The sequence below is a fragment of the Leuresthes tenuis genome, unplaced genomic scaffold (genome assembly GCF_036924035.1).
Source record: "Leuresthes tenuis unplaced genomic scaffold, fLeuTen1.0.hap1 SCAF_10, whole genome shotgun sequence".
Classification (NCBI taxonomy): domain Eukaryota; kingdom Metazoa; phylum Chordata; class Actinopteri; order Atheriniformes; family Atherinopsidae; genus Leuresthes; species Leuresthes tenuis.
The window spans coordinates 18,980,968-19,269,325 of record NW_027325364.1 but is presented as its reverse complement, the minus strand read 5'-3'; the positions used below and the strand labels follow the sequence as shown (position 1 = coordinate 19,269,325).

At 38.3% G+C, this 288,358-nt stretch overlaps 1 protein-coding gene and 1 long non-coding RNA gene across 5 annotated transcripts; both read right to left on the bottom strand.

Annotated features, from left to right (window-relative positions):
* Positions 1-157,398: 157,398 nt before the first annotated feature.
* Positions 157,399-267,806, bottom strand: LOC140315726 (uncharacterized). Of its 4 annotated transcripts, XR_011917286.1 has the most exons (7): positions 267,708-267,806; positions 265,849-266,229; positions 231,811-231,869; positions 214,458-214,587; positions 183,353-183,415; positions 167,148-167,204; positions 157,399-158,399 (listed from the first exon to the last, which is right to left on the bottom strand). It is a non-coding gene; the product is annotated as an uncharacterized lncRNA (long non-coding RNA). The 4 variants fall into 4 exon arrangements; XR_011917287.1 differs by lacking the exon at positions 214,458-214,587; XR_011917285.1 differs by lacking the exon at positions 231,811-231,869.
* Positions 267,807-272,924: 5,118 nt separating this feature from the next.
* sox4b (SRY-box transcription factor 4b) lies at positions 272,925-277,526 on the bottom strand. Its single transcript, XM_072394634.1, has one exon. It carries the CDS (start codon positions 276,930-276,932, stop codon positions 275,694-275,696), a length of 1,239 nt encoding a protein of 412 aa, XP_072250735.1. The 5' UTR covers positions 276,933-277,526; the 3' UTR covers positions 272,925-275,693.
* Positions 277,527-288,358: the final 10,832 nt, after the last annotated feature.

Sequence of the window (288,358 nt, the reverse complement as noted above, 5' to 3'; positions counted from 1 at the left end):
CGTTTATTTGTATTTGCTTCAGTTATTATGGGTTCTGTTCTGTCATTATCCCAAGATGTCCCCTGTGGCCTATGTTGTCATTCAATCAGCATGTTACCACCTGTTCCCTGTACTCATTACTGCATCACTCACCTAATCACGCATCCCAGTATATATGCTCCTTGGCTTTCCTTGTTTGCTGTCAGATCCCAGTTGTTGTTGTTGTTATCTGCTTCCTAGCGGTCTTGTTTCGACTTCTACTTGGTTTTGATTTATTTTGGTTTAGGTTAAAAAGTAATTACTTCCGTGAATGTCTTCCCTGCCTGTTCTGCGTTTGAGGACTCAGATGCAGGGCCGCTTATTAAACTGCCTAGTTGTGGAGAAAACATGTTATTTGTCTCCATATTTTTAATTTCTTGTCAGTACTTTCTTTAGTAGTGTTTGTAAATGAAATGATGTGAGAATGAAATGTCAACCAAACTGTGTGGATTACATTACCTATTTATTTTAGAGCAGCGACTTCCTCTGCTCTGTCAGTTCTGCATAGAGTTGCTGCAACTATCAGTGTTGTACCTGGTGGCTCAATCATTGCAGGGGACAGCATGTTTTAAAGTTGACTCTCACTTTTTTTTCACTCTGAAACTGCACAAAACATGGCACTATCTGCCTGAAATGGTGAGGGCAAAAAAAAAGCATTTTGTCAGATACTTAGATACCAGATCGAGTGATGCTCTGGGGTGAGAAGCTCCATACTGTCAGTTGGTGGAGATGTGTGACATAGTGACATGTGTGGCAGACGACATAAGAGTGGTTTCTGTGCAAATGATATTCAAATCGATTTGATTTGCAAATAACATTAACTGTAAAGAAGAACTGAATTTACAAGAGAAGGTCATGTCACCATGATTTTTGGAATAATTGAAAGGTTGGGTCTCGAATGAGCTGTTGTGTTACATTATGTTTCAAATTTAATTTTACCTTTATTAGGACAGGTGTGGATACAACATTGTGTTGGTTTGTACAATGAAATGAATCATTAATGACTTAATGACAGATGTGAGTATAAACATTTGCAGACATGGGTTTTTATTGACCAAATGTGACTGATTTATTGTGATAAAAGTGTTGAATTACAATCAGTGAATGTTTGGTGATGGGAGACTTTTAGCGGTGATATATGGTACACAAAGGGGTTGGATAAGGCAGCTACGCATGCACACAACAACAGTGTTTTTCATAACTCTTTACAGAAACCGTTTTGTCACTTCCCGACTGTGTTTCATCTTTAACATTATTTGGTCAGAGTCACAAGTCAAAAAAAATTGGTTAAAGTACTGAACCAGTTTTTCAAGATTTCCTTCACTGCAATGGATTACATTTTGCTGGTTGCCTTGATCTCACATACACGCAACATGTTAGAATTAAACTTTGGCACATCCTGGGTGGGTTTAGACAGTTACCTTGACTGGCTTAGGGTTAGAAAACAGTCATGGGTAGCATCCCTCAAGGGTGCGTGTTTTTACACTTTACATGGGCTTCCTCTCACAGCCACTAGAGTTTACATGATCCTTGAACATCATAGGTCAAAGGGAAGAAGAGATCATTTTCTGGTGGGGGATTGTCTTGACACATATCTTTCAGTGCTTTCCCAACTTGCCCTCACATATGTACAGATGTTTGTGGGACTGTACATGTTGTTCATTTTTAGTCCAATCACCATTTTCTAGCCACCCAAACTATTTTCTACATTCTACTTGTAAGACTTTTAATGATAAGTCATGAGGAGCACAATTTTCCCTTGGTTACAGGCATGTCTTTAAAACAGTAGTGATTGTGATAAAAAAAATCCTTGAAACAGTGGACCTCTACTGTCTAGTTGGGTGTATAACATGTATAAAGAATAAGAAATCTAAACATTAATTATAGCTGGTTAAAAAATAATTAGTGCTGTATAATCATATCATGATTTGTGCCATTTACTTATTTGTTGTTACCTTATTATATCCCAGCGTGCAAATCTGTTCTTTGAAGAAAATGTTCTGTTATCATCCTCTGTCTGTGTCTCACTCTGTGTACAAGCTGAGCTTCTCCTCGCAAAGAGAGAGAGGTGGTTTCTATGGCGACGTGAAAAGGTCACCTTCAGGAAGTTCTCTGTGAGCGTGTGCAGAATGCCAGTTGGATAATCGGGCTTCCTGTAATGACTGATAAAGGACTACAGCTCATTAGAGAGAAAGGTGGGGGTATCTGGGGGATTATTAGTCATGGTGAAAAGAAACAATAATAACATTTATAGTAATGGTACACCATCCTCACACACCGTGTGTGTCTCTGCTCTGTATATGTGTTTGTCTGAGAGAGAGATGCTAATCCCAAGTGCAACAAAGTTAATGTGAAACACTGCCTTTATGCTCCGATGCAGGTAGATAATGTAGACAAATGAATGAAATGCATGAAAAATAACGATTTATTCTTCCGCTTAAATTTCCATCATATATTTGCTTGCTGGCAGGTCGCTTAGGCACAAACTACAGGATGTAACTGACATGTAGGGCAATGCTACCTGGCTGCCTGGCGGGGCAGTGTGACCTACATTAGCAGCAACTGCTGCTACACTGTGACAAGAAATGTCACTTTCACATACCTCTATGATAACTGATTACAAAGGATATCATTCTTCTGTTTAGTCTTACTGTCATGTGAGTGGAACTGAGCCTTTTGGTTATGTACTCCTCAGTGCTGTCTTCCACCACCCTGAGCATATACCCAGCACTGCAGTTTTATCGTCCCTGTATTCAAATACTTCCAAAGGCTGAAACCTTACCTCTCACTCCCAGATTTAAGCCAAGCTTGTAATGAATCAATTCCTTTCCTTGCGTTTGCCACAGGACAGTTTTTTGGATGAATTTTTTATTTTTTTTTATAAACGTGTGTGATTTTGTTTCTTTCATGCTCACTTTTTATTTATGATTTGATCGCTGACATGCTCAATTGATTAAAAAAAAAAAATACTCAGCGCACATTTATGATTCACTGAAAGAGCACTTCCTGTTTTCTGGACCGAATGCAAGTATAAAATAGATAATATTATGAACAGACTGATAAGTCTGCTCTTACTTAGCCCCTCCTGTCCACCAAAACTCAAAATAATTACATAGAAATCCACAAGAGTATCAGAGTAATCAGAGTATTCAAAGTACTGCTAAAACTTTGTACAAGATACAACCAATTACTATTATTTTCATACAGTACAAGAAAACAACATAATGAAAATCAAAGAGGTACACAAAGTACTAGTGTACATTTGAGTAGAAAACACAAATAAATTCTCTAAAAGTATTCCATGAAACTATGAGAAATAAAACTGCAGTTTGTAAAGTTTGCTGTTACTCTATCTACCTTCCATTCTGTCTGTCATATTGATACAGATTGATAGACGGTTTTGTTTAGTTTTGAGCATGTTAATAAGCAACTTCATCTTTTCAATAATTATTGGAGTTCATAAGTGATGCGACTAATTACACAGTACGTTTTAAACCTAAACCTAGCATACATATAATCAAGCCTGATGGTTCTATCATATGCTCTTTCATAATTATTTCTCAAACCAACTGGAAGTGTTTGTGGAAATGTTGCAAAAATATTGGTCCAGCGTCTGTACAATCTGTGCAACATACAACATACAAAAAGCAATCAAATAGGGATGCTGCTCTGACTCAGGTTATGTAATAAATCATTGGAAATGCTCAAAACAGCCCATAATTTAGTATTACTTAACTACTCTGTGCATCAGACTAAATACTAACTTCTTGCTAACAAGACTGACCTCTGCTGGACTTCACAGGATCTGCACTAACAGCAAAGAAAAGGAGTTAGTTTTGTCACATAGCTTGCTACATATTTGTTACAAATGCTTATGTTTATTTACAAATGTATGTATTTTGACCTACTCTGCATGCACTGTTTGCCATTCATTTTACAGAGACTTGAACAGCACATTGCAGCGCTTTGTTTGTGCGTTTGTCTCTCATAACTCAGCTCGTGCACATCCTGTGTTATGGATATTTTTCAGTTAAATCAACTCCGTAAGTGTGTAAAGCTTCCGTGTTTAAGATATTCAATGATTTGCTTTTTCAACATGAATTATTACATAAACTGAAAGGCGTAGAGGAAATTAAATGTAAGCAAAATGGAAACATTCTTTTTGATAGTCACAGAGCATCCCTTTAAAACTAAATCCTCACAGTTTGAAGATTACTTCAACTCGGAGAAATGATAGTTTGTTGTTACATTTCTCAAGTGACACAAAAGGTTTGATACATTTTGACTTATTCATACACATAATGTGAGCTGTCCTGTAATGGCTCTCCCCACCTCACTTATATTTCATGATAAATGAGAGGAGGGGACACCAGATCTATCCATCTCAGGAACCTTGGCCTTGGCATTGTTGTCCATTTGTCATCTCATCGATTCCTCTGTCATTCTGCCATTCCAGAGCTGGAAGCTCGGACTTTCCACTTGGACTAGGACCATGCTTTATTTCATAAACCACTGACTGGAGGGGGTAAAAAGTGTTGCTTTGATGGAAGCGATCTTTCTCTGTGGGACAATGCTGTCACACTTAGAGCTGTGCAGACATTAAACTGTGGCAACATTTATAAAGTCTGATAGAATGCTGGGTAGGAAATCTAGCATCATCTATATACCTATTTTAAGTCACATTGTAAACCATGTATAAGTTCAAAGGTTGTGGGTTTTATTTAGCCTACAATGACATTTCACTTATGTGTAATTACAAAGCCAAACAAAGGATTTCAAAACCTACATCAATCATATTGAATTGAAAGCAGAAGAAGAACTATATAAAGAAAATGTAGTAAATATTACTGTGATGTGAAATTGCATAAGCCTGTTGTTTTTGGGCCACACACACACAAATGCATCTGTGTTCTTTCTTTCTTTTGAAATGATTAAGGAGAAGAAAGGCACGGTTGTGAAACAGATAAAGAAACCATGTGAAGAAAGAAATCATGTCAACTGCCTTATACTGCCCACTGTAATGTTCACTTCGAGGAGCGCAATGCTTTAAAATCCTGGTACAAAGCCTTGTGTACTCCTGCCAAAGTGAAATAAAACCAGGCACTGTATGTTTGACCATGTCAAGTGCATCTATTTTCAGTCACGTAATTTTCAGTAATGGCAGGCCAGCCAGAAAGTGTCTATTTGAAAAAAGAAAGCAACTGATATTAATCATCGTGATAAGTCACTTGTTGAAACTTTGTGACAGCTCAGCTCCTGCCACACATACTGTAAAAACTCATACACACATATTTATGGATTTATAGCATGGTGTCCCTATAGTGATCCTCCAGCAACCCCCATATTTTAATTGCACCATTTCCAGTATTTGCACTATGTGGTCATCATTCAGCCGTCTATCAGGACTGATGTATGAGCCTGTGCTGTAATAGTCTCTGCATTGCTCTCCAGGCACAACATCGCTCATAAGGGGCACACTGAACAGCTATTAATCATGTTGGATCACAGATTTTCCTCTTGCACACCTCTCTCATTGCAGTTTTCAAGTAATTGAAGTGAGGATTGCCAAATTGTCAAAAAGTTTGAAAAAAAGGTTGATTACAGTAGTTTCCCTGAGAGGTTTTCCAGCACTTCTGGATTCAAATTCAGGTTCGAGTTAGCTTACAGTTTTTGACAGCGTTGGAATTTGAGGATGTCTGAAACACAGCTTTGAGTTACAGCACAATCCAGTGGAAGTTTGTCAAAGTGTCGAAGAAGGTTATTATTGAGTTTATTGCGTATTGCGATTTGCACAGCACCATTCAAACATTCATAGTAAGTATTTGAACATCAAGGCCTGCTTCATCTGCAGAAGCTTTTTGAGAAATGAGCAAACCAAGAGTCCGTTTGATGAAAGACTGGAGATCTGGCTCCACTCTAAAGTCTGTTTGACTTTTAAAATGACTGATGTGAACTACGTCATGGATGCATATGAAAATTAGATTTGAGAGGAACACTCAATATGTGAGAACATGTAAAAAGTATATTGCATGTGTGCATGGAAGGACTAGGCTTACATTGACAACGGACTGCATTTATACGTAGTTTATACTCAGATGTGGGGTACAGACCAACTTTAAGTTCCACTCCAATAGAAGTTGAAATATGCTACTATGGCACCCACCTGTACTCAATTAATTTTTAATGTCACATGGGGGAACAGGTGCCAGAAAAGCGAGCTTAGGAGGTCAGGTAGTTGTGTGGCTGGTGGGCAGCCCTTTGTACAGAGAGACTTATTTGTAGACGAATACACCGCGCTCCTATTGAAACACTTTTAATGTGTGCGGTGTTAGGTGTATATATGTTTGGACCAGTGTCAGACTTTCTTATAAATTGTTGCTATTGTTAGGTCAAATTTACATTTAGATTTACAATTTGCATGAAAACTGAAGCATTTTTGCAAACCCATGTTCAAGGAGGTATTTTAATGGGAAACTGTAATGTCCCCAAAACAAACTGTATCCATTATTGTCTTATTTTAACCTCATTAGGTAAACATGTAGGCCTACTCAATCTGGTTCAATACCATCACAGCCATGAACAGAAACTGTCACGCCTGCTATCTTTGCAAACAATTTCAAAGCAAAAATCCCTGTACATGGCATTGATACTACATTTTTCTTATGGTATTTCTTGTAACACATAAAAAAAGGTATGTGGGGGTGGGGGGTGGAGTGGTAGTTGTGGCTCTCATGGATTTGTGAACATGGTTGAAACTAGATTTTTTTTTTTTTTATGTATTTTTTTTTATCAAAGTGGGACTTTAAACCTTAGATGAACCTGCTACATGTCAGCTTGCTTCCCAGTGGACAGGCTGAGGTTGGTTCCATCTGGATTTCCAGTGTTGCACAATGGCTCATGCTGCAGCACCACTCCCATCTACGGCTCTGTTTGTACTGTTCCATCTGCCCCTCAGATTCCTCCCCTCCTCAACTCCCCTCTACCCTTGTGCTCTTCCCCTCCTTTTTTTCTTCCTGCGCCTCTGTAATTGGTCATTTAAATGAAAAAGCCTCAAATTGAAGGATTAGAGTTGCAGCTCTCTATATCTTTCTCTCCGAAATGTGTGTGTGTGTGTGTGAGGGTGTGTGCGTGCAGACAAGTGCATGTGTGAAAGAGAGGGAGCGGCAGCCCCATGGTGGTACGGCAGATAGTCTCCAAGGGATGTCCTTAAGAACAAAAGCATGTGGAAGAGGCCTGCTTGGCTCTCCCCGTCACCCTGGTTACCAGCTTGAGGCCTGTGCATGTTTGTATATTATGTCTACAATGTAAGTATTCGCAATTTTGTGCTCGTTCCTGATTGAATCATTTCTTAGCTTTTAAAAATAATAATAAACAAGAGTGTTTTTGATTTTTAGAGATGATGTTGAAAATCAGTTTGAATGATGAAAAATGTTTTTTTGCCATGAAAATCTCAATGGATTACAATGTTTGTCAGTCAGAGGGAGGCATTCAAAACTTTACACGTCTGGCCGAGTGTGTGTCCGTGCGTGTACAACCACGCGTATATGTGTGTACAGACAGGACGGCTGGCAAACAAATGGCACCACGTGGCAGCGGCCAACCACGCTTCACTTTTGGCCGTGCCAAGCTCTCCAATTACAGAAGCTAGCCCTGCCAAAAGCCTTCTTTCTCCTCTCAATAGATGGGATGACTAGGCTGCATCCTCTGACACACATACACACACACACACACACACACACACTCACTCACACTCGCCTCTCTCCCTGCTTCTCTTCTCGTGGTGCACCTGCCTCCCTGCTCTCCAGGCCAGCTCAACTCCTATCAAAGGAGCTGAGCTCTTTTCTTCCAAAGAGCTAATCCAACACCTGTCTCCTGGCTTTATAGTGGGAATAGAGGACTGTGTGCTGTGTGAATGTGAATGCAAGAGCAAAGTGTGTGTATGGCAGAGCGGTGGAGAGAGAGTGTTTTTGAGAGAGGAAGACAGTTTGTGTCTCTGAGAGATCAAAAAAAGAAAGGAAGAAATAGTCTGTGTGTGGCTCTTTTGTATGAGGATTTGAGAATGGACATATGGAGACTACAAGGCAGACTATTATTTCCAGTGGTAATGGAGTCCCAGGTCATTTGGGGAATAGTTAGGGTTTTATTTTGCAGGAGTCATATTAGCGGCAACACAAAGAGCAAGAGAGCTTTTCATGTCACTGTAAATGTCTACCACTGCAACTGTTAAAAAGTTTGTGGCAGTGATTGCACATATACTGCACACACCATACAAGGTGCAACAAATAATACAGGTGCACAGAACACATACTATCTGGGACCAGACTTGAAATGTTACAGTCCATCCTATCATTCCTGTTGAAGGGCTTTACTTGTCACATGGTTCAGTTACCATTCAGTTTTAGCCTCGGGCTTATTTCTGTCTCATTTTGGGTTTGAGCCACTTTGACTAGTGTAACTTCTCATGTCATATGGGAACTCAACTGTAATGAGCCCTGAGCTGGAACTCCAGAAACCATGATGGTAACTGATGCACACTGCTCTGTGTACAGAACATGGATATTGTTGTTGCTCCATTTAGAAACACTGAAAGATTTTACAATCTTTTACAGACTTTAATTTAACAGTACGACTCACATCAGGACCTCTGAAGATTCGCCTCCAGCAGCAGGGTTCTCTCAAATTGGAAATTGGAGGTAAAATAAATCTAAGATTGCTTCCCTCCCTGTAGAGTCCCCAAAAATGGCTGCAGGGCAGATATTAGAGCGAGGGCAGAGAAGGAGAGTTAGATGGATGGAAGGCAGGGGTGTGGAAGAAAAGAGAGAGAGAGAGAGAGAGAAAGAGAGCGAGAGAATGGAGGAAAGAACTGAGAGAGGAAATAAACAGACTAGGTGGGGAAAAAATTGAGAGAAGAGATAACGTTAATGGAGCTTTATTCACTTTAGCCATCAGGGCCTGAAATAGTCATTTTTACCAGTAAAGGGCACCGCATGAGTGTGAGTAGGTGCAATTTGGTGAACAGGCACAGCTCTCAGTACACATAATATCTGCGCTTGCAGGTGTGCCATGGATTTATCAGCATGTGGGCATGTACATAGTGTTATAGACTGTATTCCTCCACTTTCTATGGAAGAGAAGAATAATTCGGTGGGCCTCGCTAATGCATATCCAAGTTTCATTAACATTGTATAAATCACTGAAAACGAGACAGTTTGTTTGCTATCGTATGTGCCTTTACAACAGTAGTCAGACAACATGCAAACAAAAACCTAATGAGTTGGGTGTCAGAAATATCAAGATGCACATCAAACTGATTCCCAAGAACATAATTTGTGTAACATTCAGAGTAGGGAAAGGCTATATAGCATTCAGCTGTCACATTTGACACTTTGCAAGAAGGTAGTGTGAAAATATGTTCGTAGCACTAGTAGGAAACTACAAGTAGTGTTAATAGTAGTGTTAATAGTGAAAATTGCTTTTGAGAGCAATGCTGTTGTAGGTGTTGATCTTTGACGGCAGAGGGTGTAGATCTACAAGCTCGGGGGGATGATGTCATAAGTTGTACTTCGACTGACAGAAAACTGATTTTGTTCTGGGTTCCCAAACTAGTTCTTTTCAGAAAACTGCAGAGCTAGCTGCCCAGAGGCGAACCAACTCATTTGGATTTATGCAATTCAACATTGTTTTCCTGCAATGTTCCTAAATTATTTAGTACATCTGTATTCTTGACAGCAACGCCTGTTCAAACATGACATGCTGTTTGGTTTGCTCTTATCGTGAATCGAGATTTTAGTTATCTTTTTTTTATTTTTTGCCTTCAAGTGACAAGATTATCATATGAATTAACAGCAGTGATGGTGGTGGAAAAGCCTGTATTGAGAGTCAAAACAGCACCTGAACAACATTATTATTATTTCAGGTAGATGTAGCACAATGAAGTCACATGTTTCAACACTATCTGATCAGTATACTTCAGAATGTGCTTAAAAGAAAATGATGCTTGATGTAATATTTTTCTTATTTTAATTGGCCAGACTTCTTTCAAAAGGCCACTTTTACCTCCATGAAAGCAAGAAGCTTTGTGCGTTTGACAGTTTGCACGGTTATTGCAAATATCTGTAAATGTATATTGGTTGGGCATGTTTTTTGGGGTTCTGCATATAATTTTTTCAGACTTCATGACTCAACAAAGTGTGCTATTTGCCTTTGAATATTCACAGTAAAAATATAATTGCAGGGAGGCTTCCCTTACCTGAATAAGCCCAGTCTGCTCTGACTGGGCTGCTCCAGTGTCCTGATCGAATTTAGATTTAAAAAGATCTTGTCGTTTTGTTGTTGTTTTTTTTTAGATGCAGAATGAACAATTGTATTTGGTCTACACGCAATATCAGATTAACACAAAATAACCTTTGTCTAAATTCTGTTGCATATTTGATGGATAGTGCAAGACAGATCATATACAGACATTTTAAAATTATATTAAATCAAATGGTACTAACACCCCCCTTCACACACTTAGCTGTTGGACATCACTTGGCTTTATTGAACTGGTGTTTATATCATACTTGTACTATGATAATAGTTCTTTTAAAAAAAAAAAATATTTCCATTAGTCTAAACACAATTGACAGAATGAGACAAAGATAAATCTCTGGAGGATGAAAGCAAGCATACCAGTTTATTTTTGGATTAATTTACAAATTTAGAAATCATTATACGTAAACCAATTGTGTTTAACTCTATGGATCTCTTCGTCATTTTCAAATCCCAGAGGAAGAAATGCACCACCATAGCAAAGGTGGATGCCAGGAAACAGGATTATCCCCTGGAGTTGATGATAAATCCCTGTGGCGATGGAGATTACATTGTCTGCTATAGAGACAATTTCTTCATCTGGGGAAAAACATCACAAGTCCAGTGATGGAAAATATGTAATGATCATCTACTTCTCAGTAGTTCTTAAAGAATAACCCCTCATGTCGGCAGATTGGCATATTTCCTTAAACATCGTTGCCCAGATGTAGAATTAAGTGTATTTTGGCCAAGTTTGGTCTTTAAATTAGCCAAACATGGTGCATTTACAATGGATGTCTACACAGGTAAAAATGTGTGACGAGACAACAGTTTGACAGATGTAAGTTTTGAGCAATGACAGTCAACACGTTCGCTTTCATGACCTAAAATATACCAAAACAGATCTGACCTTGCCTCTCAGCTTTGAAAGAAATGTGTCAAAATACATACATTCACCAAATGTGTCTTTGCATCTTATATGTTGACCCATTGGTCACACATCCACAAGGAAACAGACAAAAAAAACCACATCTCTACCCATTTTATGTCACATGTTCCATCCCTGTATACACGCTTTATGTTTTTAACCTAACACACTGTTACATTTTCACGAGTGCCTAAGAAGTGATTTAGACTACCTTTTCCACAATGAGGTTACGACTGTGTCATCTAGTATTGCCTAACCACAGCAAGTGCAACTGGAAGTATAATGAAAAGGGATAACTGGATATTTTTTCCTCACATTCTTTTTCAAGCACTCATTCTTTCTCTCTCTCTCTCTCTCTCTCTGTTTCACACACACAGACACACACAAACACACACACTAACCAAGCTGTTAAAATCATATCAGCAGAGGCTCACTGGATTAGCATATCTGGGTGAGATAAAGAAGCAGACGATGGTTACTTAACTTTGACTTAATGTCTCCCATCTGCCTCTTTCCATCACTTGCTCCTGCTGTCTGACTGTCTTTGTCACTATTTTTTTTAATGGGTTTTTATTCTTGCCCTTGCTGATTCTGTTTCATTTTATGAGTAAGTATCTTGGTGTTTGTCTTTCCTCTGTTTCTCTGTGTTGATATGTTGTATCGCTACTCTCTCTACTTTTGGCAGATTATGAACTCAATAAAAGCACGTTCAAATGAAAGTAATTTTCTTATCACAGTGCACCCACCATGAGGCTGTGGATTATCTATTTGTGCATTAAAATGGTCTGTCAATGCACACCACTGACATTGCAAAGCAAGGACATCTACAAGAAACTGCTCAGATAGACACACAGGCCACAAAATTTAGATCTTTCAAACAACATATATAATAGACCCATGCGATTACATACACTAAAAGCCGCACACACAAACAGACAGACGGACATACAAACTACATTGTCAAGAAATGTCATGGCTATGAACGTGAGATAGAAGACCATAACATTTCATTCCCCCTTTCCTATTTTTTACATTTAATTAAAATTTTTGGATAATCCAGATAAGCACAAGATGGGAAAAAAAATATAGCTTGGGGTCTCCACAGGATTTACATGAGATATTATTTCCTCACCTTGTTTCCACATATGTTTAAAATACCAATAGCTTTTCTGGAGATTATAAACTTTGTTTTTTTGTCAAAACACATGATACCAAACAATAGCTTATTTAAGCTGCAGAGAGAAGTTGACCACACTTCCATTAAGCTATGATGTGAGCCTGCATCACTGAAACTACAGCGACCTCATCTAATGCAGTTTTGTCACGTTGTCAACACCAAAACCATATCAAATATTTCTTCTCCTGGTGTATTCTGCGTAAAATAAGATATAAGACATTACTTTACGATGATGGTTTGTGATTTAGAAATGAAAGAAAAATGGACACAAGGGAAATGTATCGTTGACTTCTCACATTCACCCTCCCGTCCTCATATTTATCCACAGAAATTACAGTTAGTTAACCAGCTGAAACATAACTGATGACATGTCGCTTTGAAGGTTGCAGCCACATGAAATTTTTGGCTGGAATTAGTTAATTTCTTCGAAATTTTTCGTTTCCTAAAGGAGATGGTAAAGGAAGTAGTGACACTGATTTCTTAAACATTAATGGAAGTTGAACAACTTATGTCATGGCTGCGACTTTTTAATGCAAAAAAGACTATTCAACTAGACCCTGACATATGGAACGAAGCATGGCTGCTTTTCACGAAGACAGCACGAGTTCTTCTGTCTGCAAAATGACTGTGTCAAGTAAGTGTGGAAACACCAGCAACACTTTAAAACATCTTACTACACAACATGGGGTTAAGTCCAGGAGTGACATTCTACTTATGTACAGCACAAATGCTAATGCTACTTCTTACAAACCGAACCGATCACCTGGAACTGATGGAAAATATCTTGACAAAATGTCTCAAAAATGCACCATGCTTAGTACAACTTTTTTTTAAAGAAGAAAGACTAAACGAAAACACTATTCCCCAATTTTCTACACTTTAGATATTGACTGATGCTACAGCAAACATAAGCTCTCAGGCTAATGAGACCACACCTAAACCCCTTTATGCTTGCCGCACAGTCAGGGAAAGTGATGAGTGAGGAAAAATTAAAGAAGTGTCAGTGTTCTCTTTGCATCCTCTCCCAACATCAGAACAGTCATGTTTCCAGTAGGTTGTGATACAGTCTTCAGTTAAGATGTTAAAAACAAACTTTTTTTTTGAGACAGAAACATAAAAGGATTTCAAACTGTCATCTTGCTGATCATTGATTACATTAATTCATTTTGGTGATTATATTTACGAATCAGTTTAGCTTTATATTCACATCTGTATGAAGTTGACACTGAAATTCCAGTTGTGCTGACACTGAAATCCTGTGTGGTGTATATATTTCCTCATAGGAAAGGGGGTCAAGAATCAATAAGTCAATTAATAAAGAACCAGATCAAAAAGCAGCACTGATAGTGAAACTTGTCAATAAATTGTTATGAATTCTCTACCTTATTGATTGTACACTAGGATAAACAGCAGCCCCACAACACCATTTCATTCCCAATTTTTGGGACAAATGGTAAAGTATAAAAAGTGTACGTAATGGTAAAATATTTATATAATAGTAACACATTAATTATTTGTAGCAATTGCTGCACCACTATGCAGAAAAAGAATAGGAGACCCACTTTACCTGTGAGCCGGTTTGCCCATTTTATATTGGCTAGTGTGTCATTTTAAGTTGAGATCAATTAGATTATGTCAGTCATAGCTTAATAAAAGATTTGTATTTCAAAGCCTGTCAGTGTGGAGATAACCTTCCTTGATTGCCTGATTTTGTTCAGTATTCCAGCTGGACACCAATTGCCGATGATAATGAAATCAGTCGACATTACATTCCTCAATTTAATCTCTTGTACAATCTGAATAACAGTGATCCATGGACATGAATGTTCCATTTGAATCAATTGCAGTTCAAAATGTCACAGCCATAGATAATCATGCGATTGACCCAGGAGTGATGGTTAAGAAGCCAAATGCACTGAAACATATGAAACGCCACTTTGGAGTAAGTTAGTGTTTTCATTTGTCAGAGCCTAATGGTGCCATTAGTGCTCTCATTGGCATTTGCTGCCCCATGGAACAAATTCATGCATATGGCCGTTCATCCCGAAATGGGACACACGTGTACAGGCACAAACATGCAGTCAGTAATATATTTGACGGTACTCTGCAGGCACATTTATAATTTATTCAGTTCACTGTCACCTGTCAGTGTAATTGAGATTTGCTTGCTACTGACCACCTAGACTGCCTACCAGACTGAGTCCCCAGGGTACAGCTGCTACTGTGGATGCTGCTGTTTACAGTAATTCAAATAGATAGCTTCTTATTAAAAAAGGCTTATAGGCATGTCCTGTACATGCATAAAAGAATGTGTTTCCAGGCACACAGAAATGACTGTGGATCTGCAGTGATACAATAAATTCACAGGATGGCTGCAAAGTAAAATATGCATGCAAAAACATCATTGCAATAAAAGGTGAACACATACAGAGCATCAGTGATGACTACTAATTTAATGATTTAGTTGCATATCTACACGGTGATACAGATGGACATTAGCATGCTTTATGCAAATGCACAGAAAAATACTTTCTTACCATCACATGCATTATAAAGATGGAAACAAGGGTAACTTATTGTTGGCAGTCTGAAATTATTTGCAGTACCTTAACTGATTATGTGATTTTTTTTTTATATAGTAAATGCTATGAAATAAAAGTAGCTCCACCTACTTAAGGTCATTATGTAACTGACCAGGTAGGCAAACTCACATTTTATCAAATCCTATCTTAACATCTTGTCTTCCTTGCATGCCCCCTCTCCTCTTAAGATATATATCTTTCCCATCTCTCTCCCTTCCAACTTTGTTCCTCTCCCTCTCACTTGTTCTGTCTCCCCTTTATAATTTTCCTCAATGACTGATCCCCCACCTGCCTCAGATAATAAGATACTCCCACAGGCCTACAAGACTCATTCTCCCCAAATCCATCACTCCCAGAGTCACATTACTGCCCTTTACAAGCACCAGGATGTTTTTCTCTTTAATTGTAGCGGTATACATACCTCACCCCCTCCAGTAATAATAAATGGTCTTGTCCTCCATTATGGCCATTAGGGAGCTCACACTGAGAGTAACACGCCGCCCACAGTGAGGAGGGCTTGTTTTGTGTTGGATGCTGTAGCCAAGCAGGGGAAGAATGTCCCTGTATTCAAGAAACACGTGTCGGTGTCTTCACTGGGCAGATGCTGCAGATATGGCGTGTGTCTGAGTTCCTCTCTCATGCAAGTAAACAGAAGCAACAGTTTGAACAGGAGATGAGCACAAAAAAGGACTCAGTCTCTGGAGACTGAGTCACCTCACATTGTGTATCTGCAAACAGATGTCTGGGACGGCAAACCAAAATACAAACCCATGAAAACAGATGTACCGAGTCTGGGCAGAAGATGGCACTATATTCCTATCATTTTGCTCAAACCACTCATTGCTTTATTGTAACCGAGGAATGGGATGCCCAAAACATGTGTTTACACACATACTAAAAACATTTCATATTAGATGCACAGCAGGGTTTGTATGAACAGTTAGAGGTTGAATGACTGTATAAAACCTGTGCATTTTATAGCTCTGGTGTTTATATTGTTACCACATTTAATTACAAAAGTAAACTTTATGCAAGTAAGTTAATAAGTACTATTATCACTGTTATCACACATTAGGGCGTATTAGTAAATTCATGCTTTAATTAGGCGATGTACAGGCCGAACAGCAGGTATTTTTTGTTCTTTTTTTAACAGAGATTTATGAATGAAGCTGCCAAGAGGAATAGTACCAGCAGATGTCTGCATTACTGTCAAACTGAGAACTCCCCTTTTAATTGTTATATAGACAACTGCTAATGTCACTCTGTCCCGTAATTAAAGCCAAGATGAAGTTTCCACATATTTTGTCATACTCACTGCTTAATGATGACTTTTCTGATTAACCATAGTTTTATACAGGTTAGCACACAAAGTTAAAGTGAAAAATGTGTCTGTTTTATCTGCATAATTTAAGAAATTTCACTGGACTCGTGTTAATGTTGAACTTTATATTGACCAATGCATAAGTATCAAATTGTAACAATGAAGAAATCTGTGACAATGTTGGAATTTTACATCAATCAAACAGATGATCAAAATCTATGCTGCATTTTAATGATTCATTTGTGTTTTTGCACTTTGTTTTCCTTTATCGTCAGGATCAATACACACTTCATGCTATCGTTCATTGCTTTCTTCAGCAATGTGCCTGCTTTCTTTATGGATTGATTTCACGTGTTATACCCAAACATTTAATCTCTTTTTCTGCTGCAGTCTGTTGTCGTGTCTGTCGCTATATGTGCTTGATATCAACAGGCCAAATTACAGATGGTGACATGAGAAACCAACAAGGAAATCATTACGGACACATTCATAAATATTGGCTGCTCTGGTCTTTTAATGGTCAGGAGTCAAAAGTTTAAGGTATGTGAGTCCTAGAGCTAAAAGACTCAAGGATAGATCAATGTCAGTTGTCAGGGGGAATGAAAGCTGGCTGGTGGGAAAGGGGGAAAGAAGGAAGGGGCTTCAGGCACTGAAAAGTCATATCATAGAGTCGTCAGGGTGGGCTGTGGTGGTTTCAAATCATGAATTCTTTAATGTACTAAGTCCAAATGGTCCCCTGTGCCCCTGCAGAGCCTTGCCTGGCAGTCTGAAAATAATTGAGAACTTGAGGTAAAGCAAAAGGAGGTGTGAGTAAAGAGAGGGAGTGCGAATGCAGGACAGGAAGAGAGAGATTGAGAGGATGAATAAATGGCAGAAGGAGAGAGATGGCGACTTTGCTCTTTACAAAAATTACCTTACCTTTACACTTACACAGCTCTCTTGTGACTCTGGGACTGTCATTTGTTCAGTCCTCCTGCCCTGTACCAGTCACTCTCATGATAAAGCTTTGGTGGAACGTGGAAGGTAATCTAGTGGCATTTCAGGAAATGGACCTCAGAGGAATAGTTTTTTCATCTTGGGTCATTAATCGCATCATCCAATCACCTCACTCGTAGATCAATACCACAGCCTTGTGCTTAAAATGAAGGCATGGAAAGTGAAGCTGAATTAAAACATGTAGTATAGGTTACCCCTCAGCAGGTTTTCAGCTTACTCGGTCGATCTAGAGGCTTGGTTACTTAGCCAATAATTACAAGTTTTAAATTTCTTATAAGCTAAGATGAAAATGATTATTATCACTAAGACTGTTTCATTATAAGTTTTAATTTACAGATGCTTTGGAAAGTAAGGTTTACAAAAGTATGTCCCTGAAATATTTTAATGCCATTTGTTTGATAATGACCACTGCTGCACGGCTGCTGCAGTAAAACCGGGGTTCTAAAACCAAGGTTAAAAACATTGCTTGGGGCAGCGATCCTCGATCAGTGCTCTTTGGGAACCTTGATAATTGCCACTCCTGGTTTCTCAGCTCACTGAGTACTGGCCTCTAACTCTCTTAGCTGGTTGCACGTTCATTAGAAGTCCTCATTCAGTAGTTAGAAGGGATATGAGTTTTCAGCCAGCCTATTAAAGGCCAAATGTCACCAATTTAACTGTGTGCAAGGCACATAAAAGAAGTCATGCATGCTATTGATGTTGAGTACCTTTCCATTCTTTATAACGAGCAGCCTGCACAGAACTGCAGTGTGTAGAATGGATATATTTGGCTTTGAATGGACAAATAAGGAGAGTACATATTATTCTATGTTGTGTCTGTATAGTATAGATAAAGAATTGTTTAAAGATAACTTAAAGATAACTAAGCTGTTGTTGGTCCCTTAGCTTTGTTTTTCCTGCAAAGGATAGAAGTTATAATGTACAAAGATCTCTTTGCGATGGAGTGAAACAAAGTGCTATAATATTTTGGTTCTCCTTGCAAAGAAATCAGCTATTGTTGCCCCCCCTTCAACCTTACTTTCAACCAATCAACATTAGACTTATGAGTACCATCATCTCTGAGAGCTATACACTACTAAGTATTTGGATGATTGCATTCAAGTTTGTGTGTGTGTACTAGAGCTGTATGATTGATATCGGTACACAGTTTTGTAGTATAGTCACCAGAGTCTGTCTGAGTCATATGAACTTGTGTTGGCCTGGAATTTTATTTTTTTTCTGACACGATTTTGCACCTAGTAAAACTGCTGGGATAATTTATTCTTGACCAAAAGAATGAACTGGCTGACTGACTGAATGGCATTTTCATCCTAAGAGCCACAACATCAAATTGTCTAAAGCAAAAGAAAATCATTACTTTTCTTATGCTTTTGGAGTTCATGTCTTGCAATAGTGTAGAGAATATTGCATCAATATCAACCCAAATACACTTGCTCCTAGTGCTCTGCATGAGGGGACAAATAACCCACATCAGTAGGGCCTCTCAGCATTCCCACAAGGGGGAAAAAAACGGGATTGGGTTATTCCAAAGATGAATGTGCCTTGCAGCTTTTGGGCAAACAAGACAAAACCAGCGAAAAGGAACATCGGCATCATTTGATGAGGCATTCCAAATGTCTCAAGGGGGTTGAATTGCCAGGAGCTAAATGATAAATATGTGTTGTTGGTGGTAGCGAGTGATTCTACTGGCTGCCCTGAGGTGCTCTGTGACTGCCAGCACTATTCCATTTGTCCTTGAAGATGTTGGCTGAAAGTCTTGTCAACTGCTTGAGTTGTCTTTTGTGTCTAGTTTGTGTATGTACAGTACCTACTCAGAATCTTTCTTCTCTTGGTGCTGGATTTCAGTCTCACTTCTTTTTTGCTCTATGAGACTGTCTCTCTTCCCTGCATGCTTTCCAACCCTGTCTCTATCTCTGGTAACGGCGATATGCCCTGAAGGGAATTTGAGTCTGTGATAGTGTCCTGTACGTTATTCAAAAAAGCAAAGATGAACAAGCAAAACTGGACTTCCACATAAGATATGACTAGATAAATTCTTCACAGTAAGTAAGTCTAAAACGTGTGTGAGAATTGTAGAACATTGAGTTTAATTAGAAATTAGACATATTTTAAAGGACACATTTTAAATTCAAAGTTTAACTTTTAATCCTTAAATGCTTAAGTGTGCTGCAGAAATAGAAATTAAATATTCAGTGGTTTCTGCAAAATGTAATTCAGCTGCCTTTACACAGAAACATAAAATTTTCCTTAACTGTGCGTACTATGCAAGACACTGTTTCCACTTTAAAGTTTGATGATTCACAAAAGCTCACTCAAAATGCATGGAACTGAATAATTCTACGTGGGTAGACTTACATATGCCTATCTTTCATTCCACCTATGTGCCTGAATTATTGATATAAGTTTCAGAGAATGTCTTCTCTGTGCACAATGTGGATTAGCTATGCATGTGCCTAAAGACAAAACAGCACTGTAAAAACCTCCATCAGCCAGTGAGAGATGGAGTTTGAATATTTACAGTCAGTTAATGACATTTCCATTCTGCGGGCTTGTCAGAAATAACAAAGCCTCGCATTTACCCTCTGCATCTGCTTAAGTCTCTTTTTCTCCTCCCGGTGCCCCAAGTGGCTCAGAAATCCTACTTTATAGCAGAGAGGTGTCAGAATTTTAAACAGGCCCTGTCTTTATCCCCTGCTTCCCTGAGCTCTTTCCCTTTAATTCCTGGAAGACTAGGCCACGGTCGCCTTTTAACCCTCACCTGCTCCTCTGCTAGAATAATGTTGCCTTCCCTCTCTATTCTGTGGGGGAGGAAGTTGAGGGGTGATGATGAAGAGAGAGGAAAAGGGTGATATAAGGAAAAGAGGTGAGTTCCAGACAGAAGAGAGAGATAGAGTGAAGATGGAAGGGAGAGGGTGGGAGGTGAACATGTGTGTGAGAGCCAGCAACGGCAAGTTGGAAAAAAAAGAAAAGAAAAATGGAAAATACTGGCAGAGGTATAGACGGGAGACATGGACGGCCAGCAAAGGAGGTAGTTTTATTATTCTCCAGTGGGACGCTGACTAGCCATTTATCACACCTCACTTTGGAAAGAAAAGAGGGAGAGAGTTGCATTTGTAACCAACTCTTGTCAGACAAACCTGATGACAAAGCACAATCCCCACACCAGGTAATGTCCCCATTGTGAAACTAGAACAACTTTCTACAAAGCCAAAATAATTGGCCTACATTTTAGGCAGAATAGATGTTCCTTTGTCCTGGCAACGATAGCTCCTTGGTTGTCAGGGAGTGATCTGAATTTGGAATACGGATTTAGCCCCAAAGATAACCATTCCAACAACATCTACTTCCAGCTCAGACTCTTTTAATGGAATCAACATACACATACGTAACGGCATTTATACTCATTTTTTGTCAAAGAAAACAATCACGTCAAGAGTCATCCTCGTCGTGTAAATGTTGGCTAATAAAAAGGTAAATATTCTTACACGTGAGACATTTTATAAAGTGCAACACATTTTAATTTGCTTTTCTAGAAGCTGCACGCGTGGCTTCTATAAAAAGGAATACTAAAAGGAATACATTTCCAAATGAATTGTCTTTAAATGATATTCTGCTGTATGAGTAATTGCCTGCATTTCACTCCCCTTTGAGTCAATCTCATGTGTGAAGTCAACGCTGTTAATTAGACCTGTTTTTATGTTCAAGGAACCAGCTGAGCCTGACTCCTATCTCTTTCCCTCTCCCTCTCTCTAGCATTTGGACTTAATTACTGAGGGACTGCTGTCTGCACCAGCGAGGCATAACAAAGAGATGTAATGCCATTAGCAAACCTAAAAAAAGGGAGAGAAATTTAATCATTTCTCCTTTTTTGTGTGTGTCTTAAGAGTGCAGAGCTTTTAAGATAAACTCTGTATCGAGCAGACATATTCATATTTTCCAAAGTCTAGCATAAGGGTTGGTCATTATGTTAGGAACTTTTTTTAATCTGATAGAAGTATGTTGTGTGTATTGTGTGTATTATCATTATGTGCTGACACTAACATAAATTTTTGCCTCTCTAATTTATCATTGGCTTTAACCCAATAAATCATAGAAAGCAGTGCTAATAATGTATTGGTCTTAGTACAGAGGTCTGTCTGCCATAACAACAGAAACAGTCATTCTGCAGTATGCATGGCGATTTATTTGAATTAAACATTGCAGTGGGCTTGTGTGGAAAGTAATAGCATCCCTACTTTTAAGAGTCTGTTTCACTTATGAGATGATTTTAAGAGGACGTGCAGTATATGATTTCATGTTTAAGAAAAATCGCAATAATTAGCACCGATGACACATTCTGCTCAATGATAAAAAGAAACATTATTAGTACAAGTGGGAGTAATGTCTTAATTATATGATGTAAATGTAAGATGCCAAGTGGAGATTGACATAAGGCACATAATGACACCTGCCGGGTGTTGGAAATTGGATTCACACTGCAGTGGTTGGTTCCATTTGTTGCTCAGACAGCAGTGAGCCACAGTGTAGATATTGGGTGGCAAGATGAGGTGCACATACACACACAACCTCTATGAACACAAGCTCTCCCATGAACACACAAAGTGAGAGGGAGTTTTACAGGTTTTGACACTTTTGATTACCTTTGACACCGCAGCAATCCACAGGACATGTTATGTAGAAATTATCCATTGATTACAGGGACCCTGTCTCGGGTTTTTATGTGGAGTGAATTGAATCAGCTGTGGCTTTGCTAAGTTCCGCAATACCTGAGGTTATGAAGGAGATTTCATTATTTAATGCAACCATAACAGCTTGAACAGCAAAAGCAAATGCAATCATGTAGTTGGAACTCATGTTTGGCTCACTCAGCTCCCAAAGGTCCATGGCAATGGCTTGCATTTGTTCATCAAAGTAATTACATTGATTTCAGAGAAATCATGGGTTTCATTATTATATCTACACTGATCAGTTGCAACAATGAAACCACTGACAGGTAAAGTGAAAAACATTGATTATCTTATTACAGTGCAGTGAACAAAGGGTTCAGCTGCATGGATCTTATTTCATGGATCTTCTTACGTCCAAAACATTGTTGTGAACCAAGCAAAACTCTAAACAACACTGCCAAACTGCAGCCTCTCCCAGTTGGACATTGCACTCAGCTTCAGAGCCCAAGGTGTTGAACTCTCCTTAACTCTCCCCCCATTTCCCAATCGGATTGGGAATCCATGGGGTTACCCAGAACAAGCATGATCCACAGAAGTCCACATCACAGCCCTCTGTAAACGATTGGCTATCATTGTGCTCTTGTGGTGTAGGACTTACACAGAGGAGCCATGTCCACGTCCAAGTCATCAGAACTGCCTTTTAAGCATGCGTACACACAAATAATGCAGAAGGTGGTTTTAGTGTTCTGTCAGTTCAGTGTAGGTAGCCCTTATGTGATGGGATTATTACACATTACACAATCTGTGATATATCTAAAATTTAAAGTGGAACTTTTCATCAAAGTTCATGCAGCAGCAACTACCTGCTATGTAATGATAAAGCAGTGTATTGATGTTCATACCAGAGTGAACAACCACTCTTTGCTGCCAGTATTTCCTGCTCTTTGTTGTCACAAGATGGTCAAGCAGCGTGTTAACACTCAGACTCCCACAAAGAGAGGGATAGGATCTGAATAGGAAGGATAGATAAGGATAGTCCAAATTGGTCTATTTAGTGGGGGACAGAGATTTGAGAGCTGTTTGAAAAGCTGCACCTTAGGTTTTACTTTTGGTTTCCAATGTGTTTGTTTTGGTTTGAGCTGCTGCTGCTTAGAGTGACACACAGTAGTCAAAGATTATATATTAGCCTTTGACAATTTATACTTTAGGGTGTTGGCCATTTATTGTCAGTATCAGCGTTAAATTAGAGTTTGTCATGAGGGAGGGGCTGTGTGTTTTTTGAGTTGTCACTGCTGCACATGAGCAAGGATAGACATTACTACTACTACATTTGAACAAATGTACTGTACCGTAAGCATGTACTGTAAGTTATTTGTGTACATAGTTGAAGCTGATTCTCTTGCGCTAAAACATCTTCCATCTACACTGGAGTGTTGATGTGCCAAAGCCCAGTTAAACTCACAATCAGTACTATTCTATCTTGATAAGAGGGTTCTTCTTCAGGAATGAGACTAATGTAAGGTGCGTGATTAACTGTCATTGTAAGAATAGAAATTAGCACCTAATCAATGCAGGATATTGAGGTTATTTCAAATCAGTAGTTGTTTTTGCCAAGACACAATTGTTGATAACAATCAGTGCCCAGTGCAGGCAGATATAGGGATTTTTTACACAAGTCAAGGCCATTTTTTGAAAGAATGCATCATAGACATAGTTATAGCCTCATCAGAACTTGATTGAAATAAGAGCAAAGACCAAAACCCACGACAGACAGTGACTGCATTGGCATAGTCATAACACATTAAATATCTGGGTCAATCATTAATTTTAGGTCCTGTTAATTTTTTATATGCACACACTTTGATTCAATGATCGATACCTTAACTTTAATATTAAGGAAAATTGATGATACTATATAAACCCAAAAATATACAGTGAAACTGAGATCTGATTTGTAGATTGTGTGCGATAAAACTATATAACAAGGCAAAAAATATTAAATAGACTTTCTTACTGCACACATACACACCAGCTTACTGGTAGTCAGTCAGAAATATATTTTGATATGATTTAGTTGTACTATCAACATATTTCCTGACTTTGATATGTCTAAACCATTTGATGGATGGTTCACACTTAAATAAAGCCATTTCAATTTCAAAGATATTATGCAGACTGTATTCAAAGTCAAAATTCCATTGATTTGGCTAGGAAAGTGTTTGAAGCAAAGTCCATTAGTCTCCACCTTCAATAAAAACTCAGAATTCTATCATGCATGACTACATTGTGCACATTCAAATGTGTAACAACTTTCTATTCATCATATACTAAAATAATCCAATCTGTCAAAGACAACAAAGGATGTGATGGATCAAACTGAGGACTCCTTTGTGGAGACTTTAGGTTACGCTTTATGAATTGTTTATGTAGCCCTTGCTGAAATAATTGATTTATTTTGATAACAAATCTTCATAGTTCATAAAAGTTCATGAAGTGAGCTAAAATTCAGAGGGTTAAAATGCAGAACAACTTAAAAATGCAAAAGAAGTGAGAAGAAGAGAATACAAGTTATGCCATTTCCTTTCATAGCGTCTGAGATATGAATCATTGCATGTTATTTAGGCTCACTGTATTATTACTTGTTTTGTAATATGGCTACCTATGTAACCCTTTCTATGCTACTGATTCACCTGTGTTAAACATAGGTCTTGAGTTTGCTTAGCCAGACTCAAGTGTCCGTTTTGACGATCCTATATGTTTAAAGTAAATATGAAAGAGATACACAGTGAAATATACAATCTATTGTTTTATTTGATGTTGGTGACACATTTCGAAAAAAGTGGGTAAGGGGCTGGTTTACCACTATGTTGATTCACCCCTCCTTTTAACAATGCTACAGTTGTTTGGGAATTGAGGAGACCAGTTGCTCTAACTTTGATTCTAAAATGCTTTCCCATTCTTGGTTGGTGGACACCACAGATCCAGACTCCACCCAGACTGTAATATGTTCAAAATATGGTTAGCTTTGACTTGCTAAAAGCAAAATCCTCCTAAAATAAACATTTCTCCTGAAGTTAGACCATTATGGATTGAACTGTTTGATGACAACGAGCTGTGCAGGATAGAGTCTCGAGTCTCGAGACTATCCATTTTTGGTTTTAAAAAAAAGGAACTATATATACTCAGTTTTAGTTTGAAGCCTTTTACCCTGCATGCATATATTCCTCCAGTCTGTCTGATGTTTTTTATGATATTGTGCACCTTAGAGGACAAAATCCTCAATTTATTGTCAGTTTAACAATGAAAAAGAGTATAATCAGATTGTTGAACTATTACACAGGGCGGCTGTGGCTCAGTGGTTAGAGTGGGTCATCCAATAACCTGAAGGTTGGTGGTTCAATTCCACTCAAAGATTGGAGAACTTATATGTCTGGGCTGGCAGTCCACCTCCTTGTCACAACCAGGTTCCCTTTAGCAAGGCACCATACCCCCATGCTCCCCAGGTGCTGTGAATGGCTGCCCACCGATCCAGTGTATGGCATCCATCTCTATGAGTGTGTGACCATGTTCATGTGTGTGTTCAACAGATGCCAACCTGGATGGGCTAAATGTGGAGGAGACATTTTGTGTATTTCCCTGCATGTACATGACAATAAATCTGATGTTAATCTTAATCTGTTTCCCTGCAAAGTCACCAGAAAGTTATTAACCTCTCTCCATCTTTACACCTGCTGGATGCTATTTATAATTCTTTTACATTTACATTTTACCTTATCACTGCTCTGTGGATATTTTCTCTTTACCATCTTTAGTCAAAGCTAAAGCTTAAAAGTCCTCATTTACTGCACTCTCTTTCAGTTCTTTATTTTGCATAATATACAGAATATATAGTGTCAATGCAGATAAAGTTATCTCGATTCTGATGTAATATGTCCATATCTATGGCCTCGTAAGCTTTTTTTAAAATGTGACTGTCGACATTGTATGATGAAATACTTTATGGTCAGCACCTCATGCTGGTGCCTGGCTTCTGATGTTAATGGCATTAGCAAATATTGAAACATCTCATTCTTTATTTAGTCTGCATTAGTCATGCTGACCTTTCAGTCCAATCTACTAACAGGGATTTTGATTATTTAGATTGCCTGATAATTACAGTACAAATAAATGACTCCATGGATGTATTCAATCATATACATGTGATATGTTCATGGTAATATCTTTATTAATATTATAATGTCATTTGCTTTCATGTCATTCTTTGTGTTAATGTAGGGACTCAAATGAAAAACATTTTTCAAATGTGGCAGTGAGATGGTAAGTAAAAAAAAAAAAAGATATATATATATTCTACTGTTCTCCAGCTAATACAGAAGACGTATTGATGTATTCTGATGGTGTCAGATTCAGGATATATAAACGGATACATCAGACAGTCTTGAATATTGTCTCTGCTTGTTATGAAGCAGCGTGTTATGCAATGAACTGTATTTAACTCAACCTGTATTCAGAAGCTGAACAGACTCACTGGAAACTATTCCCCTGCTTACTTTAATAATCTTCCACTCGTATGTTTGAATGTGTCTTTTCTCGTGTGCGACTGTCCACTTTTGTGGCTACATAACAGACATATAATTTATTATATGCTTTTAAGGCACTATACATTCATTCAGCTACTTTATTCAAGCATGCAATTCCTTAAAGACGGCGGTACAGTGCGGTGTATTTTGGAATGGTTTTTCAGAGTATGTGTTTCCACTGTATTTGTATTCTAGTTGAGTTACGACCCTGATGGAACAACAGTTCTTTGTATGAAGTTGTCACAGAAACTGAGTAATGGCGTACAGGGAAAAACACACGTTTGCTTTACATTAGAGTGCACATACTTACACAGAGCTGAATTCCAACTTCATCCACTTTTCTGTAGGTAGGCACATACAAAGCATCATTGATATTTCAATGGCCATCTATATATTCAAAAGATTTAAACCGTCAACACGGTAAACAATAAGATGCCAGCATTGACATTGCACCAAAATATTACCCATAGAAAATCTCTGAAAAAGAGATCACTTAAACTGATTAAGCTTTTAAGCTGGTGATATTTCTGTGAGGTACAGTTCCACTATATTTTGTTGTACTGTAAAAATGTATACTGTAAAAAAAAAAGTAAATGATTTATTGTAAAAATAACTGTAGATTACTTTTAAAGAACAAAAAAATGAGTTTTCTTTACCCTGCCACAACATCCATAGTTTTTACTCTTACTGAACAGTTTTCTAATTAAAACAATAAATAAAAACCGGAATAATCTGTGTGCTCTCTCAAAGTGCAACTCTCCAGGCTAACACACCTACAGTTTTCTTGCCCGAATCCTCCAAATGACTGAAACACTGCCGGCTGCCCCATAGATTCCAAAATGAAAATAGAGCCAGATTTTCTCTGTTGTTGTGTACACATTTTCTGCACAAATGTCACAATGATGTGTGCCGCAAAACATTTGCTGTGTTTCTCAGTGGCATAACTGCGTCATTGTTAATTTAAGTTTATCCTTCAATAACAGTTGTTTCAGACAAAAAAATGCACTGAACATTTCAATGATCTTCTTTTAAAAAATGAGTGAAAAGCCTGGAATAGTTGGATTATCTTGTAAATCTGCACTGCCTCTTGACACACAACAGATGGAAATTTAAAAATCAACAGCTTCTCTCACCTCTGTTCTACTCGGTCAACAGCACTCAGAGCCCTCGGTTTGGAGAATTGGTGAGGAATTCTGGCAGGGGAACTTCTCTAAATAGCTAAAGAGCACATTTTTGCCATCTAAAACTTCAAAATTGTCAGTTTGAGTGAACATCATGCAGTGATTTTTCATATTGCTCCATGTCATTGCATCCCCGGTGGTTCTGCATTGGATCAGCTAAATGTTGGGTAGCTTACTGCTTACCTTTACAAAAACTTAAAAATGATACACATTTGTGCTTTTTTGGGGTCTAAAATGAACTGCATAAAGAATCTGCTTAAACAGCACAATTTTGAGGTTTGAATTGCTTTAGATGATAGAAATGTACTCTTCTGTGGCTTTATGTTTAACTCTCACTGCTGTCAGTTAAGGTGAGACACTGACTACTTATAATTACTTCAGACCAACCCACAAACCCTTTTTCTTTTAGTAAAGAAAAAGGAATTAGAAGTCTTAGTAATCCCACCACAGTCTCGCCACATATTTTATAGTCTTGCTAATAAATAAGTATTTTATCTAAACAGTATTTTTTTCCAAAAGAATCATATTTATCACATATAAACTACATCTTCCTCTTTACCTCCAAGGTTAGACTGTACAGAGAACCACATATTTGTTGTAAACCTACATTTATTACTAACCTAAGTCACATACTAGCTGAGGTAGGCGGAAATTGTGTCATAGTGCAGAGTGTAAAGTTTAAAGTCGTATGACATCTATAAGGATACCGTGGTTAATGGTAAAAGCATGGTATATTTATGTTGAAATTATGCATGTTACATTGTGCAGTTCAATAGTATAGAGCTAATTTACTTAAAGATTTATTAAAAGTGAAACTGCTCATTCAGACTTGTAGCCTATGGCCATGCACAGAACCTCTGCATGCAGCATGGAGTGACAGTAAAAGGCATCCTTAGGAGGGTATCTTAAGGTCATCACCATCCCTTGCAGCTCACTGGAGCCATAAGTTGATAAATTCAGAGGGGCATTTGCCCTTCAAGCCGCACAATTTGCTCGCAGCCCTGCCTCTGTTAGGCCTCCCCTAATCTAATGCCAACTGTCTGCCTGTGAAGAAAAATGGAAAAATTGTTTGTGAAAAATGAGCGTCAAACCCTTTCCTTCGCCCCCCCAGACTCTAATCAGAAATATGGTCAGCAGCAGCATTTATTAGGCCTTAGAGAGTTTCTTATGTTTGACCCTCTAAGGAGAAGTAAATGCAAGCAATTATGGATGAAGTGATTTAACATGCCAACCTTCTTTCCCTACATAAGTGGCTCATTGTAAAGAGCAGTAGAACAGGGCAGAGTATGCTAAGCCCCCAAAAGCACCGCTGCTGTTATGACTATGGGCACTTCTTTATCATCTTAAAAAAGACTGACATAGAACATTTTTATTCTTTACCATATTTCTTGACTGGAAAGATGGATATTTGGACAAAAAAAAAGTCTTCGCGAATAGTTAATTTGTCAGCAGACTTCATCTCTCATCTGTGCAAAATTTCCACTCAGGAAAAAACGAATCCAATTAATTCCATATTTAAACATTTAGACAACATAATAAAGTTGCTCTCTTTGTTGTAGTCATCTGTTTGATTTTAAAAAGCCTATTTAATTCAGCTTTATGTTTGAGCAATTCTGCCAGGCATGCATGAGTATTGATAACTGTGTCTCACAGCATGGCAGTAGCTTTGCCTCATGTCGGCTTTGGACATGCTTCAGACAAACACACATGCAAACACATGCAGAAACACAGGGCAGAAATCATGCACCAGCTACACAGTCACAGACAGGCAAACTAACACAGTCGCTCACGCTCACACACACACCCTCCACTATAACCTAACACCCCCATAAGCGCCTCTTCTGCATGCCTCTGCCATAACTAACTGGATTAGTCAGCCACAATCGATTTGGCTCATGCTATCAAAACCAAACAGCCAATCTCCTCTCCCCGGTCCATCTCAGCACCCAGCTCTTCCTTCTCTTCTCTTGCGACCTCTTGTTTGCTTCATGCCTGCTTCCCTCTCCCTTTCCACACTCCATCTGTCTTCCCCTCCACTCCTACGTCTCTCAGTTCTTCTTTCACTTTTCCCCACATCCCATTTCTCTCCACCTCATCCCTCATTTTCCTTCTACACCATTCTCGGGTCTTCCTTTTGTCCCAACACAAACTGTATTCTCAGTCTTTACAGCTATTCATGTGTTTGTCTTTTGAGCCCCTTCTTTAAGTTTTTGATTTATCCACTTCTTCTTTCCTCTTTGACTCACCCTATTCCTCAGTTTTTTGTAGTATTTCTTGAATCTGTTTTTTTCCTTCTCATCTCCTCATTGTCCTCTCACACTTGCCCTCCCTTATAAACTTTACCCCCCTCCCTGTCTGCTCTTCTGTCCTTCACCATGACTTCTCTTCCCGCTCTCATCCCTCCATGCCAGTGTGCCACCGCCGCTCTCCTCCTCACCGCACATGCATCCATCCTTTATTTCAGTTCGCCAGCCAAATCACTCTCTAACAGATGCCGCGCTCATTCAGCGCGTCTCCCAAGTGTATGGGTGTGTGTCTCAACGAGTTTCTGTTGTGTAGGCATAATTATGCATGTGTGTGCGAGGGAGCACGTGTGGGCATGCGGGCATGCGTGTGTCTCAGAGGAACAGGCCTGGCCAAGGCTAATTGCTACCTCCTACCTGGTGGTGACAGGCCTAATCAAGGATGATGAGCTCACTGTTGGTCTCTCTCTCTCTTTTTCTCTCACTCACAGGCTCGCTCTCTCTCCCATCTTTTGGCAGAAAAATAGACAGCCTCTAGTCCTCCATTATGGGTTGTTTTTGGAGAGGAGGATGGGAGGATGACGGCTGGGGAAGAAGAACAGGAGGGAGGTAGAAGGATGGGGCTTTTCATTTCAGATCTCCTCTCTTAAGGGGACAGCATGGGAGTAAAATTGGCCTGAGAGCTTGAGGGGTTGTGGTACACAGGTTGGAACACAATGGGCCTATTCACCTCCTCTCAAACAGTGGAGGGGCCAAAATGATTGGATGAATGAATGAATAAATTTAGTTTCTGGCTGTTTTGGGGGTAAGGCGATGCGATGGGATGAGGGGCCTGTATATCCATGTGTGCACAAGTGTATTTATGAGAACTGTGTGGTGCCGGCTGAAAAGGTGTCGTTATCAAACGACTGCCTTTTGTGATCAAAAAGTGTCTTTAATCGAAAGAAACGGTATTTGGTCTGAACAGATGTGTGTGTTTACGTGCATGCGTGTGTGTATAAAGCCGATTACAAAATGTCTAATGCTGTAAACGCGAGCATGATGTGACAGCTCAAAATAACCCTTGTAAATAACACAATTTCCAAACTGGTAACATGTCATGTTCTCACTCTGTCACATGCTCTATGAAAGCAAACATTCACACCGCAGACACATAACTGTGGAAATATTAATACGGTGTGTTATTGATCCCAGAGTGACTTCCACCATTCGCATCTGAGATAAAGGACAGGATCAAAACTGGTTGAAATATGACCAACTCAAAGTCTATATATGTTATGCTGGAATGTGAACCTGTCTGAAAAATCACTGCTGTGACAGGAATCTCTGTGAAAAGAAGTGATTAAGTAATTAAGTGAGAAAGAACACAAACATATGAATGAAAAAATAAATGAAGTGGACTTAAAAAAGAAGTGAATCTCGTAACCAACCCCCAATCTTTTTTACACCAACTGGTGTAAGTCCGACTGCAACGCACTGTTTTCCCTTTTAGTAGGTTTATTTTTTCAACTCTGAATCAGGAACGCTCTTGTTGTGAGGCGACGGTGCTAACAACCACAACACCATGCAGCCCTAGATATTATTTAAGGCCCCAAAATCAAGAACGTTTCAAATCTGATCACATTTGCCCCTACACTGCCTTTACAGGTCAGCTCCACGTTGCATCTTGGATATGTATAGTGTCACTTTCTGAAGACATGCACAACAAATGCTCGAATTAGATGCTGGAGATATAAAGTCACCATCATAAAGGCAGATATGGTCATGCATGTGTGTGTGAGACAGAAAACACTTCAACTTATATGGACTGAGAAAAGGCACTGTTTGAATTAGTGTGCATTTGACTTGTGCTATAAAGCACTATTAGTGCCAACCAGGAATGATAAAAAATGCTTTGCAAATTCATTTGAATTACAAAGAACCATGTTTGCACCTATTTAAGGGTCATTATTATTGTTGCAAAAGCCCAGAAGTGATTTTGTAATTGCGGTGACATTAGCATACATTTCTATAAAAACAGTTCTGGGCATTGCAAACCTTTTGTCTTTTACCCAACAACTTCAACCAGATTCAAGAAAACATAAGTTCTACTCTTTCTACTATGTTTTAAAAAATAATATGTTTAGACCTTTAAAATAGTAGCTGCGAAGACTGTAGACCCCAAGGAAATGAAGACAGCTTGGTACAAAGGCGAGCTTCATCATGATGGATTTGGCTAGAAGCTCTTCATCCCTTTTTATCTGTTGTGTGTTTTATTCTCTCTCGTTCACTTCCTCTCTTTTTTCCCTGCCTCCTGCCTGTGTATCTGGTGATTTGTCCTCCTCGTATGCTGAATTTCTGCTGAATTTCTTCCTCACTTGCCCCTCCACCTACACACCAGTCCTCTCCTTCTCCCTCTTTCCCACATATGCCTTCCTCTCTGAGTTTTTACATGCATGACTCGAATTCAAAGCGATGACAATCTTCACCCCTGCATATTGAACCATTATCAATGATTTTAAATCAAAGTAGACTGAATATGAGTTCAGAGGGTTGCTTGAAAGGCATATTTTAACCTTTGATTGAAGCAAACTCAACAAGAACATACAGGTAAAGTTTAAAAAGGTTTAATATTTATTTCAAAATCAACACAACAGCTTTACTGCTTATTCAGATTGAACATTGTTTAGCCCAGTTGATGTAGTTTGGCTGGTTCAAAAATGCTGCATCTGTTGTACATTCAGTCAGACAAATCTGGCCAAGTTTGTGACTGACATAATTGTTTTATGTTTTGTGTATTCTGAAAAATCCAGTTTAATTAGAGGAAGTTTTACCTTCAAAAGACCATCAAAAAATAACAAATCACGCCAGCCAATATACCACATTATATATCATTAGCTGCAGTCCCTTTGTTGTTATTCCACAATATTTATTGCTATTTTTTATTAGCATGATTAATGACCCCCCATGGAAGTTAATCATTGCTAGACCTGGAAGCACAAAGAACTAATGTTTACAACCTAATCAAATATATGACTGTGGTTGTAATAAAAAAAAAATATCATAATTTCCCCAGTGTATACTGAGAGAATACACTCTGAATCATAATTTCTGGTTCATTTATGAAATATGAGACTAAGCGACAGTTCATGTGAGACCAGGCAGGAGTTGTGAAAGGACCACTTAATCTATATAAATTTGCTGATATGCTAACGCTGTAACAAATCGTTAACAAAAAAAATAAATGACTGAATGGTGTGTTGGAGTTACTGTCCGTGATCTGACTTCCTGCCCAACTCATCTGCTCTGTGCAGACACACAACTGCCATGACGCAGTGCCTGATGTGAGTTGGCTTAGCAAAGATTACTGCTGTCCTGGCTATAATTCTTAGAACTTTGTTGGACAAAGGTTCATTATGCAGGAAAAAAATAACAAACATAATTGATACCATTGCAGAAAATAACCAGATGAGTACCTTTGAACATCCAGACATAATCACAGAGTTTATGGAAATGTTGGAAGCAAAAATGCTGTTAGTTTTTACCAGATGATAGATTCTATCCAACAGCTTATAGTAATATTTCTGCCACCACCCCTCTCACTCTCCACCTCTGATACACTGCCTCTGGCTGTTCTTTGTATGACAGAAGCCATTAAAGCCTAAAGTACAGACAGCTGGGCTTTTTCAACTCAGCGTTATTCCATAGGAATCCTGCACCTGCTTTTAAGTCGTTCCTCTGTCCTCTCTGGTGAGCTCAGCCTGTGTGTGTAGTGTCTGGCTGGGGAATGTGATAACTCAGCCTAAGCTCAGTCAAACCAACTTAATTCTCCCTGTGTCAAAGAGTAAAGCTTCAGAATTGGTCATTTAATGGTTAAAAAAACCCAGAATGTTCATTTGGCTTCCAGCAGAGAGGTGGGGCATCATCTAAAGCAGAGAAATCTCTCTTTCTGGCTTTCCTTTGCTTTCATTATAAATAAGCCATGCTATTGGTCTTGTTCTTTGGTTTGGCACATTTCTTTGCGAAGTTCTTTCTCACTTTCAGATTTCAAACTTTCCTCCTTCTTTCTGTTCCATTTTATTAGTTTTTCTGCTCTCCTTCTTCTAGAATTGACTTGCAGACATTAAACAAGGGATAAAGCTTTAGCCACCAGCCTTGTGAATCCTGTCTGCCCATCAAATTATACTAAAATGAATGCCTCAGCATTTGATTTAGTCATGTCAAAAGGCCAATGAGATGAACCACTGTCACACCAAATCTTTCTGGGCCAGGAAATTGGAGCTAAATGTATTTAACATTAACAGGAGCTTTTATGTCACATCCCTACATCCCCAATCCTCATTTTTTTCACTTGGCAGCACTCTGCTTTGCAGAATAAGAGGACGTGTTCCTTTTTTGATGGAGTCTGAATCTTTATCCTTTTTAAACCCAAATCTGACCCCTTTGATCATATTATGGTGTACAGGTTTGAGGTTCTGGAATGTAACCTCTATGACTATCAGCTTTTCAACTTATCATCATTAAATCAGCCACATCCACCACGGTAAATACCTTAAAAGATTATTTTTTCGTTGTCGTCTGCCACCTCTACCTTACCATGCTACCTCTTAAGACATGTATATAGAGGGGAATACAACATAAACAATTTTCTGACAGTCAGACATATTTTTAAACATGAACTGAGTCCTTACCTTAAATCATTTTTACATGGTAACAGGGAATGTCATACTGAAATATACACAATATTTACAATTTGCTCAAGGTTGAAAAGTATATTAAAGGAAGTGTAACGCAAACATGTAGAGTTTTCAAACAGAAAAATCTAATACTGTCATGACTATTCATATTGTATACCATCAAAAAAGTTAGAGAGAGTTGTATTTTCTTCTCCATCCAGCACAAGAATAGAAAAAAAATAATGATGAATAAAACTCCAAAGGGACAGATTTTCCCCGAGCTTTTTGCTTTTTATCTCAATTATTTGACAGGTCAAAGTAGGTTTGCTCTTGATGGTACCCTTGCACTGTAACTGCTTTATAATTTTACTTTGATTAAAAGCCCGAAGTCTCTTATGGCTCATTTCAACCGGTGATGTTACATTATATCAATTGCATCAAATATTTGAAAAGTAACAGCAATCTATGGATCAAAAATCACAACGGTGAATTAAAACCACACGTGTACCCCATATTAGATGGATTGGCTAAGGGATCAGTTATATGACTATTTGAATGTACATCAATAAAACCTATAACAATAACAAATCCAATGAAACTTCAAAAACAATAACCCATTTTTCTAGAATCACCTTATACAACAAAATCACAAGTAAATACAGAACCTAACTGTCAAGAGCAATAGCAAATAGAATTGAAATATCAAGCGCTTTTAATTGGACCCCGTGTTCCTTAATGTCTCCAATGATTGTATTTTCTGAGCCTTCATTGTTTTTCAATAATAGTCTTATTTGAATGGAAACCTCAGCGCTAGAAGGCCGTGCAATCAGGCCAGCAATTAGCCACCAGCATAAAGACAGTGATATTGAGGCCATGCCATAATGGCAACTTATGACAATAGTGGTCAACTAATTTCCATTACAATCAATTAGTGCTCGGCTTAATTTGATCCAATAGGAAAGAAATCATTAAACCCTGATGGGCTGTGAATAATAAAACCATCTATTTGAGTTTGTTGACATTGCAGTCACTGATGAAAAAGATAAATTAATCCGGTCGACTGAACATCTGGAGTTGCTGTAAAGGGCTGTCTTAAGAATCCCAAACATATCTTTTGAATTTAAAATCTAGAATGTCTAATTCCAGCAATTTAAGAGGCTTAGAAGAGCAAATGCAGATAATTTCATTCAAATAAATGATACTTGTAAGAATATAATTGTTGAAAATTTGAAAAGACTCATATCTGTATTGTTTAGTTAGACTACTCAGTGCTTTTTATTTGTGTGTGAGTGTGTGTGTGTGTGTGTGTTGAGGATTTCTGGGTCTTCTCACATACCCTGACGAGATGATGTCTTTTAGACAACCACACCCCTCAAGAAATGATGACATAAGTACAAGAAGCATAAGTTCAGTCGTTTTATATGATTTAGGAATTACAATTTACCAGTTACCGGTGGTCAGTAATCTAGGAATTGGGTGGTCCTCTTACCTGTGCTCATAATCTGAAGCAACTGAGTTTTAATCTCTCCCAGTGGACCATTTAGATATATTTTACATGTCTTTTCAAACAGAAAATGCTCAGTGGATAAGGATGCCAGCAAGCAACTACCTGGCCGACTGTGCTGCCATCTTTAAGCAAATGCTTCTTTCCAACATGCCAGAATTGCAGAAAAAAAAGTTGTGCTTATTATTTAAAGTTTTGTCTAATTTGATTAGATTTTTTTTAATCGATCAGGTTTGCAGATAGCCAGTTTTGAAGAGCCACACCACAGATGCTGTAGGGCTGAGGGAGATAGAAGTGACATAATGTTGGGGGACTGAAAGATCAAGCTGAAAAAATCCTACCACAATTATCAGGAAACCGTACTTGTTCTAATACCTTGAATTATTAGAGCTACGAGGATTCTGCTTCATAAACTGATTTTGAAAAGCCATAAACCAGGGATACACAACATATTCAGAGAACTTGCATTTCTGGGGCCATCTGGGCCTGTAAAAGTAGGAGATGTATGCATCTCATACACACATTTTTATAGCATTGCAACCCTGAAATGAGATGCGAGCGAAACAAGCCACATCATTATCATGAAACAAAACAGATAGATTCACAGTAGTAATGTTGTTTGTTCGTATGAGTTTCCCACCATCAATTCTAGAATACACTCTTATTTTTAATAACTGTCAGTGCTATCAGAACATGCAGCGATGTGTAATGCGTAACGGCTGTGGAAGACCTCTCTTATAAGACTTTAACAAAGAAATGAATATTTTGAGATTGCTCTGATTTTTTTTGTCACATAATAGACTTCCACAGGGCTATTTAAGAAAACATCAAACGTACCATGATCCATCTATACATCAGTGTGTTCTGAGCAGCTCCAGACAAAAGTGTATTCTGTTCAGGCTGTGCATTCATTTATTGCAGATGGAATAGGAGTTGTCTGTCCTATACCGTAGCCTTGATACGCTGTGTGAGCTCATTATCATATCTGTTTGGTTGTGGTGAAAGTGATGTCTACATATGCAAATGATAAATTAAGGGAGTGTCTGCATCCATTCATGACTAAAAATGGAACTGGGAAATCAGGTTTATGCATGTGCGTACAGTTTCTCTATGCCTGAGCGTCATAAGAGAACCGGACGTGTACACAGCTTTAAATATCTGGCAAAAAGACTGCATTTGCCCTTTTATACCTTTGCGTATACACACAGTTTTAGTTTTTTTGCATCTGGCCCCTTGACTATGTTCAGTTATGCTCAGACGTTTTGTAGAGCCACACTGTAAAAAAGCTGAGGACCCCACTCATCACCTGCCTCCACAGGGACTATCTCACACCATGTAGTTTTACATACCCTCTCCAGAGACAACTAATTAACAGATTTCCACAACAAGAGGTAAACACGGCCAATCAGATTCTCTTCCTCTCTAGCTTTCACCCTCCCATTGTGACATGGTGTGTCAGGACATGCCTGCCAAAGACTGTAAGCCACCTTCTGTTTTTGGTTCATTAATGTAGATGGCTAAGGCCACAGCTGGACAGTAACAGAAACCATTTTAATCAAGAGAGCGCATTTGATTTCACCGTTTTATTTCACATCTAAGACACTGGATACAAAATTGCCCTTGTTTGTATAGTTCATTTTAAGCCTTGTTCAGACTGTTGAATGTATTGTTGACAATACATTGTTTCTCTTGTGTTCAGGGCTTTTAAAGTTGTAGTGTCTATGCTACATGGCTGATCTGTAGCAGGAGCTTACACACGATATTTTTTTACCAGACTGAACTCCTGACTTGTCTGATTGATCACTATTAGGGATTTCCACTTGTCATGTAGACAAGTCTTCCTCTTTACAATAACGCTACAGTATACACAACGCAAAACACAATTCGGTCTGTTTTGCCCACCTGGTTGTTGAGGAGAAAGTGACAGTTTCAATTGACAGCTTCTCTTTTCAGTCTGTTGAAATATTGCAAGCCGAAAACAAATCAAGGAAACATGCATGCATGCACTGACGTATTCAAATTCAGCTCAGTTTTGTGAGTAGCCTGTTGTTTCTTCATCATCCTTTATATAGCAGTATATTTGTTTATTTTCCTTTTCCAGGTTTAACCCTGAACTCTTGACACATGACCTATTCTCTTGGTCTCTCTTTGCCTGTAGTTACTCTCTGACTGCTCACTCACAAGTCCTCCCCCTCTGAGAGCTCCTGAATATCAAGTCTAGATATATATATGTATATATATATATATATATATATATATATATATATATATTCAGTCAGAGGCAGGGACTTGTACCTTGCAGATCATGTCTATAAAGCTTCCACACATGGTGATCGATGGCTGCCATTCAAACCGCCATTTTTCCCCAGATAGAATTATATCTGCAACCTCAGACACTGGAAAAAGAAACTCTTGTAGTGTAAACAAGGAATTAGTTGGTTTGAAAGCTGTCAGTCACTGTGATCAGCAGACACGCCCCCAGCATCAGCCCTGCTCATATCCACATGATTTGAAAGCCTACTTTCATAGGCGAGGCAGTTGTTTTCAATATTTAAGTTTGGCTGAGAGGTTAGCTGCATATTCTGTGGTGTGACAACACACGTTTACTTTTTCAGATGAAATGCACTTATAACTTTAACAGGATGCTCATTTCATATATTCTCATAATCTTGCTAAACAATGTATCCGTTTGTACTGCACATAATCTTGTGATTAGCTGTGGACATTGATTTTCTGTCATTGTTTTTTTTTGTTTGTTTTGATTTTAATGTGTGTTACATTCTGTAAACAGCAATTATAAAGTTTAAAGTGTGATGTACGTTTTTCAGTTACATGACCTGCGTGTATAACATACCATCAGAATATGTGCAAAGATAGAGCCTATTGTCTTGATTTAGCTTTGATTCTGTTTTGAGTATATCCATTTTTAGTCTTTTAGCCTTTTCAATGATCCTGATCGAAGTTATTTTTTCACATCGAGTTTTTTTTTCACTTTTCTTGAAGTGTAAATCTGACTTGAAGCTATCTACCCACAGGTTGGCCTGAGATCATAACTGAAATCCCAATTATATTCTCATTCCCATGAAACGTCATATCACACACCCTCACACACCTAATGAGGCAAAGTCTTCCAGTTCTGGTTTTAAGGACCAGTGAAGAAATGTTCACATGATCATACCTCAGAGAGGTTAATGTCTCTAATTATGCCAGAGCCCCTTACACAATGAGTGTTCTTAGAGTGAGAGGAGCAATCATATGGAAAGCAACGACCGAAAGACTAACTCAAAACTACATTTTTACCAAATAACAATGTCAAGTAAATACTATTTTATACAGACATGCTCTAGATTGCACAGTGTGCTTTTCCGGAGCAGTTCGTCTTACGTTGTGTCTTTTTTATTGAACTCACATGAGGGTTCATGCAAATGTGTTGCGCTTGGAGGTACGGCACACATCCTAGTCTCCTGATGATTGTGAGGGATGCGTGACAACATGCATTACTAATTCCACAGCCAAGGCATTTCCTTTGCCCAAGGTGGAGTGAATCAATGGAGAAGCAGATAAGACAGAAAGCAAAGTTTCTGCAAGTGTCAGTAACAGCAAGGGAGATAGGATGAAACTAAAAAAAAAAAAGAGAGACACAAAAAAACAGCTGGAAACAGAAGAAAAACTCTTTAGCTAGATTGACAAGCTAATAAGTCTGTAATCTCTGAGGGCCCACGTTTCTCCATCTAGTAACAGCTCGTGTACAAAATAATGTTTTGTGATGACCAAAATGTATGGAGGAAGATGCAGTTCTCCATTAATAGGAAAAAAACAAAGCCAAAAAAAAGAAGTTGTTTGTATACAAATAGTGTTTTTTTGGGCAGGGTCCAATTATTTTATTTATTTCATATTTTCCAATTATTATTGTTACCTACCAGTGGATGGTATATTGTGAATTTGGAGGGATGGTATAGTTTGGAATATGGGAATATTTAGAGTTATATCGAGAGAAATACCTTGAGTTGTTAGTATTGGTATTTAAAGTGACAGCTATGATGAGGTTGCAGACTTTATCACAAGCTTTAATTCTTAATCCTTTAGTAAAAACAAAAAGACAAAAAAGAAGCCATCAGTCATTTGCATTGCACTTTAGATAAAGTAGATAATATTCAAAGTAAATATATCGACATATACTGTAGCGTAGAAACCAGCAGGTACGGTAAGATGTTCTGATTTAGACATCAGTAGGTGTGTTGGACAGTGAGTCACATTCGTCTCAGCTGGTCCGCATTAAAAACAGTGCTCTGTAATTTCAAAGTATTTACCGGCCACCTGCTTGGTAACCTCAATTTATTACTCTGTGGCACGACTTAATTTTGGAACCTGTCAGTTAATGATGTTCACCGGGTACCTCTGCTGTAAACATTCCCTGTCTACATGCCATACCGCTTCACGTTTTGTCTGCTAATCACTTTGTCTTCTAATCGCTAAGTAAATGGGTAATACTCACAATTACATTTATAGCCGCACTTTAACCATTTAATACCTTAGTAGATCTTTGGTCTGACTTGAGCTGTGACTGCAGAACTCGTTTCCCTTTGTGCTCGCACCAGTTTATGATCATGCAGTCCCACTTTAACAACATCTATCAGCAGCTTGTATGAAATTTCCAAAGAGGGTGGGATTAACATGTTGGATGGACTACTTGGATTGTTTACACCGGAGGCATCCGATGCTCCAAACACCTTTACACATCCGCATGCCGCAAAGTTATTAAACAGGTTATTTGTTGATTATTCAACATGGCCGGAGATTTGCGACCACACAAATCACATTTTGTGATCAGGATGATGGCACAGCGAGACCAGAAATGTCAGGTTGAAATTTACTTGTAACTCCTTGGTGGAAAACACGACCTTCATTTAATGTGGGTCTTCGCTGGGGATCAAAACCCATTTTGAGAGATTTATCTTTCGGGGGAGGACTAGAGGTTGTGTGTTGTGATATGCCAGCTGCATTAACATTTCATAATCCTAAACATGTCACTGCATGGCACTAACTGTGAACAGCACAAGACAGCCCCACCTAACTGTTAAAAATTAGCTAAAGGTTGAGTCAGACATAAACCTGCATGCAATATAGATCAGTCTACCAATGTTATACCGGGTAAATTTCCCCTGTTAAATGAAAATTTCCCTTAGATTTAAAAAAAAAATATTCTCACTCACAAAATAGGCACAGCAAAAGATGAGCAACAGCACTCTGTGGAGTCATCCAGTGGCTGCTGGAAGGACTTAAGGACCTGTAGGGTCGAGGAGTACAAAATATTGTGTCCAGACTCTCACAGGCCAGTTGTTTTATTTTTGTTAGATAATGAAGCTAAGTCTGAATGCATCGTGTATTAAATGTCACCTCAGCAGAGGATGTTTGTAAGGTAAGCAACCTGAATGCAAAAAGGGACACACACTACAACATCATATCAACGTCACAGCACCTTTGGTAAAAGCAGTAATGTGTCCATGTGTATGCAAACACACACACACGAATACACACATATTCTATGCGGAATGAAAACAATCCACAGTTAACATCAGAATGTGCTTCTATGAATCTGATTCTTCTTTCCTTGTTCTCTTTTTCTTTCTTTTTATCAGACAGGTTTAGTTCTCATGGCTCATTACTCGGAGATTTGTAAAGGAGTTATGGCAAGCCACTTTTTGACATTACATTTAATTCATGCATATATTTACCCCAATAACTTCTTATTTATTACTACTATTATCATTTCATTTTATTTCTGTCAAAATTGAGGCTCTAATGAGATTGGATGTTGCTTACTGTACAGACTTGCTTAAGGCATGTGTACAGTTTATGATATTATCCTAATTGATCCTAAATGGAACTTCTGTCTTGTCTGCTGACTACAAATGCCCATATGTTGGGAGTCCAAGTTGAAAGGCCAGTGATGTTCTAAAAGAAAGGATTTTCTGCTTGTGTGGGTGACTTTAAATCCCCACTGAAGAAAATCTACATTAAGCATATTTGCTACTGTCACTTCTTCTTCTTCTTCTTGTGTCATTTTGCAAAAATCATATCAGCTTTGGGAGAAAAAATGGCGAAACAGACAAAAACTAAATACTCAAGCTTAATTACACTGTACTTTTTGAAAAATATCAAGTGGTATATTCTGTCGTCTCCTATCTCTTTTGGACGTCCACAGGCGTTGATGCCTCAAGGGATGCTGACTGTTTTGGGAGAAAAAAAATTAATCATTTTCTCAAAGTGGTTCTCAATTTAATGTTGATATATAAGTAGTCATTTGGGGCTACATTTTTCAGGGTTAGCAACAGCATGTTATGCAATGCTTATGCAATACTCTTGAAGGCTTCTTTCAATATTTTATTTCAATATGCATTTTCCTCTTATCAGATGGCTTTTCCAAATTTTTGGATAAACACTTAGAGAAAATGTCTCAAACTTGCGTGTTCGAACACTTTTAGTCTGAACAGCCAATTTCAAACAAGCAGACTTTCTATTTTTTCAGTTTCTGTATTTTGTACTGACAGTGTAAAACAATGCAAAATCAGATTATAAAAAGAGAAGTTCATGCAAAGAAGGGCAACAACAAGCACTTAATCCCAATGCTACAGCAAATATTTATCCTTGAACAGAGAAAGACAACCCATTTATCAGGTATAACTAACATTACCCTAAAATTATTTTCTTCTTTTCATGTACTGTCAACAATCTACCACAAACAAACTGAAGCAGAGACAGGACTCCGCCTGTAATTTATGTTCTCCAGTGCCCCAATGCACAAGCTATGGCCCAAGATGTTTAAGCCATGCTCCAAATTAGCGCATCTCCGCCGTGGAGGCCACCCTTAAAGACAGCAAGACACTCATAAAGCATCGTCCTAATTGCTCTGTCACTCGAGATGCTGTGTCACCCATGTATTTTACAGTCCCCTATTAAATGCTAATATCATTCCAAGAAGTTTGCAATAATGTATCTCTCACTGGAGCCAACACAGTCCAGAAAAACATTGGAGAGAGGAACAATTAACTTAAACACACTTACCCCTATAGATTCAAGTCCAATTTTAAATGGCTTTTTTAAGAGGAGAGGGAAAAGGAAGACACCGTACCACCAATTCATTGGAAAATAGTGTGTCCATTAATGGCTCCCAGACTAATTTGCATAATTTAGCATTCCCTTCCTATTAGCAAGCATTATTTTCCCAGTATTTCTTTAAACCCATGGGTTTTAGCAAGGGCACAAACTATAAATCTATGATAACTTTGACATCAATTTGTCGGCACTTCTCACCAAAAGGACATTTAGCTTGGCAGGGGAACACTTCTGTGCCCATTTGCCGACTTGCGTATCTGACCTAATTATGCTGGCTATAGTTTACTGGAGGATAATGTGCTCAAAAGCACCTCATTAAATATTAACACAAATACAAGTATACATCCAATGTTATGTGACCAGTGTTTCACTGATCTGCCATCCCTGCCAGTTCTACTAGTGTGCAGTGGCCTTCACAGTCGATCTTTCCTTAATGCAGTCACTGAAAAAAAACAACCTTTTGGTAGTGGCATGGCAGCAAACACTCCAGAACTTTTTGTAGTGTTATTCAACATAGTCTTTGCAAAAGATTTAGCCGAGTGATGTAGTGACACCTACAATAATAAAAGGATGTGGTTCAGTAAAAATAGAACACATAAAACATGGAAACCATGGAAATGACTTATTCTAGCAAAAGCTGATCATGTGCTCATGAAAACATATGTCTTCTTTATTTCTCTTTGTCTTATCAGTCAAGCATACATGGGTAAAGGTGTAAATACTGTGATAATATCCACAGTCCTTTCAGCATGTACTAGTATGTTAGGTCAGCTGTTGCAGCATGTTTTGTTCAAACCTTTAAAGCCTTTATTTGGATATAGAACACTTAAATGTGCCAGGGGTTTGGAAGTAGCATTTATATGAATACTACATTTTATCAAATCCACACTCGGAGGATTCATCATAGAATTTCACAAACTGTGTAAATAGATTTTACTGATAAAACCAGCATGTGATATTTTTGTTAGTCGAGTTGAGACTTGTCTTTATTCAGTTTTCTTTGTTGTAATTCTCCCCCTAAAATGACTCACTGGTGGTTCAAGAAAGACTAACTGTGGAATAATAACAGACAATTGAATAATCTTCTCTGTCCTAATCATCCGTCATGACATCATGGCAGTGTTGAGGCGAGACAATGGTCTGATTTCATAACTTGTCAGGTATGCTATTTGTGTAACAACCTGAGGGGGGCACACAAGATCTTTGGATGCTGACACACCATGAAAGAATCATCTCAGCACTTTAATGTTGGATCCAGAGGAAAAGTGAAATTTTTCCCACTTTTTTCCCATTTCCTCTACACAAGTATATATGAATGCTCATTATCTCATATATGTAACAAATAATTTGTGATACGTTCATCTCATTGTTAAGGTTTACAGACTCATGGTTTTGAACATGAAAACACTGAGTGTACAAATAAATTAAGAAAATATCAACATGGACAATCCTTCTGTCTCTTTTTGTCTTCATAAAGTTAAAAAGTGATGAAAAACATCACTTAATTATCAATACACATACACACACATATATATATATATAAATTGTTTGCTCACAAACTCCATGAATTTGAACTCCCACCCCCCCAAAAAAAAACATCCACTCCTGCTCCCAACCTCCTCAGCCATTATGCTCTTCCCACCACCGCCAAACATACACATTTTCCTTTTTGCCCTCAGTGTAATTACAATTCTGTCATGTCCATGTCACAGAATGAACCACATTAACCAATCAAGTGTCAAAAGACTGTGTGGGGATGTCATGCGATTGCTTAAAGAGACCAACAGGCACCTGCGATGGAATAGCTGGAGTGACTCTGCTTGTCAGCATGTTAACCTTTTGTCATTGAGTGACTTAATCACTATCTGAGCATTTGTGTGCGTACCTGCTACCTGTACACAAGTAAATGTTTTGTCTGTGCATATGTGCCATCACAGGTTACACATTTATTGTATTATTTCTGCTTCTGTTTTGATGTAGGGAAGACTAATAGCGAAGATTCTGGGCAATGACTACGTTAGTCTCTGTGCCACAGTGGTGTCTACAGAGCACCTACTGAGTTGCAGGGCCCCATTGTTAATTAAAGTTACAGATAGAGCACAGCATTCAGGGAGATCAGCATGAAAACAACCATAAACCCTAAGGTGATAACAGTGAGGTACACACAGTATGATATCGCTACATACTGCATATAAAGTCAAAAACTCTCTTATCTAGAAATACATGCCTAGCGTGCTGCATAACATTTCTTAAACAGATATGATAATGCCATTTCATCAAATTAGTATAGGTAAAACGAGTTGATGAGTATGTTTTACTGCAAAAGACACCAACATCTTTAGAATTCATTGTGAAACTCAGTCAGTGCCAAACATAGATAGATAGATAGATTGATTACAAACAGGACACACTGCAGTCATACCATTGTTGCCTAGGCTTTAAGCTTCTTTTCATACAAAAATGTAGATCACAACTACACCTTAAATATAAAGGGTTTTGCGGTGAAGTAGCACACTACATGATAAGTATGTATGGCAACTTAAACTGTTCTTTCATTTAAGCTGTCCTTTTGCCACTTAACTCATGTTGTTAAAAAGAGTAGACCACCAGCTAAACCCAATCCCATGAGAGTACACCAAATAACTACATGGAGCCACAATGAGAAATGTTGCTGTTTAACAATAATATAACAAAAAAATGTAGAAAATGTTACTATTTCCACACTTCATTCCCAATTCATATGCTGTTTAAGTTTGGTTTCGTCATGACACTATTTACATCAGCATCTTCATGCAAGAGATCACTGGTTCAAGACTACAATTCAGTTTCAATTCAATGGGGTAAAGTGAGGAAAGGTGGGACATAGGAGGCATTCCAGCCATGTAAGCCTATAGCAGCATAACTATGAGATGTTCCAGGGTCACCTGAGCCATCCCTAACGATAAGCTATATTAAAAACGAAAGTTTTAAGCCTAATCTTAAAAGTGGAGAGGGTGTCTGCTTCCCGGATAAATACTGGCAGCTAGCTCCACAAGAAAAGGGCCTGATAACTGAAAGCTCTGCCTACCTTTCTACTTTCAGAAACCCTGGAAACCAAAAGTAAACCTGCAGTTTGAGAGCGAAGTGCTCTGTTGGGAAAATATCTAACAACGATAACAATTTTTAAAATAGAATTTTGTGATCGATCGTATCAAATGCAGCACTGAGATCCAACAGGACAAGCACAGACACAAGTCTGCTATCAGAAGCTAAGAGGAGATCATTGGTAACTTTCACCAGTGCTGTTTCTGTGCTTTGATGCTCTCTGAATCCTGACTGAAACTGTTCAAACAGATTATTTCTGTGTAAATTATCACAAAGTTGAGCTGCAACAGTTTTTTTCAAGAACTTTAGACCAAAAAAGGGAGATTGTTTATAGGTTGATAACTAGAGTAGTTTTTTTTAAGTAAAGGTTTAATTACAGCAACCTTTAAAGTCTGAGATACATATCCTGTCAAGAAAGACAGATTGATCAAATCCATTTTTTAGATATTGATTAAGGAGAAAACCTCCTTGAACAGTCTGGTTGGGATTGGGTCTAAAATACAAGTTGATGGTTTAGAGGAAGCTGTTGCTGTTGTTAGCTCAGAGAGATCCACTGGATAAAAAACAGTTTAAATACAAATCAAGTTCTAAAGATACTTCTAAAGCTGCCGTTCTTGATGATACATCAGTGATAATAGTGGGAAGGATTCCATTTATCTTCTCTCTAATTGAAACAATTTTATTAGTCATGAAGCTCATGAAATCACTACTGAGAGTTAAAGGAATACAAGTCTCAACAGAGCTCGGACTCTTTGTCTGGCTACAGTGCTGAAAAGAAACCTGGGATTATTCTTATTCTCTTTTATCAATGATGAATATTAAGCAGCTCTAGCTTTACGAAGGGCTTTCTTATGTTATTAGACTATCTTTCCAGACTAATTGAGACTCTTCTCAATTTAAGGAATGCTGTTGTCCAGCTTTCTTGCAGTCTGCTTTAAAGCATGCAGCTGTGAATTATACCAAGGAGCCAACCTCTTCTGACTGATTACCTTCCTTTTCAGATGGGCAACATTGTCCAGTGTTGTACGCATAAAACTGTAGTGCTGTCAACAAGAGAGCCAAGTTTTGCTGGAGCAAAGTTAATGTAGCTGTCCTCTGTAATATTTGCACATCAGTGAAGAAAATGATGATGAAATCAACTCTTTAAAACTGGTTACAGCATTCTCTGATAGACACCTTCTATATGTAGATTTCTTCTCAGAAGCTGTATAGTCAAGTAATGTGAACTCAAATGGTCAGATAAGACAGGATTATGAGGAAATACCGTTAACTGTTCACTCTCAATGCCATAAGTCAGCACAAGATCAAGGATATGATTGAGGCAGTGAGTTGGTCTGTGAACACTTTGAGAAAATCCAATTGAATCGAATATAGAATTAAAGTTGATGTTATTATCCTGTCCAGTTTTTTTCCAGAGTAATTTACCTTTTCTGTAACCCCCCTTCTCACATGTATTTTTGCTGACTTTTCAACAGCTTAAAAAATTGTATGATTGCAATTCTAAAATGACGTGGTTATGTTCAGATGTTATAAAAAAAACATGGTTTGATAGCTACAAAAATCTAGAGAGTCATGTTCATGTGTTGCAATTCCCACTGTGTGACATGCCAGACAGACAGAAACAGCCATGGTCTATGTCACCATCCTAAATTTGCAACCATGGACTGTAATTCTGACCTGTCCAGGGTGTACCCCGCATCTCGAACGATGACCTCTGGGATAGGCTCCAGCCCCACTGCGACCCGACCGACGGATTAAGCGTGAATAGAAAATGGATGGATGGATGGACTGTGATTCTGCTTCATATTGGACACGTTTTCTAGTGAGACTGGGCTGACCACCTAGATTATAGGTCCTAGAAGTATGGAAAAGTAGTGGATTTTATTTCTGCACAGTCCGCACAATTCATCGTGACTTTCGTGAATGCCAGTCGTTAGATATAACCTGTTTCAATTAACCTGGAACATCCTGACAAAAAAGGTCTCTGTGATGAATTGAAAAGAGTTAGAAAGGCAAAAAACAGGGATATTCATTTCAAATGAATGCTTCTCAAATCCAAAGCTTATTTGATAGCTCTGCTTAAGTATATATATATATACAAAATATATTTTATTGTAATTTCAAATTGTAATGAACCACTAAAATTACATCTATTCAGCTTTTTGGGCTTAAAAAATAGTTATAATGAAATCAGTCAGTGATATTGCTTAAAACAAATTTACTAACATTTAAGAATCAGTGAGCTTTGTTACTTTACTAAAAGTGGAACTTCTTTTTTACTGCTGCACTTAAGCCACTTTGCCTTGGTTAGCGGAGCTGCATCCCGGGGCTGAGCAGCAGGGAAGAAGAGGCGAAGAAGAGAACAAGGCAGTAGAAGTGCAGAAATGGTGAGTTGCAACAAGGCCAGGCAGGTTGGGAGCTCCCAGGGAGTAGAAGGGGGGTGGGGGAGCGGTGAGAAGCTGGGCCGAGCAGAACGAAGGAATGGAGCAGCTGTGTGTGTGTACATGTGGGTGCATGTGTGCACGAGAATATCCAAAAATGTGTAATCATCAAAAGCAGAGTGCATGCATAAGTGTGCATGTATTAATGTGTTCATGAATATGTGTGGCATGGTGGTCTGGACAAAGGTTCATGTGTGTGAGTGAATGAAGAATTTTGATGTTCCCATGTCTGTGTCTTACGGCATTAAATCAGTTGGGGGTTCAGACCAGACCCATGCTGTGTTCCCCCCAAGCATCCATTTGCCTCTTCTTCTTTCCTCTCCTTTCCTGCTGCCTGTCCAGCTTATACTTTTACTTTTTTGCCATGTCTTTCTGCCTGTTTATCTCCCCTGCTTCTCCTCTTCATTCATTTTTGTCTCACTCTCTATCTCTCCACCTACCATCTATCACACTCTGTTTTGACCATATCCCTTCTTTTCATGTGCGGATGGTGGATGCTCATGAATTTATGGATTTCTGCATGGGGGGGCCTTGCTCTGAGGTAGACCAAAATGATTTCACAGCCTGCTGTGTAGAATATGGGCTCATACAGGAACAGGGTGGATGCTCAAAGCACCAGACAGCTGTTTTGTTCTGGTCCATTCTCTGCCACAGAGGGAATGGTCCACCTATAATAGCATGAAGTGTTTTTTTTTTTTCTTTAAGCAGATGTGTAGGCAAGATGCCAATCTTTTTTTTCGTATTTCTTAGCTTTTTTTTTTTAAACAAAGATTTATGTTTCCTGCAGTGATATTTGTGTTTTGTTTTGTTTTTTTGGCTTAATTAGAATACCGATGAGGTATTCTAATATATGAGGTAGCCTGGGCCCACTATCATCATGCAAACAGTTCTCCTTTGTTTCATGACAGTCTGCACCACTGACAACGTAATGAATTTATAGCTTTTTAAAAAAAAATTGTTTTAACTCTTGTGTCAATACCGGGTCCACTGTTGCGAAACACTTGACACATTCCCCATATCCACAGACACAAATTTCTTTCAATCACCACGCCATCTACAATTCATGAATATCCCGCCTAGTCAATGCACGCCATCAGCAAAATGCCTTTGTTTTCAAACTATAAACTAACTAAGTGTAGTTCTAGCAGAAAGTGTAGTATTTTTTTTTCTTTGTTACCATCTGTACAAATTAGGTCTCATTTACCTTGAAATGTGTGAGCAAAACACGGATGTTAATACAACTACAGTAAATTTATATTATGGGACACCACTGTTCAGACTGTTGAGTTTATTTCTTTTCATATTAAAAGGAGAGTGTATTATGAAATAGTATACAGCATCTGGGTGATTTGGCATGGCCTTTAATTTTTGCAATGCAACATGAAAGTCTATAGTAGATAGTAGAAGATACGTGCACATTTTGTATATAATGGGCAGCTTTCAATGCTTAAAGTTATTAGTGTTATTTTGAGCTCACTGTACATTCAGTTCCCCAGCAGTATTACTGGGTGACGCCATGTGTCACTGTTATGGCAGTATCAGTCACTTTCAGGTGAAGTATGAAGTGTTTGACGAGAGCATTTTTCATAAAAATGTTAACTAAAGGTGCTCAGAAGTTTACTTGAAAATATACTGTTTAAGTGCTCTGCAACAGTAGACATAGTATTTTTTTTTCTATTTTTTAGGGCAAGTCACAATGTCCTCCTCACCCTAATATTGTGATTTTTATTGCATTAACTTTGTGGCTTAGATAAACTGAGCCAATTGGTGAGTACAATCAAAATGAGACAAAGAGTTTTTGGGGTTATGTGAAAAAAGGGTAAAGAATACTTGATTAAAATTCAGTGTGTGTGTGTGTGTGTGTGTGCACATTTGCTAGTAAAAACCAAGTTGTGTCCAAAAACACAAAATAACAGATGATGTTTTGTGACAGTCTCCTAATCTGACCCAAGACTATGTTCTGTCAAGACAATTTATGGTTTTAGTTTTTTTTTTTTTTTAATGATGGATTTGATCCTAATTAGAATTATTTTTAGGCAGTACAATAAAAATCTACATAGTTTCTCATCACTATGCAAGACAGTTGTATGGCTTGGTGAAGGTCAATAGTCACATTGACATTGCTATGAAATTGGTATATCGACGCTTTCATATTTAGGGAGTTAGAGACTTTTTTTTTCATAGTACCCAATTTATTTCATGGAATTACCTAGACAGTTGTTTGCTCTTAAAAGTTATATATAACTATAACTATGTTAAACTGATGATAAAAAAAACTTACACCCCCCCTCACACACAAAGTTTTTTTTCTTTATGATAAATGCTATGAATTATTTCTCATACATTTCATAACTCCTATTTTTTTCTCATAAAATGTCTCATATATAGTTTCAATTTTAGTCCATGGTGTATCTCCTTCCACTATTCCATGAGGTGCACATGGAATGCGAGTATTTTCATGACAGCTATCAACAAGCCTCTGTGCTGTAACGCTCGGAAGTCTTGCATGTATGTATTACTTTTTATGTCATTGGTTTTTTTTTTATTTGGAGACTGAAATCATCAGTATTTGTTGCTGTGTCACTGTAACAACAAACATCACTCTTGTTGATTGATTCTGCCTGGGTAGATATATTACCCGCCCTTTGCACATCAAATGGGAGATTGCTGATTGACTAAATTTATCGTATCGTAGGCACCAGTTGGCTACACTGCTGCACAGATGCTGGTGCAGGTCACAAGCTCACTGTTACAACATGGTAATTGTGTACATGACTCATAAACTCCAAAGCTTTCGGAGAATTTCATTTAAGAGCTCATGAATTCCATTAGAGAGGGGCGTTTATACGGAATCATATTGTGTAAACATATAGATATGACCTCATTTAAAGAAAATGATTCCCAGAAAAGACAGTTTAAGCACAGGTTATACTAAGTACGCTACAGCAACATTTATTTTCCAGGTGTTATTGGATATGATGGGAATATGAATCATTTGTTTGACCATAGAGGAGAGCATAGTATCCTATTGTCCAGCTATCCCTGAAGCTGGATCAAATTATGTACTTATTTGCCAAAAAATAACAAAAGATCTGCTTGTGAAATAATGGTAATACCGCACACAATAGGCAGAAAAGAAAAATATATTTTTGATTTAAAGCTCCATTTGGCACCACTCAAGTCCAACACTGTGTGCGTGTATGTGTGTGTGTACTTTTAGGCAAAAGTTGAAAGAAAACGTCCTTTCAAAGCAACTCTCCAAGTCACGGTTACGCATATAAAGCCAGCAGTGGTTATTTGACCAGTGTAAATGGTTGCCTTGACTGAAACTGAAGCATATCTGATCATTCAGACAGATGGGTTAGGGTTCGCTGGTCACAAATTTCATGCTGGACCCTCCAGCAACACACCAGTGAAATGTGTAATCCACTTGATATACATCCCCTGTTAGGTGTTTTTTGGAGAGTACCAGATTATTCCAAGTGTATATTCACTGGAGGTGAGAAATAATATTTCAAACAAGTTGACAACAAGGTTTTCATCCAGCAATCTAACGAATACAGAAGAAAGATAGAAAGGCCTGCAGCAAAGTTCTTCATGTGGCTATATTAAGTTAGAGAGAAAGTATTGAAACAATTACACCCATTCCTGTTATTTACACAAATATGTCCATATTTATGATATGTGATATCATATAATGCAATTGGTCTTCAAAATCTAATTACATAAAATGAGACATGCAGGCTAATATATAGATCACTAGCTTTGCTTGACTCACAGTAAAAAATTATTCCTTATTTATCTCATGTTGCCTGTTAGGCAGCTACTCAGTTTAGCTTCTGTGTAAAAGAGCCAATTTAGCCCCCAGGCTCCTTGAAAGTCCCTGAAAAATAATTTTCCTCTGTCTAGCCACTTTGCGGAGGCCTGACCTGGGACATCACCCTTTGTTAGTGTCCATTTGGGAGGGGATAAGGCATTTGTGTTCTCGGCCTTGCTTTCCGCTGACAGTGGTCAGCTCACTCTCAGTTTGAAGAATCAGATCTATCATGGTTAGGTCAAGTAGGTCACTGCTCAGAACTGAGCCACAAGAAGAGCACCCTTTTTTGCCATCTAAAACAACTCAAACCTTAAAGGTAAGGTACCAAGCGCGACACCGATTTCCCAAAAGTACTTCATACACGTCAAGGTTCATTACCTGCTTATTGTGTGATATAAAGACAATATTAATTTTTCAATCACAAGCTGTATATGAAACTTTCTTAATATGTTAATAGGTAAAGGTGTGATACGTGCACTGAAATCTTAATTAAAGTGGAATGTATGTATGTACATATATATGTATATATATATAACAACAGATAATATTATGCTATTTTCTTCTACAGCTTTAGAGTGGAACACATTTTCCTGTATTCTTCTTCTGACAATGATTCGTTGTGCATAATTCTGTGGACCAAGTGTTCACTGTAGTAAAGATAACTGATATTATAAGCTTAAATTGTGACAATGCAGCACATTTTAAGGTCCATAACTAAGACGGGATGATTGATTACAGTTCAGCTAAATTGTGAAGAAGTTAAATTTAATCGTATCAACTTCAAAGCAATCAGCTATATGGCCGTAAGATTTGAAAGAAAATAATCAAATCCGGATTTCATGAGGCCTTATTTATATAATTATCATTAAAATTGAGCTTTGATTCCAATTTCAACTGTGCAGAATTTCCTAAAAACATAATCGTCTGTATTAGTATAAAACCTTTTGTCGTACAACATTACCAAACGTTCAGATTGAAAATGGCGTGCTAAATTGGTGATGTTTTTTTAGATGCCCCTGTGTGACCCACTTGGATACTTTTTTTAATACTTCATTTTACTATTCTTATTAAATATACCTGTTTGACATGTTGTACATTTGAGTTTCAGAGTCAGTGGTGGCACAATGTGCAGTGGAGCACGGACACCTTTGTTGACTGGAGGACGCAATAAGATGAGATGTGTATAACAGGTTGGACAGATGAGCTTATGAAACCGAAATCAGGGAAACAGTCGCCTGGTAAACACTTTCTGTTCATGATCAAAAATGCATTTGTATCTTTTTCAATACTGACCGAATAAAACTTATGTTCAGCTGCGGTTTGCACTTGCAAATTGTAATGAAAGCTTATATCCCAAGAATTAAATTGAAATACATGTTTGCCCATTAAATGCAGTAGAAACATATTGAATTCTTTACTCTGTCAAAAACATGAATACATGAGAAAATAGATAAAATCTACAAAATCTTATCCTGAGACTTGTATTCAAATATGACTTGCTTGTGTTTCCTCTCTTTTAATCCAGAATTAAACCATGAAGAATCCACTTATTTGTATTCACCATGTATTTCTCTTTGCAATAGGGCTGCATAATATAGGCACAGTGAAACTGAAAACATGCCATCAACACAAAACCATAAAATACATCATAAAGGCAGGATTCTCATATCATCCGTACTCTTAGGTATATACCTTGTCTTGTCTGTCAGACTTGGGCAGTATTGTATAATAAAACCATTATTGCAGAGTGGAAATATAGCCTTGCGATGCTTCCATTAATCCTTTGTGCCAACATAACCATTAGAATGTCAATTTGGGCGTCATATTAGGACAGATTTTGGACAAATAACTGACTCAGCTTTAATGACAAGAGACATGAGGTTGAAGGTTAAGGTTTGGTGTGGAAGAAAAAAAAAATCTATGGTACACATAGAAACAGGATACATTCAGTCAAAGAAAGATGTGCAAATGTATCAAAGTAATGTGTATATATAGAGTGTAGATCCATAAAATATACCTGCATCTACCCTGACACAACTGAGACTTGAGAAAGTGCTGCAGATTACCTGTTTGTGTTGTATTTTTGTTAACCTATTTTATTACTGTTATGTAGTTTTGCCCTAGCTTTTTGTATTTTTCAGTCTCAGATGTTATTTTTTTTTGTTTATCCTAACTTGTTTTCGCCTGTTTCTGAGACTGAAAAGTCTCAAACAAAAAGCAATAGTTCTTATATATTATTTAAAGCAATGAAACACTTACAGGTAAGTATCATGAAGGCAGCCTTGATATACTATGGATAGCTTTTGCCTTTCACGACTGGATAATACCTAATTTTGTTCAGAATCAATTAAGCTGCTGCTCACAGACAATAAATCTTAAGGCAACTTAACCTACACGATAACTCGCATTAGTTCAATCAGGCTAACCTAATTGTTTTTGTGCATTAGTTCAATAGCTACACATTTTCATCCCCATAGAAATCACCTTGACCAATAAAGGGGTTATGTATGTAAAGGTGACAAGCTTAGGAGGAGTAAGCAGCTATAATCACACACACAGATTTGCCACACAAGTCGAAACAACTCTCTTAATATCACAAATGTGTAATATATCCCGACATACTAAGTTTAAAGCAAATAAACTGTTTATATAAATGCATTGAATGTAATCAGTATGGCCCTGTTCAAAAGAGCAGACACATAATGTATATCTACAGTGTCAGTGTTAACTTAAGAGATGAGAGGGGATTTGACTGTGGCTGATTTATTAAGAGGCAACATGTCACTCTTTTAAATCACAGCAGCCTGTCCGTTATTGGGAACAGTCTAGAGCTTAGAAATATATGGTTTTCATACGGAATAAAAGAAGTTACATTTCATGAAATACAAAAACAAAAGGTAAATGAGAACACACCAAAAGAACAATGAATTATGCTGAGACAATAAAATCAAAGCATTTCCCTCTAGGCTACCCATTTTTTTCATTTTGTGTTGTTCAATTTTGTTGTATTGTTGGCCTGGAGTCTCTAACCACCGAGCTGTGAAGCATGTGTTAGTGGGCCTTAAGTGGTCCGGCAAGAGAAACAAGACAAACAAATAAAAAAAAAAAATGAATAAAACCATCCCACAGTATAATACCAAACAGTAATTGATCTGTAATGGCACTGAATGCAGCATTTTGTGCCACAATGACTTTGACTGCAGCATTATTTGTCACCCCTTGGATGATGCTCCATGATGCTGTGTCATCATCTCTTGTCATCTGTTGATGGTACCGTGTCTGAATAATTCAGTGATATCGGCAAATTGCAATTGTTTAATCAATGCAAGGAAAATTAGAGCTGTATGTATATGATCAGTTACATATAAATACAGCTACAGCGGTTGAGAAACACCTTTGGAAAAGCAATCTTGATTCATTTGATAATTGGCGAAGTGGCATATGTACATTTCGATGGATGTCTGTCTCAAGATTGAGGTTACACATCTTAAAAAAAAAAAATCACCCTGACTGCCAGATAGGCTGCAGATGTGCCCATCACTCATTTTAGATGGATGAACACTCAAACTTAAACTTGAAGTAGGTTAGTCTCAAAATGAACCAGTTCCTGTTCATTTCTCACGTTGTCTTTGGAGTGCTTCTAAATTATCCTCCTTATATAGAGCATAGTGCTATGGAGTACTGATCTGAACAGATGCTTGCACATCTCTGCATTTATCTATTTTATTACAAACCATTAGGATACTCTAAGCTGTAATAAAGAAAGACCATGATTATTTTAATGCACAGCCTGCTTCCTTTTACAGAGTCTAACAGAATGTATTTGAGACCCCGACAGACATTTCTGTAGGTCTTAATACAAATTGCCCTCAGAAGTCACATAATGCCATTCTTATCACAGAAATTCTGCTTGGTGAATAGAACATCAATGATTCTTAATGATCATAAAGCTTAAATCAGTTTATATTTTTGATACATTAATTATAATCTATTTTAAAAAATCTTACTCTGGTGCGAATTGACTAATGAGTTATTTACAATACTTCATTGCACGATATCCAAAGTGGACCCTGCCTTTCACAAAGCATCCAGATTTTGAACTTACTATTCAATGTGAAGCTCCCAGCTGCGACGTACCATTTTCACACACCCATCAAAGCATATTATCCAACAGAGGGCCAGCAGGCTTCAGTCTTACAATTAACAGCTAAAATTGCACAGTAACTGCCTTTAGTTGTATAAATGGTACTTATGTTTGTGTTTGGTGAAGAAATCATCAGACAAACTGGTGGGTTCTGCTGTAGCGAATACCTATGGGGTGTGTGAACGCATAGCTCAGTCTGACACATTCACTCTCCAAAAGAATTCTATGCCGCAAGAGAGAACTGCGCTCAATTAACATTCATCAGTAAAAAAACAACAAAAAAACAGCCATGTTCTGTTCAAAATTCATAGAAAATGTGATTACACTCAGTTGAATACATTAATGCACAACAATGATAATGATATCCAAAATACTAATCTTTTCTTTTCCTCAGTTTTATGTCTTCAATTTGTATTTTCTATTCATTGTATTTGGATATTTATAGGATTGGTGTGGGTACAAGATAATGAGTATAACTAAATCCCTCCACCACTCTTTAAGTAACAATAACGTATGGAAAAGAATTCATATTTCTATTACTTCCAGGAAGTGGGGAGGGCCACTAAAGGAAATTTTGAGAGGGGCTACTGGTCTCCAGAGTGACTCAACTTAAGCTTCTCAATCTGACCATAACCTTCATTGAGTTTATTTTGTTATCAGAGTAACTGCCTGTTGAACAGCCTTAAAAGAATAACATAAAATGCACCGTTTTTATGTTACAAGGACGCCTAAATAATTGAAAAACTAAATTTGATTTTGCAGGACTCATTTTGGTCATTTTCATCTAAGTATAATAACAAATGCTTGAAACCTAATATGTACCCATTCAGTGAATTTGACTGAAATTCCTTTAAGAACCTTTGTAATGTCTTCACAAAAGAGTATATTCTGCTTTTAGGAGATCAGCTCTGCACTCAGAAAGCCATGATCATTTCTTTTTCATTACTTGACCAGATATTCATTCATCAAATAGTCCATCATGTCTCTAGTCCATGAATATTGAAGAAAGTCTACTATCTTTATGCCGATGCAGTCATTCATGCAGTCAGACGTTCAAAAGCTGTCCACACCAGTCAATTCAGCTCTTCTATTATATCAAAGAATGTCAAGAAGTGACTGAAAAAGGCAAAGGATCAGTTTCAGCTGAATAAATCCTTCCCAGATATACTTTTCTTACATAACATTTCACTTTTGTTTGATAGACACAAATCCCCGTAAAGGATAAATTATCCATACGTACCCAAAAGAGTCAAGAAAAGTTTCTTCTCTTTAACATAATCCCATATGTCTGTCTGTCAGACACAGAGGAAAGTTTTCTTTAAATATCCGTTGTGGAAAACAGTCGACTTCACCCTTTACTCAGTACTTTCAGGTTAAAAAAACAAAGATAACAACAGTCTAAGGCAACTTGAGGCTTTACAGTGGTAGCCCATAAACCAAGGGGTGATTTCAGGGAAGCGACATCCATGTTTCATGTTCAATCCATAGTCAGTCCACCTTGTGCGGACTGAAATACCTCAGAAACTACTGGATCGATGGACACAAAATGTTGAAATACTCACCCTATCCAAGCAATGAACCCCTTATGACCTTTGTTAGTTTCATATTAACCATTTAGTAAACGTGTTGCATAATTCAGAATTTTTGCATCCCTTGACTGGAGATAAAGTGTCAGGAATTTGCAGAGGATCTACACAATAAATTATTTAACATTTTAATTTATGTATGGACCATTTCAACAGTGCTTGGGATGCAGACCAATATCGGCTTAACAAGGTTGTTCAAAAATTTGTCAATACTATGCTTACCTCTCAGTATGCAAGATAAGCTCTTCACTATGAAGAATCTATAAATCTAATATACAGGGCTGGCAATATGAGAAAACATGAAAGAGACAAACAAACCCATATAAATTCACACATACCATACTAGTTCAAGAGGGATTTGAGGATTTGCTCACAGACTTGGTGCACCTCATCGTGACCTTATTGGTAAATAGGCCTTTCCAGGACCCTGAGCAAACTCAATAAAACTAGCCTCCAAACCTACTGTGCTCCCTGATGAGTGCCCAGGCCGAATGGAGGTAGAGAGGAAAGACAAAGAGCATAAAATAGACACCAACAAAATAAATGGAGAAGCAGATGGGCTGGATCAAGATATTGAGATTGAGAGAGATGGGGAGAGAGGGAATAAGACAGGAAAGAGAGAGATCAAAGACAAAGAGTGAAGCGGCTGAGACAGAGAGCGAAACACTGAACGAAGGAGAGGGGAACCCGGTGGTGGAAAAGTAATTCAGCGCTGCAGGGAGAAGTTGTGTTCCGTTTCTGCTCTTGGCCTCACCAGCTGTAATGAGTCTCAGATTACAACAGGGCCCCGACCCTGACATGTGCAAAAGGCATTACTGCTCAGGCTGGAAAAGCTGGAGACTGCACTCAGAGAATCAGCTCATCATTAAAACATATTGCCCTCAGCCAGAATAATTGAAAACATGAGTATGTACTCCTTATCCTGATGAGCGTTTCTGAGAAAGACAGAAGAGGAAGAGACTGACAGAGACAAAGAGTTGGGGAGTCCATGAAAAAACTCTATGGAAATGATGCATTTGGTAAGTTACTTTTTAGGGAGGCATGGCATAAAGTCACAGAGGTCCAAAGCAATTAAAGGAAACACTGAAGGAAGCAAAATGTCTTTTTATTTTCTTTGCTATGTCAACTTGAACTGTCAACATAATAGTGACTGTAAAGTTTAGAGATGGTGATGATGGCGCCGGACCTATCAGGTAGCTTTACTGAAGACTAGCAAGCTCACAGTCACTAAGAATCAATCTTGCCAGTCTGACCCTTTCCTCAGAGTTTTCTAATACAACTTCCTAAATGGTTCTGTTTAACAAGATATTTGAAGAGTTACTGAAATCTATCAGAACAGTATTCAACATTTAAAAAGAAAACACTGAACAGCGGTTGTTGTGCTTTTATATCATAGCGATGCAGGTTAACATAAAAAGGGACAAACTAACAAACAAATAAAAAAACAGGTTCTCTTAAATAATTAAAATAAATAATAAGTGTGTCTTTAGGTGTGTTAACAGCCAGCTCTCACAGTTTTCTATGGGTCTGTGTCCCACATGTCTGTGTGTAGTTATGAGAGACTCTATAAAAAACACTTATCGCTAATCATTCAAAGTACAGAGGAGTCTATACATGATAGCCACATAACAGCGACATCATTTACTGTGGACACTTTTTATTCTGACTGTTTCTGTTGACATTTGCTTATATGGTTATAATCTAAATTTAGCCAGTCAGATATAAAGCTAGTGAAACAGCACAGTGTTAATAGGCACATAGTGGGCGCATAGTTCAAGTGACAAAAAAGGTTATTGTTCTCCATGGAAACCTGGATTAATAACAGCACACTGGATTCTTCCTTCTACCCTGATAGAAATCAAATGTTTTGAGTGGACAAGGGGAAAACGAGCAGATGGAGCTGTTTGTCTGCATAAATATGGGTTGGTGCAAAATCCGTACAACAATCAGCAAGAACTATAGGCAGCACAACTTTATTAACTGTGTATCTCTACCGACCTGTTAGAAAATAAACACTCTCACTCACTTTGCAGAACTCCTGGTCATTTCATTCTTGTGAAGTTATTGGAAATCCCTCTAAATTCCCACCGATAAATTGCCGTAGCAACATGGGGTTGAATACCCTTGATATTTTTTACAAAAACGGGACAATAAAGCCACCCCCCCATCCCCCAACTTAGGCTCTGTTGTCATGCTGAGCCTTGTTTACAAACCAGTTTAAAACAAGCCATGGTTATGAATCTAATATATGAATACATATACAGACATACAGACATAAATAGTCAGTGTGAGAAGGTGTGGACTTTTTTTTTCCTACAAGGAAATTCATTCTGTATAATTTGAAATCCTGGCTACCCACCTCTAAATCATTAAGTCCTTTTTGTTCTCACTGATCTGAAGCTAAATTTCTGAACAACAGTTCAGAGAAAGCCTGGTCTTTTGAAATGTATTAACATGCCCATTCATATAATGCTGTCAAATATGTGTGGGCTCCACAGCTTCTAGCATAACATACCCAGGACAATGAGAGATGCATTATGATGGAGGCCAGCTGTGAGATGCAGGCTCTCTTGAGGTATCAGCAGATAACTTGTGCTTTCAACCTTGCATGAAAAAGACTTGCAGCAAAAGTGAGTATTGAACTTTGTCAGCATCGCAATGTAGTGGAACAAATGTGTTCTCGTTTCAGGGTATTGGATATTGTCACTTTTTTCAGAGCCCCCTGCATCTCTGAGATATGCACAAGGTTTTGCTAAGACTACCATGTGTTGTCACATAGAACTCACACAAAATTGAGTAAAATGTTTTACTTGTGAACATGTGACAGGGTCCTCATAAGATAGCTTAAAGGGCAAAATCTGAATTCCCACAAACATCAGACTTGACCTGAAAACCCATTTAGGACAAATTTTTTTCCCCAATGCTTTTAGTTAGGCTTAAGTAGCTAAACTACCTGGTTGGGTTTTGGCAACGCAAGTTTAGGTTCACTTTTTTTTTCTTATTTCTTTCAGTATTCAGACTCAGGGTATTGGAAAACTTTGTTAATTTGTAACACCATATATATATATATATATATATATATATATATATAATATAGCTGCCTTTCAGCCGACAGTGCACTGATCTTAACCCAAGAATGTTTTTCTAGTTGCTAAAAGAACATTTTGGCTCTGTGTATGTTTCATTCCCGTTGAGCTCTAAGGTTCAGGGTAGATTAAATTAATTAAGTCAACTGAAGACTGTCCCTCCAGATCGTCTTTGTCAAAATCTGAGCTCTGTGTCCTCATACATTCTAGAGCTAAAATAACATTAATTCCTGTGGTAGAACTTAATGTTCACACAATTTTATGACCTATTGTGGATATCAGATCAGGGTGACTAAGAAGAAAAGTGGGAGAATAACCCTCAAGCAATTAGAAATATTCAGCATTACAAAATCCCACCCCAAAGGTTCAGCGTGGTCTCAAGAGGTCTACCTCCCTACCTGCACACTTTTTAGAGCTGAAATTTCTCCTCTAGAGTTCCGATTTAGCCATGGCTCCTGTGTTGCAAATGGTGGAGGCTGAGGAAAGAACCTACTAAAGAGCCTGGTTCTTGTAAAAGTTTTCTGTGGTTGGAATGTCCCTAATGTGAGTCCCAGGAGTGCCACCCCAATGCTACACATCAGACCAAGTGGAAGATGTTCCTGCTATCCCCAGCAACACTAATAAGTGTATCAAGATTGTCACCACGGACCCTAACCAGAAACCTTAGCTGGATAGAAAGGTCTGCTCCATTTAAAAGACACACACTGCTGTCAGGACAATGAACAGAACTGCTCCCAGACCAAACTGCTCTGAGACTACAGACAGCAAAAATAAAAAAAAACTAACCCATGGCCACTAATGGTTACTTCTCCACCTCTGACTAGTCAAGTGTGTGAAAGGGCATAAAGGACATCGCTGAGTGATAAAGGGGTGACATGGAATGCCTGAACAATCCATCTGAACATCGCCACCTCAACAATTAAACCCCCCTTCCCCCAAATAAACAGCCCTTCACTGCTTCTGCCACAGATGTAAAGGAAACCCAGCTAGGCTTCTGTCACGGTCTGTGGGTTTTGTTTTGGTCTTTGTTGCGGTGTTGTATTATGGATTTACATATCTTGTATTGTAATTTGTGTTTTTTGTCAGTGGTTTGCTTTTTGCATTTTGGCTGACCTTGCTTCCAGTATTTAGTACAGTTTAGGATAATACTCCTGGTTTTAATTTACCTCTTGTCAGAATTACATGTTTTTTTTTTAATAGTGCATGCTGTTTCTTGGTGTCAACTTTATTTTTCCAGCCTTACTTGTCACACTGTTATTGGATTTATGTTTTCTTGAACAATCATAACTTTGGTTTAAACAAAAAAAAACGTGAATTTGCATCTTCTACCTGTCTGCCTCCAAAGTTGGGTCTGGGTTTGGTTACTTGCCACAACTGCCCCTAAATCTTTCAAAGAATTCAAGCCCACAAACCCAAAGATAACTCAGGCAAACCACTGCTCTGACATGCATTAAAAAAAAAAAAACGCCCTCATCTCAGTTCCAGAGCACGTCAATATTACATGACTGAATTACAATTATCTGATGGTGCAGGTTGCAACAGTACACAGTACAGTGTTATAGTACAGAATCCATCACTGTGACAACTGACTGTGCCTGATGCATACAGACAGAACAAATACCCTTACAGATACCACTGCGCCTGTCGTGCATTTCTCCCTCAAATACCTGGAGTACAAGAACACACACGTCAGGTTGCCTGTCGTGGATTTTAGCTTTTGATGTGCATGCCATTAGATGCAAGACAAAGACCACCAGCAACATCAAGGAGCCTAACCATCCAGCTCATAGACTGTTTGCCCCTGTCCCCTTCAGGCAAGCGATGTCCAAGCAAGGACCACAAGTCTTAAGAACAGCTTCCACCCAGCATGCTGTGAGATAGATGAACAATGACACTCACTGACCCTGCTACCCTCACATACTGTACCGTATTATAATGCTATACAGTTCGCACAGCTACTGTCAAAGCTGCTGTTGTTAGTTTACTGATCACAATATGTTCCTTCACATGTAACTATTCCTGTGCTCATCTGTAATAAATTGCACCTTGCCTGGAGTAACAAATATTTTGCTCCTGATTAGTGTGGAATGAAAGTGAACAAAAATTGACTTGATTTGGCTTGAAAAATTCTGTAAACTAAACATTAAGCTGAATTCTAAACGCACATTGCAGGTCACTGAAAACGAAAGGCCACAGTTTTGCACTAGATTGTGGGAATGTTCTCAGCTGCTGCACGCTCCCACCCAACCGGAATCTATGCTGTCATGTAGCCCTGCTATTTCACTGTGCAATGAAGCACCAATTCTATGCCTTCACATCACACTTCACCACCAACAAGGATATTTTTTTTTCTCACACACACACAGCAAGTAGAATTCTCAAAAATGTGAAATAGAGCCAATGCACAAGGGAAATATAACACAATTTCAACAAGCACTGTAGCAAGACATTTGTAGAGCGGTCAGAACAGCAGAGATATAGTCTCTGTTTTTTGTGCATGTAGAAATCCCTTCATGCAAGTCAAATGATGCACAGTCGCATGTTCATACTTTTGTCCAAGGTGGTAAGAGTTTGCCTGTTAAATGAAGGGTGAATACAACTAGGATATCTGTTCTCCGCTCCTTTCCGACTGCACCATTCACCAACTACCCCCCCCACACACAGCCCAACCCTACCCCTCCATCATATCATCAGTCCACATTGCATTGTGTCACTTCAGTGAACATCAGAGTTGTTTTGGCTGTATTGCAGTTGCAAATTCACTTTAGTTGACAAAATCGAATGTGGGATTACTATCCTGCGGTGCAATTCTATCTAAAAAAAATACATGTTATAAGGCAGAGTGTCTCGGGTAAATGTATAGCATTGTAAATGGGAACTATACATTTGTCAATATAAATAAAATGGAAAAAAATGCATTACTGGCAAGTTTCTAGTTCTGTTAGATATCATGTGTTGGCCATCTTAATGCTAATAGGAGACACCAAATTTTCTTATGTAAAACCCACACTGGAAAACCTGCCATATATGTGGGAATGTAGACCAAGAGGCCAAACAAAGCCACAATGTGGCATCTTTCCAAAGTACTTCTGTTTTCTGCCTTTTATTGTATGAACAAGTCTGCATGAGGTTTTTCTTCTCCTGTACATTTTCCTGATCAACTATGAAAGAATTAACATAATTGCATAAAGTCAAATAATTGCATTGAATGGACTTATCACAATAAGCTGAACTTTGAAAATATCTATATAAATATTTAATTTAACTGAGAGAATTAAATTTGCAGGTTTTTTGTATTAAAATTTACATAAACGTGCTTTGACTTAGTGATCTGTAACATTTCGATTAGCTTAACTGAAAAAAAAATTAAATCATGTCTTTGTTCCTCATTTTACAAAATGACTAAAGGAAAGACTCTTGTACAAAACCAAGCTCATTTTGTTCATGGAAAATCAAAGGTTATGTGTTAATGCAAATCATTCCTTGGACATAATCAGTTTACATAAGTACACATCCTACAAAGTAACTTTTCCACCTTCATACTCATTTGGTGAGTGGGAATCTGTGTTTATAGCAATGAGCTCCACAAACATCTTCGCCTCTCACCACTTTCTCAAAGTCTCCTCCGATGAGGCAGAACTTACCCTGCTACAGACACATTGTAAAAAAAAACAGCTATAAAATCACGATCAGGGCTGCTAACTCTCAACCACTGAGTGCCAGGATCATATTCTTAGGATGCAGCAACTGCTTGAAAGTAGTTCATGTTTCAGTCATGCCCAGCTGCGCAGAACTTTCTGCCCAGGGAAGGGAGACAGTCTGCCCAGGACTCATTGCCTGAAGGGTGGCTTTGTGAAAAGTCGCACACAGTGTACAGCCACCTCTGAAGTAAAGGCACGTCTCCCTGTAGGCTTTTTTAACCGTGTGCCATGGATGTGCGCGTTTTACCGGGGGACAGTGAACACAGCCTGGGAATACAGCCGGTTTGCAGCCGGGCTGCTTTTGAACGAGAATGAAACGGAGAGAAAGTATATTTGAGGAAATTAACTCACCAACATGCCCTCTCACACATGTTATGTGTCCCACATAAATGGCTGGAATAACATCAGTCTTCATAATAAGTTCGGTAACCTAGCTGTTTTTTGGGTTAAAGTCAGCAGCAGGGGAATAAGGTTTCACTGCCCTCTTTAAGAGCTGTCTCTCCAGAGGATGACACCAGTTTGCCCCAATCGGCAGCGGCAGCGTTGTGGGAAACACCAGTTTGCTGAGGGCCATCTGTCCCAGTGCATTGAGAGAAAACACATTAAAAATAAGTAAATCTTCTTTTCAAACATGCCTGCTCGTACTCGCAGTGTCTCTCAGATTAGTGTTGAAACATGATTGCACTTTATGATTAGTTTAGTTGCAAAGTTAACATGTTTACGAATCAAATTTATTCAACTTCTATTTGAAAAATGAAGAATACGGATCTGCACCCTCACTGTTTTTCTTTTTGTCATGGGTCAATATTTTTGGATAAGATTTGAGGGCTTACATAATCACAATATTTAATTCTATCAAAGCCATAAACAGAACATGTCACTTCTGCCACTTTAATAATCAACGGACTTGCTTCTGCTCATGCTTATGCTAGCTTCTTCTAAAACTTACTAGAGCCCCATCCAACAAGTAGTCAGGACAGGTTGGACCTGGTTCCTCCAAAGTGGAGTGTGTTTAGTGGAGTGTCTAAGCAGTTAGATGTATTATAACATGCTGTTTAAAAGCTACAGTTGACCTGAAGTTATAGCATTGAGAGAAAGGAGGCATAATACTATAGAATTAAAAAAATATTTTTTTGAATCTGTTGGTTTTTATTTATTTTTGTCAACTAATGACTGTGAGTAAATGTAAAATGATGTGGTATTAGCCTTTAAATCCATGCTGTTGCTAATATGTGTAAGTTCAGTCTTTTTGACGTGAACATAAATAACATTTGCTGTGACTTGAGCCTGAATTTATACTGGTAAAGCTTTGATCGTAGAACTTTCTTGGACTAGCCCCAGCCATGCCACAAATCAGAAAATGAAGGGAATTGTCTTTGTGATTTGATGCAATAGAAAACTGAAAAATGTTCTGACCCGAGGACAAACACACACACATACACACAGAGACTCACACACTTCCTCTGTCCTCATGCTTGTTAAGATCCTATCTATCTCGTGAGAGAGGGTGAAAGCCCTTTAGTCATACTCATAGGGCTCATTTCCATCCCAACACACACACCAACACATAGACATGACACACTCGTGTACTGCAAATAACAACAAGCACACGTTGGAATCATTGGGATTCCACAAGCTCCACCTGTAGATTGTAATGAGACGTGGACTTATTTTTTTGACCTTGGATGCACCAAAAGTAAAACTGGTCAACCTCCAGGAAATGCTTGTTTGAAAAACAAGTGTGTGTTTGTGTTTGTGTATCTGTGTGTCCTGAAGTAATATGGCAGTCTTCATCCCAGTGCTCCACTGTGTGTGTTTGTCTGAGACCTAGGCTGTAGACTGCATCGACCGAACACCTGCTGCTTCGGTAACTAGGATGTTGGTGTGTGCAGAAGAGCTTCATAAATATATATTAGAATCAGAGCTGATATTAAACGAGGGAATAACCCTAGGAATTATCTCACTGGGTCATCCTGATCTGATCATCCCTTCTTCTCTCTCAACTATTCCAGCTTCTTTTCTTTCTTTTATCTATCTATCTATCTGTCTGTAATTTAAACGTACAAACTTCATTCAGGTATGTTTTATTTTCACATTCACGGTAGAATGCCAATGTTTTAAGCCACCCCTTATTTCTTTATATTATGCCAAGAAAACAGGAAACAGATGCTGAGATTTGCCGAGATGTGCAAACATAAATGAAAATACAGTACAGAGTTAGTACAATTCTTACGAGCCTGAAAGTCAATATTTGTTATGAACACCTTCTTGAAGGACATTCCATAGCTTTTCATTGGATTTTGGCTGCTTTTTGTTCAATTGTCTGTAAAGATGATCCCTCACTGCTTCAGTGATGTTGAGGTCCGAGCTCTGGGGAGGATTCACCACTCCATGAGATCCGTTGGCACCGATTTTCAGTCCAGTTCTTGTTTCATTTGTTATATGTCAGCCTTTTCTCCTTTTTTCCTTCTTTAAGAATGGCTTTTTGACAGCCACCCTTCCATGGGGACCATTTCTGATGAAGCTTCTGTAAACAGATTTTACTGAAGGTCTATATACATCCAGTGTCAGGTCTTTGATGGATTTCTTCATATTTCTCATGGACAACACTTTCAGATACTGTCCGTCGAGTTTTTACACCAACCACTTCTTTTCTTGGCCTCCACTTGCCCAGTTTGATAGACAGAACTAAACAAATTACAGTATGTGTCTGCAACAAGCAGCTAGTGCCTAAGGATACAATATAAAATACGTCTCTTTGCTTTGCTATCAGTTATATGTAGACTCAACACTAGTTCCTCCCTTTTTATGCTTAAATTATATTTAGAGCATTGTTAACAGGCTTTTAAAAAAAAATCTCAAAAATTATTATATAGAAATAAAGATATCAAATTCTGACTCGTATCTGTGACCTTTGACACCCCTGATGGACAGGAAGACTTTCTACAAGTCTGGAGCCCTGAACACTTGAACCATGCAGGTCAGGACTTAGATTAAATCTTGTACTGATATTTGTTCAGTAAACATTCAAAGCCAAGCAGTTTTTGATTGTCTAAATGTAACATGTGAAACTATACTATACATAGTTGTTTTAATGTTTTTTAGACTTTAAATTGATACACAGTATAATATCATAGTTATTGATAATGTGACATAAAAGAAGGAAAGTAGAACTACCGATATTATAAAGATTCATATCTTTGTGGTGGTGGCTCATGCAAATGTAAAAAAAAATCCTTCATGAACATCTTCCTCATACTTGAAAGCAAAAGCAAAATGGGAACGACACCACATTTGACACCAACGATAAGGTTTTCATAAATCCCATAAATTGCATTTAGTAAGTGTCGTAGATATTTCTTAAGGTTCTACTGTTTTAAAAGTGAGCAGCTGAACCCCAATTTCACTGAGCCTTTGCTTCATGAACTTAAATAGCCCCGCTTGCCTCTGCTGACACACAATTCCAGTATCTGTCCACAAACTCTAAAACGAACACATTTCAGAGAAAGATGTATTTCTTTCTCTGAAATGCGTTCTTTTTAATGAAGGTCTTTCACTCACTGACATTTTATGGCCTACTTCACACCACTCATCATTAACCTCTCAAATCTGATTTGTGACTGATTTTATTCAACAGCATATTACCTTCCATATCTCATTTATTCATTCCATTCTTTAAATCCCCCTGTGCTGAACAAGTTATAGTCAAATCAACATACTGTAAAATGAAGTTTGTATGTATGGAATAAGCGCTGGTTAAACATGAATTATGAGAAATCTCATTTTTGTTCCAAATAGAAACGAAAGCAAAGACAGAAAAAACCCTAACCCTTACCCTTTTCTTTAACAAACTGTTTAAGAAATTAAACAAAAATATTGATTGGCCGAAATTCTTATTAACAGGAAATACTTTATTGCAACTTCTAAATGTCCCATAAATTACAACACTACTATCTTAGAGTACAGGAATGGATCTGTACATTACCTCATGCTTACGATATTATATGGACTTACAAAGCTGATATATGGCTCACCCCATGAGGGGATCCATCTTGCTTGACAGACAATGGAGCTGGTGAAAGACATAAAATCCTATCTGACTTCACCATTCGCCTGTAATTAGAAAAGCAATGAAACATGCGAATGTGCATATAACTGAAGGCAGGAAATGTGAATGGGTTTCTAATTGATGTAAGATAGCTTGGTATGAGAAATGCATCTCGCATCTGAAGGTGCCTTTTTTTATCATTTTATTTTCAAATCAAGTCATGGCATGGCATTAATATGTATGTTACCGGTGTGTGGATGTGTATGGGATAGTGTTAATGCAAGATCCTGACCTTATTTTTTCCTGCTGATTAATCCTCAGATTGTTGAGCCTGACATCAACCGCTCTACCTTCCTATACATGTTTTTGGAAACAAATAAGATGGTGTAAGCAATTTGTTTTACATTGATTGTGTACTACTTGACCAAATATGCCAACTTTACTTGTTTTTGTTTAATTTTGATTGAGTTTTGATTAAGATATGCAAAATACCACAATCATGCTAAATGCTAAAAATGCTAAAACAGAAATGTGACCCCACTTGTTCTTGTAAATGATCATTTCCCCATTGTGCTGGCATGTGTAAGAGAGTCAGCAGAGTTATTCCATCCCTCTGCTTGATACAATAATTTCCCTTTCTGGGAGCAGAAAAGGTCAAGCTCGACAAAGTGAGCATCAGCCAAAGAGGATTTTTCAATTTTTAAGGCACGAATGTCTCAATTTTCAAAAGCCAGACCTTGAACTTGGAAGGTGACAAACAGTTCCAGGCTTCAACCCGTCACCTTAACTCTACCGCTAGTTTTTAAAATCACCAATTTATCAGATGTCTGTCTTATCAGAAGAAAACCTCCTCTTGGCAGCTGTGGAAAATTGAAGGCTTCCTCTGAATTGGGTGGTCAGTGCTGTGTATTGCTTGAGGTGACTGATATCTTTGTGAAGGCTTTGCCGTTTATATCAGAAATATCAGATTTTAAGACAAAGCCAAAGCAAAAACACTTATTACTTATTATCCACTGATAAGCTTTTTATTTTGAGAGCTCTGTACTATCAATTTTCAAAATGTCTTTTCTATCTAATTGGGTTTCTTCTGGAATTAATTCTATCTTTTGTACAAATGCAGTCAAAACTGATCATTCCATTTTAATGAAATTCTGAATATCGCTGTAAGTTTGTCTTGTTTAGTAGCTGCTGATGTGTATCTATGCAAATATGCAGTACTGTTACACTTATTAAACTTAATCAGATAGCAGGGGGCTATCTGTCTAATGTTTAACATTTTGGCTATGATTCACAACATTTCATGCTTATTATTCAAAATCTAACCAAAGAAAGCACCAAAGAGCACCAGGGATGGTTACTTCTAATCAAATTAAATCTGCAGCTTAATCTGCGTGAAACGTAAAAGGAAAAAAATTCTTTAAAAAAAAATCACAACATCATTATATTTCATCCGAAGAGCTCCAGACATCAAGAGCCATGCTGACCTCCAGCCCAATCTTCACCAGCCCATGCAACTCATGTGAAACTATTTTTTCGCTTTCCACTTTGAGGACAAGTCAAAGTCAAACCTATAGCTCATTCCATGTGTGGGTGTCTCAATTCATTTTCTCTCGACTTCCAATTTAGAGAGGTAAAAAAAAAAAAAAGTAAACCCCATGGCAGTGACCTCTGCTGTAGGGCCATGAATAATGGGGACTATTAGTTGCAAGGTACTACACCCTGAGAAAGGTAGTCATTTCAGACACAGGACTGTTTGAGGTACACATGGGATAGAATGACATATTTTGGCAAATGTTTTGCATTCATTCTGAAATACTGTACATATCCTCTTGAGCGTGGGGAATGCTTGAGGTCAAAAACATACAGTAAACTTGCTTCTTTTCTCTGTCCCACAGGCGATAACTTTTGGTAAGTTGTAGTTTATTTTTTGCTTTTTAAGACCTAATGTTACACAGAAAAACAAAAGAACAAAAGAGAGATAGAAATACAAACAAAATGCCTCAGTGATAAAATTACAGGCCAGACGATAAAAAACATGAAACGAGTCAACAGAAGTAAAAGGTTATCTGAAACGGTATATGAGATGTCTGCAGTTAACTTTGTCAAAATTAAATCATGGCTTTAAACCCTCTATGGCAATGTGTTGCCCCTCAGGCAACAAACCACATTTTTGGTTACTACATCATCCCTTCAAATGTTTGATTTAAAAAAAAAAAAATAATGTACATCAAAAACAATAAAAACACAGAGCAAGCCTGGTAATAGAGGGCCATACCTTTGGCACGGTGGTGGACCAATCCTTTCAGGAGCAGAACCCACATGGGACACATTTCACAGAAAATGCATTCCTGTTTGAATTGAAATAAGTTTAGAAATCAAACTAGGAGCATGAATAATAGAATTAAAGTATAAAATAAGCACATTTCATAATGAAATGATAGATTTTCATTTAATCTACTTCCTTAAAAAACGTGTTTCCTTTGCTGCCTTAGGACAACATGATGCAGTTAGACCACTTAGGGCAATAATGCTGAAGCAGTGGTTTTTCGCTCTTGCTCTGCACACTGCTTGTTTTGGAAGCCAACCTGTTCTAACAGGCTTAATTCAAATGTTGTTATCATCAGACAGCCATCATGAATTTCTTCATGAACCTGGGTTTCATGTTAATCATTAAGTCAGTTCCTCATTTGTTCCCTGGCAACCAAGCAAAATGTAATATACTTTATTGTAGAGCATTACCTTCCATATTCTTTTATTTGATAGTGATAATTATAGTAGTGAGATATTGTTTTATTTTTTTATTTTTTTCATAGAGAAGAGTTGTTTGTCAGTCACTATGTGACTATTTTGTATCTAAATTGTCTATTTTTACACATAATTTCTGCTACTTTTGTAGACCGTGCATGCTTAGAACAGTAGCTGCAACTTGGAGGTTAATTTAAGGTCACAATGGTTAAACAATTGAGCATGGTTATCATAAGTGATATTCATTTTCAGACTGTCAAAGAACTGCTAATATTCTCTCTGAAGGTAATTTAAGATTTGCAAAAAAACAAACGCAAGAATGTGCCAAGCTTCAATGCTTCTTTCGGTTGAATTGGTTCTATGATAATGATCCACTTAGCCAGTCTGGGAGATTGGCTGCTAAAGGCATAAGAGGGAAATTACTCACCCATCTCCATCAGAGAAATGTTTGTTTCCAATCAAAACACAAATTAAGTGCAATTAAGATAGTGCTAAAATGCTCCAAGCCAATTGATAACAAATCATTAGGAGTCACCTCAACCACATCTCTTTTCTTTCTGCCTCTCTGTCACTGAGTCTCTTTCTCTCTTCATCAGTGGATCCTCACGCAAGGTAAACTTTGCACTTCATTAATTAATTCATCACCTAAAAGCTGAGTATTGATTTTCAGTAATAGCTTTACAAAACTGTTGGACACCTAGCTCCAGGGATAATTAAAAAGAGTGAGTATTTGCAATAAATCATCTTTAAAAGGGTTAAAAGTATCTTGGGTCATAAGGGAGATAGCTTACAATATCAACAAACAGGCTGTAATATCACCCGGTCATTAAGGACACCAAAGGACAGCTTTTATGACTTTATTTTCATCCATAGTAACATCAACCAAAGTGAGCTTAATGGATATCATGAAACAGTGAAAGAAACCGAATTGCAGATCAGAGACTTAGAAATTACATACTGTTGGCTGGTAAATCATAAAATCACAATGAAATACAAGTGGAAATAGGTTGTGATGCACATATATTTTATTTGACTGACACTGACATTTGACTGGGACTCTCCGATCCCCGGAGAAGCGGTAGATGATGAATGGATGACACTGTGTAATATGCCAGTTTGAATTTTAAACATATTTTATATAAAGGTGTTACGAAACATTGGCCTCTCAATAACTTCTTTGAACTCTTCCTACTGCAGCAGCTCTGGACATATTGCGTCTTTCTTTGCATCTCAAATGAGCCAGACATCTTATGGGATCGCTGGCAGAGGACGCAGCAGGAATGTCAGTATTTTATTTTATTTTTTTCCCTGAGTTACGACTGCAGGAACAACTCTTTCATGCTAGCTCAGCTTTGGGACTATATGGGCAGACAGAGAGAGACTGTAGACAGAGGGGTAGCAGAGGAGGAGGAGTGGTTGTATTGGTTGTTAATGGTGTGGTCCTGGACATGTCACTGGTAAGAAGAGTCTCTACAGATTCTCCACCCATTCAAAGTTAGTGTTACCCTACTTTCTCACAGCTAGCTGATGAACATGTGTGGTCATTGTCCTGTTTAAGCTGAAATCCTGTCCAAGTTTAAGGTCTAAAATTGTGCAGAGGTATTCAGAAGTGGTCTTTTCTCTTTAGTCTTTACATCCCCTCATCCAGCAGCAAACCAGGCCACCAGCACCATGACTGACAGTTGTTATAGTGTTCTTTTCTCCCTTAAAATATGATTGGACTTAATGGACCAATAACTCAATATTCTTTTCACATTATTATAAAACTTTCCTCCATAAGCATTTTTCTTTGTCCATGCAGTCAGCTGAATATGTTATAGTACTCTTCAATGTAATTTATTAGCAAAAGTACAATGAATGCTTGTAAAAATGTTTTTCCAATAATGTAGAAGCAAGTCAAATTACATATTGAGTTTTAATAAGATAAGAATGAGTAATTCTTATCCAAATATGCCATGGATCCTCCTCTTTAACCTCTGCCGTGATGCAACACTATGTCAATACAGTGGCCCAGTAAGGACAAAGTAAAGGCTGGTTCAAAGGCAAGACTTTCTCAGACAATAATCATTTATATACACTTGGAAGGAGAGGGTGACGTTAGAGGTGTTCTGTTGGTTGCAGTTGGCAATTTATTCTGCTACATATCAATAGAGAAACTGGACCTTCAAATTGAGCTTGAAGGTGTAGAATTATGAAAAGTTGCTTCTCTCTTAGATGACTCAAGCAAAACTTTTTTAAATTAAATGTTGCTTCTTTTTTTTCCTCAGATGTACAGGGATTTACAAATTTTTTTGCATTTCATTACTGCGTTATTTTATCATTTTTTGTGGTCTTATCATCTACAATCAACATGGAGGAACCTATTGATCTGTCCATACTGAACAAGAAAATGGTAAATGCAAATTTATATGCTGTTATAGTTTATATCTTTTAAATAGAAAATCAATATAGCTGAATGCCAGTGAATCCCATGTGGTTTTTTAATGATTTGCTGATGGCATTTAAAGGTGGCAAATGAAACTCATAACTAAAAAGTCTAAATGACCAGTGGCAATGAGTAACATCAGTAGCATGTTTGGTATATCATAAAATACAGATATAAATGGTTTGAGATATTTGCTTAATGGTTCAATCTTAAACAACTACAGAATTAAGAATTGGTCATTAGGAACTGGTTAACTGGCAGTTATTTCCTCATTCATCCCTTATCACCAGAACTGGAAAAAGTAGTGCCAATGACATTATATAAAAATAGCTATTTACTATACAGCTGAGATATACAACAAGGAAACTTGAGCGGTGGAACAGACATTATTGTAATAACACTTTGAGCCACTTAATGGGATATAAGTCATCCTAGTGTCTAGTCAATCCTGGAGCTAACAGAAGAATGAGAGGAAGAGGTAGCTAAAGTGAGTGGTAAAGTAGTAACGAGAAGGGAGAAGGTGGCTGGTGGCATTAATCCACGGTGTGTATCTCAAAAAACCAGAGCCCATTCTAGCCCACTTTACCAAAGTTCTTTAATTTTTTACTGTATCGACTGTCACTGTATCACATGGTTAGCTTTAGTAATTAAAAAAAAAAAAAGAAAGATGGGTGGGGTTCATAATCTTGCTGTGAATGTTGTCCCATGTGATAATGCTGCCTTTTTGTGGAGAAAACCACCTGTCATTATTGTGCTCATGAAGGTAATTGCGTCATCACTTGAGCAGAATAGAGAGCAACAAAGTTGCAGATGAGAACATTATTTATGAAAACAGATGTTACATATTCAATTCTTTTCAAAAATAAAATTGCAATGTCTGAAATCTAACAAGGTGAACTTGTCATTGAGAAGATGTAAATGTATGCAGCAAGCACCTTATATCATAGTAATCACAGCCCACTACCACTGGGGCAAAACCTGTGATTTAAGACAGGAGACTGTTTTATAACACTCTTTAAATTTCTTTCTCACTCACTCTGCCTCCCACCCCCTCCTCCCATCGCCTGATAGCCGTCTTTGCTCTACTCTCTACCTTGCTCTATCTCCTCTTTCTTTCGCTTTCTCACACACATGCTCACAGACACAAGTGCACACTTTCATTGCAAAGGAGAACATAAATCTCACTAGTGTGCCAGACTATGCCGTGGACACCATAATTACGGAACATCAAATGAAAGAATTAGTGTCCCTTTTCTCATTACCATGCAAGACTTGCAAGTCCTCTGCAATTTCTCAGCTTACTCCTGCTTTACACCTACACAGATGACACATGTTCTCGCTCTCTTTCTTACAGCCCCGGCATAAGAGCAACGCATGCTGCTGCACATACTGTATTGTCGTTTTGCACTGACATTGAATGATTCCAACAAGTGTGCACCTACATGTGTAACCAAGAACAATTCTGCATGCTCTTTTATGAAAGTAATAGTTTTCAGGGGTGATGCAAAACTTCAATTTGGAGGTGAGATTTGAATATATCTTTTGTGATTTCAAAATTACAAAAGCAAGAAAAAAAATCTAATTTACTGTAGTGGCCAATTAGAGGTATTTTAGATCTTCTTTTTGCAAAAGATTTTTGATAACATTTATCTGCGATGCCCATTGCATAATCTCTCTAGCTTGTACCTTTTCTATGTAGTGCAGTCCGTTGTATTTTTAGTTGTGGTAAGGATAATTATTCCGTTATGGAAGCCATCCACTTTCCAACCTCCTCCAGAATTTGCTAATATTTGCCTGAAACTAGTTACCCATGCATGATCAAAGCGCGATCAATTCACCCCCTTTGCTTAACTACAGAAATCTTTTATTGAAATTCTGACCCTTTTCTTGTCCAATCATTACTTTGATCAGTTAGGTAAATCAGTCTGTAAGATCAAGCTTGATCAGTTCACACATGACTTGTTTGTGACAAAAACAAATCAGGCTCTTTCAGATGTCCATGTGCCAACCCGTGACTTTAGTGACACTGACATGAGAAAAATGGTCATCTGATGAATCTTCCTTGAAGTTAGTATTTTTAAGGATGTGGCTGCTTGAACCAAACCTGACCTCACGTCTTAACGGGAAATAGTTACGTTGGCTCACAGCACAAGATATTGCAGTTTTAAAACAAAGTCTCAAAAAATATACAGTGATAAAAGTGATTTTCCCCGACTCCTTTCCCTCTCTAAATAAGCAGACACAGTTTACATCTCTCACTAAGTCATAGTATCGCTGTTCTTGTTGTGTTTGATATCTTGTTACATCACTACGCCAATGTATGACGTCATGCAAAACCACATTGTAGACTTCCCCAAAAATGCTAAAAGTGACGTATGAAGAAGCAGAAAAAAGGTATATGTCAGTGGACTGCTATCCTAGTGACACCGAGTTAGGGACCCACCCATCCCACATAATGTTCTCCATTGTCTGTTCTCTTCACTACGTCACTCTCACTCATGATTCTTCCCTATTCCACTTCATATTCGCTTCCAACTGTTGCTTTAAGTTGCCTTTTGAATAGAATTACGAGTAGTTGTCTCAGAAAGTTTCACATGTGTGTAAAATCAAACAGGACACATACGGCACATGCATCAAGTGAAATAAATACATTTGCAACATATGTAGAGTGAAATTCTGCTCTCCATATGGTGTGCAAACTGGTAGCAATATGTTTGTTGGGTCTTATTTATCATTTCTATATGAGACCGTATGTACTTTTTCCCTTTCAGATTTGTTTAGATCCTATACAATCAACTTGTTCTTTTAACCATATCTTCAATACATGAGATCCTCTTAAAAAAAAAAAAACGGTATCACAAAAAAATCAGCTCAGAGTTACTACCTGTTAAATAGATTACATAAATTGTCATGATGCATTGTTTCAAATGTAAAAGTCTACATCTCAGGTTTTGCTACTTGATAAATTGTCCTTGGTAACACAATTCTGAATCCTTCGTGCTTTTTGAAATTCCCTAATCAGAAATCCAGCATGTTCAATACATACACCATGAGTCAAGGGATCCATCCACAAGGCATAAAATCTCAAAATCCCCAAGCTGAATTGCCCCAATCACAAGCACACTCTGCACACTCAGCAACCGGTGTGCAATTCGACACCTGTGACAATAATAAAAGGCTCCTTTCCTTCTGCTTCCCTCTCAGAAACCATTCCTGTCAATTACCTTTCCACAGATAGATGGAAAACTGCACATCTCAGCAGTCTGGAAGCCACCTATACTTGAGCATATCCCAAGGCAAAATCATTTGAAAAGCTTGAGGTTGTAGCTTTAGAGGATGGTTCCCTGTGGGATATAAGGGCATACAAATGGCTGCCTTTAAGTCCTAACTGAGCATAACAAGCCCCTAGGGTTTAAAAGAGAAAAGCCAAAGTAGAGTTTAACATAAGTTGGGGGGAAAGGAAATGATTTGTTTTAGGAGGGGGAAAAAGAAAAGAAAAAGACACTGTTTTTTGTTTTTTAGAACATAAATCTCATTAACAATGTAAACAATTTGAGTCTTTGCATGTCAGACATACACAGACACAAAATATCATGTCCGTTAAAAAAGAAACATTGAAATTAAGCTTTAAAGGATCAAAAAACAGAGGGAAGGAAAAAACTGGTCTTCTATGTAAGCAAATCCACAATTCTGTTGTCAGTTCTTTACAGTCAATATACAAGACCAAAGTATGTTTTACAAATGTAATTTACAAATTATTTTCTAAGTTTCACTACTGTGTTGGACGTTAAACTTTGTGTAATTGCTATACTGAGCTCAAGAAGCATAAGTCTGCTGCCAATGTAAACATCTCAGTTTATGTGTGTACTGTACTGAGTGTATGAGCATTTCCCTCCTCTTTGAAAAATGTTGTAAATTTTGATATGGCATCGCAAATAGCCGTGAATTTATTGCTCACATAAAATCAACTTATGTTCCAGTGGTATCGTGACTGTCCAGAAAGCTTAAACTGAGAATCCATTACCACATGAAAAACCTTAGCCTTTTATTTGTTTTCCTTATTTACTTTCCAGCAGTGGTTCTGTGTATTTAAACCTAATTGACATTAATTCCACAGTAAGCAGTAGGAGTCCTGCCTATAACGCAACTGTTTCCACACTACTTGACAGTCAATTCCAGCTTTATAAATATACATGCATGATTAGCATCTATCAACACAGCATTTCATACATACCATCATCACCTCCTGTACAGTTGAGTTGTGACTGTACATCCATGGGTAGTCGCCTCCTTTTTTATGGCATAAAGTGCTAAATGTACAATTTTGTTGAATCCATATGAGTTTTTACAGGACTTTAAAGAGGCATTTTATCTGTCTCTTTCTAGGAAAGCAAATAAGTCTTTTTTTCAAAATATGAAGAGATTAATTCCTATATAGCATCTGGAATCAGGTAAGGAGTTACTTCTGAGCAAAAGTTAATAATAGTTCATGTTCAAACCTGTCCTTTTTTGTCCCGATACAGCATAAATTGTAAAATCTCACAACTGTACTGTATTAGAATTAGCTTTAGGCTATGAAAATAGCTTCAGCTTTCACCTCCTGCATCACAAACCTCATCCATCAAATAAAACTGGACATTCCATTAACTCATTGATTGTTCAAATACAGATTCCCACCTGGTAGATTCTTTGCCTTTCATGGCAGAAGGGGTCAGTGAACAAGAGCTGGGTAGAAATTAACTAAATGTGTATCACTTTAGATCTTTCTCACAAAGGGGGATGACTGATGACTGTTTTTCTGCCTGACTGCCTACGTGGGTTAAGACAAGGGGCTTTATGATGCATGGACATCCTTCGTCACTAATTAACCTTCATACTACACTAATTAATTAGATCCTAGCAAGGTCAAGCTTTCTAAATGAGACAATTAAGCACCTTTTCTTTTATAGTTCTCCACATTAAAGAGCTTAACAAAGAAACTAAAAAAAAATATTCAAAAAAGAAATGTATCTTGTTTTTAAAAGTTTAATTACTAAGTAAAATATCACACATGTGATATTAACAAATTACATTTTATTGTAGAGCAGAATTATCTTACCGTGTGTTTTTTTTACAGGAAATTGACAAAAAAAAGGAACTGCACAATTTGTAGGAAGGCCAAGTCCGTTGTTTTTAGGTGTTTTCTAAAAGTAGTGACAGAAAAACAGTGAGAGGATCTGAAGGCAAACCAACATCAAAAGACAGTTTTTGTTTGTTTGTGTTGCATTTTTATTTTTTATTTTTTAGTTTGTCTATTGCAGAAAGGCATATGATGTGACAATGACCGAGTAGAGTGGGCCTGAGATGTTCATATGACGACTATTACAAAAAATCAAAATAGAGAAAATAATGATAGTAATAACCTTGGAGTCCATACCAACAGCAAAAAGCTAATTTGCAGTATAATATGCTAATTAAGTTAGGTACTAATGTGGTGATATGAGCATGCTGTGGGCCCAAGAATGTTTTAACAACACATTAGAGATTTCACTAATGATACTGGTAGCAGCAAAGCAGTAAGCATTAACACACATTTTCATTTTCTTTGAAAGGACAAACAGATGCTTCACGAAAAGATGAGAAAAAGTGAAAATGGGGAAATTAAGTCTGCATGAGTAGACACATACACACCCACATTTTCACTAGCAGACGTAATGGACCAGTTGGACAGGGCAGCTTGCTTATGTTCAGGGGAAAAAAAAAAATCTAATAATGATACGAGCAAAATCAAGCAAACATGAAAATGTTTGCAATCCCACACTCCTTTCCATATAAATGTAGAAGCATATGAACATTTGCATCGACAGTTTGTGCAATCTCACATTACCATACAGGGCACAAAAAAGCATGTGAACACATAGTCACAGCCAGTGGGGTAGGGATCATCTGAAAGAATATTCTCCCAGTGCACTTGAGCCCATATCTGACTAACTGTGTGGAACCAACCAAATGCAGCAGCCAACTGGTGCCCATCCTTAGGCTATCCCTGGACTTGGATCGAGTACAACAAACTGTATCATTGGGGTGTGTGTACACGTGAAAGTGCATCTCTTTATGTGTATTTTGGAGGTTCTACACAGTAAGGTTTGAGAGATGAAATAATTATAGACAAGTGGAGAATAATGGAGTAGACTTGAGGATGTGCAAATGCCATATTACATAGTTTACTTGTGGTCCGCTGGTGGATCAGTCATGTGTATTTTTGCAAAAAATGTTTCACCTCCTCTAAGTCTGCAAATTACCACATACCTATTTATAAAAAAAAAAAAAACACTAGCTATTTAACATGGATCTTGCGAACCCTGTAATTTACTAAACTCCATGAAATAAAACCCCAGTGCCATTTTCTTTTTGAAGACAAAATGTTGCTAACCACTGGCATACTGAACGTTAACTGGCTGAGAGGTGACAGGAAGAGAGAGGGGGAGAAAAAAACCTGACTTTACTCAAAGACAAAAACAAAGAAACAGACAGTGAGGTCACTTCAAGAACCAAAGTTTTCCAGATGGTGTTTAAATTTTTATTTATTTCTGGGGAGTGATGTAGTTTGATCACAAGGCTGATGAGAACATTTTTGTGAGGCGCCCTGGGACAAATGATACCCTGTAACGAGTGCAAGGTTAAGGAGCTTTTTCCACAATCTGCTTAGATCACTGTTAGCACTGCTTCTCTCAGTGTCTCTTCAAAGAACTACTATTTTGGGCTGGAGTCTTGCTGTCTTACTGAGATTTATGTGAAATAAATCCAAATTTCACTAAAGTGTGCTGAGTGAATGAACTGCTTTACAACATGTTTACCCAAATTTCATGTAAAAAAGACAGACAGTTAGCATCAGCTACCATCCTGAATAAGCACATTTCTGACTGAAAAGCTGTCCAAAAGAACACAATACTGTATTTCTACAAACACAATTTTATCTATCCATTTTAACCTACCATCCTACCCACAGCCATGCAGTTTAATCACTTAAAACAAACTTGTTGGAAGATTCCACCCATGGCGAAGACATTTATAATACTATGACTTTGGTATTGTCGTTTCGAAGGCAGAACCAGAGTTTATTGCTTTAGATTGCGTGTGAGTTAGCTCTGTGACATTATCGTATTCACCTGACAATGGCAGACCAGTGACAAGTTCCACAGCTATCCTTGTTAACAGGTATTAGGGTTTGTTTCCATATAAAATTATCCATATGCAACAGAAGTCATAATCCAAATCATCATTTTTGCCGCAGAATAGAAAGACGAGTTGTCTTTAAGTGAGCGTCTTCAACTGCACAATGAGGGAAAGACAAATGTCATGATTTATTTCAGCAGACGAAAGGTTGAAAAAGTAATAAGGCGGTTATATAGATAGCATATATAGTGTACATATATGTATATATATAGTGCTACGTGGATATTATTTTTCCCCATCTTCTTTTTACTAAATGTACTTTAAATGTAAACATTTCATAAAATCTTTTAAAAATCTTTGTAGATGCAGTATAGAGCCTTCTGACACATGTAAACACAAAATACTGTACACAAAGTTTTTATTGGTCACCATAAAAGATATCTGCAATATGATCCTCATAACATGCACATTTTTCGATAGTATTTGGATAATATTAACAAGTATGTTCTATACAAACATATGACCAGCTGGAAATCTCAAGAGAGGGTAAAAGAGGCAGAGAAAATGTGTGGGTGTTAGCAGGAGAGTTGAAGGGGTAATTAGAGAGCACGATTGCATTATCCACCAGGGAAGTCCGGCAGCACAATGGTTAGGCACAGAGACAAAATGCCACATCTCCAGGTGTAATTTATTAGGCAGTGATGGTAGATTACGGGAATGGCCCAACTCACACAGGAAACAATGTGTTATCCAGTTATCGCTACACACAGATAGCACTGCAACGGCCTTAGATTAATGGTGCACCTGTTTGAACTACATGGAGTATATAATCAAATAGTGGGGCTCACATGTATTAGAACTGTTTACGATGCCAAAGATGGCGAAAAGAAGAGGGTAGTTTGATTGGGAGATCAAATCAAGAAAGAAGAAGAGGACTTGAGCAAGGACAAAAAAAAAAAGGAAAAGAAAAGAAAAAAAAATATCACTGGAAGGATCCAACAACAGCTTGAAATAGACTGAGAGCATGAAATGGGATGGGAGAGAAGGTGAACTGTTCTTCGGTTCATTACACTAGAATACACTCAAGTGCTCTCAGAAAACACATTTAATTAATCATATGTATGTTTATAGATACCAGTGCATGAACTGTATTATCAAAGAAACCGTCATATTAAATTTTCTATACATTAATGTCCATTAATGAGCAGAAATCACAATAAAGAAAGATAAGCAAAGGATAAATAGATCACCTTTAATGAAAAGAAAACATTCTGGCATAGTGTCTCATGAATTGTAATGTAAAATTTGTCTGTAACCTAGTTAACTTGCTGTTCATTGGGAGAATTTGCACCACATAAATTGATTTGTAACTATGAGTACCACTTTCACTGACAACAATTCATTACGTATCGTAGAACACTGCTCATATGAAGAGATATATACAAAGTTTTATTTAGCTTCAGTACTCTAGGCTACAATTTGTTAACGACAAAATCAGCGATTCTTTCTGGCATGAAAAACATGTAACCAAAACACATTCTACATTCTATTCACACTATTAAGAAATGACTGATGGGGAAGACAGACAATGATCATGCCTTTATGACAACCTGCTATCATTACAGTATCAAATGAGCCCTTGGGCTATAATACAACTGTCCAGTGTCACCAATTACTAAACAAAGATAAGTTGTAATATCTCAGATGTGAATTTATGCTGCCTGTTGTCAAATGTTAATGTTGCATGGAGGTCATTTGGGTGCACTTTGAGCTTGTGTTGGGGCATGTGATGGACGGACGTACAGCAAATTGCACTCTGAATGGATGGTGTGGAAGTCGGGACATCATTATTAGTGATAAAACAGGATAAGAAGCTAAGATGTTTCCTCTTGGGCCTAGACTACTTTTGCAATATTTCAACTGCAGTTCCTCAGCCACTGTCCACACTACAAAACTCATAGAGACCCAAGAGTAGAGTTGTAGTGACATTTGACACATTTCAAGCTGCGTCCATGTTTGTAAGGACAAGTAAGAATACACACATGTAGTATGTAGTACATGAGTATTTTTCTTTATAAATATAATACCAGTGTCTCTATAGATAAGCAAAAGTATATGAGTTATACAATTTGAGTTCAAGAAAAGTCAACCTGACCATACAATATCATCAGAAATTCTATAGTAGTACTGTCTTAAGAATGCATTGTTGTGTAACACCACATTAATAATTACATATCCTTATAAATAATTTTGTCAAAGCATCTGCTATTTTGCTTCAGTAGTCCAAAGGGCACAAACCAAACACGGCGTCAGGAGCGGGCATTTTTAAATTTTTCACAACCACCAGTAGGAAGAATTCACTTGGTAGAAATGTACAGTTTACCCTGTTTACATTAGATACTAACAATGGACATTTTAGAGTATATGTAAGCCACTAGTCTGGACTGAAAGTCTCAAAGTCTCAGCTGCTGCTGTGGGTTGAAATGCTTCTGTGGTTACAACTTTGTGCTGCTGATGATAAGGTAAAGCATTCCTATTTAAGATTCTGATTACTTGTGCAACAACACACCACGATGTGCATTCCCTAACATAATAAACAGTCTTAATTTGACTGGACTGTGGAGTTTACCCAAACATCCAGAATGGAAATCAATGGAAGAATAAACCTGTGTGTTAGAGTACTCCCGGACTTCCTACATGGCCCTGCGATGACAAACACACAGCCTGGCTAATTGTAAGAACAGTACACTTGATGATACACAGTGCACAAGCCCACAGGGATGGTCAGAGAGAAAATAATGGATAATCTGCTGATCTGGACATATTCCTGCACTCCCTCTCTTTTGCTGCGTTCACATCTTAGCCGCTGCTCACCCGTGTGTGTGTATGTGTGAGTGTAGGCAGCAAAGTATGCGCACAAGTGCAGCTGAAGGAAAAGAGAGAAAGAGAATAAATGACTGTAATAAATGAAGATGAACATGCCAGGGCCTCTGTTCTCTTTCTGTGTTTTTCTCAATTTTTCTCTCCCTCACTACCAAATATGTATTGATTCCCATGCATATTTATTATCTGCAGTGAAGCAGTGGGTCTCCAGTGTTTTCAGAGGTGATAGGCTTGCTCTTTGGAGCAGAATCAACAATATTGAGCACATACAGAATATCCAATCCCTCCTCTAAGCTCTAGTGATATAAAGCATTCATTTCTAGCTGTAGTCTGTTCGGACCTTGTGTACACTGGATGTGGTGGAAGATTGGTTTAGGATATTATGTTGCGCTCAAACATAATTTATTTATTACATTTGTTTTTCAGCTTTATACTCAAAATCAAATTCAGTGTGAATATCCTGGGCAACAGTGTGCTATATATTTTCATATCATTTGCTTTAGCATACAATTTATTGTGTAGGTGTGATTAGATGTCCTCATGCTTCCGTGACTTAACTCTCAAAGCTGAATCATGACACCTTTATGAGACAACATTCCTCAAAGACACCCAGCGTGATTAATTATCCACTAATTCTCTGATTAATTGCAATTTCGCACAATAATGTTTTACTTTTCCACTACACTTAACCCATTCATTTCTCTTCCACATGACATTGCAAGCAACTGTGACTTCATCGTTTATTCCCTATCAATAGGCATTTTGAGTATAGAGCTATCACAGGGGAAGAGCAACATAAAGATTACTAAGGTCTCTTAAGTGGCTCTTCATCTGCTCGCTGCCAAGTTTGACCTTGCTCTGATGGCTTTGTGTATGTGTGCCATTTTGTGTATGTCTGCTGTAAGTGGTATAAAGTGGTGGTTGCGTTTTTATATAACCCAGAAAGAAAAATACCATATTTCCTCATACTGAGGCTGAGGCTTTCACTTACTTCAGCAACACAGGTTATCATGTCACTATTTCCAATACTCATTGTTCAGACACTATATATATATATATATATATATATATATATCTTTCTGCAATGCCTCAAAATTGAAGTCAGAACCATGTACATAAAAATTTTCACCTATCTCCACAAACCTGAAAGCCGTTCTTTCCCATGGGAATCCTGCAATCTCCAAAAGGTGTGCACAACTCCACGGCCATTGTTTTTCCACTCTGGAATTTGCTTTTAATAGATTGAAAAAGTTTAACTGTTGCATTGGATTGTCGGGAGACACCTCACTGTTTGCATGAAGATCAGTCAACGGTTTAGTGAACAAGATAACGCTTCCTGACTGTATTAAATCAAAATCAATACTGAGAATAAAAAGGCTGAAACTCTACGCGTTTCAGATGGGCTTTTATCTTGAAAGGTGTGCATGCATTCCATAATGCAGCAGCTTACCCTACTGATCAAAGTGAGGGAGTCAAAAAGCCACTTTGATAAATGCTTAATCCAGTTATGTAAAATACTTTAACAGCATGATCCATTGACTGAACTGCTTTGATAAAAGTGGTGAAATTACACACATTGTACGTATGCATTCCCCCCCCCTTCACTCTCTCTTTTCCCTAAGTTTTTATTTAGGTTAATACAGTAGTAAATAGATTGTGTTTATGGAACTAGTTTTCTGTCCTGGGTTTATCTAAAGGGACATCTAAAAAACTTTTCTTTGGTTTTTAGATCCTTGTCACAATAAGGGATCTTGTGAGGTGCTATCCAACAAAATTGATTAATCTGTTGATCAGCTGTGACAAAATAAACCATGTAAAGTACAAGCAAAGACAAAACAACAAGCAGACACAAATGTAATTGTGTAAGTGTTGTATAGGTACATGCACATATAAGTAGATATTTATTTCTCTAATCATAACAAAAATCAAAGAAAACAACTCACTAACAGGTGACAGACTCAGGCACCACCCAAGATGTACTTTGTTAGTGTCCGGTCTACAGAGTGATTGAATGCCGGGAGGAGCACAAAGCACTAATGGTTAAAGGGAAGATTTCCCCTGGTGCCTCATTCCCCTCTCAATTGCTCAAAGAGGTGTCAAATGACGGAAGCTTACGTCAACCTAATGTAATGTAATATCTATGGAATACTTTCCAAGTCAGCCCACAACTTACACACCACCATTTACACTTGAGAGCCGTAAGGAGCCACACAGTGCAGTACATTTAGTTTTTTTATTAGTTATTTTCCTGAGGTGGAATTACACATATACATAACCATCAAGAAAAGACAAACATTCAGAGTGATGAAAAATGTCAAAGGGATCTACAAAAAATACAAAGAACTGTAGAATAGATGTGTTTATTGTTAGGTAAGAGGCATCTGGTAGAAAATTGGGAGAATGTAAAGACTGTAAACAATTATTTTCCTAAATTGTAAGTTAGATATAATTTATTGAACTCCATAGTAAAGTTTTAGAATAAGTTAATCCAATTAACTTACTAAAAATGACGAGATGACTTATGTGACATACTGACTTGACATGACATCATCATCATCTTTAATCTGGAATAAAAAATATAGCTATGACAGAAGAAATGTGTCATCTGCAACTATTACAAAAAATAGCAGTCCATGATAGCAGCCCCTAATGTAAATAGATCCCTGAGGCACACTACGTGGTAACTGTTTGAGCAGTGGAACATCTTGACAACTTGTGTTGTTACAGGAGTAATTTTCTGACTCAAGAAAATATTATTTCAACAAAACAGATTTTCATGTAATAGAGCAAATGTAGCCATTGTAGCAAATGGCTTTGTTATGGTAAAACAGATTCACCTTTAACTGATGCTGTGAAAGCTGCAAGCAAGCAAATGTAGGTAGAGTGGTCTTAATGAAAGCCATACAATTGGAGTTAGTATTTAAATAAAAACATCTGTTTAAAATCATCAAATCAGAAATGGTCAGTCACTCAAATTATAAGAGGAATTATTCACTTTGCATGAAGGAACAACAGCGGTTGTACTGAGGCACAATTCCTTTGCTCAAAGATCAATAGGCTCCTGTTTAACGAAATAATTAAAAATCCCAAATAGGAGTGCAAGCATGAACAAATGAAGCATGTGTCAAACAAATAGTCAAACTTACATTATGAATGGTGGGCAGCTCCAAGTTGTATTTATACTATATAAACTAATCGATGTAAGCATATCTAAATGTTTTGCGTTTTCATAATATTTATTTCAATAAATTTTTCGTTCTAATCTTCTTTTTTGTTTTATCCATGAAGAGGAAGAAGAAAGAATGTCAAACACATTGCTGCACTCGCTTTTCTTCATTTGAATGCAGTGGGTAAACTTGTGCTGCTCAGTAGAATACACCCAAGCATCAATTATTCTCCCATTCAGCACTACATACTCCAGTACCTTGTAAGAATAAAATAAAAAGCCCATAACAGGCTATCACACCGGACATTTCATCCTTAACAGAGGTATGCAAGCTCGAGGCAGACATTACATGTTTTTCTTGTTGTTTTGTTTCTGTTTTCTCAAAAGGGTATCTGACTGCTAGGAGACAGCAAGATCCTTACGAGTTTATCCTGCTTTGGCAAAACACCCCCCAAACCATTACCGATTATCCATGATGCTTCCAATAGATCTCAAAATATTGATCTTGAATACTTCCTTTCAGCTGAGCTCTTAGTTAAGTAACAGTTGAGTTCCTGTCATGCAGACTAGAAAGACAAGTCACCTTCAGAGGAAGTCGCCCTGTACCTTCTGCTGCAGGGCACATCAGAATGAGCCCTGTAAGGTGATGAGAACTTTTGGCAGTTTATCAATAGGTACTTATATGTTCTTTTTATTGATATAAAAGAAAAAAAAGGATGGACTTCTTCTCAACACTGTCACTGAGCAGTAAGCAGCTGGCATCCTGAGTGTATGAGAATGACAGCAGCTGGCCAGTTGGTGCATGAGTATATGAAATACTGTGAAGGTCATGCTAGAGCAGGTCAAGCTAAAGTAAAGCTCGATAATGACATAATACTTTTCCGACTGAGGCTTTGACTGCAAGGTACATGGAAAGAGCATTACTGAGCAGAGCTGTACATTGAAGTTATTTAATTATGACAGGATCAAAGCCCTCTGGGAAATGTAGAAAATCCAAGACAGAGGATAAGAAAATGGTACGCTATATGTTAAGATATTGAAGTGCTTGCCTATTTACACATTGATGATGGACAACAGTTTTAGAGAGGGGTCGATTTTATATTATGAAGGAAGGATGTTAGACCACCTAATCAATATGTTTTAGCTGATCAGTAGCTAAACTAAAACAATTGTCTGGGTACCTATAAATACATACCTAGCAATCTTTAGATTTTCTAGTTCCACTTAAATAATATATACATAAGAAAATATATATTATATATATTTTTTTTAATTATCTGATATTTATTTCTCATTTGCTTTTAAGCAAATAACATCAAATCTCTCACCTTTTCAGTGCCTTCCTCCACACTATACAAAGTTACAATAACTCTCTGGCATTTGACTCATAATGTTAAACTAAGAACATGCTTACACTCATTGGTGGGCATGTCTTGCTGACAATGTGGTTCCAGGTGGCCATGCAATGGATCAATAAAAGCCAGAGAAAGAGACACTTGATTTAGCTTTGATCACCAGCATTTTTACCGTTGATCCTACTTTTCTCTGGGAAAAGTTAGCTAAACTATCTACTGTAGAGGCAGGTGAGGTAGGTGTTGCAAAATGATGATCCTCTCCATCATTGTGACTCTCCACATAACTGTATAAGAGGATAAGAGTATCTCCAACTGTGGTTCTTTGACTATGTGTTTTGTCATCTAACATCCACAGAAGCATGTTTCAAGTAGATCTCTACACAAATTGAATCCACTAACTTTAAGTCCAGTAACTTCAGTAATATGCATGCCAATCAGTTCCCCTAACAACTGCATTACAAGCTTATGAATGAGGCATTTTAATACTTCAAGCAGAACCTCAGCTTTATGAATAGCTTTGTAGCCCTCATCTATGAAACTGTGTTTCAACTTGGCTGTTCACAAAATTATTCTAATTCTTCTTCATTCCATTATTTCTTGGCAATTTAAGCAAGAGACTAATTTTGTTCTGGCATCCAAGTGGGGTGCATCTGTATGATGAAGGCAAAATGATTCGCTATTAGTTAGCAAATGCATAGCTAAATGGCCGTTAGAGCACCAGATGTACTAGTATTAGGATGAGGGTTATAATAAATGCATGGACTCATGATTCACTAGAAATACGATGTCTGACCTTTACATAAAATTAATTATAAAGTTTTCTAATGACAAAATTCAGTCCAACATACAGTCATTTGAAATAGAGGGGACACACTGTCATCAGGAAACAATGGAAAAACAAAATTTACTTAAATTTAAGTAAATGTAACCTCAGATGAAGAACAGTAACAATACAAATTACACAATTTCATTATTTATTCAACAAAATCTAAATCAACATGTAGAAGCAGCATGTGAAAAACCAAGAATACACCTTGATTCGGTGGCATATATAACTCTTTAGCATATATAAGGGTGTTGTTGCAGTTTATGTTTTTCTGAATTTGTCTTCCTTTAGGTGCTTGTGTTGGTTCTCCACCTGGTTTCCCCACAGAGGCTGTGTGATTGTTTTCTATAAAGTTTCTTTACATGTATAGCAGCTGGTTGTTTGGTTTTGTCTTCCTTTTGTTACACATTTATTGTTGTTGTTGGTGTTTTCTATCTTTTGTATATCAGTCTACATTCTCTTTTCTTCGCTCTCCCTTTTCCTTTGTTCCCCTTATCAGGTTCGGTATGTAATTTCAACAAAAATAACTTAATAAATAGTACTTCAGCATCAAGGGGAGCTTTAAACCCATGAAGCCTTTCTTAGCAAAGCAAATATGTTTCACATAACACCGAATTCAGACCATCATACTGCCTGCCATGAGGCTGGACAGGATAAGGTAAAAAAATAAATACATTTAAAAAAAAATAATATATATATCCCGGCTGGAGCCTTTTTTAATTTATCAGTTTTGTTATATTGTTTTTGTGTATTTATTACTCTTTGCATGGGTTTGAATAAAGTGGTCTGTTTGAGTGATCTGTTTTGTGAGTTCTAGTGTTGTGTTTCCTCAAATTTTAATTATTTGCTCTTTGTACATAGTTGGCAACATGATTTCTGTTTATGTAACCCTGGCCCTATAACAATTATAACATCAAATTCCTGACACATTCACATTGTACCTTGTTAAACAGCAGTTATATCTGCAGGACATATGCTGGCCTCAGACTGCCTGGTAGTATGCCATGAGGGACACACTTCAGAGCTCTGATCTCTCTGAGTGCTTAACCCCTTTTAAGAAAAGGGGCTAGTGATAAAACAGTGTATGGTTAATGTGCATACCATATGGTCTCCCTTTAAACATTATCATATCACATCTGAAACTGACAGTGAAGTATATGTGTGGACATTATTTATGTTATTATTTTATTGTATTTTAACTCTGATTTAGGTCTAATTATGAATGTCAAATCAAATACTTATGTGTACATTTCTTCTCTCTGACATAGAAATGTAGACGTAATACAAAAGCTTGACAGTGTGCAATACACCTCATAACTTAATAGTGCAATAGTACAGATGAAAGGATAATCCATTTTTGTATTTGCGTGGATGACATAGTACTATTAACAAAAAGATTTAAAAAGTAAAAGATGAATCTGTCCCTATAGAGACCCAAAACATAACCAGAACGATGCAAATCCCACAAGGACAGCTAACTGCATACACGCAGGGTAAAAGCTGTAATACTTCCCTTATTAATGTCCCAGTCTAAATGACCATTACTGTCATATGTCACCTTCCCTGTGGTGTAAAATAGTCCAGTGTGCAGCTTTTCAGACAGCATCTGCAGGTGCTCTCATCATAGTTGTGTTCATGTCGATGTGCAGGCCAAGCAGCTCTTATTTTTGCAAAGTCTCCTTGAAAACCAGATATTTTTGCAGCTGATTTTGTGTTGCATTATATTGCAGTGACCTCTGAAGTGCATTCTGACAAACCCACCCATAAATACTTGGTTACCACCAACAATATCAGACTGTCGCCGTATCATCAAAGAGGAATTTGAATTTGAAGCAAACAATCTGATGCCACAATCCAAAAACTGTATTACTAGACCACATATAACTGTTACCATTGAAAGTCTTTACCCTGGAAGGCATTTTTCAAAAGGTTTGGTTTCAGTACCTAAAACTGTGCCAGGATGTGGACGACAGAAAAGAAAAACACCTGTGTTTGAAAATTCCTTCTTTTGTGGTTCAATCTGAGTAGTTGTTAGCTTAGATCCAACATCAGAGTTTTTCCAAATATTTCAACAGACTTTCTCAATTTATTTGTCCCTTTGAATGAAAAAAAAAGCCTTTTTACACATTGTAACTACTAAAGACAGAGAGAAGCAAGACAAAAAGAAAGACAGGGTGTTGATATGGAATCCTAATGAAAGAACAGCCTCTGCATTGGCTCTTTGGGGAAGAACACTCTGCTCAATCGCTTGCTCTTATGTTTCCACCTCATGATATCTCAGCACCTGATTGCTTCTGCTGTGAAAGTACTTGTTTAAGTCGCCCCCGAGAGATGTTGCTAACATGGAATGTTGAACATGTAGAGGTCGAGGAACACATACTATCAGACCATCTAATGATAGGATTCTTTTCTTCAAATCATTTTTGAAAGTATATCTCTTTCCTCTTGTGTGACATTTGGTGTGACAAAGAAATGGGAAAGGACAAAGACAACCACATAAATATATTCTTCTGTCCCTTGCCATTTAATCTACTGAGATAATTTATCCAGTTTTGGATAGTTTCCAGTTGTTTTTCTTTTCCCCTTTCCACAGATAGCGGTGCTCTACTTTCTCTCACCTACAACCACCTGGTTGCATAGCTGACTACGCCACATGTGCTCTGTGCAGACTGAGAAGTTGCTCTCCTAGCTCCTTAAAACTATTTTAAAATCTCAGATTTGTGCGGTACATTCAGGTCTCTCTACTTTGATGTTTCTCATCTCTTCTAGCCGTTGGGTAATGTCAGGACAATCATGAACACAAGATGATGAGAGATCTTGTATCTTAGCACAGTTGCTTATCTTTCTTCTGTTAACAGTGCTGCAAAATTCATCTTGCATATAAATTAAACAGTGTATATTAGCTTTTTAATATGACATTTAAGGGGAATTGATATAGAAAAAAAAACTTTTCTAAAATGTTGTCTAAAGTAGCAACCGACATAAAAACTCATTTGGGACTGCATAGGATTAAAACTATCTAATTTAGTGAGCCATTCAGAATTCCACTTAACCTTTACGGTACAGACCCAGCCAAGAAAAGAATTCCCCACCACCTCCCTTTTTTTTTCTCTGCCCATCTTCAACTTTGAAAGTCAGAAGTGAGAAGGTGAAACTCCTCTGTTTTTGCTTTTCTGTTAAAATCTCTTTTTGAACTAATTCACAGAAAATTCTCATTAGCAGCTATATCTGCTACCTTCTTCCTCCACTCGTAAAGTGAAAATTTTCCAATTCTTACCGAATGCACTATCAATACACAGTACCACCATTTTTTATTCCAAAAATAAACTTCATAACCCTAATGCAATAGTTCTTCATGCCATTTGCTTCTAAAATCTTCAAACACAATAGAATGGATTGATAGTAAAGCTCAGGATTTATGGTTCTTATATGTGACAGAGAAAATTGTTTCAGAAAATGATTTTGACAGTCTACCCTCGTTTCAGTGTTCCTATCGATAATGTGGTTTTCCAAACCTGAAACAGCTCATCATATAACAACGTTTGTACCTAAAAGAAAGAAGAGTACCGACTACCTCTGACCTAACTGGAGTAGAAGGAAATGCAATTATTTGAGAATACATTTTCCAGTCAAGTAGTTTTGGTTTGTGTTAATGTGATCTTGGTTTGCTATTTGTGCTACTGTTAACCCTCAGGCTATTTACTGTATTCTCTCTCTCATTCTTTAATAATGTGCTTCAGGGGAGTATACATGCTACCAAATTTACCTTTGCATTGTCACTTGAACCTGTAGGACAGATTTCAAAAGAGGCAAATACCATGGGCAAAAAAAGAGCAGCAAAGACAAGGCTGAAAGGGAAGCTGATGTATTGGCTCCCTGTGGGATTTACTAGAGTATGCCACTGACATTTCACTAAGACCTCCTGAATTTGTGTCAACTTGTGTGAAAAGGGCATAAATTATCTCCTTTGACTAGCTGCCCAATGTCATTGTCAGTCTATCCCGTTATCATCACACGTCCCTTTCATACACATGGGCCCAAAAGAGACCCCCTGTGTCTGCTGGTAGGTTCAGCAAGGCCAGTCAATCATTCATATCATTGCTGTAATACTGATGGAGTAAAGTGGACTTCTGGCCCTTTACAACCATAAAAATCACCCCAACAAAGAAGACTGAGTAAAGACTTCCACATGAAACACAGCTGGATGAAGAAAGAGCCACTATTAGCCAAGAGGAATAAACAAAAACAGCCTCTTATTTCATCTAATTGATCAATATAATTTACTTGACTTGAAGTTTTTGTGTTAGGGCAAAGCTGAAGGACCAAAATGGCATAAACACAAACACTATTACCCCATATTGCAAGTCATACATCAATATGGGAAAGCTGCATTTTGATGACACGTTATGACAACAACAACTTTATAAACTTTTAGCTGCTGCTCGAGCTGATACTTTCATGTTCCAGAAATCTGATTCCTTGTTGGACATGACCTTTCCACGAATCTATATAGGAAGCACTTTCTTAAATGTTTGTGTAAGCACAGGGGAATGTTATCAGTTCATGCATTCATTTGATCTTTTTAGTATATTTTTTTTATTTTTTATCTACCATAGAATGTATTTTTTCAATCCACTCGACTCTCCACACTTACCTTCTGGCTGCTGTTCCAATCTCACTGGCCTGGCCAAAGCAATGACTTATCGTGTTTCCTGCTAAGAAGAAATTTCCTTATATTTCCCAAAACTTGAAAATCGTTGTCACCCAAAACATTTGAAAAAGGTTGAAGTAAGCTTCTTAGAAAACATATAGATGGTTTGGTTTTGTTTTCCCAGAGAGACATTTTTAGAGGAAATAACAAATCCACAAACTACTTCCTCTTGATAATTTATTCCTGAGACGCTGGTTACAGTTACCTTAACTTTCACTCCACTTGACTCAAGCTCAATTTGTAACTAAACCCAGGCCAAGATGGTGGGAACCCAGGGAAACCCTTTTTCTTCCAAAGTAGAGCTGGTCAATTTGAGTACAACTTCAGATGCCTAGCTGTTTGGCTCCATCAGTCATTTCAGTAAATACCCTGAGGAGTCTTTTCCTGAATACAAACCCATGGGGCATTTGTTAATATGGGGCAAAATTACTTATGGTTAAGTTTTTAGGAACATGAAACCTCATTAGAGCAACTGCGTATGAACTGTAAAAATGCCATCCATGAGGGTGACTTTCACCTCCAAAAAGATTGCATTTTAGCTCTTACCATGATAATTTTCTAATAACAATAATGTTTTTGAATAAATTCAGTACCTTGCAGGCAGGCACAGCATACATAGTAATGTATAGTAACATAAACCCCATAACCAAATAACTGGAATGATGTACAGGAACATGTGTACCAAGTATGGGTTGAAAGTAAACTCATAGTGGAAGATCCTACAAAGGTCATGGAGAATGACAGAGCTAAGATTATGTGGGCCCTCCTGATCCAAGCTGATAAACTGATAAAGGCTAACCAATCATACATTTGTTGTTGTTGACAAATTACAGAAAAGGGGAGTAGTGATATGTGTAACATTCCCAAGCGACAGCAGCATAAGGATGAAGGAACACGAGAAGCTTGAAAAATACCAAGGGCTGAAATAGGAAGTTGACAAGATGTGGGAAGTGAAGGCAGCAGTGGAGCTTGTAGTAATCAGTGCACTCGTTCCATAACCCCCAAACCGGCTCCAACAGACCCCAGATAAAAAAACATCAGGGATCTCTTTCCAGAAGAGTGCAGTCCTAGGAAAGGCTGTGATACTGTATGGAACCCCTGAGGCTCCCAGGACTCATAAGACTGCAGCTTGAAAAAGGGGTAACAGTCCACAGAGGGCAAGTATAAAGTAAATACATTATATAATAATTTGTGTTTGGAATATCTAGAATATTTTGACTACTTTACTTTATCTTGCCCCTTACAAACTGACAACAAATGCCTTTATATTAGTCTTCTCAAAGCTAACAGACTCATTTGTACCAAGTACCTCCCAGAACACAGCATTTGTTGGTCGACAAATTCTTTTTTAAGAATTAGTTTGTATCTGAACTAACATGTTAAAACAAAGCAAAGTCACCCATTACCACAAATTAAGGCAGCAGTTCACCAGCAAGGCCCTGTAACGGACTGGCACCCTATCCAGGGTGTACCCCGCCTCTCGCTCGAATGCAGCTGCGATAGGCTCCGGGCTCCACGCAACCCTGAATTGGATTAAGCGGGTCTAGAAAAAAGATGGATGGTTCACTAGCAACTCCTGTGCTTGTACACCTTAGATGCAGTATAAAAAAAAACAGATACCACACCATGCACGCACACATTGTTATTTTTGATATCCTTACTTTATCTATTACAGCTCCCATTTCTTGACCATTCTTTTTATCATTTTTTTCCTGACACTTTCTCCAGGCTCACATTTTCTCTCCTCATCTTCTCTCACCCCTTTTCCCCCATGCTGTTTGTGTTTTGCTTGCTTCTGTATTTTCTTGTCCCTCCTGTTCCTCCCGCTCCACCAGCCCCCTCATCCTCTTATTCCCGAAGTCTACAGTTTGTCACCACACCCCTCTCAGTGCGCACACCCTTTCCTCTTTTCCGTCATCTCACAGAAGGGTCAAGTGCGCAGGCTTTTGTCTCAAAACATGTGGGGGGAATTAATTGGCTCCAGCGTTTGGCTCTTTCCACCCGACTGCTTCTGCATGGCTGTCACCTGGCTCCATTCCCGCTTCTTTCTCTCTCTGTCTCTCTCCTCGTCTCCCCTCATCTTTAGTACTCCCTCTCCTCCTTGTGTTATCCTTCTTATACAATTTTTTTTTATCATTCTTTCTCTTTGCTCTCTCTTGGTGTCACAGCCCTCTTGTAAGATCAAGCTCTCCGCAGCAGCTGAAAGACACTCATGTTTTGTCTAATGAGAAAGGATCATGTGTGCTGTTGTATTTTAAAGACATGAGACAGAGGAGAAAAACTGAAAGACTGAAAGCTAAAGAAGGGAAAAAGACTACAACTTACAATGATGCATTGATACTATGTACATGGTATTATTAAAAAAAAGTGTATCTTTCCACTATCATACTGACTCTTTTACTGAATAAGTCTTCTTAAAACCTGGCTGACATGTAAGCTCTTTTGTCATATTAGTGGCATTTGTAAGACATGCTTACAAAAGATGCTAACACATTATCTTTAAATCTCTCCACATTCATCAACCCAATACATTCATTGTTACAACTGTATATTTCCAAAATGTTTTAGCAAGGAGATAAAGATGAAATTTAAATTGATATCATCCGATCTCTCACCCACTTTTATTCCCACAAATCTATACAGCGATCTAACCTCATATCATGTAACATTCACTGTCACACCTAAAAATTCAGATGCATTAAGAAAAACTACTAATTCATTTATATTATCCTAATTTTTTTTTCTTACTCTAGATATCAGACCAGACTGCCATTTGCACCTCCTCCTAAGGGGGTTAGAATAAAGGAGATGATAAATCAGGCTGCATGTTAATTGTATTCGAAGGGGGAACCATGTGGCTGGCGTACTTCTTGTTTCCATGACAACAAGCCCATGGTCCATAAAGATTTCAGGGGCGAATGGGAATGGGAGGGCGTGGGTCGCCCCAAAAGAGGAGAAACATGATTACAGTGAGACAGACAGAGAATGGTGTAGTCTGTAAATAAGTGTCTCGGGCAGGAAAAATACTTTTTAATGTACCAGACGGTTTGCTTGTATTGATATGCAGGCAGTGATTGTTTTTATTTCCGATTATGATTAACTTCTATATATTTGTATGACTATATATCAATATAAATATTAGCAGTTACTCCTAAAGTTCTCATGTAATCTGTTGAGTCCGCCTCTCTCCGTCTCAGTGTCAGTGAGTGGTTGCGTATTAAAATACCCAAACGTGGTCTTCACATATTAACTCTAGCAGAGACCTTCTTTGGCAGGTGTTTTCACACCTGTCAATAAATCAACACAAAAACATAACAACCGTGCTGGATAAAGTCAGAAGGCTTTATGGGTGTGTGCAGGGTATCAAAACAAAAGCCTCGTCTAAATCATGAGTGTGAATTGACTGAAGTAACTATGCATTTCAGACAATAATAGATTAATAAACATATATGTCTTTACAGAAGGTTACACAAAGATACACTTCCCTAATTCTACACTCTTTTTCTTATGTTAACAGACAAGAAGTAGAGGAATAATAATGGAATTTATACTTCCATTTATTCAGATTGTCAGTGTTTCCCGATGCTACCCCTGTTAACAATAACAATTATCATAGAAATTCTAGTTATCATAAATATAGAATATGACATATTCAGTTTGATACTTGATTCTGAAGAATCTAGGTAAATGAAAATGATTGCCACAGAGTATTTGCTGTTAACATTAAAGAGTAGGGAATCTACTGTGCAACTATCCACATAATTGCAAATGGGGAGTGCATTGACTTCGCTTAAATGTGGGATCTCCAAAATGTGTGCAGGCTTGGAAAAGATTTATCTAACATGTCAATATCACACTTGGAGTCATGAATAATGGCCACGCCTCTTTTTGGCCCAAGGATATAAGGCAGGCAAGCATTCATAGGCATGTACTGTGCATGACCGCGAAGTCTTGATGTATTATGTATGAATTTGGTTTAATTGCAAATATCCTATTTGCATAACCTCTCCTGGTTTGATCAAATATGTTCATCTATATTGTAGCCCTCTAACCTTGACTGTGGGCAGGTTAGCTGAAGTGCATGTGTGTGTGTGTGATCATGATGTGAGTATATACCCAGATCTTTAAGTGTTCAAATATATCATTGGAGGTGTTTTTTCATCGTGGTCATGTACTTTTCTATGTGTGCAATATACATCAGAATGTGTTTCTCTGTGTGTATGTGTTGTATCTGTTTCTTAAAAGCTTGTGTCGTTCTTGCTAATGCAGGCCTGCCTGTAAATAATGTAGGTTGTTAATCTTTGTGTAATTACAATCTTTGAACTCGACAACTGAAAACTAAGCTGAGTATATGCTGGAAACAATCATACCATTACCTAATACATAATATATTCTGTCAAAGCAAAGTGAAAAGAGAAATATGATCATTCAGTCACTAGTATCATCATTGCTCTTTAGTTAATATTGACAGTAACATTTTGAATGTATCGCTTCTGAATGTAAACACAAAAAACTATCAATTCATAGTGAGGGAAGGAATGTTCAAAGCTTAGCTGTAACTGTGAATGGGAGGACAACATATAGCAATCCACAGTTTTCATTCCTGCACACGTGCTTACATTTTTTACACCAGAAACACAAATGTCACATTGATCTGCATAGGGAAGCCTCGCAGTGCTCACAGTGGCAAAATTGGGTCAATAGAAGTTATGACTTTTCCCTAAATCTTGAATTAGGCAGAAATAAGTCTGCATTCTGAGTTTGTTGCAACCAAAGCAAACTAGTTGGATGTGAAACCACAAAATTACACTGCAGACCTAATACACCTTCCAGCTGTGGGCTAGGTTATCAACACTGTTGAATTATGCCACCCACATTGCCATGTCAGGTATGTCCTGCTGAGGGTTCAACCAATATAGCAGCACAGCATGAACATGCTAGTGAAAGAGAAGGTCGCAGCATTGTATCAGCATTGTACTCCCAGATGTCTTTGGTAAAAATCTGCTAAAAATGTGTTGGCAGCGAACCTCAACTCTCTATCACCATGGCTCTGCGCAAAATCAATTTACTGAGTGTTCACTGACTGTGGTTACTTCTGACACTTTGGATCTTAGAGGGAGTGCACAGCGCTCTGAGCTCCAAATTGTGGTGCTGGCTCATCACATAATTATTCCATAGTGAGTTCCACCAGTAAATATATGCACATACAGTTCCATAACTGCCAGTGTACAAGGCTGTCAACTCGGTCCTTCAATCCACCAGACAAACATCTGATTCACTGAAATGCTTGTAATTTGGCGCATTTTCTAATTCAAACCAAGCAGATAACTGCGCATAACAATTATGTGCACATATAAATGTTACAATTGGAGTCCGTGAATATCTACAGCGAAGGGCAGTGTTTTCCAAACAAGCTTGGTGTCTGTGCCTAAAACTGTGTTTGGCTGTGGACAATAGGCGCAGATGTTTTAAAAAAAGTATGTAAAAATGGGTGAAAGATGTCTCTCTCGTTTAACAGTCACATAATACTTTTAAAAGGGCCCATGAGTTTGGACACAAAATTTGGTACGTCAGGGGTATGTTTGAACTGGTTTGCCAAGGCAAGACCACAACATATAGATAGGATACACTGGAACTAATTTGCATAGGTTGTATATAGAAATGACTTCAGGACTTTAAATAAAGGAGAATAATCCAATATAAAATTGTATGACTCATGGGAGGTTTTTTGATCAGAGATCAGCAAAAGACGTAATGCTTACAATATTTCAATGCACAATTTTTTTTTGCTCCGTAAGGAGGGTTTAAATTGATTAGTTGAGTGCACTAAGGATGTCAGAGAGAAGATGGCATTTAAAGTGATACTAAACCCCACATTGCCCCCAATGTGTTCTTCACTTGCAGGTTAAAAAATCAGCTACTAAATTAACTTGATGTAGAATGTAATACTTGTACAGTCTACCATCTACTGCCAACAACAGAATTAACACAGGAAGCCAAAGAAAACACATTTTCTATAGCAATTAAAACTCAGAGAACCGTCTAATACCGAAAACATTTATCCTTCGCATATCTATTAAATGATTTCGGAACTTTATATCATCCAGGCCTCCAGGATGAAGGTTCTGTCTCAGTCCCTAATTCAAAATCAAGTGTGATGAATGGATGAGTACCCAGATGGATGGACCAATAAACGAACTGGCAGACAGATGGACGGATGAAAAAATGGATGGCTGGATAAGTAGATTGGTGAATGGATGGATAGGCATTTTTGCACATGGCTGTCCGTCCACATTCCTGTCATATCCAAAGCTGATTTTTCACCGATCTGTGTGTGTGTGTGCGTGTGTGTGTGTGCGTGTGTGTATGTAAGAACGTGTGCACACATGTATTAATGTGTATTTGTGTGTCAAGCTGCTGCATTCAGCAGACAGGTTATCCTCGAAAGGTGTGCTTCAAACGATAAGATGATATTTATTCAGAGGGGCAGATTTGACTTGGACCATTAGCTATTGTAGGCTGTGTGCTGTTTATTCCTGTAAGGTTCTGCAAATATGTGACACATCACTGGCTTTTGTACTAGACAGACTTGATATGTGTACTTCATTTAAATCTCAGAAGACACATGTTGGGGAAAAGAGAGTTTCAAAGGCTAGCGTTAAATTACAGAAACCATGTACAAAAAGAATATATCAGTATAGCAATTTAATAGTAGCAAATGCACTGATTTGTTATGTGCTTATATGTTTACAGTATTGAATTACAATAACAGAATCTAATTCCTGTATGCTTTATGAGCTGTATGCCTTTGTGCATGTGTTAATATGTTTAGTTATATGAACGTAAAGCAATTCCGACATACTGTAGCTACCATAATGCCAACATGTCAGATAGCAATCGAAGCTGTCCCATGAGCCTTGAAACCACATAAACCACAGATGGTATAATTCCATTTGCTAGGATGGATCATTTCATAAACTGTTAATTCACTTGTGTTGCATTACTGCTGTGTTTATGACACTCAGCTGCTCATTATGTGCAGATAGGTGACATTATAACAACAGTAATTCCAGTGGCAATCTGTAGAATGTGTACAATGTAATGGTATGCCGTAGATGTAGTGATATTATTACTATCATTCAGTGATATCTTTGATAATAATCATGTTCAAGAGGTTCTATTATTTTTCAAAGTTCACTTCATCTTTTAAATCAGTCTTGTGTTTGTCCTTTTTCATTTCCCACTTTGAGTTTTAAGCTGTAAACAGCAATAACCCAACTAGAAAAAGAAAAAAAAAACTGGGAATGAGTCATTAATTATGGGACAATGGCTTTGCAAGGGGCCATTGAGTGCAATCTATGAATTAGGAGTTGGCCAGCAGTACCATTTGCATAATACTGGGGGACTAAATTGCGATTCTAGCAATCTATTGAAAAACACTTGTGGGCCAAAGCTAATGCATCCAAGTCAAGGGAAGGGATTTATAATAAATTATCCCTCATCTATGCAATCACTTGAAGAAATGATTGCTCTCCTCTATCTCATTAGCGTTTCCTTTCTATTTCTCTCCTGTGTCTTTTTCTTTTGCCCCTTTCTTTTTTCTTTCTGAACTGCATTCCCTCTCTGTTCCCATTCACATCTGTATGTGACACAAAGGGACAAATGTCTACCATTATCCAAGTGCACTCCATTGTCTAGATCCACCCCTCACTGCCATTTAGGTAAATCTCTATCCCTGTGCATTAAGTGAGGCACTGACAGGTGATGTATTGTAATGACGTAAATTACTACAAGCTTTATCTTAGAACATCCTGCAGATATAAAAGTATATCTAATGGTTGAGTGAGGAGGGCTTTCAGCGGCATTGTGAGTTTGATAGATACAGAAATAATATGGTAAAACTTTTTTTAAAATCTATATCTTCTGGTTAGTAATTTATTTGTAAATCTTTATTTCATCAAAGAATACATTGCTGTATCAATAGTTTTATAAATATTTAAGTGAGACTTAGCTTGGTAAAAGTGATTACGCAAAGCTCATGGTCATAATGAAATATCAAACTGCAATCACCCGTTTTGAGATGTCAAGCAAAAAATAAACCAAGTTACTTTTTGAACCACTGTACAGACATAGCGTACACAGTATAAGTGCTGACAGAGAATGTACGTGCAAGGATCTGAGACATTTTATTCAGTCAGATATGCTAGTGATAGTACATTCTAAGAAAGATCACGTTATCACTTTAAAATGCAACCTGCAAAACTTTGAATTTCATAATAAATGTTGAATGATCAAAGGCTCCCAAAGTGAGTTTGGGAAGGTAAATACAGTGTAAAAGTCAGCATGAGTGAAAAAAATCCTGCAGGACTGACAGAGAGCAAGAGCCAAAGAGGCAGACATGCAGTAAAATGATAGAGACAGATTCACAGTGAATGTGTACTATCCTGTTCCTTTAATCCTTCTTCAGCTGAACTGTCTGCAATGCTGTCAGTGTAGCTGTAATTAAAGGGTACGACAGCCGAGGCCACCCAGCAGGGGATTCGCCTCTGTCGGCCCATGACGCACGTCAAAAGCAGCCGATCACCCTCCACGTCCCTCTCTGTGTTGCCCCTAATCTGGTTTGATGTTTACTGGGAAACAATGCAGAAAAGGGGTTTTCCTTAGGAAACTATGTGCCAACACTGCTCTAATCCGATGACCACAACTGAAAAAAACAAAGGAAAAAAAATTTGGGAGTGGGAAGTTTTCAGGTCATGGCTTTTTACATTGTTCCTGAATAAATTTTCATCTCCATTATTGGGTGTGTATGTTTGTTTCATTCTGACCAGTTCAGTTAACTGGTTTGATGCAAAATTCATATAGGCATGGATTACATGGAGTACAGTTTTATCTTATTTAAATATTTAACATTACTGAAAAGTCTATGTCTTGTGTCTGTGACAGTTTAAGGGTGGGAAAAAGAATGGTAAATCTTGGAAATTCCAGTTGTAGAGATGCCACAATCTCAGTAGTTAGAAACTCTGGAGGATGCTGGAGATGCTACACATCTACATGTGATCTAGTTGTCCTGAATATCAACTATTTCAATCAGATGCAATCAACCCCCCCAAAAAAATGCATATACAGGAATCCATACATGCATAATAAGTGTATGTTTTTACTGTATATAAAATGTTCTCACATTGGCAGGAAATACAAAGTCCACCTGCTGTTGCCACAACACTCAGCACAGATTTTTATCATGATCAGCTTAATCTACCTGCCACCTGCCTATGTGTGGAAAGTTAGGGGTTTTGTATGCTGATATTACTTGTGTTTATCAGTTTAGATAAAATATTCCAAACACAGTTTCAATTCAGTTAATTATTCAAATTAAATCATTTGAATCGACATCTCTCTGACATGTTCTCCATATATCATGTCAGCAAAGTAGCAAATTTAAGTGAAGAAAGTTAAGAAAAGATTAGGTAGTGAATGGTGACCACTGCAACACTATTAGACTGCAGATGCTATACTACTGAATATTTTGGGTGATGAGAGGGAAAGTGAGATGTGAGTGCCAGATTCGCTTATCATGATGGAAACAAGTGCAGGGATTGGTACTCTACTTGGACCACGTCCAATCACACACAAATCACACCTACACACACTTCAGTGTCTGCCTTGCAGATGTTTGGCTTGCAAACAAGTGTCCTCTCATTAGTCTTATGGAGCCGATTAACTGCTGTGATCATGACGATTAGGATCACTAATCGGCTGAACATTATATTTCAGAGACTTCTAACTTGGCTTAATGACAATGTAATATCAAACCTTCAATAGTTCGCAAATTACCTGCTTGGGGTAAGGGTCTGCTTGTCTGTATCCGTTTTCTGTTTGTGTAGCTCCAGAGAAGAAAATAAACTTGGTTTTGTGATACATTTTTTCATACTCTAACAACCTACTCATGGAAACATAGCTGAATGATTGAATCATGTACTGGGACAATGTTTCAAAGTTACTCAGAGAAACATAGATTTTGCATTAAAATAAAAATAAATAAATAAAACAGCGTAAACATTGCATTAGTCTAGGCCTAAGACTATACAGGAAGTACTGTATGTGGCACGCTGGGATTTACCCTTGGCTTATTGCTATGAACTAAGTAGGCAAGAGGAAATCAATATCTGGTGACAGCTAGTCAATTTTAGACTCAATGCTGAAACTCCAGTCTGCTTAAAAGGACAGATCTTCCCCACACACATTCAATCTTAACAAGGAAGCCGATGGAGCTCAAGACGAGAAAGCTCCATGTAAATTGGACGAGGTAGGAATAAATCGCCTGACAGCATCACTAAATAACTTTAAGTCCAGCTGTCCCTGCTTGGAAATTGTGTGTAAGTCGACTTGTATCGAAAGCATTTACATGTTGGTGAGGATGAGGTGGTTTTACATGCCTGGACTCCAAATGAATAGAAATCCTGACATATTGAAAAACAGGCTCAAGTTGCTGGGTCTTAAAAGAAGCCCCCCAGCATAGAGCATGAGTGTTGTCACATGAGGGGAAAAAAGCAATTCCAGTCTTTCATGGTGTTTGAATAAATCAGATGGTGTGTTTCTGTGCACATGCAAGAGTTGATTTATCAGCCAATATCAGTGGTGTTGCAAAAAAATCAGCTATTAAGCTTAGGTATTTGTTTTCTTTTGCTCTACTGCCTTGAAAAACTGCCTCTCTCCTACTGCTCTGAGAAGACTCATTATATTCTATGAGAAAAAGCTTGACAAATCTAAAATAACTTGGATAAAACAGATATCAAGACAAATATAGGATAAATATCTTTCCTGATACTCTTGCTTCTATGATAAATACATTTCTTCCAGCTCTTGTTCTTGTTCTACCAGCTTCACATTGAATTCAACATATGGAAAGGCTGCAGGCTGTTAGTAACTGCGCTTCCAAAAACTATTGCAAGAATTTGTTATCATTTATTGATTAACTTTATGCATAAAAAGTGCAGTAACAAGAACAAACCTAACTAAAAATTTATATTTTTAGTGACTGCACATTTCCTTTTAAATAGCAGCCAGTTTCCCTTGATAAACTATACCATAGCTCTTCTTGTCTTCAATTTTTTCTTGATTACTTCTGTCTCCTCATGTAATCCCACACTGACTCAGTATTGTTGAGATACTGGCTGCAGGTATGGTATCTCTTACAGGGCTCCTTATCCTTTTTGTCACTTTTTGCTCTCCACGGCCTCATCTGACGATATTGCATGATGGGTAGACATATAGATTGATTTGTAGCAATTAGTTGCTATAGATTTGCCTTTGAAGGGAAAGCAGTTGTTTGGCCCATTGGCACAAGGTCTCTTCTACTGCCAAACATTGTTGCATTCTCAACCAGCAACAATAGCCATGTTTGTTGTGTCTAGATTTGGCCCTGTGGTGTAAAAAATACATTATACACATTACATATTGTATGTGCAGTCAGCACTCAGTCAAGTCATTCCCTGAAGGAAGTCTAGTAAGAAAAGAAAAAAATCAGTGACCTTGAGCAGGCTGACTTGAGAACATTCAGCTTCATTCCATACCTTCTATTGCTGTTTTGACAAGTGCAGTCCAATCAGACATGTTGGTTCAGGCTCCATTTTTTCACTCTCTGGTGACCATGGGGGGGTCATAGGTTGTGTATGAGGGAAAATAGAAGGACAGACTCTGTACATCATCATGTGTGGGCATTATTCTTACTTTCAGTGATATCTATGGGCTTGTTTGGGGGGTAATTTGTGGTGCAACTTGGTGCCTCAGTGAGTATCTCTGTTTTCAAAGTATCTATTCACATGTGTTGATAGTGGCATTGTTAGACAGCTAAGGACCTTAGGACCTGTGGATAGAAAGACCTCTGAAACATCTGGCTTCAGATGTGTGTGTGTGTGTGTTGGAGAGATGCACCTGCATTTTATGTGTCTTGTTTTTATAGTGTGTGTTGGTGTGTGTGCATTGTGTAGTGTCAGCAGTCTGCAGTAAGTAGCACCAGAGGGAGGCATTGGGTAACTTTTTTTTTGTCAGACACTGTCCTCACTTTTTTGACCTAAGGCAGAGAAAGGATTGAGTTCCCAGGTCTGCTCCAGACATAACAGCATGGAGAAGGATATGGAGAGAAAGAATACAGAGTGTTGCGAGAAAGAAAGAAAGATTCATAGAGATGGGGAGAGAAAGGAGAGGCTAGTTGAGCTGACAGATCACAGGAGCCTTGGAGCAGGCTACAGTTGTCCTCTGTGTATGGTTGGCTGTGGGGTAGGTGATGTCAACCCCTGACAGGTAATTTGGTCTGAACTAGACTCCTTGGGGCCAAAAATACACATACTATCCCAACACAGACAGACACGCGCACACATACTCATACTCACACACAGTCACTCGCATATATGTGCACAATCTCAAACTTGTCCAGCATCACCGTAGCCACTCTATATTTGGGTGTCCTCCTCAGAAGGACATTGAGAAGATTGACTTTCAAGTGTTCTTTAAACAGATCGGGACATTTCCAGCATTTGGGTTTGAGATGTTGGCTGGAAACAACTCTCTGAAAATAGTAATAATTGGCAGATGTCATCGTGTGCGTATTGTAGCTTATGTTTGACTTTTGTTAAACTTTTTACTAATATTGTGCATTTCGATACACAAATGAAATTCTTATATGAAAAATAATTCTCTGTGTCTCTTATGTTTAAATAAGGATAACAGTGTCATTGAGGTTTGGTCAATTAGTGTATGATCTCAGAATCAAGAGATGAGCGCCTCACCTCACCTGCCCCAGCTGTCCCCACATATCCCCCGTGTGTTGTGGATGTGAAGGTCTGGTGAGGGCATGTCACCTGGCACGCCGGCTTGCTCACTTATTTTTGCTTTGGCTGGAATTCTATTGGCTTTGAGCCATGGAGTCTAAATAAAGAGACACTCAGTGGTTTTCCGTAAACCTTTATACTGCATTGAACTTTCTTGGATGACTTTATGAAAGGGTAGTAACTAATGTAGCACTGTTATACCTCACCTTTTGTACTAAAGGAGCAGTGAATTGGTCTGGAGGACAGGACGTGAAATAAAGACTCACTGCCTTGGCAAACATTACTTGCCACATGATGTTCAACATTACAGTTTTATTAGGTGTCTTTAAGCTATCATATATCAACCCAGTTGTTCGCCCTTCTTACCAGGGTCTGGGAATTTGATTCACACCTTTGTAAAATATACAGGAAAGAAGTGCCGAATAAGTGGTGGTTCAGGAAAGAAGTTATCAGCTCTTAATTCAGGCAATCATGTGATCTTTGAAGCAAATCAGCAAATCAGATTGTTAATTAAAGGCTTGCTTTTCAGAAATAATCTTTTCTGCATACTGATACAAAACTGACTGATGACAACAGACAGTGACTGGATTGCCAGCCACCTTTCACAGCAGTTTAGTATCGCTGTCTCATAACGGACCATATATCATGTTCCCTAGTGTGTTCTGGTTATGAAAATGTGTCAACACACTGGTTGGCCCGGTCAGTGTTGCTTTGGCCTCTCTGGACTTCCTAACTGTCTAGGTTATATCTGTCTGTTTGCCATGTGGATAAATTTGGCCTGGCTCAACTGTGGCCTGTCTATCTGTTGTCCAATTATTTTCCTCAAACCAGGACCTCTAACCTCTCTTCTTCTTGGACAGATGTGTAGATCCCATGTGTGCTTTAGCAGTGTCACTGAAGGTTGGCCCTGTCAGTACTGCATCAATAAGGCACGGAATACCTGCCAGCTTCTAGGCTGTTCAAAAGCTTTGTACAAACAGCAATTGACAAAAGAAACCAATGTGTGCGTGCACACAGTTTGGTCTAAAGTCTCCTTGATCTGCTATATATTGTTGTTTGAATATTTAACCAATGCTCCACATAGCCATTCAACATTTCCTGAAAGACAGTCATTGGAAATTCTCAATATTTCACAATCCTTTTGTAAATATTAATGGTCCAACTTGACACAGAAATTATATCTCTTGAGATTTTATGACTATATGGACATTAATGCTGTTAATTTTCTTTCATACTTCCTCACTTCATATTTTGACATGTAGATATTTCTTAATGTCTGCATGTTACTTCCTAATGTCAAAAATGGAATAACAAACAACCATGTCAACTCTTATGTTTGAAATGCTCCTCCAACTATCTTTTTGTATCCCACACAGAGATAAGTTGTAAATGTTATTAAGAGGTTTCTTCTGCAGTAATCTCTGCCAGCATGTGACTTGCCTGCATTAGTCATTTTGATTTTATTGTTCCGTGCTTTGTTCTTCTGTTATTTGTACTTGAGCTGTTATGTTTTTTATATTTACTTTTTACAATTTTTTTACCCAGTTGCTTTGTTTTATCAACCTGTTCAATTTTTCCATTTGGATTTCTATATTGGGACCTTTATTGTAGTCCTTGTCATGCAGCCCTTTATTTTATTTCAATTTATTTAATCTAAATTAATGTAATATTATTTTAGGTTCATAAAGTCATTTCACTCTACCTGCCTGCCTTCAGTGTGTGAACCTGTGGGTTGCCATTGGTTGTGACTGTGGAGTTGCTGGTCCTTTAGCTTTCCTTTGCTCTGGACGAACATCAAAGTGGACAAAGATCTGTTTCATGATTGAGCGAAACTATAGGTTAGATAATGAAGACTGTCCAAGTGATTTATCCTTTTTTTTCTGCTTTTTTGGTTGTTGTTGCCCCCTCCCAGCTTGAACCTCAAGTCAAGAAGCACTTGATCAACGCTAAGCATCATTTCCTGTCTGTAGTGGCTCAGAGCGATGCACACAGTTGAAGACATATAACAGATCAATTCCATAATGTTGACACTGTCTAGTAAGTTGTGTATGTGTTCTAGTTTTACACCATGCCGTAGTAAAACTGTAGCCTTGATTGTTGTGCCTATATTTTTGTTGACAAAGATGCATTAGCTTTATTTGTCCATTTTATTTTACCTTTGCTCTCAGCCAAGCAGATTAACCAGGGAGTATTTAAGGCTGGTGTGTAATAGATTTGGCCTTTTTTTCAGGGGCTGTGAACGTGGATGGATCTTAAGGAAATTAAAAAATGTCAGAACCAGCAGTTCTACCTTCTCTCTTGCAAGTCTCCCACTAGACGAGCAGGCGTGTGCACATACACTTTATAAACATGCATCTGATTTCACTGCAGCTGTGAGCCTATGGCTGTTGTAAGTAGAAAACAAAATTGTTTACAAAATTTCACATTACTACTCATCACCGGCTTTCCTAGTGGCTCTTCCCATCCTGACCAACCCCCACAACATATTAGAAAATTACAGGGAAACAAAGTTGGCAGCTTACTTACAAGCTCTACATATAGCCACTTCAGGATAACTGACCCTGACATTTGTTTTAACGGGTTTTAGACACAGAGGCAGAGGTCAACTGGTGGGTGTAGACATGCATACATTTTTGCCTGGAACCTGGACTGGAAACAGTAGTCTGCAATGAAAATAATGTAAATAATTACTGTTATTACTTCTGCTGGATATAACTTTTTCTCTTTTTTTGGATAAGATTCTGTTGTTTAAGCAGTAGCTCTGTCAATTTTGAATTTGCTATAATACTTCAACATCTGAATCCCTCAAAATGTTAAGAGGTTGAGAGAAAGGGTCTGTCGTGTCGATAAATAAGGCAACCTGTCTAAGGAAAAGGAAAACTACAGAAACATAAAAAACAGGCAATGGAACAAACACACTGTAGTCTCAGACATTCACGCATAGCAAGTTTTTCTTTGCCACAACTATCTCCACAATAATATTTAAATTGTGGGCATTGGTCTGGCTGATATTTCGGTGTAGGCAAAAATATATATATATTTAGGTTGTTTTTATTAAAAACCAGTGACAATTTGAACCAATCATTTTGGGTGATGCTAAGCCTGAGATGTAGCAAAGGAATAGAATAGTGTTTGAGGGAAACTCACTTGGTGGAGTCAGCGGGTAAACATGCAATAACATACCTGATGAACAGCAATGGAATAAACATATTCTCGGTGGATCTTTATAATCATTCACCAAAATAACAAAGCAGGTGTGCTTTATTACACAATCAAAGTCTTTTTCAAAACGTGACATTTGCAGCATATGGGTTGTTATTTTTGTTGGAGATTGTTATTTCCTGTAGTGAAGGAGATTTTGAAATTACACGAGGAAGTGGAAAATGCCTCCCACAATGAGCAGCTAATCAGCAGGCTTACCAGTAGTCAACATCCAGTGAGTTAGCCTATGCCACAGAGCCAGTAACAAGATTGTCTGTGAGCAGTTTTTGTAATAGGACACACATAGAAGCCTGTATATTTGGATGTCATCAGTGGCCTGTAGAAATCTCATTTGTTCAAGAGAAAGAAGGAAATAAATTTAGGAAAACACAGTGTCTTATCTTTGCATTTTAGGAGATGAAATAAATTAGGAGATAAAATAAAAATGTATCCTCTCCTCAGCCACGTCCACCAATTCTTCCAGGAGGGACACCAAGATGCCAGCTGAGAATTATAATCTCTCAGGCGAGTCCTGGGACTGGCTTGAGATGTCCCCCCACAACTTGGAGTTAAAAGTATTCTTAAAATTTGCAGTAGTCCCTTTTACAGAGGTAAACTTGAATACTGGGTGTTCTAAACAAACTGATACAGAGTATTCCAGTTTGTCTACACAATTGTTACCCAGAAAGAAAGACTGTGGCTGTGTTGTAAAAATGTTGTATCTTTACTAATGAAGCCTTTATTTCACCATACACGACTTTTTAAAAATAAAGTGTCATGTATGGTGTTTTCTCTCAGTCTGCAACAGTTTTTTAGCAGCACATGAGTGAGAAATGTCTTACAAAATTTACAGATTTCAGATTCAATATCAAATCTCCTGTAGCCTTTTTTCTGTATGTCTTAGTTTTAGTTTAGAACAGTTTTTAGGATGTTCTCTAACAGCTTGATTGTAATCACCATAATGAAAAAGAAACTGGAAACAGTGTTGGTTTTTTTGTAAGTGAACTGTGATGCCAGTACAGTGCCGTAACCATTTATACCAGCACTGCAGAAGATCTGGACTCTCTGCAGTTTTCTTTCTAATAGCAGAAAATGGCACCGCAACACCCCAGCTTTAGATTAACTGTTACAGGAAGTACAGTTTACACAAGCGAAACTACACAGTTTCACCTTTAAACTATTTCAGTTTCTTTGGTTTAGATGGATCGTACAGATACCTGTACAGATCCAGCACTTCCTGTTCTTCAAGCAAGTCACTTGCACATTGCATACCATGTTACAAACACCATGAGGTGTGTGACCAGTGAAAACACTAAAGCACCTAGAGTGCCAGCTACGGTGACATCAATTTTAGCACTCACCAATTTCCTGAGGGGGAGAGTAAACCAAATCTAAGCATGTGTGCACCCGCTGTAATTTATCGTGTCTCCAGGTGGCTGAGATTCAGACTTAATGATGTGGGTCTTAGTTTAGTAAGATGTTGTCTTGATAATATTAGTTAAATAATGGCTGTATTATGGGCCAGGGTGCAGGTTTTGCTTTGCTGGGTATGTAGATATGTAGAGATCAATGCCAGCCTTGGTTTCTTCCCATACAATTACAACTCAGTTTACCACAGCTCTTTTGCCCTAAAAATGTCTTACAATTTTCACTTTGATTGATGCCACAATCTCATTTTCTATAAAGTTTAAAAGAGAAATAGTATCACCAGTTACAAGAAGAAAGCGTTGGACCTTTCTTTGTTTTAGTCCTGTGAACCAACAGCTGTGGTACGATAATATAACTTTTTTAGTGCTCAGGTATTTTCTTTTTAACAGAAGTTAATCACACTGATAAAAGATGTATAGGGTACAAAAACTGTGTTGTTTCTGATTATTGAAAATTCATCTCCAGTACACAGTCAAACATTTCTACTTAGTATATTTTAGATGATACAATTAACCTCAACAATGAAAGACTGAAAGTTTAATTGTACATTTGTGTTTTTTCTTCAAAAGCCTATTTGAAGGCATGTTTTTAAGAGTTTCTGAGTGACAGCATGACTCTGCCATTGGCATGAATATTATGGAAAGCAAAACATTTTTTCAAAACACCTGCCTTCAAGTGTGTTTTGGCTTTACGGCTAAAACATTTTATTCACAGCAATGTTTTCATTCATACTTGTCAACATTTTCATAGCTTACGTAGTTCACTATACGTGCATATTGAAGGATTCATCAACCTTAAGGGAGGACTGTTTTTTTTTTTTTTTAATTAGAATGAGGTGCTCTTTCTCTGGTATTTGCAAAAGCAACCTTAACCGTTATTGAATACTAAATAAATTATGACTTAGACATTAATAAATTAATCAAATTCCAATTTTATTTCATGTTTGACAGCCAGATAAAAGGTTTATAAAGATATTATAAACTATTTTTTTTTTTAATAAATTCATGTCAAGAAGACAAAATGTGTACATGTGGAGAATTTGCATATTTTTCCCAGCATTATTACATTACCTCATTATCCAACACACCCATGATTCTTCCGCTCTCTTGCTTCCACTGTTTTTTTTCTGTGTCTGTCTGTTACCCTCCCTCCACACCTCCATGCACATCCTCTATCCACCAATTCCCCTGGTGGTAGCCAAGGCTCTGACTGAAAAGCTTCAAGAGAGAAAAGAGAGAAGGGGTAGAGGAAGAGAGACAGGCAGTGATATACAAAAAAAAACAAAAAAGAAAAAGAAGAAAAAGAAAAAAATCTGGCTCCAGAGTACATTGTTTTTGCTTTTTGCCATGTTTCCTATTTTCACTTTCCCGATTCCCCTCCTCCCCCTTCCCGCTGTTCCCTGTGTCTGCTTTGCTTTTTAGTCTGCAGCGCTCCAGGCAGATCAAAATTTAACCCACTGATGTGTGACTAACGTTAGGACACACAATACGCAGACACAAACTCTTTGATCATAATTCCATTTAACAGTGAAAATGTACACAGCAAATAGAGACTGAAAAAGAAATGGAGGAGGGAGAGGAGGGAATAGGGAAATCATTGTGCTTGTTACTCTGTCTTCATGCCCCATCAGGCTTGAGACTGTCAGCTAAATGTCAAGAAAATGAAAGACGCATACGCACACAATTAAGGATTAGTTAATAAAAATAAAAAATGCCACGTTCATTTTTATTTTTATATATTTGACTTGTTTACTTCACAGCCCATGATTCTTTAACAGTGGATGATGAAACACAATAGCGGGACCATGGCTATGTAAGCTATATAAGCTTATCTACTGAGTAAGTGTTGTGTACAACACTGAAATCATGAAAATTCCGACTAATAATTGGTTTCATGATTGTCTTCTTAAGCAGATGGCTTCCTGAATAAGTTTGAGATTAAGTCAATCACACTTTTAAATTAACTTTTGATAACCGTAATGTTGCAATACAAAGAGATCAAGTGGTGAATGGTGCCAGAAATTTTGGGGCTTTCAAGTCATGCTTCTGTGGAACTGTGGAAGCTTATGAACTCAAAGAAGCATTGCTGTTTCACAGAAAAAAGTGTGTGTAAAGTGTCGGGCACTTCAAAGACAAATAGCTGATGGCCTGAGTGTTTTTTCTCTGGAGTATTACCATATGTGTTTGGGGTTGTAATAACATGCTGTTTTTAAGTCTATGCCATATATATAGCCTGGCACCTCAAGGGGTGACATATTCAATAACAACTGTGCTTCCAATACTAAACCATGACACAAGGCTGAGGATACCTACTGAAAAAGGGGGAAAAAAATACATAAAGTAAGGGAAAACTCACTCAGGCATAGAGTGTGAATAGAGAAAAGAGCAGCAGCTCATTGCATCATAGCGGTCTGGGTAACATAGCCGCATACCTTATTTCCACAAGTGATTACTGGAAATCTTGTCCTGTTAAAAGGAAGTTCTCTTAACCACCTGCAACTGTCACCTGCAACCCTGTGAATTTTCAGAAAAGGGGAACTGAATCGAATTAAAGATTCAATGAGATCTGATGGTTTCCCTGGAGTACTTCTTACAAATTGGTATCAAATGAATACAAATCTATTTAATTGAACTGGACTGGATTCACTTGGATAATAACTATAATGGGTTGGACTTTTGTCTTACTGGAATTGAATTTAACTTTATTTGTGATCTAATATGTGTCATCTTAAACAGTAAGCATGGAGCATCACAACAAACTCATGAAATATGATAAATTCATTTGGTAACCAAAACATTTTGCAAAAGTATTAGATGAGAGAGTTTGAGGACAGTGATGCACTTCTTGTGGAACAGTTAAATGCAGGTCAGAGTGGAATAAATTCTGTCAGCCTTACATTCCCACCATCAAACTTTTTCAAGTTATGTGTCATCTTCTGTTTTCCAGTCAAGTACTGCACCCCTACAGTTTTTTGCAAATGTTAAAAAAGATAATATCTGAAGGAGAACGAAGCAGTTTGATGTGTCTAAATCCCCTGGATCTTAAGATTTTGGATGTGGTAATAACCCCTACATAAATAACTTTTTCCCTGACAAAGAGGGTAGAGGTTACATCACAGATGTTAAATTGTGTGCTTGTGTGTGCATGCGAATGTGTGGTTAGAGACAGTGCTGAAGCTGTCAGCAGCTCTCTCTGCAGGTGGTATCCTGCACATAAGAATGCTCAGAGGATGCTCTCCGACAGTGATCACAAACAACAAGGTGAGCGAAGGGATTGAAAAACAAACAGGAAAGAATTCTTCACTAGAATAGTGTTCAAAGAGTTTCTCAAAATACTCCAAGCAGCACTGCTGCATGAGTTAACAAACAGTCTGAGAAGCACAGAGTTTAGGTAAATAAGGAATTGTTTAGGTGAGGAATGTGCAGTAGTAAACACAGTTGGCCCTCCTGCTGAGAGGAGACATATGACTGCATAATCTGTGTATAAACTTTGTATGGCATGCTTCTGAGAGAGATGTATATATGGAGGATGGGAAGATTAATGCAAAGTACACAGACAAATTAGAACAATTAGACCCACAACATGTTTCCTTACTTCACTTTAAGAACCAAATACAATGACAGCTTCTACTATAATGCAACCATAACAACCACTGTTTTATTTAATTCTTTTGCTCTCTTTGATGCAGTGATGAATATACATTTAATTTTTTATGTTTTATACCAGTTTCATCTTAAATAATTTAAATGCACTGTATTTCTTTGTGGCATTAATCAGCTGGCTCTGGCTTTCATACCATTTATCAATTTGTGCCTCAAGATGGGAAAAGCTGACCATTTTTTTTCTTAAGAGACTTCTACCTAAATGCTTCCTCACACTAAAATCCTAACATCTCTTTCCTTACCACAATCATTTGACAACACAAAAGACTAGAAGCCTGATCCCTTGCAGCAGACCCAGTTTCATGGCTTGCCCATCAAATCATTGAACAGATTACTTGTCGGATCATTTCTGTGCTGCAGCCGTGTCTGTTAGTGGCTTCTGGTTATGTTCTGCAGTGATAAAAGTACCTCTTCAGTTTGTAGTAAGTCACTTATTCACAACTATGTGTACATAATGATAAAATTGGCTGAAGTGTATCAGGTCTCAAACAGAAGCAAAAAATACCATTTCCTACACATTGCACATTTATTATTATACATGTTTCTTTCATCGGACCAGATTGGAATAGTTGATAACTAGCGTTTGTAACACCATTTACATGGTTCAACACAACAATGACAAGTAAGCACTAAGAATTAAATTGTGTGAGGTCTTTGTGTTAAACCAATCTAGAGATTATGGTATGAAACAATCTATTATGTCATTGCTGGTACATGGATGAGTGACAGGCTGTGCTGTCTATGTGTGTAGATGTGTGTTGTTCTGAGGCAGGTTTAATCAGTAGTACACACTGATCAGGCATAACATTGTGACCACTGACAGGTGAAGTGAATAACACTGATTATCTCTTCATCATGGCACCTGTTAGTGGGTGGATAATCTTAGGCAGCAAGGGAACATGTTGTCCACAAAGTTGATGTGTTAGAACCAGGAAAATGCGCAATGGTACAAATTTGGGTAAATACTGGCCAGAGCCAAATTGTGATAGCTAGACGACTGGGTGAGAGCATCTCCAAAACTGCAGCTCTTGAGGGGTGTCCCCAGTCTGTAGTGGTCAGTATCTATCAAAAGTGATCCAAAGAAGGAACAGTAGTGGTCATGAGCAGCCAAGGCTAATTAATAAACAGGGGGAGCGAAGGCTGGCCCATGTGGTCCAATCCAACAGACAAGCTACTGTAGCTCAGATTGAGGAAGAGGTTAAAGCCTGTTCTGATTAAAAAGATGTCAGAATATACAGTCCACTGTTGTTTATTGTCTATGGAGCTGCATAGCTGCAGATCAGTCAGGGTACCCATGCTGACCCCTGTCCACCGCCGAAAGCACCAACAATGGGAAAGTGAGCATCAGAACTGGACCACAGAGCAATGGAAAAAGGTGGCCTGGTCTGAGGTATCAAATTTTCTTTTACATCTCGTGGATGGACAGGTGTGCTGCTTACCTGTCAGGGCTGTTTTGGTAGCAAAAGGGGGACCAACACAATATTAGGCAAGTGGTTATCATTGTATGAGTGATCGGTGTATATCCTGTCAAAAAGTAGGATACCTACTGAAAAAGGGGTAAGTAGTAAGTTCTTCTTTTGTATATAAGAATATGAATAATATAAAAATTAAATGATAGGATTAAACAAATCAATTATTAGAACAGCATACATAGGTTTGATACAGAATTTTACACTGTCTTCTGTTACACTGCTACATTTCAACCAAACTTAAAGAAACACTGAAATAATGTAGAACTGGAGTTGTACGAAATTGATGAATTTATCCAGTTTACAGTTCAGTATTCATTGAATTGAACATTGTACAAAAAAAAAAGTTTTATAGACAGCTTTCAATGTGAAGTTTAATATAGTATCAGTCAAGACAGGTGCATCCGATTCTGCCTAAAGCATGCTATTATCATGTGGTACTTATTGTTTTATCAGAGAATTAGATGAAGACTTATTCATTATCCAGAGATCCTAAAAAAAATTTGAGCTTTTTACATATTGTTTTTTAAAATCACCTAAATAAACAGAAATTGGGTGACAAACAAAGCTCCTTTATGAATCTTAGACGAAAACTTTGACTAAATCTAACTATTTGCCTCAGGATCGCATCAGACATGGTTGTTTCCTCTCATCTTGCTGAGCTGTCTATGGCACAGTAGTCAAATGATGTGGATGTGGAGCACTTTCTTTCTGTTTCTATGTTCTATACCTTAGACAAAGTTATGGCCAAGCCATAACATTGCCAGTGGCTACACTCCCTGAGACATTGTAATTTTTCATATCATCCACTATAAATACCAAAATCTAATTTAGTAAATAATTTTAAAAATCAAATGATTGACTTTATAGCTCACCTCTTTTGACAAATATGAAGTGTACAATATGAACATGGAGTGCACAAAGAATTTATTATCTCCTCTTTTTGAGGAACATAAACACACCTTGAAGTATAGAATTTTTTTATAATTCACATAAATGCTGCACACGCTGTATGGATAAAAAGAAAAAGAACTTCTGCCGACATTTTGGACCTTCTTGTTTTGTGCTTCTTGAGGGGAATTTGAGGAAAGTTGAGGAAAGTCCTTCCCAAAAGGAACAACAGAAGATAATAATGTGCCTTGTTTGTGAAGCCCTCACTGTCTGTTTTTGCTTGACTTTAGAATTGTGGCAACACACTGCTTTTGTTTTCTGCTGACATCACACACTCTTGCTGTAATTGCTTGTTGCGTGCTGTGTGGCTCACCTATACTTGGCTTTTTTAATACTGACCTCTATTAGGTTAATTGAATTACAATGGATAATCATTGCACATATTTTCAGCCTCTTAGAATAATAAAAGCTTATTTAGAACCCTGGGATGGTTAGGTTATATGCCCTGGGGCGGATGCTACTTATTGGAGCACAAATTAGTCACAGAGTGAGGCAAATTAAATCCGAAATGACCATGCATATGCAAAAAAGGGCTGTATTAAGGCTTGTATAGCTACGGGATATTATATATGAATTCCTAATTTAGTCTTTTAACTCCAGGCTGTGAGGTAGACTAATGTAAAATTATTGTGTCAAATGAAAATGTAAATAACAAATATCCCAACATCAACATTAAAGTAATATTACAATATGGCAGTTTATGTTTATACCTATAGTCTTCCATGTAAATGTGACAAACTAATGAAAGATAATTTACTGCTGTACAATAGATATACAATATTGTAGTAATGTAAAATAGATCTTCAAATATTTTAATATTATTTGAAACAAAGATGGATATCTTGGCTCAGAATCAAAACTTACATGATGACACAGAACAGAAATGCAATGTTTGGAACTGAATCATGTTTGACTTATTTAAGTACGGAAATACTGCTAAACAAAAAGACTTCTGATTGATGGTTTTACTTCGATTCAGCATATAAAGATAAAGGACGCAGTATGGCCAAGGTGAAAATGAGAATAAATAAAGTGTGTTGATATGAAATTGGATAGAAATACAGTTTAATTACTTGGTTAGTTGATAGTTCACAAATTTCACAAAAGGTTGTGTTCTGCTGACACTTTTAAATTTGAACAAAGTGTACAATGATCTGCACATATCTTAACCAAACGTAGGAAATATGTGTATATGAGAGGGTTTTTTGTGCTTCTACTGAACAAGATGTAGTGTTTTGGATGTGCATGATTTTCTACATGCCTACATTGAACTATTCAACCTAAACAACGTCAGGTTACAGGATCACATATTTGTCTTTGTTGCCATGGAGGCCCACAGTATCTGTTAATAGAGTGAATGCACTGTCAGCTGTCAACATTTGATAATACGGAAATCCACCTAGTATGCTACTCATTTGGTTTGAATTAAAGAATTAAAGTACTTCCACTATCCTTTGATTAATAATGATCTTTTTATCACCTTGAATAATAACATACCAATCAGATATCCATAAAAAAAGATTACATCATTTTGTCACAACAGCCAACCAAATGGATCAGATGCAATTTAGACAGAAAGCATATCATACGATGGTGACTATGGTGACAGATCTGGCAAGTTGACAAGATAATGTAGTGTAGTTGTGTGTTTGTAATGCCTGTATTGCTAATTGCTCAAACAATCAAGAAAAAAATAAATCAAGAAAAATTTACCAATTAATTATGCAGCTGATATTTTGATACTGTAATGTTTTGACTCATTGGATTTTTCAGAACTGCACATATCAGCTTTAGTACATACATACTAAAAATATTATTGCTGTTAAAATATTGTGAGAATCATTATGGATACATTTTCTACTGCAGCCTTACTTACTGGTGCTTCATGTTTTATTCAGTATGTCCTGTGTAACCAGTCCATATCCAGCATTAATCAGTTGACAGTTTAAAGGAAAAGTTTTCTTCCTAGTAGCACATAGACACAGATTTGCACGGTTTTGGTTATATATTTACACATCAATGCATAGAAAATGCAAGCTCAAATGTGTGCATTCTTCATTATTGGTATAGTATATTTCCTCCAAAAACTGCACTGAATTGCATAAAACTGTTAAGACTTCTGGTAGTGTGCTGGCTGCAGTGAGTCAGAGGAAGATGGATCCAGAGAGAGCTCCCTGAGATCATCTGCTGATAGCTGAAAGTTATCCAGATTATTTATGTCACCAAAGGTTGCACAGGAAATTGTTCTGGGCATGCAGGAACATTGTTGTGTCCGCATGGCCTTCCTTTAGATGCTCTTCCTTCACATACAAAGTTACAGATCAGGTAAACACAAAGCCAGATTGCCTATAGGTTTGCAAGCATAAATATTCTGTTCCTGCCTTCTGCTCTCAGTGTTAAGATAACCAGCAGCCTCTCAGTGACCCTGACAAAGAATAAGTGAATATGGAAAATTTATGAATGAATGAATAATATAATAACTCGATAAAACATACGTGGGTATTGAAAGTCAAACAGACCCCCTGCACCTCCATGAAAATCTGATTCTACCCTTTGCTTTGGTAAGAATTGAATTTTTTACATATTTTGTGCATATGAGTTTATAATAGTATGCTGTGGTTTGAGCAAGGAACTGAAATTAACTGTCAACATTGTGCTGTGTGTCTCTGATTCATAACACATCTACAGAAAATGCCACAAATAAAGCAGCTCATTTGGTTTGAATTATACTGGTAGGAACTTTTTGCATTTTTTTCTTCTTTTTTTAACTGAAGAAATGAGACATGGCAAATCAGCTCGGTTGCCCTTTGTGAGCGCATGTGTTTATGAGTATGTGTGAGAGATAGAGTGGCCTTAGGTTAAACATCAGGAGTCTGCCCTAAGCTTTTCCTGACATCTCACAGCATCCTCTCTTGCCTGTCGTCCCTCTGCATATCCTGTCTTCCTTTCTTTTGCCTGCCCCCATCCGTTTCCATTTAAATGCACCTGTAGGCTTGAAAATGTAAGCCCTTAAATGTTAAACTGTTTTCTCTACTGCCAGAAAAGGATGCCTCAATATGCATGTATGAATACACAAATGGCATCAAGTTGTCTGGGAGACCAGTTAAAGATCAGCTGTTTATCTAAGTCACTCTGGTGGATGACAAAAGAGAAAGCCCTGTATGATTTCCCTTACACTCTTTTTCACCTTTCTCTTTCCTTCCTACAGTGTTATTTCTTATTCTCCCTTTTCTCTTTTTCTACCATGTCACCTCTAACTGTTACTCTTCTCCACTACCCTCACTTTTTCTTTCTTTCTCTCTGTCTTTCTGTTTGGTGCCAGGTCCTGGTGGTTGGTGGTTCCCTCTCTCCAGATGGCCCACTCTGATCATTTATTTATGACAGGAGAACAGAGGAAGGCCTTCCCAGCTGCTGCTGCCTGGCACCCCCCTCAGTGTACCCACACACACAAATAAACATGGGCATACATATTTGAACAATGAGCAATGCACATTCATGCGATTATTGGAACACACTCAGAGCCCATTACGCACAGAGACACACACACAGGCAAATTTTGCTCCTTTGTCTTCTTTTTTGCAGTGTCACACGTTTCCTTGTTGCTCTCTTCTGCTGTCAGACATGATTCTGTTCTGCACTTTAGCACCCTCTCCCTCCCTCCACCTCTCTTCCTGCCTCCAGCTCTCCTTCTTTCGCCTCCTGCTGTGGTGTTACTGACTCTGTCACACAGGAACAGACAGAAGGAGAGACAGAGGGTGGGAGATGGGGAGAATGTGATAGCATGGCAGCATTGTGTAAAATTGTAGAGTTTGCAAATGTTATCACAATGAATGTGCTGTAGCTTGTTAGAAAGATGTCTTTTAGAGTAAAAAAACCAGAAAAACCCTGAAGAAAATCATTTTGTGGGTTGTATAATTTTGAATGGACTTTGATACTGTACTTGCGATGTGACACTGCTGTAACTACTTCCAGAACTTGCATTGGATGATTACTTCTTCAGCGTTTTAACAAAGCCACCATACTTTCCTCATCTTTATCAAGTTAATTTAATTCACAAACATATAGTCATTTAAATGTGAAATAAATAAAAAAAACAACATCCATCAAACATGATCTCTTCACCTTGCTTGCATTTGAGTACCACAGAGGCAAATATTTCTTTACTTGTTAATGTGCAGTTCTGTGCTCTTTATCATGAGATGGAGAAAACCAATTCTGATTTTCTGATTTTGGAACTTAACTCCCCCCACATCCCCTCCTTTCAAGTAACCCAAAGCTAAATAATCTTGAAGGTTTTTTTTTTTTGCAAACAACCAAAGTTATTTGTGCATTTCTTATACCATAATTCCTTCTTCGTAACAAATTTGCCGATCTCTTATCTAAATTTTTTTATACATATTTCCAGTCTTGTGTTGTTTGTTTACTTGCAAGCAGTTTTATTCACTGATCTCGAGTTACAGCAATGATCAGTGAAATAGTGTGAAACAGAATGTGCGTCATCTTACACATATGCTCACGTGTGTTTGTGCCTTTTTCTACCACTCAAAAGGAAAATATGTCAGCAGGGCTTAACCAGGTTAAATCTAATCATGAATAGTCGCCTCTGATGATGGACTGAGTTGGAATAAAAGTGCAGAGAATTGAAAAATAATACAGAAATTGGGGGAAAAAAAGAAAAAAAAAAGGTTCCCAACTCTTGTTGGTGTCTAAGCAAATTCATCTTTGCGCTTTTGTGGAAAAGTATTGTGTACAGATGCAGAGCATGAAGCTTCATGTTTATTATTGGATCACTACTTTTAATCTACCCTCTGTTTTTTATTAATCCATTTTACGTTGTCCTTATGTTTGTACAGCACATCCTCTCTCTAGTTGTGGTGGTCCAAGAAATTTAAGGTGGATTGAAAAGTGATGCCAGAGCAATATGAAAAGTTAAGTTCTCAAAGGTGAGGAAGTTTGCAAAGTTTTCTGTATGAGGAAAAAAAGTGAAGGACACATTTCTATACCGTCAATCTGTTGGTTGGGTAGCAGGTGGGTTGGAGCCTATCCCAGCAGTCATTGGGCAAAAGGTGAGGTACACCCTGGACAGGTTGCCAGTCCATCACAGGGCCACATAGAGACAAACAACCATGCACGCTTATACTCACTCCTACAGAGAATTTAGAGTCACCAATTAACCTGACATGCATGTTTTTGGATGGTGGGAGGAAGCTGGAGTACCCAGAGAGAACCCACACATACATGGGAAGAACATGCAAACTCCACACAGAAGGGCCCCAGGCAGGGATTGAACCTGGAACCCTCTTGCGGTGAGGTGATGGTGCTAACCACCACACCACATGAAATGCCAAATTACTTCTGTTTTCCAGGACTGGGGAGATTTCTCTGCAGCACTCAAAGACTGTAAACAGCACTTTTCATATATGTCCTGGTTTCATTACATAAAGCCCAGCATTAACACATGTGTCCTTCCTGTGGTGGTGCCATAAATAGCGCGAACTGAGCATGCTTCGACTTTGAAGTTACACATGGGAGACTTCTGTGATATACATCTGGCTTCAGCTTGGGCACCCCAAGAGATGCATAAAAATACACACATGCAACATGCACACAAGTGCGTTTTTCGGTGTATCACACGTTGTTACACACTAGGAGGGTCATCATGTCTCTGGAGACAAAAAAGACGAAAAAATTAAGCAATTTTTTTGAAGCAGGGAGAGAAAGACATTTAAACTTTGAACTTGACTTAAAGACAGTTAGAGTCAATGTTAATGCAGTGTGCCATGCGTGATTTGGAGTCTTTCATGCAAGTTTGATTAAAAAGATTGTGAAAGCTACATGAACTAAAATCTAATTGTAATTGACCCCCCCTCCCCTCCAAAAAAAAAAGTACATAAAGCAGCAGCATTTTCCAAGCATTTGAAATCATAAAAATTAACTGTAATCCTTACATGCTGTTTTGAAGAGGTGTTATATAGCATGTTTGCTGGAAACATGCTGTAATGTGTGGAGCTTCATTCATCAAAAGCATGCAAACACTCCTCTAGGTGGCACCGTCATCATATGGGAAGATGATAGGCTGTGATGCAGAAACCAAACACTGTGCAGCGGCAGTCACTCAGTCATAATGAAAAAAAGATTTGAAAAACCTGGAGTAGACAGCAAATGTGTTTAATTTAGAGACAGGGATGTTTCAGATCTATTTTCTTTAAGCTTCCCTTCACTAAATCAGGACTTGGCAGAGACAGAAACTCCCTCATTGTTGAAATAGAATGCATGTGTTTTGCAGTCAAGCAAGAAAAATCTTCTTATACCATAAAGGCCAGTTGCTGAGATACAGCACAGTACATCTATGGGGACAAGGTGCAATTTGGCTTTAGATGAAGAAGTTTGATCTCAGGAAACATCTGCATGTCTGTGAAAAAGGTTACAGCAGATCAGGACAGGACGACAACCACACCCTTCATGTGAGTGTTTGAGTGTGATTACTCACACGTGCATATGACCTGACCTGGCCGTGGACAGGTTGACAGCTATAACCCTGCTGTGTTTTAATCCCTTTATAGGTCACTTTGGGTCTTTTACAGGGATGCACATGTGTGTTTGCGAGTGCACATGCCATAGCAGGGTTGTCTGTATATGTGCACATGTGAGTAAAGTACACACATGCACTTCAAAATTGATATTTCCATCTACAAACTACAGGGAAGAAGAAATCTAAACACCACTGAGGTTCAACTGTAAAGCTAACTGTACGTTCCTTTCTGTCCCACCGGATCGTCAACAGCCCCATACCGGCAGCTAAAACTGCTCAAGGAGTACCGGTGTCTCTAATTCTGTGTGTATTGATACAATCTAGTATCAACAAGCAGTTTGCAGTTAGAGTTTTCATGTTGAAGTTACTGCGAGTCCTAACGACACCATTCCTTCATTCACTGATCTTATTCATTACCATATATGACATATGATGCATTCTGTGTAAAGTAGTATTATTCTCCGATAAGGTACCTGGTAGTCGATTGACTTTCAGTATGCTGCCCAAACTTTCACCACAGCTTCAACAAATCCAGCTGTGTAAAGTCTGTTGGACTATCATCATCAATAAAACATGTCTCCGAGGACAAATTTTACTGCTGCTTATATAAAAGCTCCAATAACCTCTCTCTCCGGTGATTTGGAATTTCCTCACTCACCAAAAAAAATATATTTAATTTTGATGGAAGAAAAAAATAATAATACATATAAAAACAAAGCTAAACATAGGAAAAGGATCTTTTGTGGTGCCATATAGAGATAAAAAGCAAGCAAAAAAAGAGAACACCTGTGTGCATGAGCCTGAACACAGACATTTAGAAAGATCTGAACAGTTGAATAAGTCACAGTGGACTGCCGATAGTTTTTCATCCTGCTATGTCTTGCTGATACTTGCAGGCTTGGAACTGAATCATAGAGTTCTGCTGTAGCACTTAAGACTTTTGACATGAGGTTATGATTTAGTGCTGTTAACGATTTAAGAATCTATTTGAAATGTTTGACAACTGGAGTGCAGTTGGGTTTCCCCGGTCTTTTAACGGAGAAAGAAGCTGAGTGGTTTAATTACACTAGAAGACACAAGTTGGAGAAATGTGTTTGAACACAGTGTGAAAAGCCTGACTCTCTTTTCAACCTCTTCACAGCTGAGGTCTTGCTTCTGGTCATGTCTTTGTTCTTGTAGCCCACAATTTCTTGAATAGTAATTCTTAAGCCTTTGTGTTTTTTCTGTTGACAAAACCCACTCGTGTCTTTGCTTTTGCTCCTGTAACAAATCTGATTTTTACACATGCTCCCAAATGTACTTTTAGTCATTATACAGTCATGTTTCAGATGTTGGTCTCTCATGATAACATTAGCATGATACTCTATGTTGTGATTGAGTTTAATACTGCTAGCACTGAGCTGTGGGTATTTTTGGCTCAATCAAGCAGAAGAGACTCCATGAAGGGAAAAGGAAAATGTGTTTAATCGAGGGTATGTTTTTCATGGAAACCTCCAATTTGTTGTAACGAGGGAGAAACTTAAATTGTTCCGATTTTTGGAACAGAGCTCAAGCAGTAAGGCATAGCTTAAATGGAACTCTCAATAGCTTTTTGGTGTACAGGGAGGCAGGGTTAAGCTGTGAGTCAAACTACTAAACCATTTAACAACTTTGAATCAAGAAGTTAGTGCTGTTTTCAGGGTATTCCGAAGAAAAAGATCAAATTGATTTAATACAAGCTTGACAAAACAAGGTGAGAAGGGGATGGTTGTGTGAACAATTGCTTATCAAATCAACTCTTTATGCATAACCAAGGCAACCTCCAAAATGTCATGTTTATGCTGTGATGTTAATGTTGTGTTTAAGCCCAATCCATGATCTTTTGCTGACCCTAATAAAGTAGTTTTGATTTTTGAATTTAATCAGATAGTGTTAGTTTGTATCCCCTTGCCAAAGACAGTAAACCTTAAGAAAAAGAGCACATGAAATACAGAGCAAAACATTTTTTTGCTCAGCATAGATCCCAAGACCTCCTGCTCCTTAACCATTCAAAAAAATTTTACTGTAGCAAATCTGCCCAGAGGCCTCTTCCCAGTGGAACCCAAACTGAGGTCCAAAACACCTTGCTTAGGTGTTATCTAAAAGGCATCCCGACTGGATGCCCAAACCACCTCAGCTGGCACCTTTTGATACAGAAAAACAGCCTCTCTACTCTGAGCCTTTCCTGCATAACTTAGCTCCTTACCTTATCCCTAAGGCCAGCTTTACACCTGGAATGCGGTTTGAGCATTGGCTGGGCTTTGCTGAACAGCTGCATCGTGGCAGCATGTGTGTATCCACACCAACGACCTTTCTGCCGATGTGAAGCTAGCGTACGTTTGAGGCCACCCTTCAGAAGAAAGTTTTTTCTTCTGCTTGTGTGAATGATTTCACACTTTTGGTCAATACCTGCAGCCTGCGAGGGTTGCTGCAGCACTGTCCCAACTCAGAGAAAATAATCTAGTTTTTTTTTCTACTGAGAAACATACTGTCAAAATTGGAGGTGCCAAGTCTCATCCCGGCTGCAATGCATTCAACATCTGCATTAAGCAAATCATGCATTCCTGAGCCAACTGAACTGAAAACCCTCCTCCCCTTGGCTGTGATTAAAAATTCTATTCATAAAGGTTATGAACAGAACCAGTGACAAATAGTTTGTTACTTAGGGGCCGATACCCAATACTTCCTGAGGAACTTCCACAGGACACCATGAAGAATTTGGTCTACAAAAGAAAATGAAGGACAGGAAGTAAAAAAAGCTGTTAGCCTATTATATCTAAATCTCAGACTTGGGTCTTCTGTTTCACAGTTTGTGGTTCAGCTTGTTTCCTCCTCAGCCCCATTCAAAGGATCTTCTAGCATGTCCATACATAAACACCTCATAATGAAGTTTGCTATCAGCTTGCAAAATAAAGCAATAGAAATGCTTATATGAGTAATATTACAGGGAATGTACTAACAACCAAATCAATTGTTTATATCTGGGATGAATATGAACTAGCTCACAAATATCTGTAAGTCATGTGCTCAAAAATACCTTTTTGAGATTAGTATTTAACATTAACAAAGCTGCAGGATCAATGAGACTCAGGTAGATTTCAGGCTCTTTTCTTTAGCAGTTTTCTGAAATATGTTAAAGCCTATTTGTGGTATTATGCAGGCTTTGAGGAACAGATTATGGCAGAAAGGTGTTTGAGGAACATCTCATTAAGCTGAGATGCTACTCAGGGCAGAAATGTGACACAAATCTCAAGTTCTGCTACTTATCTGTCTCAGCCTCTTAAACTTTGGTTATTCAATAATCTTAAGAAGATATCGTATCTTCACAAAGATATATCAGCTGAATATGTTTAGTCAATCTTGTTAAATCCTCCTCTACCCATCAGGGTTCATTGACTTACAACTCAGTGGCAAAGAATCTGCCACTGCTGCATGTCATGTTATGGTTTGACTTAGTATTACAACTTATCAGAGACACACAGATCTCTCCGCTTTCCACTTTAAGGCAGCCTTCATTCATCTTACTGTCTCACTACCAGACACATCCTTTAGGAGGAACCAGTCGCTAACAGGAATAAATGTTGTGAACACCACCAGAGCACTTGTACTTTGTCAACTAAACCAGGGATGCAGAGTTTTGCTCTATTTTCTTATTGAGTACCCTTATCTCTCCTCTCTTTTACAAAATCTAAATCTATTAATCTTCTTATTCTATTAAATCAGGCTAGAAACTAACAACACACAGTACCTTATTGTAATTACAGAGCACGAAAAGCATAATTCATCTCACAAAATGTATCAAATATACATCAAATATTAATTACAAGTAAAAAGCCAGCTTAATGTAAAACCTGTTATGCTACAGCACAGAGATGTATCGGTTAGAACAAAGGGGTCACTATCATTCAGGAGGAGGAAAAGCTGGACACTATAAAATGATTAGATCAGCTCTCACTATGGTTGTTAAAGAAGGAAAAAGCATAAGTTGTCAGATTGACAAAACTATTGTGAAATCATTTCAAACATAGCTCAAATGTGGCTCAGAACCCACTCTGAGCAGAAACTCATTTAGTTATCTGGAATTTCCACTGGAATTTATGAGGGAACTACAAATAGAAGCCCATTGCCCCATACACCTATTACTCTACAGCACTTTTGCTGTTTTTTAAAGTCCATCAGTACACTATTCAGTTGCCATGCAGTCATCAGTCAACAGGTGGAGCTATTTCACACAAGATAGACAGAGAGCAAACATGACCCACTGTCAGGTCCTGACTGCAGTCAATGTGAGTTCAAATCTGGGCTCTCTTGCAAGACAGGTGGTCATTATGTCAGCTTATCTACAACATTCCAGTCATTTATTAAAGAGCTTTCCGTGCATTTGTTTACAGTAGCAGTTTAGAATAGCACAGAGAGTTTAGTGCAAGGCTCTGAGAGATGCATCTGCAGCAGTTTTACAAAGAACACAAAACCTGGTTGAGAGCCATTTGTCTTTAAGAGTTTGGACTTGAGTGACAACTGGTTGGAACATTTGAAATTAATTATGCTCTAGCCAAGTGCACAAACAGAACTTGTTCTAGCAAAATGGTATGAGGTGGTTTCCCTTTTGAGTTACTAAACTGGCAATAGAAAAAAAAGTTAATTTAAAGACCAAACCCAAATGTTTGAGTCAATTTTTTTCTCCAGTAAAGAGATTGTACTTGAGCATGCTGCATACAGCGTGCAGCTACAAACTGTAGGTCATCTGCATGAACCATCATGCAACGCAATAATTCCTTGTGTGATACAAGTATTCTGCTCTCAACATCTCCTACAAAAGATTTTTTTTCTATAATCCTTGAGGTATTGTTTTGTTCATTGTTTTTTTTTATTTTCTCTTTTCTTCTTTTCTTTCTGAAATCCCAGTTTAATCGTCTCCACAGATGCTGTTTGAGTTTGGACTCATTCCAACCTGTCTCCATTGACAAAGCCACATGGGAAAAGTAATGTGTGTATATATGTGTGTCCATGCCTGTGAAAAATCAGCTCATCATCCCTCATGTTTATGCATAAAATTCCCTTCCATCCCTGTCTGTCTGTAAACACTTTTTTCATCAAAATTCTTTGAGCAAGAATATGTTTGAAGGACATTGCCTTTAGGTAAATCTGCCTTCAAAGCTCTGTCTCTCTCTTTCTCTCCTTCTTTTTGTCTCTACGTCTTTAGTAGGAAGACTACACTTGTGTAACGTAAGAACAAAACTTTCACATCATCATTATTTAAAGCACTTGTCACATAGAGATGTAGAGTGTGTGTGTGTGTGTGTGTGTCTTTAAGTTGGCATTTTAACTACAGTAAGGCAGAGTTGTTGTTTTTTTTTAACCAAAATCCTCCAAAGAAGTTTGGAAATCTGTCTTGGCTTCCCTGTTCAGCTGTGGTTGGTGCTATCACACACACATAGGCTACAGAGTTGTTGTGGGAACGCTATCAAAGAGAGAAATGCCTGCAAGGCACAGCAGCCTCAAGCCGAAAATTGATTTACAGAGTGAAAGAGAAAGAGCAGTAGAAGGGGAGAAAAAGGGAACGCAATAGATTTAGGATGCAGGAAACAGAGAGATACCAAGAGAGCGCACTAGATGCACTCTAGGATAAATGCCAGTATGCCCCACTAAACTGAAAGCTTGTTAAAATAATATGGCCCCTGTTAAATTATATTCTTCCATCTTGAGGGTTTTAAGGATTTAAGGATTAACAAGTACTGCTGCTCTATCCGTCTCGATGCTTCACTAGTGCTAATTTCAACCTTGAATTCCAAAACTTAATTCCACAGCAGAACTTTGCTTCTTACAACATTATCAGCCCATATTTTTATTGATTTTAGGTAAGTCAATTCAACAAAAGCATGCGGATTAAGAATTGCAGCCAAATGCAAATGTTGTAAAGTTTTGTAGAAGTCTGTTTTGGGCTTTAGAACTGGTAACAATGTTTATTTTTTTGTTATTTCATTTCTCTAGGTAAGTGCAGTAATGTGCAGGTGTTGACCACCCCATGTGAGACAAATACCTTAAACCTGAGTTTAAAGATGAGAGAACACAGCTCTTACCTGAGTCAGTGTGTAGTGAAGTGATCATCATGGAATGATTGGGGGTACAGGGCCTGATATACAACTTCGCCTCCAGCTGTCCTCTTCTATATATGTCACACAGACTCTAGAGACTTAAACTTCCCCTCATGTAAGTTCACTTTTATTGTTTGCTCCCTGCTTATTGTCATTGTTACTTTCTTATTGAAAGTAGCTGTGATACAGAGGGATTTATTTTCTTTTGAAGACAAACTGATCCCAAACACTTGATCTGGTAACCAGCAGCAGTACAGACCTGGGTAGAATGGCCAGCTTGAAAATGCGACCGTGTGAATGTTTCTGTATGTGGAGTTGACGAGCAGAGAATTCCTTTTTTGAAGGGCACGCCTGATCTGATCCTGATGTAAGCTGAGAGGAGATGTTAATGTGTCTCTGGTTGGATATCTGTAATGTATGAAATGTCTATTTCATGAAAACTGTCAGTCCACATTGCTTTTACATCATCACGAGGCAATGTTAGCTCAACACATTTCACTGTGATATATACTGACTCAGCTCCACTCCTCCAGTTTTCAGTCTGAGCCAGAGAGCAACTATCACTTACATGCTAAGTCGATCACTGTCTGTTTCTTTGGTTTGTTTTGCCTCTGCCTCATGCTCCAGAGATTCCAGCAGGAGAAGTAGAAAAAAACAGCTGGGGTTGTTTCACCTGTACTCTCTCTTTCTTTCTAAAACACACATCTGAGAGTCAGCTCTGAAAAAGCAATCTATATAGTTCAAAGGTCACAGTGAGCTTCAAGCCTGTACCTACTCAGCAAATAGATGTGCGACCATATTTGTGTCTGTGGCATATATCTCAAAACTTTGCCATGGCACTGAGAAAGGCTCCACAGGCTGCAGTTACTCCATTTGAGTCTGTTTTCTTTGTTTTCTCTCCACTTTCATTCCTCAAAAAATCAACATGGATTTGTGTACGCAGTTTTAGGATCAAAATAAAAGGTGAGCAGTTGTTTGTATGTTTCTGACTTGTTGACTCAGGTTTAAAATAGCAGTCACCCAAAACCTTTATCTTCTGTTGACAGCTGTTTTTCTAGCTTGAATGATGCACAACCCAAGCTGTAGGCTATGTAAGGGACCTAAGGCACTGTAAACATTTGCACTTGTGCACCACCATCAACAGAGTGCTGGAAGACTCCTTGGTTTCTGTGCGACTGTATTGCTTTTATCATTACTCGAAAAAAATGCCAACAGTCACTTTTACTGAAGTAAAAAGAACACCGAAAAGGGGGAAGATGTGGAGGAGCTGGGATCATTGAGCTGGGATCATGGAGTGGCAGAATTATGAAAAAAACATGTCACTACATGAACAGAATACTATATAGCTGGTAGCATAAAGTGCAAAGGCCACCAGGTAGTCACACATAGATTATACAGACAAAATGTGTGCTTACATTCACACCTACAGCCAAATTAGAATCAAATAATCAACCTAATGTTCATGTCTTTGACTATCAGAGGAAACAGGAGCATTAAAGTCCACACAAGAAGAAGGAAAACATACAAACTCTTTATAGAAATGCTCCAGCTGACCAGGACATAAGACCAGAAATAAAATGCTTAAATGTCATTTCTTTAAAATAAGCCAAAGAAAACATCTCCCAGTGCATGTAGTAGTGCTTTGAAGGTTCAACTTACTGATCCAGTATAGTTCTACCTCCCAGGGAACAGGCAGGTCACAGAGACAACAGGAAGGGATGACATCACGTTTTATTCTGCAGGCTGTATTTCTATAATCACCACTCTGAGATAATCAGGATAGTGTATTCATTTTGACTGGACTGCAGACGTTAGCCCCACACAAAGGGACAGAGAATACACCTCCAACAACAGGGTGCTAAAAAATCCGACTTGTTGTCCGTAAGTTCTTTCTGTCAGTTTCATTACCCGCTCGCGAGTCATTAAGGTCTGTAGTCATGTGTTTCTGTAAAGAAAGAGTGAGTTGTGCCCATTTTTGTTGCCACGCCATCTTCAAAGAAAAATTAGCGATTACACCTGGGTGTTGTGTTCACACTTCCACCATGTCGAACTGGAGCTGATTAAAATTCACATCTACTGCAGAGTCATTTGACATGGGTCTGTGCCGATTTAACACTTTCACATTGCACTCAAGAGCCAGATGTTAGCGGACTAACAAACGTTCTGTCAAAACTTTCCTAAAACACTTTTTTCACTTCACTGTTAGTTTTATGTAATATCATTACTCGGTCAACGTCAGGAAAAAAAGAAAGTCAAGGTTAGATGTAAAATACATTCATTTTACAACATGTGTCGAATTGTCTTACAATGTTGAGATATATACAGTACCTGTAATGCAAAGCCATGTTTTGGAAGATGCTTTGTTTTAAAGTTAAGCTGTGTGCAAGTAAAAGATGTTCTTGTAAATAGACATGGATGCGTGTGCTTTATGAAGCATTTGCTTTTTTTCTTTTAAGTTTCTCTCGAAGTAATTTTTAGAAAAACAATGCTTCACCAAAATTTTTTAATGTCAAACAATTTCTAGAATAAGGTGTGATTTCATTATAAGGGGTTTTGATGCTTTTTAAACCTTCGGTCCCATATTTCTGTGTAGTGCTCTTGAAAAACGAAATCTGTGTTTAAAGTGCTACTGAAGCCGCCTGATGTGGCAAGCTAATGACATCAAAATGCAGATTGGAAGCTTTGGCTTTGGCACAAAAACACCTCTCACTTCAGTGACAACTGTATGCTGTATATGGCATACACACACATGCACATAGGGTGTGCCCACACACACAGACACACAATCACAACTGTAGAGGCAACCACTCCTCTAGTCACACAGTTTGCACAGTTAAATCAAACTGATTTGCTACCATTGTGAGAGGAAATTAGCATAACAAGGATGGGATCAAATGAGGTAGTTACAGCTTGAATCATAAATTGCAGACTGAGCGAACGTGCGGCTGCAAATGGATTGTAGTTCACATCAGTATTCATGAAAAGTGAAAAGTAAGCTTCAGAATGGGTTGTTTTTTTTTAATGTTCAGTTAGTTTTATTTGAAAATCTGGTATCTCAGTTTTTGCAGCGTTTTCTCCAAATCAGTACAGACATCTTTCCAGAGACATTTTATTAAGCAAGGACTTGGTAAACTTTTAAATGTGAAAATGCAGTTGTCTTAATTTTTTACAGGCTATTGGTGCTATATGGATATATGCCCTTAATTTCAGTTCAATATTAGGCTGTTGGCAATATGTCCATGGAGACGCATGCATTCCTCTGATCAGCATCACCTATGTCCATGCAAATGTGCAATAAGTGCATGTAAGATGAATGTTTAAAAGGTTACATTATGCAAAGTGTTAAAGCAATGATCAGATCCGGCAATGACATTTTTCTCATAGCACAATCACCATAAGTCACTTCTCAATGAGGTCAGTAAAAAATGCATGGTATATTATGCCAGCACTAAAAACACTGCTGATTTTCATTCCGAGAGAAGCTGCATCTGCACGTATTAATGCTTTAGGTTTCTAGTTCATTGTCATCTTCACAATATTACATTTTCTAACAGCTTTGTCTTTTACTTGGTGCGAATAAAACCCAAAGCAGCAGCATAAACTGTACACTAGATATTTTATTTATATTGTAGTTCCCTTATATTGTTAAGATGCAGATGACTGCCACAAAAACAATCCTTTCTTGCAAACCTTCTTTAATATCTTAAATATGATCATATTTTTTCAATGTATGCTGCACAAAAAGTTATTTCTCCACTTTAAAGGTCCACATAGCACCTTTTTAATAAGTATCCATACAGCACTTGTTATCACATGGTTGCAGTTTTGAAATACAGCAGTCCACCAAAGATTAGCTGCAACATGCTGGTTTAGTGTATGGCCCAGGACTGTTTAACATGTTGAGAGACTGAGGATCCAAACACTGATATTCCGACTGAAAACACCTCCTCTACAATGTTTGTGGTACGAAATACCTCGAAAAAAATTATAACACAGTTGATTATCAAGAGAAATACTGCTTGAAGGTTGTCAAAATAACAGCCAATAACATCACTGTGTGTCTTTCTCTGGGTATTGTTTTTTTTCTTGTGACACTTCCAACTTATTTCTATTGTACAGTGGATGAATACATAAAAATAGTAAAGAATAATTGTATTAGCATGATCTATTGTGCAAAACAATATCACAGCTCCCTCAGATATTTAAAAGCATCCCCAATCAAGACTTTAATTTTCTTCGGTTCATATCTCTAAAATTAAATTGAATGATGTGAAAGTCTTAATGCGGGGGGAAAAAAAAGTTTAGAAGAAAAAGAAAAATTTACAGTCATGCACAAAAGTAATTAAACCCTTTCAATTCTAAGACTAAAATTAGATAAATACAACCCCAGATGTAGAAAAATACAACATATTATGGTAATAATTCAAAGCTAACAAAAATGCAACAACACATAAAAAACTAAGTAAACTCAATTATTCAACCACTTATAGGACCACCTTCAGCAACAATAACTTTGATTAATCATTTTCTGGATGACATAATCAAAAGATTCACAAACATTTGTTTTTGCACCGTCCTCTTAAGGCTCTTAAGGTCCACTCACAAGAATTTAATCAGACTGAGGTCTGGACTTTGACTGGGGAATCGGAACATCTTTATTCTTTTCTTTTTCAGCCACTCTGTTGTATATTTGCTGCTGTGCATGGAATTAATTCCCTGTTTCATGACTCAACCTCCACAAAGCTTCATCTGTCAGACAGATGGCTTCACATTTGACTCTATGATCGACTCAGTGATTATAAGGTGTCCAAATCATGTGGCTGCAAAATAAGCCCAAATCATCACCCCTCCAAAACCATGTTTGACAGTTGGTATGAGGTGTTTGTGCTATGTTTGGTTATGATGCATAGCACCATGGTTATTGTTCCAGAGGTCCTGTGGTTTGTCAGATGCAACTTTACAAACCCAAGCTGTGCTGCCATTGTCATTTTAGAATCAGAGGATTTCTTCTATCATGAACTTTTAGCAAGCGAGGCCTGTGTAGTCTGAGATTTATTTCTTGTTTATTTTATTGGCAATATCTTTTTTTTGCAGTTTGTTTGAGCATTGATAGAGAATGATGGACTCCAACTTGTTTGAAAATGGCATTATAACTCTTACCAAAAGCAACCATTGCTCCTGTAAGATCATTGCTGATGTCTTTCCTCCTTGGCATTGTGTTTCCATACACCTGAACTCTGCAGATCAGCAAACTGAAAAACTCTAATTTGAAGGTGTCTACACATGTTGATGATAAATCAATGAAGTGCATTTGATTAGCAGCACCAGGCTGCTACTTATTCTCTCGATTCCCATGACGCAATAACGGTATGCTTTATCGCACACTACTTTTATATTTTGGAATTTTACTAAAAGACACAATCTAATAGGTCATATGTTGTTGTGTTGAGTTTCTATTCTAAGATCTGGTTAGGGCCAGATATATTTTTTTAAGCCTTATAATCTGAAATAGGGTATTCTTCCTTTTTCATATGATAGTACATTGCTTTGCATAACTTCCATCCAATGAGTCTTTCTGGCATCTTGTTTTCGTCATGTGGGTGCTTGATGAGACATTTAAGGCATTTTAAGACATTTTGCTACCAATCTTTGCGCATGCATAGTTGAAGTTAACGATGGAAAAAATAATAAAAATAAACAAACCATAAAACCTGGCACATTTATTGTACAAAAAGTACAATAAATGTGTTTTTGTATTGTTTGTTTTCATGAGAACTGACCTTTCTTACCATCTAATTATTTGGCACTGGTGACAGTTGACAATGCAGTCATGGCTTTGTCTACTTTCCCATAGTTTTGGATCTGGTCTTACAAACAATGGTGGCCTGCTAGAGTCACTAAATCATAGAATACATAATTCACTGCATTTAGCCCTTACAAACATCTTTTAAAGAGGAAAATAAGTTTGTTGGGGTTCATATGTCTCATCTGAAAAAACCCTGTCATGAATTCATATTAAAGATTCCCTAAATTCCTTGATGTTCTGGCTTGATGACTCTTGAATAAAACCGATCCATCCACAATACAACAGCAAGAAGATTAGTGGAATCTTTCTATAAATTGTCAGGAGGTATTCCTAAAATATAATCCTGGGTTTGAAATGATTAAAAACATTTTAAAAGGCAAAGTGAAGTAGGACAAGCTAAAATGTTCTTTCTGTGTACATTTACATGTGCTGATGAAATGATGCAAATTACCAAGAGGCACACTGAACTTCCTCTCCATAAAAATCACATAATCCTAAGCACAGACACACATAAAGATTCCAGTTGAAGAAAAAAAAAGTTGATGTGAATAACTTGCATAATAAGTGAATCAATATCAAAAGGTTTATGCCATATTTCTATGTGACATTTTACTTGCTAAGTATTCACCATCCTGGATTTGGAGAGCTTAACCTTCCATATGAATATGAGGTTATTGAAAAATACATTTCAACTTCAAGTCATGACTGATACTGCAAAGAATCCAGATATTAACTAATAAAAAAAAATGGAACCCAAAACAGAAACTTTGGTCTTAATCAGAAAAGCCTTCGTTACTTATTCTGCTCCATGCCTGGTAGTGACGTTTCCCTGAAAGTAATTAAACCTGAGCCTGTAAGGATAAAACGTAAGCTAGTTAATATGTTCAGAGTGTAATGAGAAAAATAAAGACAAGAATAAAATACACACAAGTACTGTCATCCATTTATTGCTTTAGAAATTTATATTGGATCTCATAACTCAGAGCTGTGAGACCCCATAGTAGAATATCATTAAAGCAAAACACCTGGCACGTGAAGGACAGAGGAAGAGAAAAAAAAAGATGTAAAGAGATGAATAGAGAAGGATTAAGGAATGGAGAAGAGGAGAGGAAGCGGTAGTATTGAAAGTAAGGTGAGTCTTGTGTATGTAAGTCACCTGCCCCACTTTGTATTCCCCCAAAACCAAAAAAGCTCATCTGAACTAGCCTGCATCAAGCCAAGGATCCCAAGCTGAGAATGATTAATGAGACGCAACAAACCACCATGTGTTTATTAACCACGAATCAATCATTAAGGACAAATGTGCTGTATTTTTATTTAGAGGGTGTTTGGGAGATCGAGGTAGTTAAGTAACTAAAGTAAATACATTTTGGGTGGTGATGCATTTATTGTTTATTTAAGTGAAAGCAAAATGTGATTAGAAACAATAATAATAATGATAATTAAAAAAAAACATCTTGTCAAACTAAACAAAAAGCACAGTCCATAGAATTCTATAACATAACTCATTTCATTTCAATGCTTTTCGTATTTATATCCTTTTTTTTCTCTTCCCCCACTTCTATGGATTTCGACCACCCCTTTGAAAAAGCAAGGCAATTTTTCAATCTGCTGGTTCATTCAATTCAGTTTTATTTATATAGCGCCAATTTACAACAAATGTCATCTCAAGGCACTTTCATGACCTCTCTAGAACTACCACACTTGAACTCTGGTTTCGTTCAGTTCATTCAGATGATAATCCTCACTTTAAACAAACAAGCCAAGACTTCCTGTAGACAGCACTTAAAACCATTCCATTACCAGCTTTTTACCCCTCCTCATCCGTTTCACTCCCTGAACTATGTGACATATCCATAGAATATCTCCGTAAACCAGAGACTTATACTAACACAAGCAAATTCCTGCAGATCTTAATGCAAAAAGTGTGCACGAGCTGATCACACACATGATCTCAAGAATTTGTGATTAGAAATCGTCCCACAACCCACCTCTACAACTTTTGAAACTGCATACATTTCAACAACAACAAAGAGAAAAGGGAAAATTGGGTGGGGATAGGTGGAGTGGGGGACAAGCTCTTCGGCAGCCCAGAGTCTTTCCAGTGAGTCACGGCAAAGTCCGCTGGAGAGAAATGGAATATCCTACGGAGCATGGATCGTGGTAATTGCCTCTGTGTCTGTGTATAGGATGGAAAGAAAGCAAAAGAAAAATTGCGATTGCGCTTGTGTGTGTTGCCAGCATCACCTCCAGGTTGAACTGATGAGCTCATTATTTTTGCTCCCAGAACCCCCTCCAGCATCTGCAAACAGCAGAGCACAGCAGAGCTCCCTGTGAGTGAGTGTGAAAGTGTGTGCGTGCAGGACCATGGCCTTTCCCTCGGAGTTCTGAACTATTTGGGAAAGCGATAGGGAGAAAGAGAGATGGGGGTTGTAGTAGGAAAAAGAGCGTGGAAGCAAGCAAGTGTGAAAGAGACAGACAAGGAGAAAAAGAGAGACAGGCTGCTGGTGAATGCTGCGATCACGTCATGTGCTGTGAGAGATATCAAGTCAGCTGTGTGCATGCATGTATGATTCAGAAATTAATAACAGAAGCTAATCAACATGCTATATTACAGACACCTAAATTTGAGCTTTCATCAAGATTGTGATGAATGCTGCAGAGTGATCACAATCAAGATAGTGATAATTAAGATGATCGTAAGCTTTGAAGATTAGTATAAATGTTGATTAGTGACACTTGTCGGCTGGTGTCAGGATGTGATGAAATGTGATGAAGTCTAGTCGCCTTCGTTTTTTCTTTTCAAATAAATGACACTCACAAATCACAGATAACTGGCATGGTGGAAATAATCTCTTAAAGCAGAAATCACACTGTTACACATTTGTTGAAGCCATGAACTTAGATTTAGAAAAATTGTCATTGATTTTATTCATGTAATTTAGTCTTTTTTTTAACTAAGAAAGTAGAAAATGAGACACTTGACTGGCCAAGACAGACAGCAAACCAAGCAGCAATAATTACACAACAGCACATATATAATATAACAACTGTCACAATATCCGAAAGACCAAACAAGGTTATTTTGAAACTGAATTTAGTTTCAACTCTAACCTTCACCTTTGAATGAACAGTGTGTAGGATTTAGAGACATCTAGTGACAAAGTTTCTGATTGCAACCCACTCAATACCTTGATCTCTACCTCCCACAGCTATGGTGATGGATGAAAATGAAGAAAAAGTGTTCTCTAAAGTGACTAACTGGTTTGCAACATGGCAGATTCATATTGATAAAAAAAAACTACACTCTCTGTATATACATTACAAATTATTCATTCTAATGTAACAAAAACAAAGGACAGAAATTAAAATTCATGTGATTCTTCTCATCTGCAGATACAGTTATAGAGTTTTCAGAGCCCCTTAAATCCAAAACAGTGAACCTTCAAACTGGGATAAATGCTGTGAGTGTATACATGTCACTGTATATGAAGAGATTAAGAAGGAAAAAGAGATTATTCATGCAGGATGCAATTTTCTCTCACTCAGCTGTAAACACAGAATTATAGACTAGCGTTTGTGTATAATGTAGCCTAGCAACAATCTCCAGTATAAAATGTGGTGATCTGGTTTAGTTAATACACTGATTCCCATATTGTGACAGCTAAAAGTGCTCTACTGGAGGATCTCATACAGCAAGCAGGCTGATATATGGAGTAATCCCCAAATGATGACAGAGTCATTGTATAATTAGCATTTCAACCTTCTTACTAAGCAAGATTAGGGGTGGCACATATGCAGACATGCACACACATATACAGACAAGGGAGCAGATCCCTATCATTTTGAAAATTAATGCCAATTTAATAAGAGGCAGGACGGTAAAATTTTAGACTTTGGGCAAGGCAGACATCATATGGCAAAGTTAATCTCCATGATACAAAGCAGACAAACACGCCCAGATGTTCTTTCATGTGGTTTGAGTTCAGAAAAGTGTGCGTTTGAGTGTGTGAGTGTCTGAGTGTTCCTTCAGTTCAGTTTGGTTGAACATGGATTCAAAGATTTAGATTTTTATTTCTGCTTTTCTGCGGTTTTCATGTGATCTTGTTTGAGTTAATTAATCTTTATTTAGTTTGCTTTATAAAATAATAAGCTTGGTGTAACACCAAACTGAGGTCAGATCAGCTGAACTGTTTGATTTGAGTTTAGTTTTATTTGTGTCAGTGTGCGTAACGATGTCCCAGACAGCATTTAGCTCATCATAAGTTTGATCTACTCCACCATGTGAGAATGCAATTAACACCACGGCATCTCTCATCACAGAGAGGCGTGATGTGGGTGGACATATGCTTTTCTATTGAAACTGAATATTTTTCTGGGATTATATTCAAGAAGAACTTATTTGTATTTGAGTATATGCCTCCTTAAAGAGTAACTTTTAGTCTCCAATACTTTAAATCATTTTTCCCTCTGTTTGTCTCTATATTTCTTTATTTGTGCACAAACTCATCTTTTATTTCACCCTCCATGGGTTAGCTTAAAGATGAAGCTTGTGATAGGTTTACCAGGTGTCATCTTTCCTTTTTGCAGCCTACAGTGAGCATGTCAGATCAGCTTTCAGGTCATTTTTATTTTGCAGAGGTTTTTGGAGGGGAAAGTGCTGATGTCACATGTTCAGTTTTTGTATCTTTATCATCAGTCTTCTAGGTTCCTGTAAGAGTGATTATAGAGACTCTATATCGAAAATCAACACTGTGAGACTGTTTAATGATCTCATTAAAATGCTATGAAGAAAACAAAGTGATCAATTCTAATATAGATGTATTTTGTGATTGTCTGCAGCTATTCTTCTTCAAGTGAAAAAAACTACAGACAACTCGCAAGCCCTCAGGTAGCATGATAACAGTCGATAATTTGGTTGAATTATTCATTATTTTAAATGATGATGTGGCAAAACTGTCCAGCCCCCTTGTTTTCCTGAGGGTCCAACACCAGACCTTTGTACGTGTCTGGCCTCGTCAGCAGCTGGAGTTGCAAGCCTCATTTACCAGATTCAGATCAGTTATGTTGTACCGCAGTTTAGCTGCTGAAAAGTACAGGAAAATAAAGAGAGATAGAATCTGAACTAAAACAAACCCATAAAAATTTCCTCTAAACATGGCCATTACAGTGTTGTATAAGGCTTTGAAACACAGCCAAAGGTACTAAGAATTAAGCATTGTTGCCAGGTCAAAAGTTGCTTGCAGAGCAATTCTCGCTGAGATAAGAGCTGCCTTTTCATTTAGGTCTCACGTAAAGTAAGAATAGATAGGAAGGAGATGAGGTACCATATGGAAGAAGATAAGGACAGACTTGGGGGAGTCTGTAAAGCTTAAAAAAAGATACATTAGCAACATGTGAACAGATCCAGATGGATAAAACTGTTTTCAGCTGGAAGGGTGATGTGGAAAATGAATCATCAGAAAAAAATGTATTAAACAGGTTTTTGAATAAAAAATAAAAAATCACTAGTATTCAGTGTTGCTCCCACTGTATTACAGTGTTTTATATGTTACACGACAGAATTATAACCAAGGTCTTCCCACTGGAGGGGGAGAGGGCAGGAGAGAGGATTGAGTTCCCAGGTCTGGTGCAGCTGCAGACATAACAGCATGGGAAACAACAGGAGGAGGAGATGGAGAGGAAAAGGTTGAGTGGTGTGCAACTGGTGAAAGAAAGAAAGAAGAATGACATTGCATTATGGGAAAGTTGAGTTGAGCTGGCTGTTGGTCCAGGCGTTGCTAAACTGACATGCATGGGGGCCGTAAATAAAGATCTGCTTCCCATGACAGAACAGGTTGGCCCTGCTTCGCTGCAGCATCAGGCTGCTCACTTGTCTGTAAAACCATTGAGCAGCTTTACAGCCCAAACCGGACTTACAGGCCAAACCAGCCAGAGATTGGGGGGATTTATAGCATCTCTTTTTCTTATTTATAGTTTTTATATCTCCATTAAGACTACTAAGAAACTAATTTATGAGTAAATAAATAACGGCCTGTACTGAGGAACCACAGCAAGACAACCAGGATGACTAAAGTAACCATTTTTGAGTCAGTAAACCTTTTTTATTTGTCACCCCCTAAGCTGATCAACAGGTTTTATAACTCTTATTTAATCCTTTACAAAAAAAAATAGATTAAAGTGTACAAATTGCTGGATGATGTTTGGGGGTTGTTCTGCACTGGACTACTTCTTGACTACTTCCTGAAGTAGTACATCACTTTGCCAGGGGTTGCCAGGCAAGCAACATATGTTATCTTGCAGGGAGGCAGGTTTTCAGTCTTTATTGTGCACTAGATTAATCTCATCTCATACTTGGCTGTTGAGATAGTAAGTATATTTCCAACAAATAGCAAATTAATTTCTCAGAATAAGTGGTAGCATGATGAGGTCAGAGTTTCCTGTAAATAACAAGGCCTATATTTTAAGAGTTCTGGTTAAAAAACACTGCCCGAGTGTGTTGAGAAAGAGCAGAGCGTAGAGAGAAGGGAAAAGGAGCTATTAGTATAGTCAGACAGCAACAGGACTGAAGAGGAGTTTACAGTAGTGATGGTAACATGACCAGAGATTTAGCAGAAAACTGCGTCCTGCACTTAGTGGGTGGGGCTCAAGTGGAGGGTGTGTTTGTTCATCATGTGACTTTCTGCCATATTTGCAGCCGACCAAAAATAACCATTGAGGTTCACTACCAAGTTCACTGGGTCAGAAACTACCCAAAACAAAGGATGCATCAGAAAAAATAGTGAAGTGAGGAAAAAGGAGTGTCTGTTTGCCATTAGCTTGTGCATTTGGTCCAGTTTCTTCCTTTCCAACAAATGTGTGATCATTTAATTCCTTCTAAAACCTTCTAAATCAATTTACATATGTTACATTTGATTTAATTTAACACCTTCTTTTTTGCTCCAATAAGCAGAACAGTGTCCACTTGTCTGTCCTATCTGGGAAGAAAAATGACAGTACATTACAAAGATAGGCCTCAGGATGTTCTCTAGTCTTTTCTCGGGTGTTCAAAGTAACACACATTTGGAGTCTGTGGCAGTATGACATTGTGGATCTGCAAGTTGTGACGAGCTGTAATGGAGCGTTTTTTTATTGACAGTACCAAGTGTGCTATCATGCTCAGGTCACAATCGGCTTTCCAACCCTATGTCGCTCACATGTCTCTTTTTTTCCTTCGTCTCATTTGTACCGCATTCTGATGTAAAGTCCTTTTTCTCTTTCCTCTCATTTCCCTTTTCTATTTTTAATCTTTGTTTTCCCCACCAGTCTCTTTCTCTGATCTCTGCCCCTTCTTTCTTCCAGTTTTCCATGTTTGCTGTTATTTTAGTCAGCCAGCAGCATATACCTCTTTGCACTTGTCACCATTCTGTCAGTATTTGAGCTGTCAGAAAGACAATAAAAAAGATCCAGTAATGAGTGAAAGTTGAGGGGGTTTTTTTTAGTTTTTTTTTTTTTAACGATTGTACACTGATAAATGTTTTCTTTATTTTAACATAGCTGACGCAGGGTGGGATCTAAATATACCGTAGGGAACATAGTCATGAGAACATCACCAGATAAAACAGACAGATACTGCCTAGGAAGAGTAGGATACTACATGAGTAGAAAACAAATGGGGGACATACAGTAGTAATAGGCTGAGGCAGCTCAGAGGTACAGAAGAAATATAAAAAGAAAGCTTGATTGGGATGAAAATGAGATGACACTAATGAAATAGAGAGAGGGAGAATGATATGCTGTTCACTGGAGAAACAAAGAGCACCTCATACATTCCTTCATAAACAATTTAACCATATTTCCAATAGTACACAGTCTTAAGTTCTTCTGCACCATATGCTTGTCCCATTTGCTTATGTCTTCAAATGCCTTCAGTGCTTTGGCTATAATTTAAGAATTATTTGCTCCTGCTGTTTCATATGCCTGCATCTTATTGCTACCCATATGGCCAAGCAATGTGGCATTCAGTTTACATTCAGTATGCCTCTGTTTCCAACATCTCCATCAGATAACATTCAGCACAATCACACTCGATATAGGACTGGCTATTCTTCCTCTCAAAGCACAATGTTTTTCCAATTCCCATGACAGGCAATATGAGGCACTGCAATTCACTTGCAAATGTTGCATGTATAAGACCGCATTATGCATTTTATTGGCAACTGAAAACATTTCTAATATAAGAACATACACAGAGGGAGGAATAAGAAGGCACTGTGCTGGGTGCAAGCTTTAATAATACAATTTTGAGCTGGAGAAGGCTCCCTCCTGTGCCACATATGTACTGCACTGGCCTGTCAAACAGGATTTTATTATAAGAGACAGACAGGGAGGGAACATCTAAAGGAGCAGGAACAAATACTGTATTATTGGGAGTTTGGCTATTTTCTGCCACCCTGTGTGTTGATGCGAGCGAGTGTGTGTGATCAGTCGTCCAGTGTCTTTCACCATATATTCTTGTTTGTCACAAACAGAAAATGTGTGTTTCTTAAAGTTTGGATTTACCAGCTTTGGAAAATACTGCTTATGACATTTTGGTATGATGATCCTTTCTTTTTCCCAAGGGTCTCTGAACTGTGTTATTTGTTTATAGCTGTCATCAAAACTGAAAACATGTGCTGTAAACGGTGGAAAACTCAGTAAAACCATGGTGATGTGACCATTAAAACCATCCTCTTTTCAACTGGATATTAACTTGGTGAAATCTAGGTCAGTGATGATGATATTTGTATCTGTTTTGTTTGGTTTGAAAGTTATTCCTGAGATAAAAGTGTGCTATTTATTTTTAGTGCCTTTGTTTTAGACTCAGTTACAGGCTTGCTTCTACTTGACTCTCCGTACAGCAAAAGATATCTGAGTAATATGATGGTGCATGTGGTGATAATGGCACACAGACAGGGCACATCTTATTAAACATGGCTCATTTAGTTTGTTTATTTGTTTGTAGTCTCAAACTATTCATGTTCCATCACCTGATTGGCAGACATCTAATGTTAACAGGTTGATCTGCATAAACCTAGCTGGGAAACCAGACAACTTATTTTATTTGGACTTGGTTTAGGTCATTGTATTATAATGATCTAATACTGAACTGTAGCCCAGAATTTCAATAACAGCAAGAACTACATTCAAGTTTTTTTTTTCAATTCCAAACTGGCGTTTGATGCAAATTAAGGAAAAAATACAAGCCAGAGGGACTGTTGGGTTGGGATCAGCTGGGCTCCATTACATCCAGGTTGTCTGGTCAATGGATCATTTCAATGACTGGCCAAAGTGGGATGTTTTGCTTAGTTTTCTGGTAATTTACTTAAAATCGAGGAAAAGTTATTTCCATGTTTTCTATTGTCCAGACGGAATGGTTTCATTTATCTACTCAAGATATCTGAAAATGACCATACAAAAAAAAAACAGCTTTTAGAAAGCGGCTACACATTTTGGAAAGACTGTTGGACCTGTTATGACCATTATTCTTATGTGATTGTGTGATTTACAGTGATTACAAGAACTGAATGGTAGAAGTCTGCATAATTCAACTAAACAAACTCTGAGTGATTTTAGTCTGGGACCGTGAAACCACTGGAATAACACTGTGCTCTGCAACCTAAAAAAAATAGCTACACCTCAGAGGCAAAGCATCAGAGTCCTAGGACAGGGCTGAATGGATTCTAAAACAGTTCATTTTTAAAAGTCCTCAGTTGTAATATGTCCATGCAAGTTCCGGATTTTAATAAGATCAAATGTTTCTAAGGACACAAACCATTGATCCATTCAGTTCATACTGAAATGTGAAGGGTTTTATTGAAAGAAGCCAGTTTGTTTCCAATCAGATTTTTTCAATCTCTGCTTTAGGAGGAAGACAATGGAATGTGTTCAGCTCTATGATTGGTGGGTCCCCTGTAGAATTAGAGAGAGCAACACCATATGTGTTCAACAAGAAATATATTTGAAATGGCGGTTAAATTGAACAATCATATCTTTTGCCAAAATCTGTTGGCAGTGTAACTGCAAAATGTATGACAAGTTCTGCATGCTGTGAGACCAAGAATAACATGCTACTTGTGATCTTTTCAATTTAAGTTTCATCTGGAGAAGTGCTCCATAGACAAAAGACTAGCCAACTAGTCTGTTACTCGTGAGAGATGCTGACAGTGAGGTGTGCAGTTCCCATGATGAGCTTTGTTAACTCTGTTCATCATCAAGAGAAGAGCCACACCAAACTGAATTTTGCAGAAAATCAAAGCTTTCGTGAGGCATATCATTTACGCCAAGTGTGCACATTTACTTTGGATGATGGGATCAACTAAGCACAAAAGTTTGATTGCAGGGAAGGCTTGCTATCTGGAAATATGAGTTCTCCTATGTAAAACGTTTATTCAAATGAGCCCATCGCTGTCAGTTATCAAGTAATACCATCATAAAATGGTTAAGTGATGTAAAATGTTATTGGCCGTCATGCCAACTGCTACTATTCTGAACACTGTGTTGCAGCCTATGTTAAAGTTTTATCAGGAAAATCAGTCAAAATGCTTCCTGCGTGATTCAGTTACTGACTCTTTTTTTCTAAATGAAACATGATATGAATTTAAAAAGATGTTGTTCTAAATGCAGTAATCAATTAACAATCACTCTACCCACTCTATCATTTTTTTTGGTAAAGACTTTTAGTCAATCTACTGTTTCTGAATGGCTCTGTCAGACTATTGTCTTAACTATTTCTCTAAGACTGGAGAGGTTAAAAGCCACTTTTGGGAGGCACGGTTCACTGCTGTGTACTATGTACTTTTGTGTACTATGTGGTAGTACACAAAATTAGGAAAGGTGGGACTAAATTAAAAAAAGAAAAACAAATCATAAGCTGCTGATGTTATTTTGCCCTCACATTTACTTGACCTTATTGCTCCCGGACTGTAATCTTGTCGGGGAGAGTGGAGCATTATTGGACAGTGTGCATAACCACAGAAGCGGAGGTGAAAATACCTTACGAACTGACTTGAGTGCAGTACATGCAACACTTGAAGTAACAGTTGACCTTTGTGTGGTCTATTGTTCAAAAGTTCGGTAAGTCTACAGAATCAGGCCTATCAGGGGTTTTGAAAACAATACAAACACAAAATAGTGTAGCTTTTATGGTCAATAGGTATATATGTATGTACAGTACCATTCGAAAGGAATCCTATCATCAACCATAATGTATATAGTGAGCAAAGAAACGAGTACTGACAGTTTACCAGCCCAGACTCCTAAGAATTGTGTGGCAGTTTTACTTTTCTGGAAACCCCAATTATGTATCGTGTATACATTCCTCAGCCATAAAGATCTGATGTGTCTGTCACCATGTGATATAGAGACATTATTGTGATATTGTGAGAGACTTGCCAAGCAATGCATATGCTCTATTTAAAGCTGAACCATGTTTTCTAGCCAAACCCTAACTAGATATTTATTTCTCTAAACTATACCGAAGAAAAAAATGACAAAAAGAGAGAAGTAACACCAGATTACATTTAAACGCAAATTAAAATGCAAATGTATTTAATTTTTTAAAACTCTATCACATTTATTTGAAGTCTTTCCAGATGAGTAAATATACTCATTACAAATGTACTACTAGTCTGCCAGCTGAGCCTGTCTCTTTGAAAAGGTGGTATTGTCAGTAAAATGATTGTAAAATGTTTTGGGAAATAGAATGCAATAAAAGAATGTGTCCAGACAGGTAGTAAAGTAAGACGCGATCAGCCAGTAAGTGTACAGACTAAGGAACAAAGATTTAATCTTCATATAAATCATGTTCACCTTGGAAAGTGGAAATAAGCACTTGATTGATGTAAAACTATGTGCTCTATTTCTAAAGAGTAGGTAACATGTTGTCAGCTATTTGCTGCTGGTAAGACACCACATTTGCAATTACTGAACATGATAAGGTAACTGGAACGCCACTGTTGATTTGCTTGAGGTTTGTGGTCTTTGGCAACAGCCTTGTTGTGAGTTTTTTTTGCATGGCTTGCTTGAAACGTCAGCTTTATGCGCTCCGATTCAGAGTATATTTGATTTCTTCATCTGGGTTTGTATTGGAGAAAAAGAACAAGCACCATATTACCAGATGGAGGGGACAGTGGAATAGGATAATTATACATTTGCATACATTATTGGCGATAATTTTTAAAGTGGGGTTGAGTCAGCTTTGACAGCACTTGTAAAATAGCTCCATGAGGCATGTTGACATTCTATGTAATTGTGGTTTCCTGAAAATGTAGTGTGGATACATATTTTCTTGGGGCTGCATAAAAAGAAAAAGCAAACATCATGATGCCAAACATCCAAACATTTAGAATATAGAGAACCACTGACAATACAGCAAAAATTAGCTGTGAGGACAAATGGCTTTTTACTGAACTGGCTTTATGAACTGCAGGATGCTACTGATACTCTGAGCTGAGGGGAAGTGTGTGACAGGGTGACAAGTGAGCAAGTTGAGTCTAATGGAAGCAAGTCTACAATCACTAGGTTTATTATTTAATCAAGGCAAACCCCTTCACAAAAACACAGTCATGACTTATTAAATCTTAAATGATAGTGGTGTTTTAACTCAAGAGCTACAGTATTTAATGAGTTCCAGCGCTAACATCGTGATAAATGGGTTGGTTAAATGTGGACTGCAATCACTAATGTATCTATAAACACAAGATGGAACAAAGTGCTTGAATCTAACCAGAAAATGTTGAGGGTAATACACTCTCCCATCATAAAGTGGGCTCCAGTGGCATTAAGGTACTTTGTATGCACTTTTTGCAGCACCTGATAAGAGAAATAGATTATTTGACATTATGTAGCCTACAGCAGTGTTTCTTAACATGGAGGCTGTGGAAACACTCAATAAATAGATTTAATTGAGCGTTTTCTGTGAACATCAAGGTGTGCATGTGTATATCTTTCAGTGGGTGGAGGAGAGATGAGATTTTTTTATTCTGTCGTGTAGTGGTTTTCCTGTTATTTTTTCAATAATATTCATATTGTTTTTTGTGTTTTTGTTTGTTTTTTTTTTTTTTTTTATCACTGAGTTATAGAAATAAATGTGACTTAACTTGACCAGCAGCTTGATTATTCTGGGGTGTTCTCACTTGAAAAAAATTGAGAATCACTGGCCAGGGTCAGGGTCTTGTAATGTTTATGGATGCTTAAAAACACTCTCCATCCGCAGAATCTGCACGATTTCTTCCCATCTCATAAGAAAATATAAATGAAAACAAGAACAAGAGCTGATGATGATGATGATCTGAATATGATGAAAAGTGATGAACATGCACATTGTCTGACAAGTATTTTGTGCTTTCTGATGACTTTTATATTGATAAAAGATATTTGGTTTGTAAGTGCTGGAGCAGTATTAAATCATTACCATATGACTCCATACAAAAGCTGGTAGCATCTTCACTGATGGATCATTTGTATCGCTGATTCAGAAGTGTGACATATCAAGGTGCTAACTGCGAGTTACAGCAGGTCTTTACCTGGGGACTACTTCATTACCTATAATGATGTCCTAGACCAGTTGTATTTAAGGCAGCTGTTCATTTTCTACAAAGATAATTTAGAAATTAACCTGCAAACCTGTTAACTCATCTGTGGAAGACATGCTGGCAGACAAAAGATATCGTCAAACTTCTGGCCACCACTGGAAGTTACAACTTCCTGGGGATACGTCTGATAAGCTACTGTGGCAAGGAAGGAACGCAAGCCTTCAAACTGACAAGGTAACACTATGACCTTACAAATTTACTGTACTATGCGTCGCCAGGCCTCTAATCAAGCTATACTAAATGAATGTTTCTCTTCTTTCTAATTAGATAATGGATGCCGGAGGTGACATCCCAAAAAGGAAAGATGGGCTCATAGCCAGCAAAATGAAGCACATCATCAGAACTGGTCTATCAACTGTAAAAACAGCACAGAAGAAACTTCCATCTGGAAATATGGAAAGACCTGGTAAAGATCACACAAACACTCATTCAAAAAAGATCATCTCAAGCGTGCCTTAAATTTGTAAAAGAGACTGATGTTTCTGTATCTATCTTATGAGATAATGCAAATCAGACTTTGTGTTATTTCGGGCCTGAATATCAAACCGATTCAGTTTCACTTTCAGAACTGTTCCAGTGTTGCAGTTGAAGAAAAGGGGACTGTACTATAGCAAGAATAAAGTTTGTCAGCGTGCTCCTCACAGATGAATCCACATTTGTACTGGAGCGATAATGATTCCATCATAAAGAGAGGAAGGTGACTATAATCAGCCTGTGAAAAGAAAAAAGACTTCTACCTTCTTTCTTCCTTTTTGAAATTACAAACCTTGATAATGAAGAGACGATTTATATTATTCATTATTGAACTAATCACATAGCCTCAGTGAAATTTTGCCATAAGGTTGCATTAGCTCTAAAACGTGTTTTAAAGAATATATTTCTGAAACAGCTGTAGTTACGCTAAAGGCCCACGTCACAGCTTAGTGTAAATATGTTTGGATTCTCATTGATCTTGACTGGCTTTTCTGAAGTCCTCACAGATTGTCATACCAGATTTCTCTACCTGTATGACTGTTTTCTAACAAGGTGAGCGAAAAATGCTGAGGGAAAGACTTTTGGTCAGTACGATCCTACCTAAGGTCTTGTCAACTGGACAGACACCTCAAATATGTTTGCCAACTGGTTTTTGCCTCTCACCTGTGTCACCAGTTGGCTCTTTGTGTGAAGTACAGCTTCAGTAATTTGAATTAATTCATTCATTTCCCATCTCCTTGAAAGATTTTGCCTCCTCTGTTACCTCCTGTCAACTTGTCAGATATACCATTAGACTCTGACAACATCTGTGTAAAAAGATTTGACATAACTTGCCATATGTGATCTAATGATTTATATGAACAAAGGCAATGGTGGATTTTACCGTAAGAATCAAATGAACATCAACAGAAGGCAGCCTGTATTATTTAGAACTTACTTTACCTGCTGTTACTTATAACAATTCTGCACTTTGTGAAGTGTTGCTGGTTGATAAGATACACACCGTGCAAACCATAATGTGGGCTCCATTCAGACTTGTTTTATTTCTTTTTTTTTTTTTGCTTTTTTCAGGAGCAAATATCACATTTCTATCATTGCATTATAGTAGATTGGGAGCACATGTATAAGGAAAGCCAAGCTGAGCCTGAGGCAGAGGGAGGCAAGATCTGTGATTACAGAACTCTTTAGAGGTTCTGTGGGGGGAGAACAAGAACCTACAGTTTAACATAAAACATATTGTTCAAGAGGTCAGGCTGGGAGAGTATGATATACTTTAAATCACTTATTATTGTGCATCACCTTCTGTTGTAAGTGATCCAACATAAGTGGTCAAAGAGCCACTAAAATTAAGCCATTCAACTTTTAAAAACATTATGCAATATTTTGATGTAAAGCTCCAAGACAGGGATGTCTGAAGGCACGATACGTTCAAGATTCTGTGCTCAGTTTCAGCGAAATACGATTTATCGAAAGTGAAGCTGAAGTTGGCAGAATAGAAATGCCGGAACAAAAAAGAAAGAGGAACAGCAACAAGGTGATCAATATCATCCTTAACTATGAAGTGAGCATCAGGACCGATGCTGTGGGGATCAAGAAGAAGACAGAGTGTGACACAAATTTGATGAAGCCACAGCATAGACAAAACAATCACCAGGCTATCAAGGCTCACAAACAGATGGGATGTGCCCAGAAAGAGTTCAAGGCAACTTCCAAACACAAGCAAAATGCATTTGAAATGTACTTTACCTAAGATAATCTGACCTGCTATTATCTAGTTGTAGATTTAACGCTTGTTTGCTATTAACAGGTGACAGAGACTTTGTGAACTGATACACTCTAGAAGAAAAACAACTTTACTTTTCATTCTTTCAGGAAGAACAAGCCAACAGTTATGTGCTGGGGTTCAGGAATGGGCACTATGTATTATAGATCTAAAGGAGGCTCAGCAAACAGCAAACACAACAGACTTGTTTTTCAACGGATTTGATAGTCTATTTTCAAAAAGCACAAGCAAAAGATTAGCTAAATTTATCATTGATGTCATAATGAAAGGTTTGCATTACATTTTTCATTCTCCTCCGCCCCTTGCATTAACAAACTACATTTTGAGTTATAATTGCACCTATTTTCGTGATATTTTTGCTGTATCATTTCGAGATAAACTGTGCATATGTATTTAACTGCCTCATACCTGTGATAAATTCTCACATCAGCAGTTCTGCTCCTATAGGAAGAAAAGTAGTTAAATGCTGGGAGGATTCTCCAAAATGCTGAAATTTTCAACTCATATTCTATTCTGAGACATTCCCATAGAAATAAAGGAGGTGCTCACACACTGGGTGACCGATTTTGCAAATCCTCATAAAGATTTTAAAATAAACAAAACATTTATTTGCATTGAGACTTTACATTTAGCAGTCATGACAACTGAGCCTCTGTAGTGTTATTCACTCACTGCTCCAGACTTGTTGTAGATTTAACAATTAATTACATGGCACAACCAAGTGACTCTAAGATCTTAATTCCTTTAGCAAAAGGAGTTAGCATGGTGGCAGAAACAGGGCCTGGATACCTGCAACAGCACAGAGGTAGTGATGAAAATTGTCTTCAGGCTCAGCTGCAGACAGAAGGCATGAAGAACAGAGGAGGCATCTATTTTCTTATGTGCATCAGTGACAGGTGCACACAGCAACCCACATGTAGTGCACAAATATGAATACACACACTCACACACACACACACTCAGCTCAATAGGTGGTCTGACAGAAGCAGTTCATTGTGCATGAATGCTCCTAAAATTTCAGTGTGTTGCATCAGCCAGTGGACTGTGGTTTTGCTAAATTAGTTTGCCCTTGTTTTGTGGAGCAAATTAAACTGCAGAGCATGCGGTGCAAATGACACTCAGACGGCTCATCTGAAGTGGCTTTATGGACCTGTATCCATCTTATTAACAGTTTCACACAATTTTAAATCAAAAACAAGTTATTTGTCAGTAATAAAATGTTCTTCAGAATATGTTCAAATGAGCAAAATGTAGTAAATGTATTTTAGGTAATTATGACAACACGTAAATTAATGAGTATGCATAATAGAAAAACAATTACATCATCAAATAGATTTAAAAAACAAATTCATTATAAATTTGAGATAAGAAATTATATTGAAAGAGAAGATTTTATGCAAAGCTGTAATTATGCAAATGTGGTTCTGTTGTTTTTTAGTTAGTCTTTGACACTTACTTGGTTTGTTTAACTAAATCGATAATTAATCATTTCATTAGTTATTCATTTATTTGTTCATATATTTACCCATTTCATCAGTCATCCACTGAACCATATAATGCAATACAAAAACTTTAATATCGTCATACATTAATTAGACTTTCATGGCAAGTCAAAATCTGCGTGTCACAGGCATTTTCATGCTGTATTATTATTGATCATTTTACCACTTTTCAACAAGGTGATGTAGCCTGTTTCCCCATTTTTGTTTGCAAAAAGCCATATATCCGTACACACATTAACGCTCTTAATTTTGACTGTATTTGTAATGGCCCTAAAGCATTAAAAGGCCTCATTATGGTTTGTTGTGTAAACAAGGAATGGTCATGCATACATTACTTACCTGTCGTGTTTTATTTAGTTTGTACAAAAGCATCACAAATGCAGCGCAATTACAAATACAGTAGAGCCGCCCAAGTGTCCAGCAGTCTGATCACTGAGTGGTCTAACAGCAGACTGAACTGAGCAGACAATGTTTGCGATGTACTCACTTTGCAGAGCAGCTGAACAGCAGCAGATGAAGTTCATGTGCATTTGTCCCTTTTTGTAAAAGTATCTGTTAAATCAGGAGTTTGCACCAAAACAAAAAGTCATATCTAATACAGCGCAAAGCTACTATAACAAGCAAGTTTTCTGCCTACAGTAGTTGTGCATTGTGCCTTAAAAACAAGTTTTGTGTTTCTATATTTGTATTTCATCAAAAAGTTCTTGTTCTTGTTTGTATGTGATGACTGGCACTGTAAATGTTTCATCATTCCTTCTGCCTCCTTTCTCAATAAATAAGTGAGCAAAAAAACTTGTTTTCTTCTCCAGCTCTTGAGAAAGAAAAAGTTGCGCTGCTTGCTGAGATCCACGTATACATATGTATAACATGTGCGAGCACATTCACATGTGCACACACTGCTGTCAGGTCTGCTTTCTTCAGTGAACTTACCAGCTGTGTCTTTCATCACGGCAAAGAAAATGTGTTCAGGGCAAGGGAAGACTCTCATGCAATAGCACTGCATTAAGTCCAACCTAACTTGTGTTTTCAGCTATTGATTTTATTTTATTTTTTTCCCTGCATGATTTGTTTGATAGTTAGTTCGGGTGAAGCTGTATTGTCCTAAACCTCCTCCTCTTCTGTACTGCACACACAGTTTTGGTCTGGTCCAGTCTTGACTGAAATGGTCTCTATTCTATTATGTTCTACTCTCAATTATAACAGCATGAAGGCAAATTAATACTGTGACACAGGTATTTTCAACTTTTTGACAGTTTTTCCTTAAGAATTTGTGCAATGGTCAGTATGGTGAATTGACTTATTTCTGTTCTGCTTTCTTTGTTCTAAGTTAAGCTGTCCTGTTCCTTTTTTCTTTGGCTTTTTTCATATTTCTTTACATCCTGCTCTCAAGTTTCATGCTCTTCTTTGTACTTCTTGAGCAATATGGGATGTGCTTATAATTTTCTGTTCTGTTCTATACTGACCTTCCTGTTATTCACTGCTTTTTTAGTATCTCTGTATCAGGTGCAACAAGTGACAGTTATTGGTCTGGTGTCAGTGGTTCAGGCTCAGGCGTTACCTCTCTTTAAGGCTGATCTCATTTCCTGCACGCTTCCTCTGTGGGGTTAACGGCTGGTGGGCTTATACACATCCTGACTGAGGTACATAGGAGGGAAAAAAAATAATCAAGGCAGCAAACAAGTGGAAAATGACACGTGTGCTGCAGTATTCCACAGAGCGGTGGCTTCAAAGGTTTAGCTGTTTGACCAGTCTCACTATGCAGCTATGTCCATTTTAATCTCTTACTTCCTGAACTAACTGAAAAGAAGTGCAAGTAACTGATGCTTATTAATGAGTCTTTCTTTTATGTAGCCCATACAATAAGCATTCCATGAATCTCAAGTACATGCGGTGTAAATGAGAAAAACTAAATATGGAAATCGATATACTTTGTTGCTTGAGTGCTACTTGTGCTAACTGTTCCAAATGACTTCTTGAAGAAGTCCTGACATAAGTTTTTTGCATCAGACATGATTCTGTTTTTTTGGGGAGGTTTTTTTGTTGCAAAGGAAAGAACCTGTGGGCAAAGGCAACAGTGGAAGATTAGGATGAAGATGTCCCGCTACTAATGGAATGACTCGCATACCTGCCCGCTGTTGTCATTTTAAAAAAAGTTCTAAGATGAGAATAACAGAACTGGATAAAACAGCAGTTACAGTAGCAGTTAACAGTAGTTGTTCAGAGGACAACGGGAAAGGTTTATAGATTTTTTTTAATAACTCAAACAGAATCTTTTTCTCACGTCTGTTTATGACCTGTCATTTATTCACTATTTAAGTTGTGTTGAATATAGTCATCATCTCTGGTCCCAGATATCTTTATAAGACAGGAAGACAAACATGACATTACATGCTAATAAAAATGCTTTTGGTACATCAAAAAAATGTTAAAGATACAATTTATGTTCCTTGTGGCAGCTTACATTAATAAGGTCAGACATTGCACAAAGGCAAAGGCAGAAGTAGATTCTGGGTAATATGTCTCAGAACTCTTGTTCTCACACAAAAATGTGATAAACTGACCATGAGCTTTATAAAATGTTTCACCCCACATTAAGATTCAAACCATCCAAAGCTACTGAAATTACTGAGCTGTCGCTGAATAAAGGTAAAAACAAGACACAATTAATGACATTTTCAGTGCATGCATTTGAAAAGGCACGGTATACACTAGCATTCAAGTAATACAAGTTTATCAGTCTCTCATTTCTATATCTTTCACTTTGATAGCATTTTTTGACTTTGCTCTGAATTAGTAACTCAGTCATTTATATTCACTTGTGATAGCTGTTGAATGAAAACTTTGTTCAGGCCTCCTTCGTGTTTTGCCCTCGTGAGTCACAAATTATTAGCATGCTGAACAGTGCAATATACAATTTAAGACATAATGATATATCCTAAAGTCTGGTTTGGTAGACGAACTGGGGGCATAGAGCAGGGGAAAAGGAAGTGCAATAAACTGCTCGTGGAAAATATTAGGGGAGGGGCCCAGTCTGACCACGGTGAGCCGGGCTGAGTAACCACAGACGAAGATGGAGGGAGGCAGATAGGGGAGGCCTAAAACTGATTGCTGCAAGTGTGTGACAGGGCCAACCCCGCTCTGGTATTTTGGATGGTCTATATTGGCTGAATTTTATTTTTTCTATGTATAGAAAACAAGCTTGGCCCAAACATTTACAGCAATGAGTTGTGGCAATGAGGATCCTTGAAAGGCAACGTTGGGTGCTACCAGCTCCAGTCTTAACAGTTTATATCTAAAAACAACTTTTAGATGGATTACCATGAAATTTAGCGCAGATGTGTGTGGTTCTCAGAGGAGTCACCCAGGAGACTCTTGCAAGTATTACCATGAATACTTATGATGCCAATAAGCACACCTAACCAAATGTAATTATGAAGGGCAAATAGATTCAATTCTAATTCTATATTTGTCACGGACTTCTGTTATTTTTAATAACTTGGATATCACTTGGGATTAGTGATAAACCAATAAAAAAAATTCAAATAATTAGAATTGACTTACTATATGCTAAGTACAGTATGTCTACCAATACAGGTTGGATTGAACTTTTGAGAAAGAAATGAGCCACAATATTCTGAAATGAGGCTTTAGAGCTTCAAGAATTTTTAGAAATATAATTACAAATAAAAAAACAAACTAAGAAACAAACTCAGACATGGTGGTCAGAAGTAAGACCAACAGTGAACCTGTATGTGTGCAACACAGACTGATGCTCTTCTTCTTTGGTGTTGCAGAGGGAGGACTGACTCCATACCTAGTGTGACAAGTGCATTTGTTTCCATGACTCATGTTTTCATGAGTGTGTTGAGTAATCATTAAATTGTTTGTTCAGCTTTATATTAGATAGATTTTTCACAGAGCAACACAGTGTTCATCAATAATCTATGTTACACTGATGAAGGTGAAATTCTTCTCATACGGTATGTTGCCCTGAGAGCTCCTACAGTCTGAGCATATTTCTCCTCTGTTTCATACATTTTGTATTAGTATAGATCTTTAATGTAGTGTTTGTCCCCCTGTGACCATAGTATGATCACCATTTCATAACAGATACATTACACATGTATAATGCTGTTGAACCAGACACTTGTACCTGTGTGCAAAATATATAAAGCGATGTCATGTAAAAAATAAAAGAGCATGTGTTGTGGAACAGAATGTGAAGCACAAATAAACAGCATTTTATCATGTTACGATAAATTCAAGACTTTATTTTTACCATTTTCTTCCACTAAGAGGTGACATTATGCATACGGCACATAACTTCATTATCGTCAATGACAACCATGTAACATAATTGTTATGAACCCTGACAGATGCGAGTTAACTCCCTGAGCTTTGAATGTGGACTTCAGAGCCACCAGATGCAGCTTGCGCTATGTATTGTACATACTGTTACATGTACTCCGGAAAAACAAAAATGCATTTCCTTTCTCCTTTTATGTGTTGTTGATGTTTTTTTCTCCATCAAGATGTTCATTCCTCTTTATCTTCATCTTTTCCATTTCCATGCAGGCTTCTTTGTGGCCCTCACAAAGCTCATCCTGCAGAGAGAACACATACATACAGGCATGAATACAGATACATTTAAACACCAGAGGAGATATTGAAGTAGAAACACGGTTGTGTGATGCACAAATATCTTGGTCTAATCAGTCATTATTGAATGATTTTCTGCTCATTGACAGAAATTGGCCTTTTTGCCTACAGGAAAACATAAACTGATGCCAGTGGCCAATATTTATCTTGTGTGTCCTGGTTGTATTATATTGACTTTGCCTGATACTGACAAGATGTATTTACATTTAGTGTGCACAAAAAATCCCATCTTGGGCCATGTGGCGCTGAGAAGTCATTGAGTGTGCAATGGTTTAACAAGCTAAGAAGTCTTTTTAAACACTTCTTCAAAGGATCATTTCAAGTGAACAAAAAAGTTTGTATAAAGAGTTTGTCCTCGCTCAGTGTAGTATGATGAAAGGCTGAAATTTTTTAAACTGTCCATTCATTTTTTTATAATGCATACTTACTTATTTCCCTGGGATTAAACCTAAAAAAGAAGACTAAAACATCTGTACTGGCTATGACTCGACCAGAAGCAAAGTTATTATTATCAATGCAGGTATTGTTCTAGAACAGCACAATCCTTGGATCCCTAGTATAAACACTTTTATTCTTTATCTATTTATTTTCTATTGAAATATTAGAACTCCTTCTCATCCCAGGTGTATAAAACACTTCTTTCTTGTGATTTTTGTTGTTAGTGCCATAACACACTTACCAAGGTAAGATTAGACTCAAAGAGGCTCCTGTGTCACTGCTATGAACTGCTATGATTATTATTTTTTTGTCTCCTTTTGACTAACTTCTTTCTTTCTGTGTCACTCTCTGTTTGAAACATGATCTCATGACAGATTGTAAAATACATTTGTCGTTACATATAATGATACGTAGCAATGTCATACCAAAGGTCTGAAAATTGTTCATTAGCTTTGTTTTCCTTCCTCACATCTCTACAGCGATACAGGTGTTGTCACGCTTCTGATTAAGTTTCAAATCCTGTTTTGATGTGGCGATGTTGAAGCCTGCTATGTAATAATGTCAACAGCTACCACTCTTTATTAGGACAAAAATGCCACATATGGTGTAGGTGGGGTTTGTGGTTGGTGATAAAGCATTTGGCCTTCAAGTGTGAGGTTGCTTGTTCAAATCCATACACGCACAGTCCTTTTGCTTTTCTACTACTGAGAATACCTCATTTTCCACTTTGGTAGCCCACACAAATGTTTACAGTTAGTAGTTAAAAGTACACGTTGAGGGTTAGAGTCAATGCAGTTGGTTGATGTTCAAAAATACATGGTTAGGGTTAGAGAACTTCACATTGTCACTCAGGTCATGTGAGGTGTTGCTACCCTGCACAGAACAGCTGCTTTCAAAAGCCTGAATTGTAAAACTCCTGTTTATCAAGTGCCTAGAGAAACACTCGTATGTCACAATATCAGCTGAGGCTTGGCTGTTGGTTATGTTTAAGCACCAAGTGTTCATGGTTACAGTGCATTTAGGCAACATTGAATAAGTTCAGCTACATAAACTAATGAAGTTGAGGAATGACAACGAATTAATGATTTTGATTTGATTGGATTACAATTAATTGGATTGTAATTGTTTGCTAGGGTTAAGAAAAAAAATCACAGTTTAGTTTGAAATACAACACTTTACAGTGTTAACAAAGCATGTTGAAAACTGACAAAGAATAGGCTAAATATTCTTTTAGCATTTAACTCCTAATGTAGTTTATAAGGACTCTTATGATGCATATCACATATCAGAATGAGAATGACTGTTACAGCTATTACATTAGATCACTTGTTTGACTCATATGTATAACTGCTGTTGCTCCTCCAGCAGCCAGTTAAATTGCACTCAGATATGTTCTCATGATATGAAGTCCACGTCACATAGTGTATACAAAATAACAGCCACCTGTATACATGCTGTTCTTATCTAGATTTGGGAGATTCTTACTTTAAGTTTAAAGAGACTGAGCTGGCTTTGTGCCAAATTTAGTACAACCTTACATTTAATTGCTTCATGTCTCCCTTGCATGCCCTTATGGTCCACTTCAAACTGACCAAAAAAAAGCAAACCCTGTCATTTTTAGCACCTTTTATTCTGAGTCTGAAAGCATAAACCACGGAGCCAGCTCACATCTCACTTCACTTCTTTAGAGCAGCACGTATCTTTCTTGCGTCGCGTTCGTGCTGAACAAGAATGAGTTACACCATTATCCATAGACTGGAACTCTGTGAAAAGATAATGGCATTTTCTTTTCTGGGAAAACCACTGTGGTATCATTATTTAGCAAGAACGTGTAAGCTGTACTCTGAAACAAGTCTGAGTGTCTATGTGAAATAAAAAGAGTCTCATAAATCATTTCTCTTTAATGCTATGTCATTTAAAAAAAGGAGTGACAGATAAATCACAAGTAGTCTGTATTATTCCCAGAGGGTATGTGTGCTGTGCACTGTCAGGCTGTCTCTCTCCCAACATGTCAGTATGGCAGACTTCACATCTGGATCACTGTTATTATGACTGTCATGGCATTTAACAGGGTATGGCATTTCAGACACTATTGCACAATACCCAGAATTAGAAATCAAATGCATGTGTGCAGTTTATTTTTAGACCAGAAATGTACCTAAATGTAAAAAATAAGTTGTGTCTTCGAGTCCATGGTGCAAAATGTTTTCATATACGAGAATGGAAAGGATAATTGGGGCATTAACTGGTGTGAGCTCCAACAGCCTGATGAGGAAAACGGCACAACCACAGCTTCCACTGGAAAAAACCCATGACCAAATGAGCTTGTAAAAGGGAATATATTGTGGAAGTGATCAAAGCTAAATAGAGCCAGATATTACAGATTTATGCTTAGAACAGCACTTAGACAAAATTACCCACCAGACTGTATCACTCATATGTCAGACAGTTCAGCTATATCAGGGTGTGTCATCTAACAGTGAGCATTTCAGGAGTGACTCACTGTGACATATCTGAGCACTCACACATGAACACAGATCAACAACAAAGAGCAATTGTCTGATGTGGTATTGTTTATCATTGGTGATTTCATTCATGCACAGGGCTTTGAAATTAACAAGCGTTAATTATGATAGCCTTATCAAACACACACCCTCAGTGCTGTCTACGCTATTGATGTGACTCAACAATACAGTGGATAAGTGGTAATTGTTCAGTACAGTATATGTATGCATTGCCATCTTTGCAGAGTCATCATGTCTGTGGTCACGCGAGACCAACAATAGCCTTTGCTTTATAAGGAGAACACAAACACGTGGCCTCTGACTCACATGAGTCTAAGCTAGGAAAAATAAAAGCAGTCAACAATCAACAAAACAACCCAAGTCATTTCATACAAAGATCATGCTGAGAGCAGGGAAAGAGAGCAAGAGAAGAAGGGCCCTGGAGAAAAGTGGATGCAGTGACAAGAATAAGGGGAGAACAAAACTACTAAACAAATTAAATTACATCCCCATTCTGCCTCGTCCCCTTACTCACTGTCTTCCTTTCCTTTCTTCCTGTCCATTTTCTCTCCTCTGTTCTGCTATTTAATTTTCAGCTCATTTTGCTGCTTTACTTTCCTTCCACCACCACCCCCTCCATTCTTTCTGTCAGTGTCTGTCTCTCTCTCACGAGCAGACAGGCAAAGACAGAGAGACTGTTGTTGTGCTTGCAGTCTGACACTATCAGCTCATAAATCCCTGTCAACAGCTTGTATGTCTCCTCTCCTCCCTCCCTGCCCGTCTCTCCTCCTCCCTCCCCTCACTGGTGAAGGAGTGGAGAAACCCAGTGACCTGCCAGGGAAGCTTTGATCGGCACAACCACACAGACATTCATACACATTCAGGAAAATACATAGATACACAGATAGATAGATAGATAGATAGATAGATAGATAGATAGATAGATAGATAGATAGATAGATAGATAGATAGATAGATAGATAGACAGACAGACAGACAGACAGACAGACAGACAGACAGACAGACAGACAGACAGACAGAGAGTGTGTGAAGGCCTTCTTGAGGTCTTGCATCTCTTGAGGTAGCTCCTTTTGGAATTTTGAGATATATTTCAAATTAGTATTCCATTGTGTACACGCCAACTTCCTTTCATCTTCATCCTTTTTTACAGATGATGGGATATTTGCTCCCGGCATTGGCTGGTGTCCAATTGAATCTATTCTTTGCTCTACTTGTGGAATGTTTTGTGTGCCAGTGGCTGAAATACAAGTCCAAAGCATGACTGATTAAAGTCCAAGTACAACAGTTGGAGGGGAATTCTTTTCATGAAATTCTGCACCTCTTTTTCTTTAGCCTTAACTTTGGTTATTGCAACCTAAAAGTCCATTGGTCCACACGACTTGCTTCCAAAACCAAAAAGGTTTGTTCGTATGCTTATTTGCGAATATATGTATGCAATAAATGTATGCAAATATTGAGGTGAGGACAACATACATCTTATCTTTGAATGTTTCCTCCATGACAGTCATATTAGTGTAGTGTAGCTTTAGCTGCGCAGCAGAACAATACTCAACCACTCAATAGAGAACTAAATCTTCCTGAATATCGTCTGCAGTCAAACGGGACTTTTAAAGAATCTCGGTAACGAACCTGAAAGCAGTTATCCTGAAAAATATTCTGAAAATCTCAGACCTGGACTCTCACTGTTTCCCTTTTACGGCCATTTCTTGATTGGATATCTGAGGAAACATCACCACAATAAACTAAATCTAATCAAATCTCATCGAAGATTTGTGCTGTGAAAACGACAATAACAAACTAATCTTGTTTTCAATTTTGAAATGTTGTAACATAAATTTTGGAGATTAGTTAATCTTTTATCTACTTAACAATGAAAAATAAAATAAATTTCAGCCAAGATTGCCCAAACTTCTGCCAGCCAGTGTAGGCAGATGGATGGTGAGCCTTTCTATGATTCCTGTGCCTTTACCACCCCTCCCACACTTTTCCTCCCTGCCTGTCTTTCTTTCCCTCAGGCAATGTTTGCCGGCAGACAGTCTTCACTGACAAGAGCTTCCTGTGGTTAGGGGTAAACACCTGGGTAATGAGGCCACGCTGCACAGCAACCAGAAGTAAAGGAAAAAAAAAACAAAATAAACATACTCAAACCAAGATTCACAGCCCTCACTCAGTGCATGATGACATAAACTGCAGACTCACAATCAGGTCATGCAGGCACATCGGGGCAGAAGAACAGTCACACACTGGCAAGCAAATGTTGCACAAGCACAGACATGAACGCACATAAACACACAGAAAGCTGGGCTTGCATATGCTCGACACAGACTGCTAAACCAGCATTGAGCCAATGTGGCCATGTCAGTCGAAACACAACAAACAGACCCACCACACTGTAAAAGGCAGGCTGCATTGAGCCGAAATTACGTAGAACAAACTGAAGTCAAGTTTCATCCCTCCTTTCGTCGCTAATTTGTCACTATTCTCACTATTCTCTTAACTTAGAAACCAATCCCTATCTTCGCCCTGTCAGTGAGGAACTCAGTCTGAACAATTTGCATTATTTCAACAATCCTGATCGACTGCAGCGAGAGTTTATGCTGTGTTAAAATACAAAAACAACAGCAGTGAAGCACAGAGCTGTCTGTGTGACTGCAAAGGCACAAACAGGCATTTTCTACTTATTGACCCCTACCTTCACTTGTACCTGTTGTCCAAAGTCCTGTTTTGTTTCCACTATTCTCCAAGTTCCAGGAGCTTCAATTTGTCACAACCTCAGTTCCCGGGAACACAGGTGTTGGGAAGTGGTTGCTCACGTGGCTGTTGCTTATGGTTTGTTAATGTCATGACAACAACAAGGACATCGTAACTACCAGTGACTACATTGGTAAAATATGCAGGGAAACGTGGTGAAACTGAGGCTTTATGAGTGAGGAGGACACCACGATTTCACTGTGAAAGGAATCACTTCAGATTGAATTTCTGTTAAGCTTGTTCAAAAATGTTTAATTGATTGTGTGTTTTCTCGTGGCTAGGTTTCATTCTAGGCAATACGATCAATGGAGAAGTTTTTGTTTACTGAGGATCTCTGACCAACCTCTTAAGCTAATGCACAGAGCACTTCTGACTTGATAAATCAATGCAGGCTCACAGCACAAATGATGGATGTTCAAAATTACTTTTAAGGAGCCAACAGGTTTTGGATAGTGTGAATCCACCACAGGTGTCATGTGAGAGTATTGAGTTTAAACTTTTTGACTTTGTTGTCAGTGGTGGTTAGGGTCAGACATGGAATATACATGATTAGGTTTAGATGCTAATAAAAATGTGGTTAAAGTTACCAAAAAACGCACGCTTATGTTTAGGTTTTAATAAACACAAGGTCACACGTCAGTTGCATTCATCCCTTTCCAAAACAACGGGCAATTAAAAAAATGTACAGTTTCTTTGCCTTTATTGTGGCACACTAACACGACTATGATTTGGACATGTGGCCAACATACCTACAAGATGTTTTCTTGTGAGACTGGGCTGTGATAAATCCATACATTAGAGTGGTTTTCTGAGAGACCTTATTTGAAGTACAATGATAGTTGTAATTGTCTCTTCAAACATGGCTCTCATATCCTGACTGACAACAGATAAGTTGACAGAGTTACACTATCTGCACCTGTAGATAGGGCGGCTGTAGCTGAGGAGGAAGAGCAGTTGCCTACCAAGGTCAGTGGTTCGACTCCCAGCTTCCATGCTGAAGCATCCTTGGGCAAGACCCTGAACCCCATGTTGCCTACCCATGCGTCCACTGGTGTATGTATATGAACCTGTAGAAGAAAGCACTGTGTAGCATATATGGACTAAGACATGCTGTATGAGTGAGTGAGTGAATGGGTGAATGTCACATGGTCTGGTCCAGTACAGTTTACCATTTACCATATATATCTGCCTACAGCTCCTTCCCTCTGACTATTCACATTGAACCCATTTACCCATGCTCTTGCTTGAATAAAATTGTGCTACCCACTGGAAGCACAGAGGTAAAACTGATCATGTGACTTGATATGGCAGCACACACATGTTTTCTCTTCTTCTTCATCTACTCATTTGTGGAGAACATTTTAAGACGGTCTCATTCATAAAGGTTTGTAGGGGAAAAATACTATAGTTTGCTTTCATGTCTTTAGGGCCTCTGAAAATGTGCTTGCCACTGTATAATGACATCTTTCTGCTCTTCTACCTCAAAATTCTTTGCCTGAATCTAAACCTCGAGAGTCTTCTCTACCAAAAGCACTAGAGTGCGAATGATTCACTGAAGAATCATGTTATCTCTGGACAGCAAGGCACAGCCTGCATCTCATGTGTCATAGGAACAACAGGGAAGCCCGTGGTGAGTCAACAGCCCTGCCAGACAAAGTCTTAAAGCAGTTTTGTTTTGCAGAGGTACTAATGGCCCAAGGAAAGGCTGTTTTAAATCTTGCTGACATTAACAAAATCACCATGTAGGTGCCTCTGCATGTGCATGCAAGGCAGGATCTGGCTTTGCTTGTGTCTGAGTGTGTGTGGCCCTCACATGTCTTTGTGTGCAAAGGAAATGGCTGACAGTGAAAAATGTGACCAATTCTAATTTTAATTGCCAATGAATAAAAAGGCCCCAGTATTTATGGGTTCTGACCAGACGAACACAGGAGAAGGGTTTAAGCATGACAGCATATTCCTTATCACAATTAAAAAATGTCTTAACATGACTGCAACCCTTTGAAGTCAGATTAGGAGTAATATTGGAGAGATCGGCCCAGGCTTTGAACAATGGAAAGTGAATAGGGAAAAGGAAATTATTTAACAGAGCCAAAGGTAAAGCTTCTTTTCCTCTCTTTTTACTTTGAATGTAGCCTTGTGCGTTTCTTTCTGATAGATTTTCTTATGTGGAACCCCTCGTTTTTTCTCGTTTGCAACATGTAATTGCTTTACGTATCCTTTTAAAAACATGCTTAGAGTCCTACCAAGGGAGCTGATTGAGGGAACGAAAGAAGAAAAGAGGAAAAACTCATTTGTTAGCACAATTTGAATTTGTCATTCTTTTTTCATTATTTGAGGCCTGGAGTGACAGAAAAGTTTCACATGGCCACAGCTGCTGCTGTGCAGGATTGTGATATATCCACATTTGGTTAGTTATCTTGTTTGTGAAGATTTGAAACCTCATAATAAAAACGGTTCATGGAAAAACACAGAGACACATTTTCTCATCAACAACAAACAGTGTGAACTTGAAATTCCCAACATTACAAGATAAAAAATGCCATTCAGTAAGTCCTTACATAAGGACATAACAAACCCATGGGAAGGCATAGGGCTGGAACTGAGAATAGTGTAATTAGAGAGAAAGAGAGGAAACAGATAGAGAAAAAGAGCTTAACCTCAGGCACATCAACAAGAAGAGAGGAGGAGGGAGGAGGTGACAAGGTTGAGAAAAATCCTCCCATGTCAACCTGAGAGAAAGACAAGAGGAACAAGGAGGGCAAACGGCAAGCAGCTGCTGAGGATTTACATGTTGTACATTATTTATGTAATCAGCTGTAAGAGCACATAAACAGAGAGAGATGAAGACACAGACAATAAAAGGAAAAAAATCAGGGCAGGGGAGGGAAAGAAAGTGAGGTGGGATCAGAGAGAAGTGCACAGACAGCCATGAATTGTATGCAAGTCTGTGAGACAATAAAAAGAAAATGTATCACTTACCCTGACAGTCTTGTCTAGACTTGGTGATGCTTCTCACTGGATCTCACTTTTCCACGCCTGTAAGGAACAACAATTGTGTTTACATAAATGTACAACTCCAATTACACGCACAGTTTCAGATTTCTGCTCCCAGGTTATAAATGACACCTAAACGCGTACCAGAGGAGATTTTTTTTTAATCTTCTTTGAACCTACTGACTTCTGCAAAATACCAAAACTTTATAGACTTTATAAAGTCTTCCCCCAGGATAGGTATTGTGCACCTAAGACCTTTACACCACTGTATATGTTTTATTTATGTAAAGTCACAAGCAGCAATAATGTCCACTTTTAGATCAAGCATATATAATGTGTGTGACTGTTTCCTACTGTAGGTGCTCGTGTGGTTCTGTGGTAAGTTTGAGAATGAGTGCGGAAACATACTGAGCGATGACACTGATACAAAAACTCCACCTGTTCTCACTCAAATGTTGTGCTTTCACACTGCTGCTGTTTATGGGGAAAATGCATTACACTTGTGCAGTAAGAATATCAGTTGTGCATAAAACTAGCTCCTGGTACATTGCACAATGCAGCATTCTCATTACAAAAAACCTTGCAGGCAGTATTCTCAACACGATCTCATGAAGTGAAGTAGAGCAGTGTGAAAAAACCTTGACAACAGCGACACACAGGCTGTTTATTTCAGTTTTATTTCAAGTATCTATGTTGATTAAGTACAAGGCAAGAAAGTAAGACAAAAGGTATTGCATTAAAATCTTTATATGAGATGGTTATTTCGTGTCAGAGTGCCTCTTAAATTATATCACCATTTGTCTTGTTCTGACTTTTCCCCAATCAAACTCCACCATAAACTGGTGTGCTCAGAATGCATCAGAAATCCCACATTAAAATAACGACATCACTGCACTCACTGCACTCTTTCTGTGCTCAGTTTTACACTCTGACGCCCAGGAGCTTTTTGAGAAGATGCTGATCCACAAATTCCCATGGGTTTGGTGGAGTGGACTGGAGCCAGTGGAAATTGCAAACAAACATCGGGGCTGCTGTATCTGATGTGAACACAAACAACCTCAAAGCCCTCATTCACACATCTGTGTGTGCGATTGTGCATGTGTTTGGCTTTAAGTATAGAAAAGTGAGAAAAAGTGTGTGTGTTGGGGGGGGGGGTGCGTGTGTGTGTATAGTTGGGAGGACTGGAAGGCGTTTCAAAGGCATTACAGCATTAGATTTATGAGGGTATTCACAGAAACACTGGCAATAAAACAAAGATCCCAGCTCCTGTCAAAAGTTCATATTAGGTCTTATTGTAGCAAGAGAGGGGACGGAGATAGAGCGCAACTGCACCAGAGAGGATGGGGGGATGAAGAAGGAGGTGAGACAAGAGGTCGAGAGAAAACACAGACGGTGAGACAAAAAGCCAGAGAGCAGAGGAAGCGAAGAGAAAACAATTTCAAAGTGGGGTGAAAGAAGTCTCTCATGTCAGGCAAGAGGCGAGAAGAGCCATGACCAAAAAATTCAGAGAGCAACCAAAAGTAACAGTCAGCAGCTCTGCTCTCCCCTCCTTTCTCTCCACCCCTTGGCTTTTAGTGGCCAAGTCCACACCACATTATGGGTCCCTGGGTTTTTTGTAATGGCTGGGTGTGTTCTGATCCTGCACTAAAGCCATCAGCAGTTGAATTCCATTCCTAATTAGTAGTGGGAACAAGAGTGAAAAAAGGAATCAGCTGAGGAACAATTAAACATCACAGAGGAAAAACAATATTTTCAAACGATATTTCACATCGCGGGGTGTGATTGTGCTTCCTGAGACACATACCTTGCTCCTTTTCAAAGAAAATGTGTCACATCTTAACACTTCTCTTCTTCTCATCTTTTGTGCCAATTCAGACTGCAGAGCAAACTAAAATTTAACAGTTCTTTTTTCTTTTGTAATTCTGGTTAAGTTTCTATAAAATGGTGCCTTGAGCAACAAAAATATGTTAACAATTAAAATATGTGCAGATTTTTAGGCACTGGCTTCAGTGTATTGCATTACTTTTCTTGCTCACAAGAATAGAATGCTGGGGTGTGTAGGACTCTTTCAAACAGAGGGATCCATTCATCTCACAAAGTTAAATGACCTGATGAAGATATATATCCAAATGACTATACTATACGATTTAAAGTCATTAAAAAAGCAGATGCATATAAAGAGCAATGCTTTGAAGGCCCAAGTCTAAAAATGCAATGTGATGAAAACTTGATATACAGTGTAATAGGATAATTATACGACAAAATGCAGTGCAATTCTATGTGTGTGTTTAAGAATGTTAAGTGCTATTCATGTTTGTTGCAGGTCTTTATTTTTTTTCTGTCCACAAAGAAAACCGGTCACCCCTCATGTAAAGAAATGACATTAAGATGAGTTAAGATTTCAGTGCTGATGCTGGTGTTCTAATGGAATGAACATGACTAAAAGCCTTTTTACACGTTCCTCTCAAGCCGGAACTGATGCAGCTTTACAGTGTATCAGTTTCATGTGTGAAAGTTCAGAACCGGCATGGATGTTCAAAGTTGATCCACCACTGATCGGGCAAGAGAAGTAACAGAGCGAACCAGCAAATCTCACCAATGATGTTGTTGCCCCTCAGCTGATTCCATAATGCCAGTGCTTTTTGTGTGTGTAAGCACACATTGATAAGGGCTCTGTCTGGCGTGTGTGAATTCCCAAGGAGGAATAAAGATGGGTTTACTAGGACATCTCTTTTTTGTCAATAAGCAGCAACCAACATGTGAAAAGGGCCTCAGACGTCAATGATGCCGAAATGTGAGATCTCTGAGGGTGTTACTGAGAAAAAGCTTTATAATGAGCAATTTTTGCCTGTAAGTGAGACCCTATGAATAACTCTGAAATAGAGATTTTAATGTATAAACTAGATAATGTGGCCGGGGTTCTGTTAATACCATTCTCAGAGTTTAAGTATAAGATTATATTAAGACAAACAGCTGCTTTCATTCACAATTTTTTTTCTCTGTTTCTTTAATCAAATGGCTAAACATGTCAGAGTGACTGCCCATTAAGACTATGTCTTAGTGAAAGTTAGAAGGAGCAAAATGTTTTGAACATTTTCTCACATAGTCCACTATGTAGGACATACTTTGGTTATTAACACAATTCCACTCCCATGCATACATATACTGGGACGAGGATGGTTGACCAGTTAAATGACCAATTCAAGCTGCAGCTCAATCCTAGCTTGACTCAACTGTACATGTATCCATACTGAGTTATGAATTTTCCCTCTGGCAGCCAGACATAAACAACACATTTCATTGCAATTTACTCTTTGGCCTTTTGTCAACATTGTATTGGCTAAAATTACATTTAAGGAAACCTTTGGCAGTGTATCTGGATTGCATCTACACTTTATATGAGTGCTGTATAGCTTTTGCTAAAGTATGACACAACCCAGACACACATTCTTTGCAAGCTATTTAGATTTACCACTCTCTATCCTTCAGTCTTCAATCTTCTGTTGCCTTTAAAAGTTGCATTTCTAACTACTGTGGGCTTCATTAGATGTGCCAAAACCACACTGAACTCAAAGTAAAAAGGCTGAAGACGTAGGCTAAATTTGTTGCACAATAAAGCAATGAACTTTCTCTAAAAAAGACTATATTACTATTTCTCAATTTAGAGCTTATTTCAAAGTCCAGTGGTTCAGATTTACATGTCTTTATATCAAAAACACATTATCTCGCCTAATTTTAGATTAAAATTTTACATTTTTACATTTTACATACTTCTATGAGCTTATTTCTCTTTAAGGGCCCATTCCCAGGAGGCTCTGTCAGCTGACTGCTCAAAAATGGAATGTGAGGAAGCTGCTCATACATTGTGTGTCAAACTATCCACTTTTGTGGGCATCACTGAACCTTGGCCCCTTTTACTGAGGTAAAAAAAAAAAAAAAAAACTTTAGCATTAGGTTAGGTTTTTTTTAGCATAATGGGAAAGTGTTTGAACTGCAATCAGATCCACGTCAAATGACTCTGCAGTACTTGAGGGTTTCTATTGGCCCCAACTGCAGCTGGCATAAATAGGGACCAAACATCTGGGTGCAGACGTTAACTGTAACTGAGGATGCGATGCTCGGGGCTACAAGAATGGGCACCGCTGAAAATTTCCTAACCGAAGCACAGGGGTACCAACTGTAATGTCTCACTTGAGAGCTCTTAAACTGACAGCAAAAGACATATGGACAAAAAGAGAAGAAATTGCTAGAATTCATCATCTGTGAGGCAGCGGGCAGATCACGCTCTGCCCTGCTATGCAGAAATGTTGTCCTTGATTCAATCAAAAATAATAAACTGGTCTAATTATCTCAGAGAGTTATGCTTATCAGAAACTGTGGCCCAACACAGCCTATAGAATATAGTGAAATTCATTCATATTGCTGTAGATAATGGTGCAGTGGTAGTTACTGGTTTGGCTCTAAACACACTTCAGCCCTCAGTGCACTGAGGGTAAAGACTATACACTCAGGAAATTATTCAATCTGCTTGTATTGGGTGTAGCTGTAAAAATAAACCTGGTGTGATATAGACAGGTGACAGAAAAAGTTTGGATTATCAACAAGGCATTTTAGGTAGTTCAGGATCAGTGTCTTCTGCTTCAGAGAATGCCTCCCATTTATGTACACCAGGGGCATTGTGACTTTGAAGGCCTTTTATATAGTCCTTCTACAATAAAGCTACCTAACCCATTGAAGGAATATGAAAAACTGTTAATACTAGTTGCAGGTTTTAGGTTTTTTTTTCTTATTGTTTCTTATACTTTTCTGGATGAGTTTAGGATAAATTCTCTGAAGTAGAGGCTAGAATCTATTCAGACTGCTCAACCCTGTGCTTTACTTATATAACATGTGTTTCTCTGTACATGTGTGCAAGGGTTCCTTTCTCAGGATAAAAAAAAAGATCTGCACATACAGTAAATCTCACAAGACACTTAAAACAGTTGAGTTTGTGAAGTTATTGGTACAAAGTCAGGCTCTAACACGTGGCAAAGTGATCATGTGTGGACTGCAACTCTGAGCCAATGTTGTCTCAAAGTAACTTGATATAAGCTGCGAGCATTCACCGTTTTGATGAATGTGAAGCAACACAGTCAGTTATAATCAAGGACGTATGTTTATCTATTCAAACAAATTTCACCCCTTTGCTTAAAAGAACCAACAATTAAACATGTCTCTGGGGCATTATTTACACTCTCATCTGCATCTGTTTGCCGTTGCTTTCTCTGTCTTTTAATTTCCTCCTCAGAAAGCACGTTTCTAAAGTCAGAACTTTTTTTTTTTTACTGTTATGTTAGAAGAGATGTGCTGACTAGAGGCATGGCTGTGCTGTAAACACTCTGGAACGCTACTCAGTCCCTAGAGGTGTTGAGGGGTAAATTTATATTTGATTGATAGGTGGGTCAGGCCTTTGAGTGCAGAGTGCATGTTGACAGCAAGGAAGAAAGCACAGACAGAGAAGCATTGTGACTGACTGACTGTACCTACTGAGCAATTGTAGTGAGATTAATTGCTGAGTTGTCACTTCATTGGACTGTTATTAGCCAAGGAACTTCTCTCTGGAAACCATTTAAATGAGAACTAATTGACATAATTGTTCTGGCAATGACAGAATTCCTGTGGTATTACAGAACACTTGCTTGTCTCTCAGTGGGTTAACAATGAATGAAATGGTATTTGACAAAATGTTGCAAATTCAGAGAGAGGATGCATCATCAAAAATGATAGCAGGCAGGAAGGGAAAAGGTAGTAAAATAAAGTGTGTGTGTGTGTGTCTATATGTGTATGTGCAAGCATGCATAGGTGTGCATGTTTGAACAGCATGGGGTTGAGGTCATGGAAACTTAACTGCCTGTGCGTTATGGCCCTGTGGATTAGCCAGGGCATGCTTTTACATTGGTTGGAATGCCGCCCCATCACACTCACACATACACACACTCATGCGGACACAAGGTCAGTTACAGTAATTAGAGCAGTGTTTGAGTGACCTTGTAAGACTGCCTCTGCTAAGCACCCAAAAAGTACATGGTACATATAAATGCTCCATCCAAAACTCAAACACACATTGCATCATTCTTTTAGCTCACGCTTATTGTGTATTTATGATCTTCCTAACTCACACACTTTAATGTTAAATGTAATGTAAATAATTGATCCTTTGTGTGAAATCAATACCTGCTGCTTTGCAAAAAAAAAAAGAAGATATAGTATAGTCTCTTTAATCTCCTCTATTTTTGTATGTTGGATTTGCATAATAGAACATTTGAACATGTGAAGGTTATCCTTCAAAATGGGCTGCCATGGATATTAGATGTCATCAGCAGCATTCCAGCTTGTGTCCAATTTTACAGTATTATTCATTTAAGAAAGCATGTAATCACATCACATGACAAAGTGACAGTGGGCTGAGTGTGTTTTCAGTGATATTATATAAACCAATTAAAATATTATCTTTTTACATAAGATCTCTGAGATTATCAGTGAGATAAATAAGCAGACATTACATCTACTGTTCAAAGAGGATTCTCGAACTTGAAGCAAAGTAGCTTTAGCGCAGCATTTTATAACCAAATCTGTCTCAAAATATCCAGATCATGATGATCTGTAGAAGAGGCTGAGTGCTGTCATATATTTGAAGTTTTTATCTCACAAAGATAACTTATGAGTGCAAATATTACAGCATCCCTTCACTAAAGTGAAGAATGCTCTGTTTTTACTCCCTTAAGCTTTTCCAGCCTTCACTTGTAGTACGACTGGGCTTATGCGTTCGCACATGAGGCTGACTTTGGGATATCATGACAGCTATATCAATAATGACAATATAAATGCTTGAGTCAAGTTAAGTCAAGTGCCATGCGGTAAAACGACTGCAAAAAGTTTGCATACCAAACTCCCTGCTCTTTGCCCCATCTGCTATTCCCTTCAATTAGATGTTTTTATTAAATATGGACAATTGGACAAGTGTTTTAAAGTATTATTGATGAATGCATGTGTTCTGCAGATTTGAGCATATGTCCTGTTGAGCCTTGTACAATCTCCAACAAGATAAAATCCACCCACCATCTGGAAAAAATTACAGTATGTTACAGTTGGGCATATCTTTACTTCAGTGAGCAGGAAATGGCTTATTTCTCCAGAGTAGAGCCTGTCCCAGCTAGGGAAGTGGCTAACCACATGAAACTAGTGCGATCCTGTCTGTGTACACACAGTAATTTGCACAGGTGAGAGAGCCGTGGCTGCGGCGATGAATGCAGCAGTCTTGTTCAAGCCCCACCACTGAGGAACTGAGAGAGTTTGGAAAAGTCATGAATTCATTTCTTTCATCTATCCCAGACCAAGATATGCTTAGGTTTTAAACCAAATTTGTAAAACAAATATTCAAGCCAAATGGAGTTATTTCAAGGTGGGAACATTACTGAGGCACCGGCCATTAAATGTGGAATCTGTTGTTGATTTAATTTAATTCTAACTGACCTGAGTATACACAGTACACTATGCACACACAGCAGTTTAATGACACACTTTTGAAACTTTAGATCAAAGTGACTTTTTAATGACAAAACTGCCTGTAGAAAGACCTGTGGAAAACACTGCTAACAAAAAGATCAACTTTGGCTCCATCACTGAAATATTAGAGATGGTTTCAATGGTACTATCCAGTTAGGCAAACAAATGTCATTGGTTTGATCCTGGTGCAGGGGGCAAAATGAGGCTTTCCTCATCTAAATATTTTAGAGGCTTTTAACAAAGTGTTTTCTGAAAGTTGAAAAAAATAAAATCTAACTAATCTTGGCCATGGCAGTAAAAGAAATGAAAGTAGCAAATTCTAATTTGTGGTTTTACAGCCTATGTTTCAGCTGTCCTGTTTTGTTTTCTTAATATCCCATGGACAAATGTTTGAGTGTATTTTTTAGGTCTGCTGTGTCCAAAAACTATGGAAAAGTGAGAGGCTATAGGCAAAACTGTAGCTTATTTAAGGGTTGTGGGGATAGGAGACTGTCCTCCTCCCTAAAATATGCCCATGGGTCGTGTTCATGCCGGAAGATACAAACTATAACTACTTGAGAAGAATTTGGGACCACTAGTAGTCATCAGAGTAACAGCATGTGAGGTATAAAAATGTCATCCGTGAGGGTAATGATGGCGAGAGTTTTTTCCTTTTTTTTTTCAAGGTTACTGCCATTTTGTAAAAAGAATGTGTAAATCCTAAACTAAGATAATTTTCTAAACCTAAGTAAGAAATGTCAAAGTTTAAACCCAACCAGGAAGGCAACAAAGGAGTTTTAGACAAGTGTCGTTGCGTTATTAACAGACTGTAACTAAGGAAGGGCGAAAAAGCAGTTGTCACACGTTGGTTTCTATCTAGTGTCCCACTAGTTTCCCCCTCTGGCGCTCTTACTGGATACCATTATGGGTCGTATTTAATGGTATGACCAAACCATCTTTATGTTCATATTGATTTGAGGACTTGGTGGAGATAGGATACACATGTCACCACCATGTTATTGGATTATGAGAGGAAACATGAGTCACCAGAGAAATCCCACAAAAGAATCAGCAAAACATACAAACTCCACACACTGTAGTTTAATGAGGTAATGCCTCGTTTGCATATCGAAACCTACATTTTCTGAACATTTCCAACGTAAAACTAATCCCATCAATATGAATATATCTGTATAATCTGATAAAAAAAACATTTCCATGTAAGTAATCGGCTCACAAGATTTCTTAGTGATATCTTAGATCAATCCATGTGTTTAACAGCTGTGTTCTTTACTTCTGTTACACTCACACACGCCAAGGTGCAAACCTGTAACTCTACCTTTACTATAGAAGCTATTAAAGGTTTATAAAGGTTGTTGATGTCTCATTCATCACCTTTTTGTGGAACATTTTATTCCTATAAAACATGGCAATATTTCTTTTTTTCTTCTTCTTCTTGCTGTTGACAGCATTTTCTGATTTATGGAGCAATAAAAAACAGGTATCTAAAATACCCGGAATAAGTACCTTTGACTCTCATATATAAACAAGAATTGGGAATCTATCTTAATCAAATGTTCTGAGAATTAATGCACATTAGCTCATATTTTGAAAGACGATGCTTTGTTTCCAGATGAAAAAACACTGTATTTTAGAAAACTGTATTACAAAAAGTAATAAGCTGTGGATGCAATATCTAACCTCACAAGAAAAAGTCAAAAGTTTTTATTTGAAGGTGTTCTTTTTCTTTCTATTTTTTGTAAAATACTTTCTTCATTATTCCTTGTTTACCCCCTCCCACAATCCCACAAGCTTTATCACTTTACACTTGGTCTATTTATCCTCCTCCACTGCCCTCCTTTCAGTCCTTACTCAAGGTTACAAAAAGTTTACTTTATTTTGACTTTCTTTCATCTATTGCATAACTATTTACCATCCATTCTACCTCCTGCAGATTTGCCTCCCTTATGGGTTTATTCAGTCTTGTTTACAACCTCTTCCCCCCTCCCTCAACCATCCATTCATCTGTCATCATTGCTGATCATCCATCATTAATACAGCCATTCCTCCAGCATTATCATCCATCTTTACTTGTGCTTGTTTATGTCTGCTTGCCATGCTGTTTTCTGACCGCCCTTGCTTTTTTGGACTACTCTCCTTCAACTCTTTACCTTCTCCTTTTCATCATAGCCTCTTTCATCCCTTTTCATCTGTCTATCACATCGGCACAGACTTTTTGAATCACCACTCTCTCTTTCTTTCCATCTCTCCATCCAGCTTGCTGACCTTTACAGAAAGTGTCTTGCATTGCTATTCCATCTTGCCTTGCTTCCAGGGCCTATCTTCTGACTGATTCTAGGTTTTCTGGATTTACCAACCATTTCTCATCCAAATTCTAGTTTACTTTTCCAACTCTTAATTTTTTTTCTTTCCATGTCTCAACCCTACATAGAAAAGTTTGCAGACCATTTGGAGCTTCTTCTACATTACATTCTGATAAACACTTTGGTCTCTGCTGGTTTCTCTCTTTAGATGAGAGACAGTGAAGAAATCCCAAATTTTGACTGCAGAAATCCAGGCAACACTCGCTCACATCGTGAACCTGCATGTGTGTATGTGTGTATGAGAGGGCATGAAGTGTGTTCTTTGAAGGCAGAATGAGAGGCAAGCGTGTGCACTCAAACACACATGCACACACACACACACAGTCAGACCACATCAGACATCCATCTCTCACTCCAGTATTTATTTTTTCTGGCTTATTTATGCAGCAATCCCCTTTTAAATCCAACTCGCACCCGTACATCTCACCGAGCAGCTGGCCTTTCTTTTGAAAGTGTAACATTTCATAGACCTTGAGGAAAAAACGAAAGAATGGGGTGAGAGGGAAAGGGAAGAAACACAGCTAAGGTAATAACCTGATTTCGCCTGAGTTGGTTTTGATTTAGGAGAGGAAGACTGTGTCAGAAAAACAGCAGGCACTCTCCTGTCTCAGTTGCATGCCAGATTTTTGGAGAGAGAAACAAGGGAGGGATGGAGACACGGAGCGAAAGGAGAGACAAAGTGAACAGAAAGAGATAGAAACAATGAATCACACCCTGTACCAATAAAAAAAAGTGAACTGACACAAAGAAACAGAGATACTATTGAGAATATGAACACTCTAAAGAAAAAGACAGGGGAGGGGTGTTGGAGAAGGATGGGTGGGAGGGTATTACCAGTGAATGAATTTTTAATAGTGCCGAGATCAACCGTACCCAGGAGCTCAAACAGAAATAAATACCTTGCTTCCATATTTTAACTTACTTTTTTTAAATTTAGAAACAGCGCTTTTTTTTAGCAGGAAGATTCTTAATCACCCTGCAAACATGACAGAATACCTGACACCAGAAGGTAAGCAGAGACCCTGAAAGCAAGACAGGGAGGCTTATGGGTAAAAGCACACCACTCACACCACACACACACACACACACACCACTGCTTGATTATCGTAGGTGTTTGTATTCACACATGAGGAGCATTTGAATTTTAAACTCCAAAAACATGTGTCAGCCCTCACCCATCTGTCTGTCACCCTGCAACGCCCTGACAATAGCATGAGCACAATTAATTTAAGCCGGGAGAATGTGCCAATTTAGCCCCAATTTCCTGCTTACGGCATCAGATTTGGTTTCAAATGTGTATTTTTTTAGCATAATCTTGAGGCATGCCACTTTTCTTGCCAAGAGCATCTCCATATCAACGAGGATGTCCCAATTTGCTGATTTGGAAGCGCATCCCGATACAGTGCTTAAAACATTTTAGTTTAGCGGCTATGTTCGTTTCAAATGTAGCTACATCCCTGCCTCTCATGCAGGGGATATAAGATGTTTGTTTTTCCACTGGCATTATATGTTCTTGTAGTTCTGTTGCTCTTGAACTTGTATATTCAGATGTTTTGTGTGGATGCATTATTTATACAGTGACATGAGAGGACGGTCAGAAATATCAATGAGCAGCTAATGGATAGAATAGGATCTCAAGAAGCTGGTTTTATTTCACCTTAATTAAGGTACCAGCAACACATGTAGTACTTTAAAAAGGAATAATGAAATGATAATAAAGTCTTGTGTTTGTCTGTGTATATTCTGAAGACATGTCTCAATTGTCTGGTCCTGAGCCTACACCACCTGGCACTCTACTGTCTCAGGAATATTTTCAATAACTGGCATCACAATATCAGCGTGGCGTGATGGATCCAGCTTCACTGGCAAGGACTCAAAAAACATAAATCAGTCGCTCATTTGGATAGTAATTGTTTTCTATTTTGCAAACAGCAGTCAGCACAAGGGCAAGAATGACATTAAGTTAGAGTAAGAGGCCCTTTTCACATTTCTCGTTCAAGGTGGGGGCTTCAATATGTGTCGGTGTCATGTTTGTAGTAAAACAGGTGGAATGGAGGGCTGAAAACACTAAGGTATCCTTCATCTTACAGACTTGTTTTATTTTATGCAAACTTAAAAGATATTCTGGGCACTAATCAGTAATTTCAAGATATTTCAGAGGTAAATGGACAGAGATGTAAAGGCAAAAACCTAACTTACCATATTCAACATTTTACAGGAAATTCATTGGGGTCATTGAGTGTATTTTCCTCCAGTGAAGCTTTCCCAGCTTTTGGCCATTGTTTGCTGAGGGGTCTCTGCATTCAATCTGTAGTCTTCTTCCACTGAAAGCTGTTCTGTCAAACTGAGATCAGGTAATTGACTCAGCCAGTCAAGAATATCCCTCCTCTTTACCCTGAAAGGTTCTTTGTTTGCGGTAGCTGTGTATTTAGGATCATTGTTATGCTGAATGATAAGATGGTCTCCATCTTGAGTACTTTTTGAGCTCTGCGTACACATTGCTCCTGTATACCTCTTTTATGTTGCCTCCGTCAGCAGCAGAATCATCAGTAAATGCCAGTGTTCCTTTACATTGGAGGCCATGCATGCTGAAGGCTTGACTAAATCAAAGAGGTGGCATTCTTTGGGTCATGAGAAGTTCATTTTTTTTTCTCTACTAATTATTCCCGTCATTTTGAAAAAAAGTTTGATTTCAGACTCGCTTGGCCATAGAGGGGGGTGTTCTTCACATTCTTTCAAATAAATGACACAGTATATCTAATAGAAAAAAGTACAAATCTAGACTAAACAACTAAACAATACAAAACAAAGGTGAAGATGGGAGAGCAAAAGAAGTTGTCTAATTCTGAAAGAAAAGAAAAACATAATCACACCAAATTCACCTGATCTCGTTGTCATGCCATTCAGTAGCTTTGATAAGTGCACATCTTTCCATATGTATGGGCAACCTACTCTGCCTACTAACAGGCTCTTGTCACCCATTTACAGCAACAAAATAAATGTCATTTACTTCACTTTACCTACCTGTTTTAATGCAAATGTATTTATTTTGTTTGTGTGTTTTATACTTTCACTCGATTTTCATACTTCGCAACTACTTTATTAAGGTTAAGCACCATAGTTTTCAGGTTAGGTTGACGCATAAAGGTTTAGAAATTAAAAATACACAATACAATTTAGGAAAAGAATGTGATTTGGGGTACTACATGCTGTTGACAGCAGGCCTTTTTGTTGGTTGCATTGGGGAGACATAAAAAATCAAGATATGAACTAGTGAGCCCAGCATGTACCTTTTGCTCAAAATGAGTGGCGAGACTCTGCACTGGTATGACCCACAGAATGGACCCACAACAACAAGGTTTATCTGAAAATGCTGAGGTCAAGTTTCCAATTAGTTTTGAATACATAGCAAAGTCTTAGACCAAGTTGCCCTAACAGGGGAGGAACAAGACAAAACAAAAAAAGGAAAAATCCTGACTGCATGTGGTGTTTAGGAGCGATTCTATGTTTGAGTACAGCAACACTGAAGCAGAGCCAGAAGCTGATTATACAAGTGTTGCCATTTTATGTCAGTAGCAGAATTAATTTAATCCCACAACCACTGCATAAGAGGGGTGAAACGGTGGCTGTTCAGATAAATTTAAGTTGTTTGAGACGTCTGTGGCTTTCTGATTATCACATTTTCAATATTGTGGGATATTACATTTTCAAACAGCAGTTTTAGAATCCCATTTAGTTCAGCTGTATGATTTTCCTTATTCCCTCTTCTATGGAAATTAAATCACAATGCATTTCTCTGAGCCATACGCCTTATAGGATTTGATTTTTACTTAACTAATGTTGCTGTCATCATGCTACTGTTTTTCATCACATATATATGTTTGCAGCTCCTCCTGCACATTCTGACATCATGAAACAGATGTGTAAGACTCAAAGGGAGACAAAAATGTGTTGAGAATTACTAAAGGAGACACACTGGTATTTGGAAGTCTGCATTTGTTTATCCATAATTTTATTGCTGACCCCTCCCTGTATCCAGTCATTCACTGATTTCTCTGTGCTCTTTTCGCTCGTCTTTTTGCTTGATTTTCAACCTTTGCCTGCCTTGTTTATAGACAAACCCCATTTCCAGACAACTTTCAGATTGAAAAGTTTGCTAATCTGTAATAAAAACCTCAATCTATAACATGTTCCTTTGAGCCTTCATCTAAAAGTTTTCTCAGAAGTCCCAAAAAAAAAGTGCCAGAAAAGTGCCAGAAAACCTAGGTCTCTAGGTTAAATCCAGTTGATTCAGCTTGCTTTCAGACAGAAAAAAACTGGTTTTACATCCCAAAGATGAGAAAGACCATCCAGGTTATTATCAAGACTTTGTGTAAACGCCAGTACCTGTGTATAGGGTTACATAAATGTCTATGTCATCCATGACTGGCAGAGTTACTTTTGATGCAGAATTTTGGGAAGCCGTATGACAGAGTCAGAGAAAAATCTTTTTCCAGCTGGTCTGAGTTATTTCAGCAGGACAGTACCAGACCCCATGCTTAACACTCAGCGACACCATGGCTACAGATTGCATGTGCTTAACTGGCCTGCCTGCAGTCCAGAGCTGTCTCCTATTTAAACTTATGGTTCATCATGAGTAGGAGAATGAAAAAGAAAAAACACAGGCTACTGAGCAGGCTGAGATTCCTGTATTCAGCGAGAATGGACTTGTGAAACTGCAACAGTTTGTATCCTCAGCTCCTATATGATTAAAAGGTGTAATTGAAAAAATAGGGTTATGTAACATCATGATAAACATGCTTCTCTCTCAACTTTTTAGCTGACTAATGAAAGCTGACCATAATATTTTAACAATAATCTGCGGTATTACTGTCCTCATACTGTAGAATGCACTCTAAGCACTTTAAGAGAATTCAGATATTTGCAGGGAATTAGTCATTTTTACAGTTGAGCTAAATAGGAAGCTGAAAGAAAAGTAGGCTCTCTTTTATATGCGTATATCTATTATTTGATTAGATATGTAATCAATTAATCAATCTATTTTCAAAGTTTTGTTGATTCAACCTGGCCTTTGTATCCCCTCTTTGTGCCTATGTCAGTGTTCAGAGTGTCATTTGGTTTCCTCCCACAATCCAAAGACATGCATGTTACATAAAAGGTGATTTCAAACTGGCCATGAGTCTAAGTGAAACCTTTCTCTGTATTATTTCTGTGACAGACGAGTGGCCTGTCCTGACATGCACTCCCCATTTATTTCTAATAATACACTGTGACAAATATACAGTAAGAATTTACTGAGTAAAATGCACTGCAAAAGCTTCCTGTTTTACGGTGCACGACTGTTTTTAATCTTACAAATTATCATTTCAACATAAAAGTTTCATATTTTTGTTGAAACTTTTAATTATTTATATGCAATTGTAAGCTTTCAAAGTAGGTTTTAGTTATGAAGCATATTGCTGAAACAAGGTACAGGTAAAAAAAATCTTACAAACCAAGGTCATTAAAATGACATACCATAAAAAGCACAGTAAAGCTCAATAGGTTGAAATCAATAAAAATCAATCAAAGATATCAAAAATTCCACATTCAACATAAAATATAGTAGAACACAATGGGTTAAATCAAGGTGTCAAGCTTTTCTCAAATTGAATGCTTATAAGAAACGGTGGGTCTTCAATAGCTGACTGACAGCGTCTGTAATATGAATAGTCTCCTTTTATTTGTAAATTTTACTTATTAACTAACCATTAAAGATGTGTCTTGTGCATACTGTAAAGTTGCCAACGAGTGGACTGAAAAAATGATTTTCTGACTATCCACAGCAACTTTAATGGTAACAGCCAAGTCTCACAGTTTTACAAGGTTTTTATTTTCCTGCATTCTCATTTATGTAAGCATAGGACCAAAGTACAGTAGGCATAACACAGCTGTACCGCAATTATTATCATACAGTGGTATTCTTTCCTCACCTATTCTTATAACCAAGGGCCGTAACAATGACTCAAATTAAAACTCCCATTAATCCGACAATGTAATCCCTCCATTGCATGAGGCAGTCCTTTCAGCCAGAGCGTGGATTAGAGAACACTGAGACCCTGTGTTGGTGGTCACTGGTGTATAACACCTCATAAAGATAATATGCTATGTGTGTGTGTGTGTGCTTGTGTGCTTCCTGCTGTGCTGGTGGTCAGCATTATGTAGCACAGAGAACTTGCGTGAGTGGGAGGGGTAGGGTGGTGTACATGTGGATAATGTGCTTCTTTTCCTCTTTGTGGTTACCTGGTGAAGAGGAAAATCCCTGTGAGGTGGTCTTCTTGAGATGTGGACCACAACGACAAGGGCCTGTAACAGAGGAAACAGTGAATTATTGAAATAAGCCTGCTGAGTCGAACAGCGTTTGACTAGTCATAGGGCACAGAGGCAGGGTGGAGGAAAGTTTTTGGTTTGATAAAGAACAATTAAAACCTTTATCTATCTATTTAGAGGTTTCTAGTTTGGCTCTAAATATAATAAAGCATTGTTTTTCATAACTTATTCTTTACTGAATGAATTACATATTTTTTATAAATGTTCTTGTTTCAGCCCAACACAAAACAATCAATGAACTTGTTTTCTCTTATCTTTCCTAAAACTTTTATTTCAAAATCAGCTTTGCTTTTCTTTCAGAGGAATTCAGTTTGTTGGGTACTTGATGCCATTCATCTCTCCAGCTCACCCTCTCCCCAGTAACACATAATGCTGGTCACAGTGGGTCTCCTTTTATACATATAGCATCTATAAATAAGATCCAACCCCCACAGAGAAGAAGAGAACAAGTGCACCTCTTGACCCCGTGAATGCATCTCATTCTCTGATATCATTCATTACAGGCAAACGGCAACTGCCAGGCAAGAACACAGGTGGTGAATGAAAAATTGAAACAGTGATGATAATAACCCATTTTTACCCTCTGTGGCTCAGTATGGGAAAATCTATACTGCTTACATACAATCATGGAACAGTGTGTGAACAGGAGAGATGTGGGGCTCCACTCATGTGACTGGCTGTTGCATGCTAAATGGGGACAATCTTAAAATGTTGTCCTAAACATAAAAGTTGTTTATCTCCATTGAAGCAATGAGGCACAGTGTGTGTAGTGCGTGTCTATAATAAGATAAACAGTATGAATAGGATGAATTCATTGCTGACTTTATCACCACTAAAAGAAGCCCACAGTGGCAAACAAGCAGATATGATTTTATTCATCATCATTGAGAGCTTAGGGAACAATAAAGCTGAATGCTGTAAGTATGTTAAAAACAATTTGCCAAATCATGTAGACATGTTAAGAACATAATTATACAGAGAGCAAATGATCAAAACAACAACATAAAGCCTTCAAATGTATTTCAAACCTGAAAAACAAACTTGAACTGAGTTTAATCAGTTGGAATTGTGACATTTGTTGCTGCATCAGATTATTTCTGTAGAGCCACCAACATCTTCCTGTTAGATCTTGTGCACTTGTTTTTTATTATACTGCAACTCTTTCTCCTTTTTTGTCATCCTGCTTGAATGTTTCCCAATGCTCACCAAACTTAACAATTACCATAACATATCTTTCTATCAGATAGAGCCACCCTGGCCAGGCTGTAAAAAGCATGTGTGGGCACGCACAAAGTGTCAGGTACAGTGCGGAGCAAAAATCTCCTAATCTCCTAACTCTTTGCTATTCATGATTTTTTCACAGGGCAGCCATCCCAAATATATAAGGCCCAGACTGCCAAGCTCCAGCCCCAGGTTTGATGTTCCTCCAACATCCAACAGGCTATGATTATTCATTCCTCTTTTAACATAACGCATCAATTATTCAACCTTTGCTAGATCAGTTCAGATTTTTTTCATATAGCAGAAATTACCCTGCGTGTGTGTGGCGTATGTGTGTTTGTCCCCACCCATGGAAGACTGACTATAAAATGTTTCACAAAGATAATATCTCATACTTTAGATGAGTGATGAATGATGCAACAATAAATGATTGTTGCATTAGCATAGGAAGGCAAATACTCCTTTCGCTCTGCCATAAACTGCTCTTCTCCTCAAGGCAACCTGTCCAGACAACAATTGCAACTGTGACTTCGAAAACAGTGTGTGGATGTGTGTTTTCTTTAACTGATACTACTTAAGTAGTAGCCTGCAGCAAGCATGCGAGAAGATGACTTCCAGGTTTTAAAGTTTAGTTTAGTCAATTCAAATATCCTTAAGTAGCATGAACAAACCTACATTATGAACTCCTAAAAGGTAGAACTTAGTCCTGACACCATTTCATTGTTAACTTAATTAGCTTGCAATGCACAAGTCTCTCATTAATTCATACTTTTACAAAAATCCTTCCTTTATCCTTTGGCCTCATTTCCTCCCTCAAACCTCTTCTCACTCTCTTACTTCAGTATACCTCTCTCCCCTGCTGTACCTCTCCTTTTCTTACATCCTTATTTCAGCTAATGAGCCTACTTAAATCTATGCCAAAACACAAACAGCATGGGAAAAAGGAATAGGTGCGGTGCTTAGTCTGTTTGTTAAAGGATTCATCATGTGAGCTGTTTTCAATAAATAATAAATGCAAACGCTGACTTTTGTCTGCAGCCGAGACTTGGAGGTATGAATTATGCATTGTTATTCTTGGATAGGGCAATATGGGGACAGCGTGTGTGGTGTGTGTATAGATGTGTGGTGGATCACTCATACACACCGTGAACACAGTTTCTGAGGCTTACAGTCAGGTTGTGTCCTCATAAATGAGGACTCGAGTTACTGGCTTTACAACTATAAAAGCATTATTTTGTTTGCAAATACATATACCGTGTAAGAAGGTCAGTTTTACCTCTGTTCATACTTACCTCCAAAACATCACAAACACCCCACCTAGCTTGTATTATTTGTCTATCTTCTACTAATCAGGTCTCTTTAATTGTTAAGTAACAAAAACAGGACATGTGTGTTTTAACTGTGTCTGGGAGGATTGTGAGGTGGACCTCCCAGCACATTTGTGTTTGTGCTATTTTTTCCATTTGATCTCTACTCTCCCTCTTTTCTCCACTTTTTCCAGCCTTTTCCTACTCTGTAATCATTACACTAACAAAGAAAACTGCATTTTAATGCTGGACAGTAGAAATGTTTCCCTAGAAATGCTTAAATATATGTTGTTGGGTTTTTTTTTCTATTTCTCATTTGTAGTCAGTGGGAAACATGAGTGAAAAACTTGATGGAAAAATCAGAAAAAAGGAGAACAATTACAAAGAGGAGAAAGGCACTCATCCACCCGCGACAGCGATCATCACTGATCTCTGCTGTCATTTCACTCTATGGTAAATAATTCATCAAAAAGAAACAAAGGGGAAACAAATATGCAAATAAACCCCAAAAAGGCCGGTAACATCAGCCTGCCGCCACAAGGGAAGAATATAGAGGATCATTATTGTGGAAGGTTATGACTGCGATGAATCTGAATTTTTCTTGTTTCATCTACCCTGACAGTGCTGAAGTCACACAGACACAGAGGAAAGAAAGAAAAAAACGGCGGGGATTTGAGGGTTTGATTGAGGAGGGGAGGGAGTGAGGGATAGAGGGATTAAGGACAAGGGGAATGGAAGGATTGAGGGGGGGCCGAGGCAGGGAAGAGGGGTAGTAGACATTGGAGGGAAGAAGAAAGAGATTTGGGAGGGGATGGGAGGATAGTAGGGAGGGAAGCTTTTGAGTGTGTATTCGACAGTACTGTGAAAGGTAGCCATCAAGGGCTTTGATGAAAAGTGCAGGCCTTCTAAAGCTTAGGAGTGACAGCATATGATTTGGTCAAAGCACAAAGCTTTTCAAAGGGAGACATTCTCACTCCCATTCATCCCTCTCAGGTTGAATATAACTTTTTGGATGAGTTCAGGCAAAAATTTAGAATTGGTTTGACAGATTAACTGCATGTGGTATTGTCCCTTTGACTCTCAGACGGTACGCTGCATAGAGATGTAGACATCTTGAAATAAAGGGGAATTATAGCCTATGTAATGTTTCAACTAACTGCCCAGCTCAGCATCTATACAGAAAAGCACATTTTGATCTTTCAGGTCACACAAACTGTGTAATTCGGTATGCTTTAAAGCCCCCTAATTATCTTTCCCCTTGGTTCTTTAACACCAATGATATAAAATACTAATATAACAGTCATGCATGGGATCAGTTGTGCATGTGTTTGACTTAAAGGGAAAAAAAAAGTTATTGTATTTCAATTTTAAAGGATGAGAAAATGGAATTTAGCAAATTATAGACAAAAAACACCTCTAATGGATGTTATTTCTACATTTGGTCACATCTTAATGCTATATGGCCATTGGAACCACAATGCCAATGTGCAAATAGTTTTCTAGAGCAGTTTGGCTTGGTAATGTAGCAATATGGACTATGAGCCAAGACTTCTTAAAATCAAGGGTTGAGGTCCCAGGCCAGCCCAATGATACCTGTGTGTCATTTTCACTCACATACATTAATAAATTATGGTAGAAATGATGTGCAAATGTACCACCTCAGCACATTGATGGACAAACATAATCATGATACCCCTCTTACATGTAGAAGCATGCATGTTCACAAAATTGAAAACACATGCCTGGGAGGCTCTTGTCTGATAGTAGTGTCTATCTGTCTTTTCCCCTCATGCACACATACACATACACACACTCACATAGATAATAGTGTCTAATTTAGGCCCTCGTATCTGTAGGGTTCTCCAGAGGACTAGACTTCATCAGGAATATATTGGTGACCTACATACTACATTAGGGACAGACACACACACGCACGCACACATCAGCGTGACAGTGCTTCAATGCTAGAACACAATTCAACAGCATAGAAATCCGCATAAAGACAAACACACACAGTATGAGGCCACTCCAGCCTGTGTGTGGCTATGCCCACATAAGATACACACAGACACAGACAGAAGGGGCGTAAACATGGCTATATGCAGTTTACATGTCTGTGGTCACCCATTCCACACATGCAATACATGCACATATTTATATAGAAACATTCACTCGCATCCTCTAAGAGGTTGAAATGGTTACCACAAACACTTGAAAAGTAAAAAAAAAAAACAAAGTCCCTGCATGTTCACCAACTCAAAAGGACTTGGACAATGGCCTGATACAAAATTTCACACCCAGATGTGGCATGCCTTCTCTTTATTTTGTGACAAAATAGAGGTGCTGCAGAGGGTGGTGAAATCCGCCCAGCGCATCACCAGAGCACCACTTCCTGCCATACGGGACATCTACAGGAAGTGGTCTCTGAAACGGGCTGGGAAAATCATCAAAGACTCCAATCACCCAGCACAAAGACTCTTCACCCTCCTGCCCTCTGGGAGGCGCTACAGGAGCCTCCGGACTAAGACCACCAGGTACCGGAGCAGCTTCTTCCCCACAGCTGTCACACTCCTGAACTCTGCCTCCTGACACCTGAACAATAACAATGTACTGTATCCCCATATACACACCAAAAACACGTGGACTACTGTATATACTGTATAGATAATCTACTCCTGTTCATAAATACTCATAAATACTCTCCCATACTTAGATTCTTTTTTTATAGGCTATTTATACCCCTTCCTATTTATAACCTGTTTATAGTCTGTACATTCATAGCCAGTATATACCTTTACTTATAGTTATAGCATATTCACAACAACTTTCCTGTACATTTGTAAAATATATATTTATATTTTTGCTAAAGCACTTGTGGATGGATGTAAACTGCATTTTGTTGCTTTGTACTTGTGACATGTGCAATGACAATAAAGTTGAATTCTATTCTATTCTATTCTATTCTATTCTATTCTATTCTATTCTATTCTATTCTATTCTAAATCAAAGCGATAAAAGGTCTAGAATAGATTTCAAGGGTTACATTTGCATTTAGTTGCTGTGGGTAGCTCATGGGAACTGACAAAATGCTTTCCACAGAGGTGGTGATGTAAATTAAGGTAGCTAACATAATAATTGGGAAAAAACAACAATCAGAGAGATAAAAGAGAAAAAAGTTGAGCCCAAATAAATAATTTGGTTCACACTTTAGACACAGGGACATACTAGTGGGTTTGACAACACCAAAAGGCCAATAGGAGGATGAAAGACAAGTTAAGTTGATGGTTGCAGAATTCTGTCTTTAGTAAAGAAATACACCTTTAGTTCATATAGCCAAGTTAAGAAGGATACAGGTGAGATAGGCCTTTTAATTGTTGAAATTTACAATCAAGAGGAGCGTTAATGAAAATACAGTAAACAGAGGATTTACCTTAAAATGAAAACTACAGAAGAACAGAGTCGAGAGTGAAGACACCGAAGATCCAGTCAAAAATTATTCAAAAGAGACTAGCTCTGTATGAAATTACCAACACAAAAAATGCACATTGCTATGTTTTCTTTTTTTTTTTCTTCTATCTTCCCATTTCCCCTGAGTGATTAAAGTCATTTAAGCAGTATGTCGGAACGCTATTGCCAAGTTGCTGGTGATGTGAGGAGACATGGAAGGGTGCCTCTCATCATTGGTTCCTTACACCGGTTGGAAGTATGAGAGCCTTTTTTTTCATTCTGGGGAAATATCCCTTGCACAAATGACAAGATTAAGAGAGAAATTAATAAGAAAGAAAGACAGAGAAGAAACGAAACGCTTACTACAAAATCTATAAGTGTCATCTGTCAAACACGGTGGAGGAAGTGTTATGATATCGGCATTCATTGCTGCAAAAGAAACTAGGTCAGTGGTGTTCACTGATTGTTTGCATTAACTGATAGTATAAAGTAAGTATAAAGATAAAGTATGATGAGCAATACTTATTTTCTCAGATAAGTAAAATTCTGCAAAACAACAAGGACTGTAGTTGTAGGACAATTATATCCTGTGAAAACACAAAATAATGTTAGGATAAAGAAAATGTTATCAATTTATTTAATGACATTTGAACTTCTTGAGTGTAAGTCTTCAATTCTTCTTCAAATCCTGATCGTGTGCCTATCGACATAGTTGTGAACCTGATTGTCAAGAAAATAAACAAAATAAACAAGAAAATTCCCAATATGCATGACAAATAAACCCTAACCCTAACCCTTAGCAACAACAAAACAGAAACTATCCATTCCCAGCATTGCTGGCATAAAACATTACAACCTAACGCAACATTTGGGTATACCTGTGTCTAGGCTTCTCAGGTCTGAGTGGGTTCAAACATTATCCAGAATGCATCTGCTGTAATCTTACAGTTAATTTCAGAACTCACTAACCAATTCTTTACAAGGCTGCTTCATTCAAGATTCAGTGTAGAAACAACCCTCCTGACTGCTGCTTGAGAGTTGATTTTCTCTGTAAGTGGTCCTGGTATCTTGCTGAGGGCAAATCACTCATCAATATGATACAGTAACTGTGCAATGCTTCTCAGACGGACGACTAGAATTGCTATATCTATGCTGTATTATGCATTCTATTGGCACCAGAAGGACCTCCAGTCATCATCCATCATTCATGTGCATCGTCTGTCCGTAAATGTCCAAGACCCTGATATAGAATGGGAGAGAGCAAGAGGGAAAATCTCCACTTAACACACCAGAAGCCCTGACTCTTACTCAAGTTATCAAACACTTAGAAAGAGATTAAGCCCAAGACAATGACAAAATTAAAGGGCACCTGTGAAAAATGTAGCTTTACAAAAGGACGAGAATATAAAAGGAATTTATATCATTTCTATCAAATGGATCCTAAAATCATTTAATTAACATGTATCTTTGAAAATAGTCAAACTATATTCAGATGCTAGAGGCTGGGGAGAGATTCAGAGCAGCTGCAGTAAGGTCTCTGGTAACGTTTGGCGCCATTTATGTGTGACTGTCTGCTCGGTACCATGTTTATATATGGCTAAACGAACCTGACTCATAGACAGTAGGTTTAAAAGAGAAGGAACTGAGGCCCGAACCACAACTGATGCAGAAATAGACATTTGAACCAGCATGGAAACACATTAACTATTTTCATGTTTATGAGTGGTTAGAGGGACTGTGCTCAATGGTAGAGAGGACCTGACTCATACATAGTGATGTCTTTACTTAGTACCACAGCTAAAATATAATAGCAGCTTATGGAGCTGGTGTTGGGCCACAACTGATGGAGAACTCATTCAGTGCAATTACAATTAAAGCAGACACACTGCCTTATTTACGATGTATTTACAATAAATAAGGTCGGATTTCAATCCACGTCTCTTACTGGAGATCATCTAAGGATGGATTAAAGAAATCAGGGCTGTATATTTTAAAGGGGTTATACAAAGAAATACCCTGATGTTTATGAACAGATATTCATTCTTATCAATCTTTAGTCTGTGTCACACATGGAGCTTCTTCCTGAAGTATTTCAAAAACCTGTTTCAAGATTGTGTTAATTGGACGTGATAAAGCAGAAAGGTTCCTCCCTCACTTACTGAATGAGCTGTCCTAAGTCACTGTCCTAATCCCAGTCACTGATCACATAATTATCTGCTGCCTCAGTACATCAGACACTAATTACAGCCAGACTGCAAATGCTAACTGAATTCAATCTGAGCTTTGTTTTCATGTTGGCAAATCTTGCTTATGGAGACAAAGCCTTTTGGTAAAGTTTCAAAATCTTAAAAATATCTGACAAACAGACACAAAGGAGCTTTTTAGCTGTTAGTGTTCTCCATATTGCAAAATGCTTTCTTTCCTAATTCAAAATAATTCTTTGGCTGTCTTGCTCTTGCAGGGTCTAGTGACAGATTCTTGATGATGGGTAAAACATTCAAGTTGCACTTTTTGAGGTGTATTAGGATTGTTATCCATCCTCTTTACATCTTTAGATTTTTTTTAATGGATGGCATGATGGTTGCTTCCGGAATTTGATCGCCTTGAACAAAATCCATTCTTCCGTCTTTGAGTTCAATTTATCACTGTATCACTACCTTAACACAAGCCAAAAGCTAGAGTAATCCAACCATGTGTTTAACATTTGAAAAGGTCTCCTTTCCAAGTGCCTTCTGGATCTTTCTTCTATGCTTGCTGCTGCCAAAATCATCTGTCTTGATTTTATCGACCCAAAGGAACAGCCTTCAAAATGCTTCAGTTTAATTTAGACTGAAATTTGTAAAGTGGATTCAGGAAGGGTTTTCTTCTGACAAGTCATCCAAAGCCTATTAAAGTTTTCTGAATATTTTTTCATTCAATCAGTGGGTGTAATGTACCTTTCTAGGAATTCTGTAGGCTGTTCTCCCAGAAAACTTACATTGCCTTCCAGACCTCATCCAAGCCAACAGTGTTTCTTCACCTTAATGGTTTCTGTGAATTTCTTTGGCAGTACAACTGTAACCTGTCATGCCAATTAGGTAACTTAAAATTGAAATACAGTGAGAGTGAGGGATGCTCTGTGGCGGTGATATGTCTCGATTACATGATGTTATTTTTATGAGACAGAGAGCAAAGGAGAAGCAAATTTAAAGGGACAGAGAACGTGAGAGAGACTGACAGTCGGCCCAGAGTAAGAAGACAGTGAGTGGAACAGACAGCATTTTGTAATCACACATTCAGTGTGTCCCATGAAAGAGCTGAGCCACTGTTATGTAAACCAGAATTAAACATTCATGAGCAGACCATCATCTTACCCTTAAACCAGTTGGGATGATACATTAATGACCCATATGGTGGGTTGGACACGAACAAAAACTCATCTATACTGTACTGTATACTGCCAACAGGAGTTGTTTTATAGGTTGAGTGTGCTGTCAGACTTACACATGGATTTAAAAAAAATCAGAAAAGTTTCACTTTGCAAAAGCAATTTAAGCTATAGTTGAAGTCTATGAAGAAGTGGAGAGGGACTGTTGGGGTTGATGAAGGAAAAAAGGGAGGTATATTAGAAGGGAGAGAGAAGGCAGGGATTAGGCAATAAAAAGACAGATGAGATCAAGAGACAGTTCTGACACGCTCAGGTTCCGTGTGAGCTTGAGAGCAGCTGAGCTGAGTAGTTACACACCCACACAAACAGACACACACATATGCACAACGTTGTGATGTGGTTAGCTGTAACTTTGTGCCTGGCTGGGTGTATATATGAGATGTTTAGAAACGGGCTGCACTGTAGGAAGTTGTGCCAAATCCCCAACACCACACCCCGACAACATGAGGAGAAGGGAACTTAGAGGGCTTTGGGCTTCTGTTGTGGTTTCTTTAATTCCCCCCCTCTCTTTTTTTCTGTCTTTGACTCTCACTTCATCTTCATCTTTACTGTCTGTTTCTCAGTCCAATCCTCTGCTTCCCTTTGGCAATTTCACGGCTTTTTCTTAAATATCTATCTTTTTTTAAGTTTCATTCTTAATCCATTTATCTCTCATTTTCTTTTAGGCAATATACATGCATGAATAAGATATTGCAGTGACAAACGTCATAATATCTGCATTTAAACTGGCAAGCATGAAGGTTTCTAGCATACCAATGTAAATTTGGTCTAGAAATAGGAAATACAAGAGAAGTTCTCAGGGGTTTGTGCCAGTAAACTGAGCCACTGAGGCGCTAAGGAAGTATGACTTTTAGGAACAGCGTCAGTTAGGTCAACACCATGACCGGTTTAAGAACCTGATCTTTTCGGCATATGTGAGCCCAAGTACTGTAACATGAACACAGGAGGAGTTTGGATTACAACTGTTAAAAGTAAATGAGCCTCCTGTCAGATAAACCACACCACTCTGTGATCATGAGGTGGTGGGCTTCATTGTGGTTTCTGCTTTAGTTGTGGTTGCTTTGTTCTTCATTACTTTTTTCCCCTACAGATTATCATGCCATTCATCATCAATCAACCTTCTCTCTCTCACAATCCCAACTTTTTTCCCTTTAAAGTCTGATTTTACTGCCTTTCGATGACTCGAGCATGAGCAACAGCCAGAGCTGTGCACTGTGCACTTTGATTTTCTCCGGCTTATAGCTGATCTTACAGTTTTTTCCATCCTCGCAACCACTTTCTTTTTGTTCTTATACAAACTTTTTGTTTTTCCTTTTGACAGTGAGGCGAGACAGCTTTGCCTAATTTTAAAATAAAAACACAACGCATAAAAGTTTTAACCTGCTATTTGTATCACTTCTCACCAAGGCTGGGTAAAGACTGTTGGGTATTGATTATCTCCATACTCACAGATGCATCCACCCACACATCTGTCACATAAGTACAGCACGAATTCTAACAATTCCATGATTTCACTTATATACACATGGAGCGTGACCATGAGATTATCTGAGTGTTTAGACACATGCAGTCTTCTATTCTACTCCCCCACAACCTCACTTCCCACATTCTCTAAACCTCAAACACCCACACACTGACTCTTGATTCAATTAAACCAGCGGAGTCTGCATTATGACATATACCTCATTGAGAGGAGTGTGAGCTGAGTATGTGCCTTTATGTTGTGTGAGCGAATGCTCCAGGTATTACTCATTTTGTGAGGACCTACTATAAACCTGTGTTTAAGGTTAGGGTTAGGCTACTAGTAGTAATGGTTAAAGTTATCGTAAGTCTCCAGGAAATTAAAGAAAGACAATCTCTGAAGTCATAGGTGTGTATGTTTTACGATGTTAAGGGGGTCCAACGACTAGGTATCAGAAGTGTTCACTGGTCCACTCTAACCCAAGAAACTCAGACTTGAGTAGGTGCATGTGTAAGGTTGAGTTCAGGTTTTGTTCATTTTTTAAGATACTGGCTGGGTTTTATTCCAAAAACATTAGTCTTCAGGTCTGTTTAAGATCATGTGGGATACCATACCCTAGTGGATCCAAGAAGACCCAACCCATATTAGACAGCACAGATTACAATAGACATGCTGAGCATATCTTAGTGTAACAGCTACTGCTAGCAAACAGCAAAGTGCAAGAAGCCACAAGTCGGTATCAAATAACCTGCACAAACATGTGCTCCAGCTCAGGTTGTGAAGGGTCACAGAGCAGAGGTCAGACTTGTCTTTCAGACTGCAGTTGATAGAAAATTAGCACTGCTAATGGCTGTAACTGTGAAAATGAAGGACCCATTCTTATAGTTAAAAAAGACAAACTGTCAAAGTTGTCTTTGTTATGCTAGAAAATCAAAATTGCTGATTTGAGTCCCATCCGTAATCAATCACTGTCATAGCCAGTATACTTTTAAACAGAATTAAGGACTGGATTGGAAAATTAATCTTTCAGTCAGCATGAGAAGGATGAGATGGAGAATATTTTGCATTCACTGAAACAAAAAATGAATACTGTGTACAACTGGTCTCAGGTTCAGACATTTTCAAGTTTTGGTCTCCGTTTCTGAAGCCCTGAAGACCTCTGGCACGTACCTAGAGCTTTGGATGGACCAAAATGGTGGAACCACAAGTCTAAATAACTATTTGAAGGGGGTTTTTTTGGATAAGGGTTAGAGTGAGGTTAGGGTAAGGGTTACAGACAGGCATTCAGTTGTTATAGTCAAAGGTTAGAGTAAGGGGCTAACGGAATTAATCATGTCAACAATGGATCCCCTCAAAAAAATTGGAGTACAATGATGTGTGTGTGTGTGTGTGTTTGTGTGTGTGTGTGTTTGAATTAGAAAACATGACCCTCTTTGCCATGACTCTTCCTGCTCATTGTGAAAATGGATGAGTGACCTTTGACCCTCTAATACATTCTGACTGCCCTCATTCAGCTGCTCCCCGTCTTTCTTCGTCCTCTTTTTTTCAGTGGCTGCCTTCCTGTTTGCCTGTCTCCTTGTCTCATTCTCAGTCTCTCTTCCATAATGAGACGGGGACTTTCCTCCCTGCGGTGAAAGATATCAGTGCCCCTAACACACACATACCCTCTCTTGCACACTCACGCACAGATAAATATACAGACATGGATGGCACACTTGCCAACACATGCAGACAGGACACATGCACACATCCATGCACATAAAAAGGACAAACCCCTGACAACACCGCTACTTCCACACACACAAACCACACACACACTGACCCAGAAATCCCATCTCTGTTATGCAGAATATCAGTTGGCTGATGGTGGAGCTGATTATACAGCTACCCTCTGCTTGCCCACAACTCCCTGGTGGATATCTGTCTTTAAAACCCCCCCATCCCAAATGTCTTTTTAGCATATCAATGGTGAATTATATATTCCTAAACAGTGGGACTTGCATACGTACAGTTTTTCACAACTTCCTCATCTTATCATGTCACAGTGTGAGCCTATTTTAAAAAAGGACACATTTAGGCAAACATTTCACACAAAAACTAACCAAAACAGACATCTAGCTGCCACGCTGATGTAAACTCATAATTTGTGTTTCCATCTATCAGCATATATTCCATTAATATCGTCCAAGCAGGTTCACATGTCTTTTTCTGAATCAAAATTTGGAAAACAGTACAAGTCATTTGGTTGTTTGTGAGCTTTCCAATTAAATGACTAAAGCCAATTCTTATTCATTAGCTCCTCTGCTCTGTCCCATTACTGTAATATACACTACAAAGATAGTCAGTAAGTTATGTTGATAGCAGTGAAAATGTTCCATGTTAGCACTTTAACACTCTAAAAGTACAAAGTAACAACAGGTATCCACAAAGAAATTACCGATTATAAAAACATGGCAGCTTTCAGTGCCCAAGTGCATATATTTGGGTGTAAGAAGTGACTACCAATTTAAAACCTAAAAACTAAAAATTGAAAAAAGAATCTGGCACTTGAGGCTGCATTTGTCTGAAAATATCTTGTTCAGTGAACTTTTCAGATTCCCACGGTAATGTTATCTAACAGTACCCGTTAGAGTAGACTTACCCAGCCTCCCCATCTTCATCCTCACCTACAAGTTTACATCATGCTGCATTTGCTGTTCCTCTGAAGTCTAACTCTCGCCCTTAGTTTTTGCTTTGTAACAACAAATTATCAACAGCTGTTGCACAATTCACTTCACTTGAGAAAAAAATAACATATTAAAGCTCATGTCAGTACATGTGTCAAATTTTTTTATATCCTGACAAAGAAATATGGTGTCTTGTTGGCGTTTTCTCTCACATCTTTTTTCACCAGCAAAGAAATGGAAATTTCATGTTCCCCATGGATGTTTAATGGAACATCAATAGCAAAACAGTGGAGCCTGCCATTACAAAAGAAAAGTTGTAAACATTGGTTAAAATGTTGCCCACATGATCGATATTCTTCACTAGAGAAGCTGTTAAAGGCTTAAGCAAAACATAAAATAATAGACAAATCATGAAACTCGGGATTTATTGAAATAATATGAGACAGGGGAATTGCAACATGAGTTTGATATGTCTATTTTCCTCCTGCTGGCTGTCATGGTATTTCAGAGTTCCTGTCTGTGGGGCTGTTTTTTTCCTCCTGCTCAAGTTCTCCTAAAAAAGGGACAAGAGCCTACTGTTTGTTGCTGAACAATAGTGAAGGGAAAATTATTTGATAAACGCTTTTGTGTGTTCAAGTATAAGCTCTCAGGTTAGGTACTATATGCTCTCCCATGTGGAAAAACCACGTGCTTTATTGGTTAGTGAGAGGATTTTCTTGAAAGAAGCAACTCCAAAGAAGGAAGTAAAGACCAACTAGTATGAACAAAGGTGCAAAGATATCGTTGGAAAAGGAACTGTTGTATTGTCTTTCTATGGCATTTTGGCAAAATAGACAGATATTTCATTTAGACCTCAGGAAATTCTGTCAGATTGTGAAAAAAAAAGGTAGAATTTGTCTATTTAAACACTACAGTGCTCGTTTTACTAATTTTAACGCTTTTGCAGTTAAATTATCTCGGCAAACTGAAAAAAAAAAAGACTGATGCCACAGGAATGAATTGCTTGCTTCAGGATCACAAACCTTGAAATGCAGTCTTTCTTTGCTACAGACTGCATTCATCTTAAATTTAAAATCTGCAGTATGATGTGAACAAGTCAGCAGGAACATGCACACTAACTTCCGATCTCTCTCCAAATGCTTGACTGGGTCCCGGAGGTCTGGATTTATAGATTGGTGCGGTATAGAGGTGAGGAGTAGTGACCCTAAGAGAGATTGCTTGCTAAGCAAATAAGCAAAGTAATCAGGCCCTGTGTGGGTGCACATGTGAGTGTCCTCATGTGCGCACACACACACCATATGCTTCCATGTTTTTTGGTGCATATGCGCAAAAGTGTGTGTCTGTGTGTGTGAATATGTTTGTATATTGCTCATGAGGTGGTATGAATGTGGTCCCTCATGCAAGTTCATTGATAATACTATGCATTGCCACTCTGCATGTTTTTGCTTGCTAATTGAAAGGCCATCTGTGGTCTTCTGGGGAGGTTTAGTAAGGGGTAAACTGTGAGGCTCATTATTTTTGGAGAGGGAAGCCCTTGGAGGCCAAAATAAATTAGCTTGTGTCCAGTTTAACCTTCAGAGAACTCAGTTGCTGTAGTTGAGGTGTATGTATGTGCAGTGTTCATGCACGTTCTTGAGGAGTTCGTGCAAGTTTGCACACATGTTCTCATACTGCAGCAATAACACAATGTCAGAGTGACCTGTAATTCAGGGATAACAGAACCAGGTGCTGCTTTGTCAAAAAGACACTGCAGTGTTTTTCTGTAACGTTTCCTAACTGTACACAAAAGAAAGAGAACTGATCACACACAGGGCTTTTGTGTGTACCTCTGTGTGCTCCTGCTGCTGAATGTCTGCAAGGACCATAAACATAGAAACAGACTTGACCTGTGTGTCTCAGCAGTTTCCTGTGTAAGCTGAGATCTGTCTGTGTAAGTGCCCCTGTGGTTCTCCTGTCACTCCTCAGGCCTGCAGAACAAACTCCCTACTCTATTAGTTAGTCTGCATGTCTACAGACCAGCACATGTGTGTCTCCATTTACATGAATGTGGCTTTCCATCTGTCTCCCGTCACCAGCAATCCTCTCTGCATAATTACGAGCTGTTAAGATCTAGGGTCATTTCTCTAGAGGTCAGAGATCACTCCTCAAATGGTGAAAAGCCACTAGGGTCAGGTGTGGTGTGAGGTGACACTGAACACGCACACAGCTGCAGCCTTGACACCGTGGGCATCATCCAGTATATAGAATATCAAGACATGTCACAGTTATCGTTGATAAGAAATGCAACAAGGGAAAAGTACTCTGAGTGCTATCAGTACTTAAAGAAAAAGTCAAACTTATGTAAAGATAAAGACAGGAAGACATACATGCAATATAATCCAGATGAGAATACAGGCACCATGTGCGACCATTTAAAATCATGGAAAGACAGAAAGTTATAAGTACCACAGCCCTGTCTCCACCAAACAGATCCAGCAGTTTAACACCAAAATGAATTTATGATACTAAAAAAAAATCATTGTTAATCCAACCAAACCCAGACTTTTGAAATACACGAAGACATCTTTAGCTGATAAAACTCTGGCAAACAACATATTGGGATCAAATTACTTCAACATGTGTAGGCTTTAGATACTCCATGCATGCTGCAAAGTTCCATGTTCTTGCATCTTCTTAATGCAGGCAATTAGCAATAAAGCTGCTCTCTTTCACATATTTTTCTATTTCTTGTCAGACCACAAAAAGGGTAAAGAATTGTGAATGAAAAGCAGGCTTTTTTAAACTAAGTGTTAACTTTTATAACATTTATAGACAAATGCCCCATTCTAATTAAAAATCCTGATTTCATCACTACAGTGTCATCTGACAAAATTAGTCCTAAAATTTCATAAAGACGTCTTTGCAGTGAATTTAAACTTATACCTTCAATTATCATCTAAAAAAGTAAGCTAGAGGCAGCACAATGTCTTGAATGTTTTTTCATACGGTCCACATATTTCAACAAGTAACTTCAATGTCCTCCCATGCATGTGTACTGGGACAGTGACAGTAGTCCAACTAAAAGGTCCAGTCAAACTTTGACCGTAGCTCGATCCAACCGGGCATGTAACCGTGTCTCAGGAATGGGATAAAACTGACACTATCAGCATCACAAAACAAATCTTATGTTCTTATGATATGTTCAAAAAGATGGTACAATGGCATTTGACTTTAAACTTTTTTTTCTTTAACATATTGTTGTTGCTCAGTAAGCTGCTTAACATTATAATACCACTCCCACTCTCTGGGCAGGAGCAGAACAAGCAGAGTACATGGGTGAACTGTTGTTGATGATCTAGTTTAAGCGGATCATTTGAGGCCAGAATGACACCAAGATTCAACAACTTTTTTTCCACTTCCAGACAAATTTCAGGCTTTCAAACAACAAAACTTTACTAACAAACTGTGGCTGGCTTTAGGAAATAACATCACATGGTTAGAATCAGAAATCAAAAGGTGCCACATGTTCTGAGATATGGTAACTTTAGTCATGTCCTGTTGTGCTTTGACAATAAATGGTAATAAATCAAAGCTACTTGTTAATGTTAAGAAAAAGACCAGAATTAGCGCAAAAAAATACATTATTTCTTTTATGCAACTAAATGCAACTAAATACTCTTCAAACATGATGATAGGTCATTAGTCTATTTCCTTTGTGCATAAATGACCGATGAGATCACTTCTAGGAGGAAAACAGTCTGACTTTACTCTTTTACATTCGGGGGTATGGAAATGCAAAATATGTGTATGGAAACACCTTGGATTACCGTCACATTAAACACCTCCACATGACACTCAACAAAACATTTCTCGCGATGACTGTTTTGCTTTAAAATTTGTCTTGATATACTCATTCGTTAAAGCTACAATGGTTTCGTGAAAAGCCTCGTCACGTTCCTTGAGCCAGTTTGTTATAAAAACAAACTTTTGAGTCAGGAAGAAAACAACAGAAGTGCTTACAAGATGACTCATTTTGAAACGTCTTGTGTTGATTTCTGTTTCAAAAGACAAGAAAAAAGACTTGAAAGTGGAGGAAGCTCAACTTCACCCTGAAATTAGGAATAAGGGCTGTTTGGCTTATATACACACACATCTGTTAACATCCACACACAAGCAGACTGCTCTTGCACTAAAACGCTTGTGCACATGCTGCCCAGAAAAATATTTCACGCAAACACCAATATAATCAATCTATTCACCTATCGTGAGCAGTTAAAAGCAAAGTTTCTCCCTCCAGCTAAACTCAAACCTGGCCATAACTGAGTCTGTGCTTTCAAGTGATTTTATTAAGCTCTATGTCATTGCTGTGTCTTTATTGTTTTATTTTGTTGTCTGTGCTGCTGCATTGCTTTTCATTGTCGGAGTTTTAACAGTCGACACCTCTGGAAGACTGTTGAAACAAAGGCCATTATGTGCCTATTTTCTTTATGTTTCATTTTGATTCATTTTGCAAGCTGGTTTGCTGCCATCACTGCCGGGGTAAATGCATTGATAAGGCACATGAATGACACCACAAGGCTTACAGCAGGACCAATAGAAAAACCCTTAATAGCTCTCGATCCACACAAATACAAATGGTCAGATATCAAATCATCTATCAGTTAGAAATTTTATAAACATGCTTCCACAGGCAGGGATCAGGTGCTTAGTGAACATAATACAAAGAATATTAAAATGACACAGAACAACAATGTAATAGTGGGTAAAGAGCAAACACCTACTCCTGATGCATCCCCTCTTCTTTATTATATTACTTTAGTTGCTAAAGCAACACACTATATAATTTGTGGTTATCTTACTGAATAAGCAAAAGCCAGGTGAATTAAGTAATTGTGAATACTTTTGTTATCAAAATCAAAATTAAAGTTCAATCTCGCCGTTTTTGGCCATTACATATTTCTGTTCGACTGTGCTTGTTTCACTACTGTCAGGCAAACGGGGACCTATTGATCAAAAGGCCTTAATAAAACTGAATGTTTGTTTCTTCCACCCAAAGGGTGTGTTAGTTGTTATCGTTGAAACACGCTCGATCGGTTCATTTTCCACGTTCCTTTAAAGTCTAGTCATGTTTCTCAAAGCTTCAGAAAAATACCAAAGCTGTGGATTTACTCAGCGCTTACACACAAACCCTTTGGTGATCAGGGTGTGTGTATGTGTGTGTGGGGGTTGTTTTTTTTTTTATCAGGGGGTATGTGGATGTGCATATGTATGAATGCATGTCCATCTCCCCAGTTTAACAGGATGTTGGAGGTCAAAGGAAAGGGTCATAGGTCAAAGCCTGACTAAATAATTACCAGATACTCTCTCTAACCCACACACCCACATACACACACATCAACGCACTATATACAGCTACATGTATTGTTATTTTTTTAAAGTCTGGACAGTGTCTTCCTTTGTGACCTCTTTATACAAAAACACACTTGAACATGCTCCTCTGCCGGTGCACTCAGACACACACCCATCTTCAGACACACAGTGCATGAAAACTTGTCCCACTGACAAGCTATCAGTCAGGAAACAGAGGAAAGAAAAGGGGAATGAGAGCGAGAGAGAGGCAGGCTGGCTAGATTTAGCTTGTCAGTCTCTCAAGGTCAAAGGTCGCAATAAAAAATCTACCGACATTTATACATGCACACACATATGTGCAAGCACTTACACACACAGGCATACACATACAATAGTGTTCATCAAAATAAGGTCAAAAGTGGAGGGCAGACAGCTGGCTAGGTTTACCTAGAGAAGGAGAGAGCAGACAGCTGGGGAGTTTTACTGGTGTCTGCCCTTTAAAAAGAGTCTGGAAGAAAGTTTAAAGGAGGGCAGCAGTGAATGTTTACGGCAGGGCTGAGAAGGCGCAAGAACTTGTTTCAATTGTTCTGAGTGGATTTGATATCAATAACACGCCTTCAGGAATTCATGGGCACTTTGTCATGGACTAATTTGATCAGCAAACGGAGACAGTTAAAGATGCCATAATGTAATGGGATCAGAGAGATCTTAACCTTTTTGTCTTCATATTTTGCCACAAGCACTGCATAGCCAAGCCCTCTTTTCCTGGCATCTGCAGTAAACTGTTAAAACAGAGGAAGGAAGCAGGTAAAACAAAAACACTCCCTGTGCCAAATCCTGTTTTTCTTTTTACTTCTTTTTATTTCTCTATAGTTTACCTTCTAGTCATCCAGATAAGCCTGAACCAGGACACGCCAAATTACCTCCTGCCTCTTGAATTAAAATCTCCTCCTCTGTTAACTCCACATCCCAGAAATCAGTATCAAAATTAAAAGAGACAAAAGAGAACAAAACATCTGAACATCTAATCATTTATTACACAAAATGCAGCTGTTCACATGTCATGCTTTAAGATAGGTAAGGTCATACGCAGACACATGGACCACCTCTCAATTCAAACTGACAATATGGCCTCTGGGTCAGGTATTTGCACTTCCAACTTCTGGTCAAGACAAATTAGACCTTTATTGTCTCTGACAAGTGGAGCATGTGGCTGTGAGGGGAGAGAGAAAAGAGCTTATGTCGAGCAGACAGGGCGTGAGGCATGTCACACATCTGGATGATAATCAAGGCGTTAAGTTGCCTTTAGAATATCACAATTCAGAAACAAACACATTTAGGGTCTAAGGTTCTTCAGAATCTGTGGTGTTTTGCTGTTGTAGGTTGTGAATTGTTATGTGTAATATTTGTTCCGTAAATGGCAATTATGCTTGATCATGTCGTGTTTCTTAGCAATAGACACTGAGATGCCTTAAAATATGTATTTGTCTCCAGATGATACCAGGAGAGAAAATAAAACATACTTACCATCAAATTTTACATTTCAGTTCTAATAGGCGATAAATGTTCACTTTACATTTGTTATGTTTTCCCTATAGGATTTCTTTTTTGCTTTTCTTTTCCCATAGTCCCTCTCTTACTTGCAGGAACCCCTCATAGGGCCAAGGATTGAAAAGCTCGATTACATTACCATTCACAACAAAATAAGAAGCCAAGCCAGACATAACAACATGGCTGGTCAAGGTAGAGCAACCAAGTGGGGTAAAGGGGGACTCTGGAATAGAAGAGGATGGAGTTGAGCATGTGGTCAACACAGCAGGAAACCCAGTGGTCATTTCACCCATGGACACACACATACACACTTGAACTGATAGACTTGCTGATAAAATGAAAAATGCATGGTCAGCCAAACATGGAGACAAACAGAAAGGCAGGCCTGAAGCTAGATGAAAAGATATGGATTCATGCAGACATACACACACGCACACACACACACACACACACACACACAGGCACACACACACAGGCACACAGACAAACTTGTCAACCTGTCCAGACAGGATGGGTGTTTGTCCTGCAGTGATGATCAAGGATAAGTTGGGATTCAAAATGATTTGTCTCACTAATGTCTTATTGTCTAGGAAATAAAATTAAAATTTTTTACGTTGTGCGCATTTCACGTGCTTTCATAGTTTTATCAAATCTCTTTGTGAATCTGTGAGCATATGTCCAAAGAAAGTGAACAATAAGTCAAGATTTGTGTGCTTCAAAATTCAATACAAAAAAAAACTCCACAAAAATCCATATAGCTGATATAAGATACAAATAGAAAATAGGTGAAGACTGATGCAAGGCTAGAATTGATTGGGTGTGTCAAGTGGGCTATACCACAAAAGAACAAGTAATTTAATCCTACATTCTGAAGTCAAGCATCACGTTTCTATTAAAAATAAGACCCCACCCACAGTACAAATGAGATATTATGAAATATTGCCGTTCTGGATAATATCTTATTCAAACAATACAAATACAGTTGATTTGTCCAAACCAACCTTTAAAAGACCTCCTAGATAATACTGAAAGCAAAAAAATAAATAAATTAAAGACAAACTCAGGCTTAAGGCAGTTGGAACTAAAAGTTGATGTAATGATTATGGGGCATGTCCGCATGTCCGCAATTCAAGTAAATTGCAATAGATTCAAACCAGATGTGTGAACATTAGATTTCAGAGAGGTATTTTTAGTGTATCTATTATCAGGGTAAGCCTGTATTAAACTCATTCAGACATAATAATGGAAACAGCCAACACAAAAACCATTTGTGCCTCACCTATCAATTCCTGAGATAAAAATCTTCTTGCATCCTTAGCTGTTCTCTGAAATTTATACTCTTTGATGCTCCAGCATTTTCAAACAATGTGAACAAAATGTTAAGAGCAACTGAAAGCAAGCAGTTTGTGTTGGAGAAAGATAGAATCCTTCTAAGATGATTGCTAGGCTTGTTGGCTCACAGTCGTGCATCACTGTGTGTTCACACAAAAATTTTAAAAGGTCAATGAACATGTGATGTGATTAGAAACAAACTCAATTAGGGTAGCAAACTTACATAAAACACATCTGCGCAAGTTCAGAAAATCTCAGTTGGACTTTGTGAACTAGCAGCATAAAGAAAGAGACATATAAAGAGAGATATTGAAGGAAAAATAAAAACAGCGAGCAGGAATTTTCAAGTTCTGGGTTCAGTCAGAAAATTAGTAAAACACAAATATTCACAGGAACACTCATGCGTTAGACCAGTGCATAAGTTACAAGCTGACCTAGTTTTCTTTACCTCAAAAACTATGCTAAAAATCCTCTCCAATCTATCTGCTATTGTAGATCAAACTTTGAAATATCATCGTTTGTATCTGTTCTTCCTGTCATTCTTCATTAGCTTTTCAAATCTTTTAATTTTTTTATGAGCCACATTACCATTTACTAGTAAAACAAATCTGAAGTGACCTTTTAAAATGTCACCATTTACTGGTTTGAAATAAATAAAGAAGGCTGCATAGTGGCAGCAGAGTGGCAGCCTGTAAGCTACTGTATGCTGTTGTCGATGTTAATTTGCATCAATCCTTCTTCAAAATGGGCAAAATCAAGCTCAAACAAGTGTATACATGTTGTTTTCTTTCTGTGTATTGGTGGAAGTTTTTTTCTTTACTATTTTCATTCACCTTTTAAATGTGAATATAAAAACAGCAATAGAAAAATAGCTTTTCATTCCTTATTAAACATTTCTATTAACACTGAAGTGAGAACTGTGTGATGTGCAAACAGCTGTATCAACGTCACAGGTAATGCCCATTTTGTTCAGAGTACTGCTTTTTGCATGCTTGCTGCATTGTGTTTGTATTAAATGTCCACAGTTGTATCTGCAGCATTTTCAGCATTTGCAAAATCTTCACATCACAAATGCAGCAGGCATTTGTGATATAGTCTAATTCTGCCAGCATTGTACGTACTTACAGCTCAGCTGAAAAGAGAAGACAGACAACAAGATATTGTGAACTGTACAGTTGCTATAAGCCAGACGACTGTTATCTATGTATTCATGTTAATCTATACCAGACTTTAATAGAGCATTATTATGCTGTGGTGTGACAATCCAATCTGATGGCAGTAAAATGCTCCATCTAATCACACTGGGAGTGGAAAGATTGCATGCAAACGCCTTCTCTCTTGCTAAATCAGGCGAGGGGAAACGACATGTTACACAATGGCTCTGTTGTATTATTAGCCCCTCAGAGGAAGCTACAGAGTCGTTGGTTCAGACTCCAAAAAGAGTAAAGTAAGTCTGGGAAAATATCAGCTTCCTGCCCATGACTTCAGGGTTTAGCCGGAGTATGTGTGCGTCTTTGCCTCTCTGAAGCAAATCCAGTCATTTGGCTGGCTTCTTATTTACTCAGATCTAACTCGTCAGAGAAAGCCGAATAAGTTTAAGAGAGAGACAAACATTGTTCAAGATTGTATGAAATTGAGGCACCACAAAACATGACTGGTAAAATATCAAAGGTTTAGTCAATGATCATTGCTGCAAGTTATGGTGATACAAATAAATTGTTCAAATTGGTGAGTATGCATGTGCACATGAGAGATGAGACAGAAAGAAAGCAAGGGTGGCTGAAAAGGAGTAATGGTAAAATTGCTGACTTTATTCACTGATTATTATTATTACTACATTTAGTGGTGGTACTATTTGCCCTGATTCTATGTCTTGGTTTTGCAAAAGCTTTTCTCTGGCTCCAGTGCAAGAGTAAGTAGAGAATACCGTGACATCTCCCTCCAACTTATTTTGGTGCTTCAGTCTGTATATCCCCAGGGCTGCACACATTGTCTGACCTCAGCTGAACTCAACTCAACTCAGCCTCACCACTGATGACGTGGAGCTGAAAGAGAGGGGGCACAAAGAGCTAAAAGGAGCAGTGGAGCGAGGGCAGGAGGGAAAGAAACTAATTCTCTTCACATGTTCCTGGTGTAGCTGTTAAACTCAGTACATACACTTTATTATATTTGCTGTAAGGAAAATCAGCAAACTTAATACATCACGGCCTAATCATTCGTCAGTACTGAGAAACAGTTATTACAGGATTTTTGCCTTTTGCTGAAATGTTATTATATGGCAAGTAAAAGAACATTCTGTAGAATACAGAGTAGAGTAAAGTTGTTAAAACTACAGCTGAACGTGACATGATAACATTAAAAGTCAATGATGAACATATTACTTTCTTGTTAGGAGTCAGAAGGGAAAAATCAATACAACTCTCAGATCTTGCTAAAAAAAAATGCTAAAACAGCCTGCAGCCTTCTAAACCTGAGCTGCTAATCTGCCTCTTTTCAAGGGTAATAAAATCAAAGTAGCAGCACCTCTATGGCTCTTTAATTAACACATCTGTTAAACTTTTGTTTAATCCATAAAATGTTACCTCTACTAGTCTTTATGCTAAGCTAACTAGCTGCAATAGCTGTTTACCCTACAAACATGAGTGTTATCAAACATTCAAAAGTCATTCAAAAGTCAAATGAATGAATAAACACTGAAATTAACATTCGCTTTACATAAACATACTGAAATATGAAAGTAAATCGCTAGCTAAAGTAAAATAAATCATGTAAAAATATAACAAGATTATATGTTTTTCTTAACTCTTGGCCACTTATTCTTATTTTACTTCTATTTGAAACTTATCAATTTGATGTGTGTACTGTAATCTACTTTTGATGCGTTCTTTCACTACAATGTCAGAAGTTCAGTGCAATTTCTGTTTCTCTGGCAACAATGTAAACTTATTTTAGGGAGACGGTGGCAACAACTAGACGAGTACTTCTAGGTGTTACCTTAATGTCCCATTTTGCAAATTTTAGAGGGAGAGATCCAAATTTGAAACAGAATTAAATAAATCTTTTAGTTTCCCCTGTTTCACTCCTCTAAAAAAATGTTATGGAACTGAGCTCGGTGGTTTTTATATATTCTTGCTTAACTGTCCTTGTCACATAATAAAACAGAAACACATTACAAAATTAAATAGGGAGGGGAGACATAGCTGCAGGTTTCCCTGGGAAAGTGGATAGTTTGGAACTAAAAGATAAAAGAATTGTAAGGAGGGGTGGCAGAAACAGGAGAGAAGATATGATTGAAAAGGAAAAAGATAGGGCAAGAAAATGTGAGTGGGTGTTTATAAGGATAAGGTAGAGTGAAGGAATGACAAAATTGGTACCAGGGAGTAAAGGTAAGGAAGGGAGCTGATGAATTTGGAGGAAGAGTTCAGCCAAGGCTTTGGATCCAATGAAATAACTGTTTTTGATGCTGTTTTTCATTTCACATAAAGTAATGTCTCTGCACCCACTTGCTCATCGCTAAAAGCTGACCTAGGTCTTTGAATGGGTTTTTGGTTTGATCCAGATACTTCTCTATGGCCCCAGATGAACTGTGGAAGCTCACTGCAGCTGTGTGCTGGGAAACCACGCAGAAGCTAACTGTGCCTCACATGTGCAACTCATAAACTTTGTTTTATCTATTTTACCCAAAAGGTTGCTGCACAGAATCATGACTGCCTGCACATATGCATTTAACTGTGGTAAATGTTGATAATGCATAAAGAGTCAATTCTAAAATCAGTACGATAATACTGTTTTAGAATGTTATATAGAAATACTGTATGTATAATGTTATATCTTTCTTCTTCAGTGAGGATTTTTCTGCAGATATTACAGTATTTCTGCTTTTGGTTTTGTCTTAAGAAATTGAAATGCAACTTGTTAGGGTTAAGATCAATTGACTGACTTATGCCCACCCCCTATTCCTGCCCTTGACCCTATCACTTAATCGAATGCTTCCGTTTTGCAGAGTTATAGTAAGATGCCCCTTTTGTTTTATGATCAAGGAGTATTGATTATCTAGCCATACAAATGCCCCCCAAACATCCCAGTTGAAAGGGAAAGAAATAAAGAAAGACCACACCTTTTGATCTCCATGCTTTGAATATTGAACCATTGCAGGCCTCCCCCAGCTGCAAGTTCATTTTAGAAATAATGAAGTAATAGATCACATCTGTGCATGAAAAAGCTTTAAAATCAAAAGTTCAAATTACATTTCTATCTAAAAAAGAGGGCTCTATTGAGAGTTAGAGGTTACTAAAGTCTTCTAACACTTTCAATGCTAATATTCTCCCATTTAAATTGGGAGTGTGCACGTGTGCTCTTACTGAGTGTATACGTGTAACCAAGATTTATTTAATCTATCTGTAACTGCATTTATGTCTATAAATACTGAAATGCTAATTTGTTTTTTGCATCAATTCTATGTTATTTATTCCTTAAAATGTTTACAATTATTACAGTCAGTGAAACCATGAAAACTAAGATTATCATCAGCAGAAAACCTCTTAAATACAGTATGATACATTGCTGAAATGATTTCTGACTGAAATTTCAGCTTAATACACATTCATTCTCTGGAGGAATAAAATATTGATAAGGAATGACATAAAGATTGAAACACACAAACAAACAAAAAAAATGAAAAACATTTTTCCAAAATGTGTGAGGTCTCAGTGTCATCTCAGTTTACAAGAAACAAGCAAGAAGCACTTGCAAACACAAACTGTTAGCACATACAGGACTCACAAGTGTACATAGTCATATGAAATGCAGAGACTGAATTCCTCAGAGACTAGCTTATTTTTCAGAGGCTGACCAAAAATGTTCAAAAGTGTGCAAATTTTCTGCGAACACATAAACACACGCATAGCAATCCTTCCAAAACACCAACAAATTCAATGCTAAGCTCCTCAAAAACACAAACCGAAGCATGCAACAAATGCATAACAAAACTTTCATGTGTCAGACCCTGCAAAATCTCATACATAAATGCAAAGGATCTCACATGCACACACGTGCAGCACGGCTGTTTGCCTCCCACGTGCAGTGTTTGTGACGCATAGGAAAAGTCATTAGACCTGCACTTCCTCTCCAAACAGAAGAGAAGGAAGAACGACTGTCTTACATGAAACACACAGGAAATGTGTGGGTGAATGCCCACATAATATGTAAGTGTGTGTGTGTTTGTATGTGTATGAGCTTGTCTCACAGTCTGAAGTTCTGCCCTTAGGGTCGGTGACCGAGGTCTTGTAATTGCTTCCCTTTGATTGTCTTCATGGAATAGACTACAGCTACAATTACAGACAATTAAGACACTCAGCTAAAAGATGGCTTGCTCTGCAGACAAGATCTTGTGGGTTCAAAGTTAGTCAAAAGTTTCCCCAAAAATTCACAGATGTAGACTTGACTGAATCATATTAAAGTTGTGCAGCTATTACAGCCATGATTATATCATGTTAAACAGACTATAGTAAATTCTCTTTGTTGTGTAATATTATAAAATTCTTGACAACTTAAATACTTTGGTTTGTACTGGTGTTTTTCAAATGTGGCAACAAAATGTAAAAACATCTACACACACAGTAGTGTTTCACAAGTTTCATTTCTCTCCACATAAAGATATGAAAAGAGAGAGCTTCTGCTTTTTAATGGAACTTATAGCTCTAATTGTGTAACTAATCACTTGACATATAAGGGTGTGTGTGTGTGTTTATCATGTGTCTTCCTTTGTAGGAGCTACTATTTTGCATAACGTCCAAACCAGTACTTCCTTGTGTGTCTGCGTGTGGGTTCATGTTTATCTGCATCCTCAGACAGCAACAGTTTGCGGTACATGTTCCTGTATATGATTGTACTTGTGGTGTTTGTGAAGTAGGTGCACATACTGTGAGTATGTGTCAGCTGAGTTATCTGATCTACTCTTGTGCACTGTGAGAACATTTCTGGGACAGAAAAGTAGTAAGACAGAAACATCTTGACAGAGACAGACTATTGGAGCTCACAGAAATCCAGAAAAACAAAAACAGGAAGAAAGAAAAAGACTGAAGGAGGCAGAGGGTGAATCATGGGGTTTGGACATCTGCAGAAGCCTCAGGAAACTCAGTAATTTCTTGGCTAAAGGTGGAGGCTCAACCTGTGTGTACTAAAGCATATCAGGCTTAGCAAACATACACACACACAGGTAAAGGACCGGGATGATATACATATATATATATGGCGCTGCAGCCTATCCCGGCAATCATTGGAAGAGAGGACAGGTCGACAGTCCATCACAGGGCCACAACCATCCACACTCACTCGTAGGGTCAATTTAGAGTCACCATTTACCAGTTAAACTGACATGCATTTATTGGGGCGGTCAGAGGAAGCCAGAGCACCCCGGGAGAACGCACACATACACAGGGAGAACATGCAAAGCCTACACAGAAAGGCACTAACCACCACACCACACATATATATATATATATATATATATATATACATATGTAAGTATATGCTGTCGCATTTTGTGTCAATGTTACACTACGTCTCTGTTGTCACTCTGTCATTAAAGTGAACATCTGTTGCCTCAACAGGATCCAGACTGCTGGTAAACTGCTGGAAAGAAAGAATTCTTGTTTTGTGTATACAAAAACATGCAATATCTCTGTGAGTTCATACACACAAACACATGTACATACTTATATCTATGAGTTAAGGGAATAATAAATTAACTTCAAGCGCCTATAGACTGTGAGATTTCAGAGTTTATTTCAAGTCATGCAGTGGGGCATGGATGTAATAAACTTGGGCACAGCATTGCATTTGATGTATGTGAACTGTACAGTGATAATACCCTCTGAACCGTTGGCTACAACTCACAAGTGCAAATCTTCCTCATTCTTTTTCTCCATGATTTAGCTTCGTTGGCTGGGTCAAGAGAACAGCTGGAGGACACAACTGACTATGATTTTCTTTTTTGTTGCAAAACGAAACTCTTTTTTTTTTTGTTTGAATTTTTACAAACAACAGGACAGATTTCGTGTTGATCAGGGCCTCCTTTCAGACTTAAGTCAAAGCAGATGGTCATCCAGAAATTCTGACACAATCAGAATCTTGTGCCAGGCAATCTTTGGTAGCATGACCATTACATCGTCTATCTTTGAATCCCTCACAGTACACTTAGGACTGCCATTGTGGAGGCACGACAAAAGATATCATCAAAATTCCTCCGCATAATGAAGCTGTGTGAACAGACCTAGTTCCCCACAACATGAATAATACCTCTGGCACACACACACCTTTTGCACTTGAACTTTGAAGGTTCATTTTAATCTTCCGTTTTCATGGTTCAGTATTTGATCGCTCTCTGCTGTCTGCATACACACCAAACGTGTTCTAATATATGATATGAGTATGTAATTATCTACCTTGTTGGGACAAATCTATCCTATATCATTTTAACAAACAGCATGATGATGGAGGAACAAAGACACCTGTCCCTCAAGATTCCCAGGGGTATAACTTTCTGCATTGCTAACAGCAAACACTGTCAGGTGTTGTTTATTGGTATGTGAAACTAGAAGAAGGCCCATATGTGTTCGAGTTCACGTCTGAATCTTCCAACCAGAGTGGGAAAACCCCCTTCCTGCATGCTCTTGCAGGTGCAACTTAACATGATCTTTAATTTTTTTTAGCTTCAGGGCGAATATTTTGCACTGTGCCTTTTTGGCACTATTTTACTATAAAAACGATTATCTTGAAATCTGATTTTTTTTTTGTGCAATAAGTCTGAAAAGAGCTCTGGTATGGTAAAAATGCAATACATATTTTTCTCGTTGTCAGACTTGCTGAGTGGGTTTTTTAAATTTTTGGTCAGCATCGCCAGCTTGAAAAGTGTAAAAAAAAAAAACAAAAAAAAAAACAAACTGTGTACCATTTTAAATTTCTGATGCTAGAATAATTGTTATGACTGTGAAAGAACTGCATCAGTGGGTAACTAACTGCAGTATTTAGCATTTTCATCCCCTCTAAGTCTGACAAGTGGCTTCTAGCTGCAATGTGTGAGATGGTGAAGTTGGTTCAAGCCGGCTAGAGAAGCCACACCTCCATGCAAAATGTTATTACATTATTAAGTCACACATGGAGAGGAAAAGTACATTTGGAGACCATACAGTTCACCACGTTTCACTTGTAACTGTGTTGTTATGTTTTAATCTGTGTTTAATGCTAATTATAGTCAAACATAAGCTATTATTAATGCTAAGCAGCTAACATTAGCTAACTGTCTATGTTGAGCACATAATATGCAATTTACAACCAAACTATAACAGAGTCAAATATGTTAAGTATTGATTGATAAAATTGAAATGAATTGGTCAGCTCGTGTTGAGAATACAACAAATTATATTCAGTGCTTTGCAAAACCACTTTGGCATTTTTTAAATGGTAGTAGGGCTGCATGGTGGTATGGTGGTTAGAACTGTTGCCTCACAGCAAGAGGTTCGACTCCCGACTGGGGCCTTTCTGTCTGGAGTTTGCATGTTCTTCCCGTGTATGCGTGGGTTCTCTCCGGGCTTCCTCCCACCATCCAAAAACATGAATGTTTGGTTAATTGGTGACTCTAAATTGTCCTTAGGAGTGAGTGTGAGTGTGCATGGTTGTGCGTCTCGTTCGTCTCTGTGTGGCCCTGAGGTGGACTGGCGACCTGTCCAGTCTGTACCCTGCCTCTCGCCCGAAGACATCTAGGATAGGCTTTACATTTAGTGTGCATATGATAAAATGGAATATTTACAGAACTGGTCTGGCGCAAAAATCATCTCAGGCTCTGGTGGTCTCCACTGGAGCATGCAAGGTGCATGCACATGTCGGCATTAAGGCACAGCTCAGTGTAAAACCAGCTGAATTGGATGTGGTTGGAGTTGGATCGTCCAACCTGCTGGTTGCACCGAGATATTCTTAAAGTTTGACTAAATTAATGTTTTCTGATCCTGTATGCAATTCTCCAGGTTACAATTATTGGAAATTTGCCCCTTAATTTTTACGTTTGTGACAAAACCTTTCGTCATTTAATACCACAGGTGTTTAGAATCTGTCATTTTCCAAAATACTGCTATATTATATGTATATTAGTAATTTTTGCATGTTTTTGTGCATTCAATGTAGCCATCTAATTACATTAGAAAAACACATGAGAAACAGTAACCTAAGACATTATTTGTGCATATTGCTACTAAAACATACAGCAGACGAGTATCTTTACCTGTGCAGTTCAGTTTCATTCTTATAGTAGAGGTCTGGACTCAGTGAGGAATTCTCCATTGTTAATTAAACCGTCTGTCTTGGAGAGAATTAAGGTCATGATCTCCCAGACCTGACTACTCCCACACTCCCTGAGAAGAAAAGGCAGAAGAAAGAAGACTTAATGAAGGAGTAAAAAGATGAAATGGCTTAATGAACCGCCTAACGAGGCCTGCGGCCGTTTAATAAGGGCTTATTACAGCTTAATTAGAGCAATAATCCAGCTTGTTTGGACTCATTCACTGTTGACTGTGGCTGATTGTGTTTTTATGACAACTGGATAAACACGGAAGAATTGTCATACCATCGGAGAGAAAACAAGGTTAACAGTGTGTCTGTGTGTGTCTTTGTGTGTGTGTGTGTTGTAATGGATTCTAAAACTGATTAGGTGACTGCTTCAGCTGATGCTCCCAGTCACACAGAGATGCTGCTTTCATCAGCCAGCTTGATTTATATCTACCATCCTGTTCAAACACTCTTCCATCACCTCCTGAGCACCAAATCAACTAAGAGAGCTCCCTCTGATAGGGATTGGCAGCCATGGCTTGGATGAAGGGTTGATAACCAGCCAGCAGGTTTGAGGTTCCCCAGCTTCTCCTCTCCTGAAAAAGACCTTTGGCTATTCAGTGTGGCCCCTGGTTGTGGGTAGAAATAGTTATATGCTTTGGGAGAACAGCCACAATTTATTGACTAATTACATCAGCATGTAGCTCCCACAAATAACTACAAAATCCTCCAACTGGGTCTGTTACACAAGCTAATGAGACACAAGGTTTGTTTAGTGATTCATCTGAAAAATGCATTCACTCATTGAATTCATAACAATGCAAAGTGTTTTTTCAACAGACATTAGCATGACTCCACTGAGTCAGAGACCAAGCACTGCACACAAGGAGCCATCTAAAGAGAGTGTAAAGTATACAAGGCACATGAGGCATCAACTTTTCATTATTCATACAGTGATGCCATCACCTACTTGAGGACTGAGTAAGGGAGCATACTGCTGGTATTTGGAAGCCAAACTTTGCTCTCATTGCTGTGGTTCTCTGCTCTGTCTCTGAATGACTCATGTTTTATCAGTAATTCAGGAATTTGGAATTCAGATATTAGGATGACTTCATGGACTCTACTTTATACAGTACATGAGGCTTACAGGAGGAAATCATCTTTCTTCTGGATTATGATTAGCCTGATTCCTGATGACTCTGCTCTACTCTGAGACAATCAAATGTTTCTAAACCTATTTTTTCAGCAATTCTTCTCCTATTATGAAAACAAAAATACATCAATTTGGACTTTATTGGTAGGCTGTCATGATCAGAATTGTTTTAACAAATCATTTCAAATTCAAACATTAAAATAGATAAAGCTAACATCTCAAGTTAAGCTGGTCTTTCTAATAAATAAACAAGGGAAACTTTCTCAGCCAAAATTCATGCAGGTAAGAGTTTAGATATTTTTCAAGCCAGCGTCTAGTGGCCATTAAAGGAACACACTCTAAGAGAGAACAGAGAAGGGACCTTTAGCCTAATTTAGTGTGTTTGTGGGTTGGTTGGTAGCTAAAAATAACTCAAACAACTACACAAGCACACACAAATTCATGGAATGAAATTGACACATATGCAAGAATGATTTGATTTCAACATTTTGCCATTTGTGATTAAGATTACTTTATATAGAATCAAGTGATGTGACCGAAATTGACAGTCTATGACAGTACAATGGTGGCAGTATGCATGTGTTCACACTACAGTCTGTACTTCCTGATGCATACACCTAAGCAAGAAGATGTCATGCTGAACTCAGTTCCTTGTAAGAATTTTTTTTCAAAACTGAACCACGTTGCGATGGTTGTGTGTGAGTGTATGAATATGTGTCTGGCATTTGGAGGATTAGGTCTTTTTTGTTGTATTTTTCTTTATTTTCTCTGTGGCACATCATCTATCACAAACCTACACCCAGAAGCTCTCTCTCTCCTTTGGAAAACACTGGCAACTAACACACCTTCTAACACTGTGGCCATGTTTTCCCACCATGCTGTCAGTTTCAGCGTACTACACCATGAGTTTCACACACTTGTATTTGAAATAGTTGGCATTAACCTTGCCAGTTGGATTCATTTGGTATTTAGCCTAAGTGGCTTTAGCTTAACTCAGCTGTAATATCCCCCCCCAGGAACTCTTGCCACCATGTTTTTATGTTTCAGGATTTTAAACTGGTGCTTTCCACTGTGGTTATAATTTTCTAATGCCTTATACCCTGCCATTTTTCACTTTTTCTGTTAGTTTAAAGTTTAACACTAAGCTGCCACTGTTTGGGAATTAAGCCATTTAGCTAGAGGGCAGACTAAACTCACATTTCAGAAGGTTATTAAGTGATTTTACACTGGAACATCAGACACTGATGTGTGACAGCATTTCATGAAAAATGTTTGAACCCTGACAGTTACTGTTCATGGACCATGTCTCTGGCAAGTCCTCTGCTAAAATAAAATCCCCTCTGTTCATTTCCAGAACGCCAAACAGCTGATGATTCCTGTAGACGGGCCAACTATTTCCTTTGCTGTCATATATCTTCCTCCCCCCTCTAGACAAATGTCAATTTTATGTCAGAGGATTAGGGATGCCAGCTATTGTTCTGCAGTATGTCAATGATGTCAACTTTTCTGTGAGATGTAGAAAGTAAAGCAGCTGACAATTCCAGCAAAGATGCCAAAACATCACACCATTCACCCAAGCACTTCCCAGCTCCTTAGCTCTGTCAGTTTTACTCTGTTATAAAAGAAGACAAAAAAAGAATGATGTCATCTTTCCAAAAGGGCTGTGAATCTCAGAGTGCTTATGCTACTGCATTGAACTTTGGGAAATGATGATGACAACGATGATTACGATGGTGGTGGTGCTGATGAGGGTGCTGGTCAGCATGGTGGTCATGGTGCTAATGACAAGAGTGATGTCATCTTTGTTAAAGTTTTCTCACTTTCAGTTAGGAACAGGAGTAGCTCATCACTTTTCTCTTGAAGAGGAAAGTGGCAGTGATTTCAGCTAATTTTCCTCTTTCATTTCACTTTTGAATGTCCTTATTAATGTGCTTATGGATAGCAATAACACAAGTGCACCATATTGGAGATACAATCCTGTTTATGTTGAATTTTTGCATTATATGATGGTCTTGCAATGTTAACTAGCAAATCTTATTCCTCCAATGTCATACCTGCTATTTTTCTTCTGTTTTTTTAAAAGCTGCAACAATGCAAAACCTTTAACACACTCTAAAACCGTCAAATGGTGATGGTTGGTCAGGAGCCCCAAGTGTCACTTTTCTTTTATATGATATCATCTTGCTGTTGATAAGAACTACAGACGTTTGGCCATATTTAGAATATCATATTTGGAATTAGTGACTTCCAGTTCCAGTGTTCTTTTTAAACTCAGAATTCAGTTATTATTAATATTGATGAAAGTTAGGTTTTCTCAGTTGAGAAGTATTCATGCGCATTTATGTTCATTTTTTTTTATTTACTTTTAAATGACAGGATGGTTTCGCTTTGCCATTTTTATATTCTGAGTCTTTAACACCTTTTGCAATAGAAAACTGAGAAAAGTTCAACTAACCAATCAAATCAAGTAATTGGTTGTGTCTGATGTAGTGACTGATGGTCGTTGCAATTCAGGCCATCAGGCCAACCCACCGTTGAGGTTTAATGCATGGTGTACTTGCCAATCATGCCTTATCCTCGTTACAATCATGTGTAGAACATATCTCATAGCTTTCATTGCTTCAAGTTTTTTGGATGATTTTTAAAGATTTTGTGTCAAAAACGGACAGAAAGGGATTCTAACCAAGCATCCACATGTGGCAAATTGGCAGTAAGACGGAACTTCACCCTTACTTGGAAGATGACATACTCTAAGAAACTCCTAACAACAAATATTGGGTAATCCAGCGTTATTACCAGTGCTTGGTTGCACAAAGCCTACAATCCTTTTGAGAAGTCTAAATTGCACACCCCACTGCTGAGGAGGCCGTCCATCCGCTGATGTACAACTCAACACGGATGAGACACTGTGCTCACTGTTTGTATTCTTGTCAAAAGCAATTACTTCAACATGCTCAGGTTTCTTCTGTGACTGAATTACAGCTTATCATCATCTTATTTTTTCCCTAAAATTGCAGCCATCATTGTTTCCATTGTTTTCAGACTTTCTTAATGTTCAGTCATTTCCAAAGATTCCCTGCTATTTTCCAGTTCCACCCCTCGGTGTTAGTTAAACTATAAATTATGTCACTTTGTCACTGGGTTCCTCTCTTGTTATGGCTAAACTTATAGCAGATGCAAAAGAGCTTTTGCTGTTAAAGCATTTTAGTATAACACGGCTGACAATGTCAGAGCAAAAAATGAATTACTTGAATTACTTCTGTAAGTGATTCTTGGAGCTAAGAATCATCATCACTTCTTCTGCTTTATCTTAAGAGGTCTCTTATCATATTTTGCTTTTCAGAATCTGCTGAGCATGCAATATACTTTTTCACTTTCCCTAACTGTGCAAAGGAAAACCTAAATTGTAGTCTCACTCCCAAAGAGCAAGGGTATCTGTGACTTTGTTTGTTTCCACTAGTTTCTGTTGTTTTCAGAAATGTCCCCCATTTCCTACACTCTCCCAGTTACACCCGTGTGTGTAAAAATATATCCAGTTTTACACAGGGCATGATGTCATTCTGCCTGTGGGGCTTTCCCACATTCATGGCTCAGCTGATAACACATGTGGTGGAAAACTGTTAAAACACATGGGTGTGTAGCAGTTCTAAACTCCTAACCCATATCAACCGTCCATGAGAAACAGAGCAAGGAGGGGATTTGGCAAAGAAAACAGGGCCATTTTCCCCCCCTGCCAGCAAGCAGCAGCTTTAAAGCTCATCAAGATTGTGATTACATTGGCTAAATACAATAACCCAGCCCATGTTGTTACAGGCAGGTTACAGCTGTGCCTTACTCCATGAAACCTCTAAAAAACATTTCATACTCTGCTAATACTCCTTACCTTGCTGATTTACAGAAATACAACCTCTACTTGAATAAATCTGCTAACTTAATTCCACATTATGTGATGTTAGCACTGACATCAGGGAGAGATGTGATTGTGCAGTTGATCCACGTCGGTGTGTAAACCTAACACTGCAGCACCAAAAACCCAGCACAAACACAGATGTTGCTACTAAGTTAGTCATGCTCTGAGAGAGGGCCATTAAACATACTAACAGGGAGACTTTTTAGACATTTGCCTCAACATTAGTCTCTTTTCCTTCTGCTGAACAACAAAAACTGCTACATTTTGTCTCACGATGTCAAACTGAAAATCTGATGAAGAGAGCACAGAGAATACTATCTTAAGAAGCTGTGAAAAAATAACAAAGTATAAGTGAGTTGAGCTGAAGGTTGGGGGAGGGAATAGCAAATTCAAGTCTCACGGGTGCACTCACATGACAAACTTAGCAGATATGGACCCTCCAGAGGAAGCTGGACTTGTTTATGAAGGAAATGACATCATGGGGCTTGGCCCAGACAATGACTTCATGCTGACAAGATTATGCCTGAGAGGGGGCCAGAGAGAGCAGTGTTTGCAGGCTTTATTAACAGATAAAAGGTGAACGAGTGCAACATGGTTATTTCAGTCTTCAAAGCAGACTGCTTATTGTTATGCGTTTAGTAAATCAGTGCTAAGCAACACCAGCTGACTTTAATAAAGGGATGTTATAACAGCTGCTCGGCCCAAAATGTATTCCCCAGGCCAAATATTGAGTGTAAATATGAGCAACGGACTCAAGAATGTGGGGAATTTGTTTTAAAAGTTGCTTTTTTTCTGTCCTAATTATGTACAGTTTACTGTCTCGCTTCAAATCTACATTTCTGTTATTCTTACTTTCTTATACAACCTATACATGTGGGAATTTTGAGATATGCAACGAATAAACATTCAAAAATAACCATAGAAAATAAGGAACGAAGATATGTTGGCTGGGTTTATTGAATGAGTTTTGGGTTGCAAATGAACATGAGGTTTCAGTTTCTGAAATGGTCCAGGTTAAAAGATGACAGGTTTGTATGAAATAAACAATGTCTAATAATAACTTAACCCATCCATCCACCCCATCTCCTTCAGTCTGACCATGTGGCTCTAAAATGAGACCAAGTTTCCTTTTTCATTCCATCCATGACCACTAGAGGTCTTTTTTAATGTCATGAATGTGCATTTGCTGCTATGAGTGACACTGTATCATGTGAACACCAGGAGGTTTCTTAAAAATTTAACTTTAAAATAATTTTTAGGTAATTTTTAGGTCAAGGGCAGTCCCTTATAATCCTAGAAGATGTCATATGACATAACTATACAAAGTTTGTTTTCTTTACTAACATTCTATATTGCAAGAATAAATCTGGAAAATCTGTGTGATGAGTCTGTGTATGCCAAAGCTTTTAATCTGTTATGTGATTTGAAGTAAAATAATGGACATGGATAATGGATAATGGAGGCATAGAAAGATAAAAACAAATTACATTCTCACCTTTGAATTAGAATAACATCTGGTGAGGAGTTTCAAATAATGTCTATGAAGAGCATTTCATTTTCTTGAACAACATTGCTTTGCTCCTTTTTGGTCTCTTAGATAAACAAGATTTCTGGTAAAGTTATTCAAAGATAAGCAACCCATTTCTGCTGTATTGTACCTTTTCTTTTATTGCTGCTGTTCCAAACTTACACAAGGGACCATAACAACTTTCCTAAACAACATTCGTTGCTCTGCACTTTTAGTAAACTGCTCTGTGATGACCTCTAATTATCCTGGGGATCGGAAAGACGTGATTGAAAATAAAATCGTTCACACCAAAAAAAATGACTAGAGGGGTTTTGGAAGAGCTTTTGGACCTCCCAAGTGCAGAGCTGGACTAAAGCCCCAAAACAAAGCTTGCTGCTGGGTTAAGGATCTTAGAATATGCCTGGGATTATGGAGCCAGAGAGCGAGAACATGCCTGGGGACAGTAGTGGAAAACTAATACAGATTTTGCCTAAAATGAAATATTAGGTTTGTGTCGAAAAAAAGAAAAGAAAAAAAAAGGGGGGGGGTAGGGGGGCTATACTTTAGTTAGTTTCCAGAGAGTATGTCTCCATTGCTGTATAAATAAGAAATTTGAATATAGCATTGTGATCATGGAAAAAAAAAACAGAATCCAACTGACAAGTGTTGAATGAAGTTAAGAACTACAGCAAGTGGATCTCAGCTTGAAATGATAAAACATCCATCCATTTTCTGTACGAGCTTAAACCGTCGGTCGGGTCGCGGGGGGCTGGAGCTATATGACCCATATTTACTGTCCTACATGTAGCAGAAGTGAAATACAGCTCATATGAGTATATGTTAAATTGGCTGTACTTAAATAGAGCTTATCTTGTCTAGCTGATCACTATAGCACTTTTACGCTACAAGAATCATGAACCCATTCACAAAACATACAGTGCTTCATTGTCTATACAGTATTACAGGCCATGGAGTGCTTTTTCTCTATCACACACATTCACACACATCAGAGGCAACGCAGGGTCCAGTGTCTTGCCCAAGGACACTCTGACTTGTAGTCTGGCAAAGCTGGGGGTCACACCGCCGACCTTCGGATTGGCAGACAGCTGCTCTCCCTTCTGAACTGTAGCGCTCCCATATCGTAGCATACGTCATTCACAAGTGTTATGTCTCAAGTGTAAATGTTACACAAATGGTTGAAAGAGCTGTAACCTTCGGCAGTGGGACAGTTGCAGTGGATTACAGTGAGAGACAGCAATGTGAGCCAGAAAGTTGGATAAATATAGTAATGAACAGGCTAATGAATTTAGCTTGACTAGCTGTGACTACACACTTAACACTTCTTTGTTGTATCAAATCATGAGGATTGAAAGCCTCTGTTCTTAGCAGGACTTTTATTGTCTAAAATATGCAGATTAGAAAGGTATAGCACACCAGAGACTGTGGGGAGTTGCTGATCACTGGGAACAAATCATTGAGAAAACTTTTAAACTTTCAAACACAAACGTGTACATGCACACCATATACGGTAGCTGTTGCAAAGTGAAATGTATAAATAGTACTGTTGTGCAGTAATCTGTCACTCTTGACAAATGCTTAATCCAGTACAGCAATTTTTTAATTAGATTAAACTAAATGTAAAAAAACAGCATGATTATGAAAAAAAATGATATATTTCTAATTTCCATCTTTGACATGCTCATTGTCGTGACAGGTACTTCCTCTCACTGCCTGGCTTGTTTTTGCGGGTTGGCCTTCAATTGCTTGCGTTTAACTCCAGCCAGCACCATTATAAGATGCCTGGCTTTTAATTGAGTCTTGTTTTTTATTTGAGGATATACAATAAACTTTATGGTTACCACAGCTAAGAAATTAGAGAAAAACTCCTTCAGCACAACTACTGTTGGGAGGCAGCAAAAAAGAAAAGAGAAGCTGACTTATGACTGAAAAGCAAATAACAGACACATTTATGGATACCTAAACAAAAACTCATGAACAAATCTTTGTTTACAATTGCATTTGCATATACTGCATGTTTCTAGAACATGCCGATCAATGCAGAATAGAACATTACTATCAACTATGGCATGCTGATACCTTCAAAATAAAGAGGGCTTCACTTCACTTGAAAAAAATTGGCTTATACAATATTTTTTTGCAAGGTGTTTTTTTTTTTTTTTTGCAACAACCATCATTCACTATGTTGTTTTTTTTATTTTTATAATAGAATAACAATAATAATATTTCAGGCAATGTATTTTACAAAAATACAGTGTATTTCTAATATTTTCAAAAGCCTGTCAAGGATTATTTTCCCAGGTTCAATGACAGAGAAGTGGAGGGAGTTAATTTACACCAACAGAGTGGTCCCATCTGGCCTTATTAGCATACTACATTGCTAATGCTAACTTTTAATGGTGTGATCATCTCACACGCTCATTTTCACTGAATCGGTAATGAAAAAATTAGCATATTAGAACAACATATTGTCTCTCGCGAGCCCAGGGGCCTGATGCATGGTGGTGTCAGATTCCATTTCTGTCTTAAGCTGCAGTTTTAGCAATTAACAGTAGTACTCATTCATACTGAGTAACAACAAAACACAATAATTCCTGTTGAAGGAAAGGTGTCCTTAGTATCTTTTCTTTAACAGGAATGTAATGTAGTTTATTAGCTGTTTTCTGTGAATAATGTCAGTCAAACCACTGATGCATTGAAAAAGTGTTTTCAGAAATATTAACAAAAATAAAAAACACAACACCTGCCATTTATATATCCCAGTGAGCTTGTGCAATAATGTTTTGGGTATTTTCTTATGTCCAGTACCATCATTTTTTTTCCTTATCTGCTAAAAGCAGCTTTTGTATCAACACAAGCAATTTTATTTCTCATTTTTCTAAAGCAGCATTTGAACTGCTCTGATCCCGAGCCAACTCAACCACCTGAACCACTACACATATGAAAACACTGTCTCCTCCACAATCTGTCACACTAATAAGTCACAGCATCTCCTCATGTGAGAAGGTAGAAATATATGAATAAAATGCAAACACTGGCAACATTCTTTTCATGGTGCCATAAATCAAAAAGGGCAAGACGGGCGGACGGACAGATAGATAGATAGATAGATAGATAGATAGATAGATAGATAGATAGATAGATAGATAGATAGATAGATAGATAGATAGATAGATAGATAGATAGATAGATAGATAGATAGATAGATAGATAGATAGATAGATAGATAGATAGATAGATAGATAGATAGATAGATAGATAGATAGATAGATAGATAGATAGACAGACAGATAGATAGATAGATAGACAGATAGATAGATAGATAGATAGATAGATAGATAGATAGATAGATAGATAGATAGATAGATAGATAGATAGATAGATAGATAGATAGATAGATAGATAGATAGATAGATAGATAGATAGATAGATAGATAGATAGATAGATAGATAGATAGATAGATAGATAGATATGGAAGAGTGTTTGTGGCCTTCAGTCACACATGTAGAGGTCTCAGACCACCAGTGGAGCTGATAATAACTTGTTATTAAAGCAGAAACAGGCTTTCTTTTCAGCCCAGAGACAGAGAGAGCAGAACACAGGTGGGGCGAGAGGGAGAGGAGGGAGGGGGTCTACATATTTCACCCCCATTCACCTGCTGACATGGCCTCTCAAAGAAACCTTTCATTAGACTCTCTGAGCAGTCAGCTTAGTCTGCCCAATGCCGTCAATTTAGCTGTCATATTACACAGGCTCACTTTCTGCTCTTTCATCTGTGGGGACTTTTCATCTAATGATTTTCATTCGGGAGGATTGGCAAAAGAGGTGCATGTAAGAAACGCCTCAGAAGCTGAACCATCTAACACATCAGCTAAGTGATTTAAGATTTGCATGGTTAATCTGCACACATCTGAGGCCATCCTAGAAGAAAAACGAGCTTGGGAAACATCTTGAAAGAGAATATTTGACCAGTTCATCACTTGGAAAATTGATCAAATTCAACAAATGGGCCAAACAGGTTAGGTCACTTCTATCACATTTCTGTTACTCATAACAATTAAAAAGAGTAAGGATGGATCTTTCTTTCCAGCACTGTCAGCAAAACCTTTTTTGTTGTCAATTAAAGAAAGAATAACCATCCAAGTTCTCAAAAATGATCCATGCTCTCAAATCATTGTTACCACAATCTCAGAACTTTATTAGCTTGTTAGGGCTATGGCTTGTTCATAATCACATGATGACCAATGATGCAAATTCAAAATCTTTTTTACTGCTCTGTCAGGGGAGACAATCAGCAGCCATGGGCTCCTCTTACGAGACATACATAGCAGGAGAAGGCAGTAAAAACTTCATAATCAATAAAAGTCATCAACAGTAAATCTTCCTTACATCTTCACTGCAAAATTCAGCATAGGAAATTTGTAAATTTACATCTGAATCAGTTTAACATAACTCCATTGGATTTTTGGCTTCCAGCGACAGTTAAACATGATCAATCATGCTTTGTACTTGAGTTACAGCAAGTAGCACTGGTTGGCTTGCCACAATTAGCAATTAATCATATAATTACAATGAGTTGAGATGATCGTGATCATGTTCACAAACAGCTGTATGAAAAGAAGAGAAATGTCATTGTTTCACATGGTTTTCCATGATGTAGTAAAGTTTTCTGGCAGACAGAAAGCCAGAACACCAGACAACCCCTGTACTTTATTGATCATATTCCTGCGAAATTTTTCAACTAATGATATATAATATAATATATATAATGATACTGTGATATTGATGGTGGCATTTAAAAGAAAAAAAGACAGAGAACGACAACTGACATATTATCAGTTTTTTTTTTGTATGACAATCATACGCTAGATTAATTTCATGGATATCCTTACTCACTAGTAGAAGGGAAAATAAATACCAACAATCTCCTGACAAGAAGATCAACTTTTCCATTAAAAAACTAAAACGTACAAGAAAATGTATATACCTACAACGAGGTAATCAAAGTTTTGTAGTGGTCCTTCTCCTAAAGTTTGCTTTCGTCAAGGGTTTTTAATGCACATATTTAAATTGCACATTAGAAAAGGCTGATGGAAAGGCCCAATGTGAAAAAACACTTTCAATTCTTACTCTTATTTGGGGTAAGAGAATATGGAGATAGCTTTCGTAAAAGCGACCGTTGCTTTGTTTATTATAGTCATGCTGAACATCACCTATACCACCACCCTCTGATGATACTACTCAACATAGTTTTTTCACTCCAAAACAGGTAAGGGAACAGGTAAACACAGCTCAAAAATTGCAAGAGAGGAATGCTGAATTTTGCCAGAAGAATGTACAAACCCCCCTCACAAAAAGAAGTGAAAGACTCTTGTTCCAAAAGGAATGAACAAACTGATTCTTGACAATGCATGGTCAATGCTACAGGCCCTTCTTTGTTATTATAAAGTTATAAAGTAACCTTGTTTAAAAAGTATTAAAGAAATGTGCATTTTTTAATTGAAAGCCATTTGGAAACCAGATTATCTGACTCAGTTAGCTATTCACAGTTACAGAAGTTATGACAGGTGTGCCCAAACTTTTGCATGCTAGTGTACAAGATCTCAATGGGGCCTTTCAGAAGGTGATAATTTAGTCTGCCAACACCTCTTCTGAATCATTAACTTAAGTGAAAGTTAGCCAAGCCAGCTTATTTTTTCACATGGTTAGTGAGAGGAATGCTGAAAGCACACAAGCAGAGAGAGGACAGGGAGGAAGTCAGAGGCATACAGAGAGCAGACAGAGAGGGAGGGACTCTCAAAGCTTTCACCTTAAAATAGAGCACATCAATAACACTCTGATGTTGATGTAAGACTTGAGAGGATTGGGTGGTTTCACTTTTCACAAAACAAGCTCAAACTAACCTCCTGCTTCTTGCAAAGTGTGTCAGGCCACCCACAAATCATATAGACACTCTATATACTTTACATGCAAAGAGTGGTTTCACCAGCTTCAGCAACTGGTTTCTACTTTATTTCATGTCTATGTTAAACAGTCACAACTACATATGTATATGAGCAAAACCACCTATGCACAAGCTGTCTCATTTCATTTCATTTTATCTTATTTTATCTTACTTTATTCTTTTATTACTTTATTTTATGTGTACATTTTAATGCAGACTTCAGCACTTTCCGTTTTAACCCAGAGTTCCAAGGTGAAGATAATATGAGTTACAGAGAAAATGAAGTAGGAAAGGGTGATGCTACACAGCACACTCACAAAGTGCACATGCTCATACACACCACGCCCTGTTTTTATTCAGACTTAACAGACCTGACAACCCAGGGGCACCATAAAACTGCACAGCCCCACTTCTTCAGTGAGCTCTGCTTTACAGAAAATATCAAAGAATCTTACTCCAACAACAGAGTAACTTTGCATACAGCAGTGACTAAATGAGTGTTGCTCAGCTGCTTTTTGGAACAGGAGCAACTGTGGCAGGTGAGGCTTGAATAACTCAAACCACAGCCTATGAGAGCTGCCCCACAGACTTATCCTGCATGTGACCTGATCTAATACACCATCTAAAAGAAGAAGAAAAGAAAAAAAGCCTGTCAGATACATGTCACAGAAAGACTTGTTGTCACTGCAATAAGAGTCATGTAGAGAGAGTGAGCATCAATAAGGATTTCACACTTTACACTTTAATGAAACCTCGTGTGCTAGCATTAAATGCTGATACTACAGAAAAAAAAACATCACACAAAGGAAAGAATAACACACCCAAAAATGTACTTTTGGAGAAGGAGAAGACAATGATGGTGAAGAAGAGTTCAATTCTTCAGTGAAAACATCATTCTATTTCTCCATTCTTGACTGTTTATAGGCTCTTGTTAGATTAGTTTTAAGTTGCTGATGAGTTCATTTCAGGCTCATTGTTATGCTGTCCCTTTCAGACTGTTTTCACACAATGTTTCAACTTTTTTTTGTTGAGATGAGGCAGCTTGCAGGAGTTGCACACATTGTGTAAAATGAGAAATGTTGCTTTCAGTGTAATGATGGGTGCACTGCACCAGAGGGAGAACAAACCTTTTACCCTTCTAATAATAGCAGAGCAAGTATATATGTTTTGATATGAATAGAACTGAATTTAACCGGATTCATAGTTTGTTATGCAAACAGTGAGTGGGCATAACCTGTAGTAGGTGTGACATGGAGTAACTTTAAATGCTGCAAATGAAGATGTCATCATTTTACTGTTAATTTACATCACACCCACTGTAATTTTTTGAACAGTATATCATTGTATATTAGATTACAGTGTATTGCAGCATAATAACTGTTGGTTTGACTTAATTTCATAGTATCTACTACCATGTATTTACAAAGGATAACACGACCAGTTTAGGGAGTAACAAAGAAACGTATCACTGTAAGACTGCTACTGTATGCAGCCACGTACAATCCTACCCATTTAAAGTTTGTCTTCACTGACAAAGTAAAAACGAATAAAACAACTGAAAAGGTATGGACAACTATTAATTATTGTCATCACTTGACATGATGTTAACATGGTAGATGGAAGGGAACACAAGTTTCTGTTCAATGTCATCACAGAGGTGCGTCCAGGGAACAGTGAGCAATGCCTCTGCGGCCCGAGTGTTCGGCAGAACTGAGCCCTTAGGCAGAGACAACAAGTAACTTTGCCATGAGCAGAGGAAGAATACAGATTGAGGCCAGTAAAATGTGGACTGGAGTCTCTGCAGTGTCCTCTTATAGTGTCAAAATGCATCACTCATATCCTGTGTCTTTGTCTCTCCTAACTACACAGGAAACATAGTTATATGTATCTAAGAATTTGTCTGCTCGTGTATTTTACCATTTTTGTAAGCACTTGGGCTTCTAGATGACATGTACATTGAGCCATGTGTACTTACCATAGTGTACCATAGTGTACTTACTTTAAACTGTCTAACAATTCTTTGTCAAGAATAAAGTTGGCAGAAGAACAGAGTTGTTGTCAGTGCCAGTCACTGTCCAAGACACTTATTATTCTCATACCGTCTAAACTAAACTAATAATAAATTTCAAATGTTTGTCAAAGAAGTTTACCACTAACCACAATTTGCCTCCTGGATGCGCACACGTCTTGTCCCTATGAAATACATTTAGATACTGAGGTATGTCTACGATATACTCAGCAAAAGAGCAACTCAACACTGTTGTTTCCTTTTTTCCCCTCATGCATCTTATCTGCTGTGTCTTCTGTATGCCGTTTTTAATTTCATTAGATTTACACTGTTTCTCAATCTCCTTTCATTTCAAGTAGCACGATTAAGCTATCTATTGAGGCTGCTAAAGAAATCTAAGCTACCTAAGTTTCTATGTATCATAAAATCTTAATCCTATGAGCTAGATAGAAACAAATATTCACACATGCGCACGGACAGGCACAATCACGGCTTGGCCACCCAGGATGAGAGAGAAAGATGGAAACTTTAACTGTGTTTACAACTTAACTGTGGATTATAGGGTAGAATGAGAGAGAGAGGAGGTGGGGGACCTTGTTTCAGTTGCTCAGCTGTAAACAATTAAAGTGCTGCCCTCCCCTTCTCTCTTTACCCCCCTTGCACACACAGGCACGCACCCACATACACAGTAACGTCTATAATCTTTATTATAACTTCCCCTCCTGATATATATTAGTTGTCAGCTTTACAGAGACCAAGCTCAACAGGTATATATTGTTAAAATGCAAAGTGTGTGTATGTGTGTGTGTGTGTGTGTGTGTGTATCTAGATAATTACTGAGCTATGGCAGGAGGAATTGAGCATCTGCTATGACGGCACAAGCACTACAGCACTCATCTTCATCTCTGATAGGGAGACTGAAAAAATTTACCTCCAAAGTTATGTGCAATAAATTGCTAATCATAAAGGTTGCCTATGCTCCTGAACCATAGACAGGGGGCAGGGTGACATGTCAGCAACATGGACTTTGGCTGCAAAGAAAATGATTTTGAAAAATTTGAAACCACTATACATAAAAGTCAGCTGCAAACCATTTACTTTGGAGGCCGGGGACTAGCTGCCAAGTCTTAAACAGCATGTCTTATTGGCAAAGCTAACACACAGCTGAAAGTCCTATAGATGAAAGACTTACAGACTGTACAAGCCCTGAGGCCCATAAAAGCATTTATAGTGTGAACAAGGTTGGGAAGATTACTTTTGGAATGTAATCTATTACAGATAACAGATCACCTGCTTTAAACTTCAATCAGTGAGGAATTTCTTTGGAACTACCAGGTCTGGGAGGATAAAAAGAGAGGTTTTTCAGGCTGGTGGAACTAAAAATTAACTTGATTGTAGACTTGATGAATCCTTGCATGGCAAACAGTGACATATAACAGACTGTTTTAAAGGCCTGGCTAAGGAAAACAGAAGTGATGCAGATGTAGTTCAATGATTGAACTTAAAAGCAAAATGCAAATGTTGCATTTCTCAGAATAGTAGCTTTGACTGATACACAGACCATTGATGTATCAGTTTTTATTAGATGCTCAAAAGGCAAGAGTTCATAAGACCACGGCCTGCACCCCGCAGTCTCTTTTGTACATTAAAAGACATTTTAAAAAAAGAGACATATGAAGAAGTTTCAGTTTATAGATTAAATGTTGATATGTGTATTTTTTTTATATTTTAAATGTGGTATCACTTAGTTGGCTGCTTTGGAAAAAAATAAACCAACTACCCACACATCCAGCAGATACACATGAGCAAACACTTACACACCACTGGTGTTTCCTGGGTAGCCTGCCAAGTAATGCAGATCTGAAACCATGGAGTTACATGGCAAGGAGGTAAGGTTTCAGTGGATGTCAGATGTGCAGTTGACTAGAAACATATTGACCAAAAAAATAGAGACCAGCACAAACACACAGAGAGAGACAGAGACACAGTGCATATCCTTCTAAACACAAACAGGCCATAGAGCTCCAAGAAATGAAAGACTTAATAATTTTTTTTTTTCTGATATGAGAAACTAGTTTCACATCGCCTCCTTTCTTCTTTTGATTTTTACTTTTGATTTCAGTTTGATCGTGCTGCTGGTTTTGCTTCACTCGCCTTCCTCTTCTATATTCATCTTTACTTTTATATCAGGCTCATTCCCATTCCCATTCTCTGATTTCATCTGGATTTTTCGAAATCTACTTATTAGTTTTCAGTTTTCCTCTCGCTCTTCACGGGTGGATATATGGAAATAGAGAGGATAACGGACAGAGAATTGTGAATTATCGCTGAATCTACACACTATCGAGAAAGCAATGCAAAATAGAATGTAACCCAGGGAATGGATAACACCAATCCAACAAATATGGATTCTACTTCTTTTCAAAAAGCTCACCACCAGTCTCTATGACAAAGTCCAGTGGTCAAATAATACTTCAAATACTTCACCCTAAAAATGCTAAACATGACAATCATACCACCAGAAATCACAGGAATCATGTTATTGCAAGACAGGCAAAGATTCAACTTGTAACAACAATAATGCATCTGTTGCATTTAGGTGTGCCAAAGCAAAATTGTGATCCTGAAAGAGGCAGATAGTATTGCTATTTGTTACATCTGTTTTTGAGTGATTGAAAAAATCTTCTGAGAGGATGAAAAATGAAAGAGATTTAATAGAAATAGAAATGAAAGACAGAACTCAAAACATCAGCACCAAATGGGTATACCTCCAGTACTGCAGAGTGAAGTGCTGGGTTGTCAGGTCTGAAATGCTTCAAATGGACCACTAGAAAACAAGAAGAAATAACTCAATATCTGTGTTTCAGCAAATAATCCATACAGCTGAGCTCCATGTAGGACCATTAGAACTCACTTTGCCAAACATCTTCAGCGCACATATATGGATTAATTACTTCAAAGCTACTTTTGAACTGCCTGTAAACAATAACACCGGCCCACAAAAACAGAAAAACAGTACACACTGAAGGAGTTTTAAAATAAACATCATGGAAACCCACAAGGTTCCTGTATCAAGAAAGCACAAAAAGTAAACTTAGGACTCGAAGGCATCGAAAAAGCCTGCAGACCAGACAGCACTTTCAATAAAATTTCAAGTATACTGTAAATAAAGTTAAATCACCTTCAAATACGGTAGGAAAACTTGTTACAGACAGTCAATACAAAAGCAGATTGATATCCCTCAAACTGTGCTGAGACACCTTTCATATTTTTCTTTTGAGGCAACTTACAGTTCAACAAGTTCTTCAATCAAAACGATCATATAGGTTGATTGTTCATATCCTTTAATACAAACCATAACAGCGTTCTGAAAAGTACCTTTACAGGGAAATATGACTAATGAGTGTTTCCACATCAGACAGGCATTACCCTAAAGTCTTGAGGTGGTCTCGTGAGGAGGATTACAGTTTGGAGTGGGAGGTGAAAGGTTTATTACGAGCAGAGGCTTTCAATCATTCACATTAAACAGCTGCATGACAAGCATGTTCAAGACCAACATATGACAACTGTTTTTTCACTTCAGTGAATACACTTAATGCCTTGTCACTTCCTTGTTGAGTTTAAGCAAGAGCATCCCTTGGATAGTGTTAGAAATCAAAACTACTTGCTCACAGTTAAAATAAACTTTCATGTTTTGGGCCAAAATACATTCTTTTTTTAACAACACTATGTAAGCTTTTATCGATGCCATTTTGTGGGTTGCCTTGGTTACGTGTAAAACAAACAAGTTACAGCTATATTTTGTCAGATGCTGTTTGGCTTTAGGCAATAACATCCCTTTGTCAGTGCTGGAAATCCAAACCAGAGTTACACGCTGAACATCGGTAAGACTGTAAGAAGAGCGGAAGTGATGGGTGAAGTGTCAGCAGAGGAAAACAAAGTGTTTGGCGGTATCTTCTCAGAGCTGCTTCTTCATTACTTTACAGGGAAAAAGTTACGTAAAGAGAAAATGGAAAAAGAGGGTATGACCCAGTGGACAGAGTTACCACTCGGCAGCCAACCATGTCAAATGAATGATCTTTGTGATCTTTCGAATACATGGCCAATGTTTTTTTCTTCTTTTTGCTGCCAACCACTCACCACTTCTTTCAAGCTCCTGCTGTCTCGTGGTCTTCATTTTTTCCCCTCATCTTTCCTTCATCTCATTCTCCCACCTCTTTCAGCAATCCATCCACCCCTAACTCCATCCACACACCCTGCCTTCACTCAGGCCATTCAATAAGTGTAACCTTCGCAATGTCAAGCTCTTACTTTTTCATTTGGTTTACACAATAACCCTCATATCCAGCTTACTCTTTGTCAGCCATGACAGTAATGATTACAATCTCAATCTCCTGAATGTCCCCATGCAAGAAAAGCACTATTTGATTTATAACCTTTAATTTCATTCTCAGCGGCTATAATCTTTCATCTTGTCCATAAATAGGGTACCAATATATTCATACTCATTGGAAAAAGATGAATACTTTGGATTTTACTTAACTTCAATGCTAGTGGTAACGATTATGACTAAAGAGATGTTTCTCAGCAAAAATTTTAATGGAGAGAAAAATCTTTAGGAATTGCTCACATATTGAACAAGAACACTGTGAGTGCCAACTGCTAAATGGCTTGAAAGTTACATTGTGGGACTAACGTCTTTGTAAAGTAAAAGTGCTTTTATTTATTTATTCATCTATTAATTAATTCTGGAATTTCCCGAAGTTCAGATGGCTATGTGATTAATTATAAACACAGTATTTCACTGCCTTTGCAATTGTTTCAACACGTGTTTGTTTACTGGCAGATTTTCTTGGAACCCAGCAGTTTTATGTCATTATGGATCACCACATGGACCATTATGAAGACAACATACCCTCCACTGTAATGGTCAGACATATTCATTGGAAATGGCGCTCAGAGAAGTGGAGCTGAATAAAGCGGAATGCAAGACATGGAGAATAGAGGCAGATGCAGAAAGCCAGCAGGATGTCCTGTATGATCACATGCATGAGAAAACCGCTAGTGTTCCTGTGCTCACTCTGTTGGCAACTGAAGAAGTAAAGTTTGGCAGCAAAATGCAGTATAAACAAACCTTCAGCTATTTTGCCATCCTGGAGAAGGTGTTTCACTGGTCCTCGATCATCTTGGATTGGGCTGATGTTCACTAAACAACTATCATAACTGAAAGTATCAACAGTCACGAAATGATCCCTGTATCAGCAGAAAACTTGAAAAAAAAACTCTGTTTTTAGGGTTTTTGTGTCCCTTTTTTGGCAAATTAATTCATGATAGCATGTAAGATTTCTAAAGAATCAAACAAACAATGATTTGATTCCAATACTGTTTTATCTCATCAGCTAAGACGAAATCACAATATTGTTAAATGTGTGTCATTACCACAGTATCAGTATTGACTCCCTTTAGTACCACTGTCAACATCGAATTATCACCTCTTATTATCGCCAATTACTACCTTTGAGTATTGTGGATGGTAATCTTTATTTTAGCTACATAAAAGGGTCTTGCCACCGTTGGTCACATACCAATTGTACCCTCTAAATGGCAAAAAATAGGCCTTTTACACTGCTCATGCATTTTTTTTCCTTAATATTGGTCCGATTTGAGAGCTTTTTTATTTCTGTTAATAATACAGAATAAAAAGTACAGCTACTACCTGTCAAGTGCATAGCCTCAGGTGGATTGAATGGAACGTGCTTTTTAGAGTGTTGCGTCTTAGTAAGAGGTGTTCAAAGTGAGACCAAATGAATCATTCTAACAGTCTGCGATACTTCTCAGCATGTCTGGCCAAAACAAAGGCCCTTTCTGCAAACCCATTACCTCTGCTATAGCTGACCTTATCTCACAAATGGGCCTCATACAGACACAATCATCATATATATCAATGTCACCGGCTGGACAGGCACACACAAAATACACTTTTCACATGTGTTCATTGGCACTAGACTTGATTTTTTTACTGCTGTCCATTTGCGGTGAAAGATGCAAACACTTTAAAATGGGGGGGTGTCACTTTTTTGCTGATGAAATGAAAGGCTTGTGTTGCAGCAATCTGTCAAAGCAAGCAAAGGTTCAACCGAGGGTCAGAATACTAGGGGATTTTTTTCACCGTGTTCCCTCTCAAATTACACGGCAGAAGAGAAGGATAAAGGGATAAGAATGGGGTGATACTAGGCAGCTGAGGCATCGAGAAGAAGAGATTATGTTCAGGTAAAGACAATGAGAAAAAGTCTCCTGCTTATGAAACTGTCTGTGCATCTTATCTTAAGATAATTAGATAGCAGTACAAAATGGAGCATGACACCTTAAAAAAATGATTGGTTCTGCTCATTTTAGCTCAGACTGAAGTTCAGAGAGGAAGAGAAGCAGACAAGAGGCAGTGAAAATGAAAAAGAAAGCAGGCCGACGGAAGGTCAGGAGACCAGTACCAGCATCAAGGTGATTCCTCGCTGTGCAATTTTCTCTCTTTCTCCCATCCCAATCTTTCTCACTCTCCACAGCTCATTTTCTTCCTATTATCCTGTTACTCTCTACTGCCTTGTCCTCTTCACTAGATGCTAGTATCTTTCCCACTCCTCCTGTTTCAAACACATTCATGAGCCACAGAGTCAGCTCAATCACCAACTGAAAATGACCACAGGCACTGAGGAAGAAAGGGAAAGAATTGTGAGAAGGGGATGGAAAGAGGTAATGAGACAGAGAAAGAGAGAGGGGGGCGACAGAGACTGAGGAGAACGAATAAAAAGGGGAGGCAGACTGATGGGGGCACTCCCCTGTCCAATGAAAGCTGGGGTTAAAAAGTCGAAGACATCATAAGTGTCAGTGGCAGACTACAGGGGCCATTCTTTCAGCTGTCTATCTGTCTTCTCTTTTCACACTTGGGTGTAGTGTTAGACAGATATATGGCTCATTGTTACCCAGTAGGGATGTTTTCCGTGTATGCACTGAACAATAACTAATATACCTAGCACACAATTTCTCATGGCAGCTTTTATTTTTCATTCATTATTAATTCCGAATTTATTAGCATGTGGACTGTGTAATCGGGAATGAGTGGAGGGTGTTAACGTTTGGTACTTTTCATTAGAGTAGCACTCCAAATTTCATCTTTGTGTTTTTTACTTATACAGTGACAACAAAGGCAATCTAATTCAAACAATAGAGGACATCAATAGCGCCAGGGCAATTCTCGCACTGAAAAATCCTTTCAATATTCATTCTTGCAATAACAGGGCTTCAAACCTTCCCATGTGCTCTAATGCTTTGCCTTTAATCATTTTAGCACAACTGAGCCACTAGTGGAAAGAATAACTGTTATAAAAAAGCTTGATGTAGATTTATAATGTCTAAAAACATAGAAAAGAACCACATTAGCCACGATTTGAAAATCAACATGTCCACCCAAAAGTTACTGCTCATGTGTTGCTTAGCAACCACCATTTGTTTAGCAGCTATTCAAGGACATTTCTGAGAGAGGAAAAACATGTAAATCTTGTTTATTAAAAAGAACATGTCATGCACAGTTTTGCCTTTTTGTTACTGCCCCAGTATGTTTAGAATTTTTTTTCTTCTAAGAAATGGGATGTTGTGCACATTTATAGAGCATCCAGCAGCTATTGTTATTACACAAGTTGTCTCAATGAAAAATGTAATAATTAGAATTAGATCTACAATGAAAGAAATACTTTCCTTGTTTCAGCATAGCGGTACAGCACAAAATAAGCAAAAACAGTAAAACACGAATTAGAACAACTTAGACATTACTACAGGGAAAATACAGAGAATTTTACACCTCTCATCATATAACATCTGAAAAGCTGAACTGCCATAAAAAATATTCTAGAGGGAAATAAAAGATGAGTGTGCCAAGCTCCATGAAAATGAATACATTTCTCGCAGCACTGTTACTCAGGGAAGTCAGAGAGGGAAGTGGAATATTTAGGAGTCATAAACAACTCACACGGAGATCACAGAGATTATGCAGACAAAACCGGAACAGCAGAAGGAAGGAATCACAGTGCACAGCTCTGAAAAAAAAAGAGACACAAAGAACAACAAAGTGAGGGGAAAAACAAGATACAGTTTAGAACAGACAAATGTGCAGATGCAGAAAAGCAAAATGTGCCTGGATGAGAAGATAACAATGACACTGATAGAGTGAGATGCAAAGGATGCCAGAATGAAAAGAGAATCAAAATGGAAATGAGCAGGGAAACAGAAATGAGACGAGAAGGAGTGCGACTTGTTTGTGTACGTTCCCTGATTGATTTTACTGCTGTTTATCTCTCAAATCTTCCCTGCATTCATTTATTTGCCAACAGTAAAGAAAAGTAAGTCTGTGTGTGAAGAAGTTACATCAAGTTTCTTATTATTCAGCTATTTTAGTGACATTCCTGCAGAATATTGTTATTCCATCCAAAAGTTTGGGGAGCCACACAGAAGCATCCCCCTTATGCAATAAATTCACAGCACACCCAAAAAGTTACAGCATCAGTCTCTTAAACAAACCTCCACTGTTATAACCACCCCATTATCTTCTAAAAACCATCTTGAGTAACCGGAACCAGCAACAATTGGTTGCACCTGCCAGCACGACTGAACCTGAGCCAATAACCCTTCTTACTGATATCAACTGAGTCAGTATCTATTTTCACTGGCTCAAACAGCATAGGTGGAACAGACACAATTGACCTAACACTGACACCAGACATACATTGGTGAAGATTTTACGTAAATGGCTGGTCTGCCCACGGCAAATGCTGCTGTGTAACACATGAGAGACATCACTAAATAAAGCACAAAATCGTATGTAGTCGAGACAACAGTCAGACAACATCTGCGTTTTTATTTTGTCATTTTATAACATTGGATTTTTATGTGCATATATAGGTAGAATGATCACACTCACATAGGAAACGATGTGATTAAGTGGGAAGATAAGTCGGCAAGGGAAGCTCTTGAGTGAAGAAGCACGGGCCATGTGAAGGCATCTGTTTAAGTTTCTCTGTACAGTATATGCATCTTTACAAAGAAGCCACCCATCGCTTATTTGAAGTATAGCTTTGGTTGTCAAAATACCAGATGAAAGGATGGATGAGCAGACAGACAGGCAAAGTATCAAAATCGACTTAATGCAGCAAATTGTAGAGACTGCGTCTTATATACTACAGGTCTTCACTCAACAGTCCTAACCTCATAACTCCTGAGCACATTTCTGTCTGCCTCCCATCTATAGCGTTCTACAAACACAGGAGCACACTCATATTTTGCAGTAACCAATCCCAACACATCAAGTGGAGCCTTTCTCTTAATTAAAAAACACTCTCTCTGTCACCTGCTACAAGCGCCTCTCTTGGAAAACTGTAATATTCAGAAATGAGGTAGGTGAGAGAGACTCTCCCCTTGTGAGATTTGCCGACTGTTATTTTCACTGAGATTTGTTCTGTTGTGCTTCTCCAAGAGGCTGTTGAGAGCTGTAGCAGGGGGATAGTCACGCTAGAGCTGCTTTGTATGAATAACATTTCATGTGCAATAATCTGTAGCTTTCTTGCCACAAAATTACAAAGATACACAAACACACACACACACATTTACAGATGAGGAATGGCCTCCACCATGGCCACAGTCCCACATTCTGTGTTTGTAGAAATGCAGATAGACCAACAGCTTGAGGAAGACAGAAAAATATGTTTGCATTTCTGCTCTTTTTTTTTTTTACATTTAATGCCTTCATTATGCACGCATTGAAGTTTTGTACTGCAAGAAAATGTTTAACGTCCACCGGGTCTGAGAAGTGTAATGGGTTCCTACTTCTTTTAGAAACTTGACATTCACTCCACAGAATGACACCTGGTCAGTGTGAGATGAGAAGAAAGTTTTTCAAATTCATCTGCTGAAGTTAAAAGGTTTATCTGGCTCACATTAAATCAATTATTTCGAGAATAGTCTTAACACTGTAGTCGTCTTAAGCAATGAGTGGTGTGAGAGTATTTCCCTCCAGAACTCCATAAACCGTAAGATCTGTTTCGTGTGAGGCAGCGTCAGCATCACATGACAGGACCTGTGACCAATAAATCAAAACATGTAACCCCGAAACATGTACATTTTTAAACCCTAACTATGTGTTTAGTAACACCAACAGATGCATGGTGATGATGAATGTTGACGTCATCACATAGCTAGACTTAAGCTGCATCCCTGTATAGACTGAAGTAAGAAAACCTCCATCACAGTACAATCTTTAACCATCAATTTTGAAATCATGGTGTGGTTTAATGTACAGTAAGTATTACATGTTCTGTCTTGACTGGGTGTGGTGACTTGAAACTGGTATTTTCATACCTTGAAGAGAGACTTCCAGTGATGTAGGAGACATCTGCCAGAAGCTGCACTTTTCAAAATAAAATAAAAAAAAGAAGACATTTCCAACATTTCCGTCAGCCTTCATGTTTCTTAAGGGAAAATCATGCTAGACATAGACTATTATTGAAGAGTATCGTTATTAATTATCATTGAATTGATTATCATTGAAGAGTATATATAGATTCTCCAACATGCCTGGAGGGGATGTTTAAGTGACAGTCGCTGACATTCTAATTTAATCCAAATTCAATTTTAAAACTTTCATCAGTTGTTTTTATTTATTTATTTGTGCCCGCTGTCTTCAGCCCCTCTGTTCTTGTCATTCTGTCAGCACTGTGAAATGAGCAGATGTACAGTCATTAGTGCCTTTTGTCAAAGTCTTTACCAGCATAAGGAACTGTGTCATTTTGATAAAAATACACTTGTATGATTGATAGAGGACAGATAATTCAGTGATCAACTCACCTCTAAATTTACAACCGGAATGATTGTCACAAATAAGAAGAAAGATGAAAAAAGATAATGAGGTGAACTGAAGGTAAGGTTATGAGAGGAGAGAATGATTCCCAATAAGATGCACGGGCGAGTGAAGTCTTGACGCAGAAATCACTTTTGGTGTTGTCAGCATAACAAAAAGAAAAACAGTTTTATCCAACTCACCTCTAATTGCTTCCTTCACTGTTTTTCCCGTTTCACTGGCACTTTGAAACTGATCATCAAACCACATGCTATTACTGTACAAGCTCTCTCTTTCTCTGTGTGTGTCTTCTAAAAACCTCACTGCATTCCAAAGCTGCTGCGTTACACCATACTTTTTCAAATATAGGTTTAACATGGAAGATTAACTCACTAGTCTGACATACCTGTACAACTTGTTTCATGACTGTATGTTTACATGCTGAACTAGGTGGCAAGGAAAAGATCTGAGTCCACGCAGCCTATATTTAAAAAGTTATACATAAAGAGATATCTAATACTATATTATCATTCAACACTTTTCTTCTCCTCTTCAGATTGTCAGCTTTTAAGTGCTTTGCTCATCAAATGGTCACAAAGTAACTGTGCTTGAACGGAGCTGAAGTAAGTGGCGTTAATGGCAAGTGCGTCATTAGAATTTCAAAGTCCATCAATTCCTTCAAGCGGTAAGAAGTTTGTCGATTATATGAAGTTTTAGTTTCCTTGGCCTTGTGGGGAAAGCAGCTTTCCACTTAGCAATAGAATATTTAAAAACTGAAATTAAACATATTTACTGCATTCGACTAAAAATTTCTCTTACTCATGTATAATTACCTCCTGTGAGTTGGAATTAACAAAGAAGTTTGACACTGCCTACCATTTGCACATGTTCTGAACTTGTCAAGAACTTAAACAACAGATAGTCAAAGTGTCACTTCCTCTTCCCTTACTGTACAGTTTCCCTTTATAAAACACAGAGGATGTGTTTCAGTAAGAGTTAAATAAAAAATCAGTAAAGATGAATACAAATAAACGTGACAGTGGAGCTTCGACTTAATTACAAACATTTTCAAAACCCAATCTTGCTCTGCGACACACTTCAGCTATGCTTGTGTTAATCTGTTTGTCTGCATGGGCACACCAGCAATTTTACCCAACTCCAATTAACAGTCAAAGCTGGTAAAAGGTAATTACAAAACTAAGTGGGGGACTAGAAGTCATGCCGAGACACATAACATAGACGCACACACAATCAAGCACACAGGCACTTACACCTGCTGCTAATTCAAAATGACGCACAGTCACAAGGATTTATAATCCCACCTACTCATATAAAGGAGAACCAAAGAAAGAGTGACAATGTCATATTAGATGGTACTGAAAAAGTAATTCTATACAGATATATTCTGTTGGGTAATCAGACATAGAAGAATATGATCCCATTATTTTCCAGTGAGCAATGGTGAGATTCAAATGTAACTCATGTGGTTCACTCAATATAGAAAGGGCAACAGCATTATGGCACATTGTATTCTGGGTAGTGGTTCACATCTTGGTTCAATAACAAGCTCTGGTCGTAAACATATGAAAGCCATGTGAGGCAAACACAGGAAACACGAACTTGCAAATAATTTGGATGCAAATTAAACCAAAAACAAGGGGTTGACCAATGATCCTGACCCTCTACCTCTGTTAAACAGATCTGATGTGTTTACCTCTCCGGGGTTTGGTGTTAGAGCCTATACAGCCAATTAGTTCAGGGGGCATGAAAATCTGTTTGCTCACATGTACAGTTTGCAGATGGCTGGAACAGAAGTTCCAAGTATTTCTGCTGATAAACTGTGCTAACACAGTCATGTGCGCAAATGTAGGTGGAGTCAAACCTCTCAACCAATCCATCTTGCACTTGCCTCTGCGTGTGCATTTGATCATGTTTTCAAAGTCTACCTTAGTGCACATAAACAAATGTGCACAGAGGATATTGATTTAATTTCATAAAGAAGGAGATCGCGATTGATAGAGATTGATGCAGCTCTCAGATCAGCATCGCTGTTGGACTACATATAAGAAAGATGTGCACCTGACTTCTACTGTAGATGAAGAAAAACAAAGCATGTGGCCTCCAACATGGGGGATTCACAAACACGTTGTGGTGTGATGTCACATGCCCTTTCTCAATGATAACACTAAAACACTTCTGTCGCTTCCTTGTTAGCTTTATGCAACAATGACATTAGTTGGATAAGGGGCAGAAAAACGATAATGGTTAGGGTTGAAAAACGTTCTTTTACAAAGCGACCGTTACCCTCATGGATGCCTTTTTTTGTTTGTTTGTTTGCTTTGGTTACATAACATAACACATCACAATAAAACTTTGTCTCTTCCTGTTTGGGTTTGGGCAATAAAAGTATAATACGAGTGACAAATCAAAGCTACATGGTTTGGGCTCCAATCATCATGTTTGGGATTAAAATACATACTCTTTTAAGAATCGTTTTACTATGCTACCTTTCTCCAATGAATGCCATTTTGATATGTCAAATGCTGTTGTTCTCGCAACCACTAGAGGCTGCATAATCTTTTAATGTAATTATAGGTCATCTGGAGGAGGCTAGTCAAATGACAAATGAATGTATTAGTTCAAGAGAAGGGGAGAGATAGGTGTAAAAGAATGTAATCAATGGAGGGATAGGTTCCTGGAATAACACAAGTGATTTTTATTTTCTAACCAGGACTAGACATGCACATCCTGTGCGATCTATCTGCACAGATCATTTTAGCATCAGCTGGGACATGCCTAAACCACAAACAAAAACACTCTTTTTCTCTGTCACAAACACACACACACACACAAGGTTTGTGACCTTATGATAACACCACTGCCATGAAAGTGATTCACAACTTGAAAAACAGGTTGTTCAGCTTTAAGAACATGTCAAGTTATACAGATGTGCCGTGACACAATCATTATAAGACCAGTTTTTTTTTTTTTTTGTTGCTCAATGGAGTCTAGAAATCCAAGTTCACTGGTGTCATAAGTGTTTTTGTGTGTGTGTCTGTAAGTGTGCACAGTTTCCTGGAAGATCAGGTAACAAGACAGACAGCATAATCTTAGAGAGTCTCTGCAAGTCCAGACTTGTCTGGAATGGAGGATTTGATTTGCATTGCACTGGTAGATCTGCTTTCTTCAGAAACCACTAAGGCACATAATGAAAAGTAGAGGAAAAAATATTTCAAATGTTTACAATAACGCTCACATTGACCTTACCCCAGTAGAAATGCCTCAGTGTCCTCCTTCTGCTTGAGCTGAAGTTGCTTTTTGTAATCTGAATACAGATGACTGATAAGGCGCTAAGGCTGTCCAGAATGTTCCCCATGAGCCACATAAAGTCTTTCATCCACACATATGGAGCTACTTACATGGAACAGGTGGCGGGGCAGTGACGACTGAAGAGTCTGACAGTCACACATGCATGAATGGTGTCTCGTTATCGGTGCCCGCTGTTAATTTATGGTTTTAGATCAAACATTAGAAAACGAAACATCTGACAATCAACGACGTATCAAAAAAAAAAGAAAGAAAGAGAAAAAACAGGTGAAGCCTGACTAACAGCTGTCTTGTAATTTACCGTTCTGTCATCACTGCAGATTATACCAAATAGAAAGACGCGAGGACCTGTCTGACAACCGAACACAGCATAATGTTGCCACACAGTGCAGGTGCAGTCATGAAAATAGACGGAACACAGAGTTTCTCACAGCTGTTGGTTTATGACTTATAATTATTGTCATAACCATAACTGTCAGTCAGCAGAGCTCTCCAACTTAAAGGAGTTCCTCTGGTTTGTTTTTTGTTTTGCTGCATTTATTATGCTGGCTCTTGTGTGGTGAGTCATGATCCATCTCATGGAAAGAAACGAAGAATGAAGAGTTTCTGGATGGGTACATAAATGCATGGGTGGGCAGATGTTTGTCATTTCCCCGTATTTTTTCCTCTCTTTCTTTGTTTTTCTTCCTTCCTTTCTTTCTTTATATTGTTCCTTTCTTTCTTCCTTCCTTCCTAACGCTCTGTCTCCATTTCATTTCAGCACCTTTTAAATCAATATAAATCTAACCAAATGCTTAAAAAAATGACATAAATGCAAATTCCAACATGTTATTTTCCTCTTATTCATGCCACTCTGAAGCTGCTGCTGCCGCAGGAATGACAACCCTTGTTGGGATTCGGTCGCATCAAGCCAGCAGATTTGAATGCTAAACCCATTAGCCAAGCATCACTCACAGTCAGAGCTGGCGATGATAAATAACCCAACCAGAGAAATCTGATTAGGAGAGACGGAGGCAGGGGATCTGAGGGAATGAGTAACAGCGATGTCGCCGTTATCGGGCCTCAGTCAGATTGGAAATCACCCACCGAGAAAACATGAAATGCTCATCTGCAGTGGGTTGTGTCGGCTGTTTTTCTAAAACATGGATTGGGACTCAAAATTGGGTCTTTGGTGGGTTGCAATTAAATGAAAGCTGAACTTTGTGTGAATGTTGCTGAGCCCTGACACTCCAAAGGCACTGATCTGCACAAATGGCAGGCTGATAAATAGGTATATTTTAACCAAGAAACTAAGACTTTCTGGGTGGCACTGTTGGCTTGAGGGAAGTTGTGTGTATACACACACACACACACACACATACATATATATATTTATGTGCATGGGTTCTCTCCGGTACAACACTCTGGTTGTGTGTCTTGTTTGTCTCTATGTGGCCCTGTGATAGACTGGCGACCTGTCCTGGGTGTACCCTGCTTCTCCCCCAATGACCGCTGGGATAGGCTCCAGCCCCGCCACAACCCTAAATTGGATCAAGCGGGATATTATAGAAAATTAATGGATGGGTGTATATATATATCTATATATACTATATTTCTATATATACTGTATTTACATACAAAGTTTACAAAAAGCTCAACTAACTTATGACTTATTATGTTAGTTCATACAGAGACAGAACTGCTTTTTTGTTCAGTGATGCTCAAAGCGTGAAGAACACCAGTGAACTGGCACCAATTATAGCTCTTTGCACTATGATTCATTGCTACCTCTGATAACCGTTAAACGTGGGAGCTGTATAAGTATAACTGGACAATGGAAAATAATGAATTACATAAGGAAAGTACAGGTCTGGTCATATTTAATCTTTTGTCCCCCCTCCAAAGTTTTTTGGGGGGTAGCTACTTGTAATAGGGTCAAGCTAACCTCTTATAGTGGTTTATTTGAGTATGTATACATATTATACAGCAGTATTTCTACAAGCATATAAATATGGCATTGGATTTCCCTTTCAAAACACTGTCACACTGAAAAGGTCAAAATAAACTCGTATGCAACATTTCAATGAGACAATTGATTTTTTTTTAAAACCTGGTCACTCAGGTCAGATACATACATTTACAATCATTACAATAACTTGTAAGGTCAAACTGAAATCAATCAAATCATTTAGCGCTAAATCTGCAAATGAAATGTCTTTTCGTCTTTTCATATCACTTTAATTCCTTTTCTGATCCACATAACAACTAAGACATTAAAACTCTGTTTTTGTTTCTTTTAACATCTAAACTGAAATGGCAAATCAAAGGCATTTTACTCTACAGCACAACAAGGATGGACGTCATTGCACGTCATTACGAGCATTGCACTTTTCACTGCCTGTCATGCTAAGCTAGACTTTTCCCCTGCAGCAAAGGAAGCAAGTGCACCACAACATTAAACCATCAGTCCAGGTTAATTATCAAGAGCAAATTCAATTTACCCTCACCAGTTCACTTACAAGCCTATATCCCTTCTATGTTGAGCCACTTATAGGTTGCATAAGCATTCCTGGTGACAAACAATTACACAAACACACACATGCACACATTGATTGACCTTTTCTACTGAGTGTTATTAATGCATGCGGGTTGTATTAGGAAAGGTTAACGAGCAGTAAGGCCAGTACCACTCGCATGGAATACAAACAAGAACAGTGGAAGCCTAACCTTACACAGCTCAGACCATGTGACTGTCAGTAACATTCAAAGATATTTCAGTTCATGTATTGGAATAAATACACAGAGTGCACTCTGAAAAGACTGATCTTGATACAAATACACAGAACAAAGTCGTTCAACATTTTAAAATAGATTCAACCAGTATTCAACATGAATAACTTATACAACCACCTATAGCAGCAATAACTTGAAGTAACCATTTTCTGCATAACATCATCAGTCTTTCACATTGCTGTTGAAGAATCCTGATCCACTTTTCTTTGCAAAGTAGCTTCAGTTCATTGAGGTTTGTGAGCATTTATTTATGCACATGCCTTTTAAGGTCCCACCACAACATTTAAATCCTGGTCTAAAACTTAAATCAAAGTCTGGATTTTGACTGGGCCATTGCAGCACCCTGATTATTTTCTTTTTTAGCCATTCCTTTGAAGATTTGGTGATGTGCTTGGGGTCATTGTCCAGTTGCACAAAACCAATTTAGGCTAGATTTTATCTGCCAGACAGATGGCCTCAGATTCGACTCATGTTTGACTCAGTGACTGGAAGGTGCCAAGGTCCTGTGGCTGCAAAACAAGGTCAAATCATCACCCCTCCAACATGTGCTTGACAGTTGGTTTGAGGCATGTGGGTTTTCCGAACATGGTGCTGTGCATTATGACCAAACATCTGCACCCATGTCCGAAAGACAGTGTTCCACAAATCTTGTGATTTGTGATGCAACTTTGCCAACTTAAGCCATGCTGCCATGTTCTTTTTTAGAGAGAAGAGGATCTTTCCTTGAAACAAGCCCAAACAAGCCCAGTCTTTTTAAACTCTACTGTCACAAACTTTAGCATAGCTCCTGGGTACTTTGTAATTTCTATGAACATTGAACAGTCTGACCTTGGGGGAACTCGATAGGATGTCCACTCCTGGAAAGATTGGCGGCTGTCTTAAACCTTTCCTTTCATGAACAATTCTCACTTTGGATGGACTCAAAATTGTTTGGAATTGATCCTCTAACCCTTCTCAGATTGATGGGCGGTAACAAACGCTTCTCTGTGATCATTGCTTAAGTCTTTCCTCCTTGGCACTGTGTTAACACACACCTGAATTCTCAAGTCAATAAAAAATGACTAAACTTTTGCTTTTATAGAACTGGTGATGATCAATTAATCAAGTGATTAGCTCAAGTGATCCACTTCCTATAGAAACACAAAGGGTGTACTTCTCTTTTCACACACTGCATTTCAGCTTATTTTAAGTGAAATAGACTCATTCTAATATTTTGTGAGTTGCTGTTCATCTGATGTTTCAATTTCCAAATTTGAAAACTTTTGATTTGAGAAAGGATGTACTTTCTTTTTCTCACTTTTTTGAGTCATGCTAAAGCAGTAGGTAAAATTATCATTCTTAGGCTTTCAGGCTTCTTGTGAAAGCTCCAAAGGCCGCAAAATAGACCACTGAGCTCAAATAACATTGTTGAATATGTTGTTCCAAAAAGCCAAAAAATGCACTTTCAAACTCTAATTACCGTAATAAACATGATGACTGTCATGTCTCAGAGGTGAAGGTGCAAATTGTGGGATGATGTCAAAGGCCATTTTGAATATGTTGGTATACACACTGTGATCTTGGCACGCAAGGTAGAAAAATTATGGAATGTAACTATAGTAGATTCAAAATGTTGAATCAAAAATGTTAAATATCTTAGTTAAGTAATTGATGATAATAAATTGAACAGACTAGTTAACTACATAGTGATCTTTTCACTTGTAGTAGTTGTTCACTTTTAAAGCACAAGCATGGCTATCATTTGATAACTTCAACATTGAAAAAAGATGTGAAAAGTCAATGTGAGACTGTGCTGGTTTTGTTATCCAAATAAATGATCCTACCATCATTCGGAAAAGCTGTTCGGCAATATGTGGTTGTAATTCATGGACTTTATGGACCTAGACCCCTATTTTATCAAAACACGCAGATCAGTGTAAGACGAGAAGATACAGTTGAACTATCTTCATAAAAAGAGCAGCTGCTTTTTTTTCTCACGAAGATCGCCACAGAATTTCCCTGAAAAGCTAATAGCTACCATATGTATCATTAAAGAAACTGCAGCACAGAGGAAAACATATGTGCTTCCACAGACAATATACAATGTACATCACAGAGGATCTGAAGCTGATCTCTTTCTTTCTTGCATGTCCAGAAAATGTCCTGCGCATCTGAAACGACCTGAAATATAGCTCTTCTCCCTTCCCACATCACAGACCTCCCATGCATGACTCGAAGCTTTAATGGCTTTGGAAACAGTTTAAACGTGCAGAGTCACAAAAATACATTTGAGTAACAAATGACTTGGAACACCTCTCTTGCTCTGTGTCTCTGCCCGTTGTTCTCTCTTTATCTGGGTCAGTGTGATGATGGTGTCAGTGTCTGGACTCAGCAGCAGCATATTTGCATCAGTCAGTCATCCCAACTAGACCGTGAAGAGACGGATTTCCCTGCTCAGCTGCGCCAGTGAGTCAGTGAAATATACCCTCATAAAACCCTCCTGGACTGAAAGGAAGCCTAAGGATAACTTGGATCCATTTAATAGGCTGAACTTCAGGCTTTTTTGCGTTTAGCAATGCAGATATACTGTAAGTGGAAAGTAACATCCCATAAGACTGAAAATGTTTAATATTGGTGCTCATAAGAGCTGTAGACATCATTCTTAGGACATTTTATGAATAAGTTATTCTAAAGATAAAAAAAAAGATGTGGAGTCTCAGTTGTAGCAAAGTATATATGCGGGTGATTTATTATATCTAGTTTGTCTAAAAAGTCAAAGTAAAGAAAAAAAAAAGGGGGGGGGGGGATTGGTTGGCACATTCTACTTTTTTATAAGACGAAGGTGGCTTTCTACATGATCCAAATTTCTAGGCATGAAATTAACAGTGTCAAGAAAAACATTGAGGCCTGTGATCTGCATCAACACTTGAGATGGTATGCTCTAAATTCTGCTGAGACACTGAGACAGCCCTCTGGTGTGCTTTAAGCTTGGGTAAGAACTCAGCGGTGCAGCCAATGCCATGAAACCAAATTCAACCTCTAATTAGGCCCGCTCATCCAAATTTGGAAGACTGTGGCGAAGAAAAAAATAAATCAAGCAGCCCCGAGACATCCCTAAACTTAAAAAATTGGCTGTGATGGCAACTTTGGGGTTTAATGAACTGAGCAGGGTGGCTTGTTGGGTTGTATCAAAATAGCTTGGGATACACTTACAAAATTGTGATGAGGCTGAGCAGCGGTTTATGCAAGCTGCATAGAGAGGTGAGCATCATTTTTACGTACCACATATTCAGTTACAGGCACGCATTTTGGGTCTGTGTCTCTACCTACTGTGGGGTCACTCAACATCTTAAATAAAACACTGAAATTTTCAACAGGGAAATTTTAACATTCAAATTTTATAATGGTGCTGTATAATTACGTCATTCCGCATCTAAAATGGCCGTCTAAAAGCCCTTCTCTGTCATGTAAACATGTGAATCTTCTGTAAGGTTGTGATTGACTTTTCAAATAAATATTCCCTTTTAACTTTGTTAACCAATAAACCAATACAATTTTACAGTTGACATTTAGGATTTTAGATGTCAGCATCAGTACTTTTGCACACATTCCATTTTAACTAGAAGAAGCCCAATACATGAAGATGGAAAGCATGGTAAGCAAGTTTTTGTTTGCCCTCTTTTTTTTCACATTCTCACACACTGTAGGGTCCAATCATGGTCCTGACTTACATAATTTAGTTGACTTTACCTAGTTATTAGTATATCTAGCATTTACTACTCTTTACATTTAGTTTTTTTTTAAAAGGTAATTCCTTTGCAAAGGTAATTCCTTTGCAAAGGTAATTCCTTTGCGTGCCTTTTCTCAGTGAGATTAAATAATTGGATTTTACAGTCCAGTTAAAAAGTGCTTTGCCTGTAGGATCATTAAACTGTTAACATCCTGTTCACAATATACAGTATGTTACATGGTCGGAAAATGAGCATGTCAACACAAGTGTATGTACAAAGACATCAGTGACCCATAGAATTTGACAAATGAGTTTAAATGGCACACTGATGTCAGATCTTTAATGCGGACCTAGTGGAATATGATCAGTTCGTACATCACCCCCGTGCTACAATGCAAGATATTTATCATCATCCAAGCACAAAGCAACTTCTGCCTGAGTCCAGACTCAACTTGGTGTTCAGAACAAACTGACAATTACACAGTACTACTTGCAGCAGACTCACTCACACACACAGACACATGTACACAAAAACACATTTGATCAGTGGTACGACTCGCCGCACAAAAAGGACAGTTCTTCTGCCAACGCAACATGCTGTTGGCGAACATTGTGAGAGGCTGTCATACAGTCTTCTGCTCACTTAGCACTTCACACAGTCTGTCGTACTCTGTGCTACTCACTCAGCAAAAGCTTGCAACGTGCATGAGTTTGTGTGATGGTCCAAAAAACACAGCCCTGGATCTCCTGGAAAAAAGGGTTTAAACAAAAAAAGAGGATATATTATTTTAAGTATAGAGAATTACTTGTAAAGGCCTATCTTTTTTTAACAAGCTCAAACTGAAGTTAGAGAGACAGACAGTACATCTCAAAACCATGATTGGTAATCTGATAATAGGTAGACACTCTCCAAAGTGACATAACATTTCAGCGGCACAGATTTTGATCTAACCTGACAAATGGTGGAAAAGTTGAATAGTGTTTACACTTTCCCTTTTATCTTCCCTCTTTTTCAGAGCTAGCTTGTTGTTTAGACGTGAAATAGTATGTCCACACGATAAAGGCCCCAACATGGCACAAAGGCAAATTTGCATATAGTATACTCAAACATCCTTCCCTTATTTTCTCTACTGCTCCCATGTTGATTCTGCTGACACAAATACACCCCTCACCCACCATTGCCGTCACATATGTGCACACACATCAAACATCACTTCCTCTGGCATGCACACAAAGAGACACAAATACTCCCTTCTCTTCCCTCTCTGTCACATGCAAACACACACAAAACAGCCCCCTTACATGAGAGAAACACCTGATGTTGGCCGACAAGTCTACTGCTGAGAGGTGTTACCTCGGTGCCTGAAGTAGACATTGTATGCTGGGTGTGTGCGCACGGGTGAGTGCGTGTGTGTGTGTATATATGAAAGTCTTTTGAGAGTAAGAGTAGAATTCTGTGCAAGGTAATTGAGTAAAAGTCAGCATTGCACTGCTAAACACTCTCAGGTATCACAGGCTTGAGGTGAATGATGAGAGCAAGTGTTTGTATGCGTAGTCAATAACAACACGGTGCTAATGTTTTTACACCGTTTGTATCTTTAATCAGTTCATGCATTACCGAGATTCATCCTATTAATGAACATAGCATGCTGTGACTGATGTAAGAATGTTTTCATGTAGATAGCCAAGCCATTGAATTTCATTAACAACAAATACAATCAAATGTGACTGAAAACACAAATCCCCCAGAGGGCAGCTTAGGCGCTGGATTTAGCATTTATAGGCTTTCATGGAAATTTGCGATGCCGAAAAGTCAAAATATTTCCTGAATTAATGGCTTGACACACACATGAACTCACTAAGAAATAATCAAGATTAGTGATGGGAGAAATTATGTTCTTTTTTAACACAATTGGTTTGATTGCATTCATCTAAAATATCCGTTAATTTGTTCACCAACGCAAATAGTTCTTTAAAATCAACAAAAAAAGTCATGTGACTGAGGAAAGAGTCTCTTATACCAACTGACTCCCACCATCAGCAACTTGATCCCTCCTTTAGCTTGGACGTGACTTTTCCAACTCTTATCCGTTCATTGTGGGGCGCATACCGTCAACCCAGGTTTGGTTGTTAGTCGATCATATTCTTGCTTATGTAACAAGTAGTGCTTTTTTTCCAGTCACATGTCTGACAAAGCATGAAAGATGATTCAGATCTAGAGAGATACAAAGATTAAATTAAAAAAAAGCTTGTGATCATCAAAGTTACGACATCAACAACATGCTGTCTGTAGTCACTTTGTAAACTCTTACTTTCAATTATTCTTATGCTGATAGCTACTGCTGCTCCAAATATTTAGATATATTCTTTTTTATGTATGAGACACTTAAAATGTATCATCCATGAAATTTTTCATTACCATGTGTTACCATATGTTTTAAACAATATTTCCTTCCGTTTATAGTCCAAACAGTGAAAGTGGAGGGTCTGCAATTGTAAGCGATGCCTATGCCAATCTTAAAATTCTAAATTATTAGCAAGGTGGTCAAAACAAATGAATTTTGCATACTTAGATCTGATTATTTCTTAACAGAAAGATGTATGATGCTGCCCTGAATGTCACTGTTCACATAATGTGAAAAACTTGGCAAAAAATTGTTAGATCTGTACAATTCTTTGGGTGCCGGGTAACTCAGCTGGGCCACCTGCTCAGCCAGCTATGTTTAAGACCCGGCCTGGGCCCTTTGCTGCATCTCATCCTCTATCTTCCCCATTTCCTATCGAATGACTTTCAAATAAAGGCCTCTAGTGCAAAAAAAAAAAAGCACCATTCTCTAAATTACGTCAGACTAAATACGCAAAAAACAACTCTAGCTCCATACATTACCCTCAAGTCAAAGTGGATTAATGGGTAAATACATATGGACACATATACATAAAAGGCTGCCAGCTTCACAGATGTGATTAATGAAGTGAGAGTCTCAGCTGACCTCTCTGATCTGCACCAAGGCCATGTAGGACTGGAGCTATAGAGCCCTGAGGCAGTAGTCATGTTTGTGTGTGTTAATAGGTGACTGAGAAAAAGATGTGTGAGTGTGCAAGTGAATATGCATATTTGGGTGTGTGTGTATGTGAGTGCAACATGCCTCTAGGCTGTGACAGACGGACTCTAAACCATGTTACGCGCACACCCCGCTGCCTCGCTTAATAGTGCATGAGATAAGAACATTTAGACTTTAAAATACCCCACCACATCCCCTTTTCTCTGTGGGAAATTGAGTTTTATGGCACCCCAGTTTAAGACAATGGCTCAGATGGTTCAGACAATAGAGAGGAAATTCCACGTCGACAATTGAGAGATATCCCAGTGGGCTGAGTCGGAAATCTCATGTAAGCACAGACACACTCAGGACCTCAACATCACTGAAAAGAAGACATACGAGAAAACATAGAGCACATACTGTATGTGTACAAACATGCAACAAGCAAATAAAGCCACAGACATGTAAATAAACAGATGTACACCAGCACAGATGCACAGCATATATTGTACATTGACACCAAGAGACAAATAGTCTGGTGTAGTTGCAAACAAAACGTAAACACTACACATCACACTTAACAGAACTGAGTCTGTGAGTTTGTGAGAAATCTTCGCACCAGTTAATACAAACATAAGAAAGAAAAAGGAAGTATTTTTTACCCTCTACATGACAAACTCATGCGTACAGAGCCAGATTAAAGTCTATACACCGCATCTTTGCACATCACCAGTGTAGGATTAGTGGCTGCTGCGGTCTACATCAAAATTCATTAATAACCGGAAGCATGATTGAACTTTAACTGCACAGGCATTACAGCACCTGTGCAGTTAAACAATCGTGGTTAGCCAAAGAATGAGTAAAGTAATCCAAAACTCACTCAAGAAGTGATAAATCATTATCCTTCCTGTGCAAGAAAGAGGTAATCTGAGCAGGTAAACCGTTTGAAGCATATAACTCTCACAGAGATCAAATTACCGCAATTGATGCAGCAAGACAGTGACTGAGTCATCATTAGATAGAAGCAGTAAAACACCGGCATAAATGGTTGATAAAAAAAAGCCCCTTGTGTCAAACAATCACTGACAAAGAGGCCTGCAATGTCTGACAAAAACACATTTGAATATGTAAGGGTAAGTTTACATGCAAATGCAGAAATGAAGGTTGGGAGGGTTATGAGGAAGAGGGAGGCACATACAGCCTGACACCTAGAGAAAGAAGTACAGGCAGCCAGCCAGAAAGACAACCGGGGATCAAGAGAAAGTGTGAGGAGGAGGGGAAAAACAGCTGTGAGAGGCAGACAGTACTGGCAAAAGAAAAGTTAAAATGCCAACTTTGAAAGACTGCACTAAAAAGACGGGGAGAAAAGAAGAGGGAGGCAGAAAAGAAGACAAAGTCAAAGTGTAACTGGAGGGTAGAGAAAAACAGGAAAAAGTGGCAAAGGAGGAAGCTCAAGCAGGGTGTAAGAGTGAGAGCCTGGGATAATGAGAGAGGCGTACACACAGACTGATGGAGAGTGCATAACTCAGCGGGGATTCTCAAATTTTTCTCTAAGGGCACTGTCCAACAGAAAAAAATACTCCACATGACAAGGACAACTTGTCTTTCCTGCACACTCTCTTTAGCCTGCACTCTGAGACTGTGAAACAGTCTGTCAGCTGTCAGCCGACCAGATTACCAGCAACGCACACTGTAAAAAGTGACTGCAACCATTGATGTAGTCAGATTAACAACTTTTTATCCAGAGACATTTGAAGGAAATTAATCTGAGTATGTCCCAGAATGTATTCACTTTTAATAAAAGTTGTGATCCCACTGTGACGTCAAATTAGATTCATCTTTTTTTCTTTTTGCTTTCAGAAGTTCTGACAGAATATTTTAAACTCTAGGGACAAATGAATCAGCACAAAGTGACACTGTAGTCGAAGACAGACTCATTTCTAAAAGTCTTGAGCTGCACTGTCAAGTGAATGCAAATTGATACACTTGGAGGAGTAATGTTAACACTAGCGCATAGAATCATTTCCACTGTCAAATTTGCATTTACATTAACCAACATTTCTGTCAGTGTGGAGCTGAATGAACTCGCAATGAACTGAGGAAGAGGCTGGCCAACAACTCTCTGTGTCTGTGTGTGAGAGAAAATCAAACAGAAAAAAAAATGAAATGAGTTTTGTTTTTTTTAAAGACAGAGGATGGGAAAGCATTCGGAAAAGAAAGATGGAATACATTAGATGAGGTAGCAAAGAGTAAGATATGCAGTAAAATGGGTGGAGAGGCTTGAAAATACACAGTAAACACCTATTTGCAAGCGTCCTTGAGTCCGCATTCTTTCATTTTGAATATCTTTGTGTCTGAGTGGTCTCAGTTCAGTAGGTCAGCAGATCCCATTACCTCACACATGGCTGGTGAAGCAGCCTGTGTCTACATGCATGCAAACGTCGGCACCTCAGGGACCAACAGACACACAACAACACAAACAGCAGGAAATAGAGAGGCTCAAATGAACACAGAAACATTGATATTCATGCAACACTTTTACACAAATGCATACTATTCAGGCTGCAAGTGGATTATCTCAAACCTAACTGAAAATATGCCTAAATGGTCCACAAGGACTAACTTCATATGCAAAAATATTCCGATGATTTTGGAATTTAATTTTGGCTTGTTGACAGCCTATCAGGCTCATCTCAGCTTCCTGAAGCGGTGATGAGAGAATAGGCTGTTTCTATAGGCTGTTGCAAAGTATGTGAATCATTCTTTAGAACAAGTTACATGTCAGCAGTTGTGATTCCCTTTAGACCGGTAAGTGTGTTGATATGGGAACACTTCCATTTGGAAGAAGGGCTAATTGGTGGGGTCTTCTTATTAAGAATATAAACATTTATCATGTAGTGACGATTTCAGTTTCAGATGATAAAACAGCCATTCATTGATTCTCAGGATGAGACCTCGATCCTGTGACAGCTATCTGAAAGATAACACTACCTGTCTGTCAAATTCTACAGGATGAGTGGCTCATGCATTATTGAAAGCATGATTCATGCTTACTCAGCTCACGATGTCTTTACCTTGTCTGAGGAGAAATTGGCGCCCACATGTCATTCAGCACTGGATGGTTAGGTTTATTCGGTGCAGTGACTTTGTGTTGAGGTGTTCTGAACATTGCCACAGGCTGTACACTAATACTCTGCGTGGGCTGGCTCTGCAAGTGTGTGTGTGGAGGATCGTTTTAGTGCTTGTCAGTCAGTCGCATGCACACACACTCCACTCAGTTTGAGTCTGAATCTAATTTTATTCAGCAAGGACATTTACAAGTACGATGAATTTGACCTTGTGAACTGGCATTGGCAACACAGCACAGCTCAGTGTAGCTGACGCATGGTGATTAGATGCAAAATAATTAGAGCAGGGCATGACTTGGTCTTCTTCAATCACCTTCCCACCAGAGACTACACACCAACAAACACACCTGAGAATAAATATTTTACTTTGCTCCCCTCTGGATGTTTCATATTGTCTATGAAAGCTTGAGCTTGAATTTGCAAGCTGAAGTGGATATTTTTGACTTCATACAAATGGGGACTGTCCTGCATTAATAAAGGATGACTGCTGGCAGAAATAGCGAGCTTAGCGTAGTGTGTGGTGCCATGTTTTACAAGAAATTGGGCATGTATCCACCTGTATCCATCATGCAGGCTGTATCCAACTAGATTATTAAAAAGCTAGACGTTCACTTGTCCTTATTCAACCCATTTCCAGACACTCAGATTATGCCTTGGACTGGAGTGGAAAATTGTGTCAATACAGAGACTTTTATGGGAGAGCTTTTGGTCTAATGCATATTCTGCCTCCAGGAAACTCAGCTTTTTACATTCATCATCATAAGGCTATAAATGGGTCCCCCATACACAGAGATTCACATATATGAATCTTTAATGCAAATTGCGGAAAACAATATAAATATGAGGTACCATACTATATGGTATTACATGCGATAAGCAATAGCAAACTATGCTTCTTAGAGAAGACTAAGACTTGGATGGTTAGAAAAAATAAACAATATGAAGATAGAAACATAAACATTTATGAACCATTCTTTCCAAACTCATGTCAATTGGGTCATGGGTCAATTACAATATCATATACTAGAGTGTTGCCAGGAAAAAAGAAAATCGATTCTGCAATTTTTGGGAACATATCTGACCTTAGATGAAAACACATTACGTAAGGCAAAGAGAGTTTGCGCAAATCTAATGAACTTGAAATTCAGCATTTGGTACGACCACTTTTATATTTCACAGCCTGAACCCTCTTAGACAAGCTTTCTTGTAATTTCTTTCAGTTGTCTTCAGGAATAGTTCTCCAGGCTTCTTGAAGGACATTTCAAAGCTCTTATTTGGATGTCGGCTGCCTTTTGTTCTGTTCTGTGTCAAGATGATCCCACACCGCTTCAATAATGTTGAGGTCCGGACTCTAGGGAGGATTTCCTCACTCAATAAGCCCTGTTGTCACTGATTTTCAGTCCAGTTACTTGCTCTTTTATTGCTTAAACGATTCATAGGTCAAAGTTTAGTGGTTTAAAAATCTAATTCTTCTGAAAATCATCGGGCACAAAGACTTGACTAAAAATGTTTGAAAAAGCAGTCAATGTCCAAAAAAATAAACTTTTAAAGACCTTCAGAAATCCAAAAGAGCTACTGCTCAAGACTACTTTAAAAGATAACCAAATTTCTTTAAAGCAAAATATTAAACAAAATGCTGCGTGACTTTTGCACAGTGTTGTACATTTGAAATGTTTGTGCATATGAAGGGAAGAACAGAAAAGCAACATTGAAGAATACATCCACATAAATCTTGGTCTCAGTAAGATAGTGATCTGTCTTTACAGGTTGTATTCATGTTATCTGCTATCTTTCCAAATACAGAGCAAGTGTAGGATGACCCAGATATATAAAAATCCACTTTGCTCAATATCAAAAATCATCTAAAATATGAGCGAATTAAAGGAAGAAATCTTAGTGACACTTCTAGGATAGCATGATGATTAGAGTTTGAGCTAATTTATTACATCACCTATTACATCCCTTCATGGTTTTCTATAAAACTTAGTCATTCTCATTCCCTTTGATAGCCTATGGTCAGTGACCATTTTTTGTTTGGTAAGGTAAATATTTTATTTCAAATAATAACTGTCAAAACATTACAAATACCTGAGAAAATCAAAGCATGATAGTTTCAGAAAGATGAGTGGGCTTTAATTATTCTTCCATTTTACAGACTGTAAGTTAGTTGCTATGGTTCTTAAGCTTTAGGTTGCACTTAACTGTGTTGTGACTGACGGCTAAGACATGTTACTACCAACATTAGTCTCTGGCTGACAGAGGGATTTTCTAGAAGGGAATGTAGAAAGGTGACACAAATACACAGGAGATTTGTTTAAAAAGTAGAGAAATAAGGAAAGCAGCCCGCATTCTGTCTTGGCAAACTTCCTTCCATCTCTGAATTATTCATATAGAAAGCTTTCCCGTGCGTTGGTAACATTTCTAAGTAAGAAAACCTCTAAGTTTTATAAGTAACCACAAACTCCTGCACAGCCTTCTGTGACTTCACAAGTTCATAGCAAAACAGCTGTCCACCCTCTTTGGGAGTCTTGCTATGTACAAAGTAGCCCGAGCTCCAGCGTGTGCAACCGAGACAGAGGGGCAACTCTGTGAGAACAAGAGCAGTTTATGATCGAACCTTTTTTCAGTGCACACGATTGATATTGTGAAAGGGTGTATCTTTAAACCTTTTACTAATCCTATCATGGTGTATTCCCTAAACCCAATGAAACTGTTTGTGAGAACAAAATCAGAATTTTAAAAGTAAGCTAAGCCATATAAAAAAAAATAGGTAAAAAAGAACCAAACGGCCTCATGTTGGAATCCATCAAGCCGCCTGCTGCTGCCTTTGTTGTTCATTTTACAGACCAACACTCCAGCATGTCGCCGGACCCTTCTGCCTACATCTAACATTGCTGCACTTTGCGCACCATGGTAATAGAAACCCTTTTGAGTGCCTCAGAAATGCTAACAGCTTTGGATGCCCTGGGAACTGGTTAGACGAGTATCCTGTGTGTTACAAGCAGGGTCTCTAATATTGGCAGCATTTCCATCTTTATCCTTGTGCTGAATGTTGGTTTTATCCTTCCTCACTGTGGCCAGGTGTTGTATTGTATATTAATTAGCTTGAGACAAATGTCATTTCAACAAGCTGAACAACACAGTGACTGACTGTGACACCATCAAACTTTTCCTCACCAACACATTGCAATATAATATCATGTGTATAAATAGCCACCACTTCAGGTGTCTTTTACGTTGTTGCTATGGATTTTAGGCTTTTCATGTATCCCTTTAAGGTATAAAATTACATGTGGACTGGTTGTGGTTGGGGTAAAGCCTCAAGGAAAGGCACCTGTGCAACAGTGCGTGGCAAAAACAAATACATAAAAACAAACAACGCATGATAACATTTATATGCTATTTCAGAAATAGGTCATTCATATGCACTTCTTAAGCACTGCAGGTCCTTCCTATAGTCAATAAAAGCAGTTGTCTATGGCACCATCCATAGGGGGCCATTGCGTAACTAGTAAATATTATCTCAACAGGTCATCAAAGAGCTCTTGAGCACCCAGCACTGAAAACGACCAACAGAAGAAGAAGAGTGATGAATAGAAGACAAAGGTAGTCAAGGTAGCCAAAGGTAATCTATTCTTTTATATGTTTTTTTTTCTCCTTTTATCACTGTCCCATAGTCAGATGAAGATTAAATGAGCTAAATAAACTATTAAAGTAGACTGTTAATTTACTTGTTGCATTCCACTTTACATGATTCTAACCTGTTCACTGTTAGAAACATTGATCCAGTTCATCTCTACTGATTTTGCATTGCTGTAAAAAATTAGGTGTTAATACGAAAACATAACGTCTGTGGCTCAGCTTTACAGTTCTTCTGTTTATCGTTTTCAATGATTTTCTATAACTCAAGGATCTCTTTTCAAATACCGATGATCTGTTAACAAGGCCTGTGAGCTTCTCTTCAGTTTTTGGACTTGACCGTGCATGATTTTATGTCAGTTTAAATTCTAATGAAAAAGCCACATAAATATACCTTATTATACCCAGTTATGATGCTACAAATAAGATCAGCTGGTTTATATTAAATTAGTTTCTTGAAACAAAAACTCTCTGAATGGATTCTTTGCGTGCATGCATTTGTACATATTTTTGAAGAGCACTTAATATACTAAATCACTGGCCACAACAATTTATTATATCAGCCTTTATTGTACAATTTATTACTTTAACATGATACTATTTTTTTTCTTTTAATGGGATGTCAGTAATGAGGTTCACTGATGGCTCCACTTGGGTTTTGACCAGCACTGTTAAGTGAGCAAAACAATACTTATTATGGATAAACCACCCTAAAATAAATACATTTTTCATTTCAGAAAAACAACACCGGTCTGGTTGTGAATGGGAACAGAGATGTATTTAAAATGTGCATAAAATAAAGGAGTAAATTCATGTGATAGATGCTGTCACCGAAATGATTTACTGAGTCTTTGTCATTTCATTACACCAGAGTGAGTGACTGTATTAAAGCGCAACAAGAGTGATATCACTTAACGACACTGTTCCTTCAGTTTGCAGGCCAGTGTTCATCCTCTAATGACACGTGTGTGTTTGTGTCTCTAAAATCACTGCTTCATAATCTCTTAACCACCAGACAATAATAGATTTGTCTGTGATAAAATCCCAGTCTTTACGCATACGTCTAACAGGCATGTCTATAGTCATGTGTGGGGGTGTGTGTGTGTGTCTATGTGAACTCATGCAGGTATTCTTGATGCATGACCATCCTTGTGTGTGTGTGGAGCAGATTTAGTTTCTATAAAACCTCAGTCTTTAGAGGGATTACCAGTCCATTCCCAGACAGCAACATGCTGTGCATTTATGGGGGTAATAAGTTGATCTGTAATGGACAGATAGGCAACTGGCTGAAGCTGTTATTGGAAATTTGTCCCTATATCTATAACTAGGATGGAATAAAAGAGAAGAAGAAAGCAATATCTTAGACCTGCTGCGTCACACATCGTGTGAGCTATCGTCCTGTGAATTTTGATTTTGAGCTTACCTTTATTCGTTTTCACACTGACTTGTCATGTACTTGTGCGTGATTTGGTTTTGCCTCCACAAATCCCACAGGGCGAATGTGCTGTAGCCTTAAAGGTATAATCACACAGTGCGATACAAACCAAGACACGAATATTAAACAATGAACACAAAAAAGCCAAATAACAGTCTCACTCAAGTCAAGCCCTTAGTTGCCTTTGAAGAAGTAAAGTGGTCATTAAATGCCCTCTCTGAATTGAAACCAAAGCATTTGATTTTGATTTCATTCAGTCAGCCTTACCATCCCATGATTTGGATATGTAAAAGTAGGCCAGAGTATCTCAAAGAATCACGTTTGTGAATTCAAACTAAGTAGCTGCATAGGTAAAAGCTTCACGATACGTATATATACTTGTGATTTTCTAACATTACATCACGCTATTCCTGAGCTCATAGCTTCAAATGTTACCTATCTAGAGAAAAAAAATAAAATAAGACATTTGTATTCTGCATGTGTCAAAGGGGAAAATAAAATAACTCCTCCACTCACAACTACCTCTCTCACCACAGTCCTGTTGAGAGAATTCCTATAACTGAATAAAGGCTGATATAAAGAGCAGTATAAAGCATACTATTTGCTTGATTCTCGTTCCTCGTAGTTCCTATCCTTCTGTCGTTGTTTCCCTTTTTATTGGCTGCTTAAAATTTACCTTCGTGCCTCTTCTTTCGGCTTCATCTTCCCATGCTGCCTCTCCATCTTTCCCTCCCCTCCTTCAAATTCTCTGCCTTGTGTGCAGTCATAAAGAAATAATTCATTCCTGTCCCCCAGTGCTGGTACATATTAGCATGCCAGCAGAGCACGTTAACTTATCTCGTGGCTACAGGCACCGAGTGGTAAAACTAAGCTCTGATAGTTTGCAATAGGATGACCACAGAATGCCTGTAGCTTGGAGAATTAGGACTGTCGTCACGATTAGTAATGGTGGGCCTAATGTTTTACTGCACCATAATTCAGTGTACTGTACCCACAGTGTAGTGTCCCATATGACTCACTCTTGTGCACAAAAGGATGATCAACCTAAATGCAGCTGGTGGGGAAATTAAATATTATTACTCATGCAGGTTTTGACAACATAAAACAACTGAACTTTTTTTAATTTTTTTTTTTTTAATTATTATTATCATTTTGTAAAAGCACATAGAGCATAACTAAATCTGTTTGGGCAGCTGTTACACTTTAAATGTTCAATTCAAACTGTCTTCAACCATCTGTCAGCACTCGAGCACCAGAGCGTCAAACATTACCTATCAAAGTGTAGGATAGTGAATTCAACAAAGCATAACATAACACAGCAAAAGAGCTGTGTGTGCAAGTGCAAAATGATGAGAAAAACAGACCGCGCCGTAAATGGTATTGGTTGTCATTTTGTTGCTCAATGAACCAGAAATAACAGTGAGTGAATACAAATGTATTATCATGATTTCTGTGTGGGGCTGCATGCTGCAATGCCCACAAGCTACATGCAGAGAATGGTAAAAAATAAACCTGATAGCTTTCCTGAGGGTGACCACAGGACGTCTGTGAGAATTAGGCTTACCGTAGTGATTAGTTACTCTAGGCTTGATGTTGCATTCAAGTCTAATAAACTTTGCATAACATCAATCCAGCTTACAGACATGTTGTCCTGCCCAGTTATATAAATGGATGAGAAATATGCAGATTGTTATCTAGTTTCATTACATCCAGTTATGTTTATATGATTGAGCCAAAGAAACACTAGATTTCTACAAGGCAGCCATATGATTTATGTCTCTTATCAAACTTCACCAGAAATAGATAGAACTTCTTATTAGGGTAATACCAAATAGAGATGGACGACAGATTACGCTGACATATGTGGTGTTGCACATATGCTGCACAGAAAGGAGACAGGAGGTGTTTACCCATTTTAATGAGTATCCCAGCTTAGATGGGTATCAAGACCTCAGAACTGGAATATGCCACAGATTTCTATGTTAATGTTGTCCCATGTAACTCAGCGGATTAGGTTTAGAAGCAAAGCTCCCAGTGGTGCAGCCAAACAAAATGATAGAAGCTCCCATAAAGTAACCACCAAATGGCAAATGTTGAGAAAACTGCATTGTACATGATAGTAGCTTTTCTGATAAGCAATGTAATTAAGCTGCAGAGTCTCACACCAGAATTTGTATTAGCTACATTGGTCCATAGCACAAAACAAGCCAGTCTGCATAAAATCCTAAGTAACTCTACAATAATTTCCCTTTTAGGGATACAACATGTCCATGTTTTGCATTACATAAAACTGACCCGTATTCTCAAAAACTCTAGAATGACTACATATCGCAGGTTACAAAAACATGACATGTCTTAGCTGTCCTTTGTAAACTGTAACACGCTTGTGTCACAGATGTGAAGTTACAAAAACACTCCATGTTCACAAAATGCTTATAAGGCGGTGGGGGCAGGTGGAAGATGGTGCTACACCACAGGTGGTCACAGAAAAGAACCAAGTTTAAGTTTCATCTGACTGTACATGGTTAGATGTCACCTGAACACAAAAAAACCACTATACAAAACATACTACATAAAATATCAATATACCACAGTTTCTGTGCTTTTACTGTGATACTACCACATTAGGGAGATCTAGACAAGCAAGTCAATTTGACATTTTCTCGTGAGACTGGCCTGACATAGTGGAGTAAAAACCATGCCATTCCAAAGCCTATAAGAAGCTCAGTGCTGGGCCTGTCATGATGATTAGTCATGATCAACCTGATTTTTCTTTTCTTCATTCAGATTTTCATCATCTGTGTGCTGGATTGAAATGGTAATATAACAGTATCGTAGATAAATAGGAGGCAGGGTAGATCCAGAGTTATAAGCAAAGCCTAATCTTCTTAATCTAATGCACTTGCATGGTACATCAAAAGGACAAAGTCAAATTAAAGCTAAAAATATATAAAGGGAAAGTATTAATCTTTAATGAAGCTTTGATGGTTGCAACTTGAAGTAGAATGATGTGCAAAAGGAGTTTTTGCAGGCATCATTCAGTTCAACCCCAGAAACACGGAGGGAAAAAAAGGTGGAATTCAAAAGCTGCTGAAGCAGAAATCAAGCTGAGAATCCCAGCATGCCTGGACCATAGTCAAAATGAAGTCCTCTACCCCTCTCACAGTGTCTGATGTGTTCCCACCAACTGAAGAGCCATGACTCATCACCACCTATAGCCTACCTCTGACTGTTCCACCTGTGTGTCACAGCGTCGACTGACTCGGATTCCCGTTGATCCAGTCATTTTAGACTGTGACCCGTTTGTGCCACAATAGCAGCAAGAGGTGAGTAAATGTCACTTCTCTGTAGGTCTTAAAAATTACTGTTCACAAATGCAATAACAGATACAGAAGAGAGCAATTACGTTCGATTATCAATTCTATCTTTTGATCTGATTTAGGAAAATCTTACATATAATCTTCTCTACCATTCATTTCTAGAATTGAATGATTAGATTTTACAACTCGTATAAATAGATTGCATTTCATAATCTTGAAACAGAGAACTTTACATGTCTATCTTCTTTTGAATCAAATTTCTCAATGGCAGATGTTATTTTTCTTAACATAAAAAGAAAAGTAATCTCTCCGAGCCCTTCAAGTTGCTCCTTGCATTCTATTTTCTTACAGTGATGAGGAACTCAATTCCAAGCAGACATGGTAGATTAACATCAGAACACACAGCCATGAGTTACATCCCCATATCTCTGCCACTCTGCTGCAGAGTAAATGCATGGTGAAAATGTGATGCGGTACCATGTGGGCTGTCATGCACAAAGGGGGCTGGGAGGCGGAGCTTGGATGCTGACGAGTACTGTTGTAAGCTCTCATTGGCTCACAGTGACATCATTGATAAAGGGCTTGAAAGAGAGAGAGAATGGAGTGAATCCCACTCTCTCCACCTCACGCTGTACTATAAGTATTATAAGTACTTAATAACTTTAAGTACTTTAAGTATTTTAACTACATATAGTACTATATAAGTACAGGTTACAACAGGTTACAAAGGCTTCTTGCTGCCATAACAGCAACAGGCACAATGCAAATCACACTGGCATTATTGTGAGATGCAGTCTGTCTCATACAGTCTCCTCAGTAAACCTTCTTGACTACAAAAAACTTTGGATGAGATACTAATTAGAACAACTGTTGCAAATTTCTAAATCAGATTGTGACATGACACAACATTTTCAATTAATGTAGCATGGAGCTGATCGTGGGCACTTAAATCAAGCCAAACAATAGGACAAGTATGCCCTTGCAGTGGATACAGACAGTCAAGTGTGCTGAGACTTAAATCTGGTACTACGATGTTGTATCTGATACCGTCTGACTATTCAGAGCTGGATAAATCTGAATTGAAAAAATATATATATGTTGATGATGTAGTGTACGCTAAAAAAGAAAAATTGCATTGTTACCGCATGCACTTTTAGTTTGTTCATTTATCATACAGTAGTGGTCATGTGCCACAAACTGGAAAACTGTCCGTCATCATTGTTTAAACCGCTTCAGTTGCTGTCATTTCAGGGGAGCAAAGACTAATAACATGCATGATATGAGTGGCCCTTCAAAATTAACTCTCATCATGCCACATAGTGCAACTGGACTTTTTATAGCCATATTCATATCACAGAATAGGGAGATTACAGGGGAAACTTTTTGCAGTTTAGCTGATAAAATAGACCAGATGAGAGGGTGTTTGAACATGCATGTGTTACTGTGTGTGTGTGTGCGTGTGTGTGTGCGTTTGGTGGGGAGTGATTAGCTCTCCATGCCCTGCAAACAAGTGGTTGAACAAGTGCCACATCCAACTAAAAAGTAATATTACCTACCCATGCTGAGGGCCGAGGAGGATCAGAAATGCAATATCTGCTATCCTGGGGACTCCGGCCTAGGACACTTTGTGTAGAGAGATTTACTGTACATTTTTATAATCCCCAAAAGTGTCTCCTTGAGTTTTTAGATTTCCAAGTGTGCCTAAAACGCAATCCGACTGGTACTGCTACTGCTGAAGTTTAAATCCTTAAAAGTCTTTACCTTCTCACCCCAAAAAAAGAGCTGCACAGTCTTTTAATCCTCATCTTCTTCTTAAAAAAAAAAAAAAGCTTGATAGGTGACTCTGTATATCCTCGATGTGATTTCTGCATATTTTTACTTCCTTCACCTCCCACGGGAACAAACGCTTTGCTGGTTAATCTGTGTTGAAATCCCACCTGAGGACAGAGAGATCCCAGAGAAATCAAGAAAAAAAAAAAGAGAGATTAGGAGCACTGTAGTCGAATTAAGTCAATGCAACTGCACTTTTGCTCAAACTTCAAACTGGTTTAAATGATACTGGGCATGAAAAAAAAATCTTAAATGGTCAGAGTTACAAAACTGCCACTTTAGTCATTAGTAAGCTGTGTTAAAGTGGCATGAATGATTTTCCGAGGATGAAATTTGTTTATTTATTTGCCAAACGCAGAACAAATTTTGTTCTGTATTACAAATCACTGAAATTATTGTAAATGATCTTCCATGCCGCCTTCTAAAAAGTTTAAGAGTAGGGCTACTGTATAATGGAATGCTGCAAATTCAAACAAGTTGTTGGGCTGCATCTTCCAAAAATGGAGAATATAGTTGTATTTGATTGTTTTGTTTAGTTTTTTATCATAAAACTGCATTTGCTTGTGATAGATATGAGTGTACCATCTCTCAAATGAACCTCAAATGAGAAAGCATAAATCTTGAGATATAGGTTATATCTTAAAGTAAATCAAATCAATGCTAAATCAACACTTTTAACATTTAAAAAATAAGCAGCAAGATTGAAATAATATTCCATGAAATTTAATCATCAAGTTCAAAAACTTATTTCCTGGTGGATTTGCGCTTCATTCTCTTGGTGTTCTTTGTATGGACTGAGAACAAAGGAGCCTTTACAGTAACAAAGACGCTGCAACGACTTATACCTGTTGATCTGTTCCAACACACTACAACAAGTTTCCAAGTGATTTTCTACACGGATCTATTTTGTTTTTGCCTCGTGATATCTTTGTGCCCTCAAATACAATTCCTTATTCGTGCAAAAAGTTTAATTCTGTGTCAGCGTTTGGTTTCTGGGAGACTTTACACCTGATTGTATTGTGCTGAATTCCCACAGTGCACTGGCAACAACTTCGCAAAAACAAAAACACAAGAGTCAAAAGACGAAAAAACACTACTCAACAACAAACTCTTTACAAGACTAAACTTGTCACTTTGTCTTTTTCTAGCGTGCGTAAAACGTCCTCTCCTCCGCAAACTTCTGACAGGCAGTTGCTTTGTCTTGCGTGTCGCAACATCCCCAGGAGACAAAAATACGGCACCAGCACAAACTCCATCTCAGCTCCATTAAAGCTCAAAGGCAACTCATTCTAAGCTGCAAAAGTTGGCCATTACTGAGCGTTATGAAGATGCGTCTCTGAGCATCCCCTCAAGTTCTCTCCTCAAAGCGCCCCGCATCAGACAAAGGAAAAGGGGACCGCTCCTCTCGTTCTCTCTCTCCTGGCTGCTTCGATTTCTCTATGTCTCTCGCCCTCTCCCTCCTGCTTTGTGCTCAAGTTTTGAGCGCTGACGCACCAACTACAGCCGCAACTTTTAACTGGAAATTAATTCAAAAGTCGCTTCAGGGATGAAAGCAAATGCAGTATCCAGCTCGGATACAACTCACCTGAGGGTGGTTTGCAGTGTGCGCGCTCCCGTGCGTCGTGGAAAAAGTTTGAGAGGGCACATCTAGCTTTGTGTTGTGGAGTCCCCCTTTGTCTACACGTGTGATAGATGGATGGGGCTCTCCTTTTGGCCGCGCCTAGTTCATTTCGCTCTCCAAAGAGTCCCGCCCTCTCAAAGTCAAACAACTATGCACACAACAATATTGGACTGTGGGTAGACTGCGTCAGTGCGATCAGTGTGCTCACTGTGGTTAATTATAGGATGTTATTATCTAAAATGTTTTTGATCGATATGCTGTTTTTTTTTCTTCTCAAAGCTGTTGATTCAATTCAATAGAATTTTCTTTTCTGTCATATTTACAGGCAGAATTTCTACACTAATTTCATTTGAATCATTTTAAATGGCAACTTGTATTACTCTAACTCTTGTTTACACATTAAAGCCCATTGCAGTTCAGCGTTTGTGAACACATGGTGTGGGTTGGCCGGCAAAAACTTTACTGGATGCAGCGCCTGGAGACTGCATTGTGTCTGGACAGCAGTTTCAGGGGAACAAAGGGAAAGACAAAAGAAAAGGGTCTCATTATTCTGTAACTCAGAGTCACACGTAAAGATAAATACAGACAGGATTCAGCGGTGCTGCTACAAGGCGAAACCACACCTGAGGTCAACTTGTGACACCTGATTCAGTTCATCTTCTTGATACATGTAAAGTAAAATGGCAACAATAGAGATAAAATAAAGAAAAAAAGAGATACAAACAGTGAACTATACAAATGTTTGTGTATAAAAGTTTTGATTAATCATGCCTTACTAAATGGGATTCTGCATTATTAGATCTATTAGCCGTAATAAAACCAAATGCACAAGCAAAGTGGACTGTTTTGTCAACAAGCAGTAAATTGTAATTGTAAATTTTGAGCCTTTGTTCGGAACACATGTGGTCAAACAAAGTTTTCTTAAAGTCCAGTCTCATGGTAAATCATGAAATAAACAAAACATTTCAAAATTTTTGTTTAAATCGTTGTTTCCAACAATCCTGTGATATGAAACCGCCTGAAAAAAGAGTGTTCACCTGTTTATACTCACAATATCTATCTCAGATTAGAAATCAGCTTTGTGTAGCTCATTAGATGGACAAGCCCCACCCCATGTTCAGAATATGCAAAACTGGTGCAGGTGCTAAGGGCATATTATGTAAAAAGTTTAGTTGGGTGTAACAAAAATAAATAAATAGCTAAAATAACTCACTACTTGCGATCATCAACACAAATGCAGAGATTTTGACTTCAAGGCTGATGTCATGTTTTATCATGGAACTGAGTTTCTATTTTTACTGGAGTTTTCATTCATGCTTCATCTCTTTTGCAGACAAGGCAGGATTCCAAATAAAAAAGACATTACTTGAGAGTGATGACATACATATTTTAAATCTTCATTTTAATTCTGTAGCAGTTATTAATCTGCTAAAACTAATCTCTTTCCTCAAAATGATATATTTGGTATTTTCAAAAACGTATGATCTTGCTTAGGAATGGTTCCCCCTCCTTTTTCTCACTGAGAGAATGAGAATCTGTGACTATGCTAATCGGGGCACCACCTACATTTTCTAATATGTCAAAGCAGCTGTCCCAGAAATGAAAACTACAGAGCTGTGTTTTCTCTGGCATTGTCATTGGACACTGAAATGTCTCTGGCTCAACTGAATCTACTTCTGTGATAGTTTAACATCTTTGTGTGAGGCATGAAGGCTTACAGAATCAGATTCCATGCTATCACAATCATAAACAGAACACGTTATGTCTGCCATAGTCACAACAAGAGCAAAACACACCGTGTAACTTCTTCACACAGTTTGTGCTAACTTATCGTCGTAGCTTAAGCTACCTTCTGATATCACCAGTTTTTCCCAGTTAATTGCAAATTCGCTGTAAAACTCCAAATAGCAAGTCGCCAGGATTGATTCCATCAATACGGCCTTGCCTTTCTCAAATTTGACTTTTTTTTTTTTTTTACCTAGAGGGGTGGGGGCTTTAAGCCCTAAGGCTAGTTTCAGCCATAACCCTACAAGTGTATAATGACACAATGTCTAGATAGTTTAAATAAATTAATAAAAAATTAAGCCATAGTTACATTATGTGATTTATTTTTTTTCAAAATTTAGGATTTAAAAAAAAAAACATTTCCACTTGTCTTCTCAAATGCAAAACATTCAAATGCATATGAAAAAAACACAAGAAAAGCATGTCTTATTGTGGCAGTGGACGTGCAAGTGTGTTGGAAAAGGGAGAAAGGGGAAGGGTTAATAATGTAGAGACAAGCAAGAATGCAAAAGTCCCAGCTTTATCTGATTTCCAGTTGCATGTCTCTTTGCCCTTGTTGTTATTATAATTCCATGCCCGAGACCCAGAAAACAAACAACAGACTAAAGACATATGATACATTTGGAGGTACACCAAGCGATGGGTATCAATCACACACTCCAGATCTGTGGCCCTGTTAGACCCTACCTCTGTCCAAAAAACAGACAGAGACTTGTCTGGTATCCGTGATTTTTCTGTTTGTGCAGACATAAGCCTGTAGGAACATCTAAACCAAACAAGTCAGGAAGAGATTCGCAAACCAAAGATAACAGACACCTCCAACATTGTGTCAGCCCTCCATTCACATGCCAGACAGACGCAGATGAATAATGAAACGTGAATGCAACTGCTCATGAAACCGTGAGTACTGAACTGAAACAAACAACTTGTGCAAAGAAAATGAATGGCGGAGACTGCATAAATCAGAAGGAAGCGAGAAGGAGTCATACACCCACCACCACTGCATCATCCATCCACCCTGAGTTCAGCCAAGAATGGCTACATGTACTGACATGGATAGAGAGGCAGTCATACCTCTCTCACCCCCCTTCGGCAGGGCTCTTATCCCCCCCTGCTGTGATTTTACTGGGCCACTGACTCCAGCAGTAAAGCCTGTTCTGCACTTCCCTGGCTGCTGCTTCATATCTCCCACTGAGGAGTCAGCTGAGCCATGCTTGAGACTGCACAGTGAGCAGGCTACATACAGCTCGTAGGAGCCTGACACACACAAAAGTGCTGAAACTGTTCAGAAATAAGCAAGACACACTGAAGATATCATCTCCTTGTACGAGACATATTTATCATTTCAAGATTTAGAATAAAAGCAATTTTTGTACAAAAAAAATGACTGCAAACATTAAATGAGACATGAACTGCATAAAGTTGATCATTCGAAATTAAGTTGTGATGAAATGCTTCATGCCTAAGCATCAGAATAATGTTTTTGGGTTTATGCACCTTAACAGTGCTGCATTTTCTCTACAAGCATAAAAAGAGTGCCAATGCTGAATTTTTGCAGAGCTCCAGTTTTTGAAAGAGGGGATGACATCCGCACCATTGCAGGTGACATTTAGAGAGTCATGCATCTATCTCTATTCCTGTGCATCAGAGCTAATGATACCAATACCGATTCAATTAAATCTTGTTATTTCAAGCTTATTCTGCATTTTACAAATTCATAACAGCAAATCTGGTGGGGAAGAAAAAAACAGTGGTTGTTACTTTCATTGGGACTTTATATAGCCAGTTACACTAAGAGCTTGAAAATTAAAATACATTTAATAGAAAATAATATAATTACCTTTAGTTACATAGTTTGTTCTTTTTAGTCAGTTAATGGATGTCAAGGAACAGTCTTTTTTATTTTTTTTTATCATGAACATGTGATGATTCAGGAGACAGACATACAGTGTCTTGTCTTGCCACAAACATACATGCCATGTAATGAAATGCACACACACACACGCACAAAACAAATGCAGCAGACAGACAGACATGCTTGTCAGCTACGCTGGAGGGCCCTTGGCTGACTGCTGCTTAAACAGCCCTTCCCCCACTAAGGGCCTGTCTGGAGAGGGGGAAGGGGAATCATGAGTGTCTGGACGCCAGCAAACAGCACAACAGGCTGGAATAGAATAGAACATCCATATGCCTGGAATAAAGCCCAGGAAGATATAGGATTTGAGCTCACAAAAAGCAACCAATCAGATTAAAATAAGGTGGCCCTAATATGTGCGCAGATATATTGATCATAAAAATGTAAAAAATGTAACAATAATCATCCACCGACACACTGCTTTTTTTAAATATATTTTATGCTAATAGAGATATGTTTCAACAGTCTAGAGAAATGTGATGAAATACACAACGTCACGTCATAAGCTTATCTGAGATAAAGGGGCAAATAATTGGATCCTGTGATGTAGGGAAAACAACGTGCACATTCTGTTCACGAGTGACACTAACCTATTTTCTGTTTCCACCGAGTAACAACATGGTTCCAGTGTTTGCATAACGTACGCAATTCTCAACCCCTTGAGCCACAAATCAATTTTACATGGCTCCTTGAGCAGATGAGCGCAGCTATTCATGTTGTTTCTCTATGATGTTAAGAAAAAAATAATAACTTTAAAGAACCAGCTGTTGTTTTGCAGACCCAGAGAGAGGTCAAGCCATACAGTGACATAATCGTTGATATGGGAAATCCAGGTCCCAGATCAACAAACCACTACAGTATAACATACTTAGCCTTGTAGGGGCTTTATGTGAAAATGTTATCAAATATGTGTCACAATTGAGCTTTTCTGGGACTCATTGAGCTTTCAGAAAGCTTAGTATTCCACTTGATGTAAAAAGGATTGTCTTTTATTTGGTTTTTCACATACCTCAGTCCACACAGTCCTTCTGCTTACCTTTAAATTGAATACGTGTGGCATTTGTTCGTTTGCATGTTGCCAAATCAAACTTTTGTGGAGTTCTCCAGAGCAGTTTTTTTATTGGTTGTGTCAAGCACTTTAAGGACTAATCCAGACAATAAGATTGGCTATGAATTGTCCTGAATATCTAACAATGTTAAAGAACTGAACAGTTACTAAAAAAGAAGCCTGGTGACGTGGTAAGATTATCAAAAGAAGCTTCATGACAGCATTGGTTTCTTACTTTCCATTATGTTGTCTGAAAAGCTATGCTAAAAGGTCCGTAACATCAGACACTATGTTAGTAACTGTCCTTAGGATTTGGCATTGGCTACCTCACTCTTATTTGTTAAATGTAACAATTCGTAAAGACATAATTTTTCGGCTTGGGCTGAAGAAAACAGATAAAACACCCAATAAACAGAGAAAAGGAGATGACAAGTTTCAGTTCCAGCTGATATTTATTTCCTTCCTTGAAAAAGTTCTGTACACAAGTTTGTATCAACAATCTGACAGGCAGTGAATGGACACAATTTAGCTGGCATGATTCACCCCCCTCCCTTTACTCCGAGTCTCAAAAAAAGGGTGGTTCCTTTGTTTATGGCATGATTAGAGACAATAAATGATAATTCTACACAGCATATTGCACAGGATGGATGAAAAATAAAGTTAATATATTTAAAAATGCTTTCATATATATATATAAAAAAACAGTCCGAACTGACCACCTTAAATGTAAGTAAGGATGTGTAAAAGATAGCAGTTCTAGACAGTGCCTGTCCTCGATAGCAACAACGTACATAAACACACAATCTTTTTGCTTTATGGTACAGTCAAATATACAAAGATCAAGTTCACGTTTTATCGTTTTTCCTCATTTTTTTCCATTTTTTTTCTGAAAAACACAACAGCTAATAACCTGAATCTGAAATACAAATGCTATTCACCATGCCATAAAGATACTAAAACAATTATTAGCTAATAGTTAGCCGACAAGTAGAAAAGATTATATAGTCAAATACAATGAGAAACGCAGTACAAGCAGGTGTTGCGGAACTCAAGTCAGAAATTTGAATATGCTCGATGTTATCATCTTTGTTGCTTGTTGCGATATTGATAGCCCGTTCAATCCAGTGGTTGATTGGCAAATGTGACATCAGTTAATGAAAACATCAAGAGACAAGTCAAATTTAAAGCTACAATCTCCTCATTGTTGTCACAGGCAAGTCATCTGACATGAAATGCAAAAGCAAGTGGCTGCTTGACATAGTAATGCTGTTAAACCCACATGGTCCACAGGAACAGCCTCCTAAAATAATGGTGTTCTGTGTCTTTAAGAAGCCTGCAGTCTGGCACTGTAAACGTTGAAGGGGCTGAGAAGGGAGGCTGATACAAGACTGGTGCTGCTTTCAAGTGCTGTCGGAAAAATTTAAATTACATCCTCATAATTTGTAATATTTCACGCTTGTACTGCAGATGTTATAGAAATGGACATCAAAGTAGCCCTAACCGTATTTGCTGATAAAAGCTACAGTAAGTTTTCTTGTTTAGTGGGATTCAATACGAATTACACACCTTATTCATATTAGCTCCTCTCCTCCATCAAAAAGTGGCAAGGTGCCTTTGATCTTTAAAGCAAAAAAAAAAAAAAAAAACGGAAAGAAAGAAAGAAAATAAATCATACAATAGGCACCACAGTGTTGTAAGGTCTGTCCTGCTGTTTGTTCGTAGAAAAGCATATCAACAGGCAACAGAGCCTCTGAAGTGACCGAGCTTACCATAAGCACTTGAAGGCAGCATGAAAACCAGCCTGCCTGGGTATTAAAAACAAGGAAATCCAATACAGCTGTATTAGTAGGCTACACACACCGATTGTTGACTCCCCCATTTTCCATATAGATTTGTACAAAAATACACTGAGAAAATAATCAAACTGTTTCCTCTCTTTTAAGTGTCCAAAAGTGTGTACATTTAAATATAAAAAGAAATCAAAAGTTGGGTGTTTTTAAAACTCTAGCCCTTCGCCTGAGAAGGAAATGTGACAGACGCAGACATACCGACAAACAACGGTGTAAGAAATAAGAAGGACTAGATCATGTGTTCATGTTGTTTAAAAAAAATGCTTGGCCCAGTATATAAATACAGCATCCCATATAAAATGGCATCTGAAAACATGTACAAAACAAAGCTCAGAGTGGTGAGGGGGTTTTAAAAAAAAAGAAATCGGTGACGATGTCTCTATAGCTATCATCTGAAATCAACAATGCGGAGTTTTGGTCCTGAATCACAGAGAAAAAACGTGTATAAAGTTCAGCACAGAGTTGAAGTTGCGTTTGAATCCTGAAGTCTGAAAAATTACAACAGCTGGTGATTAGTTCAACGTCCTTTTTGTTTTCTTTCCCACCCCCCACCCCCCAAAAAACAAGAAGAACTGAAGCGAGTGCCACCTATCCATTTAAATAACCCTAATACTAGTTTCCAAACCGCTCCAACAGTCTCACAGAAAAATCTCAGCACAAGATAGGAACAAAAGTAGGCTATCATGCTTAACATGTTTTTTGCTTTTTGAGAAAATAGTCGACTTTTAGAAAACACCAACCCACCTCGGTTTGATTTTAAAAAAGAAAAAAAAAAGCCTCTCGGTGACACCACAATAAAAATGTCGCACGGCAGTCCTATTCTGTACCTTTTTTTCTTTTGTTTAGTTTTTTGTTGTTGTTGTTGTTAGTGGTGAAGTTCACTTGGCGATTGGTAAAAAGTTGTGAAATGTCCCTTTTTATAAAAAGAAAAAAAAAACTCAGCAACGACATTGATTAGGTGAACGGCGGACCGCATAACGTGCAAATCAATCACAGTTAAGTTATTCAGTTCAAAGCAGTCCAGGACTGAGCGTTTTTACTGTGAGGAAACTCAGCCAGTCTCTCCTTTTCTCACGTGTTTTGCACTCCCTCCACTTTCTGTGGTTGTACCAAGTCCCTCTGTCCACGCATCCGAAGAAAAGTCCACAAAGCAAGTTATTCGCTTCAAAGTTTAGCTTTCCAAGGATTTGCAGCTCTTGCCTTTACGGCCGAGAAGGGACGGGGGGGTGGTGTGTGTGGGGGGGCAGATTCAGTGGGTTTTTACTGAATTTATCTGGTGATACACAAACTATCGTGCCCACTGTAACAGGAACCCCTGTTTCTGTTGGTGCTCGTGTAGTTTCATTTTGTTCTCAGTACGTAAAAACCAGGTTGGAGATGGTGGACTCCAGCCAGTCCCCGGAGATCATCTCGCTGACTTCGGGTGTGCAGTAGTCGGGGAACTCGAAGTGGGACCCCCCGGAGATGGACTCGCCGTTCAAATCCCAGTCCCTGTCCAGCACCGAGGAGCCAAAGCTCCCCAGCGACATACTATCGAAGCCGGGGCTCGGGTTGACGTCGAGCAAGTCGTCCTCAAACTCTTCGTCCTCCGAGGAAGACGAAGAGGACGACACGGAGGAGTGGGAGCCGGAGGGAGTGGGCGAGGAAGCCCGCCGACTGCTGTATGTGTGCCCGCTGTGGCGCTCCGAAGAGCCGCCAAAGCTGCCGCTGCTGCCGGGGGAGTCGGCTCCCTCCTCTCTGCCGCTGGCCGCGTCGTCGTACAGGCTGAGCGGGTCGCTGGAGTCCGCAGAGCTGCTGAGTGTCGGGCTCGCCGGGACCACGACTGAGGACGCGGGACTGACGCTCAAGCTGGCCGCGCTGCTCCCGAACACGTACACTCGCTTGGGCTTCTTGCCTTCCGGTATCTGCTTAGCTGCTGAAGAGACAGACTTGGACTTGTAGAGAGAGTTATGATGGTGCTCTGCTGGGTGCTCAGAGGCGAACAGTGATGCTTTGGTGCTACTGCTGCTGCTCCCGAAAAGTGATTTGTGGGGTTTGCTGCTGCTGGGTGATTTGGATCCATTCTTCTTCGAAGTGGAGGACGTCTTAGTGCTGGTGTTGTTAGAGCTACTGTTAAGTTTTTCTCCCCTCTCGCCGTTACTACCAGGCTTAGATGCGCTCGATTTTACCTTCTTTCTTGGCCGGTACTTGTAGTCGGGATAGTCCGCCATGTGCTTGAGCCTGAGCCGCTCTGCCTCTCGGATGAACGGGATCTTGTCGCTGTCTCTGAGGAGCTTCCACCGCTTCCCCAGGCGCTTGGAGATCTCAGCATTGTGCATATCCGGAGACTGCTCCATGATCTTTCTCCTCTCTATCTGCGACCACACCATAAACGCGTTCATGGGTCTCTTGATGTGGCCGCTGGGAGTCTTGCACCACGCCGGGTTGTCTCCCAACTTGTCGCCAGAGGTGGATGAGGCTGTGGAGCCCGGGGAGAGAGGCGAGGCGGCCGGGTCTAGATCCATGCACGCCCCGGAGTCGGAGCCCGAGTCCCCGGTGAAAAAGGACAGCGCCTCAGCGGTGCTCTCTGTGTGGCTCATTTTCTGCACCATGCTGCCCAATTACACACACAGAGGGAGAGCGGGGTACTTGCTCTTTCTCTCCCTCTCTCCTTGGTCCTCTGTTTCACTTTAAAGCAAACTCAGCTCTTTTCTCCCACTCTGACAGTTTTGAGCTGAGTACAAACAGCGCAAGCAATAACTCACTCCTGAGATGCGCAGGAAACTCGGCAGCACTTCAGTCCAGTTGCCTAAAAAAAGGCCAGATGCATAAAAAAGTTTTAATTTCCAGGTTCTGGTGGGGTTAAAAAAAAACAGCACAGTCTTTACTGTGCACCCCGTAGTCGGTCTCTCGCAGTCTTTTCCTTCTGTGTGAAAAAAAGAAAATCAATTCAGCCGTGTGATCACTGAACATAGGCTACACAGCTGCAGAGCGGTGACTGGGTGCCACACTGTGCGCTCAGGCACTTACAAAAGGCTCCCAAGTAGCTACAGTGTGTAAAGTAAGTGGCTTTCTCTGCATCTGCTCAGTCCCCTCTCCTATAGTCAAAAGCCGTGCATGCTGGGGTAGGAAAAAAAGACGCTAGAGCGAGTTACACTGCCCGCCACCCATCTGTAAGTCTATAGTCGCTTCTCAAGCAACCCTTCAGAATCAGCCCCCCTTGCTTGCATTTATCCCTTCCCAATACAACGGCGATAAAAATCGACCAATCAAACGCTGTCGCTACCCTGCCTCTGCGCCAAAATCACGCCTCCTGGGCGCTGATTGGTCCTGGAATGGAATCGAATAATAATCAGCGCGTGCAATGAGGAGCCTCGTGTCTGACCTCATTCCAGAATACAACAAGAAACTTAAATTTTTTTTTAAAGAGACACTGGGCAATGTTGTGAACCCCCCATTTCCACTCCCCTACGACAGCCCATGTGTCTACCATTAGCATACAGGCTTGCTATATGGAAAGTCAATTATAGTTCCACTTTGCCATATGGCATCTTGAACACTCTTCCTGAGACGGAAATTTTGCTACCTTGTTATATCAGCCTCCCTCTCTTTCCATTTTTACAGTTAGGGCGATATGAACGGCGCGCGCGCATAATACTGAATAAACAAGACCCTGGAGCCAGCGCAATGCAGCTGATGTACTTATGTAGATGTTTACAGAACATTAACGACACAGTGGATCCAATTGCAAACATAATAAATTATGTGCCACGTGTTTTATATACATTTATATATATCTATATATTCACTTATCATAAAAGGACGACTATATTGATTATCAAACATAACTGATAGTTGTTTTTTTTCGCCGGCTGTTTGCTAAGAGGTGGTCACACACAAATCATGAACGATCCACATGTTGTAAAACAAGACAATGTTCAACAGTTGAGCCTCCCTTTGACTACCACACAAACAAGGGAAATATCTATTGGACACATCATAATCGTTAGGCTGGTGTGAGAGAAGACTTTATGCCAAGCTGTACATGATTTGCGCTCTCACCCCCTTCCTCTCCCTCTCTGCGAGGCGGGGCTGGGCGGTCTTTTGTCACATTACACACATCGAACCAACCCTCTCCAGCACACCAGGCAGAGAAAAAAGTGCGGAGTAAAGAGGCAGGCGACAAACTGCTCGTGAGAGTGCACGCATCCGCACACTTCGGAGCTTGGGAGCTGGTGCAGTTTTCCGTGAAGAGTGAAACAAGAGCAGGTAGAGAAAGACGCACGGCGCTGCGCTCTGAGCACAGTGAATCCCTTTTACACGCGAAAGAAAACGCGTCCAATTGACAATTAAGTTTAAAGTTGTGTAGAAAAATACAACATTGATGGGCAATACTGAAAACAAACACATTTCCGCTATAAACCTTTTATTCTTCCTCCCAAGTCTTACTGCTAACAACTCTGTATACCTAAACGAGTTGGGTCAAGTTTCAGTACCTTAACAATGTCATGCCCCCCAAAAATATTTTCTTATTACTTACTGTTGTGCTTTTTGGACTATAGAGGTTTTAATTGTTGTTCAATCAACTTTAAATCTGTAGCCGTGTGGAGAAAAAGAGGATGAAGGGACGAGGAGGGATGGAAGCAGGCAGGCGCGCAGGAAGGTCTGCAAACACAATGCTGAGATGGAGTGTCGCTAGATGGCGTCGCAGAGCCAGAGAGGAGGCAGCATGGCTTTGCTGCATAGAACTTAAGGGAGGGTAAAAGAGATGAGCCCCAGCATTGAGAACAAGTTAGCTGGGGTGAATTACATAATATCTCTGTGAGATAGGGAGGCATCTCACAGCAATACTGTTGTGCAGAGCGAGTGTGCAAGTGTGCCAGAGTCACATACCAAAGTAAAGCAGGCTGTGAAATTAACAAGAAAATGATTGCAATTTGGTGTTAGTAAAATCAGCTCAGATTGAAATTGGTCCCTACTTTAAGGATATCTGATTTCAAGGGAGCGCGCACATTAAGAAATGCCATCAAAACATGGAGTGAACAGGAAATTAATTTAAAAAAATGTGTCTGTGTGTGTAGCAAAAAGACACTTTGAGAGAGGGTCAAATGTTATGTATCTCAGTGAGAAGAGAGTCGGAGGTGACCACAACTGGGGAATTAGTAAAAAAGTATAGTCACCAACATAACTGGACACATTTCACTGGGTAAAATTATATACAATATGGCCTCATATCTGCAGTGCATCCAAGTAAAGCAGTGGGTAATTGGGCTCCAATTTGTGTGTTCAAGGAGCAGAACTGCAATGGAAATAAGAATGTTCACTCATGAACTCACACTGCGCTACAATGCCATTTTAATAAGGACATGCAAAGAAACATCGCACCAAAGAGCCTTTTTATAGAAGTTGTTTTGCTTTGGTAGAGGACTTCAATAACGAGTTATTTAGGATGTGCAACTGTGCAAATTTAAAGTCATAAGACATCCCAGTGGGAATGTGTCATGTTTTCCTTCGTTCCTCCAACAAACACTTGGAAAGTCAGTGCACCTGGAAGGACAGCTGGCAGGCCTGTCAGCAAAAACCTCATGCAGTTTCTCCAGCAGGTGTCTTGTCTTGTCTTCTATTCTATTCTATTCTATTCTATTCTATTCTATTCTATTCTATTCTATTCTATTCTATTCTATTCTATTCTAAATCCCAAAGATAAATAAGACCTTTCACCTAGTTTTGGCCCTATAGTTAACTTGAATACACAATTCTGTTTCTTGGCAGACTTCTCTATCTTCCTCTACACCCCCCACCCCCCCACCTCTCCCCATCTCTTTCTCTTATTGGGAGTACACATTAGAATGCCACACACACAACCTGAAAGGATAAATAGTGCATTCAAACTTTCCTCTCGCTTTCTCTGTCTCACTCTTTTACTGCCATTGTTCCAGGGAGGTGCAGCTGCCACGCGAGTTGGAGTGGGTCGCGTGCCAACCCTAATCTCAACAGGTGTTCTTTTTGCCCCCCCCCCTCCACACACACACCAACCACAAACTTTCTCTGCCTGCCTTCATTCTTTCTCTTCGCTCTCTCTCTTTTTCTATCAACTCCCCCTTTACTTTGTGTTATCTTCCTTAAAAATGAAAAGATATCAACACTTTTCTTAATTGTGCTTGAAATTAAAGTATTTCATGAAAGAAAAAGATGCCAGTAAAAAGTATAAGAAGTACGGAAAAAAAGTCAGTTGGCTAATCAACTAACCACATGCATGTTGCCACATTACATACACTACATGTTTGTCACACAACTTTCTGGGCTACAGATAAATGAATATATAAGATATAATGATTTAAAAAACTTAATTCAAGTATAAACTAATATAAAGATGGTAAGAGATATATGATAACAAAAAACAGGGATAAGCACTATAAAGTGAAGTTTTCCTCTTGTGCACGGTGAGCATTGCTGTGGTTTGACAGGGAGCCAAACTCTTGATATGTAGCTTTTATTTAAGTATAAGGGACTCCTATCTTCAGACCTTTTATCCAGGTCTTCCTCCTTCTCTCCTCCCCGTCACTATCTTTCATCTTCTCTCTGTGTGTGTACTTCCCCTCCTCTGCTCTCTGCAGCTCAGCTCTCTCCCCCACTCTCCGCTCAGTTTAGCTCAGTTTGCTTTATTGGCATGAACGTTAGAGGAGGAATGCTGCCAATTCACCCCCCATCTCTCTTTCTTTTCTCTCCCCATCTCCTTCCTCAGAAAAATCCGATCTGAGGTCATCTGTTATTCAGAACACTGACACCATATGGTCAGCCACCCACTCAGACTACATCCAGTGAGTTTAAAAAATCTTCCCATATTAATATATTAATGGACTTATATTGACCAGCTGGTACAGATACTACTTAGAATGTAGTTTGTCTGAACTTTGAATCATAACAGGAGCTGATCCGTTACAAACTTCTTTTATATACGAGTGAGGCAACTTGTTTAAATTAATTTATAAAAACAAATGGTTGAGTCCAGACCTAAGAAAACTATTTAGAAATAGAATCAGATAATGAACAGGAACAGTGCTGTCAACAGCCTTAACAATTATGTGTCTCCTCTAACACATTTTGTTTCATCCCAGCCACAGGTTGACCTTTATTGCAGTCAATATGCATTGCTTCAGGCTCTATATTAGCAAAATCCCTTGAATAGAAATAGAGTAGGAGCATTGAGGATGCAGAGAGCGGGCTGTTGAAAATAGAACATGTTATAGGGGTGTCACTGATGTAAAAGAGAGAAAAACATTTTAATTGTTGTCAAGACTTTATTATGGAGATTTATTCATTTTGTGTCCCCATGACTCTGAGGAATATCACCATCCTTAAAGCCTTTGATCATTTTCACCGCATACACTGACAAACTATTTGCTATACCAAATAAAAACTTTTTACTTTAATGTCCACATAAACATGGAAATCTGTGTTTAAGTTGAGTGTTTAAGTTCATCATGAATTGATTGGAACATTGTAGCTTGGCAGCAACTTTGCTGATGAGTAGGCATGAAACACAGGTGAACTGTCTCAGTAGACAACATGGACAGGAATTCAAGGCCAGCAGTTCAACATCTGTGGTGCAGAGATGCTTCTTCTGAGTGGCATGTCCAGGATTACATAATCTGTTGTTAAGCACCGCAATCCCTCCTCCTTCACTGTTGTTACTGCACTGTCTGCAGTCTCTGTCTGTCCAAATAGTCTTATAGCTGAATAGAGTTCCTGTAGTCATGTCTTGGTAGAAAAAAAAAACAAAAAAACATTCCAGATATTCCTAGCGTGCATGGTAGTTTGTCTCTGTGTTGGCCTTGTGTCGGATTGGTGACCAGAAAACCAATGTTTTCTCATTAGAACTCGGAGTTCATCCATTTAATCCACCAGGGATGTCACGTTTCCCATGATTATCAAGAGACGTCATGGTTTAAACTTCCTCCTCCTTTCTCTTCGATTTCTTCCTGCACAGCATCCTCATCATTCGCTCTTCAACTCATCTGGATTGGGATCTTGTTCCAGCCATTACTTGAATTTTGGAAAACACAATTGGCTGCACGACATATACATTTTTTTTTCCATTGCTGTGATTATGTCTCATATCAGATGTTGTGAAATGTTAGAATTATTAGCAGAACTTATCCAAACAGTGCAACTTCATAACCAATGTAGAAAAATGTTTCGAAAATCTGCATTTTCATATAAAAAACCATAACAAGATACAAAGAAAGATACTGTATGTTCAGAGCTGCTGCAGTGTAGTTCAAGGCTTCAGCTAAATAGTGGATCTGAGAATGACATGAATGGATGAATGACACTGAAAACAGATAGATAGACCTGCTTCATTCACTAGCAGTAAAAAGATTTTATTAATGAAATGAAAAGACGCACTCGTGTGTTGCATCAAGTCTTAATAGCTCATGGATAAGGATGGGTTAGAGCTTGTGGTGAGAAACTTAAGTTTTTATGCTGTCTTCATGGCTTTTTGTTAAATTTATGAACAAAACAAAAACTTTTTTTTCAGTTTCAAAGAGGCCTATTTTGATGCAAAATAGGTAAAAACTGATCAGTGAATATCACTCAAGGGTACAACACACAGTATGAATGGGTCTTTGGATTGCCCCCTACTGCTCCTCTTCATTAGCTATGGTAAGCAGTGAATCACCAAAGCTTCAGCTGGAATCGCTAAACCTATTGAAAAGACGATAGGCCCATGGCATGTATCATTAAACCCATACAACACTGAATACAATGCAGCTCTTTGATTTATTATATTGTTACTGTCAACAAAGTCAGAGTCTTTTACAACCCCGTATCAGACAGATGGCTAGTTACTGTATATATGAAATGTATTTATTTAGTCATATTTTTCGAAAGAGTTGTTTGAACAGGTGTTTTTAGGCACATATGCAGACAAAGATTCAGACATAAACACACACAAGCGCGCACACACACACACACACACAAACACACATCTTCAGCAGCAATGTGTTATCTTATCCAGAAAGAGCAGCTGCAAAGTATGACCCTAGCTTAGCTGTTAATGATTGGTGATGTGTGATTGGGAGTGTGTGTGTTTCTATGTGTGTGTGTGTTTCTGAGTGTGTATGTACTTATTTTAACCCCACAATCTCTCCTTTTCTCAACTGACAGGATCTCATTATTAGTGGTCCAGCTTTGATTTGTGAAGTTCAGCAGGGTGAATTTGAACATCTGTCGCATTTCAAGGTTGTTTCTGTCGAGGAGAGCAAACACAGGCAGCGTCAAACTACCAGGGTAGTGATTAAATGGAATAAACACAGACACACACTCAGCAAGTAAATGTGTTACAAACCCTAAGGTATATGTGAAGCTCACAAACATTGCTGTATCTTGTCACTCAGATTACACCCGCTTTGAGGGAATATCAGCACTGTGGAATATTTGACAACAGTTTCCTTATCTGTGGGTCCATACATTTCAAGTCTAATATTTATAGTTGATTAGTTTTAATCTATTGTAGTCTAAAAATAATGCACAGGTTGCATAGCAACCCTGCCAGCTTCAGAAATTAGCATCTTAAAAATAATCAGTTTGTCCTTTGATAAAAACAGAAAGAACCCTGGTGGCATACAAATATTTTTGTCATGGACACTTGGACACGCCAAATGAATTCACTCACCCATCCAGATGATTAAATTCAGGTGTTTCAATCACTTCAAAGGCCACAGGTGTATAAATTCAAGCACCTAGACATGCAGACTGCTTCTGCAAACATTTGTGAAAGAATGGGTCGCTCTCAGGAGCTCAGTGAATTTCACCGTGGTACCGTGATAGGATGCCACCTGTGCAACAACTCCAGTTGTGAAATTTCCTCACTACTAAATATTCCACAGCCAGCTGTCAGTGGTATTATAACAAAGTGGAAGCGATTGGGAACGACAGCAACTCAGCCACAAAGTGGTAGACCATGTAAAATGACAGAGCGGGGTCAGCGGATGCTGAGGCGCATAGTGGGCAGAGGTCACCAACTTTCTGTAGAGTCAATCGTGACAGACCTCCAAACTTCATGTGACCTTCAGATTAGCTCAAGAACAGTGCACCGAGAGCTCCATGGAATGGGTTTCCATGGCCGAGCAGCTGCATCCAAGCCATCCAACATCAAGTGCAATGCAAAGCGTCAGATGCAGTGGTGTAAAGCACACCGCCACTGGACTCTAGAGCAGTGGAGACGCGTTCACTGGAGTGATGAATCACGCTTCTCCATCTGGCAATCTGATGGATGAGTCTGGGTTTAGTGGCGGCCAGGAGAACGGTATTTATTTGACTACACTGTACCAAGTGTAAAATTTGGTGGTGGGGGGATTATGGTGTGGGGCTGTTTTTCAGGAGCTGGGCTTGGCCCCTTAGTACCAGTGAAAGGAACTCTGAATGCTTTAGCATACCAGGAGATTTTGCACAATTTTATGCTCCCAACTTTGTGGAAACAGTTTGGGGATGGCTCCTTCCTGTTCCAACATGACTAAGCACCAGTGCACAAAACAAGGTCCATAAAAACATGGATGAGCGAGTTTGGTGTGGAAGAACTTGACTGGCCTGCACAGAGTCCTGACCTCAACCCAAAAGAACACCTTTGGGATGAATTAGAGCGGAGACTGCGAGCCAGGTCTTCTGTCCAACATCAGTGTCTGACCTCACAAATGCATTCTGGAAAAATGGTAAAAAAATTCCCATAAACACACTCCTAAACCTTGTATAAAGCTTGCCCTGATGAGTTGAAGCTGTTATAGCTGGGTTAGTTCATATGCGTGTAAAGGCAGATGAGTGAATACTTTTGGCAATATAGTGTATGTCCTGTTATGTTAGCTTGATATAAGCTTGTATAAGCGTCCAACACTGTAATTCATTCTGGTGGAAGTTCCAGCACAATTACCTGTAACTACACTATTACATTTTTAGGATGCTGTAAAGTAATGTACAGCATGTAAAACTGAAACGATCATATTTTCTTTTGATGCTGGGAAACTCACATAGAGCAATAATAAACAATGACAAAGGAAAAAAAAAACACTCTTGTTGTCACTCTTGGATTCATATTAACTTAAGTACACTCATGTAGGTATGAAGTCAGTCATCTGACCTTCATGTGCAAAGTCCCACAGTGTGTGACACCATTTTACAGTAGGTCACTTTCATCTTCTGTGTGAGCCTTATGTGTCAGTTCACACAATGTGAATCTCTGCACATAGCCTTGAATATACATATACATGACTTCATCTGCACATCAACACGGTCTTGCAAGTGTGCGTGATGAAACATGTCCCTCTGTGTGCGTATGCATGTGTCTCAGAGGTGACCAGTTGTCATTGAGCTTTGACAGAAAGCAGGTATCAGGCAGACATGGTGTCACCTTGTCACCTCCAACCTTTTGTGTGTGATGCATGTGCGTGTGTGGCATGACTCTCTTGAGATCCCTGTTAACCTGCCCCAGGCATGGATGACACGCAGAAAGATCCCAGGAGTGAACCTCAGGTGATGAGGCAGCAGCATGTGTGTGGGGTTCACATCACTTGAGATTGACTACCACACACACAACCACACGCAGACGTACACAGATAGGATTGGTTCTGACACAAGGATAAGTTGAGCTGTGCTCTTTCAGGAGCTTGGTGGTGCAGTCAGTCGATATTAGGGTCAAAAGAAGAGAAGGGAGAACTTAAGAAGAGAGGAGAAAAAGAAAGAAATTAACAAGAAAGCAAACTAACAAGTGTTTAAGGTAGTCAGAAGCTATAGAAAGTTAAGAGGAATCATAAGTTTAAGAGCTCAACTCTCTCTAAAATGGGCACCGGAGAAATTAAGTTTGCAGTCCTGAGGAATTTGATATATATTAGCTGTCAACTCATCACTCCAAAGATTAGAATCCATCTACTTTAATTTGATTAAAACACTAACTCAATTATGAAGACCTAACCAAATTAGTAAATGAATTAACTCAGAAACAGCATCTCATTTATGATGATGGGTGATCTCAAATTTCTCATGAGTTCAGTCGCCAAAAGTTGTTTTCAGTAACTTTGAGAATTGCCTTTAACATATTCCCTTTTAGAAACTTGTGTTGCAAATTACCATGATGCCTAATTGTGAGAGAGGACGTTTTGAAAATACAGGCCTAGTGCTGGATGTGTTCAGTTACACTAATTTGCAGTATGCGAATCTGCCTCAGCTTCAATATATTTATGGGTTACCTCATAAATATAAAAATTAACACCTCTAGTCAACATGGAGAGCTTAAATGATTTCATTAGAATACAAAAACTTCATATTTTGCGGTTTCTAAACTAGCAGGCTATTCCTTTTTGTGTTTTTAACTTTTACAGTTTATGTTACTGAACAGCTGTATGCTATTAGAGAACGTTATGATTAAAAACAGTCAGAAAATGTGACATTGTAATTATTTTTTTCACTTCAGAAAGGTACATTTGGGTTTCTGTAACAACGGTGGATATGATTTCTATTTTCCGTATTCTGTCATATTTGAAACATGCTGGATGTAATCTATCCTTCCGCAAAGTGACAAAGTGCTTTCTCACCAATTACTGACTGCTATTTCCCTCTTCACACCTGGCAGGGGGAGGATGTGCTTGACAGTGTGTGTCATGTGTGTTAGAGAGAGATGAAAAGGGGAAAGGAGAAAAAATGGGTGTTGAGAGCCAAACAGGTAGATTAAGTCAGAGAGAGGTTTTCACTTGTGTTTACATTTCTTCAGCTGTCATCAGGTGAGTGGCATACCGTTGTTGCTGCTAAATCACATCAGTAAAGTCAAGTCTCTGTCCTCATGTTATTTTCTTTTTTATTCTCAAGGACCATTTTGCTTTATAGTACAACTTGTAAATCTGAATGAAAATATGAAGATTTTGGTGACATAGATTATCAAAATTTACTTGACTCAACATTGATTAAGAAGACTTTCTATAAAAACATCTGTGGTCATTTAGCTCCTTAAAATAGCACTGTGTGGAATAGTAGAAACAAATAGGGGTGTAAACATTAGCCAAAACAAATTGGTACCCAATTTTAACATGGAGGAGTTATTAATATTGACACACACACACACCCTCAATTGCAATCTACAATGATCACTTGATAGCCTGTTTTTGCACTTGAAAGCTAGTAGATTAAGACTGCTGATCCTGTACGATTTACATATCAATGCCAGAATGCAGCATCAGAATAGGCCTGCACATGAAAAACTTGACATAACTTTTTAGAGCCTAGATAAAAGTACATCTATAACATGACAGATCTGTAGACTCACCTGGTGAGTCATCATGGAGAATCCGCGCATGCTAAAGTAACTTGTACAAGCAAGAACAGCAAAGCACAAGATAAAGACAACGATCCTGAAGACTTTCTCTGACTACAATCTTGCCACAACTTGGAAAGATCAAAGGTGATTACAACATTTATGGCAGAATAATTTTGCTTAAGATTCACAATCTTATAATGTTGTCAAATTTAAGGTTCTTTTACTCATTTTTAAATGTCTTAATGTCTTACTTTTACCATATCTACCCTCACGGACCCTGAGGTCTTCCGGCACTGGCCTTTTAACCATACCACGTGTTCGATTGAAAACACACGGCTTTCAGTTATTATGGCCCCTGATTGTGGAACAGCCTGCCGGAGAACCTCAGAGCCGCAGAGACTGTTGATGTTTTTTAAAAAGAGGCTCAAGACTCACCTTTTTCATCAGGCTTTTATTTGATTTTATTGATTTACTTTATTCCTTTTAATCAAACTTTTTATGATATTTAATTTTTGTTCTATATTATTTTAATTATATTTTTTAACTCCGTGTTTTAGTTAGACGTTTTAACTATACAAGCTGAAAAGCATTTGATCTATTTTGTTCATTTTATACCTTTTTATCTTCTTCAGTCTTTCAGTTTTTAGCTCCAGTGTTTCCTCATGGGGGCCTACCACACTGGGAGCTCATTTTGGTCCACTGACGGGGGTGCTGTCCTGTGGACTGCTCTGGCCC

Excerpts from the sequence above, each read along its gene's own strand:
- sox4b (XM_072394634.1), bottom strand. The coding sequence starts at position 276,932 with ATGGTGCAGAAAATGAGCCACACAGAGAGCACCGCTGAGGCGCTGTCC.